This window comes from Oreochromis niloticus, linkage group LG8, assembly GCF_001858045.2.
Source record: "Oreochromis niloticus isolate F11D_XX linkage group LG8, O_niloticus_UMD_NMBU, whole genome shotgun sequence".
Classification (NCBI taxonomy): Eukaryota; Metazoa; Chordata; class Actinopteri; order Cichliformes; family Cichlidae; genus Oreochromis; species Oreochromis niloticus.
The window spans coordinates 5,541,086-5,829,443 of record NC_031973.2 but is presented as its reverse complement, the minus strand read 5'-3'; the positions used below and the strand labels follow the sequence as shown (position 1 = coordinate 5,829,443).

General features: G+C 39.8%; 8 protein-coding genes across 18 annotated transcripts in view; 3 read left to right on the top strand and 5 right to left on the bottom strand.

Annotated features, from left to right (window-relative positions):
• The window catches only part of wnt3 (wingless-type MMTV integration site family, member 3), a 22,241-nt gene extending 17,817 nt beyond the window's left edge, over positions 1-4,424 (top strand). Inside the window, exon 4 of the mRNA XM_003448663.5 lies at positions 1,776-4,424. Within this exon, the coding sequence (XP_003448711.1) occupies positions 1,776-2,255 (480 nt within the window). The 3' untranslated portion in view covers positions 2,256-4,424. The remainder of the gene's footprint in view (positions 1-1,775) is intronic.
• Positions 4,425-6,041: 1,617 nt separating this feature from the next.
• On the bottom strand, positions 6,042-35,285 carry LOC100706831 (vesicle-fusing ATPase). The gene is made up of 22 exons (XM_003448662.5): positions 35,147-35,285; positions 32,038-32,123; positions 31,417-31,513; positions 29,428-29,467; positions 26,398-26,564; positions 26,055-26,162; positions 25,752-25,827; positions 25,189-25,344; positions 22,894-23,093; positions 20,200-20,365; positions 19,970-20,044; positions 19,096-19,283; positions 18,111-18,206; positions 16,741-16,897; positions 16,489-16,622; positions 16,237-16,303; positions 16,032-16,111; positions 14,036-14,170; positions 13,566-13,679; positions 9,066-9,121; positions 8,775-8,847; positions 6,042-7,044 (listed from the first exon to the last, which is right to left on the bottom strand). The coding sequence occupies exons 1-21, from the start codon at positions 35,156-35,158 to the stop codon at positions 8,817-8,819; spliced, it is 2,241 nt and encodes a 746-aa protein (XP_003448710.2). The 5' UTR covers positions 35,159-35,285; the 3' UTR covers positions 6,042-7,044; positions 8,775-8,816.
• A 1,294-nt stretch (positions 35,286-36,579) lies between these two features.
• psmd11b (proteasome 26S subunit, non-ATPase 11b) lies at positions 36,580-45,725 on the bottom strand. 2 transcript variants are annotated; one of them, XM_003448661.5, is made up of 13 exons: positions 45,573-45,725; positions 44,423-44,524; positions 43,408-43,604; positions 42,439-42,496; positions 41,952-42,146; positions 40,165-40,309; positions 40,011-40,071; positions 39,591-39,653; positions 39,217-39,342; positions 38,469-38,504; positions 38,306-38,357; positions 38,057-38,199; positions 36,580-37,967 (listed from the first exon to the last, which is right to left on the bottom strand). In XM_003448661.5, exons 1-12 carry the CDS (start codon positions 45,661-45,663, stop codon positions 38,057-38,059), a joined length of 1,269 nt encoding a protein of 422 aa, XP_003448709.1. In that variant the 5' UTR covers positions 45,664-45,725; the 3' UTR covers positions 36,580-37,967. The 2 variants fall into 2 exon arrangements, with proteins under 2 accessions (XP_003448709.1, XP_005453836.1); XM_005453779.4 differs by having other exon boundaries at positions 36,580-37,962.
• A 2,371-nt stretch (positions 45,726-48,096) lies between these two features.
• On the top strand, positions 48,097-53,829 carry cdk5r1b (cyclin dependent kinase 5, regulatory subunit 1b (p35)). Of its 4 annotated transcripts, none has more exons than XM_005453776.4 (3): positions 48,097-48,513; positions 49,772-50,928; positions 51,526-51,663. In XM_005453776.4, the coding sequence occupies exons 2-3, from the start codon at positions 50,024-50,026 to the stop codon at positions 51,545-51,547; spliced, it is 927 nt and encodes a 308-aa protein (XP_005453833.1). In that variant the 5' UTR covers positions 48,097-48,513; positions 49,772-50,023; the 3' UTR covers positions 51,548-51,663. The 4 variants fall into 4 exon arrangements, with proteins under 4 accessions (XP_005453833.1, XP_005453832.1, XP_005453835.1 ...); XM_005453775.4 differs by having other exon boundaries at positions 48,098-48,513; positions 49,769-50,928; positions 51,526-53,829; XM_005453777.4 differs by lacking the exon at positions 48,097-48,513 and adding an exon at positions 48,859-49,060.
• Positions 53,830-60,170: 6,341 nt separating this feature from the next.
• myo1d (myosin 1D) lies at positions 60,171-175,498 on the bottom strand. 5 transcript variants are annotated; one of them, XM_005453773.4, is made up of 22 exons: positions 174,967-175,497; positions 152,460-152,668; positions 151,763-151,856; positions 148,928-149,093; positions 148,554-148,607; positions 147,197-147,292; positions 146,324-146,440; positions 145,182-145,385; positions 144,699-144,844; positions 144,400-144,514; positions 144,068-144,238; positions 128,669-128,739; positions 124,602-124,676; positions 123,425-123,557; positions 122,544-122,710; positions 118,571-118,778; positions 105,462-105,685; positions 103,796-103,934; positions 102,780-102,884; positions 102,469-102,582; positions 92,794-92,948; positions 60,171-63,742 (listed from the first exon to the last, which is right to left on the bottom strand). In XM_005453773.4, the coding sequence occupies exons 1-22, from the start codon at positions 175,059-175,061 to the stop codon at positions 63,586-63,588; spliced, it is 3,015 nt and encodes a 1,004-aa protein (XP_005453830.1). In that variant the 5' UTR covers positions 175,062-175,497; the 3' UTR covers positions 60,171-63,585. The 5 variants fall into 5 exon arrangements, with proteins under 5 accessions (XP_005453830.1, XP_005453831.1, XP_013128902.1 ...); XM_005453774.4 differs by lacking the exon at positions 60,171-63,742 and adding an exon at positions 87,320-87,464 and having other exon boundaries at positions 174,967-175,498; XM_013273448.3 differs by lacking the exons at positions 60,171-63,742; positions 92,794-92,948; positions 102,469-102,582; ... (5 more) ...; positions 123,425-123,557; positions 124,602-124,676 and adding an exon at positions 128,459-128,601 and having other exon boundaries at positions 174,967-175,498.
• A 1,813-nt stretch (positions 175,499-177,311) lies between these two features.
• LOC100701924 (uncharacterized) lies at positions 177,312-182,554 on the bottom strand. Of its 2 annotated transcripts, none has more exons than XM_005453771.4 (10): positions 182,476-182,554; positions 182,334-182,385; positions 181,185-181,259; positions 180,887-180,952; positions 179,614-179,676; positions 179,491-179,533; positions 179,212-179,394; positions 178,843-179,112; positions 178,550-178,639; positions 177,312-177,998 (listed from the first exon to the last, which is right to left on the bottom strand). In XM_005453771.4, the coding sequence occupies exons 3-10, from the start codon at positions 181,257-181,259 to the stop codon at positions 177,592-177,594; spliced, it is 1,197 nt and encodes a 398-aa protein (XP_005453828.1). In that variant the 5' UTR covers positions 182,334-182,385; positions 182,476-182,554; the 3' UTR covers positions 177,312-177,591. The 2 variants fall into 2 exon arrangements, with proteins under 2 accessions (XP_005453828.1, XP_005453829.1); XM_005453772.4 differs by having other exon boundaries at positions 179,212-179,391.
• An 11,525-nt stretch (positions 182,555-194,079) lies between these two features.
• On the bottom strand, positions 194,080-202,615 carry pdk2a (pyruvate dehydrogenase kinase 2a). Its single transcript, XM_003448725.5, has 11 exons — positions 202,384-202,615; positions 201,566-201,707; positions 200,958-201,029; positions 200,634-200,818; positions 199,166-199,255; positions 198,997-199,074; positions 198,457-198,533; positions 198,253-198,351; positions 195,999-196,109; positions 195,558-195,671; positions 194,080-195,363 (listed from the first exon to the last, which is right to left on the bottom strand). Exons 1-11 carry the CDS (start codon positions 202,499-202,501, stop codon positions 195,220-195,222), a joined length of 1,230 nt encoding a protein of 409 aa, XP_003448773.1. The 5' UTR covers positions 202,502-202,615; the 3' UTR covers positions 194,080-195,219.
• Positions 202,616-213,940: 11,325 nt separating this feature from the next.
• On the top strand, positions 213,941-286,251 carry tbkbp1 (TBK1 binding protein 1). 2 transcript variants are annotated; one of them, XM_025909638.1, is made up of 11 exons: positions 213,941-214,399; positions 247,738-247,999; positions 254,672-254,797; positions 259,014-259,118; positions 261,476-261,623; positions 263,997-264,193; positions 265,838-265,899; positions 270,643-270,758; positions 275,402-275,410; positions 275,522-276,309; positions 280,401-286,251. In XM_025909638.1, the coding sequence occupies exons 2-11, from the start codon at positions 247,754-247,756 to the stop codon at positions 280,527-280,529; spliced, it is 1,926 nt and encodes a 641-aa protein (XP_025765423.1). In that variant the 5' UTR covers positions 213,941-214,399; positions 247,738-247,753; the 3' UTR covers positions 280,530-286,251. The 2 variants fall into 2 exon arrangements, with proteins under 2 accessions (XP_025765423.1, XP_013128914.1); XM_013273460.3 differs by lacking the exon at positions 275,402-275,410 and having other exon boundaries at positions 213,944-214,399.
• Positions 286,252-288,358: the final 2,107 nt, after the last annotated feature.

Sequence of the window (288,358 nt, the reverse complement as noted above, 5' to 3'; positions counted from 1 at the left end):
ACTTGACTTTGAATGACTGGTTAATTACTGATCTAAGCAACATTCATCTACCCGCCATGCCCGCACACCTTGCCTTTCATGCCTTGCATCCCAATGAGAAATTCCCCGACAGTCAAATAACCCAAGTGAGCTGAGGGGGAAAAAAAGAAGCAAATCAGCTCAGCCTTAAAACATCACTGGCTGCTGTCACTGCTGGGAGAAAACAGGCTGCTCGCTGAGAGGCAAAACAGGGGGACCACACGGCAACAAGACAGCCCTTTGATGCGCACAGCAGCAGTCAGAGCGACCACAGGAGCTCACTGAACAGAGGTAATGTCAGAGGAGTCACCCGTCCTCTCCACCTGGCCCTCTCACGCTTCGTTATTCAGCCCCGAGGGCCTTGGATTTGATGTTGGCATGACAAGCTCACGGTGTGATGTCACTGGTCCACTTTTCTCCCCTCTACTCACCCAGAGGTGCCACAGCCACCTGCCTTCCGCCCCAGCTGGGGGATTTCTGCAGCTAAATATAGCTGTTGAGCTAAAGCACAACACAATGAAAAACCGAAAACATAAAAACACGCCCCACGGGAGCATACTCACAATGTGAGCCAATAACTTCAGAGAGAATTAGCAGCGGCGCAGAGCCTCCATACTCCACAGCTGCATGACACTTCAATAAAGTGCAGCCACTGGCATATTGTTTTTCTTGGCCTGCTTTGCAAGGCTTTAGTGGTTTTGTTAGTCTGCATTACTGAATTCACTCTAAATCTCTGAGCATAAAGCTTTACCAGATCTTGTTCCGTTGTGGCAGCTTCCAAAACAGTTATCAAACTAAGACCAGCACATTTTACACTTCAGAGCAATGCGCTGCACAAAGAGAAAAAAAATCACAACTTGTTTCTACCCAGAAGACAACAGCTGTAGTTAAAATCTCACCAAGCTCCAACGTTCTGTCAAAAGAAGCGTACTTAAAGATTTATTGGCTAGGTGAGAATTTGTTTTATTTTTTGGAGCATACCGAACATATACAGACAAAAAGTGATCTGTGTGTTCAAGAAGCGCACTATCCCTTCATGCAGTGAATCTGTTCTGAATGCAGCTGGATGAGGCAGATTTTCTTTTCTGGGCAAGAGTCATGACACTCAAGAGATGATGCTTTAGTGAGGAAAAGTGTTATTAGAAAAGCTTAAAAATCTTGGATGCATGCTGAGATGCCAAATATGTGGTTTTTACTTTATTTCAGTCACTACAGTCAAAAGAAGGTTGTCATTCCCATCTGCAGTAATTCATATTTGGACGTATGGTTCATTTTTGGGCCTCCCAGCGCCTCCATGTGCAGCCAAGACAAAGAAAGTAGTGAGAAGACCTATTAAAAGGACAGAAGAGACACTGACAGCAGATATTACACAGATTATCAGAGAAACGGCATGAAAGGAAGCACTGAGGTAGAGGAGGGTTACAAAGTGGCTTGCAGATGCACAATAGGTGGGCTAAAGCAAGTGTGAGTACAGCCTCGCATTGCAGTTAGGTGATCTGTTGACACTGTGGCCTACCTAAACTAATGCTGGCCTCAATATTAACTCTTTCAAGCCTGGGAAATAATTGCCAGGACATTTAAATGTGTTTCTTGAAACGTCGGACACATTTTTAAACGAATTAAATATAAATTTAAATATATGCGTTTTAATTTGTATAATATTTGCCACATCTAGCATTTTTTTGCAAAATTTGAAAAAGGGAGAAAACATTTTCCCACGCACAGACTTTTATTCTGGTTTCTTTTCTCGTTCTCAGACTATCCTGGACCACATGCACCTGCGCTGCAAATGTCACGGCCTTTCTGGAAGCTGCGAGGTGAAGACGTGCTGGTGGGCACAGCCGGACTTCCGCATGCTGGGCGACTACCTGAAGGACAAGTACGACAGCGCCTCAGAGATGGTGGTGGAGAAGCACCGCGAGTCTCGCGGCTGGGTGGAGACCCTGCGAGTCAAATACGCCTTCTTCAAGCACCCCACTGAGCGTGACCTGGTGTACTACGAGGGCTCGCCCAATTTCTGCGAGCCCAACCCAGAGACGGGCTCCTTTGGGACGCGCGATCGTGTCTGCAACGTGTCGTCGCACGGCATTGAGGGCTGCGACCTGCTGTGCTGCGGACGCGGCCACAACACCCGGACTGAGAAACGCAAAGAGAAGTGTCACTGCATCTTCCACTGGTGCTGCTACGTCAGCTGTCAGGAGTGTGTGCGCGTCTACGACGTACACACGTGTAAGTGAGACAGACAAGCTGACTGCTGGACCTTCAACTCCCCACCTCCTGCATGACTTCCTTGCTTACCCACACACACACACAAGCGCAGTCAAAAACATATTCATCAGCACACACACTCAAGCCCTAATGGGTAATGGCACATCAGTAATGGATACTTCTGTACCATTTTTTTGTACAAACCATGCACAAGAATCTATCTTCCAAACCACTACCCCCATAACTACATAATATCTGAGCAGAATGTGTCCCGTGTTGACCTGATGGATAACTTGGTCCACTCTTACGGGAAGAAGCTAGAGTTGTGCCACTCTCCCCTCGTTCGTCCTCACCCTGCAGCATTGGGCCACGACCACCCCTCCCTTCCCCTTTGTCTTTATTTATTTCCCACCCTTCATGCCAACACAGCGTTTTCGGCATGTACAGTAACACTTTTACATGTGAGATTAATGCAGTAAAAAAACAAAACAAACAAACAAAAAAAAAACAGAGACTCTCTTTGCTTTTGAGTAAAAAGCATCTTCTAACTAACACCTCACTTCTCCAGCCAGTCTGGTTGGTTTACCTTTTTGTTGTTGTTGTTGTTGTTTAACTTAACCAACCTCTCTACCCAATCACTTACTCTTAAGTGATACTGAACACGTCAGCAGCCCCAGGAAACCATCACTTTGTAACTACTGAACTGAACTGAACTGAGGCACTGGAAGTGCCGCAGTCCTGTCCTTTCTAAACTACTGAGCTGATCCCTTCCTTCCCTGCGGACTGACTCTACTGCGACAGTCAACTAGAAGATATGTGCTTCAGTCTGATTTTTTAATAGAACCACATTTCTGAAATATTACCACTGAGCTGGGGTTTGAGGTATGCAGGAGGAGGCATGCTCGTTCTGCTAACTAACAACCCGTACACATGTATTTATGTGCACTATTCATAACTCCAGGTGGTAAATATTTGAGCATTGTTTATGTGAGCAAATTCTTCTTGGTTGCAAGCTAGCAGTTCTTATGAATGACGGCTCTGTTACCACATTCACCCTGTAAATCACTCATGGTTTCCACAAATGTCATGCAACTTCACCATTCAAACTTACGGAGTCTGGGGGTAAAAACTAACCACAGAAAAGATCTGATTATATGTGTGAAGGTCACCTATTATGGCTGTGTCATTATGAATTTATGCATCAAACTTGAGTCCAGCTTATGTCCAATAATAACTCTGGTGGGGGTTTTTTTATATATCACTCTCAGTGCAGAAAAACATTTGTCTCAACAAAAATCTTTTACTTCTGGGAACAAAAGGGAAAGAAAATAAGGGGATATGTGACGACACGTGGAGACAACGTGGGCTGAGAAAGATCTGACTGGCTGTCACGTCCTTCCATCCGTGTTTTCAGTCAGCTGGACAGTTGAGGTTTTTAAGGTTGATTTATGAACTCGTATTCTTGTCAGTATACGCCGAAACACTCCTGCCGTTCTGTTTTGTTTTTTAGAATATTGGAAAAAACAATTTACTGCCATTTAATCAAAAGATTGTTTTTCATAGACATCAGTGTCAGCACATTGTGACTTGCAACAAGAGGAACCGGTTTTAAGACCGCTAACAAAAATTGCTATGATTTGCGGGCGGATTGTAAAGACTGCCAGTTCATGAAGTTTAAAAAAACGTCTGATTCTAAGAACATGAAACGTAGAATGGATGATTTATAAGGGATGTGTATGTGTGTGTGTGCATGACAAGCGACTACAGAAGAGGATGGATGGACCAGCGGACAGCAAGCTGGCTCTTCACAATGGTGGAACTAAGCAAGAGAGGTTTCACACAACATGTTCTGACAGTCCCACCTGCTTCCTATTAATTATATTCAACAACAAACACACAAGTTACCCAGTAGTGTGTAGGCTGTCCTCTCTTTGGGACATAGCTTAGCGTTCGCGTCATCTTCTACACAGCCCTCCCTACCTGGGCCTACCTTTCTGTGTTCAGTCCCCCACCCTACCAAGACCCCCAAAGGCCCCTCATCTTTCCCCGCTATATCCAAAGTTTTGTACAAATGTTTTAAAGTTGAATAATTCCCTTTTTATTTTATAATCGTAAATGTTATGTTTTTATAAATATTATTTATTATACAATGTATATATCTGTATGACTGAACTAAGATTATATATTTGAAGAAGAAAGCCTGTGTCATGTTTCTTTATGCTTGCAAAGGTACACTCAAACACACGCCTCACTTTTCTAAACGAAGTTGAAATGCAGGCTGAAACAAAGGTCTGTTAAATACTCCGTCTTTTGATACAGTATTCACTTACTTAATTTGATTCTACTTAAAGGAGAATTTTAAATATACTTACTATTATTCTGGTACTGTAGAAAAATCCAATGAAAAACAATCTCTTATCGAGTTTTTTTGTGCGACTGTATATAAAAGAAGGACTTCTCCACATTAAAGTCTCCCATTGGTTTATGAAGTTAGAGCGCTCTGCCTCATAAAGACGACATTTGACCACCTCCCTTTATCTTTAATGACACCTCAGTATATATCAATAAAGACGTGGTTTGATGACCATTAAAATTAATTTCCGAGTTTTTCTAAGGATAGCTGCATAGGCAGGGACCAGTTAACTTCTGATATAAACCAAGTCATTTTGTTCTATAAGCAGGCCTGAAAAACAACAGAGATCGTTCAGTTCAGAAAAAAGCTTCAAGTTATTCCTAGTAGGCTTTCAAGGGTTATGAGCTAAAGAGTCAAATTTCCAAAGTCGGGAAGTCATTTGTTGTTGGGTACTTTTGCGTTGTAATCTGAAAACAACATTTTTGTGACAAGTTAGAAGGTAATTGTTCCATAGATTTTTATAGGACTGCAAATCCTCTTGTAACCACAGGTATCGCCATCATGTGGCCATAAAAAGAATGCAGGTTTAAGGACAGCTTTGTCCATCTCTTATACAGTCTTTGGTCCAGATACTAGTTAATAAATGCTAAAGAAAAAACATAGAAAACACTAAAATTCAAACAAAGTACACAGACCACTGGTTTAATTTTGTTCTCTGTTGGATCTGTATACAACATAGTCTACTCAACTGGCTAGTGCTGTTGCAAGGATTTATATGGTATCCCTGCATTGCTCTGCAATTTCACATCTAAAGCTTTGGGTTGCGGTGGAATTTCTATCGTCAGGTCGATCTGCTCTCTTCAAGTAGTTTTTAAAAAACTATGGTAGAAGGTGTAACTACAAATGTATAGTAGGAAGCAATAATACTGAATGGGCCAATCACAGTCATTGCAGGCTGTGCTGACGTGACACGACGTAGTTACTCATATAGGGAAGTTATGGTGTAGGGTGTCAGAAGGATTGGCAGTTACATCATACTTTTTGCTCAACATACAGATTTAATTCAGAAGGATAAATCCCACTTTAGCTGCTCTAAATTTGAGCATGTTAACAAGCGTGCATGGGAACTAACTCACTTTAAGAGGCAGCCTCTCGTGGTCATTTAGTGAACTGCAGACACTTCCATGCATGTGTCATTTGTTTCAGCTCCAAAGATGTCCGTTGCCACCACTGAGCAGAAACACATGCATGAGCCATTCTGTGGCAGTAGGTAGGTTATTCTGATTCAAACCCACATACTGCATGAAATGTATATGAATCTAAAGCTGAAAAGAGTCTCAAAGGACTCTTAAAAACTACTGCGAGCAAATGAACTATCACCATGGCATCTGCTTAATCCAGTGATCTCCTGGAGTTCTTGATAATACACTGGCTAATATGTATGTGCATGAATTCAGCTTCACAAGTTTTAGCTCAAATTTAATCTCACTTGCAGAAAATACAAAAAAGAGAAGAAAAAAAATAAAATGATACAGCGACATCATTTTGATTTTCTACTAATATCTCAAACAACATTTTGCTGCTTTTTTACTAAAATCCTGGAGAACTGCATCAAGAAACGTGCACACATGCAGCAGTAGCTCCTCCATAAATGGCTAAGTGTTTTCTTGCTAGGCTCTACAATCATTGCTCAACCCAGAAGCCGTGGAGGTTAACCTCAAATGTGTGAATGGGTTCATCTCTTCTCAAATATTTCATAATTAGGAGGTAATTACACTAAGTGATAGTTATGACATTCTTATCATTTCAACAGCCATGAGAACATTTAATAGTTAACTTTTTTTGTTTTTCTTGGGAGCAGCAATTTTTTACATGCTACTGTGGAAAACAGACAGCTTTTTGGACGCACTGAACAGTATCTGAACTAAACAGCAACTGAAAACCTACATTATAATAATGGAACACACAGCACAAGTTCCTTGGTAACATCCCTTTAAAAACAACATTAACTACAGATACTACAACGTTTTTTTGTTAGCAATATTATTTTATTCATACAATAAAAAGATCAGAGGCAAGGAAATGTGTAACATAAGAAAAGAAGTCATGGAATGATCTCTTCCTACAAATAAAGTCTATATAAACAAACATTATCATAATTAGTGTTTGTGCACATGTACTTTGCCCCGACTCTTTTTGTATACATATATATAAAATCCCAATGGAGTGCTAGAGGCATCACAAAGAGTTTGCAGCACAAGCAGACACCGAGATACAACAAGCACTGTGCATATCTCTTATTTTACATTATCACATAATCCTGCAGAGGAGGAGACCGCCTGCTTGGTGTCTGCAGCTCAGAGAAGCACGCCGAGCTTCAGGGATGAGAAGGATGTAGAGAGATGGGATCTATATCTCGTTTGCTTCCTCCTGCCATCCTTTATCAGTCTTCTGATCCTCTGCAACTGAGTGAAGAGAGAGAAATAAAAGTGAGAGGAGGCAGGCGGGCAAAGGAGGCATGCTGCCACAGGAGAGCACCTGTCTAGTCGACCTATTTTTAGGCACGCTGCGCACCAGCTATACCATAAGCCTCTGATGCCGCGATGAGAAGCAAAGCTCCCGCTGCTTGTTGAAAGACTTGTTGTTTATCACCGTGGGCACCGTCCTCCCGCGGTTCATTTCAGAAGGCAAGGTTAGCAACTTAGACACATAACTTTCTTAAACTTTGCCCTGCGTTTTTTTTAATGATTCAGATAAAGACATGGAAGGATAATAATTTTGTATTCATTCACCTAGAGAACTTTTATGGTGCCAACATTCTGAGCAAAATCATTGTCAGAACTGAACAACACCCAATGCACGTCACAGTTTTACAAGCATGCATAGTCAAGGTAAAAAGAAAGCACGCCCTCTTTAAATTCTAAGGTTTTATGTCTCAGGACATAATAACGATAATCTGGTCCTCAACAGGTCTTAAAATGCTGGAGATTTAAAGCAAAACAAGACATATAACACCATGTCATTATTATTTTTTTTAATTAAGTCAAAACACAGAAGCAGCATGCAGAGTAAATACAACTTCACTAATTCCAAGATTCAGGACCTTAATAAAAGCAGACGTTTTGGCAGTTTGCTGGTCTGGAGCATTCAGGTGTGTTAATGCCAGAAAGGAAACATCAGCAGTGATCTTAAAGAAGCAATTGTTGCTCCCCATCGATCTGGGAAGGGTTTAATTTTTAAACAATTTCAGAAAGAAGTAGAAAGCATTCAAGATAGGTGCCAGTGTTCCCAGGAGTGGATCCAAGAGCTCCTCCTCAGGCTCTACAGGCCTCGGTTAGCATATTAAATATTGAAGCTCATGACAGTAAAATTATAAAAAGACTGAACAAGTATGGCTTGTTTGGAAGCGTTGCCAGGAGACATGTCTGTTCTCTCCAAATAAAGAACATGGCAGCACAGCTACACGCGTGGCGACACCGCCGTGATGGCATGTTTTACAGCCACGAGACCTGGGCCCTTGCCGTCATTCAGGTACTTATGAACTTCAATGCATACCAAAGTATTCTAGAGTAAAATGTGAGGCCATCTGCCCAACAGCTGAAGCTCAGCCAAGACTGGATCATTCGAAAAAAATCAAGGTGTTGCAAAGATCCAGACCTCAAAAAGTTCTGTAAAGAGAGCTGTGCATAAAAATGATCGCAAACCTCAATGAACTAAAGTGACTTTATAAAGGGAGTCAAAATTCCTCCACAATAATATGAAGGACTGATAAAGTTATACAGAAAATAGTTACTTCTAGCTGTTCCTGCTAAAGGTGTCTCCACAAACACCTGAATCATAGGGGGTATTCAGTTTGTTGGGTTTTTTACAGTAGTGTTTAGTGCCCTGTGGAAGTGTTTTTATTGTGACAATTTTTTCGTGTGATGCTTCCGATTCCACGCACGCACAGATTAGCTGTAAAACTACTTAGTCAAAGGTAAGTTTGGTAATTCAGTTTTGAGTCAGCACATTTTAACGACATTCTCGGTTATTCTGTGGTTATATCTGCTTGACTGGACTCGCATAACGTTATTTCGAAACTTTGACTGTGACTCTTCAAAGAGTGGAGTCACAGACTTTCACATCAGCTCTCCTCAACCCTCGACAGGATATGATGAGTAAAAAAATGTAACGTTTTAGCTTAAAGCGGCCTCACCGTTGAAGGATGCCTCTATTTCACCGCGTGGCTCCACTCAGTCTAGATTGCCACAAACTTATCAGAAACCAGTCTGCAGAGGGAGAAAAAGGACAAAATGTGTATTATAAATCACACTTGGTACGATGATCAAAATGTAAACACTTTGTGCTTCTGACTAACTTTTTCCTTTCTGCTACATTTGTAACTGACAGCTGGTGAAAGTGACAGATGTGTGTGCGGTGTGAGTGTTCAATGTCAATGCCGATCCTGCTCTGGTGATGTGGTTAGAAACAGGAAAGGAATACTTACGCTCCTTCTTCCTGCAGCAGACTCACGAACTTCCTAACTCTGTAGTCAGGATCCATCTGAAAAGACAGACATGCTTGCTTAGTGCTAACAGTCATACGATAAAATAACTATATATTTGTTAGCAGGTTCTTTGTGAACAGGCACTGGTTCCTTCAGGTGTTAAACATCACAGCGGCATGCTATCATCGGCAGCGGGTCCTGGAGTTCATGTTTCAGTTTGGATTGAAGAGAAGGGGAGGGAAAAGGAAGCAAAATTAATGGGAACCTATGCAATAACTTACAGTATGTCTGGAATCGCCTGTAGCAACCAGAGTTAAGACATGAGACAAGTCAGAAACATTGGAATGAGAGGAAAAAAGATAAAGACCGCAAATGTGTACGTGAGTGCGGCTGTTTGCAGCATGTCTCGGCAAACACAGGTTCATACTTCTTCAGGCTCAGAATGGGGCGTGTGTGTGTGGGGGGGGCACTCAGCATAGCTGCATTGGAGCATACCACAGCAATTACACAGCCCCAACAAACAGGCTGCACACATAGGCAACATAACAGAGAGACAGTCGGGAGAAGAAAGGAGCTCATGGTGTGATTTAGGTTTGTCTGATGCTGCTGGTGGGATGTCCGTCATCTGTTTGGTAAACAAATATTACTTGGAATATGAGGTTTTGAAATGAACAAAGAAAATTCATTGTGGCTTTAAAGCAGCAGACATCTATTAGCTGGAGTGAAACATTTCAAGTTTTAAAACTTTACTTCAGGAGTTTAGAAATATCCGAGAAATTTGTAAGAAACAAGGGGAAAAAGGAGAGAAGCAAAGAACGAGATGATCACTGGAATGTACATTTCCTGTTATGACGTACGACAGTGACTTAATTAAATCCTGCTTGCTTCTGTGATCTCCTCAGAGGTCACAGGAGTAAGGTGTTAGGACACACAAATCATCATTTTTGCAAATCGAGTAATCAGATATTTGGTTCCTGTTTCTAATTGTTCTAACTGTTACATTTTATTTTTCCTTCTCTGTTTTGTTTTCACAAAATAAAATCACCACAGCTGGACATGATGTCACAGGTTACTACAGTGACTAATTCGATACAGTTTGTCTATTTCAGTGGAGGTAAACAGTTAAAACTAAATACAGGTTGACATCTTTTAATTTTAAACAAACTTACTACTATTACTTATTTGGAAGAAGTTGTACAAATTCATTTAAAAACCTAACGGGGACATCTTTTTTCATTTTGTGCTGCATATTTCTATTCTAGGGCTCGAGCAGTTTTGCATGACTCCGTTCAAAATGCTCCTTATTCATCGTATACTGGGCTGCCGTGCAGCGGTTTATCCTCTGCCACCCTTTCATTTAAGCATCTTTTTTCTGATTTTTTCCTGATTGGCTGCCTTTTGTAAACAAAGGGTTTAAAAGGCAGGTGGGTGGGGCTTCTATGCTCATAAATAGAGCTCATACAAGGCATAGAGCAGGAAAATAGAACTGCTGAAAACCGCACATTTAGAGCAGTTTTGAGCTTTTGGCTCACAGGGATTACTTGTACTCACTGTTACTGCTGTAAAATCATATATTTTGTCTGTAATGGGGAAAAAAAACCATAAGTCCTCTTTAAAGCCTCCACCAGTCTAAGGAACGATCAGTAAATGATTTATGATCAATCAAGTTGATTATGCTTGTGTCCTGACAGGATCAATGCCCCTACAGGCTTTGCAAGTAAATCATTTAGGGGAACAGGGCAGAAAAGAACTACACCACTTGCTACTGTACAGAAAAATGCACAAAAACAAAACTTGGAGGCCAAGCCACAAATCCCTTTAGGCAAAGTCAGGAAGGTGAGAAGACTCTGTACCCAATGTATCCCTCTACATAACGGGTGGGTTGAAAGGAGACCAAGAATCTGCTATGGCTTGGTGGTCTATGTTTTCATTTTTGTACACGTCTCCTTGATTATTTTTTTTTTAAACCTACCCCTCACATTTGCCCCTTCAGTGGCTGATCTTTGCTTAAACCGTAGGTAAAACCAGACCGCGGAGAGCGTAAGACTGTTCTGATGAGTAACTTATTCGTAACACGTGAATATAACTTGGAAAGCTGAGCAGAGCACGGTTTCACAACTATGAATGTATTGGAGAGAATGGTTTGTGAACTAGAAATGTACTGGATCACTCTGCTCAACAAATCATCAGCAAAGCCACACAGTTTTTCACTCCAGCTAATAGATGACAGTTTTTTGTGCCTGACAGACGGATCCTGTTGACTGTCGAGAATGCCGGCCAGATGTCGAAGAAGAGGAGGGACGGCCTGCTCAAGCTCAGACCACACTGAGAGAAAAAAAAATAATAATAATGCAAAGCCTGTGCCAGTATGAAATCTGTGTTTTGAATAAAATGGGAGGTGATGAGTGAGTTATTGAAAAGACAGTTTTCTTGTGCTTCACAAGTTTCGTACACCCAAAATAACTTGACCTTTCTGTTGTCTAACACAACTAGTACACATGGAGCTGCAACAGCATAAGAAATGGCCAAAAAAGGTCACATTTTAAATAGATTTTTAGACAAACACTATAATAGTTGCTTATACAAGACATTTAATACAAGGTATGACATCCAAGCAGTCCAGATGTGTTGTTTGAGGAACTGTTCTCCATTCCTTGATGAGCATAGTCTGCAGCTATGCTCAACTAGGAGTGGAGCCTGCAACACGCTGGGTCGATGCACATCGTGTTGCAGGCTTTTTAATATCCAGAAATGCCTGCGCTACTCTGGCAGTGCAGGGGTGGGCATTGTCCTGCTGAAACAGCTGCAGGGAAGGGTGCTGTCACAAGAATGGCACAAGTACAGGTTGGAGCACTTCATCTTGTTACCTCTGTCCGATCCGATTTCCACCAAGAACAATCACATCTGAGGCGGCGCTCTCATGCAAAGCTGCAGGAGAGGCTCAGATGCATATGGCAACGTGCAGCATGCCACAGCCCAACCTCGGTCAACATCATCACACCGTCAGTCGCGGTACTCATAACAACATTGTGCACATACTGTTTTGTTTTGTTTTTTTCCTCTTGGTTTGAGGATACATGAGTTAATTTGTGTTCGGTACTGAACTGAAAACTAGTCATAGAAGATGTTTGGGTTTGTCTACGAGAGATATGGGATCACTGATATATTTCTGTTAGATCTGCTCCTTCTGCACATTTTGAACACTTATTATCATTGCTATGCAGATGACACTCAGTTTTATCTCTCTTTTAAAGCCCAAGATGTTTGTAAGTTACAGATTTCTCAGAGTTGCTTAGACTCTGTTAAAAGTTGGATGGCTAACTATTTTCTGATGTGCCCCTGACAGATTTGTGCCTAGGGTAATGGAAAGTCCCCTTGCCACATTTCCTAAATCTTCTATCAGGAACCTTTGGGTAACTTTTGACTCAGCTTTGACTTTGGACGGTCATGTTAAATCTCGCTTTTGCTTTTATCACTTAAGAAATATTGCCAGTTTCCACTGTGTCATGATGGAAATTGTTATTAATGCATTTATTTCATCACTTCTGGATAATTGTAATTCAGTTCACTTGTCTTAACAAAGCTTCCTTGGAACGTTTGCAGCCTATTCAATAAAAGCCGCTGCGAGGCTTCTGACTAAGTCTTCTAAATAGTATCATGTCACTGCCCATTAACTTCTGACTTTAAGATTCTAGTTTTGACTTTTAGAATTTTGCATAGACAAGCACCACATAAAGTGCATGCATCCATATAGCCCCAGCAAGTGCCTGATGTCATGTGATCAGGGCCTGCTTGCTGTGCATGCAAGGCTAAAAACTAAAAGGAGACCGAGCTTTTGCTACAGTGGCTTCAGAATCCAATGATCTCTTTTAAAAAGCTGCCTAAAACTCATCTTTTTAAGCTGCTTTTGGGTAGTTTTTTCCTCTGACGTACTTTTGTGATGCCATTTTACCTACCTACTTAAAATGATCTCCTTTGGAATAGATTTAAAGCAAAGATATGCTTATTTTTGGAAAAGTATATTCTTTCTAAGGGAATGAAAGGACATCTGAGAATGCAATGTTAAACGCAAACCCAAAGTACAAAAAACTGCAGCTCCTCTAATGACCATAGACTCCTGTGTCCAACTTTACAACAGAAATAAACATGTTTTCATATTTTAGTCTGTGTAAAGCATACTAATACATATATATATCAGGCTGTCTAATTCCACAAAACAATGGGTATGGCTATCTTTTATATGCAGTCTATGGTATATCGGGGTTATCACAGGCTGATGTTTAAAAACTGTAATGTTTGCTGTGTACCAATGGTGATCTTTAATTATAGGAGACATGAAAGTGTGCCCCCAGTGTCAAACCATCCACTTTACATAAACCCACAAATATTATATTTTTTAAAAAGAAGACAAAAAAAGTTGCATTACCGCAAAATTCATACTAACTACAACTAACTAAACAGCTGAAAAAAGTCAAAATAAAGACCATAATAGTTTCTCACCTGTGCCGCCATTTCAATCAGCATCAGCAACTTTTTAATGCCGATCCCCAAGCGTCTGCCCTGTATAGCTTTAGCTATCATGGCCCGTTCGTTCTCATTGAAACTGCCCAGCAGCTGTGTAAAGCAGAAAGAGACACGGGAACCATCAATGCGAGAGAGAAACACTTAAATTCTGTCATTCATTTTTAATGCATTTAGGAATTCTAATAAAAAAGTAAGCAAAAAAAATGTCGCCAAGTCTGATGGTAAGAAGAAATTCACAGAAGAAAAGCATCTTTCTTCTGTGTTTTCTTAGAAACAGACATTAAAAATGTGTAGTTTCATAGTTGTATGTATTTACTGACACATTTTAAGTCAAGAGGTGCCAAGATATTGAGAGACGTGTGTGCATTTGTGAGAAAGAGGATGGATAAACAATAGGAAGTTTAATAAGTTCCCTTTAAGTGTATTCATGCTTATGTGTAATTTACCTCAAAGGCCTCCATCAGCTGCTCTACTTTTGAGATGTTGGGAATGTGGATGGTGGTGCTGAAAGCATCCAACATCTCCATTTCCTGAAGGACGTCTTTACGACTTGTGGTGCCAATGATGAGCAGCTTACGACCCTGAAAGAGAAGCAGATGTCATTTTGCCTGGATCTTTAACCCTTCCCTCACATTCATCAGCTGGTCTCCTCCTATTGGTCATAGGAAAAAGAGAGACCAATGATGTATAACCATTTGATAATGTGCAGGAAAAGCACAGGAGATACTCTACGCCTGAAGTCCAGATAAAAGTGTGTGATGACTCTAACAGAGATTCGGGCATCATGATCGTGTGTCCTGGATGGTTTCAACACTTATCTAGATCTCAGCCAGACTATACAAAAACTGGGCACAGCCAAGGTGCTGTCACCTATGGTCTTTGAGCCATATTATGAAGCCTTATAATAAAGAACATTTTGGCCACCCCAATTCCAACTTTCTTTTTTTTTTTCTCTGACCAATAACCCGTCCATCACTTGTGTAGTTTTACAGCTTTAAGGCAAGTCAGCTGATGTATGGGTGTTAAATTAACCTGGTCTATACACGCAATCACAATGCCAACGCTGCCACTTGTCTCTGATAAACTCAAAGCTCTAGCAACACAAGCAGCGTATATAACAACTTTACTGCTTGATACAGAAATGATTATTGACATGTTTCATTGGTATGTGATGTAGCTGATGCTGAGAGACCACAGGCCTGTAAAAACAAGCTGCACCTTCTTAGACAACAGTAATTTTATCGTTAGCTGGTAAACAACAGTTATTAAATGCAGTCCATGAGATGCTGGGATAATGGCAGATATGTATAAAAATTTAATTTAAGGTTGTTTTGCATTTTGTTTTCTCACTCATATCCACCCTATTAAACATGCTGCTTGTATGCATTTTTAGGACGGTGGGGAAGTTGTGCCAGAAGCCTCTACTCTGCTCCTTCAATGGCTTACACTGCAACATCAGCACTTTCTGTATCACACCGAGTTATGTTCTCATTGCCCGCGACTACAAAAAAGCCAATCGGAAGTGTTGAATTGTGAACGTTTTGTAATTAAGTTCTCATATTATCCAAATTTTGATGCAGGCAGTCTTTGATGCCAAAGCTCTTATTGATCATTGAAATACAGGGCGACTGATTTTGTCATATTTTGGAGATTTCTGTCTGCACAGGTGAAGGCTGACATTGAGCAGGGGCTCTAAGTCACAACAGGAGTTTAAAAAATAGAAAACAATAGAAAGGAGAAAAAAGAAAGCATAATGCAGCATAATGGAGCAGAGGGCAACAGAGAAGACAAACATGAGCGGGGAAGAAAGAGGGGAAGCAAAAGAAATGTCGCTGCACTAAGCCGACGAGTTGGAGAACGACCAGAAGAAGACGAAGGAGGAGAGGCAGAGGAGTGGCGAGCAGACAGGGGATTATGGCTGCCGCCTGCCCCCCATGGCGTGGGGGTTGTGATGCTGCATGCAGATGAGGTGCCACACAGGCGGCAGTGCTGCCAGGTCCTGGCTCTCTCACAGAGCCCATTCTCCTCCGTGTCCCCCTGGCCTCCCCCGGCCCCAGGCACCCCGCTGGGCCCAGCGCTTTACAACCCCAGAGGAGCACTGCAGCCAGGCATTCAACACCAGGCCCCGCGCCACTTCTCATGCACATGCAGCCATATAGTGAGCTATATCCTCATTCACAAACCCATCAACAACAGACACACACAAACTACAACTAAAGAAACTATGAGAAATGGGTCTCCACCACCACCATTCACTCCGAGCACAACAGGCCTGGACCAAAACACTTGCTAATAACCATACACTCACACACAGGCGTTCACACATGCCAGTTGCAGCCAAAGACCTCCAACAATTCCTCGCAAGACTTTATGTTGGCATCCATAAGATCTGCTGCCCTCTTTCTGCCACCTCAGGACTAGCAAGAAATAAACCCTGGTTACCTTTGGAGGTGGTTTCTTCAGCAGCACCAGCAGAGCCTGTAGCACCATGTTGGAGAAACGAGGGCCAATAGGAACGTAATCTGATGACACACATCATTTTATTGTTTCATTTCCTCTGTCTCATCACGTCTGATTCAAATAAAAAGTAACTTCAAAAGGCAACTGAGTAGAAGACCGCTAAATATTTTGGGCTCTCTCGTCTTACCCAACAAGCGCTCGATGTCGTCCACAACCACACAGCTCAGCTGGGATTTGTAAGCATCTTCAAATATCTGCCAAAGGGAAACAAAAAGGTACAACCTGATCTCCATCGAAGAAAAAACACACCAGCAAACACTAAAAATAACTACTAGTATTTTTAAAATGACATTACTACACTAGCAGTAGTATCTTAATTTCTTAATCCAAACATCTGGTATTTGTATGCACTGTATCTGCATTATGAAATCTCTGTTACCTTTTTGATGGCTTGGCATTTGGCGATCTCAGAGTGTCCGATCATCTTGTCCGGAGAGCAAATCTTGATGAAGGGAAACTGGGAATCCTCAGAAATCTTAGCCGCCAGTGCCGTTTTCCCGCTGTTAGGCGGGCCTGGCGGTGAAAAGAAATCACTGATCAGCCATTTTAATTGTTAGTAAAGCAGGCCGCTGTCCTCACCTTATTTTATTTGCCCTATGTGTTTGAGTTGCATGACACGTGTGAGAGTTACCTTCCAGCAGCACAGAGACTAGTGGCGTGCGGTCACTGTTCTTTGTCTGCTGCACCAGCAGCTCCCCGTCCTCCAGGGCTGCTGACACTGGGTCACCCCACCGGATTATGCCGTTCATGATGTAGCTGGCGTAGTCCTCCTGGTTGGTTCCAAATGCCTGAAGGAGTGGTACAAGGAGAGGAAAACAGAAAGTGAGACTCTAATTATGTTTGACTGCGTGAGCTCAACCGAGAACGGAAATATTAGTTATAAAAAAGATATTTCCTCTGTGTTGTATAACCTGCACAAGTCCTTCATCTGAACCCAGTGAAGTTTAATCACAAATAAATATAATTTACAAGTATTTTGGAATATAATTCCTGCTTCTATCTGGACTGCTTCCTATAACATTTAGCAGCTGAACAGGTTCAATTTAGGTGTAAAATAGTGTTGAGAGGCCCCTGAAGCCTGTCAAAAACAAAACTCATGCCCAGAGTGGAAAAAACAGTTTATATTTATATGCAAAACTTAGACTAGTGACATCAGCTCGACTTCATAATACTGTCATCACAGGTTTTAGTTACAGTCTAATGAGGAGAAAAGACCAGATTATTTAGAGGCATCTTTCAAAGATTCCAGCCTGCCACTAAATTTCAAGAGATTTCAGTGTTGCAAGTCAAAACACTTTTGCAAAGGTTGTGGCATGCTCACAATTGATCGTTTAGCGTAAGGTGGTTTTAAACTCTTAGTGTCTCAAGTCAGTCTGATAAAAACAAACAAGCTAAATCCTATCCTAGTTTCTTTTTTTTTAAAGTCTTGACTCATGCAAATAGTGTTCGATCACATAAATATTATTAACAACCAACAGGAGCACTCAGTTCTCTCAAGCAGGTCACATGCAGATTGTGCAATGTCTTCTCTTTTTCTTTTGTGATTTTTGTTTCACACAAAAAAGAGAAAAAGCTGCTTCTGTTTCTGCACCATCATTCAAAGTTTTTCTCTTTGCAAAGATCCACCAGCAACATGACTGGACTGCAAAATCTCAAAGTCTGTGACTAAAAACTCTGACTTATGATGCATGGATTTCTATGTCAGAGTGTGCCGGATTTTTCACGTTTATTAGTCTTCTTGTCTGTGGTGGGCGTTAGATTAAAACATCATGGTGAATGGCGTATCCAAAACTCAGGTTTTCCTTTAGATTTTAGAAACAACATTTCTCTCAAATATTTCAGGATGTTTCACTGATCATGTTATGGAATAACGAAAAGGCCAGAGAAGGTGGGAGTGGTTGAGTTAAACTTCAGGTTATTTTGATTATTGTCACTTTTATTTCACTGTACTCTGCATTTCATTTTTAAGAACTTAAGAGAGACATGTGCACAGTAACTTACGGGTTTGATGTCGTTATTCAGCGAGGCCATGAAGTCTATCCTGTTGACCTGGAGTTTTTCCGCCGTCTCCATGTTTACCTCCACTGTGTTGCTGGCCTACATCAGAGCAACAGACAAACAGCACAGGTACAGAGACAGCAAATTGCTTCGGATGAACTCGGTACCCCGTCTCGTGAAATCCATTAAATGAAGTACTGCACATGTAGATTGCAAAATGTGTCAGAAGACAATGTACTCCCTCAGAGCAGAAAGGTCAGACAGAGAGACGGAGGGAGGGAAGAATAAGTGCCTAAAGGAGTGAAGAGAAACATCGCTGCCATCAGACATGTGTAATGCCCTTGTCTGTCATTTATCATCACCCTCCAATATCTGCTGCTCTGCGGGGGCAGAACGCTTAACAGATGAGAACTTCACCTTATCTTTGTGCCCTACAGAGCAGTATAGATTTGAGCCAATGCACCTGATAAAACACTTAAGGGAGGGCACACACACAAGCACACACACCTGGATACCTACCCAACCCTTCGACACCTGGGTGGCTGCTTAAACTGGCACTATAATATCATTTATTATGCCCACCAGGTGTGTGGCCTGCAACTTAAGCCAGGAACATGACACTGTTCCTGTCAGTGCTTTTGAAAAAAATGTATTTAATATAAACGAGCAGGTTTTCAAAAGTTGAATAAATTCTTTGCATTACTTCTACTTTCCTTCTTCTCTTCCTTTAGTTTTCTTTTTAAATTTACTGCCCTTTAATTAAACTTTGTATTTGCTTTATATAGTGCATATTGGCTTGTGGAAAATACCTTGTGGTAAATACTGGTTGCTTGCCAGTATTTTAACTCTTATATTAGTAAACAACGAATGCATTCTGGCTTTATTGCTCTGAGGGCATTTTACTATTATTTCCTTGTCTTCTATAACCCACAGAACATACACATACACATTAATAAATGGACAGTAAATAAGCTCCTTGGACTCTGACCTTGATGTGTCTGTTCATGGCAGTGGACTGAGCAGCTCTGACCAGACCCTCCAGTTCAGCACCGCTGTAGTTCTTGGTTTCCACAGCCAGCTCTTTAACGTCGACGTCGCTGGCCAGCAGTTTGTTTTCCCGCATCCTCGCTGTGTGGATGTGGAGGATCTGAATCCGCCCAGTTTCATCCGGTAAGCCTTGAAGAATAAAGCGGAAAACAGAGACAGCGTGACCGCGTGTGGTGTACTGGTGCTGTAGTGCACAGAGACAGCCAAAGAGTCACAGCTGATAACAGTCTTGCCTCCATTGAGCTTTACCAGTAAGGCTGCTGGTATTAAGTTGGAGAAATCTGCATAAGATACATTACTTCTTCATTTGATAGCAGGAGTATTACTTATTTACACTGTTTTTAAGACTTTCTGACCCACAACAAGAAAAAGGTATGAAAATTATTAGAAGCATTACAGTTAGAAGTATTTTCACTGATTTTCTATTAATTATTTGAGCAAATACTTTAATTACTTCATAGGTTTTAAAAACGTGTTCTTTAATCATTTTCACTTCCTTTTCAATTCAGTTCAGTTTTATTTATACAGCGCCAAATCACAACAAAGGTTGCTTCAAGGCACTTTATATTGTAACGTAGACCCTACAATAATACAACAGAGAAAACCCCAACAATCATGACTCCCTATGAGCAATCGCTTTGGCGACAGTCGGAAGGAAAAACTTCCTTTTAACAGGAAGAAACCTCGAGCAGAACCAGGCTCAGGGAGGGGCGGCAATCTGCCGTGACCGGTTTGGGTAAGAGAAGGAAGACAGGACAAAAGACATGCTGTTTTCAGTCTACTGAATGAAAGTCTGTATGTTCGCTACTTCTTACCAATCTCCATCTTCACCTCCAGTCTCCCTGGCCTCAACAAGGCCTCATCTATCAGGTCGGGCCTGTTGGTCATACCTGAGGCAGACACACACGAAAAGACAGAAGAAAGGGAAGAACAAGAGTGATGAGGCAGAGTGCGGCTGTTCAGGTGGGACACAGGAGAGGATTTACGTGTAAAAATGTTTATGCTAGTTTACATATACTGCGAAAAAATGTCTGCGTGTTCGCACCTATGACCAGGATGTTGTTGAGCTGCTCCACTCCATCGATCTTGGATAGCAGCTGGTTAACCACGGTGTCATGGACTCCTGTGCTGCCTGCCATGCTGCCACGCTGCTTGCAGATGGCGTCAATTTCATCAAATATGATGATGTGAAGGCCGCTGTTGGCACCGAGCTGTTCGCCGACACAGACACAGAGGAGGAAGATTAATGTGTAAACTGTAAATACGTGCTTTGCACCTTTATCCTATACCATCTGTTCACACAAGCAGGGAGGACATCGTCTCGATAATGCTGAGTAAATCCAGTTTTTCTACATCTGTCATGCTGGATATAAGTAATTTTGCAGGAGATGGTGTTACACAGTTACACCTACTTACTTGAAAGCGCAAAAGTGATATGCATGTTTATCATATTTGCTACAGGGGAGACAACACAGATGAACCACAGAGGTAAAAAAAATAACTTTCCCTGTTTACAAATCAATTAAGGAACATTCTCTTTTTATATTAGAAGCTTTAAAAAAGGTTACGCTTAAATATAAAAATTAAGCTTTATCTAGAGAAATATCAGCTTCCTGCCACACTTTTCCTAAACTGAAATCAGAACTGGATAGTATAGATGCATAGCTCTTGTTTGATTTTATTGCCATATAAAAGTTAAAGGTTTTTATTTGTCTATAAATCAGAAATTACTTTCAACAGCCAGAACAAGTCCATCTTTTGCACTGAATCATGCACTGAATGATAAATGAACAAAGCCCTCTCTGTAAAAACTTTCACAATATTGAAAGGAGTAAATCTGGAACATCTGGAGGATATAAGCGCTTTATATACACAGAGTATAAGAAAAGAGATATCAACACCATTAAACATGCACCAATTTGCAAAAATGTCTAAAAGATAAACTATAGACACACAAATGTGTATTTTAAACTTTTTTCCTTCTCAAATACGCTTAATTTTGCTTGTAGCTCCTTTTCTTAAACATATAGGTATGCATAAGTTTAGCGTTTTACCAAATAAACAGGGGGTTGATTTTAAGGAGCTCTCTGTTATTTTCAAGGTCTTACAATATTATAATTGTCTCTTAGTTCTGGGAGTCAGTTTTCGGGTCCTCGGGTAAAGTATGTTGGTGCTGGCCATTAAATTCTGTGGAAAAGTTCGTCTGCCTGCACAACTCAAGGCTGAAAATTCATCAGTGTGTTGCGGTCCATTTCTGTCCTCCCAAAGTTTTCTGCCCTGGAGCTGAGACGCACCTGATACAGCTGCATTTTATTGGAAGATGTGCAGAAAACTGACTTTGTTTTGGCTACTATAATTCTCAAAATAAGAAAATCTGGTTAATGAAACTGGAATAACTAAAGTCTCAGGCATTTTTGTGTAAGATCTGAAGCTGGCAAACCATAGGAAGTTCTGGTTTGGACATTCATTTAAAAGTTTAGGGAACAAAAAGTAAGCACAGCAGTGTTATTACAGCTGGGTACTGTCTCTCCTTGGCTGACCTGTATTTTCTTGACATCCAATTCAATTTACAGTGATTTAATGTGGAACTCCATAAAATGGCTTTCCATCTAGCACCTTGCAGAGGCAGAAGAATTAAAAAAAAAAAAAAGAATAAGCTTCCAATAATAACATAAAAAACAAAAAAAATATTTTTGTTAATAAAATAAAAAATTGAAAGTAAACTTTTTACCGAAAGTGGAAAATGTGAGTCAAGTTTTTATATTGTAAAAACTGTTTTTTACAAATGCCCCCTATTATATGAAAAGATACTCAACCAAAAAGTGAAACTAATACAAAAAATGACATTTTTAACAATAAAAACCAAATTTAAAGTAAAATCCACACAGCAAACAAACTAAAATCAGAAGGAAATTGTACATTTACATTAAAATAAAACTAAGTATACTATTAAACTATAATAACCTTGTAAAATATGAAATCAAATAACTATTTCTTTCAGCGGAGACACAGAAGCATAGCAAGAAGAAGCCGTGACTGCTTTTCTTTCATCCTGAGCTGAATACAAGTATTGAGCCTCTTATGAATGAATGAAAAAAAGTGATGGAGCAGCAGGGTCGCTCCATCTACGGACCTGTCAGACTCTGACGTAGCATTTAAAGCAGGTGTAGAGCTGTTCATGTCACACACTAGATGGTGTGTGTGGGGGTTTGTAGGGAGGTCTAATAGGAGGTCAAAGAGAACCCAGCCCCTCATTAAGTGGTGCAGAGTGAGGCTTATGTCACACCATCCAAACCAACTATCACTGCTGGGTTTCAGTGCCCCCTCTTCCCTTTCAAACACACACACACACACACACACACACACACACACACACACACACACACACACACACGAACTTTAAAAAGTCATTACAGCTATGTCTGGCTAAAGGGCAGATCTCTCCACTCTTTGAGAAATTAGATTTTTTTCTGCAGTGCTTATCACTAATTCACTGGGATGCTGGAAGAATACTAATAGTTACTGAGAAAATACTCTGAACAAACACGGTGACTTCTGATGACTTCTAGATTAGAAGTTTAGGAAAGTTCTAGCAACACAGCCAATATTACTTGGAATTAGCTGCAACAAAACAGACTCATTTATTAATACCAACAGGACTTCTATGTTTGCTCTGCTTTGGTAAGCTGGCTCTGTTGTGGAAGAACAATACAAAATGTACATCGTGTCCTATTCTCACCCTCTTCTGTTCATCCTCTGCATCTGCAAACAGCTTCCTGATGTTTGCCTCAGACTCTCCCACATACTTGTTGAGAATCTCAGGGCCGTTGACGATCTTTGGCTCCCGGGCCTTCAGCATCTTGCCAATCTGTCGTGCCATCAGGGTTTTACCACAGCCTGGGGGGCCGTACAGCAGGATTCCCTTCACATGTTTACAGCCTGGAGACAGATACACAAGCAGAGGAGAGGAGCTGATGTTAAACCGAGCACCCACGGTTCACTTTCACAGCGAGAAAATGAGTAGAAATCGGCGGCAAAATGCAGAATTTGTATCATATGTTTCCAGAACAGTTACCTATTTAACCAGATGTCTGCATAAGAATGTGCTAAATCTATTCACAAAGGGAGAAGGGATTTGATACCAGAAGCTATCTGGTTTCTGTCTGCAGTCCAGGTTGTATTGATCAGCCCCATTTGAGTAGGCTCTGGCTGCAAACAGGTAAACAGTCCGTGGGGAACTACATTGCTGAAATGCAAATTCAAAACCACTCTGTCTCATCCAATAATGTTTTAGCTTTATTTTAGCTGTGTTTAAATATATCTGCACTAGTAAACATAGACAAGCAACAGAACAGGAAGTCTTGGCCTGGAAATCTGCTGGTTACACTGGAGAGCCCAGAGGCTACGTAAGAAGGGTGGCCGATGGCTTCTCCAGTTAAAAAAAAAAAATTGTAATTCAATAGGAGAAGGCATTTCCTTTAAGTGTGGATCATCATTTCCTTCAAAGACTTGCTTCTTCTCCAAGAAGACCATGCGTGGAATCCATGAGCTCTCTGCTCAGGGATGTTTACAGTGTGGCTCTTTTAAATGGCCTTTTGCACCTGGTTAATGACATTTAGCTCAGACTAATTGAGAGGCCACAGATAACCATCTGAGCTGCCATTTGGGCCTGCTGAGGGAAAAGCAGCCCGACTGACAGGTGAGAGCAGAGAGACGAGGGGGTTGGCTTCTCTTGCAAGGTGGGGAAAAGTGATGTGGTTGTGTCGGATTTGGGAGAGCGAGCACTGAAGCTTCTCTCTGTCTGCTTCACCTCTCTAGGAGCAAAGGGGAGACAAGGTGAAGCTCTCAGGCACACACACATCATGTGTGACGTACGCACGCATATTGCCGCTCTGTCAGCACCTGCACCCCCTGCTCCCAACGCCTGCCAATTACCGCTTTACCTTTTGCTGGGCGCGCTATCAGGACATGCCATCTCATTAGAACAGCCAGCTGGGCACAGCCAAAGGCCAATTCCTGCACACAACCAACTGTTTAAAGGTCAGCTCGCACACTGCTGGACACTGCCGCTCTTAGCTCTGCAGGTATGGAGAGTCTGAGACACTTATGTAAAGTGTATATTTGCCATGCTTTGGGGGTCCTTACAGCAGGTTTTCACAAGACTGTTAGCTTCTTGGAGCAAGGATTAGGACAGATGTGTGCGAATGCGTGTGAGAAGAGAGGGTTTGCGTATTAGTCACAAAGACCGCCTGATGGCTTTCATTAGAATGAGCGGCTGTCCTTTTGGCAAATGAATCATCATCATTGTAATCTGATTGCTGTCAAAGATTTATTAATGAGAGGGGATAGCAGGGATTTTAGTCACGGTCCAGGCACCCAGAAAGGACACTGCTTTGATTGTTCCCTCACTGTGGGGGTTGCCGATTCAGGTAATGCTGCTGCATTTCTCAGAGGAATTATTTGACGTTATGTTTGTGTTACGTCGACGAAAGGATTAAACGCAAGCTGAATGTAATAACTGAAAACACTGATTATATTTAGCATGAGTAATCTCTTCAATCTGATGAACAGTGGAAGAAATACTGAGAGAGAGAAAAACAGTGATTATTAGGATTGATTTTTTCTTTCCACATTTTTTGTTAATGTTCATCAAGTATGGACAAATGCACTCATATCGAGTGACTATGAAATTTTTTGACAAACAAAACTTGTCAAAACACTGAGGATCAATGCTTTATCACTCCAAATGGGATGATAATTTAGAAAATGAACACCATATCAGAGCCAATAAGAGTAGAAACAGTTTAGTTCAGTAACATCATCATGAAACAGCTTCCTGAGATCATAGATGAAGTAAGAAAGAGGGTCAATTTCTCATAAATTTCAACACTAATGGACTTCTTTTTGCTGGCCAGTTATGTCCTCATCACACAGATGTCTTAAATCATCATCAGACTTTAAGCATCGCAGTATAATAAGTGGAAAAAGAGACACAAACAAATGAATACGTGATGGCAAAACCAAGGGGGCTCACCCATCTGTTCAACTATGTCTGGAGGGAACACTCGGGAGGCGAAGGCTCTCCGGAAGATGTCCGAAAACTCCTTGTCAAGGCCGCCAATGCCCATCTTCTCAAAGTTCCAGTCTGGGCTAATAATAGACTGGCGCGACTCTCGGGTCTTAGATTTCCCTGGAGGATAAAACATAAAAATGTTTATTATTCGTTCAACAGTACACTTTTAATTCATTTTTCCTCCATTTGTTAGTGTCTTAGATGTTGCAAGCTTTATTTTGATGTTCAACAAAGTTAATTAAACTTTAAAATGTAGCTTTAAACTGTCCTTGAGACAGTTTTGGTTTCTGTAATTAAAATATTGCATTAATAAGTCATCCAATGCCATTAAAGCCCAAAGGCTGGGCTACGTGAGTGGAGTGTGCCTCCTTGTGGTACTTTAGAGAATTGCTCCAGATGTAGTTAATGTAGACAGGTGTAACAGGTGTAGTGGTTTTAGCAGTCACCTTTGCACTGTGTATTAAGTGTAGGTATATGAGAATATATTTTTACAATGAGAGAAAAAGAAAAAGTCTGACACTCACCGGCCAGGATCACGGATGAGTTCTCTGCTTTCTCAAAAATCACCTGACTGTTTGCCACCAACAAACCAATGTCAATCTAAAGGAACAAGCAAAAGTAAGATGATAACTAGCTTGAGTCATTGCCCTGTTCTCACTGCTTCAAAAGTAGCATCAACCTGTTTGAAATCAACATTCAGGTACAACATCTGGCCCTTTAACTACCTGAGAAGGTTTAAAATAAAGTGTATGGATTAAAATTAATAGCTACCATGATATATAGGTGAGTGAATATCAAGGGACAGCAACAAAATATTCTCCAGATACCTTCTGTTTCTTTCCAGAACCATGTCCTCCCCTCAGGATGCTGGGGTCCATGGCCTCCATATCTTTAACTCCCAAGATGAACAGCTTTTCGCAGAAACTCAACACGAACTGTTTTTAAAAAAGAAGATACATGCACAGGACAAAACGAACATAAACGCACACAGATAATCGGTTTAACGAGCACACACACATTTAAGTAGTAAACAAGTTTAAGTGATCACACATTTACTCTTACATTTATGCGTATAGGTGTTATTAAGCTTCATTTTAAAACTGGTATCCGGTTTTGTTTTAGAATCAGTATTTAAAGTGGCACAATGTTAACTGTTAAAGCCAAAAGCACCTGCTGGCCAACACTGAAGGCCTGGTTGTTGAAGTTCTGGAGGACCTCAGCAGCCATCTTGTCTGTGTCGTAGGCCTTGGTGTCTGCATGCTTCTTCTGCAGGAAGTCAATTTCCACGGTCATGCTGCTTACACACTGTTTGGACTTGTCAAACGTGTAGTTTGACACTGTGATGGCAGAAAGGAACAAAATAAAAGCAGGAAGTATTTCTCGTTAACCTGAATCATTGCTCATGGGCTTTGTAGTGGGGAGCTGGCAGACTATTTAACGCTGGATGTGACAGTTTGTATTTTTGCAAACAGCTAAAGTAATGTTTGGAAAAGTGTAGGACTGTAGTGCATGTGTAAAAATGTTTATTATATCACCTAATAAAGCTGTTCGAATAATAAAAATCACTTTATTTGTATAACAGTTTTCAAAACACAGAGTTACATTGAAGATAATACTTCATAGTGAACAAGTGAGGAAACAGTTGCCAATTCATATATCCACCATGTAAAGAGCAACATTAACATTTGTCTGGAGTCATGTTTTTTGGATAGAAGTTAGCGCTTCTCTTGTTCCATCTCGTTATTTAGCTCCTCGACACTACTCTTTCCAAACACTGATCCCAAATGATTTATTATACTGATGGTAATGTTTTGAGGTTAATGAAAATGAAGAAATTTTTAAAAAGACATCACGAAAGCTGTTTTTATCACTACCACAACCTACAAACATTTCAATCTGTTATGACATTAGTAGCTTTAATGTAATTTTATTTCCCAATACTAATAAAAAATGAATGCAACTTAAACTATACTGTCTGTTTGGAAAGACTATGAAGCCTCATAAAATGTAAATCAAAGCAAAATAAATTGATGTGCAAAACCACAAGTTTTAGATGCAATTTTGCAAACCTAAGCCATGCTGCCACGGTCTTTGTAAAGAGAAGAGGCAACACTTCCAAAGAAGAATGTGCTAGGTGTCTTCCTGGGAACATTGGCAACTGTTTAGAGTTTTCCACTTGTGAATAATCCTTCTCACTGCAGAATGATGGACTTCAAATTGTTTCAAAATGTGGAAATTGACTTCTAACCACTCCCAGATTGATGAGCAGTTACAGTTGATTACTGCTGGCGTCTTTCCTTCTTTCATTTTGTTAACATGCACCTAAACTGTCCAGAACAGCAAACTGATAACATTTTGCTTTTATAAAGCTGATTAGCAACACAGGGCAGTAAAATATACTTAGTTTTTCGCACATTGCATCTGCATTTGGCTTAGTTTTTATTAAATAAGTCATAACAAATGCAATATGTAGTTTTTTGCAGTTGATATGAGGTTTTATTTACCTAATTTTAAGACCCGCTGAGCACCAGGTTACTTATAATGTTCTGATATGTAAAACTTTAGAATTTAAAGAGAGTGTACTTGCTTTTTTCCCCAGCACTTTACATATTGCTATATCTACTAGTATCCCTCTCATCTCTTCTTAAATGCTAACTAAATAGCTGAATCTGAGCTCATTAGTGCATATGGAGGGGTAACCACATCACTAGTTCCTCGTTAGCAGCCAGCAGCTCCTTCAGCCTTTAATGTGTGAAACCAAATGTGAAATCCAGCAGGCAGCTCCTGAATTAGATATGATCCATCATCCCCTTTCACTTTAAACTGAATGTCTTCAAACTGCTGCTATCTCATTATGAAAATGAGATAGTCTGTAAGTAGCGTGCTGATATTTCCACTGCTGCCAGGTAATGGAAATATCCACACACAATATGCCCACATTAATCATAGTTACTAGAAGACACTGCTACCACGTTTACATTCATTATAAAAATGATTTGAATGATTAAATACATGGTTTAAGTAGGTTTAAATAGCAAAACATAGTGCTTTGATGAATAAGAATACCTGAAGAATAAGAGTAAGGGCTTTGATGTTTTTCACGGGGATCAAATTTTAAAACTATGACGACATTTATTCTTTTCTTTCCCCCAAATCAAGTAAGACGCACCACTTTAGCCTAAGGGGCTAAGTAAAAATATCTATCAAAGGAAAGTCTTCCTCTTTCACTGGATGCTGGCTAGCCTCTGTGACAGAAATGCAGAGGCAACACCTACACATATTGTTCAACTGTCTTTCAATCTGCCGGGCAAATCATATTTCTTCATTCCCTCCTGACACTTGAATAATAGCTATACCCTCTAACCTCACCTACAATTAGAAATCTGTATGATAAGACCATCAGAAGTCAGCACACTGGGAAAGACTGCAGTGTGCAGTCAGAAGCATGCACGCTACATCAAAGAACCTTCAAGGTCCCTGCCAGTGGTTCTTATGTTTCTATAATAGTGAGTTGCCAGTGACTCTAAAGGTATTCACTTCTATGACAGAAATACTGAAACTCTGTTGATAACTACTGTTACTTAGTTGTGTATTTATCACAAAAAATGTTATGTTAGACCTTTCAGAATGTACTTAAATCTCTTTACAATAAAATCAAGGGAAAGTTAGAGGTGTTTTTAGACTGGTGGTGCACTGGTTTCATTAGTCCGGCCCTCTTTAATGGGCTCTAAAATGAGATTCACACCCATGACCTAGAGCAATCATTAGTCTATGCACCCTGAACATAAAAGTAAGAAACAACTAATCTTTTACTGAGAGCTGCTCATAACAGAAATTATCCGTATTTTATCAGAATTAATCTTAATTATCACCTATATCAGTATAACTGCATTCTAAAGCCTCAAGAATAACAGGATGAAAAACAGATGAAAATGCAGAGATTTTTGTCAAATAAGATTAATCCAATCATGTGTAGTGTCTCACAAATTCATCCCCAATATGAACCAGGAAAACCCTCAAATGAAGTAAACACTTTATTACTTATTTACAAGGTATCACAGTCAGATGGGGAGAAAACAAATCAACAAAAAGCAAAAAAACCTTCATGTTTTGTATTCATTTTGCTCTGCTGCCCCCAAGTGGCCAAATGTGGAAAGCTTTAAATAAAAATGCATTGAAAAGATTAATTCTTCAACTCACCTTCAACCTCTTGTCCAATTATTATGCCTGCCCATTTTCTCTGTGAACAAAGAGAAGTGATTGATTTACTTCCACGCCTTATCATTTGCTCTTAAAAAGTGACGCACTATGGCAACGACCTTGCTAACATTTAGCAGTCTAAAAGGCAATAACATTTTCTACGAAGCTACCACACAGAAAACATCGCTGCATGTTTCACAGTGCAACATTCCTCTGCAAGATGGTCTTATTTCACAGAACTCCACTGAAATATATCACTCGTGTCTTTGATGGGCAACTGGCTATTTTTATTTGAGACAGCAGGCAGACTCAGTTTCCATGTTTTAAAATGGTCATTCAGTCAGTATAATTCTTGTGGTAAAATAAGACCATCTTGAGGAGGTTACAGTAGTACCTGTGTGCGGTCGTAGCTGCCAAGTTTATAGATGGAAGAAGAGCAGGCAGAGACAGGCAAGGCAAAAAGAGGAAAAAGCAGGAACAGACAGTTTGAGACAAACAAAGAGGTCCATGCAAAGAGCTCTCAAACTACCACACAGTTTTTAAGTTTACTTGTCAGAATATCAGATCACAAACTGCTATGAAGATTAAAAGAGCAATACACAACAATATGCTTTGTTGAAGTGTTTTCATTCGTTTTTAATAAGTGGAAGTTATCTATGACACAAATTTGTGTCTGTTGCTGCTCACTGTGTCCCAAACAGTGCATTGTTTTAGTTTCCATGCCGGTCAGCTTGGTCATGTGACTACTGCCATCTACTGTAGGTAATGAGCTGTGGCTCAGGAACTCATAGAAACCCCTCATCAAAAACACTAAGCTATTCATTACTGATTAAAAACATTAATCGGTCAAAAGGGAAAAATGTTGAAGTGTTTTACTAAGTTTCCTGAAAACTACAGCAGCTCCCGACGCAGGAAACCTCTGCTTTTAAATACATGCTACAAAGTCACATTTTCCAATCACTCTGATCACTGCTTGTAACAGCTCACCTGCTGCTTTTGTTCAAAATACAGTATATACTATCAATAAAAAAGAAAAAGTACACTCTGTCAATTCTAAGGTTTTACATTTCAGGACATAATAAATGATCTATTCTTCAGCAGGTCCTAAAATTCGGTAAATGCAACCTCAGATGAAGAGAAACACATCATATATTACACTATGTAACTATTATTTAACAAAAAATAAACAATGGAGAAGCAGTGTGTGTAATTACCCCTGATGATTTAGTATCTGTTGGACAGATGGCCAACATTTAACACCTGAATACTTTGGTATGTAAAGAAGTTCATGGCCAACTCAATGACTGCAAGGTGCTCAGGTTGGCTGAAAAACAAGCCCCCCTCATGAGGTTTTGGTACTGATGTCCTCCGTTTAGTTTTTGCCAAAGTAGCACTGTACATTATGGGCAAACATCTCTGCTTTGGTCTCACCTGTGCAAAGGACATTGCTCCAGAATCCTCGTGGGTTGTTCACATATAAATTTGCAAACTTGAGCCATGCTGCTGTTTTCTTTTTGGAGAGAAGAGGCTTTCTTTTGGCAGCACTTCCAAACAAGTATACTTGTTCACTCTTTCTCCAATGGTGCTGTCACGAACCTTAACATTTAACATGCTAGCTGAGGCCTATAGAGAGCCTGAGATAGATCTTTTGGGTTATTTTGCAGTTTCTCTGAGCATTGTACGGTCTGATAATTAGTTTTTCACAGACTGCTTCTGCATTTTGACTTTATTCATTTATGACACATTTATTTATGTCATGTTTTGTAGTTTATCTGAGGTTTTTTTTACCAAATTTTAAGACCTGCTAAGGTCCTGATATCTACAACCTTAGAATTTAAAGAGGCTGTACTTACAGAAAACAGTCGTGGTAAAAAAGTATCGGTAAAAATACCGAGATATCATATTTGCAGGAAATGCATCAAGAAATCGAGTAATCAGTGACAACATGCGGCCAAGGATCATCTGAAACTCTCAAACATTTGAGCCTACCTGAGCCTGACTGAAGGCGATGGTGTTGATGTTCACACTGGAATGCGGCTTCAAGGTGAAAACATACTTGTGGGCTGAAATGCGTACAATCACATGTCTGCATCGAGATGAAGAATTAGAAGGAAAGCAAACATGAAGCAAACACTTGAAACAAGCAAATTCCCATTACCTTTTTTTCTTGACAAAGGTTTTCAAACAAGATACCTTGGCTGGAGTTACGAATGAATATAGACGCAATGAAGTCATATATTATAGATGTAATAGTAACATGTTCGACTGTCCTTCAGAGAAGCACTTAACATGTCTATGTTAATTGTTTTGATGAAATTATGATTGTAAACTGAATGATCTGGGCTGGACAGTTCATTCTTGGCCTTTTAACAGCATAACAACAACAGTTTGTATCTATGTTCCTTTAAGTTGTATCTTACTGGATTAATCAGACCATGACTGAGCAAATGCCGTGGACATACAAACATCCATCCAATAATGGGGTTTGTTCGTCTACTAGAAAGTCAAAAATATGAATGCAGACATCACTATCAGCTGATACATAAACCCACCGATTTGACAAAACTGGACACACAGCCTGTGTAGATGCACACCAAAAATCTGACTCACTTTTCAAAGTGCTGATCCTTGTCACTGATGATAGCACAGTTGGTGAGCGACAATTCGTCTGACGGGCATCGAGCCGTTTGCATAACCTGAACAGAGAAAAAAATGTGACTTTGCAAAAGACAAAAAATAGAAATAAAAGCATTTCTCAAGTTATGTCTTTACATCACTTGTGTTTGTTTTGTGTAACTTTAAAAAACCTCCGGGCAAAAGGTTTGGTCGGTCTATGGTCATACATGACACAAAAAAAAGAATCAGATAGTCACACATGGCCAGAATAATTGTAAATTAATTAATGTAATTTTGCAACTCAAATTTAGAGTTCTGAAAGCTAACACTGTTAGTGTGAATGTACAGTACATTACTTCACTTCTTTTACCAGTTAAAGGTAAATTTTCTCAGGTGGGAAGTGCATCATGGGGAAAGTGACATGATAATTTGTGTTATTTCCTGCCTTTTGTGGAATTAGCCAGCTGAATTTAACAGCATAGAAGCACACATGTGCTGTCATGGCTGAACCAAGAAGCTTTTTAGTGCTAGTATGAATACAAGTGTGCCTTCAAATTTTGGTTTACTACACCTTGAGCTTTAAAAAGGTTTAAAACTAGTAGTCCAATGCATCACAGGCCTGTACAATCTTTTTCTTTCAGTGCTGGTTTTTTCCTGTCAGTTGCACTATGCAAAGCAATGATGTCAAAGTCACAGCAGAACATTAACCTTCTGCACACCTGAGTCACATGCATGCATGCTTTTTTTTTTTTTACTACTCTCTCCACGTAGCCTAGTCAACTCTTAGACTGGCCTTGAAGAAACATTTTGTACTGTAATTGCACACTAGGTTTTCAGCTCAGTGATCTTTATGACTCCACATCAGGCTGTTGTGTAAAAAAATAACTATGAACCTATGAAAACAGAAAATGTCTCAAGGCAAATTCATACAAAGTCTTTATACTGACACATACAGGCTGCGTAGCAAAAAAAGAAAAAACACTACCAAACCAAATTACTGTAGAAACACTGAAAATTATGAGAAAACCCCCATCTAATTACATCTTTCTTAGAAAGCAACCAAGATTTAACCTGCTTTCATCTCAAATATCCAAAAAGATGATTAAGTGCTGACCTAGATCTAAAAACGTTAATCTCGGCCTACTTTAAGCATTTCAGGAAGTAGGCTTTCTTGTGCCTTTCAGCTCTCCTGATAATCTCAGATTGTCAGTCTATCCAAGGTCAAAAGTATTAAGAATTGTTATTTTTTGGCGAGTTGTTGGTGATAATAAGAACTGTTTTAGGTTTGTTCATTGAAAAAGGGAAAACAATAGCAGGAAGGTGACTAGTCCCATGTTCAGTGGGCCCCCTCCCCTTCCTCTCTGAACAAAAAAAGTACTAAAGTACCCAAAAAAAAGCCTCTGAGACTGAAGAAGTCACGATAAAATGTTTCTCCCATCGAAAACACTACGTCCAGGTGAACAGACTCAATTTGATGGTACAGCAAAAAGGTGACATGGCATGTAAAAGCATACTTGACTCACATTTGCAACTACACACAGTATCTATTATAAGATTTAGCCCAAGAGGCCTCTGTTTTTCTCAGCAATAAGTTTGATGACAGAACAGCAGTGAAGCTTACTGTCAATATGGGTGTAGTTAGTAACTGAGCTCCACACAGCAAACAGTGACCGAGATGTTGAATTGGGGGAATGAAAGAACATGTCCACAGCAACCCTCACGTATCTTATCAACATCCAAGAGTTTACTGGGGAAAATCTGATAAAAGTCCTTTATCAAACCATCTGTTTAATGAGCTTAAACTAGAAGATAATTGATCTTTCCTTGGCACTTTGTTGTACACAGTTACAGCAAAACGTGCAGACAAACTGCACGTTTACATGTTGGACTGGCTGAGAACAGCCCATTCTTTCTCTTTTTGACAGTAACACCTGTACTATGCCGAGGTGAATCTAAACGACGATCACTACATTAATTTTAAAGCTATGGTTACTAATATTTTACACATGAATTATGTTATAGTATTAACTGTATTAAATACAACTTTAATGGGAAAAGCTACTTGACTATAATCCATCAGATTCTCCAACGTCTTGACAGAGATGCCTTCAAATAGACTAAACTTTATTAATATAGCCTAGTAGTTCTTTTCCAGTCTTATTGAGCAAAACATTTAGAATACATTAATACAGTACTTTTAATGCTAAACTATTGTATAGTGCTTTTTTTCTTACACTGCTGATATGTCTGCAGCAGCAGTGTTGCTATTAAAGGTGCATCTTATTTTGCAAAATCAGCGGCTGTGCTGCCAACGCCTTACACTTACCAGTTTCATGTGACTGCTTAGCCTGATTGCACATGTTAGGGGTGAATCCAGACAAAGGAAAGATACCCTGGGTATACTAACCTTGCTTTCAATTACAGGCCCCAGTAACTTAGCAAATATATTACTACACATAACAAAAATGCTGGTGAAATGTGTTTGTTTCATGTGTGTGAATTAATATATAGGATGATATATTACAATATCACATTTTTAAAATCACCAAATACCCTATATCTCTGGGCCAAAACCTAGTGGCATAGGGCTTTTCAGACTTAATTACTGGTTAATTGAAAGTAGCTAAAGTACTTGATATTAGTAAAAAAGGCAACTTTTAACACTTAAGTTAAAAGTCAGTTTACAGTAAACGTTTCTCTTTATGTGCCTTTCTTGTTCCCTTTTACCCATTTAACACCGCAACACTTCCTTCATTTCACTTCACAGACACATCCAACCCTGAACAGCAGGTTTTTTATATCGAGGCTAAAAACACAGCTAAACAGACCAAATACGGCAAATGTTACTTATAATAATTCACAGGTGGGAAACAAAAACAGCTGCATGAATGCTGAGTTTCACACTGGTCATAAGATACTCCATTTGTCTTCCGGGCTGCCTACGAAGTTATGAATGACAACCGAATCTGCCACACAGCTAGTGCTGTGCTGGCTCACTCTCCGAGTACAAACCCCCGGCAGTCCTCTAAGTGTACTTCCGGCTTATTCTTCACTATTTTCCGCTCCAAGTGTACTTCTGAGTCTGAGCTTCAAATAAACTCACCCGCGTAGACATCACTGTGAGTTGTTTTTGTTTTTTATCCTACTTCTGGTAAAACTCTGCATCAAGCTTCCGCTGACAGAGGTAAACGCACAAAATGACGTGTGAAGAAGGCGGGATTTCAACACGTACTGTAACGTCATCACGCAAGCGACGGGAAGCTTGTTTCTCAAATCCGTAGACACCCATAAAACACTGATCTTCAGCCAGGTTGGATTGCTCCAAGGTGACAAAAAAAGGATGTGTCAGATAATAGATAAAGCAAAATCTTTTATATATGGGAAAAAATGATCCACAATAACATTAGGCTGGGTTTAGACTTAGTTTTAAATTATAGTCTTCAGTTTTCATTATGTCTGTGTTTTCCTTTCATATTAGAAACCCTCAGAAATTTCAAACTGGGATATTATTTAGGGATATCAAAAGTTATGTAGCCCTTGGACCAGGCGTATCTTGTCCTAGGTCCAGCTATAATAAAACATAATGGCGTTGAAGAAATAAATGTTTTAGGAAATCAGATATTAAAAAATCAATTTGTGGATGTACAACATTGTAATTTGTAATATAAAGGTGAAAACACATATTAAACATATAAGCATTACTATCACTGGGAACAAGAAATATGGGAGAAAAGAACAAAAAAATGTGGCTAAATGTAAAAATGTAAATGTGCTATCTAAGTCTGATGGATTGTGGATTCTGTGAAGAAGATAATGTGTGAAACTTTTTTGTTTTGTTTTCTCAAACTAGTTTCTGTAGATGAAGATAACTTCTCAGTGCAGTAGAGCAATTTTGGGATGTGGTGGAGGGGAGAGATTTACATCACGGACGTGCAGCCGAGAACTCTGCAGGAACTGTTGATATGATGCGGTCATGTCAGTATTGACCAAAATATCTGAGGATTGTTTTCAGCAGCTTGTTCAACCTGTGCTACTTAGCAATAAGGCTGTTTTAAGGGGAAAATGCATATGTAAGTGTCCAGTGAGTGTATGATCTGTCTGCTCTGGGAATTATACCGTTTCCACGTGAAAAACTATATTCATTAGTAACCTTTCTTCTAATAAAGAACTACTATAAATGTGCAATTTGATAACAATGTCTTGTTCTATGAGTTATAGAAACTTAAATATAACTTCAAATCACGTGGACAGCAAAAAAATTTATTTATGAAAATATAAGCTGGAGAACAAGATGTTTAAATTTCAAAGGCAAATGAAAATCTTTATTTCAGATGTGGAAAATCTGTTTTAAAAAAAATCTGTAGAAATGCTGCGAGGGGATCCAAAGTTTCTCACAATGATGTAGTGTTTGATCTGGAACTCTTAATTATCATGACAGCTACAGTAACGACTTGTGCTTCTTGTTTTTTGATGAAAAGAAATAAATCTTGCTTAGAATCATAGGAAAGGTTAATTCAATGTGATAAAACAAATTACTTTTAGTGAAAAAAAAAGAGCAAAATGAAAATCAAAGCCATTAGAAAAATGGATTTAATGCCCTTTGATGTAAAGTTGTTACTGACAGAGCAGCACACAAAGGTGTAGTCTCATTCTTAGGGTGTTAACATCTCCATTTTTGGAGTAATTTTAATTTTTTTTAATGTAAACACCTCTTCTTTTAAAAAAAAGGAAAAAAAAAGAAGACATTTGCTAACGTATACATCATCTGGGATACTCTACCATCATTAAATGCATGTCAGAGAATTTTGCAACATGAAACACCAGCCTACTAACCACCTCATGCAGCTTAGTGGTTAACAAACTAGCTCCATTGGCCCAAATAATCGACATTTTTTTCTTCTTTTTTGCAAGAGACAAGACAAAATCCTTAAAATACAAAATATTTATTTTCGAAAATGTCTTTATAAGAGAAAAACAAAACGAGAAAAGGAAAAAAAAATCAAAAACCAAATCAAAACCATATAAATTGTTTGGTTGCTAGCATACCACACTAGTGCTAGGAACTAACAATGGAGAATTGTTCACCCGGGTTAACTCACAGACGCTCAGAGGCGATGATCTCCACCTCTACCCTGCGATCTCATTGCACCCAAACACTGAGGCAAACAGAAGCGCCGAAAACATGGCACTAGTGGTGAAATGGCATCCTGTCCGTTCTAGAAACTTATAATAGCAGGAGGGGCAGACGTGGCAACCATCTGATTTCCTTTTTTTTAAAAAAAAGAAAAAAAAAGGAAAACACAAAAACCAAAAACAAAGAAAGTGTTTAATACATATCTGAAATACAGAGGGGACTAACTGTTGGCATTGATATGGCGAGGAGGAGGGGGGGAAAAAAAGAGCTAGAGGGAGCTCTTGGGCTAAAAATCAGCACTCCAAGGAGCATCCCAACCTTCCAAAAAACTGAACAGTGTGCTTCTGAAAGATATGGAGTAGGAGAAAGCCTCGCAGAGCCCGAGGCCACAGAGGTCAAAGTTGCACCTTTGAGGTTGCAGTGGAGTCAGCTTTAAGGCTTGGCAGGCCGAACCTTACAGCAGATATAAACATATATATATTCTTAAACCTTTCCATCTTTTTTTTATTGTGGTTGTACAATATTCCCTGATGGCCTGATATGGCCGCTGAGTGTTATACAGAATCCTGAAGAGATATCAAAATTAAAAAGAATAAAAAGAAAAGGAAAAAAAGAAGTGATGAAATTGTCCGTGGAGGAGGGGTAGAGAGGGGGGAGGGTTTGATGGTGGGGGATCCTGTTTTGTTGCAGTTTGTGGGACTTCCTGTTGCTCTCCCTTGTCCCCTCTGAAAATGTTGCACACGCTGGTCAAACACACAGTTTCTCCATCTCACTGCTGCAGTGATCTGCTCTGAGGGGGTTTAAAAACAAACAAGAAAAATAGGTTTAGACGAGAGAAAGAAGACTGCACATATAACCGAATCCTTTAATTTTACTCACCTATGTCAGCTTCTTGGCTTTGTTGTAAAGCGAATCCACGACTTTGCTCATGTTCTGAATTGTTTCCAAAGCTGCTTCGTATGTTTTGTCCACTGGGGGTTCGTCAAATATGATCAAAACACCTTCACCTTGGTCGAGGATTCCTAAGGCGGCGTGCAAAAAAAAGTATTACAGCAGACTGCCGAGTATAGCTTTGTGAAATACTTTAAATTTAAAAAAAAAAATAAAAAAATGCAACAACACAATTACCGTGAAACTTTTTGTCCAGAATCATTTGTGATAATTTCCTCTCAACATCGCCCTAAAGAGATAAAGATGGGGAATTAAAAATGACCTGAGATACACAAGACTGAATGTTAGCTTAAAAAAATTTAAAAATAAAATAATAAATCCAAAATGCAGCAACACTTACCTTAGATAGTTTGATTAGACCTGATATGTGTTCTATCTGAAAACCGAAGGACACAAATTAAATACAGGTCTTAATTATACATTTTTCAGTTGTGATGAAGAACAAACAATAATATCAGTCTGTACTAGTATTAAGTAAAAGACACGTTGCAGTCACGCAGACTTCAGCTTCTATTGTTTGATAGAAATACGTAGTATAAACTGTATGATTAGCACAAGAGTTAAATCAAATAGAAAGGCTTTTAATGTAGCTGCCTCATCATGCTAATAGTCCACAGTGTGTCCGTGTCCCATTTCTAGATATTGCAGGGTTTCTCCAGGATCACTCAAACTGATATACTTTGGGAAATAAGGTGATGCATCTAAAATATATTCACGCAGTTATGCAGTGACTCTAGAGACAAAGACACCAGTATCTCCCAAAGTTTTCACCAAAATGAAAGTGTAATAAACCAAGCAGCAGGGGAAGGGGGAGCATTATTGCTTATAAAATCAAGCTTTCAGGCCAAAAGATGGTATCGCATTAACTCAGAAAAGCAGAGCGTGGCTTTCGTGGCTGCCAGTGCAACAAAGTCTGCTAGCGGCTGTATTTACAATGATCCCATGTTATGAGATGTTTTTTCCTCAAAGACACAAATACAACTTTACTTTTCAGCAAATGTCAAGTTTTAGGACCGATTGGTAAGTTTTCACATTTTGTATTACAGTGGTGGGTTTCCTATATACACCTGAGCCTTGCATGTCCTCACCTGCACTCTGGAAAATGGTTCAATGACTCGGATGAGGTTTTGTTCCAGCAGGTTGTCGTACAGCTTGGCCAGGTGAGTGTTGATGATGGGGTCGTCCCGCAGCTCTGCTCTGTACTCTGTGAGGGCCTGGAACATGCCAAACTCTAACTTAGGAAAACTTTAAATTGTCAAACAACAAGGCACAAAGATACACAACGTTAAAGTTTTAATCCTTCAAAATGAAAATCGAGGACCTAATGTTAACTTCTGAGTGTGCCACGTCACCCTCAGCTGACAAATGTGAGACCAAAGAGATCAAAATGACAAAATGTGTGTTTCCTTATCTTTACGTAAAGCCACGGGGCAAAATTTGATCATGCTAAAAGCATTCTTACCTTTTCAAAGTCTGCTAATGATCTGTTCTTGCTGGCCTGGGCTACACATTTCAATGCTTCTGTCTACAAATAATAAGATGAGAAAATAAAATATTAATATTTTTTTTAATAATGAAACACCCACACAAAACTAAGAAATATCTGGTAGTTACAGCGAAGGTCATTTTCCACTGAAACACACCAACACATTTATTTAAATTCAAATATTTATCAAAGATTTGATTAAAATTCTGCAGCACTCGCACAAAAACCGTGTGCTTCACCTAAATTACACATTTATTACACCTTTATTCACAAAGCAGCAGCTTTAGTGTGCAATCCACAACTGATATTTCTATTGTATTTAGTTCAAACAATGGTTTGCAGCATTTGTGATTCTTTCAGTGTTTGGATAAAAATCCAGTGACAGCTTGTACTTGCCTGTCTGCCTGTGTATCTGAGGCCCAGTTTACCGCTGATCAGGGCTTGTACCTCCTCTGGCCTAAAAGAGTCAAGTAATAAATACATACATTAGACTTTTGAAAAGAGTGTTTAGTATCACGTATTACTGTAAAACAGTACAAGTACTACTTACGAGTTGAGTACAATTTTGCACAGGAGCATGTATTTGAGTGCTGTGATGGCTCTGGGGCTGTCGATAGAGTCGTAACCCTCGAAGGCCTCAAAGAAGTAGGAGTAGGCCGTCTTCCAGTCTTTCTCCTCTGCTGCATGGATGATCCCTGCATCAGAGATGACAACAGCATGACAGTTACCATTTCAGACAAAAACAAAAACCCACAACAGTGAAGTATGTCATGCTTCAACAAAAACTTGCAGGGCTGAGGCTGCCATATGACTGCATGACTCCAAAGAGTATTAAAACCACCATGTGCTGAGCTTCTCTGGGTGTTGCCCGACACGGACAACTTAATCATAAAGCTGTAAAGTACAAAAGAAATGATCATGTTGAGTCATTTTTTCAGGTCATATTGTGTTGGGCAGCTAAGTCTAAGAATTTAGTCAGCCATCCTGTAATCAGGAGGTTAGCAGTATGATCCCAAGCACCTCAAGTCTGTATTTTGCCATGAAGACAAGACTGAATGTCAAAAACATCCCAGATGTGTCATGAGTATGTATGCAATCGTAAAAGGGCTGCATGAATGCAGCTTTTGGTGCAAACTGCTTTAAACTGTTTATAAGACTAGAAAAGCTCTACTGTATTAATCTACTCCGCCATTTATAGCCATGAATAAATATGATAAGATCTTGCCTCCAAGCTCTTCTGGCTTCAACATCAGAAACTGTGGTTTTCAGATACTCATAACCGTAACATTAGAGGCACTGGAGATCAAATCTAAAATTGTTATGCACCTGTCAAGAAAAGACCTGCTTTATGTTATTAAAACACAAAATAATTGTTAATAAGGGTAAAAATGATGGTGCAGCACCATCTACATCAACATTTTATTACTCTAAACCACTATAACATCATTCAACTTAACAAGGATAGAAAAATGTGCCTTTTTTGTAAATAAAGCTGAAACTGAGGAAAAGGAAAAAAGGCCAGAAAATTACCATTTACTATGAGATCCTATCAAACAATATTAAACTCTAGAAAAGGGCATCTTGTCAAAGATTTACGGTATGCCTGGCACTACTCAATGACTGAACCAAAAGAGGACAACATGGTAGACAACAGGGACTAATTTTTCCACATATTCAACTTATGCAATCGAATAACATAAAAGATTCTATCAATGACAATATTTGAATTTTTACATGGTAGTGTTACAGGAAAGGATGACTTAAAAAGCCAGATAACCGTGCTGATCTCACATCGTCAGAGCATCTGCTGACATCAGTCCAATGCAGTCCTTTCCCCTCCTCTGAACAACTAAGTTGTTCATTTTACTGTAAAAATGTGAAACTAACCCTTGCAACATTTTCCAAGTATCATCAGTGTTAAATCTGACACCTCTTTTTTCGCTAGTTATTGAGAGTGACTGTTTAGGCTCATTATTACTTTTTCTGAATCGGGTTTTTTTGCTAGTATCGGATCATTGCGTTTCTACTGAGCAGAGCATGGATGATGTACCTTCAGACAGAGGTATAATATTATGTAGTCTGTTCAGTTACCTTCTACACCTGAATGGATGAGCACACCATTCATTAGCTGTTATATCCATTTGCTTTATTAACCGTTTCAGCCCCATGCAAGAAATATTCAGCATCCTCTGAACAGTAAACAGCCGGTCAAGTGTGAACCTGGCCTTTACAATCCTGCATCTTGATGAATAAAAAAATGAAGGAAAAAAAAGTCTCCCCTTTTGTTAATTCGCCCAGACAGAAAGTTATTCCAGGTAAGACTTTGGTAACTCTTACCTGACTGCATGTCCAGAGCTGCCTGGAGCTTTGGAGGACAGTAAATGGCGTTGGCGGTGGTTCTGGCTGAAGTGAGGGCTGCACGGGCCTTGGGCAGGTTACTGAGGGCGTGGTATGTCTTACTTTCAAGCAGCTGCACCTCCACCAGAAGAGCTTTGTCATCCATCTTTTTCAGCTCCTGCAGCAGCTGGGAGCCTGAGGGTAAGAGGGCAAATCTGTGTTAATATCGTGTACACCAGCTGCTGCAATAACTTTGTTCAAAATTATGTAATTGCCTGGGGATGAATGCACAATTATAGTCCTGATATGTGCTTCTCAATTTCCTCCCATAACCCCTTATTTATGAAGTATGTTAGTGAAGCATTAACTTTTTAAATTTAGCACAAGAAGAATGAAAGATTTCTTGCCAAATATCTCTGTGGTAGAAGACAGACATTGCTATTCACCCAAAACATAAAAATGTTAAAAAGGATCTGTAAACACTCACCAAGAGCCAAGGCCTCCTGGTATCTTTTGGTGTCAAAATAGAGCGAGATCAGTCGTGCCTGAAAGAATGAGAAGCTGTTAGACGAGCTGAGAACAGCTGTGGCAGGAAGCAGTTATAAGAAACAACTAATGAGAGAATCGTACCCTTTATTAATTCCATCAGACTAATCTTAACTTCGACAGCATTTTGATGATGAAAACATCTGGTTGTAAGTGGTATCAGACTGTTTCTTGCAGGTATCATATCGAGCTCCGCACCAAGCATCAAGAAATCACACCATGAGCATTTTATTAGCTTTCCAATAATTGCTGTAAATTACAACTACAACTGTCATCCTCTTCAGGCAAAGGTAAAGGATTCATAGGTTTCCTGTTTTCATCCAGGTTCATCTCAGAGTCAGAGTGGTGGCATTGCACAACCAATCGCTCCATCATTATCTGTCTGAAATCACAGCGTCTCCCACTCCATGAGTCAGAATGCATTAAATCTGATCTCTCCCACAGCTGCTATTTATGTTTGGGGATATCGTATTTCTTTGTTTTCACTATCATTACTCATAAACTGTGTTCCATGTCAGCACTAAGTGAGGTCAGGTGGGAGGACAAATATATCAGCTAGCAATAACTTCATTTATGACAAATCCAATAACCATCTTTATACTCCTCTTCTATCAGAATGGCACAATTCATGTACTGCAATTTGTTGCTTTTACTGCTCTGGAGATCTTTACTATCAAACTTCCAAAATACAAAATAATCCCCCACTTAATCCAGTTATCTTTCCCCTTCCTTTTATAAAGTAGAAAGGCCACATCTGGTGTAAAAGTGATAGAGTTCAGGAAAAAGACTTCGTAGCACTGTTTTAACACTTTTCTGCTGTCATACATGGTTTGGACAAAGTATGTATGGGCTTACACATTTCAGGTTTTACCTGATGGCACCCACAAGCCTATGCTAGACATCTTTTTACCTCCAGAGCTTGTCGTAGGAAGGTCCTCTTCTCAGCCTTGGCCCATTCAATGCATTCAAGACACAGCTCCACCTCCTGCCCCGTTGCTGCTTCCATGTCAAGGAATAGATCTAACAGAGAGCGGACGAGCCGAGCCGCCTTTGCCTTACTGATGGACATCAGGAAAGGCCTCACAAATTTCAGGAGTCCACCAAGTTCTGTGGACAAAAACAAAAGAACTTATTCAAAACTAGGGGCAAAAACATTTATATGACAACATCTCTTAGTCTGAGCAGCGCCCTGCAACATGTTTAGTGAAAACTCATTTTGTTAACCCTGCAATGAGGGAAACTGAGTTTTTTGTTGCAAAAAGACGTATAACCTAAACAGATTGTGAACCTAACTTGCTCACTGGCAGGTTTTCTCTCTGATTGGCACCTCCTGCACCTAAAGCAGCTATAAGAGCTCTTATCAGATCAGCACAAGTTCACACTACAAATGCTGAAATCCCAGTGAGATATTCTTAATAGATCTAACCATTATCTGTATGGTTTATTTTTTTATATTCAGTTGATGTAACTTGAATTTCACCCCTGTCAGACTGCAAAATTATTATTATTTTTTTTTTTTAATCACATAGTTTGGTGAGACTCCAGCTTTGTTGTCTATTAAATTTTGACTGAGTGGACCAAGCTGATTAAAATTAGTCTTTTCTCCTGCCCTGTTTTGTAAGACAAATGTCACAGTCCACACTGACATGCATTTAGATTATTCGGTCCACTGGATTTTAACGGAGGCTCTGCTCGTTATTTCCTGACTGCTGTTACTTAAGCACACACTTACCGAGAAACTTAATCTATTTAAAGTCAATTGAACTAACTCAGATGAGCTTTTCTGGAAGCTGAACTTTTCTCATGTTAGAGTAAATCAATTCAGAGTTTAGGTCTAGACTCAGAGTTTATTGAAACTGTTTTCTGGAACAGGACCCAGGTTTTAGCCAAACATAAAAAGTACACAGAATGTCTTTGAACATTACCTGCAGCTTGTCCCGTCTTTGCCAGCAGCGTGCCCAGCTCCAGGATGCTTTGTTCTTTAACTCTAACCGCTTCCTCATCGTTCTCTTGAACATCTCTTCTCACTGATAAACAGAACAAGTTCACATGAGAAAAAAATATTAAAATATTAACTATGAGGTAAGTACATTTACAAACACGCATAGTGATCCACACTTTATTATAACAATACACAGTCCCATCTTGTGATTTGTCATGTGACATAAACAGTTTAACCAAAAATATTGAAATATTTTTCTTGGTTCTATAAAATCCTCGATAACCAAATCCTTTGAAATACTTTTGAAATGCCAAAGCTGTGCAGGACAAAACTGAGATATCTTAGTCCCATCACCATCTCCAAAATCCAACTAATTTACTAAAGAAAAAAAAATCCTGAGGAAACAGTCAATTTGTGGCTTAATAACTATGAAATGATTTTGCCCCTCTGAGCAGTTTCTGGGGAATTGAGCATTTAATCACTTTAGCACTGACACTAGAGCTATACAGGTGGAAAGAACATACGTTCCTTAGAGGTAAACAAGAGAAAAGGACATCTTGCCAGCTAGTAGGCTGGTGTGACAAGGCAGATTGGGGACAGCTATGCCTGTTGTGGGAAATGTAAGAACTCTTTACCACTACTCGTGTGTTTACACCATCATTTAGTTATTTATAGAGGTCCAGCTGATTATGAAACAGGTTATAGGTCCTCTCGCTTTATAAGGTAGCTGCTTTTCACTGTGTTGATGACAGGCTTTTGATAACAGGCTAATGTTAGCCTCAACACTATCTATGCTAACATGACAGTCTTTAGTTGGGTTAATGAGAACTGTGCTCAGTGTGACAGCTCCAACACACACACAGTGGAACTCATACACAATTCTGACAACCACCAACAGACACATTTCATGGCTAGGCCTAGAGTTAGCAATGGTGCTAACGAGCTAACATCCACCAGCTAGCAATTCCCGTTAGCCACCGTTCTACAGTGAGTCAGCACGGCACACCACCGGCTCCAGCTATTCAAAGCCACTAGCTACATGCTAACCCCGCCGCCTCACACTAACTGTAAAATCATTCATTACAGTAGTGAATGGGATGATATTCACCTCAAAACACCAGCCTAAGACTCACCTATTGAATGTAGGATGTCGATAGAGGCGTTGCGATCCGTGCTAATGAGAGACTGAGCTCTCTGAAACTCAACCACCGCTGCAGCCGCCATCTTCCTTATTCAAATGCTGCCTGAATGAAAAATACGTGCGGGGACTACGTTACCAAACGCCTGTGACGCCACTGTACATCTTGCATGTCGGGATTGAAAGGAATAATGGGAACTGTAGTCATCAAATTCCTTTGTTACGGTATTTAAAAATTAAAAAAATAAAAACTAGTTCTTATTTCTGCCCATGACAATTTTTTCCCCACAATAACTGAGAATCTTGGATCCATTTCGTCTTCACTTCTACCAGCCGTGAGAAATCTAAGTGTCACTTTTGATGACGTATTCAGTTTTTTAACTTTGGCTACAGTTTTTAGAGTTCTGTTTATTTTTCTATTTTATTTTCTATTCCATTTTAAAGTTCATTTTAAAAGGTGATCCCTTTCAGAGTGCTTCGTGGCTAGATGCCGCCCTAAGAACGATCATCCCTAGTGAACTGTGTTATTCTGATATCAGTTTGGGGGACAGAGTCTAAAAACTGATAAAACATTAAAGTGGTCTATTTGATGTGTTTCTCATGGATTAAAATCATGCAATTCTATTTTTATTTAGTGCAAAATTACCCCGGCGTAATATCCAGGTCTCTTTAGGTCCCTAAATGTGTGCTGATATTCAGTCTGTACTCTTGCTGAAGCGTATTCTAAGTGGAAAAACATATACAAATACCTTCCCTGCTAAACCACTGACACCACTGCAGGAAATAGCCCATCCAAAGAACATGCACTAGAAGTCTGGTCAGGTTTTTAACCAATGTGTGGCCCACAATGATAATAATGGTTATTTATCAAAAATAAATGAAATAATGTCTGCCCAAATTACAGCCTACACTATTAGACATTTTTGTAGAGGCTGCTGCGGGACTTCCCATAACCCACTGAGCTTCTCTTACTCACTCAACTACATGTCATTAAATTTACTGCATGTCAATAACTGTTGTCTTCTGTCTCTCATAGTTTGTGTTTTGTTCTTGTCTCTCAATGTTCTCCTTTTTCTCCTATCTTTTCCCTCACACCAAAACCAGCTGTGGCAGATGCTGCCTCTCCCTGAGCCTGGTTCTGCCAGAGGTCTCCTGTTAAAAAGGAAGTTCTTCCTTCCCACTGTTGCCAAATTGTGCTAACAGGGATTCATCATTGTTGGGGTTTGCACTCTAATGCTGATCTTTTCATTATCTTGCATTACAAAGCGGCGCGAGGTGACAAATTAAGCTGAATTCTATGGATACTAACTCTATTTTTCACAGTACACAGTACACAAAACCTACTTTCTGATTAAAAACTTTAGATTACATTGCCTCTTGAGAGTTTTGCATGATCTCACCCTCTCTACAAAAGTGCTTTATTGTTTTGTTTTTTTAAAGAATCTACTGCATTTTTTACTGTGTGTTTTTTAATGTTTGAGAGAGGCATGTGACACACAAAGCCTTAAATCTGCCTAGATTATTGCTGTGATCACTTCAGAAAAGACAATTATTTCCACACATGGAGAAAAGCTATGGTAATTTAATCTAATCAGTATAATATATCCTACAGTCCTACAACAAAATGATTAAGTATGTTAGATGCTGCTGGCCACATCCACACTCACCAAGCTTGATAAAGAAAACACTTGGCAGGATAATGTTTGCACTTTCGACTATAACTTGCAAAGCCTTTTCCCCCTCTGTATTTCTCTAACCATATTGTATTTGTCACAATATGACTGATTTCTGTTCAACATGCAGTGGAAATGGATAAATTTGCTTTCTTTTTCGTTTCTTTCTCTTTTTTTGTTATCTGATCATTTTAACGTTGTAAAGGTGTGCATTGGTCAGGTCTTTCTTGAGAAAGAGATTTTAATCTCAAAGGACTTACTGGTTATATAAAGGTTAAATAATGCATAAAAGTATAAAATCTACACAGTTACTTAACACTTTCTTTCTTTCTTATCTTTATGTATTTAAAAAAGAAACACTACTTTACCTCGGTTTGCACTTTGTTTTATACTTGAATATATATTTGTATTCATTTGACTCTGACTCTATAAGCTTTACAGAAGACTGGTTATGCAGATCAAGTGCATATGTACAAATGGCAAATATTTTATCTTTATCTAAAAATAAATAAAATAAGAATAAATCGATTTCAATATAAAGATTTGTAATAAATAAATACAATACAGTTGGGTTTCTACAGCAAGTTACTGTAAAAATAGCCCTTTGAAATATACAACACGGTATGGACATTAAAATCTGACAATCAGGCAGGCTGTACAATGGACCTATATTCACAACAGCCTTGCAAACCCGGGGCTATGCTCACATCATAAGTAGGCGGAGAGGTACTTCCAGATGAGTGCTGTTGCTTTGGTTATGCAGGTGCTATAGGGTGCCACGAGAAAAACATGCTAAGAGTTCATCGGGTTCATTTTCAGCACCTGCTGTGTGTGTGTGAGTGTGTGGCTACAGGCGGAGTGGTTTTCCAGCAGAAACAACACCGCGCACAGAGCGCAGAGCGGCGCCCCACCACCGCCTTTGCGTCAACCATCCTCACACAGTCAGTGACACAACACAACATCAGCCCTCGCAGCATCCGCATCTCACGGCCAAGAGGACCAGGAGCAAGCACATCTTCATCCAAGCATCCATTCCACAACTGCCTGCCGTCGTCTGCGCACCGCCGACAGCAGGCGCGTGTTTATGCGCTGCTTGATACACAACTATATATTTTTAAACTCAGCTCGGATTACGTTCTTTGTTGCATTCATATCGTGCGAGATGGTTTCGTGTTTTAATCGCGCCTCATAGGGAAGAAGAGACTCGATACACGGAGCATCGCCTCGATATCGCAGTTATTTCCACACTGAGCTGGAGATTTGGTAAGTTTGTTTCGATTCTGGGGGACTGTTTTTTGTTTTTTTGTTTTTCGTTTTCTAGCTGAAAGCCAGGCATTTTTTTTTTTTTTTTACTTTTTGTGGATTCATTTTATGTGTAAACAATGCGCAGCGATATCTAATTAAGACAATATGATTATAAATGGAAAGTAAAGGGTTGTGAAGGTGAAGACAGACAAATGCATCGACGCATTGTTACACTTTCGGGGACGGGGGAGGTTTAAAAGATGAGGATTTAATTCATTTTTAAAGCCACCGCCTATCACAACCAGCGTTCTCGTTTCGACGCAGACGCTCAGTTTCAGCACCACGGAGAGCAACCGATGCACACGGCGAACAGGCCAATAAATCCTTTCATTTCACTCCAGCGGAGGCACATTCGCCTGATGCTTCGGTATCTCTCTCGCAACAAACAACGGAGCCACGAGGCTGATAATAGCTGATAACAGGGGCGCTGGAATGATGGATCGAACAGCTTGCATCCTGCGCAAGAGAGCGAGGTCGATCCACCGACTGCCTCTCGTGTTCAAAGGTGCTGCAGTGAGCAACGTCCAAATAAAAAATGCGAACATCCCTTCACGTCTTTGTTCGTCTAATTCTAACGGACATCACTGTCGTGACATTGGGGTTTGTTTGTTTGTTTGGGGTTTTTTTTTTTTTTTTTTTTACGCTGATCAAACGCGACCTTCACCTGTTATTACGGTGTTTACGTTCCGGTCTTCCATTTTAGCGAGAAGGGTGGCGCGTGCTTCACTCTCATCGCCACTGACCGTAAAATATAGCTCTCCCGTTATAAAATATTTACGACACATGATTCCATTTGAATCACACGTGCATAACTCTGCATGCTCTATAATCTACTGCACATAAGAATCAGCTAAAGCGCCGTTTTCACACTCAAACGTTTATAAGGTGATTATTGTGCTGATCATTTGCAGCAGCGGGGGTCTATACCGTTTTATTAATGAGCCTAAGCTATAGGCTGATCCATTCCACCACTTACTGAGTGGGATCAATACTGCTAATAAGCCTGATTGTCGGATAAAGCACTCAGACAAGAGTGCATGAAAACATTGTGGAACAGATATCTGTGATATTATCTGATGTAAGGTGAATGATGGTTCTGTTATCTGATGGAAAAGAAAAATGTTTTCTTCTATTTAAAAAAATCACTGATAATCTAAACGGGAGTGATCTTTTACTAATTATGTTTCTGATTATTGATCTTTTCTGCTTCCAGCAGCAGTGGCCATCCTGAGACGCTGACAGGGAGCTGAAATAGAACAGTCAAGGTGGTTCTAATCCCCTCAGAGAGCTCGTTACAGGACAATCCCCTCCAGCGCTTTAGATGCCCAGCAGCAGCCTGTAGCCTGGGACTCTCAGCTCCGAGAAACATCCAGGCTTTGAGACCCTCAGGATCCTCCCCACCCCACCCCTTCCAAACCTCTTCTGAACCAGTGCGGCTAAAGCCCCTGGAAGCCTCCCTGCAGTCACCATGGGAACCGTGCTATCTTTGTCACCTAGCTACAGAAAGTCGGCTCTGTTTGAAGATGGACCAGCCACCGTGGGCCACTACACAGCTGTCCAGAACAGCAAGAACGCCAAAGACAAGAACCTGAAGCGCCACTCGCTCATCAACGTGCTCCCCTGGAAGCGGATCGTAGCGGTGTCAGCTAAGAAGAAAGGCTCCAAGAAGGTGCAGCCCAACGGCACCTATCAGAACAACGTTACCCACCTGAACAACGAGAACCTGAAGAAGTCGCAGTCATGCGCCAACCTGTCCACCTTCACCCAGGATCAGAGCACTCCAGCTCTCACCAAGAACTCCAACACAACGACATCGTCTGTCAAGAAGGCCCCCCTGACAAACTCCAATGTAGCCCCTGGCACCCCTAAGAGAGTGATCGTCCAGGCCTCCACCAGTGAGCTGCTGCGCTGCCTTGGGGACTTTCTGTGCCGACGTTGTTACCGGCTGAAGCACCTGTCACCCACTGACCCAGTGCTGTGGCTGCGCAGTGTTGACCGCTCCCTGCTGCTCCAGGGTTGGCAGGACCAGGGATTCATCACCCCCGCCAATGTGGTCTTTGTCTACATGCTGTGCCGCGATGTGGTCTCCTCTGAAGTGGCCACGGAGCACGAGCTGCAAGCCGTGCTGCTCACCTGCCTCTACCTGTCTTACTCCTACATGGGCAATGAAATCTCTTACCCGCTCAAGCCCTTCTTGGTTGAGAGCTCCAAGGAGACCTTCTGGGACCGCTGCCTGTCCATTATCAACCTGATGAGCGCCAAGATGCTGCAGATCAACTCCGACCCGCACTACTTCACTCAAGTGTTCGCCGACCTGAAGAACGAGAGCCAGAAGGAGGAGGAGAGGAGCCGCCTGCTCATCGGCCTGGACCGGTGAGGGGATGCTTGGGGGTGGGGTTGGGGCGGGGGAGCAAAGAGGTGTGGGGAGGTGGGGGCAACCTCCAGTCTGGGATTTAGAATATTTGTGATGCTTTTTATTTATAATCGTCCAAACTGCTGAGAAACTAGACTGATTCGGAAGTGTTTGACATTCACACCAACTTTGCATCTAGCAGGACTGATTGATGGAAGGAGGGGGGTCGGGGGATTGATAGGGGTCGTGTTTATCTCATATGTTTTTGTGTTTGAGGTCACAAAGGTCACCAAAAAAATGGGGCTTAGGGTTTTAAAAAAAACTATTTCCAAACCAGCAAAGGATGGATTGTGAATACACCCAAGAATGAAAGCTTCTTCTTCTTCTTTTTTTTGACAGTTATACGTAAACAAAGAAATGCCAGACTTGGGTAAATCCTTTGCTAACATGCAGATATGTTATATCTATATAAAATACTGAAAATCTTAAAAAAAAGGAAAAAACTTGTTTTGAAAAGGAAGCTTACATCTACAGCAATGAATGTGGACAGGACTGAGGCTGCAGCAGTGACCTTCTGACTGTTTGACGATGTGATGTGCACTGCCTACTTACTGCAGGAGGGTGAGGGCCATTGCCTGACTGGCTTTCTTCACGGATGAGCAGGCACCCCCGGCTGCAAACCCTGCCTCTCTGGAATGCCAACACCCACGTCCTCTCCATTAAAACAGATACGACTGGACATTTTTGTATGCATATCTGGCCATCTAAGGAAAGGACAGCGGGGGCCATCAGTGCTGGATCCATATTTTCGTGGGTTTCTGTTTACGGCTCTGCAGCGACCTGATGGGCAATAAGCACTGCATTGTGGGACTTTTGATATAAAAAAAAAAGAAAAAAGAAAAGACAACAGCCAGTGGACATGTGGCCAGTCACAAGTGGTCATGTTGTGTGTGTTCAGAAAGACCTACTTTATTTTCATCTAGAAAAAAATAAAGCAAGTTAATGGATGTTTTACTCCGAGGCTTGCACCTGTGGAGGCTTATTTATTGCTTTTCTGGAACAAGTTTTCTTTGATTTTTTTTCCTTTTTTCTTTTTTTACTTAGAAAAATGTAACATTTTTGCATGTGTGCCATGCAACTTTACAGAGTCTCCAGGAGGGCAGGAGCAGTTCTTCTTTTTACTTGATTTGTAAACCAACTGCATCTGCGTTAGAGAATGCTGTGAACAAAGTGACACTAGTTTATTTAGCTATGCTTGCTAAAATAGGCTATTTGTTTACCAGGGAAATTCTTTTTTGTACTTTTTGTCGTTATAGGTTGTGTTGCAACCATTTTTGGAATGACGTTTGAGTTTTTGTGCTTCTGATTCAGCATAGAAAATGTTAAAACAGTGCCATATCTTTGATGAAAATCCCACAAGTCTGAGAAAACTCTGTGCTGGTTGACCAGCTGTTGAATGAAGGGTGGATTTTCATCACACACTAATATACGGATACCTAATTTATTGCCACTTATGTATTATTTAGGCACATTGTATGTAAATGAGAGACTGCGATGAGAGACTTTAAGGAAAGGACACGAAGAAGAGGGGAAGGGGGCTTGGTGGTTAAAGCCGGTGTGCTTATCTTTGGTGGGAATGAAGATTGATCTGGTTTATGCTAATGAATGTTGCAGGGATTTATCAGTGGATATCTAATTTTTAAAAAAAGCCGTTAGATCAAAACCATGCTTAAATCTGACCATCACTAAGGTGGCATCCCGAAGGACACCTTGACTCACACTGAGCTGTTAGTTATGAGAATCACCCCGAGAATATCTTTTGTCCTGCGACACTGACTTGAATCGGGAGCTATCCCAACCTGCTGTCCCCCACATATCAGTAACAGAAAGCACAAACCATTTTTACAGTGGAATAAATCAATTAAACCGCAATGACTCCTGCATCTCGACTGCAGTAAAGCACAGCTCACCCTTTAGGATAATCCATCAGCATCGCCTCTGATGAGAGAGATGAGGCAAGCTGCAGAAGAATAATCACAGTTTTAATCAGAAGCTACAAAGACATGGAATAACCAAACAGAAAGCATGCAGAATACCTGAACTATTCCTCATTCTTTAACCTAATGACTTCAATTACTACATAAGCTACAGTATTTGGTTTTATAAGCTCCATGTTTGGTGTCTTAAGAGAAATTGTGTGAACTTCTTTAGCTTGCAGTATTCTGAAAATCTGTCTAAAAAGCTGGCAGTGCCAACAGAAAGCTCTCGTCATGTTCCCACAGAATGAAAGCCTCCCCCCATCCTCTCTCTCTCTCTCATCACCGCTGTGTTTGTGCGAATCAGAGAAAATGAGGAGCTCAGGCAGTCACGACCTGTGGCTTTTTCTGCTGTGGATGTGGAGTCACACACTGGCTGAGAAGACAGTTCATTTAGAGGGATTTGCTCTGGCACAATAGGGGGACACGCACTTTGGATGGGCTTCTGCTCTAGCAGAAAAAAGCAGGGCATTTGGGATTCAGGGCCTCAAAACAGACACCCCTCCCGAATCTTTTTCTCTTTCTCTCTCTGTCCACATGCCCACTTGAAATGTGCCATGTTTTTTCACTTGCATCATTAAGTAGTTGTTTGAAAAAATACTTTCAAAAGCTTATAAAATATGAAAAAAAACCTCAAGTGATAGTTAACGATTTCTGTCAAGTTCTTTTCTGTATCTCGTTGGGTACTTTGTAGATAAAAAAAGGTAATTAAAATCAAAAAAGTCAAAGGCTGCACGTGTGAGTGAATGAAAAGAGGTGTGCGTGTGCGCGCGCTCTTGTGTGTGAATGACAGCGTTTTAACTGTACAGAAGAATGTGTGACATGTTGTTTTTCTCCAGCCACACTGATACTAGGACTCGGTTTTTCCCATGATGGGCTGAGGGAGGGGCGTTGATGCTATTCAGTAAAAAAAAAATCTTTTTTTTCTGACAAAGACAAAAAAGCTGTTGCTGTAACTGAAACTTTTTTTTTTTAGTTGGTTTCTGCTTATTTTAATTTATTTTTGTACTGTGATGGAAAAAAATAAAATGCACTGATCGTTCAAGGCCGTCGTTTGTCTTTTTGTGCCTCCAGCGGCGGATTAATGTGTGTGAAATCTGATATTAGCATCTTTTTTCTTAGGGAAAGAGCTTTATTAGGTTTGTGTGTATTTATCCCTGGAAGCAGCCCAGTAAACACCAAAATCTAATCTGGTCTAAAACGATAGCTTCGCTGTAGCTTGACAGCTAGCTCATGGGTGGTGACAAGAATTTTGTTGCATACCAGACACATATGGTACTTGCCTAACTTGCAGTCTATGGAAGAATTCTGCAACAGCAAAGATGGTTCATTTATTTGAAAATTCATTTAAACAATGCTTCAAAATAACTACCAATTAAGTGCCCAGAACTGTTATCAATAAGTCTCCCAGCCTTGAGGAGAATTGTGGTAAATACTCAGGAATTTCCGCTCCCTGGACTTCCAAATCAATAAGTGATGCTTCCAAGATTTCAAAAGTACAAAGTCAGTTGAGCACTATGCAGCTGTAGCCCAGAAATGTTGCAGGGCTATATTTATTTGTATTTTAATCTTTATTAATTTTCAAAATGTCAAGCAATTAGATACAGTTTACTTTCTAGATACTGTAATAGATCTGTGATTTGTCCAGGGTTGCCTCAACTGCTATAAGAGCTGAATTAAATGAGTGGAAGAAAACAGATGGATGGATCAATAATTCCTATATTGAGGTTTTAGTTTGTAGCGAAAAACATTCTGTAAGTATTAGTCACATCACAGCAACACATTATTATTATTATTATAGATATTATTATCTTCCTAGGCACATATCCCTGTTGTTTGCTTGTTACACCAAAACAAGCAGCCCAGCAATGAGACAGCTGCTTATACCTTTGTAACATGTTTGTTTCATAGGCTTTGAATTCTTTAAAAATCGTCCCAAATCTTTTCCCATTCAGGTGAATGAGAAGGCTAGATTGGGCTTATTAACTGTCAGAGTTGGAGGAGCAGAAAAGTTTTTCTTCAACCTGATGGCGAGCCCACAAGTCTCACTCTGGAGCAACAATTCCTCAAAACCAACAGATCTAGACGTTTTAATGTGGAGGCATTTGAGTGACAGGGGTGCAATAAAGCTGAAATAACCTCTTCTGGTAAATTCACCCAACCACTGATCTGTAGAGCAACTTTTGGGGGGGTTCTTGTTTCTTTTTTTTCTTTTAAAATCATTTTAATGAGACTTGTGGTTCTAAATTTTAACCTTTTCTGAGTGAAATATTACACAGATGTCTGTGTACACACAACAACATGACACGAACAACTAACTGCTGGGGCACTTACACAGGTACACACACTGACAAGCTGACTGACTTGAATATAATCATTTTATTGGTTAATTTAAATCTCCTCTCTCTGTTTCTTTAACTGTTCTCTGATTGGTGGAAGCAAAGACTTGTCTCTTTCTCAAACAAATGTTTGTCCTGCAGACAACTTCAACCCATCTTAAACTTTTTTATCCTTCTGTCACAGTCACCGACTGTTTGGGACTTTTAGTGTGGATGTAAAGTATGGAAAAACCAAACGCGGCTCTCTTATTGAGTCATTTATCTAAGCTCCATCATCCTCAGTTTCTTAACAGAAGACCAATATACTTTAAAACCCTCATTTTTAGACAAGAAGCTATTCTGTTGCGCACAGCCATGTCTGATTTTCAGAATAAAGGCTGTGGGGAAACAGGATTCTTTAAATTCTCAGGATTCTAATGTTTGTTTGTTTTTTCAAAATAAAAGCCCCCCAGTTATTTATTAGATCTTGTCAAGATGCCTTATTGTTGTGAAATTTAAAATAGCTGGCCACTTAATTAAGGATAACTGTGCTGAGCCATTTTATTGGGTACACCTAAAGACTTAATAGTGTACATATGTCTTACCAACCTTTAAACCCCAGCCAACATGTCCTGCAGTGGCGACAATCGCAGCACAATTTCTGTAAAATACATACACAGTCTGCTTAACTGTTATAACTTTGGCAGTCGCTTTTACCCACCACAACCAGCTGCTTCTTATACACACGTGCTTCTGTTGTGGTTCGACTACTCTTCTAACATATAGTTAGACTCTGTGCTATCAGTGCTAAGGGAGTCTTGTACTATCCATGATCCTGAAAGTGATCAGTCAATATGAATTAGCTCAATGCTAGTGTCTTACGGCAAAATTGTCTTCAGTGCAAGAGAACAAAAAGAGGTAAATTTTGTTGTTGTTTAAAAAACCCCAAATATCAATATTTTATTTCAGTCCCTTTTTTGTCTTGGATCATAGATCAATAATAATTTAGTTCAGCTTTATTCAGTCGTGCCCATTCAGAACCATTTCGTGAGCATCTTCTGCTGTAAACCTTCCCGATTTGCAGCCAGTTTGTGTCCAATGGGACAAAGTGGACTTTTATGCCAGCACTATTTAGGCACCATTGGCTCATAACAACACTCCTAACATTACCTATGAAAACACGTGCCATCAAGGGAGGAAATCTGCTTTCCTGTAAGACTTAGAAAACAATAGTAGGAGCCTACTGTATAAATTTAAAGTCATAAATATAATCAACATATATGGTTTTTTTTCCACAACAGAAGATGGTTTGTTTAAGCCATATATTGTCTTTCAGTTCAGTTCAGTGAGGACTATCATGAGTGCCCTCTAGGTGAATTGCAGCCATTGTCAGAACAGTATTAATAGGAGGTGGAATTGCCCTCTATACTAGGTTCAGTGTTACTGAGCCACAGGAAAATATAACTTTTAATTTCCACACCTGCATTTCATGCTCTGTTCAGCTCTCTTTTGCTGTGTTGGCAAAACTGATCCTAGCCTCCACATCCACAAACGTTCTTGAGCAATGACCTTGAAACTCCCACACGCTGGACAGAGACACACGTGCTATAAAATTGTTGGTGACAGCTGTAAATATACAGAGTGCAACTTCGTCATCCATAGTTTTGTGTATCAGGTTTTCTTTTTTTTCTAGCTGTGTGGGGTTTTCATAGACCTGATTTGATTTCACAGAGTGTCCTCTCTGATTGAAGGTGTTAATATGTGTAACCAGATGGTCTGCACATTACCGTTGATGGCTTAGGGGCGAGACCGGTCAAATTAAGGCTACTTAATTAAGAGCCATGTTTCCTTAGCTCACCAGTGGTGTTAAAAGATAAAAATGTATCATATTCTGTTGTGTGCTGATGGAAATAGAGTCAGCAACAACAAGCTTTTTTTAGAGACTGTAGTAGAAATAGAAAATAGTCGAATGAGATCATCCTGAGCCTCAGCGATTTATGCTTTACATTACTGCAAATCTTTTATTCAACAATAACAGGCATAAATATTTTCTGATGTTGTTAAAGAAAAGCTCAGTCAGCTATGTTTTGTGTTTTTTAAAAGTCTACCCAAAATAATCGGCAGTAATTGTCATTGTCAAGAACAAAAACACCTCAGTGCAATTTGAAACCTCTTCTTAAGTGCTTAACAACTTGCAACTGGTCAGGGAATATATACATTTCCTTTGTAACTGGTGGTTCCACGTTGTTGATAATCGCTCTCTTGGCAGCATTAAAAAGCGTGTTTACAGCCTGGTACTAAAAATGGGTTTGCCCTTTATGGAAAGCTTCCGCCTTCATAACAACTGTATATTGTGTGAAATTTTTAATAACTGGAATTAGGCGTGTGCCCATTTTGAACAGGTGTGCCGACACAGACAGCTGTCTGCTAGGCCGCCATCCATCTTCTTCCACTTATCCAGTTCGGGGTCATGGGTGCGCTGGAGCCTGGCGCAGCTGTTGCCAGTCTTGCAGGTGGCAACACAAATCATTGATTAGCCTAATGAGCCTGTTTTTGGACTGTGGGTAAAAGCTAGAGTAATCAGGGAGAAGAGGTAGCCAGTAGATTTGAACCCAGGACCTTCTTGCTGTGAGACACCAGTGCTAACCACTGTGTCACCATTTATAGCTGTTTTACAAATAATCTAACTTACTTTGTGGGCGAGACATTCAATAACTCCATATCCTAGAAATTAAAATTCTGGTATTTTATTAGTTTGTTGCTTGGTAGGTTTCTTGAAGGTATTTACACCTGAGCTTTGCACCTCTACAGTTTATAGATGCTTCTCGCTGTAAGGAGCTCCTAATTCCACCGTCTCATCCATCGTCTGGCTCCAATAAGCAAACCTGGCAGTGACCAAAATGTCAACACTGAGGCTTCAAAATTCAAGTCCAAGACCAACTGGTAACGTTATTGTGGCTAGGTCCGTCTTTAATATATAGTCTATGCTTTTAATATGTGTAAAATAAACCGAAAAGCCTAGAAATGTTTGCAATTTTCCCCATTTAGCAGTAAAATCTGTAGACTGGACCGGATCTTTTGGCTGTGTTTAACACCTCTGAGTGATAGAGTCCATCTTTGCAGAACAGACCCCAAGAATGTAAATCCGTACTTTACTCCACATTTACTGGAAACCTCCCACTCCGACACAGACGTTTCTGGGTTAGTTTGAGCTCTGCTCATTCATTTACCCAACAGATCAGTCAGTCCGGCCTCAGTTAGTCACTGGCCTTGAAGAAAAGTAGACTCATCCCACTCTTTGCAGCAGATAGTCATCCATCAGCCAGTGGATTATAAACCCCTGCTGAGATAGCCGATGATGGCTGGTGACACATTGGCGGTGGGAAGCGGTGTTGTCATGCCAACTGCAGAGGTTTTAGGCATCTCGACGTCAACCGGAGAAACAGCTGTTAGTGGGTGGATTAACACTGCGCACTGCCCAGCTATTACCACATCATGTGTTAGAGACTACGACTGGGAAACATTTGAGTCAACAAAACATTAGCCTTTACATCATTTACAGATTAATGACCTCTTATCTGAGCATGCCTGTAGCACATGATGGCACACACATGCAACAAAAGCACAATGAGAATCACTTAGTGAAGCAAATAAATTTATTAATAAATCAATTATTAAATTGCTTTCATTAAGAAATATAACTGGCATTCATACAGAATATTACAGCATTTCCCTTTAGATGTCCTCTGGATATTACAGTATATTTATGGTACTAATGACTTCTTACACAAATATGCAAAATACAAACTTAATATAAAATTAGGCACTTGCTGAATGAATGCTGCATACATACAGATTTAGCTTAAAGCTACAGACGACAGAATAAATTACATTAAAGAAAAGGGAATTTGTTTCACTTTGGCTAACATGGTTGGACTTGATAACAGGAAGTAGAGACTACGACTCACTGTACGCCACAATAAAGTGAAGAATGGCACAAGTCCATAAATGTTAACATTCATATTTGATCTTGCCTTTGATTTTTACTCTTATTGTAAAACTACTAATCAGCATAAAGGAAAAGCAGTCGTCTTTGATTAGACTTGCACATCAAAAAATTAAATAAAAATCATTAAAGAATAAATTTTGTGATTTTTCCATATTAATAAATCCCATGAAAACCCCACAGCCAACAACGCACCGTGTACATATCCAAAAACATGTGCCATCCAGCTCACTGTATTACCGGGCGACATGTCCCTCCATTAAAATGAATGCACACACTATTTTGTGCTGTATAACCTTTATTGCACTAAGTGTGCATCAATGCATTTCTGAAACTGGTTACAAATGCATCCACTCGCACGACTGCATCTGTGCTTCAGTAACCTTTGCTAAATCTACGATGCCCAGGTGTTTTATAAAGGTACTGAAGATTATTGTGAAAATGAAAATGCATGTTTGTCATCTACACTACATGACATCAGACATAGTTTTCAGTCATGTTCCCAGTGCAGAGCTGTGGAGCCCAAAACACCCTTGATCCACTGCAGAACTGCAGCACCGGTGTACTAATTTTCCATCAGTTTCAAAACACGTATGTTTAAATAACCTCTAGGTATAAAAAAAAAAAACCAGGTGAATGAAATGTAAGCTATTGGAGGTATAGTTACGTTTTATTTATATATATATATATATATATATATATATATATATATATATATATATATATATATATATATTTTTATGTTTTTTAGGTTCTATAATGCTTCCATCTGGAGCTGAGGGCATGAAATTCTGTCACAGCCAAGGTGAGTTAGCAGGTGTGTCAGTGTTTACAGACAGTAAAGACGAGGCAGAGCTTTTCTGGGTAGGTTTCCAACTTGAATGCAATGAAATGGCCCAATATTGACAGGCTGGCTGTGAAGATGAAGGTGCTTAAGGTTTGATTTGGCCACTGCTCTTAATTCAGAGACTATAATTCACATGTAGTTGTGAACAGAGTGGATAGTCATTAGTGCATCAGATTTAATAACTATCCAGAAATTTAGAAAAACAAAGCTGGTAAAGACGCCCGTCAGAAAGCACAGGTAAGGTGAGTGTTCCTATAAAGATGTGACAAAGCTTTTCACTGGCTCCAAGACAAAGAGATCTTCTCCTTTCCTTCATATATATTAAGATCTTTGTCTCTGTATTTAAAGAAGCTTTGTTTCCGATCGCTTATATTTCCTGCCTTGTCTTGCTCAAGGTGTACTCTCCCTCTTTATTGCCACACCTCTCAACTCCAGGACGACTGAAGAATTGTATAAACCTGAAGGATCTTCATCGCCCTGCAGGATGGTACAGCCAGCCTAGCTGGGCAGGCAGCCAAGTGATTTGACCGAGGAAGCAAAAACAGAGAAGGAGGGAGGAATGGGGGCAGGGAGAGAGGAGAAAAGAAGAAGCAGAGCAAGTACAGGAGAGGAGCCCAGGCAGGGCTTTGTTCACCAACCCCCTTTAACTTAAGAAAGCAACGAGAGAAGCACTGAAGTGAGAAGTGACACCGAGTCCATCCTAATGATGAGCGGTGAATAGCCGCGCAGAGAGGAGGAGAGGAGAGGACAAACCCTGTGGGAGATTATTGCATGTTGGAGGATATGGAGAGCTGCAGTGTTATAGCTCACACACACACACACACTTTGCTGAGCTCCTCTGAAAACCACCTATTAGCGCTGCCAATGTCACTTCCTTAATCCACACCACGAATGCACCAATTTCCCCAAACAACTCTGTGTCTTATCAAGCAACAGGACAAGGTCATCCACCAGAAAAGCTCTGAGGTAAAAATGGAGATTTACCACTTTCAAAGAGAGGGGCACTCACAAGCTAATTTAGATAAACGACTTGTTCAGACACAGTCAGAGGACTCAGCTACTGTGGCTAAAACGACTGCTAACACGTTTTCCTCTCAGTTGTGACGAAGCCTGCCTCTTCAAGTAGGGCAGACACAGAGGGAACTCCATTGCTAACCTTGGGCTGTTGTTCCTTAACCCAGATTCTTTACTTTGTCTTTACACAGAGAGAATGCAGCCCTGTGACTGTGGGCAGACTAATTATACAGTGCTAAAAAGTTTCTGATAATCTTTGGACTCAACGAAAGCATTCGACAGCTTAACTGTTCCTTCCATATTTTAGAACCAACCTGACTTTCATTAGCAGATGTTTTTGGTGACAAATGACAAATCAGAAAGAACCCATTTTCACAATTGCACATATGATATTTTATTAGTATGTTAAGTGCTGCATTTAGCTCAATACCTGCGTCTGTGAAGTTCTTGAATGCAGCTTTCTAGCTATAAAAATGTTGTCAAGCATTTTTTCTTAACAACTAGAAATGCCATCTGCTGATCAAAATTATGCACTTTTATCAAAAGACCCTGAAAAATCCACTAAATGAGGTTATGTGTGAATGATTTTAAAACTGCCAGAGTCAAGAGTTTTTACTTTTAAGCTCACAATCCTTATATTTGTTGCATCGTAGCAAAACTCTATTTACACAAGAAAGGCAAAGAGCATTGTTGCCGCCTGAAGATGAGCATCAGGCTTTCATCGACTGTAGTTTCACAGCCATCTGTGTTTACAATTCAAGACCTACTCTGCAGGAAGCTTCCTAGTTTTGTTTGGATGTGTACTGCTGAAAACCACCAAAATTTGAATATCACCATCCAATGCACATAAAGAAAGATATTGCAATTTTTTAAGTTTTATGCTGCCACAATTTGTTGTAATTATTCTAAAAAACACAAAAACAGCATATTGGAATGTGCTAACAATGGTCACTCACCCAACAGCTTGTAAGAACATTACAAACCAGACCCAGAGCCACTTTCAAGTGCTGATGATTAGATTAGTACGATTTGGCTTTTCACACTTTGAGAAGTGTGATGAATTTTTTTAGTGAGATAAGATGTAAATTAAGTCTCTGAATAGACCACAAAATATACAAAAAGTCATGGGGACAGCAGTCTGACTAACGACGTCACACCCTTCTGTCCTCGCTCCTTCTCGGTGGCTACCAGCCAGCCTTCTCTGAGCCAAGAAGTGAAGAGCGAAAAGAGCTAATCAACACACACAGACTCCCTCAATCGCACTCACACACACTCACTCTCCTTTGATGAAGGGGATATTTGTCAAGTGGAAGCCTATTCCAAAGGACTAAGGGCCACTACAAGTCATCAGGCTATTCACCAAACACAAAGACAGCAAATGAGAGTGCATTTAGGAGCTGGAGTTCACATGGGATTATACAGTACTGGCCAGTAAGAACATTAAGTCTCACGTTTGGAGAAAATATGGACTGAAAACACTTGTAGGGAACAAAGTAACGCTTATGTCATCATCCACTTATTTGACTTTTGTTACCAAGTTACAGAATCCCTGTTTACACCAAATGCAGTGTAAGTTCTGCATGTACACATATTTGCACTGCTGTTCACAAACAGCACGTTCTAACCTCACATGTATAAGCAGCATTAGCGTGTTTATTATAAAACTGCAGACATTGCACAGACACTAAGATTACAAGATTAAAATTAGTAGATTTCCATGTAGCTGGCTGCAAAATTCAGGATGTGCTCAACACATCCAGCTCAACACCCTGTGACTAAAACTAAAAGAAAAACTTGCTATTTGTTTCTCGCTCACTGTCCTTTTATGTGATTGTAACTATAAAAAAAAAAAACAACTATAAGTGGACAATCTTCCACTCACCGCTTACGCAGGCAAGTCTGCAACTAAAGTCGTTAAAATTAAAGTTATTTAGAAAACAAAAACAGGTTTCTACTGTTTTAAAGCAATTTAGATGAATCAAAGTCATACACAATTTTCCTCTTATTTAATTTTTTATGGTTTCACTTTTGATGTGGCTCCTACACACGGAGCTGCAGGGATTATGAATTCCTGCAAAGCCTTTGGAATTTTTTTTTGCCTCTTATGCAACATCAGTGGTTCTGAGAACAGTTGCTGCATAATCTCCTCTCACCTACACTCAAAATAATCAATGCACAATAAAAAAAAAAAAATTGCACAAAGCAAATCATTTCAATTTTTGATTCTAAAAAAAGAACGAACACCTCTGTGGTGCATAATCATATAGTGCATATTAAAAAAAACAAAATGCCTAGAATTCAACTAAAAGTTCAAATTTGGCCTTGCTTTCCAAACTGAGGACCGAGCTGCTCTGTCACATTATTAGCAGCTCTGCAAAACAACACAACAAGTGAATCATCATCATTATTATTCAAGACAGCTTCGAAATCAGCTGCTTTTTCTGTCTTGGCCCACTTTAGTTGCCAGGAACAGCCAGGATATACCCAGACCGGCTCTTGGTGAAGTCCGGCTGCGACTGGTTGATCTTGGGCTCAACGATGACCGTGCACTTTCTGCCATTCATGCTGCACTGGATGGGACTCGCAATGTTCACCTGCAGCTTCCTCTTCTCACTGTGGAAAGACAATACGAAGACAGAAATACCTGTTAGAGTTCAGACAAATTAATGAACACTGATTAGACGTTCTTAATGAAAATATCTGCAAACATAACCTCAGATTATTAGCCTGCTCATTACAATCAGAAAATATTTGCAGCCTCACTGGTTTCACTGTTTAATGCACAGAGATAAAATAAGCAGATCCATTAGTAACCAGAATGTGTGTACGAGGGAGAGCACAGGTACAGGCCATTAATCATGTTTACTCCAAAAACACAGCATCATAATCTTGGAAATACACCACAGTCATTCCAACACAAACACACACACACACACACACACACTCGTGTTGTAAACGCTCTTACTGTATATGCACAGTCACACTCACACAGAGATAATAAATCTTGGAGCCATAAATCTTGCTGAGAAAAAACTCTCCTTTCATAAAAACAAAATCCTCCTCAGCCATGCACACTGTCAAACTCACATATGTACACACAGACACACTTTTATGAGACCAGGTATTGTTGTGCACAACAATGACATCACATATAAGACAGAAAAACTGTTTTTAAGTGAGATGGAAAAAATATCAGAGGGAAGTGATCCAAATATACCATAAAAATACCATTTTTAGATTCTCATTTATTTAAAAAGGGACACTGCAATCTAACATAGTCCTCATATGGAGCATGAAACTGATGTGCTGCACATACAGTCTATAGCTATTGCTAATTTCCAACTCTTGTCCATTGTTGGGCTTTTACATCGACGGTCCACAAACAAAATTACAACATAATAATTCTGTGTAATGCTTAAAATAAAAGTCAGAAATTAAAGATATATGATTAAATTAAGATATATAAAGTGAAATACAAAAACAAATAAAATTATAAAGTGTATTAAATTAAAAACACAGCTGAAGGACCTTGAGTTGCTTAAACTTGAGGTCAGATTATTAAAGAGTCTTGGGGAGTTATTAGCGACGGCTAACTTCACCATGCCTTTTAGTTTTGAACTCAGGAATGAGCTTAAATGATTGTGGCAGAAGATCAAAGAGATCCTTTGGAATTTTATTCACGTAACACCAACTAACAGATGTCACTCTGGGTCACTTTACATAGAAAGTCTTATAGAGAGAAATCTAACAATCCCCCACTGTTCACTCAAGCAACCACAGACTTATTAAAAGGTCAGAAAGGGACAACAAAAACCCGTCAGCCGGTTCATGTGGAGATTTTAAATTTGGAGTGAGGAGTAGAAATCCAGTCTACTAAAGAAAAAAGAGCATGCACTAACTTTTCAACTTCTGCAGGCAGTAGTGTACAAAATATGATCTTAAAGTTTAATGACTTCAGCCGTAAAATTCAAAAACATTATCTGATTAAATCTAGCTGATTATGCTTTTTTTTTTAAATATATTGCTTCATCCTGTCGCCTTGCACTTGTGTCTCTGTGATGTACATTCAGTGTGTCAAAACAGAAACCTGCAACTCGGATCAAATTTGCTGAACGAGGATGAAGCTGCAGATAGTCAAATGTGACGAGCAGGTTTAGTGATGACCCAAGACTCCAATAAGTGTTTGACCCTGAGGAAAGAATTCACGGTGCACAACCCTGCTGAAGAATGACAAGCATGGCATGAATACTTATCATAGAACTAGTTCTTATTACTAGTGATGATTCTCAATATGAAAACTGATCCATGGTGAAATTACATAGTACACATCCAAGTGTTGAGAATAGGACCTCCATGGAGTGACAGCTGTGCTGGAAGCAGTCCAAAGAGGAAAACCTCCAAGGGGAGATTGGCCAAAATGTGTTTTTTGTAGTAAAGATTCGATCACACCTCACATTGGATATGTGATGCAGAGTAGTTTGTAAGCTGAATCTTTTAAAGATCTGTATGGTCGAGACAGCAGAAACACTGCAGCTGCACCCTGTTCAAAGCCTGCAGCTACAGCATGAAAATACACGGGTATAGTAGAGACACTGTACGCCCACGTAGGCGTTTTAAATTACTGTGGCTGTAAACATTATAGACCTACTCTAATGTCTGGTCGAAGTCAAATGATCATGTGATCTAGTGTGAAATCAGTCTAAACCTAGAAGTGTGACTGCTGGTGGTGTATAAAGTATGCTAGCATTAATAGACAGCAGCAGATAGTAGTAGTGGCTGTAGCTAACTTTAAGATTTTGCAGAAACTTGCAGAGCCTTTTCTACTTAAAATCAGCCACTGAAAACAATCTGAACTATATTTATATACAAGGGCACACGTGGTATTTTGTTTACATGCTGCTCAAATGGATCATTTAATGTAGTAAGTGGCCAGTATTTGTGTACCAATTTGAAACGAATACTCGACGAGCACAAACTGGCACCGTGCTGGTTTGGTCATGGAACGTGCCCGATGATCCAGCGAGTAAAGGAACTGTCAATCAAAGCACGTCTGTTTTTGTCAGCTGAACCCTTAGACGACATCTATTCACTCTAACAACAAAAATAAAAACTGGTGTGTAGGCGGACCGTGATGTGAAGCTATTTGCTGGAAATGTCAATTAAATACAACTTCTGCACCTTCACATGATAGCTGCAGCCTGCCTGCATTCATTCTCATCCAATAACAATAATAAATATGGATGTAGCCTCTGGGTCTGAAAAGTAAAGTTGTTATGGATAATGCATTGAAACTGGTTTATTTCTAATGGAAAACAGCAAGCAACTTCTCTTGCTGAAAATAAGTGCATAAAAAACTAAGTAAACACTTTCCTGATGATTTTATGGCCTCAGTGACTAGTTACAAGCTGCATGCAATGCTGACAGAGGGCGGTCTTTAAGATTGGTAGTCATCACAGTGTACAAGGCTCTAGGTATTATGTGTGGTCAAACGCTTGGCAAGTTGTAAATGTTTGCAGTTCTGGGCAGCTGGCAGGCTAACAGCAGCCAAAATGCTGCGATGATTCATTCATTTCTAAATATAAGTAGATGTAAGTGAAAATTTTCAAAATTTAGCCACTTTGCTTCTAAGTATTGAGTGTAATCAGTAGTTTACGGGACTGTGTTGCTAAGCTAAGCTAAGCGGCTGGCATATGCAGACTTATATCCGTGAGTATGATTTTGTTGTTGGACAAGTAAATGTTGCAAGTCCCAACACCCCAAAAAGATTAGAAATACTCCTTTAAATGGAGAAATAAGTGGTGCAGCTAAATTTCTCAGTTCCTAACTCTTTAACAATAAAAAATGAAGCTACAGGGAGCATCTGAATAAAGCCCTGGTGATCACCATGACAGAACTTAATATCTGTGTGTGTGTGAATGTGTTTTTAAAGCAAGAATATATGTATGAGATGCTGAGAGGCTATGGAAATAAATCGTGATTATGCTATGTGGGTGTATACGAGTGTATGTGGGAGAGAAATGTGTATGATTACGATGCTGTGCATCTTAATAACCTTCAACACAGTGGAGACGTATGTACGAGCATGTTTCAGCTCACAGATTGAGAAAATTAAGATGAATAACAGAGAAGAAATCATGCAGCTCTGCTGTTGAAGGAATGATCCATATGGTGGTGCTGGGTTGGAGCACAGCAGCGGATTGGCTTTTAGTGCCTGTCACATCTAGTTAGACCCTTTCTGGGTGAACGGGTGCTCTGCCTCGTTTGCTCTTAAACAGGATCGATGACGGGAATCAAAGAGTGAGAAGAAAACGGCATAAATCGTGTGGTTGCTGTTAGCAGAAAGCGAGAGAGAAATGCGAGGTGATGTAAATGTGAGGAGGGGAACGAGAAGATGAGAGTGATAATTGCTCTCTGGTAGAGGGGAAGATGGAAATGTAGACAGGAGGGCTGGCGACAGGAAGCTGAAAGTGTGATAAATAAATATGCATCTCTCTGTTCAGTCAAGTGCTTGTCTTGACACACTTTCTTCAGTGGCACAATTACCGATCGTGGCATAAACAAATTCATTATCCGCAATTACTGCCGCCCATCTCTGTCCCTGAAATGTAAACCGATAACGCCGACTTGTTGCACAACAACAACAAGAAGAAGTCATAAACAACAAGCGAAAGGCTTCTGCTGCCCACGCTGCACTCCTCTGCAGAGTGTGTGTGCAGCTCTCCATCTCGGCTTAGAGTGGAAAAGCTCAGACTACCACTGATGCTGGTTTCCATGGCAACCCCCGTGAGCTGAACTCCCCCATCTGTCATGGCTGCCAGCCAGGCAATGGGACTGTTGGTGTGAGTATGTTTAGATATGCCTCTCTCTCTCCGTCCATCTCTACTTCACCCATCTCTACTGCGCTGCTGAATTGCCAGAGGGGATGCTGTGCTGTGCTCCGTGTGAAGGGCAAACAGGGTTAGGCTCACATAAACAGCAACGTACCCACATGTATACACACACATAATACCCTGTAACACACTCTCACGAAGCCAAAATGATCTCAGACACCTTTCTGATCTGTCAGCTCCAAACCTTTCCCCTGAATAAATACTCCAATAAAAACCAATAGAAGCCTTTATCTGTGAATAGAAAAACGTGATCAGTTGAGTCTTAAGGTCACTGGCTGGCCTTTCCCATCACGAGCCAGAGCCCCGAGGGTAGACTTGGTCCTTCATTGCATGGCCTCTCCGACTGGAAAATCAATTCTTTCCTTTACTCCAACCTCGCTCCTTTTGTGCGTCTTTGCCCTTCATGCCATGTGAGCCCAACCTCACTTGCTTCCTAAAATAATTCCCTTTCACTGAGAAGGATGCAGAATAGGAGGAGAAAGGGAAAAATAAAGAGAAGGTGAACTGAAATGAGTGATTAGATGAAATGGGAGTGAAAATAAAACTTGAGTGCAAAACTGTGGAGGGTCAAGGACAAGTTTAAGTGTGATGAAAAGGAAAGACAAATATAAAATATGTAGAAAGTCCTATGCAGAATGGTATCTGAGAGGAAAAGTGTTGCAAAATGAAAAAGGGGGGAAGAGATGTTGGAAAGACTATTTTCAGGTCGAGAAGGCAGGATTACCTCCAGTCTGTTAAGCCATCCAGTCCCACTTCTGAGTCATCCCTCTAATAGTGTACCTGGCTGTCCCCCAAGCTTGCTGCTGCTGAAAAATATATGAGCTCTGCAGGTGGGGAAGAGGGGAGGGCCACTTTGCAAAGCTAGGCCTGCTCTAAAGACTTAAGACTTTGAGGACAGGATCAAAGTTGGAGCACAGAACACAAACTACTGCAGGAGCTTAATCAGAGACAGTGATGGGTTTGGAGTTTTATGATGACTCAAATAGCTCTTACAAAATCAGAGAAGAAAAGAAATATCTGGATAATAATCTCAATCATATTAACATGTGGTTGAAGAGCTTCCAGTGACATATCCTATTTAGCTATATTTGCTTTAAGGATAAACCGCAGCTCAGCAGCCAATCGCTCTCTATACTCTGGTCCTTATTTATCATGTTATGAAGGAGAAAATAATGCAGTGCAGAAATCTCTGCAGCGGTATGAAACAAGGCGTTTTTAAAAGAACAAAAAATAAAGAGCAAGGAGAAAGAATCAGGCTGTGAAAGTGTGCTGAGGGATAGAGAAAGGTATAGATCTGAACAAAAACAGAAAAAAGCACGGTAGACGCACACTTAAAGAAACCGAAACTCCCGCAGGCTGACACAAGAGAACAAAAGCTGGGTCTACACTGGAGATCTGTCAGAGCCTCAGCACAGATCTCCTCCTTACAGACAGTCCTGAAAAAGTGAGGCCACCTTCTATATATAAAAAGAAGAAAAAAAAAAGAACAGTCTCCTTACATCAATATTTCAGCTGGGAGATCACAGAGATCAAGAGAGGAACCTCACGAAGGGAAGACATGCACAAATGTGCCATATGTTTGTTCCTGACAGTGAGCATGAAGTTCAGGCACTGCAGGCCAACTTGACTGATGGATTTCAGGATTTCTTGTGCACATTAAAGCTACAACTATACAGCCATGACATTACACACTTTAAAAGCATTCCCTTTACAGTACAGGCACAGGGCATCGTTCACTAACAGTAACTACACACAAATCGGTGCTCAAGCTCTTCATACACGTGAATATTTGATCAGTATTTTCCTCCCAGCTTTATACAAACAAATTTAGAAATGCCACTGGCCGTGCATGAGCGCAGACGATGAAGGGATGACAAACGTTTAATGCACAATAATGACATCCACAGTTTTAAATGCCTAATGTGTTAAATTCATGACAAAAGCTTCCATTCTTGCTCGTTATAACTTAAACTCTCTAATACCTACTAAGCTATCCCTGTAAGGGCAGGGATTATTGATTATTATTGATTTTGTGCGTTTTCTGGGTAAAAAAAAAAAAAAAGATTTCTACGCCCAACAAACGAGGCCAATTCTCTCTCGAAAAGATGGACACCAGAGATGCTTTTCCATACAAAATGGTTAAATTATTTATGTGAGGCTGGACATTTGTTGTGTTGTAGTTTTGACACCCTTTGTATGTGCGGGTACCTTTCCAGCAGCTGCTGATATATGTGTTTACAGTACAGCTGAACAAGAACAGTTTTAATAAAGATATCACTCAGTAATTATTTATTTATTCATTCATTTTATGCTGAGCAATGCACAACTAGTTTTCCACAAAACAATGAGGCACAGCAATTAGTTAAAAGTATGTAGCACAATATGTGAAACTCACCTAACTGCTCAGTATGGCTACTTTATCGTTTTCTACAAATTTAGCTTTTTGAGATGCTGCATATCAGAAAAAGATTACAGCTGTGAATCAGAATAAACAAGGAAGTAAGCAATGATGGTTACCACAAGGATGACAAAAGATAGAGACATGTAAATACACTGCACTACAGGCAGGCACTGTGAAGTTTTTGTGCCCATACAGAAAGTTTACAGGAATGCCTGCCTTCACCACCAAAACATGATTTATAGTCTTCTGTTGTTTACATCTAAACAATGTTGTCAGCCATTTACCCTTCACTCTGCACTCAGAGCCCTCAGATCAGTTGCTGTTACAGGTTCTACGTTACAGATATAAAACAAGTGTGATTGTGAACTTTTATAACAGCTAAGTCGATTACTCAGTTTTAAAAACGTCTTCTTTATACGGACTTATTTTGCTTTCATGTTTTTTGTGTTTTTATGTTTTTGATGTTAGTTTGTTTTCATATTGCAAAACACATTTCAAGTCAGGTTTTGGAAGAGCTATAAAAACAGCAAAGCACATTACATATTACATTTAGTTTCACTGAGTCATTAGCCATAGACTAATCAAGGGGCTGTGCTTACATGTCATCATCAGGTAAATAAATCACACTTGTCCACAAGATGCAGGTACATTTCTGAGGGGATTCATCTTCTTTCAGCTTAACAGTGGAAAGTTGAGATGGTGTTAATAAACATAAATACACCGAAAAAATAAAGCTTTAAGGAGTTTAGTCCTGTATAAGGTACTCTGAGGGACAGGTAGTCGCTGATAATTGTGCTACCCTTCTCAATCATGCTACATAGCCTTCCTCCAGATTACAGGCTTACTTTTTTAAATTGACATGTCACATTTAAGCTTCTCATCTCAGCTCTGGGACTTACGCATTTAAAAATGGCATATTAAAAAGTAGAGAGAACACAGAATCTGCATTTCTGCATCCTGTTCTACTTTTCTTTTCGTTCTCTTTACATTTCCTCTCCCTTATTTGCTACATAGGCTTATATTTACCAGCAGACCTGATACAGCATCTCTCTTCCTCTCACTGTCGCACCGTTTTTGTGTCTCACATGGCTGCATCGCATGTCTCACGTGCCCCCGTGTGCTACATACACAGTGCTGCAGAGGAAATGGAAAGATGCACGGGCCATGAGGCAGCACAAACGATCATTACAAATACCCGCATCAGACTTAAAATCATTTTTTCCAGGTATAAAGAATGCATACATACTACAGGTAGAGGTTAGTGATGTCCATCTAGGACAAAAACTAACCACACACAGTGATTTAAAGTGCCCCAGTTTAAAGTGACTGAGCTCTGGACTGGTTCAACGTGTGAAAACTGCCTGAGAGGCTCTTTGAGTTCAGTTCTATAATTAGCATTAGTGAGACCATGTAGAAAAGTTTTGGTAGAACTGCAACTGCAGGCTTGGTGTATTAATAATAGAGAAATGCAGAGGGAAGAAGCAATTCTGATGGCGTGCTGCGTGCGTTGATGGGTCTGAAATGGTTGCAGTAGGACACTTTAGTTCAGAGAAAAATGAATGCTGGGGGAGATATTCCAATTGCAGATATTAGATTCCTAAAAGTCAAGGCTAACAAGTCGGAACCAGTAAGATAATTTCTTTTCATCTGGATCTACAGCTTATTCCACATTTTTACTCTACGTCTCCATCCTTCCCGTTGTACCTCTAGGCTGGCAAAAAGTGTCCTATTAACTGTTGTAGAAGCAAGGGAAAGCCCCAAAGACAGATCAAATGCAACACTGAAAACCATTTGCAGCAACTGCCCTGGTTGGTATAGAATGAGATTTTGCCATAAGACAGCCTTTGCTTGCAGTGTTCACTAAGCTGTGAAAATGCAGCAAATCCAAGCAGGCATATCTCCTTTCATGTCTTTTTTTCTTTTCTTTTTTGCCTCACCCTCACCGTGCTTTCCCTTTTCCCGTTGTTATCTACTCTCACTGCTACGGAACGAGAAGAGCTGTTCTCACAGTGGGAAAGATCACAAAGTAGGTCATTTTGAAAACAGGGTAAAAATGCACTGACAGCGAAAAATGCGATCGATTAAATCTGGTGTGGGGAGGAAGGAAGGAAGAAAAGAGAAGTTGGTTTTCAGTGCACACGGAGAAGTGGAGTTCAGAGGTGAAGCTGCGCAAGTGAGGCTCACATCAAAGCGATCTTTGCAGCGGCTGAGATTCAGTCCTGCTCCAGGCCTTTGGACAAGACAAAGAAGAGGAAAGTTACAAGCTATGGAAAAGTTGCCGCTGGATAACACCGTAAACCACTTTGTTCATCACACTCCCAAACATGTAAGATGGTATATTATTCTCGTTCCAATGCATTGAACTCCCATAAGACAAATTAGACTTCACAATATTGTGAGAACCAGACTCCAAAACTCCCAGGAGAAGCTGCATGAAGTTTGATGATACATGAACAGTAAACACGAGCTAAAAAGGCCTCTTCTTGTTAATATTCTAAGCGAGTGTTTCTGCTTTTTTATGCACAGTAAGCGAGATCTGGAGTGCTGCAGTCAGGGAATAGAGATGCTGACTATCAAGGGCCGTCGAGGGTCCCTGTAGTGGTTGAAAAAAGTGCCTTTTTGTGATCCATAAGTGTAAAATTTGAGAATTTCAAGCATGTGTTTCCCAGTTTGGGCTGAAATCAAATACAAGAGCTTAAAAAACAAAACAATTTAACAGCTGCTGTGTTTTCTGATGAAAACTGACTAAAGCTCAGCAGCAGCGCGTCTCAGTTTTCATCTGTTGTTCTTCCTGCTCTGATTCAGCACAGAACTGCTGCCGTTATCCTGCGAATGAGTCTGTGGAAGTCTGGGACGTGTGTGATTGGACAATTACGTTTAAAGCTTTGAAAGGAGAAGATCACTGAATCACATTTATATATTAGATTGTATATGAAGGATGGATTTAGCCTCCCTCATGGCTCCCAGTGGTTTGGTACCTTTTCCAGTAGTCATTTTGAGGTGTTTTTGTGTGATTTTAAAGTTATTTTATGGGGGGGAAAAGCACAACAAAGCTTTTTTTTGTGTCAATATGCACCACAGCTTTATATAATTTCAACTTTTGCTGCTCTGATAAAATCATCCGGGACCTAGTCTAAAACTAACTTCTGCACCAATAGCATTTAGAACAAAAGAACCAAAAATGTGTACTGACTACTGGTAGGGTTGCCACATGACATCCTTATTCCCTGAGGACAGCAGGTGAATGACTGCCATCAATAACATCTACTAGCACAAGCTGTTCACAGATGCCCCAGTCAAACAAAAGGACAGACTTCTCACCTCTACATTTCATTGTTAAAGAGGTCAGTGTGAGATGAAAAAGAACCGGAAATGTGCAAAGCAAAAGCCTCGTTCTCCGGGGGGACAGTGTCGCTGCTCCACAGATGGTGGAGGCTATGAAACACTGCAGAGTCATTATAGCTACACAGCAGGAGGCTTAAACAAGCCTGTGTGTGTTTGTGCAGGAGGTCAGCTCTGTGTCGGATCCTGTCACTCTCTTTGTTCTTCTCTTTATACCGTGAAACCAGCGAGTTAAACCTTACTCACCAATCACCTGTGCCTTTGGCATTTCAGAAGAACACTGATCGCATCTCAAGGCTCAGTAGAGTTTACTTTAAACACATTAGGTCAGTCAGTACATTGGCACACACTGAGTCAGAGCAGATAACAAATAGAGTCAGCCTCAATTAGCTGCTCATTACCAAAGCGTGACTGCTCACTTGTCAAGTGGTTACGCCTCCACTTGTGTTCATTAAATTCAATCAACGTATCAATCAAAGGTTCATCCATTTTCATATACTGACACAAGACTCTTTTCTTTGCAGTGGTAGGAAAGCTGACATGTGCACAGTAAATCACATTAACAGACATGCTAATTGTCTGAGAAAGACAAGACTCATCTTTAATTCTAGCACAAACGTGTGATAAATGTAACGACGGGTTAAACTCATTTTTCAAATTTAAGTTCTTTAAAAGGTAAAAAACACAGTTTTGGGAGCACAGATGGTCAGATACCTCAGCCTCAGAGCAAATAATCAAGAGAAAAATATGCACCGCGCAGGCAACAGAAAAAGTTTGAAAGACTTAGTTCAAATAACTTTTCCCCCACTTTCTATAACTTGCAAACTCAATGAATCAGTCCAGTAAAAGTCCTTAAGGATGTGACTATTCCTGAGTGCTCAGCTGGAGTAAACAGTATTGAGAACCTTGAACCAATAGCTTTTTTTCTCCCGTTGTTTGAAAAGCTTATAAAGGTATTTTTAACCAGAATGCACAAAGTATTAAAAATATTAAAGGCAAGAAAACCTGAGGCCAGTTTCATAAAGTTAGACACTAACTAGAGCTCGGAGAAACTAAATAGATCTGTTGTACAAAGCAGTTTAGTCACAAATTCTGAGTAAATTACAACATATTTGAAAGAAGAGAAATGGTAGACTGAGTGACAGCATCTGTTTGCCTTATTAGAATATATTAGTCTTTTTAAAGAATTCAACAGTTACAAGTACATTTTACTAGTAGAATTCAGCATTCATCGTTTTCCTATGGAGAAAACTACAGTGACAGTAAGAAGTGTTGGAAATGTCATGCTTGATAAAATCTCAATGCACTGCAAACCTGCATTAGACTTTGTTATTTGACAAGGCTTAATACTCTTTACTTTACAGAACAAACAAAGATGGTGTAAATACGTCCTTACTTCTCTGAATCACTCTAACTCACATTAGAATAATCCATGAGAAATATTAAGATGGGTCTAATGCCTCTATTTTGACATTTTCAGATGAAATCAGCAGTCAAAGTATTTCTGCAGGCAAGCAGCCCCAAGTTTATCAGGGCTGGATATTACATAAACTCGGATAAAAGGCAGAAAAGACTAGATTAAACTGACAGATATGCAGTGGTACTTTTGATATTAGTGTGAGAAAGCACAGATGGAGGGATAATGAATAAAGTAAGGCAATGAAAATGGGAAGGAAAATATGAAGGCACAAGAGAAGCGTGGTGAGACGGCAAATGATGGGGAGTTAAATGGCAATTTGGAAATGAAGACAGGAAAGCAGGGACGGGAGCGAGAACAAGAAAACAAATGAGGCCTCAATCTGAAATGGGAGGAGAGATAATAGAAAGGATAACAGGAGAAAAGAAGAAGAGTCCAAGGGAGGAGGAGGCGGAGGAGAAACTGTGCTGAGGCTAATCATAATTGGCCTGACAGTGGGAGATGGTATGGTGCTGTTGCTGGGCGAAACATGTGTGTGTTTGGGGGTGGGGGAGGAGTACGGGGTAAATGTAAAGGTCAATGAAGAAATGGAGTCCATGAAATATCAAGGCTCTTAATTCATTCCTACTACTTCATCTCAGCCTAACAGCACTTAACTTATGCTTTTATCCACACGGAGAGTAAGATACTAGACTACAGTAAGAGCGATCATTATATCCATACATGCAGAGCTCCTGTGGGAATGCAGAGGCAGCTACTTTGCTAGCGAGTGGTCATGTAGCAGAACAAATATAGTGAGTACTGGTCCATAAAAGACAGACTGGATAAACAGCCGTAGTCTACAAATACATTTCTTTCTCATTTGACAACTTCTACAGTTAGAAAGCACCAAAAGAAGAAGTGCAATTAAAGCTTAAACAATTCAGTGCAAATGCATTTATTGCACATTTACTTGATTATTTACATTGTTGCAAAACTGTTTGCATACCAAATGTGAATGTTTATGTTGAATAAAGTTTAAATTAAATGTAAAATCATCCAAAAAAAAAAAATAACATAAATGAAGTCCTACAAAAACATAGGGTGGAAAATTTATGCCACATAAACAAAGACAAAACTTGTTGTAACGGCTACAGCCACAACATTAATGTTATTCTGCATGTGGTCCAAGAGGCGCACACGGTATGGTTTTCATGTATATTGTTTACATAATGTTGCATACATGTTCTACATTGGAAAGAGGACATTTTCAGTAATATCCATTATTTTGCATTTTTTCTGTTCTGCTTGCTCAAGACTGTTTATGGACACTAACATGAGAGACTCTGATAAGACATTTATGTTGTAAACTTTGTGTTTTCTTCAGCTTTTACTGTGTCTGAATACAATAAGAGAGTGAGAGAGGAAAAAATAAATTTTCGAAGACATCAGTATGATGCGTGGCCATTCTTTGTTGGACCCCTGTAGTTACACTTGTGCTGAGCCTCTTGCTCAGTTTGCAGTCGTCACCTCTTTGTAATCATTTGTTGATGTTCTGCATTGAAGCACAGGGACTGTGGCATTTGAAGGGTAGTTTAAAAAGGCAAAGTTCAGAGTTGAGATTTGTCTGAGATCAGAGAGCTCAGATTTGAATTAAACAGCAACGCTTCGTAATGAAGCCACAAGGTTTCAAATAATTTACTGAGGGTGCAATTAAACTTCAGAGACTTTCCCATGAAAAACTGATCCTTACGAGTAGCTTGAACTTTCCTAAATCCAGCCACACTTATCTCAGCCCATTAGAGCGCAGCCGAAATGATGCTTAATAAATCTGTCCCAGACTGCTGTATCTGTCAGAGGGTCACTAATTACATCTGTGCAGTTCTGTTCACAAGTAGAACGGCAAACACACGCTGTAAACACTATTCTGTTAACATTCACACAAGGACTTAAAGTCTTATCACTAATTCATATGTGAAAAACTGTTTTGATAAATCAATTACTGAGTTTCTGAAATTTTAGATGCACTCATGGTGATTTTAATTTTAATCTGCTTGAAGACATATGAACTATTCAGCTTGTCACTGTGGAATTATTGATGCTCAATGCACCAAAACAGCTAAAACAATCAATGCGAAAGGCTTTTCTTCTGTTAGCTGACAAATACATTAAATGCATCACCACCAGTTCTAGCCATTACATTGTAAAGTCCCATTTCAAAGTGCTGATTATTATTGTTATTATTATTATTGTTATTATGTTGATTTTGAAGTGGATGGGTGTGCCACATAGACACAGACACCTGTTAATTAGTATCATATGAATACAATATTCAAACCTCTTACCAAGTCTCTCTACATACATCTTCTGTTAGTACAATTCACTCCACAGAAAATCATGTTATTTGTGAGATATACATAATGATGTTCTAAAAAGGACCAACACCACAACATGGTTGAGAGGTGAGTTCAGCAGTTCAAAGTATTCGAGGCATAATTACCCACTTCTGTTTCTTTGTAACTACTTGGATCAGAGGAGTGGCTTGCTTGGAGTAAAGTTTGGTATCCAGGTTGACTGCTCACATATATATATGTGTATTTGCATCTATGTGGGCCTCTGTACTCAGCCTCTCTCTCTTTCCTCCAGGTCATTTGGGTTTGGTTGAACTTTCTTTCAGCCATGTGTGGTCCCTCTCTTCATTTCTTTAAGTTGTGACAGATGTTGCACAACATGTGTCAGCAATAACTGGTCAGTTAAAGTCTTAATAACTTTAATAAAACTTCAGTGGGGAAATTATTTTAAAAATTCATCCCAATAATATTCCTATGTAAAAGGAAATGATCAAAAGCATTTTTGGATCAGGCTGCAAACATGTTTATTTCTGCTGGAAAGGCTAGCATTTTAACATGAGTCGTTGGTACAGACTTGGAAGTAGCCTCAAGTGATCATTCAAACACGTGAAAATGCAAAACCAAGTCAGCCCTGAAGGTAGCTGCACTGTGTAATAATACAACATGGTATGAGAAGCCGATCTCAAGTGAAATTTTATCCACATATGCAGATTCAGTGTGCTATACAAGGCACAAAGTAAAATTAATATTACCCTTTATATATTGTATTATATTCTATTTTATTTAATCCAACACCTCTTTCGTCCTTGTGCGTTAGAGAAAAGGAGAGAGAAATGTGGCGAGGCAGACGGTTCAGCGGTGTTTGGGGCTCTCTGCAGTGGAAAAGTAGGTCACGTTGACTTGCACATTCACACACATTTTTTTCATTCATACACTGCACATTTTCACACTTTAAGTATTATCTCTAATGTATGCTTACCCAGTCGGCACACCTAAAACACACAACCCTCACAGTCACAACAACACAAGCACTCGGGCTTGGCTACTCGCCATCCATCACTCCACCCGGCCAGCCTCCTCCCCCAGGCTGCAGCACGGTGCCAATGAGACGAGTAGGACTACCCACTGGCCCACATAACAATGACTCTGAGTGTGTCTGAGTCTCTTTTATGTGTGTGCAGAAATTTGTGAACTTGCAGATTAGAAAATATAAAAGGTTTGAAGGCATGTATTACCCATGCATTACTATGGAAGACCATAGCTACCATAACCAAATGGAAATGAAGAAATTAATACATGATTTAGTAAAACAAAATATATGCAAACAATATTAAATAAGGTAGAGACTAAATTAATATAATATCACACATGTTGGTTTATTTCACATGTGATTATTGGAATACCTGACTACCCAGGGAGAGGACTACTGTGAGTCTCCTCAATGAATAAATAAATATAAAGATATGTACAACTCCCCAATAGCTTAAATAATGCATAAGAAATGTAAGAAAATTGAAGAAAATTGTTTATCTCTATATATTTGATATTATTTTCAGTGCAGACTTGTTATTAAAATTGGTTTTTAATACCTAATTTAAGTATAAATAATTGACTATAATTATTGCCTATAAAAATCTTTATTCACGTCTAAGATGCTGTTCAAGAAACACCCTTAACCATCTAATCAAAGACTAGTCAAGGTCATATTGGTCTAATATAGCATGTATATACCCTATAGCATGGAAAAATCCACAGATGATTGAGTATCTAGACAGCTAAAATGTAATATACCAGCTTGTGCTGGTATTTTCTATTACACAATATATTCATCTCCATCCTTTTTGTGTGCTTCTTTCTATTATTTACATTTTGTTGTTGTACAGTTTTGTTAGCATGTTTCTCTTCCCCTCATTTCTCCGTCTGCGGTATGAGATTTGCTGTTATTATCTGCAGCCAGCAGGGTTATTAATGGATCACATGCGTATCAGACGAACATGGATCCGATGGTTGCTATGGGAACTGCATCCGCAGCGCCCCAGAAAGGGGGGGGGGACGGAGAGAGCGAGAGCGGGAGGATGAGGAATGTTAAGTGAAAAACAAGAGGGGGAGGGGGATGAGGAGCAGCAGTGGGGCGGGTGATGGATGGAGAAAGAGGAAATGGAGAAGGAGGGATGGAGCGAAAGAGGAGAAGAGAAGCCCACTTCTATCAGTCTGAAATATTTGATTCAGCAGAAAGGGTGACCTTGGAGAGGAAGACAAAAGCAGGTCGGCTTTCTCTCTCATTCTCTCCCTTTGTTTTTCTTATCACTCCTCTCCTCCACCCTCCCCCTCACCCTCCCTTTATAAAAGATATTAGTGCCATCTTCACATATAACAGAAAAATCACTTTGGCACATTTATTGAACAGCAGTTTTTGTTCTTAAATATTAATTAGTCTCAGCAAACGGACCTGATTCCTATAAAAAGAAAAAACTGCATGAATGGATGGCCTTGATTTATTCAAAGCACCAAATCAATGTGTTAGCACGTTGTGTCCCATTTACTGCAAACATAATGTTCTTCCAGCTTCCAGATAACAATCCTGAAAAGCCTGATGCTGTGTTTTAGTTATTTGGATAAAGTTTAGCAAAAATTCCAGGTAGGAATGTGCAAGTCTGTTGGGTGCCAAATATGCTGGTGGCATCTCAGAGATATGTGGCTTACTGTGACATATCAGGTCATGTTAATAGCACATACAATAATGCAGCTGGTCTTGTCACCCTTCTTCAGGATCCGTTGGGGTCACATTAAATGCACTGGATAGCCTCAACTACCATTTTTCTACAGGCAGGTTTAACACTGAGCATATATTATAACCCAGCTTTTCCTATAAAATCTAATTTTAGCAGTTGTTGGTACCTAAACCAAACCAAGCAGTGGGTGAAAGCTCAAGTCAATACAAAACTGACCAGTCTTGATGCATTCTCAATCATCCAGGAAAGTAAATCTCCAAAAGTTGATTCTGTTCATCTGGACGTAGCGTTTTGTGGGAGAAACGTTTCGTCACTCATCCAAGTGACTTCTTCAGTCTCAGCTGACTGCAGGTGTCCCCAAACCTTATAAACAGTACATTTGCATAATGACTGAAACCAGCCCACTGAAGGAACAATGGGCTGTGAGGTCAGTTCCTTAATCATAATTATGCAAATTCCCATGACCATTGATCAACAATCACTGACCAAAACCCACTGATCAAAGAACACTGATCAATGGCCATGAGTACCATTCACAGAGAGTTGGGGAATGGCTGCAATCACAGCATTGTAAGATGGCAAAAGATGTACCCTTAGGCCCCCTTCTGTACAGAAGAGCAACCTCATCAGGCCAGGACTCTGCAGTTTATTTACACCTACAGGCCAGTGGACACTCTTTCAACGATGAGGATGTACACATCCTGGACAGGGAAGAACGCTGGTTTGAGCGCGGAGTCAAGGAGGCCATTTACGTGAAAAGGGAAAGACCATCTCTGAATAGAGGAGGGGGCCTAAGGGTACATCTTTCGCCATCTTACAATGCTGTGATTGCAGCCATTCCCCAACTCTCTGTGAATGGGACTCATGGCCATTGATCAGTGTTCTTTGATCAGTGGGTTTTGGTCAGTGATTGTTGATCAATGGTCATGGGAATTTGCATAATTATGATTAAGGAACTGACCTCACAGCCCATTGTTCCTTCAGTGGGCTGGTTTCAGTCATTATGCAAATGTACTGTTTATAAGGTTTGGGGAAACCTGCAGTCAGCTGAGACTGAAGAAGTCACTTGGATGAGTGACGAAACGTTTCTCCCACAAAACGCTACGTCCAGATGAACAGATTCAACTTTTGGAGAAAACTGACCAGTGAAAGTTAAACTAACAAGAAAACACAAAGCTGTTAAACAGGAACATGAACTGTGGCTTTCAGAGTGGGACACCTGTCTGTGACTTAAGCCACTGCCAACCCTGTGGCTTCCTCATACAGACTCAGGAGACGCCAGAAAACGCCTTGTGTGTACCCACTGTGACACTAGTGACGTTGAACAGTAGTACTTGATGCCCTGGGATGGGATTCGATCTAATAACCTGACCTTAAAGACAAAATGACAGTCATGTTGTTGTGTTTCCCCTATCAGTTACAACATCTGATGGAACTTTGGTGTATTGTATGGTCAACTTTCAGTGACACAGCAACTCTTGGTCTCATGTTACCTTGAAAAACAGATTCCAGTAAGCATACAGGTCTTAGCTTTGGTAAAATGAGAGCGCTGCTGCAGACATTGACTGGACTTGATTTAAAGGCCATAACATCAGAGATTCATGCATACTATTTTTGCTTTGCCAACAAAGGCTGATGTCTATTCAATTTATGTTTTAAGTATTTTTTATTTCCATATGTATGTAACCATGTTCAAATATCCACTGTGGAATAATAAAATATGAAAAAGGGTCTCAAAGGGTGAACACAGCTCTAACCATTGGAGACTCACATAAAAACCCCGCCATAGTCCTTGAAAAAGCTCAACACACCCATACAAAGAAAGATTACTGTCATAATAGAGAAGGATGGGCTTTACGCGTCTATGACTAAAATAACGATCTTACTCAAACACAAACAGAAAGGAAATTAAAGAACAGTGACGCCAGCATGTCTGACGACATCATCTTACTACTGGAGGCTAATGTGATCCCTGATACGCAACCTAAACCAAGGACACACAAATCAGTCAGACTTTATTCAGATAAATACAACTTTTCCATAACCAACATCCTCTAAATTTTCTCCTTCCTTTTCCGTTATCTCTAATTTGATCCATTTCTTGCATTGCTTGCAGTCTCTTCCTCACCTCCCTTGCTGTTCTCTCCCTGTTACTAACACTCTTACTAATACTGTGTTTATTTCCCCCCCTCTGTTCTTAAACCCTGCAAGCATTCTGATTTAACACCCCTCTGGGGTGTCAGAAGCAGACAGGGGGAGGCTAAATGTTGAAGTCTTTAGGAAAGGAGGCAGGAAGCAGAAAGAGAATCTGACCACATAACTCTGATCAATGAAGGGTTGTGTACTGCACACTACTGCTGACTCATACTGTCGGACAGAAAGGAGGGAGAAGAGGATGAATAATATAAGCAAGTGGGAGTGAGACAGAAGGACAAAGGGTGGGGTAGAGGTTAGAGGAGAGTAAGAGAAACAAACGATATAACCAAGACGTATCTGTCACAAAGACAAACCTGGACAGTTTAAAGGGACAGAACGAGGAAAGGAAGGAGAAAGTAAGCTAGGAACCTCTTATGTAGGAGGTAAGCTTTTGGTAAAAGCATTTACAGTTGTAACAAAATAAGTACATACATACAAATACAGCTTTAACTCCACTAATCTTCAAACTGAGAGGACCTCAGACTTCTAGTAGGATGAATGCAGGGGAATCATACAGTTATGGCTGGTGCGAGCAAGAGCCACAAAAACCTGCAAATTATTTAGATTTTTCTTTTGATTTCTACAGTCGGTGACCAGAGCGACTGTTCTCTACGACATTTGGACAAAATCTTAGTTTTGAGTGAAATATTTTCAAATTAAAAATCACTTTAAATTAAATAACTAGCACAAAATAATAAATACAAATATGAGGCAAGCTGTGATGCTCAGTTAATTTTATCTGTCAGACGTCATGTTATACTCACCAAACTGCTGCTTTATTTTCTTTTACCAGAACAACTTTTCCATTTTCCAGTTAACTGAAATGATTTCTTCTCTCTCATGTTTTTTTTCATTTGTCATTAAAACAAAGAATGATTCAGCATCATTTCCTGACTGTTTGTCTTGCACTACTCTGACCTTTATTATTTGATTTCTTTCTGTAAAATGTCTCAATTATCAGATGGACTGTCGAGGAAGGTAGATGTTCTCCTCTGATTTAATTTAACCAACTTTGATGATACCAAAACTTTTTATTAAGATGCAGTATTATCATTTCAGACACTGAAAACATCAACTACTACTTTTATACCTAAATATCATTGAAAGCTAACAAGCCAAACTACAAGGGTGCACAACAAAATCTGTGTTGTTAATTTAACAACAAATACTCTCATTAGCATATAAAAAGTCCTGTTTTAATCGGTCTATAAAAAGAAGGAAAATATTGGGGGAAAAAAACAGCTTTTTCCAGGTGAAATAAATGCTTTTCAGCCTGATTTTTATCATTAAAAGAAGGAAGAGCAAGTGCAAATGGAATCTGTACTGTTAACTATCTAAACACTTTAACATAAACTGCAAATAAGCTTGTTTTAGTGCCTTGGTGACCGCTGCAGTTGGTATAAATTGTTGTATAATTTATCCATTTAAATTCTACTTAGGCTTATACTTAGGGATATATTCGCTTTGCTACAACAGGCAGCTGTAGCCACTAGCCGTTTGCTTCACCTCTGCTAATTTAAGTAGCTAAACTGGACCTCTTAACCATGTTTATGTCTTGTTAAAGCAATCAACTGACAAAGTAATACGGTCTGCTGTGTGGATAATGGCACTAACAATACATACAGCCTGTCCAAGAAGCCTTTGCTCAAGTTTCGGTGGCTGAAATTCTAATATTTCATTGGTACATTTGTACAATAAATAGTAGGCTGTCTGTGTGATGTGATACAACTCTTGTATCTGAGAAAGTACCATGTTATCCAAGCTACAACCTGGTCACTTCTGGCTAAAAAGCTAAAGCTAAAGCCTAAACTTATAAATTTCAGCCTGAAAACAACAGTCAACATCAAGGTGACTATGCCCATCGTTTATTTACAGCCTGTAGTGATTATGTAACTCAATATATAATAAGTTAATAGTCAATACAGAAGTTCGTTAAACAAAACAAACCAACTGTTTTATTACATGATGGAAAATCGGTTATTGTATTGGCACTACATTCAGTCCTGATGTTCTTTCCTTGACTAATTGACAAATTTTTTAATAATAAAACCATTAATATCTTGTTGCAGCCAAATTCCCACAGAGAACAGCAGGCAAGGATGCTATCAATGTCCTTAACCCCCCACACATCCACACACAATCCATCCACTGCACAGGCTTTTTCATTAGTCACTGTGGACATTGTAGCAACAGCTCGACTTCACAGAGTCTTTTTCTAAGAAACCAATTCCAGCTGCTTACACAGCGCAGCAACTACAATGACAGAAGACAGCAGAGATTATGTGAACCAAGGATTTAAAAGAATCAGCCAAGCGGTCAGTTAGGAGGGGAAGATGTGCCAAGAAGTTTCAGATAATACATTCAGAACAACATCAACATGGCGTAAACCCCACTGAGTGCCACTTTTAGATGTCAAAAACCCCCCCCAAAAAACTCAACCCCTTTTTTTGGTATAGATATATTGAATTTCATTTATCTACCACCTGGAGCTTATCACCTATGAGAATTGAAGATGAGGATGAATAATTCATTACAAAGTTATTTTTACATTTTGTCTCTCAGTGAGGAAAAGTGCGAGTCAACATGGAAGCCTGAGACATGGCACTGAGTGAGATATAAACTGCATCACATTTAAACAGAATACAGCAAGAAATAAATCTCATATTTATTATCAAGTCATGGTTTATTATGCACATTTTAAAAGTGTGCAAGTCTCTTGTTCATGATGTAACAGAGTTATACTTTACCACAATAACATTTGACCTCACCCTGTTAGGACAAATGGTGTTCTTTAACATAGCCTGCAATTTATGGTGGGTCTGATTTTGGAAGACAAAGCCAAAAACCAAGGGTGAGGGGGTCATTTGTCTTCAAAGTAAAAGTTGCACTTTACCAATGCTGCTGGCACATTTCAAACCTGGTTTATGCCAGTTTCAGTAAAGCTCAGCGAGCAGCCTGTGAGTGTTTCCAGCCGAGTTGCCGTCTTTTGTGCAATCTACTGATGACCTAGGCAACCTGCTAGCAACTAAAGCAATCAGCACCTTATAACTCTTTACAACCAATTTCACACTAACGGCTCCCACCAACCACTCATCAACCAATCATGGAATAGACATTTATTTCCAGTGACTGGTGGTTACCAGATGGTTGCTAATTGGTCTTTAAACTTGTGTAACTGAGGCCTTAAGCAACACTAGTGACAAACGAGAACTACTGCCATACCTCTGCCATCTTTTTTTCTGTGCTGGTTAATGCTTTACCTTATACTCCACATATTAATTCTTAGATTCTAGTAGAGAAGCTTTGCATGAATCACAGTTCAAAATAATCCCTTCTCATCTTATACTGCTCCTTGGGGCAGTAGTTCACAGACTGTCTGAAACATGCTTTTTAGCTTCCTTTCCACTCCCTTAAAATCAGTTTCTGATTGGCTGTTAATCTCAAATAAAACATTTGCATAGTAGGTGGGTGGGGCTTATCTGCTCACAGAGCCGAGTACCTGACGTGACCATATTCAAGTTATTCACTTTCATTATCACAACTAGCCAAGAGTAGAGTAGAAAAACAAAACAAAACTGAAAGCATTTATATCTGAAGCATAGGTTTTTAGCTTACACAGATTATTTGTAGACACTATGATCTCATAATTTGAAACTTCTACCATGTTTAATATAAACACTGACACGATATAGGAGATAAAAAAATAAGGAAAAGGAAAATAAGTCCCCATTAAAGACATTTTAGGGCGAAAGACACTTGCACACAGCCAGTCGTTTCTTTTATGTCAGATAATCTTTACCTTTAGCATTTATTGCCAGCAGCAGAGCATTTCTGATATGCGTCTATTGACACCACACTGCAGATTGGTCCTAATGAAACCATAGTTTCTCTTTGCATTATTGAAAGCTGCTCCTTTGATATGTTCTTCATGGGGTGAACAAGAAAGAAAACTTCACAAACTAATGTACTGAGTTATGGTATATACAGTTTATGATATAGACCTGATTCCACCCTCTTACTATTAGAGGATGTATATATAGTAATCAGTGAGAGAGGCTGGAACATATATGAGGTCCTTTGGGTTCTCTGACTCTGTCCTTGATTTTAATGTGTGACAGATGCAGCGTGTCTACTCCTATCCTAGCAGAGGATTTGTGGGTGTGCTGCAGTCACTGCTGCATGGTGTGCATGTCAACACACACACAGGAGCACACATGCACGCATACACACACACACACAAGGGAAAGACAGAGAAAAAAGGGGGTGGCTCTGTCTTGTCTAAATATAGGCCTCAACAGCAGCACAGCCTTAAATATTTCATTGCCTCCTCTCCAGAAATGAAGAAGGGGGGAGCCCGGGGAGGAAAAAGGAAAGATTGAGAAAGAGGCAGAGAGAGAAAGAGAGAGAGAGATGAGCAAGTGGAGGGGGGGCCTAAGGGGTTCAGGAGAGACTGAGATCAGGACAATAGGGATAGTCAAAAATAGGAAGAAGAAAGAAGAGCAAAAAAGGATACACAGAGGAAGGAAGAAAGAAAGAAGAAAGGCTGGAGGCAAGGGAATCTAATCCCTCCTCCTCCTTTTTATGCAAAATAAGACTGAAATATTTCGGAATTTCTTCAGACAAGTGGTGCATCACGGCCGATAAGAGGAAGAGGGTTATCTTCTTATGTATGCGGAGTCGAAATCTCCGAATCACTCCAGCTTGAAGGAACTTGGTATTGATAAGTTTGTGCTTGACACTATGAAAAATACTTTCATTTCTCAGCAAAATAAATAAATAAATAATAACGGAAAATATCAAACAGATTAATGTCAAGCAGATTTGGAAAGTGTCAAAAAGAAATGGCACCACACGGAAACTCAAGTATCCGGCTACAGCCATGACAGAAGAGGATTTATTCCCTTTGGCGGTGTCATTCTGTTTTGGCCTCGATGTCACTTTGAGGAGGATAAAGTGTTGCTTTGTTGCTGATTTAAGCTGCCCTTCTTCCAGTATGCTGTTATGGACACTGTGCACTGTGGAGCATGCTGAAGGAGAGATAAAGGTTAAAGCCACATCTACAGGGAGCTGCAGCAGCAGGACACTGGATGCAGAAGATCCTACAGTACACAAGCATGAGCACAATCACATGTAGACTGCTTCTCGGGAAATCCTCCACATGCACAAACACAACACACAAATCTACTAAGAACAAAGGCACAATCACGAACACATACACATTATTTGCACATGCTGGTGTTCCCTTTGTTCTGTCACAGTTTCACAATGATGGATGAGCCTGAATGTGAAGCACATACAGGGTCATTACGCGAGGCCCGCTGGAGGTTCTTAACAGCCCGACACCTACAGGGAAATGGGCTCCACAATGGAACAAGGTAACACCACCAAACGGCAATGATGAAGGACGCACACACAGGCAACGCTGCAAACACATTAAACACCAAGATGAGCAGATGCAGGCACATCTGTCTGCAAGCAATACTATGTACCGCCCTCTCTCCCTCTCACAACCACAGACACAATGAGACACAAACATGAACAGAGAACTCAATGCATGTAGCAGACTATACTGTAGACGAGTCAGTAATAACAATAATCAGTGAAATGAGCAATGTCAGTGATTTAAAAACACGCCTTATCAAAACATTAATGCATGGGTACATCAAATTAACGAAAAGGTCAGCTATCAACATAAACTACATCGTGTCATTGATTTGATCTTAAGCAGTCATTTAGCAGCGATGGTTTACTGAGTTTATTTTAAGACTGAGTCATTTATTTTGGATTTGCATAGCTTAGACATTGACATCATCTTCTACCATGAAAATGCAAAGTTCAACTCATGTAAATATACTATACACACTGCCAAGCAACTTAAAAAAAAGTAAAAAAACACTAATATTTCACTTGACCCTCTTTAGCTCCGATGATGGCACACATTCATTGTTTCAATAAGCTTATGCCAAGCTCATGTCACCATATTGATTTCCATCCAGAGTTGGATTCATTTTTCACTGAGATTTTGTATCGATGATGGGAAAGTCAAACAGCTGCATAAAGCAGCACACATCCCACAGACGCTGATTGAAATTAAGGTTTGCGGCGAGCGTCAAGATGATTTCTCACACTCAACACGCTTTCACTGAATCCTGGAATATTTCCATGTCATTTCCAGGTCATTCTGTATATTTGGGAAGTCAGCCGACCAAAGTTTTGGGGACACAACATTGCTGAATCTTGTTGTATCCCAACTGAATCTTGACCAGATCAGATATGTTTGTACAGACAGTACTAGACACGATGGGTGCATCACTCCATGTGGTCTAAGGAGCTTGGAAAGAAAAGCATCTGGACTTCTTTAAGTTTCCTTGAAGACGTTTCACCTCTCATCCGAGAAGCTTCTTCAATTCTAAGAGCAATTGGTGGAGAGTCTCAGATTTTAAGCCCTATGGGAGTGTCCCCAAGAGAGTAATGGACCCCCTATGGATCGTCTACCTAATCACATGAGCCAAGGTGTGAAAACGGGTGTGGGTCACAATCAGCCATGGTTTCAGGTGAACCCACTGTGAAGCCTAGCCCCACCTTACCATCCGATTTAAAGAAGTCCAGATGCTTTTCTTTCCAAGATCCTTAAACTACGATGACGTGGATGACTGATAAACTTCACAGACATATCACTTCATGTGCCTCTTTTCTGCACCACTGTGGAATAATTGAAATCTAGACTCAGACCACATGACCTTTAGCCAGTGCTTCAGTGTCCAATCTTTGCGTGCACTAGCAAACACAAGAAGAAGAAAAAAAGCTTCTGTTTTCTAGGTAAATAGAAGGAGCACTGGGAAGTAACGCATACAGCAGACAGAGAGGTTGCAAAGGCAGAGGAAAAAGCTTATAGGGAGTTGTAGAAGCCGGATTAAGACAGTATGTATTGTAGTATGAGACGAGCATCAGGGGTGATGTGTGACAGAAGGATAGCAGCAAATGAAAAGGAAGGTTTACAAGATGATAGTGAGACCCGCTATGATGTATGGTTTGGAAACTATAGTACTGACAAAAAGACAGGAGGTGGAGCTGGAGGTGGCAGAGGTGAAGAGGCTAAGAGTTTTGTTCAGAGTGACCAGAATGGACAAGATTATTAATGAGTATAGCAGAGGGACAGCTCAGGTTGAGCAGTTTAGAGACAAAGTTAGAGGGGCAAGGCTGGTGGCTGAGGTTTGGACATGTGCAGAGGAGGAATAGTGAATAGATTGGACAAAGGATGAAGATGGAGCAGCCAGGCAGGAGGAAACGACGAAGATAACAGAAGGATATATTAAGTGAAAGAGGAGTTGCAGAGGGTTGGTTGACAGAAGAGGATGCTAGGGCAGGAAGAGATGGAGGCAGATGATCCATTGTGGTAACCCCTAAAGGGAGCAGCCAAAAGAAGCAAAAGAAAATATAGAAGAAGAGGCCGTTTTAGCAATCTCCTTAGTCGTTTTCTTTGCTTGATGCATCTTTTATCTGAATGCCACAGCCAAGTCCCTGGGTAACTGGTTTTGTCCGTTTAAAAAATAATCCCATATAGATGACTTTGTAATCTTTTCCATAACCAGCGAGTGTGTGTTGCTGGGATGAAAGAGGACTGTTCACACACCTCCCCCCAATGAACACGCCAGTTGTTGGACTGACGACTGGATGTGAATAAAATGTTTTATTTATATTTAAAGACATGATGAAATTTTCAAACTTCAATACGTAATACTGCAGGTGGAGCACATAACAGCAATTATAGAAGAACTGCACGTTTAGACAAGTTCTGTCTCTGTTTTTGTCCATTTTCTGATCCACACCACATTTCGCACACGTAGGTGGTGACCCTGTTTAATCTAATGACACAACCAATCGAATAAGTCAAATAAAATGCACTGGGTTCAAGCTGGGGCGAAGTTAAACTTTTTTATGCCGTCAATAAAAGATGGACTGATCACCTGCATGTCTGATGTCCACAGCTGTAGACTTTGGTGACACTAGTTGGCTAAAAAACAAATAAAAATAAAAATCTATGATTACCAGTCATCTGAATTTAAAAACACAGTTTTTCCCAAGACCCTGAATTGAATAAGGAGAAGAAGCTGGATACATGGAATTTCTCCACTATATTTGTTTTAAGTTTAGAAGGTTAAAAAAAAAAAAAAAGTTTATTTCTGGTGACACAAATTGAAAAGATTTAATAATAAAGATGCCCAGACTTAACTGGATGCCTGTTTCTAAAACAAGCTATATTCCTCACTGTGAAGAACAGATGGGAAATCATTCTGTGTAACTTTATGAAAAAATTGCAACAAATAAATATGGATTTACTGAACTACAGAAATTTTTATAACCTCATTCGGCTGCTCGATTATTTGCAAGGGGTCCCCACAGTGGATAGATCCACATATTTAATTTGGCCCAGATTTTATCTACAGTACACAATATCTTCAAAAGATTCAGATTTTTAGTGTGAAAGGTCATGAAGATCTCTGATGCCTGAGATCTTTCAGCCCTCAGGTGGCACTGCATTAAAAATATGCATGAGTATTCAAAGAAAAACCAATGCATCGGCTCAGGAACACTTCCAGAACTCACAGTTCAGAGAATCATCCAAACACGCAGATTAAAGCTGTATCAAAGAAGAACAAGCCGTATGTGAACATGATCCAAAAACACATCTTCTCCGGGCCAAAGCTCATTTAAATGGACTGAGGAAAAGTGAAAGTCTTTTTCAAAAACATGGATGCCACAACCTTCGGATTAAAGAGGAGCAGGTTTTTATCAAAGCTCACTAAAAAGCCAACATGTCTGATGGTATACGGGTACATTATATACAGGTTTTAGAGGAACATGTGCTCGCATCCCGACGATGTCTTGTTCAGGAAAGGCTTTGCATATTTAAGCAAACCACTGCTAAACTGCATACTGCATCTATTACAGCAGCATGGCTTCACAGTAGAAGAGTGTGGCCCTGCCTGCAGTCAACAACTCTCCAAAAGTCCTTCAGCTGGTCCCCTCAGTTCCCAGATGTTTACAGGTTATTATTAAAGAAGAGAAGATGCTACAGTGATAAACACGGTCCTCTCCCACGCTGCTGTCATCAAATTCAAAATGAGTCAATATTTGTCTTCATTTTAAACATTTGATATGTTTTCTATGTCTTCTGTTGTGATTAAAATATGATTTATTAGATGAGCAATTTTTATTTCCATTTTAAAGAGCCCAACTTTTTCACAACAGTAGTTTCATTTCACATTAGTGTGTCGATCTTTACTGCATTTGTCTTTTCCCTGCTCCCAGTCTCACTGTGAATGAACATCCTTACATACAAGAGACGGGTGAAGCGAAATAACATTGAAATGGCGACATAAATCTAAAATAGTGTAGCTCTTCCTCAGTAATGTCGGCTAACTGGATCAGAGATTGCAGTCAAGTTAAACAACTGCAGATTTACAAAAATAGTGAAATATCTCATAACTTCAGACTCTCTGCTGTTAGGATTCCTCCATGCTATGTATGTTACATCTCTCCCTTAGCAATGCAATGATGCTGACGCATGGCGTAGTAAACAGAGACCAACCGAGAATTAAACTGAACAGACTGGACAGCTGTCACCAAGAACCAATCCAGCTTTTTAATCAGGATTTGCCTGATGTCCTATCAAAACATCTGATTGGCGCATCCACACTGACTTTTGTTCATTTCACATTTTTCACCCAAAGCGGACACAGAAAACCACGTAGAAACAAAACAATAGCTTTAGAGAGAATTAACAAATATTTTATCCCAATTATCCATCTGCCTTTCTCAGCTGAACAGGAAAACAACAAATGATGTACGAATTAATATCCTGTCCTGAAGAGCGCTCTGAGTCCTTATTAAGTGAACATTAGGGTTTAAGTGGGGACAGCTGCTGCTGCGTCCTCTAACTGCCTCATAATCCTGCAACCACAGGTCACATCAGCCAGTACCACACATTTGAGCCAGTGTGACTGGATTTGACATAATGTTCTAGAAATTCAATTGAGCCAATTTTATTATTTTCTCAATTTAGGAAGCACGTTGCTCCTGCAGCTATGCGGGAAATTACCTCAAATGAGAGCCGCACAAGGTTTAAGTGGGGACAATATGCTGATTATTAACTGGAAACCGTTTTCTCTACACAGTAAATAGAAGAAATGAGCTACCTTCACCTCGTGTCACCCACAAGTGTTTAAATCAGAACAGCTAACATTTTTGAGGACATTTTAACATATCGTATTGAGGCACATAAACAGGTGACTCTGCTTTCACCACTGCCTGTTGCCCTTCCTCTGACTACTACTTGTTTCCCTCACTGCTTACCTCTTGAAATGGCTAAGCAGGGTGCCAACTAGCTCCCCGATGCGGCTCTCATTGGCAGGCACCATACCCTGCAGGCACACCACGAGATCCCTGCTGTCCTTGGTGTGGAACACAACCAGCTGGTCCTTCCCGGGGGACACGCTCAGCCCTGTCACCTGGGATACACAAATAGAGAGAGAAAGGACGCACGCAGTTAAACACAGATAAACATGTACATAAAACAGAGAGAAATACACAAACAAACACTCTGCACTGTTACAGTGTTGCAGTTGCATGTGAAAATCAGTGGAGTAATTTGGTTTCACCACAGCTTGCTTCACCATGAAGGAAAGCGAAGAGAGCTGAAGGATTTGGACAGTACAATAATTACTTACACTCACCTGTTTAATGGCTAATAACGCATTAATGTAGTCAGCCAATCACACGGCAGCAGCTGAACGTGTTTAGGCATGTCAGGATGACCTGTTGAAGTTCAAAGTGATCATCAGAATGGAAAGAAAGGTGTTTTATCATGGGAATCTTGTTGGTGCCAGATGGGTAGGGATTTTCCCACACAACCATCTCCAGGGTTTACAGAGAATGGTCCAGAAAATGTCCTACTGATGCCAGAAAAAAATGTCTGGACTGCTTTGAGCTGACAGAAAGGCAGAACGAAAGGTCTCAATTTCTGCCTCAGGTGGTAGGGTCAGTATTTTGCATAAGAAAATATCTTCCCTTTTATCAACAGTTCAGGCTGGTGGTGGAGGTGTAATGGTGCAGGGGATATTTCCTCGGTACATTTTGTGCTCCTTAGCATCAATTATACCCCACAGTCCATCCATGATCTAAAACTGGTTTCTTGAACAGCAAGTTTACACTCAAATCTGCCCATCAGTCACCAGATCTCAGTCCCAGAGAGTGTTTGAATGGGAGATTCGCATGGTGGATGTTTCGCCAACAAATCTGCAGAAACTGTGTGATGCCATCATGTCAATATGAAGCAAACTGTCTGAGGAAGAGGCCAGTATATGTTAATGATCTTCTTCCTTTAGTCTTGTCTTTTTCCAAGATGCACATGCCTTTATCCTGTTAATTTCAACAGTTGGCATGTATTTTTATTCTTTAAACATTGTGTTTTCTTCGTTTTAAAGGAAACAATTAGCCGCTCGAGCTTCTAGCAGAAATTGTGTCGGCTAAACATACTTTTCCCCCTTACTTTTCATTTATGATAGGATTGTACAAAATATTGCTGCTTGTTCCTGTTTTAATGTGTCCCCCAAAAGGACGCATATACAGGGTATATGGTGTATGGAAAAGAAGAAAAGAAAAGAAATACTCTGTTTGAATCATGAAAAACCCCTTTTTGAATTTTCTCAGAATAAATAAGAAAAGATCATTTCTATTACACTAAGGCAAATTGGTGATTTATCGACAAGATGTGATGAATTACTCGGACAAATATCAGTCAGTATCCGTCTCTGGTGTCAACTGGTGTACGGGATTTCTTCTGGTGGAGAACGTCATCAGCATCTGGAGTAATGATTTATAGATTAGCCTCCCAAAGGGCCAGTCTAATTTTTCCAATTAGCGCCCCTGAACTAAAGCAGCTGGGTTAAAAGGAGACTCAGTTTTTCAGTGGGATTGTCTGCTTCACAGGTCTACAAAGTCAAAGCTACAGGAAGAATCCAATATTTTTACAGATAAACACTTTTCAGGAAAAAAAGAAGACCTGAGCTTCATGTCTCATTAACTTCCCATTACTTTTTCCTTTATCCTATATCCGCCCTCTATTTAGCCTCGCTTTCCTTTGTCTCCTTTGTCATCTCCCCTAGGCTTTTAGCCATTTTTCTCCCTTCATTTGTCTTTCCAAGTTGAACTGAAGGCAGTGAATGTTGAGGAAATAGCCAGAGGGCAGCCAGTCAGCTACACTAATAACCATCACCAGAGAGCAATGCCGAGACAAACTCCCCATCACAGGCAGACAAGCAGAGACAGGTTTCGACCGGCGGCAAATCAACCAGCTAGCTTATTTAGCCTCAACATGATGCCCGTGATTTCAGAAACAAACACTTCACGTAATCACCGTGAATTAAAGCCTAAAGCCATGCCTCTCTGTATAGCAATCCACCCACAGTTAATTACAAAGAGCCGATTACATTTACATTTATATTAAAGGCTTAATTGATTGGAACGACAGTCGGTGTTCTAATGAGTTGGGTAATGATACATTCAGATTCGCTTCCTTGTCTCATTTTTTTCTCTGTCTTGATTCCCCCAAATCAGTTTAACCAGAGTATGGAATCTGTTAGAGCCATTCATCTGCCCCGCCATCTGCTCAGTGACTCGTCTGTCATCCCGTTACATATTTTACAAAACTTGGAGATGTTGGCATATTTTAGTCCTGCCCTCCAATTTGGGCGCTACAGGCTCTGGATCTGCATTGACGACTAGCTATACACTGTAGTATATTCAGTGCAGTTGTTATGTAGACTACACGACTGTACAGTTTCTGAGCCTTTTTAAAGATGTGATGAATCCCAATTATTTTATAATAATATTTTATGGTCTCCTCTTGGTTGTCTTGTTTGTTAATAATAACCGATTATCTTTAGGACATGGAAAATTGCAAGAAATGTGAAACTGTGAGTGAAACTTTCACTCTTACACTTCATGTTATAGATGTTTCAATAGCTAATCAAGTAAAAGTAAACATAAACACCTTTCTTGATTTATTATGTTCAGAAAACTTGGCCTTTGACCTTGACTTTGACCTTGCGTTTGAGGGCAAAGAGATTCAAACTCATCCAAGATTTTTACCTATAGAATCAGTTTCATAATGTTTTCATAATGTTAGAGCATTCACAAACTTCGGTGTCCACACTGCACATCTGCCCAGCAGGGTGACAGTATTATACCATCAGCCTTTTACGATTGAAGGGTAAAAACTACATTTAAAAACAAAAACCCCCCAATTTTTTTTCAAAAAACTGGGCTTGGGGTTCGGTTGCTAGGGTTGAGGTTCGGCACCAATGATGACTTACGCCTTACAACGTCCTTAATAAAGTAACAGCTGTAGTTTGAGTGTCGTAATGACCTGGCACCATCTGCGTTCCTTTAACTTCTTTTAAAACATATCTGCATGTGAATGTGGAGAACAGTTTGGCAAGGGATGAGAATTTTAGCACTAGACGCTCACTAGTCTGCTTAACCAACCAATCATTCTAAACCAATTGAATGCATGCAGCAAAACAGTCCATGCTGTGAGCAAATGAGGAAGAGGTACTTGCTATAATACAAGTGCCAAACCATCACCTTGTTTTGTGATTTAGTTTTGTGTGCATTTGTAATGTGATTTTGTAATGTGATTTAGTTTTGTGTACTTCTGCACAAAACTAAATCACATTATCTAAAGGTAAAAACAGGAGCCCTACAACATCCGATGTTGTTCATACATGCCAAGAAATCACACGACAGCCCATGGATTCTCGACTTGGCTTTTAGTAATGACTTGTTTGTAGACAATGCTCTAAGCAGACGGCATGTTTGACAGTAGCCTTCGATTATTGAAGTTTTAAAGTGACAATGGTTGCATATAATAACCAAAACAACTGTTTTGGAAAATGACTTTCTCTATCAAGCATTACTATCAGACATTAATACAAAAAGCCAAATGAGGTGCTGTTAATATGCTTTTTTCAAAAACCAGGAACTATGATACACAATTAACAAATTAAAAATAATTGCTTGCTTTGCAAGGAACTTATTTCCCCATTTGGCGAATATGACTGGCTGTATCTTCTGAGCAAACCCCTGGACAAAATCACAAAGGTTTTAATTGTGTGCCCTCAGGTCTGACATTCATTGGTCCACGGATGTCAAGAGGACAAAATGTGAACAGCAGGTTTTCCCAGTTTATTCTTTGGGGATCAAATAATTGGTTATATAACACATCCCAGAAGCCCAATTAAGATGGAAAGGGTGGGTGCTCTGTGATTAAGTGAATATAATAAGTTAAGCTCCATAGCCATTCATGTTGCAAAAATGCAAGGGCATCAGGGAAACTGCCAGTAAAGTTTGAAGCTAAAGAAATAGCGATCAAACTGCAGATGCATAAATTTACAGCATTATTACAATTTATTCCTCATCACATCCTGATCTTAGGTTTAAGGTAGTGCATAAGCTGGCACTTCTTGTGTTCAAGGCTTTGAGTTATTGGAGTCAACTGGTCAGGAAAAACACCACGCACTACACATCTGCATGTAGACTATTGAACTGAGTGTGTATATAAAGTATATGTGGTCACACTGCAGCTCTAGTTTGTGTTTGGTTGAGAGGTATGAGGAGATCGGGAGCCGGAAGGATCATAAATAAGCCTCACTGCAAAGAAGGGAGGGAAAGAGCGCACATACAGGAGGCCGATTTGTGCACATGCCTGAATGACACCAGACATCAGCTGATCTGCCCTGCCGCTCGGTATCCATGACAACACCGTCTCCTGGGAAGTTGGCATGACAACAACGGCGGAGAGAGAAGAGAGAGGGGAAAGTCAGCACTAGATAGGAAATGGGGGGAGGAAGAAGACGAGGTAGAAAAAGAATGAAAAAAAGACAAAAAAAACGATTGCGAACAGAAGCAACGCGAGTCACCGATTCAGAATCAGTATTTCACCATTTCGTCAACGTTATTTTGTGTAATTTCAATGAACGATAATAAGCCAATGATCTCACTTGTGAAACCCCAGCATTAATTGGCATATAAATCCTCTGGCAGACAGTTGTTGGCTCTTCTCTATAGTTTGGCCATCTATCAGCCCGGTCTTTCCTTTTAGCTGCCCTGCAGGAGCAGCAGTAAATACACAGAATAGGGCAGCCAAGGGGATGCTGTGGTATTAGCCTATCACTGCTACTCAACAATAAGCTAACTGCTCTCCCCTCTGTTTGACCTTGTCCAATCAATAGCACCAAGTCACGCTGCTGTGGCTATCTGCCCACATCTCTATCCGCTCCTCCTCACCCACCTTTCCTTCAGCTCTTGCACTTTTTCACCTTCACAAATTCACTCACCCTTGCAGTCTGACATTTATTACATAAAGGTCTTGTGTTATGTACACACTGGGACAGTGATGTAACGATTAAAAAAAAAAAGATGAATGAAAGTTCGACACCTAAAGACCGTGTTATGTTTTTGTGCATTTATTGGTTTAGAGCAAGATGTTTTTACTTCAATTTGTTTCCATCTCCACTTAAAGGCGGTTTCTTTGTGCACATGTGGACCTTCAGTTGCTGCCATTTTTAGATCACACCCTGGAAATTCTGTTCTGATCACTTGCATTTGTGCATCTGTGATGTGTTGGATCTCCTATTCTGTGCAAAAATGTCCATCCTGCAACTTCAATTTCAGTTTGAAGAGGACAAAATTACAGGAAGCCAGTTGCAGGTGGTGAAGAAAAATCTCCTGTCTTTTCAGTGTGCTGTGAGAGGGCACACAATGTCAATTTGTACAGAGTGACCCTGGGCTGGGAATTCAGGCAGCACAAAGCTGTAAATGTTGGAAAAATAAATGAGAACCATGCGTCTGGTTGCATCACCATGAACTCTGCACTCTCCTCCCCTGAAAATTGCCGTGTGGTCCCAGCGCTCATCAGCAGTGATACAGAAGATGATGTTTGCTCTCAAGAAAATTTAAAGTCAAAGAAGAAATTGATGAGGTGTACGTACAAGCACTTGTAACGGGTCTGCAGGAAAGTGATGATTTTGAACGGGTGGTCAGCCGAATTTAAATGAAGTCTGGATTTTGATTTTTTTATGAGCACCGTTGCGTATCTTTTATAATGAAAGGGTACCAATTATATAGACGCTAATTTGTGAATGCCGATGACTTCATTAAAAAGCTTGGCACTGTAATCATTTCCAGTAAACAGCCGTCTGTTGGGAGTATTTACTAAAGAGCCCAACCTAATAACAAAAATGCATAATATTACTGAATGTACGATTTCAGAACACCAATAATTTTTTATATTTTAGATCAAATCTGACAAAAGACGAGCTGTCAGAATGTCTCTGTCCTCACGTTTCCCTCCAAATACAGTTTGTCTATACTGAACTACTCCCATTGTGTTACTGTCACTGTTTGAATGCTACAAACCATTCACTGTGCACTGATGGCTCTCTGTATGCCTCGTACATCAATTCAGGATGTGCATATGCATGTGTGTGTGTGTCACTCTCACTGAATGAACAATAACTAAAAATCCCCTTAACTCATGCTGCTCTCTCTGTCTGCCACCATCTGTCTCAACTCAATCTCCCAATTTCACTTCCAGATGCAGCGATACCGGATTTGGGTGTCCATCTACAAGCTCTCTAATTCCCACTTGTCACTTTGTCAGATTCAACGCTGGGGTTTCTTGTCATAGTTGTCAGTGCACAGCAGCCTCATATCTCACTCATTTCTTCCACACGACAGGGGCGTATGTGATTAATGCGTTACGCCTTCACTTCCTATCTCATTTCTGCCTCGTCTCCAAGGTCAGAGGTGCAAAAGCACAGCATAAGCGAGATTTGTGCCATTTTACCACAGCAGAGCAGGTGATGGTCAAAACGGAAATGCCAAAAGTTTGTGTAACATGTTCATTAAAGCTTAAAAGAAAGAAATTCTACTTTCAAATGTATAAACTAGTTTGTACAAGCTCTGTGAGATTTAACTTTTATATCTCAAGAGTTTCACCTGAGTGGTGGTCGGCCTGTTATCGTAGTAAAAACACATGAACTTGTTGTACTGTGCAAGTATAATTTACACCCACATGAGCAGTGATATAAAGTTTTGGCTCTCTGTTCATTCGTTTAAATAAAGACTGGTGTTGTAAGCCAAGCGTAACTGGCCAGAGATGCGGCTGCCAAATGGTCAGACTTTTTTTCTAGGACTGCGATGGCACCCAGAGCTTAAATTTATCTCAGGAACAGTCCAGCAGTTATTTTGGAGCATGCTTGTATTAGCAACAGCCAGGTTTGATAATATCAGTAAAATGAGTTCAACACACCATGACCACCATTATTTTACCTGATCTACTTCCAAAAGCAGACATTCCTCAACTAATGAGGAATGCCAAATATCTCAGTAGCTGTGAAGTGAACACAAATTTAACTAAACGTTCACTGGATGGTTTCAACATTAAGTGACACATTTTAAACGTGAGGAAGAAACAGTGAGAGATGTTAAAATGAGAAGTGTGCAGCTTAGAAACTGCTAGGGCCAGCATAAACAACAAGTTAATGCACAGCTTGTCAAGAACCCCAAATGCAAAAAAGCACACGGCTAATCTAACTTGCAGCAAGAAAGCAAATAAGCAGACTTTCGATCATGCCAAGTTATTCAGTTACAGTAAGAGACTAGGGGTAGTATAATAATCAGTTTAGAAGCATACAAGGACAAACTGAAACCAGGATCAATCATCTACTGACCTTATAATAATAAGCTGTTATAATAATAACAGCAGTTAACCTTAAATGATGCTAGTTTTGGCTGTAATAAATGGGAGCATGAATCATACAGGACACATTTACCATGGAAACAGCCTCCTGTGCTATGTGCATGCAGCAGCATTAATGGACCTATCACAGTGAGAACGTGAATTAAAACCAGCCAACTGCAAAGCTGAATGAGATTTTTTGCATATTGACACATTGACACAGGATATCAGGCTGGTGGGAAATCAATACTGTCACCTTTGCTACAGATTAGGGAAGGCACTCACACTGCTTCCTCTTTCTGTTTGTTGTTTGCTGGTTCATATTCATGTTTGTCTACACTCATGTGAAACTTTAAAAGGAAATTAATTAAAAAAGAATCAAATATTATGTTTTGCCAAGAAAATTCTACTTCCAGAAGATAAACTTGGGGATGTTCAACAATGATTTGTAAAACTTGGATTATTGACAAACATCTTCAACTTGGCAACTCAGTAGATCGATATAACAATCACCACTGGGGATGCTAGATTCATAACACCAAGTCAATACACAACCACAGATGAAACATGGTCACAATCTCACCTCCTGTTTCTCAGATAAGATTCTGATTTATGTCAGGAGATGTGTTTTTGCAGATTCAGATGAACTCGAAGAAATTCCCTTAAGACATGATCGAAATACTGAGTTTAAAAGAATGGGATGTATGCACGCACAACTGATGGAGTTTGCTTACCCAACAGTTAAAAATATATCATTTAAACTCATTTAAATGATAATTTCAAGCCAATTAGTCTGAGCAAATGTTTCTAATATTTGTACCATTGTACAGCATGTTGACAGACCAAGCAGTTAATCAACTGAAAAAAGTATCTAAGACTCTCTAATTACAGGAAACCTTCTGAGTAGCACTCCATTACTAAATACTAAACATAAAGTTTAAAACTAATGTACAGCACGAGAAGAATGATTCGTATAATTACACTAGGTAATTCATACTTCTTATTCCACAGGAGCAGGTTCTCAATATCCAATATATGATTTCAGTTTAATGCAGTAACCAATTCAACTTGGCCATAAGTAGGTCATATTAAAATTCTGCAGTAAATTGGGAGTTTAAATTGGTGCTATACAGATACATGGCTGGGGTTCAGCATTAAATGAATTCATGCCTTATCATATGAACCCTCATGCACTCACTGTCATTCGGTCTAATATCTGTTTGATATTGATCAGAGGAAGGGTATTTAGATCCATCTATCTATCATCTAGATGGTATCACAAAGCTACACTTTAACTATGACTCAGATCAGCAAGTTTAGTCATCTACTATCTGAAGTACAGTAGAGCTGGTGTACAATGAATGAAGAAAACAATGGATGACGGAGTATGTAAAATGATAAACACTCATATGGAAAAACACATTAGCACAACAGTAAACAGTGCTGCATAAAATCTCAACAAGCCTGCAGCACAGCCTGGATGCTGTGGCTTTGTACCTTAGCAGGGCTCAGGTTCAGGATAGTTTCTGAACAAACACAATGTCTTCATATACCACAAGTATAAGCCATGATAACAACCTCTAATCGAGTGACACTCATTTATTTTTTTATCCTTTTTTAGTGTTTTATGCACATTTCTTAAATAAGATATAATGTAAAGGATTCTGAGCATTGGTTGCAAATGTCTTACGGCTACTAGTCTACGAAGAGTTTCGATTAATTTCAGTGGACAAATTGGCTGGTTGGAAAGTAAATGTAAAGTTTTACGAGGGGAATTCTGAAAGGCCTGAAGCAGTATTTTAAAAGGAAAAGGCTTAGCTTAAAATCAGTTTTTTATATTTATTTCACAACTATGATAAAACCCCTTACTTTGCATTTGTGTAAGAATACATAGCTGTGAGTAGCTGCCAGTATTTCTATGTTAAATGTTATTTGCTTTACTCTTACCGTCTTTGATTACAAAACTTTAAAGTTTGTAATAAATCAACAAACTTATTTATGCATATTCTGTGAATTTCTATATAATTTATGTTTCAGGTTGAAACGACTCAAGTGTCTCATTCTGACCCACATCTGCGACACTAACAACGTCTTTTATGAATTTACATCGAGAACACTTTATGTTACATTAAATAGATAAACAGCATGTAACTCCTGAACTACAGTGTCTATAGAGCTGATATTGTCTGTTTAGAGTAAAAGAAGCGGTAAAACAAAGAGTGTCATACGTTGTAGAGGGGGATGCTCTTCATGGGTTTGTACTGCTTCAGGGGGTCCATCTTGTACAGGTGGCGGTCAGTGATGAGCACAGCCCGGTTCTCCGACTTGTGGAAATGGTTGATCTGGGAAACACAAAGCTCCTCATTAGTCACACCACGGGATACAGTAGGTGCACACAAACACAGTGACATTTACACACCCTGCAGGGAAATGTTGTGAGCCATCAGCAGCTGGGTTTATGTCTTTGTACACACAACACGTGTTGTGAGTGTGTGCACATGTGGTAAAGTCATGGATATCTGCTCTGAAAACCTTTTACCTTGCGTACGTTGCAGGAGAACAGGACTCTCATGAATTTGTCTTTCCGCTGCAGATCACTTGAGACCAGTGTGAACGATGCTGCCGTGTCAGGGCTGTCTCGCTTCTGTCAGACACACACACCACAAGAAACTTATCAAAATATTCCAGTTTAACTCTAATTAATTCACAACCTGCCCGAGTTAAGATGAGCTTATAAATATCCTATTTATGCATGCATTAATAAATTGTTTGAATCATATATAATTAACCTAAAGACAGCCACAACATCCACTGACAAAAACCCCCGGCTTAATTGGGTACATTCCTTCAGTCCAGCATTCGCACTCTATAGTAATTACTAATAACTGGGAAAACAGCTGAGCCAACATTACATTGTTAAGATGCTTATCTTCTTATGTCTTCTATTGTCCACCGGGTGTAATTGAGGTCTGTAAGCTAAATGCGAGGTGTAAAACTGCTTCCCTTCTTTTTACCAGTCTTGTTAGGCTTATTTTCCATTCATATCACACAGTTAGTATCAAGCAAAACAAGAAACATTCTCTTAACTTTTAACAAATCTGCTCAAAGAATGAGACTGAACACTTTTCTTTTGTTTTAAACTGGAAGCTTTCTCCACAGAGTGTATATAAAAGTTAGACAAGGCCACCATATTATCACTTATTGGCCCGTGGATGTCATGAGCGATGACCAGACTGATTAATACCTGAATCCAAAAGAAAATAAAGCAGGGTTTTATGTTTGGATACAGGCAGTATAATTAAACATTGTCTGATTGAAGAGTCAGCAAACAATTAAATCACGTTTAATACCAGCAGGGTACTCTATTTTTCAGCGTTTCATGCTGCAAACTGCACAGCATTGAGGTTCAATAACTACATCTGATCTAGATTTCAGCCACCGAGAAACAGCAGCTGATGCAAGCTGCAGGAGACAAAGCCTGCATGAACAAAGCTAGCAGTGCCAATTTCACTCTGTAAAATATGTCTTTTTCATCATGCTACCCCTCCTACTCACCAGATAGTTTCCTTCCCAGGCCCGTTGAAGCCCCAAGTCAGCCCTCTGGCCCTTCAGGGCCTCCAGGCTGGCTACCTTGGCCCTGACCTGCAGGGTCTCCTCTGGAGATAAGCCTTTGATCAGTGTCCATGCCCACCACCTGGAGGTAAACGCATCCAAAACACACACACACACACACACAGAGCAAACTTAGAGTGGAGGAAAATCGAACTTTCTATAAGCACAACTGGATGTCGGGTCAGTGGGGTGTTGCAGCAGGACTGCAGTCGACCCCGTCTTTACTGTACTGTACTTACTGACAGCCAACATAATTCTCTAGGAGGGCTATTTTCTCACTGTGTCCGGCTTCAAATAGAAAAAAGGCAAACAAACAGACAATGGGATGAAAGGAAGTGATGAGCCTTTGATGGAGAGAGAAAAATCAATGCCCAGTGTGAGCCCAAGGCAGAAGGAAACATGTGTAAGTTGCTTCAAAAAGACTCATCTGGATGTAAAATAACACTGGAGGGCATGTGTTGTCTCCTGTGGTTGGAGTCAGATTTACTTTTAGTTCAGCCAATTTAGGAAAGCGATTTTCTTCAAAAGAGAACAATTTAAAAACATTTTGTTTGAAAAAGGTTCACCTTCTGTTTCTGTACTGAACGTATAATACGACAACAGTTGGTCATGATTAAAAACTGATATTTGCTTCTACAAGTTTAACAGTTCATTTACTCTTTTAAACTTGTAGTTTTGTCCTGTGGTTTGTTTCTTTTCACACAGAGAAAACAAAGAAAGCAAACTTAACTTAGTGAACCATAAGCCATGTAAGAATGTTCAGTCTGCCTGTTGGCTAGATGTGTTCGGGGCAGGAGCAACAAAAGTAAATACAGGAAGAAGGTGCTGTACTCAGAAATAGTGGATAACAAGGAGAATTTACTCCTAACACTCATATTTTCTAATATTTCATACCAAAATTATGGTGGATCCCAGAATTCAAAGCATATACGAGTATGGGAAGGGATACACCTAGTAATTTGGTCAAATTGAGGTCAGATCCTATTCTCATGATAACCTCAGTTCAAATTATTTAGAAGTTCAATGTAAATGGACCCTTAGGGTGTTTTCACAGCTTCTGGCTCGTTTTCCTTTGAGGGTTCATTTGTGCAGACATGAACTCAGTTGGGTGCAGACCGAAACAACGAAACCGAGATCCTTTGGAGGAGGCGGCCTTGGTGTGGCTCCAAACAAGCTGCAGGTTAGTTTGTTTATGGTGAGAATGTGATCCCACCTCGATCTGCCACATGCACGCTGCGAGTCTGAGCTAAAGATCTCTCTATAGCCACGTATGCTTTGAATCCTGGGATTACACAAACTCTAAAATAAATGTTAGGTGTGCAGATTAAACAAACTGTACCAACTAGCTATAAAATTAACCAAGAGCTCACCTGATATCCACTACTTATAAACCAAGCCCTAGACACATTTGGCCAACAAGCAGGTTAAATTTTCTCACATGGTTTAAAATGACAGATTCTGGTTTGCTTGTAGTTTTGTCTGTGTGAAATCAAAACAGCAGGGAAAAGCTACATCTCTACAATCTACACAACCATTCTAGACTAGAATAAACCAATTATAGAAGCAAAAACACCCCTACATACATGGCGGGCCTATTTAAATTGAGTACCTGCTATGGATGCTCTTGAGTGCCTCTTCAAACCTGCGCAGAACCTTGGGGGGCGTGGGCCACTTCACGTGCCTGCCATGATCCTTCATGGATCGCACGTTTTTGAAGCGACGGTTGACCTCACGGATGTAGGACTTGACCTTGTAGCGTCGGTAGGCCTGCAGGATGGTGAGGGCAGCTCGCATGCGTCTGTACCGCATTCTGGCTATAGTTCCTCTCCACACCTGAAGACAAGGGTTCGCATAAAGAATACATACATATAATTTATTACAATTAGAGATCTCCACATAGATTACCATAAATGCTTTATGGTAATCCTCACTCTGGGTTTTATGGCTTATTATTGCCTCTCTTTCTGCTCATAATGCAAAATGATATTTTGATAACTTTGCAAGGCAACTCCGTCATTTGGGATTTGGGATGACAGGCCAAGTTTGCCTTTCATAGAAAATCCAATCCATCTCTATAGTGAGCTAATAAAAACCTTCACATCTGATTTAAAACTACATACTGTATGTTACAAACATAGTCTGGCTGAAACTGCTGTAAAAATGAAGGAATTCTTCACAGTAGTGTAACAGTGGGCTGTTTTTATGGCTGAGTGGTTTGGATTCCTGTGTTTGGCTGAGAACAGTGTAAAGGTTTAACCAGCAATGGGCCAGACACTCCAGCATCGATTAACCAGGTGTAGCCACAGCTTATCTGCAGAGTACTTGTTAAAATGTTCAATACAGCAGCATTTTTGTAACCGTGGTTTAAAGGAGTAATGCAATAGGGCCAAATTTAACTTCTAGATAAAAAAGAACCTGAATTCAGGATGCGTGGCTGATAAACTGTTTATGGAGACTACTGCGCAAACACTGTAATTACATTACATTACATTACTAACCACACTTTATCACACTCTTTTTCAAATATGTAAACTAACACAACAAATGTAAAATAATAGTGTGGTGTATTTTAATTTATTTCTGTATAGTACAAGGGCAATCCCAAAAGCGATGGGGACATAGAGAAACTGTTCGTCACACTGTTGTGACTGGTGCTTCCTCCACTCCCAAACAAGCACGCACGGCTTCACTTGGATGCTTGTTTGGGTTTGGCAGCCATTGAAAATGGAGCTCCTGTTTTCAAGGGCGAAATGTGCGCAGTTATTCGATTTTTGAACGCAAAAGGCGTTAAACTGGTTCGAATTCATCGCCAGTTAATGGAAGTGTATGGACAGTCGTGCATGAATGTCAAAAACGTTTGCAAGTGGTGCAGAGAGTTTACAGCAGTATGAAGAGGTAAAAGATGAGGTTCAATGCTTCCTGAAGGACAAGGCGGCGAGCTGGTATGACATGGGCATTGTAAAACTGGATCAGGGTGTACAAAAACGGATCAACTGACATGGCGATTATTTTGTATTTGTAAAAAAATAGGAGATCTTACTTTTGGGATTGCCCTCATATATCCAAGTTCTCTTTTCTATTTTTCCTAAATGACTTTTTACTGACTGTATCCTGGTTATGTATTTAAAATAAATGTAAAAAAAACCCCCAAACAAACAAACCTACGACTGACAGTAGTGTACTATAAAGTATATACTCTATACTCTGTCAAATTAAACTGAACTATACTTTAAATCAGCATTGGTTTTCTTATAGTGTAGTACTACAGAGAACAAAGAGACTCAGACAGCAGTGATGTTGCTTCACCAGAACCACAGAAACAAAACATTTTTAAATTGTGGAGCAGAAACAAGCAATTGTATCAAAAATGTACCTGAAACCAGTATTAATAATTTAATAACAATAAAGCAAAATGAAAAACAAACAGGGAACTGTCAGAAAGATTAAGAAAAACAGCCAGAAGGTCATTTAGATGAAATCTCTCAAAACATCGCCCCCGATCAGCAGACCTGCAGTTTCACTCTCTAAGTTACTTTAAAACCTCTTGTGATGAGTATCAGAGACCGCATCCGGGATCTCGCTGTACCCTCAGACAAACACTGACACACATTATCAATAATTTAAAACACTGTCCAAAGCTTCAACTTCGAATGACCTAAAATGGCCTTCATGTGAAGAAACAACTTCCACCATTTTGCCCTTTTATGGATTGGAGCAGGTTGGCTAGCTCATGAATCTATGATAAAAATGAACCGTAAACACGTGCAACCCACTGCACTTAAATATGAATCATGAGGTCTTCATAGTAGCATTAAATACACTTAAATACTGCTATAGTAGCTAATATATAAGCTCATATTTCAAAGTGTCAAGCACCATGTTTTCAAATTAATCACTTTGTTGTGACTCACCATTACAACTCATTAAATCTCTAATTTGTTATGCATTTCTTACTGCTATGTTTAAACACCTTTATTCAGTCTAAAGAAGCTAAAATAAGGACCTGCCTGTAACCAAACAAACACTGAGTGGCTATTAGACACTCTAAAACATGAATAATAGATGTAAGTGGGACCCCAGAGAACCATAACTCCAAACTCGGCCTCACTAAAATCGCCACCATATGTTCTCCTTTCGCTGTATTCCCTCCCTCTTATAGACACATACACAGGCATGCACAAAGATTTAAGTGGCTACATTGTGTCTAAATAATCTTTCATCGCCAGTAATCCAGTGTCACAGACCTACAAATTTAAGGCAACACTGCAGACTGCACTGGAGGCTCTCTAGCAGATATCATCTGAGTGTAATGCGCAGTAATCATAGATATCATGAATATTTAATGGTTTCAAAGTGTGGGGGAGGCCGGTGGCAAAGAAAAGGATTTCTTGCATTTGCATATTAAAACTGTGGAGGTGGTAGTTTCACCTGATGAGACTAACAAATGCCAGAGAGGAAGATAAGTCATGCACTGCTGGACTGCAGCAGAATAATTAACCGCACCAGCTGAAAATTGTTTTATATCTAGTTAAACATTTTTTTTGTGACACCAAACTTCACTTTTTAACTAAAGCATGTAGAAAATGGTCTAGTTTAGAGTGCTGACTTAACCATGTCATTACTTACTAAATGGAAAGAGGTTAGTTTTGAGCAGAAGCTGAATCACATTTGGATCAATGAGAGAAAGCTAGCCTGTTACGTAATGACCACACTGGCTTGATCACACTCTCTTTGTTAAAAAGGGGGGGTTTAATTTGTACTTTTAATCCTCCAAAGTTTATGCAATTGTACATTATGCCCATTAAGCTGAGATTAGCCGTAGTTAGCTGGAAAGAATGGAATAACCAGCTCCTCAGATGTTAATGTAAATGATATATGTTCAAGTATACTGAGCTGGTTCCTGTGCACAGTAGATGTGATTCTTTATATGGCTGTGTTAATTATTACAGTGTAGCTCTGATAAATGCTATGCCCCATATCAAAGCTATTCTTAGTCCAAATTATTGTGATGCAAAGTTTGTAGGTTTTATGTCTCTGCTGTTGAAATTCAAATTTCCATCCACAGATGTCGTTAAAGAGAAACACAACATCGTCTTAAAGCTGCAAAACTGGATTATTGTTCCAAAGCAGCTCAAGAAAATTGATCCAAAAGGGGGGAAAAATAGCGGTCTTTATCTTTTGACACTTGTGTTACATAAACGTCAAACGATAAGAGCAAACAGTTTTCCTCTAATGCTGTGTCATTTTACGCCTTAAAACCGTATCCTCTGTTTTCTCTATGCTGCACTGTCTTTAATACATAATGCATGAGAGTGAGAAAAGGAGGGCAGCTACACAGTCATCACTAATCGACCCCTGAGAGGACTCGCACACGTGCTCGGGGTGACGGTGGTGGGAGGAATGAATGGGCTTCAGTGACGGCGGCTTCCTCGCTTCTCTGTGAATGAGGTTAACAGTTGCTTTTGTCTGAATTCTGAAGGGGCTCAGAGTGTTACAGTCAATTAGGCAAAGTTTTAGGAGTGGGCACTGGGTCAGACATTACTGTCAAAACGTCACTGGTGTGAATGCCAAACCAAACTACGTGCATTTAAATCAGAATTACCACCTGACGACAATATCTTACCCTCTTTATATAATGTTTATTTCTTCACCAACAAGAGGCTAGAAAACAGCTTTTCATGTTGAAACTCAGTTTTCATGGATGCCAGGATTGTATGTCTCATTTCCACTTCAGTTGTGTGCTGCTTTTTGAGTATTGCAAAGATTTTATTTGAACAAAAGCAATTATTAATTCATTTACAACCTTTGTTAGAACTACATTTGCTAGTACTGGTTTGCCTTTATGTGAGATGAGGTTTGTCTTGTCGTGCATAGCAAAAATGAAAAATAAATACTGAATAGTTACACAGTATCCTCCACTGTAATTATGTTTAGACTTTATAATATGCAGTCAACAGCTTAAATCATCATCTTTATATTCTTTGTTTACTGTGCACTTTACTGTCATCTGTAGCCGCTGTATGCCAAGATTTCTTATTTACGTTGTAATCTATTAGTGCATGATTATAATTACAGTTCAACATCATTTAAATACTAATTCACTCCAGATAACATTAGTCAAGAGAATTCTGTTGTTTCCATCTGCAATAATTCATTTATTGCATTATGGCTCTGTTCCAGGACCACAGACCTATTCTATGGAAAGGGGCAATGGGGGATTTATGGTGCCATGGAGTTGCAGCCTACATACATGTTTGTGTGCAGTTGGTTGAAAATTGTGTCGGAACAGGAAAGGAAAGAGTGCACAGTTCACCATGTAGAAGGAAGAGCTCAGTCAGAGCTTGAAGTGGACACTTAACATTGTTTTTAACACTTTATCTCTTTGTATAAAATTTTGATTTTCTCTGCAGCTAGCTGGAGCAACAGTAGCACAGGAGTAGCTCACAGACACTGTTTATTTGGTCTACTAAACTGTCATACTGGTGACAGAAAACAGCCACAACCTGTAAACAACCGCCTTCAAAGCCATGTATAGGCTCGCCACACGCCTTATTTAAGCCCAAACGTTGTGAAAGCAACAGAAAACGCTGAGTAAGTGGGCCATTATTGTCGCCATTCTCCTCCACCCCTTGAGTTTTGTAACCTGTGTCATAAGAGCCACAACCAGATTAAAGGGATGAGTGTATGATTGTGTTGTTTTTTTTTAACCTTCATTTTAGTGATCTATCAGTACAGATGCTCAGCGATTCATAGATTATGCAAAAGGAGATGTTAGAACAGTTTTAAAAGATGAGACTTTCTAAATGACCAGTGCAGTGGGTATACTGAGTTCTTAAGGCAGACACAGCATGAAAAGAATCATATGCAGTGCAGGTGGGTTGTAAAGTGGCTTGCAGATTAAATGGCAACTCTGGGCTGACTAAATGTTGTGTGCAGTGCAAGATTTTCCAGCTGTATGTGTTGAAGGAGTGCACTCAGTTTGTTTTTTCCCATTTTATTTCTTTTTATGGACACCAAAGCCAAAGTAGATCCATGCATTGATTAATTAAATTCACTGTGTGTTAATATTTATAGCATTATATTTATTTAGGTTTTTTCCCTTCTATATTAAGAACAGCTGCTTCTTGAATATGCTACTTTATATGTTTCAATTATGTTTGTCTCATTTTCTGGATTTTTTATGAAGCTGTTTTTAGAACTGCTAAATCTTTGTTTTTAAAAAAAAGGAATACACAACAAACCTGATTCATTAGCAGTGTGAAGTGCTCTTCCTGCTGCTTCCCTTTCTGTCTTGTCTGTGTCACATTGTGATATCTGACACCCCATACAGTCCCGGCCCATATGTGCTCACATCATACACTAAGTAACAAAGCAAAAAGTGGCCAAATTAGAGCTTCAGTGTAAGCTGAGTTAAGATGTTGCCTGCCTCATATCCACATGGTGCACAGGCCTATGCCAGATCAACAGCTGTGTTCATCTAAGCTACAAGTCACTAATTACATTGTAAAATACTGGGGTTGGAGGTGAAAGGCAAAGCAAGAGAAATAAAATGTAATAAAGCAACCATGAATCAGACAACAGGCATTACCCTCTCCTCATTGGGGCCTCATTAAAGTGCATGGCAGGTAAACAGATCTTAAAGTTACGATGAGGCCATCTAGCTACCTGTACATGCACAAACACACCCCATAAACACATTTTCTGCCCCTCAAACAGTGTAGCAGGCTGGCTGCAATGATTGTGGCAGTCTGATGAAGATGACACTCTGGGGATTGTGGATAAATCAGGCCAATAACAAGGCCCCTGACGGTCTGCCCCCTTACTCTCTCGGCCAATAAAGCCATCTGATCATCCTTTCCGAGACTCTGCTTTCACCACGCTTCGGAGGTTTGGATTTACGAGCTCATCAAAGCCAGATTGGGGATCTTTGGTTGCAACAAAGTGGGACAGAAAGCTGGGGTTTTATTTGAGGGGTTGGTTTTATGGAAATGAAGGCTGAGTAAAAGCATTTACAAATCACATGTGCCAGGGCGACCGATGAGAGCAGGAAGGCTGCTGTTGAAATGTTGAGTAGAACACAGACAGGGAACATTATTATGAGGCAATACTGAATGTCTTTAATCTGAAAGTATTCTGTAGTGCCAATAAAAGGCCTACTAACGGAACTGGACTGCAGCGTTGGCAATTTAAAAGGTCTAATTCAAAGCAGGAAAAAAAACAACCATTCCCCTTGTTGTCACCTAAACACAAAGCGTGACCAAATTCCGACATGGAAAGACAGATAGGCCGGTGCGCCACACTTCACTGCGCCACACTTCACTGCACTGACGAATGCCTGAGTTTCCACATCCTCCGGGGATATTGAGCTGGTTTTCCAGTGACATGCTCGATACGCATGTTGGGTTGGAGGGGGAGGGGTGAAGTCAAGAGTGTGTGACAGAATTTAGTGAAGCTTCAAACATGCACTGTCCAGAGGCTGTCACAGGAAAACATTAGGCTGAAGCTCAGGTCAGCAGCAATTATCATAAATCAATAGAGTGCTCGAGTGAGCAGCTCAGTAAAGATCAACGGCACAATCCAGACACCGATTCCTCATTCTTTCAATCCAGGGCATGCTGTCATTTTAAATTTTACCTCTGGCTAATGTACACTAATGATGTGAAACAAATGTTTTCAAACTCAGTTTAAACATTACAATCTCACTGAGAGAGACAGGACTGAAGAGTAAACTGAACAGCTCTGCAAAGCTGATCCATCATTCAGATGGGACAGGACCAAATGGACTGGAGGATTATTGCCAACGGTCAGCAGTATGAGCTCAAAGGAACACGCATTAGTCAAACATGTTTGAAGGACACGCAATAAAACCAGCTAATTGATTCATCTACTGACACCGCAAGGTAATAAAAAGGCCCCAAAGCTAATCTACAGAGCATTAATGCAGATCTCATACAAATGAAAATGTTTATCAAATTTCTAACCGACAATGGAACCAAAAAACAAAAAAAAGAAATACCAAAATATATTCACACTTTCTGACTCTCCTGATTTTCGGAACTATCCAAAACTTTTACATTTACTTCAAAAATAGTCCAGAAATCTTATGTTTTTCTTTCATGTTTCTTTCTTTCATGTTTTATTGTTAGTAGTGGAAGGTTTGACATCTTGTCTTATCCAATATGTAACATTTAGCCTATTCAGTAGTTTTTTTTCACCCAAACAATGCCATCAGTTCTAAAACTGAAGATCATTAACATCAGTTCTCTGTTAATTATAACAATTAAATTCAATCAAAACAAAAATAAAAAAAATAACAACCTCAAGGCACTTTATAAGGTAAAGACCCTACAATAATAGAAGGAAAACCACAGCAATCAGAGAACCCCTATGGGCAAGCAATTTGCGACAGTGGGAAGGAAAAACGTCCTTTTAACAGGAAGAAACCTTTGGCAGCAGTAGGCTCCGGGAGTTGTAGCCATCTGCCACGACCGGATGGGGGTAAGGGTAGGAAGACAGGATAAAGACACACTGTAAAAGAGAGCCAGAGGTTAATAATAACTAATTCAGACTGGTGTATAAACACAGGGTGTGAAAAGACGGGAAGGAGAAATACTCCATGGATCATGGGAAGCCTCCAGTCGCCTAGACCTATTGCAGTGTAACTAAGCGAAGGTCTCCTGATCCAACCCTAAACATGTAATTGTGTCTCTCTGGTTAAAAATATTTAAACCAACTTTTGGTCTAACTGAAGTTTTTCACTTTGTGGAGATGATCTCAGTCTGCTTCCAAACCACCAAGTGGCTTGTTTATGTTAAGAATGTCATCCTGCCTTCATTCGACAAAGTGTACACGACAAGTCTGAGCTAAGCACCTTTCCGTGGCCACATATGCTTTGCATTCTGGGATGCAGCAGACTCCCATAGGAGTGCAGATCTCCCAGATAAATATAACTGGCACGAGTAAATTTTCCATTGTATACACTAGTCCAGAACACAGCACCTATCCATGCAGACATTAAGCATGTGGTTTGTAGGCAGGGACACATTTTTGTTTGCTTGGACTTTTTCTCAGAGGAAAGAAACTGAATCACAGGAAAAAGCTACAAATTTACAAACTTGTCAACTGATTTGGACCAGATTAAACTATAGTGTGAAGAACCCTTTAGCGTGTTAGCCTGAGGCACACATGCACTATTTCAAACCTGTTTCCTGGTTGACTAAATATGTACAAGAACCAATTATTAATAATCATAAAAAAATCAAAGTATCCCTGTGTTTCTTTCAAGTTCTCGTGTCATGATAGCAATGAAAACAGTCCATACTGCACCTTTAATTGGCAGTTATTTTGAAAGTCGATCACTTTCAATCTCTTAAAATGTGATTTTGTGTTTGATTTTTTCAGATGCTTGTGTCAGATTTTCCCTCATTAGCCTGTTAAAGGCTTTCCACTATCAAGGACCTGTGGCTTGTAATTTGCCATGTTTTAAAGACGAGAATGACAACAAGGTACAGGGTGGCCCTGTCTGTCGCATCTCTAATTTATAACATTTTCAATTTCATTCAAGTGAAATGAAATTAGTGAGAATTAGTGAGGATACAGCCAAGTGGAAAATGAATCTGCCTGTGAGCCACACTTCAGTTGCCATGGAGAAAGTTTTTACATTATCCAAAAGCATTGTGGGCTGTAAGATATTTATAGGCTACAATCAGTCTCACAGCCTTGAATTTTATCTATTTATTTTTTAAATCTGGCATTTCTTTAAAAGTCAGCTTCATAGTTTAAAGTGGTTTAAAGATCAGAAACTTAAGTACTAAATAATGAATAACGTGGAAGTTTGAGAATTTGATATACTACACTATAAAATAAAGACTTTTTTGCCATAGAATCAGTGTCATATAAATAAAGACACATGAAGAGTTTCATCATCATAGGTTTCTCTGAGAACAAAGGAGGCACATTTCTTTCAAACCCAGCGGTGGGATTGTTACAAACAAGTTAAACTTTCCTTTGATCAGTTACAGAGAGCTGCACTGAGTTTTGTGGAGGTGATAGCTTTCGATGATAACTAAAACACTTTGCAGGTTCAGATAGGATCAAAGGATTACAGCTCATGTAGCTGCTGATGTCTAGAAGAAGACAGATCAGTTCTGGGCAGTTAAACAGAGAGGAGGCAGTGTTAGCCTTGCACTAAGTAGCCCACTATTCACAAGAGGGCTATAAAGGAGGGCTTTCCATGTCAGAGTCTTCCCCAAAAAGATTTAAATTATTACTGCACTTCTTATTGCCTGAAGACATGACTCACCCAACGGGAAATGGTACAAAATAATAAAATAAAGCTCTTTATCCTTTAAAGACATTTTCATTTAGCTTCTGCCGAGACAAGCCCCCTGTGGCTGCGCTGTGAAAGCTGACTGCCCAAGACACAACGCTCGCCACGTCTGATAAACCCACTGCTATGGAGAGTATGTAAAGCTTTGGAAAGCAATTAAGGCGGCAGCTCAGAATACACGAGAGGGGGGTGTCTCTTTTCTCGTCATTGTCCCTGCTCTGACAAACGCTGACAGGTACTGTGATGTGGATGGCTGAGCTTGAATTTATGAAATATTCATTTTAACACAGAGGGAAGGTGGGGGTGGCCTATGTATAATTTATAACATCTGTATTTATGTTGAGATGTCATGTGCTTTTTGGGGGAATCTTCATGCTTTCATTTCTCAAAGTGGTAATAATCAGATTGCTTTCAATGTGGTAGTCTTCAGTGTTGTCAGTGCAGGACTGCACAAACATGGATGCAGAGCAATCACTGGTATTGCACTCAGGCCCGACTGCAATAAACGGCCGGCAGGGTGAATTGAGTGGATGTAGCACAACACAAGCAGGAAGATGAGGCTAATGTGAGCACGTGAATACAGGGGCTGAAGGGTAGAGGATTAAATGAAGCAGTAGAGGACTTCTTGCCCCTCCCCCTGCACCAGTCCATTCCTCTAGCTACACCAGGTTTATTGTACATTATGGTAATTTAAAGGAATAAAGCAACAGCACAGACACAGAAAATACAATGATCTCCCGATTCGGACCAGCAGCATAGGCACTATGAGCGGCCACTCAACCTGTGTTTAGGAGACTGCAGATTCACAGATTGTGGGGGGAATTTTTTGTTGTTTGATGGGGCAAACTGAGTGGTTTTATAATAAATCCATGGAGCAAACGGAGAAACAAGAAGTGTGTCTGAGCCGCAGTCATACAATGACAGCCCTGGCACCGTGGTCTCGACTGGCATAAGGCAGTCTGGTGTGCCAGGTGCTGATAAGGGGATTGCTTGGCACAGCAGATCATACTCCGTCTGGGATGTTTGTTTGAGTAACAGCGTGGTAGATACAGGAGTCAATTCTGCTGTCACACCACTATTTGATTTTGTGTGTCACTGCATGCATATCGCATGAGCGAACGGGCATGCGACTGTGTGTGAAGCGCAAACTGCACGCCTAGCTTTAATGCTGACAGAGGGCAAGATTAAATACCCCTCTTCCACCTCAGCAATGCTGTGATGTTTGCTTAGGTGGGGAAGCTTCAAATCCTCTGGGCTTTCCCTTCATTATCAAAGCCCGCTTATCCTGTGAGATACAAGATAAGATTCTCCTGAGGGAGTGGTTGAACCAACACCCGTCCTGCGAGCTTGTGGGAAAAGCCTGCAAAGGGTCACACGGATCGATAAGGTCAGCCAATCAATCCTGTACAAAAGTTAATTTGGCTTGGATAACCCTTTCATGTCTGAGAGGTTGGAGAGAATGTTTGAGAAAGGTAGGGATGAAAGCAACATGGTGCAAAGGAATCTGCCCACGGGAAGGTAATGTAATGACAGGTTGGGAAAAAGCGCGTGAGTGCCAATCACATGACTCCAAATGTAGGATATAGTCTGTAAGATATGTGTAGAGTGTGTACACACTGCACGCCCACACACTGCTGACAGACTGACAGTATTGCCGTTTGGCTGTCAATCAAAAGAAGCATTTTGAAGCATCCGGGCGACTTGCATTTCGTGTCCTCAATTTGATACGCAGAAAGAGCCACAGTCCACATTCTCAGACTCATGTCTTTATCTATCAAAGTAAGTGAAATAAATAACAAGTTGTACTCTGCACGCTAAGCCGACACGTGTCAGCGAATGCGACGTAATCACAACAAGACACTGACATTCTCGCCTGAAGAAGGTGTCATCAAACCGCTGACGCATGAATGCAGAGAAACACACATCAGCAATCAATATTCATAACAGATCATTTGCAGCATATATAGCTGGAAGGAAAAGTAATAAATACTGATTTCATGTGTTTCTTTTGTCCAACAAACAATCTACAATCTGAAGTTATTTAACTATAATTGTACAAACTAGAGAAAAGGCGTCGCATTTGAGAAGCTGGAACATGCAGTTGGCGCTAGCTTGACGAATGACAAATTATTGCTGTTAATCAACAATATATTAGTCAACTAATTGATACAGCACCAGGAAGCAAAGCTTGCAGGCGAGCCAAAACAGGAAGCAAAGAAAAGAAATGAAAATAAAAATAAATAAATAAACAATTGGTTCAGTTTTCTTCATTTCAGTTCACTTTTCATTTCAATTAATACAAATGTCAAACTGTGAAATGTTTAAATGTGTGAAACGGAAGAAGGTAAACATACAAAAGAATCCAAATCACTTGACCAAGAAATATTGAAGAACAGTCAACTCCTTCTCGCTATGTGTTTAAGTCTCCCAGTATCGGATCCACAGACTGTATAAAAAATGAACACAACCTTTCAGCATTTGAAAAGTCAAGTGAAATCAATGCACAGTGCTTTAAATGTGCATTCTTTTTTATGACCAGCAGTGAGTCACTTTCCATATGAGGTTATAGTCTCAACTGACTAGACGATAAAGATGTGTTTAGGTCAGGTGTGATTAACTTCAAAGCCTGCAAAGCAAAAACATCAAAGACATGGCTCAATTACATGAGGACACATCTGCATTATGGTGGTGCTTTTAATTTAACACAAAGAACATCTCTGTTATTGCCCCAAAACCCAGACTCACCTTTAATTCTAAATTAGAGATCTACTCATCTTATCTGGTAACTGTGCGAGAGCTGCGTGGGTGAAAACTCAAAAAAGAGAAGCAGCAGAAAGATATTCACCCTAAGAGATGGAGAATAATGCTAATAATACAAGATTATATCAGGTCCAAAAATACCTCGGCGCTTGTATAACTTTGAGTACAGGCTGAGCTTTTCTAGTCTCACAGGTTATTCATATGCAGAACAAAAGCTGGTGAATATCAATGAGAGCACGACTTGGGTCTGGAAACAAGAAGAACCTCATGATCTTGTTTCAAGGGTTGTAATCAGATAATAGCTGTTGATGACTGGAAATCGGAGGTATTTACAATAACAGATGTTTGCAATTAGGAACCCTTTTACTGTCAATGAATACCATAAAAGGATATTTTTTTGCATGAATTCAGGACAAATTTTAGAGGATGTAAAAGGACGACAAAAAGAGAAGGAAAATATAAAATCAGTGACAACAGGGGGGCTTCTTATTAGTTTCGCCATAAATGTTCGGCAGCACTAAATCACCAATGAATTTCCCATGACATCAGTGTAATGCTGACACATCTGATTTCCATTTCAAGCTGACATGTCTGGTTCATAATCTACTGAGATTCAGTCAGACTCTTACTTTCTGGAGGAAGAGGACGATTCTCTTAACCATTTCAGCTCGCTGCTCCTCCAGGCTGAAGAGCGTCCGCGGCGTGCGGATGAAGACCTTTGTTTTGCCGTAGGCCACGTCGTGGTCGAACCCACAGCCCTGCAGGAGCCTCTTGACTGCTTCTTTGTCTGATGGCAGGTCGTGGTTTGGCCAGGTAAACTCGGAGATCATCTTATATCTGGAGGAAGGACAAAGTGTTTGCATGAAGAAATGTGCACTGTGTGTCAGCAGATTTATGACTTTAAATTTAGATCATTGTGGGAGGAATTAAATATGATCTGGATAACTCTATATATATATTTCACTTTGCTGAGGACTTGTTTTGTTTTTAGAACAAACACCAGCAACTAATTAATCTCCCATCAGCCCTAGCTGTACATTGCGTTTGTTTAGGATGCCAATACCTGCAAAACATCAACATATTAGCAATGCTATAGTTAAATTCAGAGAACACTTTCTGGATATATTTTCATCATCAGATTACATAGATATAACAAGTCCTGGGTTCAAAGACAAACAGTGCAACTCCATCTGATCTTCTCTATACTTCTCCATCTACACTCTCAAAACAAACATCGCATCATCATCTTCTGTTACTTCCTATTCAATGCAGACTTTAGGGGTGGTTGCCAGAGCTCAGGAGGCCATCACTGCTGCCAGATCAAATCAACAGTTTTCAAAACTTTGCCACGTAACAGCTGCGAATAACAGAGTGTGATCTGAGTCATTTCACAGCTGATCCACTGTTAAGGCTGTGATATAATGCCATCACTGAGGAGGACTGGAGTAATGGAGTTGGATGCCTTGTTAGCATGTTATGCAAAAGGCTCATTACTTAATCCTCAATCCACCAGGATTTCTAGGAGGGCAGTGGGTGAATGTGACAGCTGGGGAATAAGGGCGAGGTATAATAATAAGGGCGTTAGTTAACATAATGTACACTGTATGAGATTGATCGCATTATGTTCCATTCGAACAAAACAATCTTACAATTATTATATCTACTATTAGTAGTGATCAGTTCCCAATAAATCATATTTTACTTGTATTTTTAATTAAAAAAAAGAATGTGAAGCTTAAAATGTCAGAGGACGAGTGCTATCAGAGGACTCTAAGAATCCACATCTGTCCTGTAATAGTCTTTAAAGTTTAACCCTGATCTTTTGTTCCGTTTTGGCCTCATTACATTTCTGTAATGAGGCCAAAACAGAACATTCTTATGAACGCTGCTGCATGCAAGACTTTCAACTGTCGAGATTATGGATCTCTTTGATGGCAGATTTTTATTATTAATTTAGTATCCAGTGAAATGTTAATATGCCCATTGTTAATATGCTGATAAGTTCTAAGACCCCAAGTAATGTCTCTGTATATCTCTTTTTTGTCGAAACACAAACAGATTAAAAGAACAGGACACATGAAAAGCCAGAATCAGCTGGTTTTGCAGCCTATTTTCAAAAACATGCTACATTTCAGCTCTAGATACAAAACAGCCAATTTTAGCAGATGTGTTGGTCAACGGGTGAAAGAAATGCACTATACATTACTACTTGCAGTGCATGCATACGTCATACTATATATACTTTGCTGTATACAGCCTATACTACCCGCCTGTCACAGGATAGTTAACAGCAGCACAGAGTCCACAGAACAAACAAGAACTAAACGAGCTCTTGTGAGTTACCCGAATCCCACTGGGGGCATCACGATGGACTGCACCAACAAAACAATGCACTGCAGCACCGTGACAAAGAAGGCAGGAAGTCAGACACAGGTAGTGCACAGAGAATCCAATTACATTTAAAAATAAAGACCCCTGCCTTGCAGACTAAATGGTGTCTCTCTGAAACTCCCCAGGTGTCTGTGTCTGTGTTAAAATAACCACAGAGAACAAAATACACTTGAAGGATAAAAGTAAAGGTATGCAGGATTCTTAATTTACTGTTATTGGATGATTAATATTAGTGGAAGCAGCAAGTTTATGTCAGAATCAGCTAAGGTGATTTTCTATTCTGCCTTACATGTAGCAGTAGCTAATTAGTTTCTTAAAGCTCTGTTTGAATCCACTAAATGTACTGGAATGTAACAACTTGCAATATTAATTATTTTATTATTTATAATAATTATGGTAACATTATGGGTTTTTTTCTTGCTAATAACTTTTGTTTCATGTTTCTTGATCAAAAACGATGTTCAACTTGGACAAATATGTTAAATTTCTTGACTAAATTCCTGTATCGATTTAAGCCTCAGAGGCCAATTATTGCACCTCCAGTTGCAAGCAATTTAGAACTAATTAGAATGTAAACAGGTTTGCAACATGTCGAAGCTTTTGCCTATGAATAAACCATGAGTTTTTAACACAAGTCACTGACTAGTACTTGCTGTTTGTTTGTTATTGTGCCACATTAAAACTGGGTAATTCTTCAACAAATTAAGATGCCCTATCAGCATCCCTCTTCAGTAATTATAATCAAATGTGGGTGTTTTAGAAATGCTTTTAATCAAAAGGACAAAACATTACGCTAAATTACTGTTTAAAAAAGAAGACACTGAAGGGATTATTTTAGAATAGCTGCTAGAGATGCAGCTGATTAGTTGATTGGATTAGATGCAAGCTGATTAGGTTACACAACACAATATTTACACCCCACAGTCAAGACTTTTTGTGCAATATCCTTGATGCCTGACCGATGCACAGCTTCAGGGGTTCAATAACATTTTAATACAGAGTGTTTCAGATGAGGGAAGCTCAGTCTCTTATTGCACAAACATTTTAAAGCTAATCTGACAAGAAAACGTTTTAAAAAATGAACCGTGCACCACAAACCTTCAATCTACCATACTTTCATCTAGCATGAAAAATACATCAAACTATGATTCATAATTGTGGTCATTTTTCCTCAATGGTCTGGCTTAATTGACTGAACCAAATTAATTTACTGCTCACTGAGGAAAAAAAACTTCAAGGTGCAATTAGATCAGGACCACTTGATCTTTAATTAAATGATTTGGTCTGTTGTTGTTCTAATGCTTTGTTGACATGTGCTGCTGTTGGAAAGCATGATTTGCTGCATTCACACTCAGCCTCTTGGGGACTAAAAGAATCAGGAATCCAACCAGTTTTAGATTTGTAAAAAAAATTGGCCAAATCAAATATGCGGAGCTACCCGCTGTGGCGACCCCTTGTGAATAAATAAGTAACTGAAAGTAGGTTATTTTTCTTCTACTTGGACAATATTCATGCTTCAAAAGCCTAAAATTTATATTCATGTGTGTGTTTATTTTAAAATATTGTATGAAATTTATCACATTTGATTGTTTTCTTATTGATGCTGTGTAAATGTGCGACACAGACTTGGAAATACTGTGATGGTTTTGATTCCTTCTTATGCATACAAGTTGTAAATAATTTGGGATGCAGTGTTGGTAAGGTTAAGTGTTTCCCAGCACTGAATATTTGATGTCCCGTGGACATGGTCAGGACGGATGATTGAGGGGTGCTCTCCCTCTCCAAATACTGGCAATTTCAACTTCTTACGTGCAACAAATTGCTGTTTTTTTCCACACAGTTTGTGATGGGCTCGTGTGATAGATAGAAAACAGTAAAAAATGGCACCTAACATTTTATAGGCAAAAAGATTAATCAAAAACATAAATGAAGGATCAATCGACATAGGTGGTTTCAGCCTTGTAAGTGGAAAGTAAAGCCATTCAAAGTGTCCATATATAATTCACTCAAACATCCTTAATCATAATCTCGCCTCTCGCTACAATGTAGCTTGCCATCACCAGTGTGTGAATGTGTGTGTGAATGGGTGGATGACTGGATGTGTAAAGCGCTTTACTAGTCCCTAAGGACCCCAAAGCGCTATACAAATACAGGCCATTTACCATTTAATCATAGGGCAGAGGTGCTTTGAAAGACTGTGTTTTGGCGAACCTTTGTAGGAAGCGAGGGTACGTCTGTCTGTTGGCGAATCCAGCGCGACGCACTCTGACGTTCTCCAGCAGCCCGAGGTATTCCACCTGATGGCGGCAGCGCTCATGCTCAAAGAGCAGAGGGGACTTGACATCGTTGGGCTTGACGCAGCGAACGTAGTAGGGTTCCTGTACAGAGCAACACAAGGTGGATTTATACACCAGCCAATGTTTTCTACTGTAGTGGTGATATACAGCTACTATATGCTCTTCTACAACAGGTGTGTATTCGCCCGGACACCAGAAATAGCAAATACAGGGGAGCTGGGAAGTTGGTCTCACACATTAAGGCTTCACCTCATGAATGCTGTTAGATATTATTCATATTTTTCAGGTGTTTTGCCAGGTATTTGCATGTAGGGAATAAAACTAATGCCTATAACATTCAGACTGTCTTTTATGTCATCTTTTGCATAACTTTCAGATATACTACTGACAAACAAAACACAGTTTTGCACAATAATTTCTTCCAAATTAAACCATATCAGGAAGATAACAGGGAGTAGTTTGGGCAATTAGTTTTTATTAATATTTAGCATCTCTGATGAAGATCATTCCTTTAATACAATCATTTTTACTTGCCCCTAAACATGAACATTTTCTTTAAGTCTGGTCATTTACTTCATGTACTTGAGAGTAATATGTAAAGTAAGGTTGAACAGTTCAAAAAATAAAACTTGCAGTATTGCATATCAGCAAGTGTACAGAGGTTGTGTCATTTAACAGGATTTGTAGTCAGAATCTTTCTCTTCACTTTAATTCCTTCTTAGGAACACATATGGGGTTATAATCCACTGGCTCAATATGAATATTATCTGATGCAGCACTTATGAAAAGGTTCACCTTGGAGGCGAGGTTCTCCACCAATGAGATCATAGAATTTTTGAAGAGTGTTGCAGCCGTCAGCGGTCGCTTGGTGACCTCTGTGATCCTCAGTTTGCCCTCAGGCCACATGGCCTTAAGTACTGGGTTGGAACTGGACAGAGAAAAAGTAAAGAGAGAAGATCAACATTTACAAGACTACTGAGCAAAAAGAGAAGCAGCAGAATTTAATATTTGTCCATGTTAAATGTGACATATGTGTAACATTTCAACAACTTTATTTTATCAAATCCAAACATGACATTTAATGAGACCTATCTAGTCAAGACTGCACACTGCATCACCTGGATTCTTGTGCATCCCCGTCCATATGCATGACAAACAAAACTAGATTTATGACCACCAGTCGGTCATGTTCAAATTTATATCCATATCTGTTAAGACTGATATAATACAATTATAGAAGACTGAGTTGTCCCTGAGTTGTTGTAATAGGACACAACCATCTATTGTCACAGTGAAGTAAAATGTTGACGTTCTGGAGGAAAAAAAAGGGACATCATCATCTTCTCTAATTTGTGTGAATTTTTGTCATAATTAGCATCTGAATTCTTGGGTCATGGCCAAAAACATGTTTTTGTCTTCAGCCTTCAGGATGACCTTCACCTTTGATCACTTAAATCCAATCAATTCACCCTTGAATCCAAGAACTGCCGTTTCTGTTTAGGAAATATCACATTCAAGTGAAGTACAGACAGACAGCATGAAATTATAATGCCTCCAGCAATGCTTGACCCCAGCCTGGATGCATATTGGGGGCATTCTCATAAGGATAACAGCTCCATATGGCTACAACACCATAACATATGTAGCTCAGCATAGCACATACTCTTCCAGCCAAAATTAACCGATCTGCTTTCAAAAATGTCATGATTGTGATTTGTGTTAAGAATGCCATGAACATACATTAGACAGGTAAGGAATTAGTTGATCACATTAATATTCAGGAGGAAAAAAAGCTGAAGAGGATTGGTGAAGAAGAGGAGGAGAAGAGCAAGCTGGGAGAGGATTCATTGTACTAGGCCTTCTTTTCAGAGAGCTGTAATCAGCGTGCTAGAAAGTGAAAGAGACACTTTGAAGAGTGTGTGTGGAGGTGATTGAAAATTGAAGCAGTGTGTATTACTGTGTGTTGTGTTACCTGTTGTACAGCAGTCTCTTGAAATCCTGGAACAGAGTGTCTTTGTTCTTATCAATAAAACCCACCACTGAGTACCTGTAGAAATACAGACAGAGGTAAATGCATGTGTGGACACAGGCTACACATTTTATGCACACTGCTCTCCAAAGAGGCTGTAAAACATATCCCCCAGGACTCACAACGCAGGTGTCGCTCACATTGTCAACAACAAAAACAAGCCACAAATGCATAGGTGAATTTTTATTTCTGCATTTTTAAATCCTTGCAGATCTTCCACACACAGTTTTCAAAGACATTTGCTTCAGTTAATACAGCAAATTCCAGTCAGTGCAACTGAGTGGCATCAACACATTTGGTAAAACAACACTACAGCCGGGTTGTGGTAGAGAGTAGCAGTATTTTGGTCTCGACCAGGCCTCCATTCATCGTCTTCAGATGGTCCAAAATGCAGCTGCTGGCCTGCTAACTGGTACCAAACGGGGAGAGCATATAACCCCAGTTTTAGCTTCTCTACACTGGCTTCCTGTCTCCTACAGGATCCAATTTAAACTTTTACTTTTTGTTTTTAAGCCACTTAACGCCTGAGCCCCTTCTTACCTGTCTGAGCTCCTTTCTGTTTATGCTCCAGGAAAAACCACGAGGCCTAGCTCAAAATTAATGCTATCCATCCCACGGACTAATCTCAACTCTCGTGGCGATAGAGCCTTCTCTGTGGCAGGGCCCAGACTTTGGAACAGTTTTCCCCTAAATATTAGATCTGCACAAACACTTTATCAATTTAAATCACTACTAAAGACACATTTTTAAACACACTATGACCCAAGCATTTTGGTCTTATTTAATAGTCTTAGTTATTGTTTTAATTCTTTTATTTTCCTACCATTGTTTTATATTGTTACTATTGTTTTACATTGTTTCTTTTTAATGGCATTTTTATATTGTTAAGCACTTTGTGCAGCATCGTCTGTCTTGAAATGTGCTATATAAATAAATTTGACTTTGACCTTGAGAAGACTGACAGACGGATTGTATGGCATCAGCAGTGATGCGGACACTGTAGTCCTCTGTTGTGTTGAAAAAAGAGCTGACTGTGAAAGCAACGCTGTCGATTTACCCGTCATTGTACATTTCTACTTATGTCCATGAGCTCTGAGAACTGATATTACTGATATTCCTCCACATTGACAGGATCCAGGTGGTGTGGTTTAGGTATCTGACTATGATGCCTCTTGGTTGCTTTCTGGACGAGGGGTTCTGGGTAAGACCAAGGGTAACCCAGGAAATGATGGAGACACTGGTTTGAGAACACCTCAGGGTCCTACTGGATAAGCTGGAAGAGGTGGCTAAGAAGAGGGAGGGGCTTATGTGCCTGAACTGTTACCCCCATGAGCCAACCCAGATATATATGGATGGATGGATGGATGGATGGATGATTTAGACAGCATCAGTTAAACAGGGAGACCACAATGTGGCCTCCAGCTGCAGTCTAAGGTGTGGAAGAGCAGCTTTAACATCAGGTGCAGGGAGTGAATGTCACATGAATTTTAACTTCAGCATCAGGTGAGGGAAAGTGTGAGTACACCCTGAAGCACAAGTGGAAGGTAAGCTTGTTCTTTTCACCACAGCAGGACTGTAGTGGGGTGTTAATCTGAGAAGAGTGAGCATGTGGGCTTTTATACACTAATCGTCAATAATAACGGACACTGTAGGATTGGCACACTGACAGCAGCTGGGACACTTTACCTAATCCAGTTATCCCAGTAATTTCTGTCCAGTGTTTTAAAGTGGTTGGTGAAATTTTATTGTTGTTTTTCAAATGACAATAATTTTCATGTGAAAACTGTGCGGCTAATATTCAAATCCACTTGGTGTCATGCTAGTTTTTTTTTTAGTTAATCAACAAGAAAACGAATGAACCTTTTTTTAATCATTTTAAAAGCTTGTGGGAAGACACACCAAGAGTTAGCTGTTAGTGGTGACAGCACTGAGGTTGTAAATGAATACAAATATTTAGGGACAGCGATCAAGGAAAATCTGTCATAGGATTCAAACATAAGTGTCAATTACAAGAAAGGATTACAGCAACTGGATCTCATGTGAAAGCTGCAACAGTTTGATTCAATTCAGTTGTATTTATATAGCACTAAATCCCAACAACATTTGCCACTTTATATTTTAAGGTAATAATAGAAAACTCCAACAATCAGACAACTTTGAGCAAGCTCTTGGCGACATTGGGAAGGAAAAACTCCCTTTTAAGAGAAAGAAACATCCGGCAATATCAGGCTCAGGCAGGGGGAGCCAAGAGCCGTGACTGGTTGGTGGTGAGGGGAGGAAGACAGGACAAAGACACGCTGTGGAAGAGAGCCAAAGATAAATGCATGTCATCTATCAAAGACATGAGATGTCTTTGATAGATGCACACTGGCTCTTTTCTTCTATTCACATGTGGAATGTACTCTCCTTCTGTTTTGCTTTATTGGCTGGAATTTTTACTGTCTGTAGTTAATAAGAGCAAATTCAATAAAATTGCACGTCAGCAACAACACAGTTTGGCACAGTCTTAACTGGTGGGAAAGGGCAAAGGTTCAGGGCACCACAATTTCTCATGCTCAGAGATCTTTTATACCTTGTATCACTCTGTCAAACAAATCAGGTGATATCACGTATGTGTACATAGGTATGCCTTGGTTTTTCGAAATATTATTTTTATTCTTAAGGTCTGTATGGGCCTTCTTTGGTTGTATTTATCTCATATAAAAAGGCACAAATGGAACTTCTGAAAAGACAAAGATTACTACTACCACTTGCTTCAGGGAGGGCGTTATGTGATTGCATTACAGAACACATCCTTAGCCTAAACTGCATAAAAACTGTGACAGTTTCCTGAATCTAACAAACAGTTTAAAAATTGTTTACTTAATTCTGCTGAACCACAGAGCTGCACTGTGACATGAGTCTAACAAACAACAATAAATAATTTTAAGTAAATGCATGCTGTTACTGATGCAGCTACTATAAATATTACTCTGCCTCCTGTCTGGTGTAAGACGATCAGGGACCAATCAAGGCCGCCTGTCGAACCTGCTCCTCTGCCTCAGTCATCCCCCTGGGTGGCAGACACTTAGCCTTCACAAATGGGCTCAACATGCTTCCCTGAGAGCACTTTTTGGGAAGCTTAGCCTGTGTGGTTTATTAATTTGAATGGCATCCAAGTAAGTACTCTGGGATTTGGGACTGGGAAATGGTGCTATATTTTTTTTGTGAGACATCATGTAATTAGGATGTCATTTAAATGTTTGAATCTGTCCACCAGTCCTCTTACACAACTGGAATGGGCAGAGTGATTGACTATAATGACACTTTTCACCAATGACTTGGCACATCACTGCCTTTCCAATCCAATTCCCTGTAGATAAAACTATAAATTGATCATTCTGATTTGACACTTTCAGTATGAATCAGTCAAACGGGGTATTTGGGCACTGAGAGCCAATTCTTTAACATCAGTAGCAGATGGTGTAAATGTTGAGGTGGACTAGATAAAAAGATTTGGGGGCTGGTTTAGAGGGAGTTTTACATTTTTTAAAGCATGACTATTATATCTGGAAAACAGTAAGTGAAAATAATGTAAATGTGTTTTTAAAATTAAGTTAACTGGAGAGACATCAAGTTAACAGCACAGTGACCAACTGCACATAAATAATGTGGCTGTGGCTGTTAGCACTGATATTCAAGGTGTGAACAAAAGCCAAATTATATATAAGATAAGGGGTCAAATTAATACTGGATCCCTACAGAAAGCTAACTGCTGAAAAGAAAAAAAAGAACACGGGTTATGAAACAACAATTTGGTTAAAATTCAACTGCAAAGTGTGATTTATTGCCCTGAAAACTATTCAGATTCTTTTAAGAACCAAAACCTCCATCTGCTCCTGAAGTGGGCCAGAGTGCAAGGCTGTGGTTTGAGTCGCCAGCTCTGAGGCATGAATATGTAAAGCTGTGGAAAAGAGGATGAATCATCAGTAAAAGCTTTTCCTGAATAAATAAAAGTCTTAGATACTTACACCACATCTCCTGCATAGTGCCTGATGCGAAAGTCTCTGTCAAACTCCAAACTCTTGTCAGTTGGTGAGAGCTGCAGAGACAGACGAGAAGAGAGAGCAGCGAGTGAGCAATGACACGGTAAAATGTTTCTCAGAACAATGTATTAAAAGCACAGAGCCTTAAGGCAAAGAAAGAGACATTCACCATTTATCTAAAAAATAAAGCAGTGTTACATCAGTGCCGCTTGTTAGTACTGTACAGCCCGTTACCTAAGCTTTCCAATTCAAATCACAAGTGTTCAGAAGCAACTGAAAGCTCTTTGAGATGAAACGTTAAAGCGACACTGCCTTTAAACAACCTGCCAGCAGTTTTTTCAGACATGGACCACAAAATTTCTGCTTTTACCTCCAAAATAAGCAGACAAGGGTCAGATTTACATTTAAGTCCTCTCACTGCTCTTAAAAAATCCCCACACCATCAACAGAGTGGATATCAATGCAACATTATGTACGCCAGGGATAATTAATAAATAAGGTCAAAGTTTTCTTAAGTTGAAGGGCACGTTTTGATTGTTGCTCGATCATCATCATTGCAGGGCCAACACAGCGACAGCCATTCAAGCTGACATTCACAAGTTAACCTAACACGCACCAGAGAGAACATATGCAGGCACTGGAAGAACATGCAAGCTCCACACAGAACTGCCCCAGCAGGCCAGTGGGTTCAAACCCAGGACCTTCTTGCTATGAAAAGTGTAAGGCTGACAGATGCATCAGGGGCAACCTGGGTTTAGGTATGTTACCCAAAGATCCTTAGATATGCAGAGCGAAGGAGCCAGGGATCAAAATTTTGATTAGTAGATGACTCAGCTTATATCCTGAGCCACAGGTGACCCCATAAAAAAACCTTCTGATTTTAGTTTCTTCTCCAGTGCCTTTAATGCAGCTCTCTACATGACAAACTATTAAAGTTAAACTGTATAGAGTGATGGCCAGAGCTGTTACTGCAAAAGTAGATGCAACGGGGCAGAAAACACCAAAACTGTCATCTCTGATAATGTCTCACAGAACAGAGCAGTGAGGGGGGAGGACAGAAAGAAACAAAAGAAGGTGATGAAAACATTGAAGGCACAGGCAATAGACATGACAGTAGAGATGAGACAAGGAGAAAGAAGAGGGATATATGTGGTGTGATTGGAAGAGACAGCAGTAAAAAAATAAAGTGCGTGTGTGTGTGTGATATACTGACACATGTATGTAGGCCAGTGACAGCAGAGCAAAGAGGGAGGAAGCATGAATGGAGAAGCAGAGAAGTCTTCCGCAGCCCTGAAACTCTGATGAGCACATCAGGGTTCTTATTTCATCCACAACTGCACAGCAGCTTGAAATGAAGCGAGTTCATTATGGGCTGTGCCGCTGGGTAAAGTTAGCGTGTGAGTGTGTGTGTGTATGAGTGAGAGGCATCCTGAGATTCTGTCGCAATCCCAAGGAGACACAAGTGATTAGGAAGAGAAGGGTGAGGGTACAGGAAGCAGCAAGATTATTAACAAGGAGAGAAAAAAATAAGCCGTGAAAGCCCCTGGGATGGATATCTAAACATGGGTAGAGAAGGAAAAGCCCTGACAGTCACACAGTATTTCCAGAAGTATACGGACAGGCCTTTGGTCTGACCTTTTAAATGGCCCTTTGTTATAAAAAGTTTGTCTTCTATGATGATAAACAGCTGTTTCATACTCATTTATCAGCAGAAATACTAAAAGCTTGTTCTGGCTCCTCAGATATGTGAAAATATTCTGTTTTGTTTTTTGTTTTGTTTTTTTAAATACACAATTGTAAACTAAATTCTTTGGGGTTTAGACTGCAGGACATTTTGCTCTGTTTTTCCTCCAATTTTGTTAAACATTTTTCTAAAGCAATTAATCTACTAATTACTTGCATAATTAGTTGCCTGGAAGACTGAAAACCGCTAGACAGACTCTAAGGCTACCCTGAACACATGTCCCGTCTATTTCAGGTAAGCTTTAAACCACCAGGGCTGTAAACACGTCACATTCACAGATATTATGCGCTGGGCATGTGTGTGGGGTATAACTAGCAACCAGAAGGTTGGTTGTTTGCAATGGTAAACAGTAAGCGTAAAAGTGTCTTTGCTTGGATTTACAATAAGATAGAAGTGTGGCAGAAACTAGCTTGAGTGCAAGGTTGTCATGGGGGTGAAAAACACAGACTGCAAAGAAGTATACTGGTACCAGGTGCATGATCCATCACTAGAGACACACAAGAAGAATGAAATCACAAAATATGTGTGAGCTTTGCAGGTCTCCGTTTCCAGAGTTTTACAAACTAGAACGGAGTGAACAGAGTAAACGATGTTTCCAAAACTCTCTGTTTCAGGAGGTCCAGAAATGTCAAAGTTGTAGTGTGAACCTAGAGGTAAACCTTTCAAAGGTTACAGACTTTAAAGCAAAAATTTTACTGTGGCTCTACTGCAAGGTTCAGAACTTATCTGAACAAAATTTGCTGCAATGGTTTAATCCTAATCAGTGACAATCCCAAACTTAGGACCAAAACCAAGCCAATCCTTTGTTTTGAAGAAAAGCCACAACATGCACAAACAGAAATTTGCAAAAGACCGACTGCCATCGCCTTTTTTGTGTCAGAGAAAGCCACCCTCAGTATTTATGCTTCACTAAGAACATCCTGATTTGCATAACAAATTGATTATCTCATTTTACACGCTGGAATAAAGAAAAGCCTCACACTTCCCAAAATATTTTAGATGCTGTTCTGAACTTCCCTTTCCTGTTGCTACTTGCACAAGCGTAGAATTTTTTGAAAGCTTGGCATGGAACAAATTTAACTGTGCAGAGCCCCAAGCTCAACCTCATCTAACACCTCTGAGATGAACTGGAACACCAGGCCTCATCACCTGTCAGTGCTGGACCTCCCTGCTGCTCTTCTATCTGGGCTGAAAAAAGACTACTGTGTCAGATCAATACCAATGATCCTGGAATATCTAAAAATCCCATAAAAAATATTTATCTTTATTTTTGGTTATTAGTGTGGATGCTGATTAAGCATCCAAAGTATTTTATTTTTTTTATTACACATTTTATTTATTATTTATACTACATGTCAGGGGTGGGCAACTCCAGGCCTTGAGGGCCGGCGTCCTGCAGGTTTTAGATATAAACCTGGGTCAACACACCTGAATCAAATGATTAGCTCATTACCAGGCTTCTGGAGAACTTCAAGACATGTTGAGGAGGTAATTTAGCCATTTAAATCAGCTGTGTTGGATCAAGGACACATCTAAAACCTGCAGGACACCGGCCCTTGAGGCCTGGCGTTGCCCACCTCTGCTATACGTACTATATAAATTATATTATAGGGTCTAAATTCAATAATAAGTAAGTTCAGTTCATTCAGTAAGTACAGCAAATTTTTCATTTTTCTCTCAAGTGTAGGAGATAAACTGTTTGGAAAAATTAAACACACTTTTCAGGGGTTATTAGCATTAAACACACACCGAAACACAGAACAGACAGACAAACAGATGCTATATCAGACAGACAGCCTGCATCTGTGGGAAGCCATACTTCCCTTCATCCATCCCAATCAGATACACTCCATCTCACACACACACACAAATGCAGGATGCACACATGTAGACGAGACACAAATCTTGGCAGCGCTGTTGTTAGCACCTCCTCCGTGTCTGGGTTTCAGCCTAGCATTAAGTTTGAGACTGCTGTAGTGCTGGCTGCATGCGTGCGTGCACGCGCATCTACGGAGAAAGAAGCCACTTAAAAGAAAGAACAATGGTCAGAATAACGGCACAGAGACTTTGATGTCAGAAGAAATAGCCATGAGCCGGGGTGGATGCATTATTATTAGGTCAACTTAAATCACACCATTTATTCTCAGTGAGACTAGCACTAATATAATCTACAGTACAAACCAGTACTGTGCAGTACTGACTCATATTGTTTTCTACACTATGTTAACAACTTGTATTTTTTGAAAGGTTGTATTTAAAAAGCACAAATATCTTACTATAATAATAGTGTACATATGAATATATCTGACTGTATGTACCATTTCCTCCATAACGGGTGGACCAGTCTGAGTAAACATTGTCACACATGCAGTGATATCTATATTTTTTGTAAATCTCAATTCTTTTGATTTTTTTATGTATCTATATAATTCAAATTATTCACCTGCCAATGGAATGTTATGTTCTCAGTTTGTTTCACATGTAACGTTCAATGCACGCTGCCCGTATATAACTTAACAGTCACCAAAATTTGTATCCACAATGGAATTTCATTTGGGACGCCACTAAATTCCGAGCAATTTTTTTTAAAAGAACCACAGGTTTTTAAGGTAAGTTTAAATATTTTTCTTTATTTTACTTTCTTTATCGTAAAATTAAAAAAAAAAAAAAAAAAAAGGTCTATGACCCATCAGTTTATATAAGCCATCAGTAATGATATATTAAAAGTTAACGATTTTTAATGAGTGTCAGTGATATGGTAGCACATTCAGCTCATGATCCATTAAAATTCAAAGATAAAATTAAAGAATAAACCTTGGTGTTGACCTAGAGTACAGTTTGGGGGAAGGCCTATTAAATGATGATTGTTTGCAAGTTTCACTAAAATTTGACTAAGAGGAGGAGTGATTGTTGTAAACTGTGCACAGATGAATGACTCGCCATGACATAGGTTCATCTGTATTTCAGCTTTATGAGCCAATATTCCTGTAGAAGTCTGTTTTTAATAGATAACAACTAACAGTAGCTTTAATCTTAGAAATCTAAAGACAGAAGCTGCTAAAATGTGAACAAGGCAAAAATGTAAGAATAACTAAAAGAATAACTGCAGAGAAACTCAGTTGTTTCAGTAAAATTAAAAAAAAAAATGCTAGTGATGCTAATTTAAGTGGTAGGACACAGTGATTATGGCGAACAGCTTCCCCTCATGATTGTAAATATGCAGAACAGCCTCTGTGCAGAACAGAGAGTGAGAAAGTGTAGAAAAAGTACAAAACATATGAAAAGACCACAAGAGAGTTCCCAAAGCCCAAGGTGTTCCTGGTCACCAAAATGCTTGCTTTATCTGATTTGCAGTTTAAAATTTGAATGGACGATGCTAGTTTAAAATTAATTTTCATTTTCACAAAGAAACACAGAAGCACGACCACTCTGGCCTTCGTTTCACCCTGTTCTGCTTTAAAAATGAAATGCATGTTTAGCAGAAATTACTGCCGACAGCCAAACCAATTAATTAAAAACAGAAAAGGACTTCAGGTACAGCCAAAACCATAAAACGAAACTGAGGAAGAGGAAAGAATGATGGGGTAATATCAAAATGGAAACGAGATAGGCAGAACAAAATTTAATTTAATTTAACCTCAAAATAACGAGCATTAAAATCATTGTGATAAAAGGATAGAAGGCAGAAGAGACGAGGCAACAAGAGATGGGAGGATTTAAATACAGAGAGAAGAAGCAGAGCGAGAGCTGAGGTGAGAAGGCGAGAGACAGAGGGGGGGAAATGACAAGAACTGTGGGCCGAGCGCGCCAGGTACACAGTGTAACATAAGCTGGTGTCAAAACGACAAAAAGCAATGATAAGAAGCTTCCACACGTCATTTTCACTTTTTCCTTTTATTGATGTGACATGTTTCAACATTTATTAGCAAAGAAAAGACGAGATAAAAACAACCAGGACAGAGCTGACAGCAGAAACTGAAGCAGAGGTTACTCATTCTTCTTCAGTATGTTCAGAACATACCTGACCATGAAGATAAAGGACTGAAGCAGCACTAAGAGCCATACATCAGGCTTTGGCAACATATATGTAATTGGAAAGATCAACAAAGAGAGAGGTGACAAGTGTAAAAGAAAAAATGGAAAATGTGAGGCTACAGCTTCCACAGACACTGGTTTTGAACTCAGCAGACCTGCTATAGGAGTTACTTGTTAGATCTCTTCAGGTCCACTCAAACAAGAAACATGATTTTGATAATTCCTCTGGTAGAGTTCAGACACTTGGAGAATAGTTCTTCATTAAAACCTCCAAAGTATGTCAAGCACCCATCCGACAGTATGCATGGAGGCAAAATGGAAGATAAAAGTAGATGTTTCACGTTACACAGCTGACCTCATTCACATCAGTATGGGTGTGAATCCCCTGGCTGGCTGGGGCCTTTCTGTGTGTATGCATGTTTTCACAGATAATAGGTTCTGTCTGAGTACTCCAGTTTTCACCCACAGTCCAATGAGATGCAGGGGTAAGGGTAACTGGTGATTCTAAGGGCCAGATTTACTAAAAGGGACAAAATAGCGTGTAGGTGCAATAAATCTGGCCCTAAATTAGCCAGAGTTATGAAATTAAGTGTGAATGGTTGTCTGTCTCTTTGTGGTAGCTGTGTCATAGACTGGTGACTTGTTCTGTAAAAGCTGGGATGAGCTACAGCCTCCTTCTGAATTGGATAAGTAGAAAGATAGGTAGCTTTTTAAAAACATTTTTAACAGCACGTTCCATGCTGTCTGCAACCCCCGGGGTACAATTTTTTGCTGTTTTTAAAAAAAATGTATATGTTGCTTAGATGTTATACATTAGGAAGAGATAACGCGAAAATGATAGGATGACCAATCTGAGAGAAAAAAAAGACATACACCATCACATACTATAAACCACACTACATGTCTGCATTGTGGTATGAATTTTCTTTAAATGTTTAACATTTTACTTAAAAACGATTCAATTGAAGTACAAAATACATTTACCCTAAAATACAAAGTTAATGTTGATCATCTTGTCATTAGTCCAATAACTAAAGCAGTGAAGGTCCAACTATTGTTTAATGTAACAGCCAATATTAAATGTCAGAAACATGGCTACTGGTTTTGACATTGGCTGTTACATTAAACACATCGGCCATGTTTCTGTACAGACGAGTTCAGCGGATCTCATTCTGGCAAACCAAACCTTTTTGAACAGATTTTATTGTTACACTGCCAATAAAAGTGACCTCCACCTTAATGTGAAATGGCCCGCTTTCTGCCAGCTTCTCGCCTTCCATCACCTCCTGCAATCACTTTTCCTGCAGTCCTGTTTGCCACCTGTGCCCTCCTGCTCTCTAGCCTCTGGACTGGAGAGTCATCTATGATGGCACAAGCCAGACCTCCCAATGAGAAGCATCTGACTATCTCCAAGCCTGTCAAGAACTCACACTAGGCACCGCAGTCAACAATGCAGGTGGCAGATGAGGAGATGGATTTTACGTTTCATGCCCAGTGCACTGAGTGGCAGCTGTCAGGACATTAAAACGCACCATATCAAACTACATGCTCATCCAGACACCAACAGACAGAGTACAAACCCTGAAACACCCATCAGACTGTCCTGGTGCTGAACTGCTTTATGCCACTGACTCTCCTCTCAGAGGCATCATTTAGCTGCCTGTGTGCATCCTGACTGCTACAGCTGACCTTGTGCATCCCTGGGACTAATGACCAGCATCTCAGTGATTAGCATCACCAACACATGGCCCATAAAAGCTTTACCACTTAGCACACCATGTGCACTCATACATGTAGCAGAAGGCAGAGGACACACATACACAAGCATATACTCATGTACATCCCATTAGTATGCTGCGCCATAGCATGCCACGTGCTGCGATCTATGTGAAAGGTAAAAAAAGAAAGCAGTGAAAGCAGATGAGAGAAAATTGAAATATATAAAGTGAAATAACGAAAGATTTAAAAGCTAATAAAAAAAAGGAAAAACTGATATTTTACTGCAAAATGCTACCAAACATGTGGTTGCTTTAGCAAATTATAGATTAGAAAATGAAGCTGATGTTATTCTATTTAATGAATCAAGTATAACAATAATACTTTAAGACTAAAATGTCTGTTTGCAGCAACCCAAATCACAGTGGTTCCTGTTGAAAATCTTTACACCTGCAATACCAGATTTTTTTTGGGCCACTTGGGAGCTACAAACAAAATCAGACAAAAATCCAGCAGATACGGAGCAAACGAGGTATTCGCTCTCCTTTCCTTTCAGGTCTTCTCCTGAGGGGAATCTCTGAATCTTTAGCTATCAAATTCTGCTCTATGTTGAACAACTAACTCTGTGTGCTTGTAAATGGTTGGGTAGTAGCACACATTAAATTACAAAAACAGCTGCCTGAGCAGTGAAACTGAAGCAAAACAGTAAAGCTTCAGCTGGGACAAACAAAGCAATGACATAAGAGATGCTGACACTGCCAAACCCACTAGTGCATTATGGAAGTCTAACTCTTATTGCCTTTGGTGCATTTTAGTGTCTATTTGCAGAATGGTGTATATGTACACGAGATAGACACAAAATAAACTATAGTAAAGGAAGCATTGGATTTGAATCTATATTTGGACATCTGCTAAAAAGCAATAACTGACCAACCAATAAAGGTTACCCTAGGCATCAGAGACATGGAGGTAAAAGTAAAAATGAGGTCGGTAGACGTTTCATGTTACGTAGCACCATCAAGTTATTTATTTAAAATAAATAAATAATAAATAAATAAAATATTTATTTAAAATATTACAGGCAAATAAAATATCTGTGTTGCGAGGGAAGAAACATAAAGATAATCCATTCACCCAATTGTTAGAAAAAATGTTAAGGTTATACACACACAAGCACGTATACAACTCCCTAACAAACAATATTCAAATCAGTGGTAAACACTCAGACATAACACACAATAAGCTACCACAGATTTGACATCTTATTCTATAGCTGGTCTCTACTGTTCTCTACTGTTTGTGGTTTTCTGTTTTGTAATCAGGGTCAGGCCCAATCACTTGCAGTAAAAACTGAAAAGGCCAATCAATGTCTACAACTTTACAGCAAGTGTTTAAATTGTTGTGTAACTGTGAGCCTACAAACATACTGTGCAGACTAAAATGGAAAAGAAATATTTAAACAATAAGGCTTTCACATTTCACAGTGTTTGTGGTGCAAGAAGACAAAAAATCAAGTAAAAAGGCGACGAGGCGTGTAGATAGCTACGCAGTTTGTTAGCAATCAGTCATTAAATTTATGAAACTAGTTAGATTTCAGTGTGATTAAAGTGTTGAGTCAAGCACACACAGGCTGATACAAAAAACTGGAGACAGCTGGATTTTATGGCGCCAAAAGCAAAAATCTGACTGATGTATCACTCGCATCAGATTCAAGCGCTTCCCTTTAGGTGAGAATTCTGTGTAAACAAGCCCGCAGCTCCCATGCATCAAAACTGCCTGATTAATTCATAACAAGGCTGAGAAGCCTGGAAGCAAATGAAAAGAAATTCAGATCAGCAGACTCCAACGCAACATGACATACGGAGACCTGAAAGAACGGTTTAGGAATGCTCTCTCTTCTTACTTTGACAACGGAGTGCCAAATTTAATGTCCACATGTAGTATGTAGCAAATGAACGAACACTGCAGAGCGTACGTATTTGTGCGTCACATTTTGTGAGCTGAAGCCAGACGACAGCGTAGCATCATTCAGTCCTGGAAGCAGAGTGAGAACATTACGGTAGATCGTGTTACGTGAACATTTCCTGGAATTGATCTCCGACTCAATCTCTTGCTCTGTATGTCTCATTTCCATCTCATCAGCTTTTGAGGCTCTCATGCGACTACTGCACACTGAAGTAGAAATGGTTTACATTTCGTATACACTCAGCAAGCAGTTTATTAGTAAAATAACCAGTGAAAGGTAATGGATTTTTATACAGCAGTGAACCTTCGTTCATGATGCATTAGTTCAAACTGCTTTATCTAATTTTACACTATAGTGCTTTTGTTATTTAGGATCATTATGAAGTAATTCTAATGAATTACATTGAGTTATACCTACAAGTCTTTCTGTTATTTTGTCTGACAGTAACCTGAATAACTAAAGCATCTTTATGCATAATGCAGGTATGTATAGTTGGAAATGAAGCTGCATCACTGGTGTTTATTGATGACATGATGGCTGATAAAAGACGCAAAATAAATATCTATACTGTCTATACTGAGAAATGCTAAATTGAAAGGAGTGAGCTTTCATAGTCGTATCAAAAACAGACCAGAAAAGAGAGCTTAGACCTGCTAAAAGCAACAAAACAGTTTTCAAATGGCTCACTCTTCTGACCTCAGCCCAGCTGAGAATGCCTTTCACTTACTGAAGACAACACTTAATGCCCAAACAACCACACACAAGCAGCACTAAGCAATGCCTGACAACACGTCTCAGTGGAATGAAATCCAGCATCTGCTGATGTCTGTGGGTTTATTGATAGCAAAGGTTCAGCGTTTAAAGTAATAAAAATAAGCTTAAACTCAAAATTACTGTATGTTGGTTTACTTACTTTTGAACATGGCCTTGAATTAAAGCTGAAAGCCCACACTTTAACTGCATCATGAGTGCAGTTTAAATAAGTTCAGATCCCTTGTGGTGTTGCAGTTATATAACACACAAATACATTCATATCCTTCGCATGGAAAACAGAGTTGCTCAGTTGACCTTGGACCTGCCTTTTCTTTATAAAGCAACAGATGACATCTTCATTTTGAATAGAGGCAAACACAATCGCTTATTTTTACACATCCAGTAACTACTCACAAATATTATTTTTGAGTTTTTTCTCAAGCCACCAAATAAATATAAATATCACAGACGTACTCAGCCAACGAGGAAGCCTCGACTGCAGCACACTGGCCATCACCGTCTGGACGTTTGTTTCATTTAGAGCTACCATATTTAGATCATTTAGGGCTCCACCCTAAATGATCGGCTAAGGCTAGCAACAGGCTGTACTGTGCACTATGTCACATTACATATCAGATAATTATATATTGAAATAATACGAAAGGCATCTTGTAGGGCCAGCCTCAAGTGGTCATTCAAGGAACTGCAGTCTTGGTGCTGGTTTCATTTTTCAACTCTGGAAGCTGCAGCTTGTTTGAAAGCAATGTTCCCTCTCTTTTAGCACAACCTTTAAGCCATTTTGATAATTATCTGGTTCTTTTGTTACTCAGATGTCTGATCTTCCTTGTCTTTTATCGATGGGTAGGTAATCTAGTGTCATATGTGTGCTCATGTGTCTATGTGCTCATGGAATCTATTTTGATGGGAGAGGGAAAGAATACAATAATACCTAGCTCTTGTTTTCATAAAACTGTGCCTCACCCCTTTCATTTCTCTCGCGGAATGTGCACATCTCACTTCCCCCCACATAACAACTCCCAGTCTCTCACATTGCACCTCACTTTCCCTTTCCTCTTCCCTCTGTCTCCCTACATCTTCACACTTTCATCTTGCCAACTTGAGGAGCTTTGAGCTATGAGGTGAGAGTGCTTCTGTTATACTTTCAAGGCTGCAGAGCTCGTGTTCTCCTTGAATGCTCAAAGCCTTAAACCTTTTAAAACTTTCCCAAGAACTAATTTGCATATGAATGTAGGTTAGGGTGTCTGTTTTGAGGCCACACTAATATACAGTTTCTCTCTTGCTGGCTGTTTTTTTTCCAGTGACCCTGTGTCAGCAATGGCAACACTATTTAACTTCTATACTTCCATACCTGACGGATAACACAGACATACTAATGAAATTCTCATGGGTTAGTTTTGGGTTGTTTTTTTTTACTCTATAAGAGTTTATGAAAAACAACTGTGGGTTTGTGATGTCACACACCATGTCAAAGAAGTTGCCAGTGTGACAACAAAAACAAAAAACAAACAATCAATCAATCAATCAGGAGTAAAATGTACAGTAGTTTGCATATCACAGCTCCTTAACTGCCAAGACAACACATGACCTAAAAACTGTGAGCAAATTTGTCAGTGTTTTTCGATAATACAGGTATTTAACACTTTAGGTTTAAGCGTGTGTATCCAGCCACCCACCAGCTCCAACATCAGTCAGTACCAAACTAGACACGAAGCCTCCAGTTCATTTAAAATTTAGGTTACTGAGTGTCATCATATAAAAGTGGAATTCTAAAATAAATTCTAAACGAAAGCTAAATAATTTGATATGCAGCAAATACATCTATCTCTATTTGTTTATATCTATTGATTTTCAGTAAAACAGATCTATTCAGGCAGGTAGAGTGCGTTCTACACATAAGATAAAGCTTTGGCTAATAAACAAAACAAAAAAAAGCATATCTATACCAAGCCATAAATTAAATTTTACATTTGTCAAACACCAAAAAACAGTTCCATAAATAGAATATATGTATAGTTATAGATAAAAATAATTTAACACCAAGATGCATAGGCATGATGACGGTGACAGCGTTGGCAACCCTAGACTCTAACGCAATCTACGTTATTTAAATAATCCATAGAGTGGCCGAATACGACAAACATTCAGTGTAACAGTTATAAAATTCTTGTGTACTAAAGAGGAAATAAAGATCAGGTTAACGCAACATTACTCTGACATCTGCACTGCATAAATAAATAAATAACAGAGAAAAACATTAGAACAGGAGTCTAAGGAGCTTGGAAAGAAAAGCATCTGGAGCGTCCAAGCTCCTTAGACTACGATGATCTGGATGACTGAGAACCTTCACAGACATTCAGAACAGGACACATCAGGCCAACACCAGAATGAAGTGAAGTGACAATCCTAGTGTGCATTTTTCATCCTTCATATAGCAAAGTGGCATTTTGTCTTGATGTGCATGTTTTCTTTTTCCAAGTCTCCTATTTTAATTTGAGTACTACATTTACATAAAACATAGACTCAATAAGAACACAGGTCTACAACACATACATCATTTGTGAACAATTCTAACAAATGAGGAATAACCGATTAATGACCTTTAAAGATTTTTTTTTAAGTGAAAAGAAAACCATTCTGCACATATCATGCATGTAGCTTTCTCCGTCTTTTAGATCAAAACTTTACCTGCATGTCACAAAAAGCAAATAAGACTGAGATGCAGTGAGATGTCCTGTCTGTCTCTTTGCTGCTGTTTCATTTGGTACTGGGGAAAGCACTGCAAGCCCCCAGGCAAAAAAACTAAAAATATATACAGTATGACAAGAGACTGGATCAGACAGGCTTGAAGCTTTAAATATGTTATAAACAAAAGCACTTTTACACTTGTTTCCATGTCATTATTGTTGTTCATTTGCTGTTTTTCTATAGGGTACATCAAACTTTAACTGAGGACAGGTGGAAAGCTGTAGAAATACACTTGAGGGTGCTGCTTACTATCAGATTGTGAAGGGTTGTATATAACAGCAGTGTTTATACTTATATATGTTAAAAATACTGGCGACTGCTGGTGTTACCTCTCAGCCTCCTAGTACATATAGCTATGGTACCAATTTCAAAATCCCACATTGTTTTGGTTTCAAGTTATTGCATTCACAAGATTTCAAAAAAACTTGACCTCTGATCTTGAGGTCAAGGTGAGTGAGATTTGAACTTCTGAGATTTTTTTTTTTAGGTACACCAACAGTATGAATTTTAAAATGTACTTTGCCTCGTTCTCGAGTTACCGCGTTCACGCTGCCACAATACCCCATCAGCCTTTTATGGATGAGGGGTAAAAAGGAGAAGACACTAGCTACATTTCAGTTTATCCACTTTCATGCTCTTGCAATAAGCAGCACATTTGATTTAACTGCTGGTGTTTTGTTTCAGATCATTCAAAGATCATCTTCTCTGCATTCAATGTTACTTGGAAAGCTCATCTTTTGTGGACTCTGGACAAATTAACTTTTGAAAAAATGTTCATCTAAATGGTAATACACACTGTCTATTCCCCCCAAAATGCCCCAGAGATCGACTAAAGGCCCCTACAATTCACTCATTATGGTAATACTGCCTGGCAACATTAACAGCCTCCACATTGTACAGTAGTCCAGACACTGCAGGAGGAAAGTCTCTGGATAATATTTATTCATGCCAATATTGGTTCCAGGAAGTAACAGCTGGATCACTTTACATTCAAACCCACTATTTCACATGCCTTTCAAAGTCAGAAGTCTGCTACCAGCAGTAGGAGGAGGTCGGAGTGTAGCAGAAGAGTGATGGCGAGGGGAATACTGACTCCAAGATGATAAGAGGGTAAGAGGAATACACCCCACAGTACAATCTTTACCTGATCTTGACTCATCCTGGCTTTATTCACAGTTTCTATGTCACAGTGCACTTCATTCACTTTGAACTATAACATGAACTGCAGGGTTCACTGCCTACCGTTCACTACTCTTTCTTCACATCACATGGGACTATGCAGCCTTCCAACAGTTTTGACACAGTGACTTACTTTGTAGCCTGTTGCTATAAGTATTTTGATCCACAGTATGCTGCCCAGAAATATACAGAGATGTTTACCTACCACCTGTCATCATTCATTTTCACTGTATCACCCTCTCCCTCCTCTCTCCTTTTCTTCCTCTTTTTCTCTGCATGGCTCCCCTCATGCATTTGTAAATACGCATTCTCCACTACTTATACCAACACAGCAAAGCACCAGCTCCACAAACTCTCATTGGCTGCCAGTGACATCACTTGTGCAAAGTGTTGAGTCAGACTCCAACAAGCTCTTTCACTGACAGCTGATGCCCCCTTGTGTCCACACAGAAAACTGCAGCCCTAAAAATAAAAACACCTCCTGGATTTGAACACTATCAGCTGCTCCAGACAACCTTTTACATGTTAAACCGCACTAAAAAAAGCTACATACACGCAACCCAGATCTATGACGGCAAGTCACCTTAACCTTATTGTAAGTCATCTGATCTCCCGGAGAAAGCATGGATGTTTGCAAATTAAATTGGCTTATGTTTAGTCTAGTGGTCTGCACAGACCATTAGAGTGAATTACACTGTAAGCCTGGCTGATTATTAAAGCTAACGGGATCATGTTCAGTCTCTTTCCCCAAGCACTAATCGCTGCTGCACAGCGTAATCTGCCCTCTGCTGTTCTCAGGTTACTATAGCCACACAATGCCTCATTAGAAGCACATAACGGCCTTGATTTTTTACATCAAGGTTTGCTGAAAAGTGTCTAGTTTTGGATCTACACACTTTTAGGGGATAGCAGGAAATTATGAAAAAAATATTTGATTAAACTGTGCTGCAGAAATATACCCTGTACATATTGTTCTGGAATGAAATGAAGATTACAGCCAGCTTGTTTTTTTAGATTGATTAATGTGCTATTTTGTTTAATATTTGTCAATAAAATGTCAGAAAGTTGCTGAAATCACAGTCTAAAACATATTTGGATTACTGAAAGCCAGACAGCAATCAGACTTCTGACCCATTTAAAGGAGAAGAAGCTGCTGCGTATCGCAGCTGAGTTCAAAAAAAGAAGAAGAAGATAGAAACAGCACAGCGCACTTCATTTTCCCTACCTTGCGGCTGGTGTAGTGGGCATGCTTGGCCAGCTTGGTATTGAGTCCTTGCAGAAAAACCTCATCAGTGACTTTGCCCACATTCATACAGGCTTCATCCAGCACAGCAAAGATGCCCTTATGCTGCTGTTCCACCAGGTCAACAATGATCTGGTTATTGAAGTAATCAATCTAATAAAGGAAACAAAGGAGTAAAAGTAACCATAATGAAATGAAAATATACAAGCAGGCAAATTAAATACCATATGATGATGTATGAAAGGATCTTAAATGAAAACTACTTCACAAAACATGTTAACGATCACTGAAAAGTTAGAGTATTTCCTTCTTACGTGTTTCCAGGGGATGCCTTCCCTCTGATACTCCTCCTGTTCCTGCTTTAGCACTAGCTGGATGAAGAGCTGCTGCAGCTTTTCATTACAGTAGTTGATGCAGAACTGTTCAAAGCTGCAGCATAAAGAATAGTAACATTAAATGCAAATATCTGCTTATTAATGCAACCGCACATATTAATAAACATAAGGTGAGAGTTGTAATCCTTGTCGTGTTTTACAACCACATACAAAGACAAATGTATTGGAAATTTTCCTTTTTTAAAATATTTTATTTAATTATCCTTTCTTATACAAACCTGTTGTTCTGGAAAATCTCAAATCCATAGATGTCCAGAACCCCGATGACAGTGTTTTTCCCGTGGATTTTGGCGTCATAGTTCCTCACCTCAATGACATCATTGATGCGACTCACAATCCAGCAGAACAAGCGCTCATACATGGCCTGTGGACAGCAAAATCTCAACGTGATTGTTTGTTTTGGACTCCTTGGCAGCTTGCTGGTGAGCAAGTGCCTTGCTCATGGGCACAAGATCACCCAGTGTGCAATTAACAGTTACAGAAGCTAAATGTCAAAATATGTGAGTCACAACCCACAGTGCTGGTCCTGCAATTGCCCACATACATTACATCCTCCACAGTCTCCAGCCTCTGTCTCGAGTCATAACATTGTGACTCACGCAAGTGTGAATCAGTGTGAACAGCAGTAGAAATAACACCATGCACTGAGCAAAATACACACAGCCCTACAGGTGAACATATCGAGTATTCACAGCAATAACCTTGGCTAGCGCGTCCCGCCCGTAGTTGGCTTCTTGTGTCGTGTGCTGTTTTTCGATGACATCCCGTCCCGTGGCTACCGTGCGATAAAGCAGCGCCTTCTCCACGTTTTCCTCCTTGGTGGACAGCAGCTCCCTGAGCACAGACACCAGCTTTGTGTTCTCTATCAGGGTCACATCACCGTCCACTCCAAATGTCAAATTCCCCTAAAATATAGAACAAAGACAATGGCTTAGCATTTATGGCATGAAATACTAAAGTAAACCTTCTACACTACGTGAGAAATGTAACTTAAATGAAGAACATATTCTGCTTAACGCAAATAAACTTTAATAACGTTGTGGTGCTCGTCTTTTAACGACCACTAAACTGAAATAATTTTCAGGAATTTGCTTTGAATCAAATCATAAAAATCATAAAACAAAGCATAAACAACATGATCTGATTATGCGACAAACACTATATACAGTAACAAAAATAAATAAATAAAAATTCTCATTCACTTCGCACAAATCAGCCACATCAACAAAACCACTGACAGGTGCACTGAATAACTCATCGTCTCGTTCCTTATCAATCTTCAGGGGAATTCTTGGCTCCGTGTATTCACGTCTAACTCACATACCACCCACTTGAACATTGATGTAGCCTTAAGGAACCTCTCCCTGACTGGACTGGCCTCCCACAGCAGTACAGTGCACCCCACTACACTAGGGATTTTATTTAGGAACACCATAAAGGCCCCAAGTCTTGACCCATCCTTCAAAACTCCACAGATCCCAATCTGATGGAGCACCTGCAAGATCCGCAGGACCTGGACAACCTCCTGCCAACCCCAGAGGCCAATATTAGGGGTCGCTTTAGTATTGGGGCTGGGCATTTAATAATTCTTCTGATTTGTCCCAAGTAATATAGTAATAATAAAAGTAATAAGAGTTTGTACTCTGGGACATCTGAGGAGCTTGGAAAGAAAAGCGTCTGGACTTCTTTAAGTTTCTTGAAGATGCTTCACCTCTCATCCAAGAAGCTTCTTCAGTTCTAAGAGAACTTTCCATGACCTGGATGACTGAGAACCTTCACAGACATACACTGGGACACAGCTGGCAAAAGAAATAAGCAGAGTTGTCGTATTACTGGGCATTACCAGATGCAGGATGGTTGCCAGGATCTTGTAAACAGTCTGAATCTCATCCCCTGTGAAACCGATCACTTTCATGGCATCAGCTACAGCTTTGAAATCAGCACCATCGTTGATGCAAGACTGGAGAGAAGAAGAAGAGACATTGGAAGCGGATCAAAACAAATAACTGGAAGGAAACAGGAAACAATCAGCAAAGCCTGAGTAACATCTTTTCAACATTTATCCCCTTTAATGGTTCAATGGAACAAATACAGATGTTAGTATACAATGTTTTTCTGTTAAGTCTGTGCTTTATCCTTTCCCTTCTAATCAATCGAATCAGGATATCGCGTGTTAATTAAATAACAAACCAGCTCTTAGCCGAGATGCTTTCCTATAAAAACAGGAGTCGTTGAGGCGGACAGTGTACAAACCGCCACCTCGGCTGTGTGCTGGTGTTTTGTTCCATGACGTCAGGCAATTTGTTGCTGTCAAGTGGGTTTGTTCCTACTCATTAAGCTCAGGCAAAGACGGCAACACACAGCAGAAGTCTAAATTAAAACATATCTCAAGAGACCACAGTGAATTTAATGCACAGTGACTTTGAATTATTAATCAATGAAATTATTTTTTCCACTTGTGCTCCAAATATGGGAGTTGCGTGGTTTGTTTCAAAAAAACTTGTAAACTGTGGTCAGGAAAGACACATCTGCAAGTCGTGTGCTTGATTGTATTTATCCCAGTGCAAACAAACTTACTGTCACACTGACATTCTTTTAGGGGTTTTTTCATGCTTTGCCAGTTCTATAAACACATCTTAATAGTTTAATTTTTTAAAAACAAAACCACAACAAAGTTCATATGTGAATTGCAATGTATATAAATTGCCTAGATTACCTTAAGCTGGCCTCCAACTTTGATGAAATTGTAAGCTTTTGGGTCCTTCTGGATGTGAAGCGAGCGTAAAAGGGAATCTGGAGCTCCTCTGAGCAGCTAGTGAAGGATAACAAAGAAAAGACAGACTTTGTTGTTTTTAATGCTGTTGACTGAAACTTTGGACATGTTTACTCATATAGAACAGAAATATGCTGCAGCCTGAGCCATTAGCATGCCAATCTTAATTTAAGCCATTCAGGAAAAGTAAAAAGAAAAAGAAAAGATGTTTACTCCGTGGAATTTTTCCCCGAGTTCTGGAAGTTGTCTAAATGATACCCTTAACTAAAAATGTTTTTATAAAGTTTGCTTTTCTGGTTCAAATAGCAGACCTATTAGTATGCTCCTCATGCTCAGCAAGCAATAAACAAACAAACAAAAACATATAACACAACCTAGAGTGCAGAACAGGGCAGTCGGACTAGTTCTGCAGTGCTCCTACTCTACCAATTTGCACGAGATGCATAAACAATGATCTGGGCTTACCGATAACTTAAAGCCATTGCTTTTGTTATATATGCACAAAGGTATTATGAAATCTAGGCCACATTTGTTTTGTGATAAGAAAAGTGTTTGAGTATCTGAAACAGGTTGCCAAACATCAAACAAACAAAGAGTTTCATTTGAGAAGTCACTACGGCAACGGTTGTGGAGTTTATCTCAATGAGTATTGCAACTATTTAATTTCCGGAATTTCTTTACCTGGATGTTTGAGCACGCACCAACACAGATTGTCACTATTGTTTCTGTGCTCTTTGATATTAGCAGAATATTAGTGTTGTTTTGAAACATGTTTATGTATATTTTTAAAACTGACTCCAGGAAGACTAGCTGTGCTCTGTGTTACAGCCAACGGGGATTCCTAATAAATAAACAAATAAATTCAACATCAAACAACCTCAACTCACTATCCTCCCACATTTGGGAACAAAAGGTCTTTTGACTCAGAAATGCTGCAAGGATTCAGAATCCTGCTGCTGAGTCTGTATTTTGCATATTAAAAAGGGACCCTGTGGAGCTTTTCTAAAAATAAACTAAAATTGTGTTTTCATCCAGATTTCCCTGCCAAAATGTGTTGTCAGTCTTCAAGGTCCAACTAACCTGTTTACAGACTGTTTTCATCAGTGTTTACTAGGTTGCAGTTTACTTTGATTGCACACAGTAGTGTTTATTGTTGCACTACTGCCCACTGTTGATCACCGGATTAATGAGACACCACTGCATTTGCATTCATGTGAATCCATATGTGCATGCACAGGGAACCTTTAACAAACAAACCTAATGATTACATGCAAATAAACACAGGTGCACACATATTTACCTGGTAGAACGAATGAAAGCTCCTCTCGCCTTCCTGCTGGAAAATTACCCTGGACTGTTTGGAAAATGAACAAAACGTGTGTCACATAATGCTCGAAGCCTTGTCAACCAAGAAAAAACAAATCTGTAACTGTCACGGCATGATTTTGCTTTATAAACATATAAAAATAATATGGTAGGTTAGGATGTCAGGCAGTCACTCTGGAATTACACAAACAGAAAGAACAGACAGAGACCGCCCGGGGCAAGCTTGGAACAACGTGCTCGACATCTACTGTAACAAACTCCAGGCACCTTCATTTTAATGCTGAAAACTTTTGCACATGTACTTAAAATATTTTAGGATCGTCATGCACTAAACAAAGCAATGCATACCTTCTCCAGCAGGTAGTTGTTAATATGGCCTCCGATGGGATCTCCCTTGAAGTCAAAATTAATGTCCATGTATTTGCCAAAGCGGCTGGAGTTGTCATTACGGTTGGTTTTGGCATTGCCGAAGGCCTCCAACACGCAGTTTGATTTCAGCAACATGTTCTTTACTCTGTGGGACGGCATCATGATATTAGAAGTTAAGTGGCTGATTATAGAGGACCTCGTATGTATATTAGTTACCATGGTGATGTAGCCATTATTTCAACAGCTGATGTTTGTGTGTGTATAAGTCAGAGGTAATATAAGTACAGACATTCTTCACTTAAGCAGAAGCTCAGATAGTTGTGTCGTGTTATACTAATATACTAATAAAATAATATTAATACGAGAGAATACAAAGTTTGTTTCAACCTAAATTCTCATTCTAATGAATCCACACAGCCTGAAGCTTGTGCAGGACACAAGCAGAGAAAAACAAAGGAAAAGGCACCGGTCTGCATGATGGATAGGTGACTAAAGAGAAAAGTGAGGTTAAAGTGGAATTTGATAGGCAGGGGAATCCTAAGATCGGGAGTAGAGGTGCAGCACGGGGGAAAAGAATCCCTTAGAAATGGGTCACAATAGTTTCTATTGTGAGCGCCGTTAGATTCTCTTTGAGTACCGACTGTGATCAGCTATCGTGGCTGATTTCCCATCCCTTAGACACTATAAAGCTGAAAATACAGACACAGTTCTGTGAGCAACTCTAATCAGCATCATCATTTGAAATTCAAATTTATTTTTCTGCTACCCTTTATGTAATCTCACACTGACCATGAACATCACAGCCACCCTGTACCAGTGGAACATCGTCCATTCACCACAGTAATGCAAATTAACCTGCTTAAACCTGCTCAGCCTGGACTAACCTATGTTAAACTGCTGAGTATTTTCACACAACCTTTAAATAAAAAATAAAGTTAGTATACTTTAATTTGGTTTACAGGATGTTTCACAATATGAAAAACAAGACACATGACATCAACAGCGCATCGTGCACAGATCCAATATTAGCAAGCCCTAAAATAACTGAGGACATTACATGTAAGCTTGAAATTTTCAGTTTATCAAATGTCACTGAGCAGTCTATACCTTTAAATATAACCTGCCGCCTTCTTCTCCTGACCTGCCTTTCTTACATCTTTTACCATCTCTCAGTAAACATATCAATGGATCCTTCAGGCCCACTGTAACCCACTGAATACCGTTCTATAAATAATGCATAAATAAGGTTTTTTGTTGATGTATCTTGTGATGGATACACCAATAGGATTATTTTACATTTTACTGTTGAAATATTAAGTGTTAAACCTAAAGTAATTAGCCCGTTTTAAAAATGTAAAGAGTATTAAAAAAAGATGTGGGGAGTAAAAGTTGAGGGAGTAAAATATTGTTGGGAAAAAAAAACTTAAAATACCGTACCGAGTACTATAACAAAATATTTATACTTTCCAACTCTGTCCAACGCAAACCCGTGTGAGACAAAAGCTGCTAAAACAAAAAAATAAACTCTGTTTCAAACTGTCTTTTTGTCTGTGCTTGAATCTATATGACAGAAGTGAAAGCAGATATGACACATATGGTCATTTCAAGCTAAAAGCTTCAGCTGTGAACACAAAAGTCCCGCCCACCTGCTGTCAAACCATCTGTTTGCGGGGGATAGCCAGTTAAAAAGAAGTCAACTTAAAAGGAGGACAAACAGCCGCCAAGTTCAGCCAATTTAAAAACAGTGACTCATACAGTCTAGTATGTGGATCGAGAGATAAACAGGTAATTTATATGGGACATACATAAACACAACCAACAACTTTAAACACTGATGTGAACACAGTAACATACTTTAGTGCCTTTTTGATAAAGACTGTATACATACGAAGCACATCCTGTCCACATACATTTCCTATAGAATATAATTAGTGTGTGAGTATGCAGTCAAACTCCTTTTACCCATCTACTATTTGTTATTTTCTAAATATTCTTTATATAATCAAATATTATACTCTTCAATACTCGAGGGTTTTAAAGCATTGGCTAATCATACCATCCTGTACTGAAATGTAATGTAGTAACCACCAGCTGCTGTAACCTCAGCGATAAATAGAAAGCACAATTCTAAACTTTGCTCTGCAAACAAAGAATTTTATGGATTTCACAATGTCTATTCGTGCATAAAGTTTTAGTGTCTCCGCATTTGTCAGCACTTTGTATTCACCACCTAAACCTTCAAGGCTTTTTCAGCCTTTTCCCTTGACCTACATTTGGTGGACTTTGCATCAAAGCTGCTCTATTTTCTTATTATCTAGATGATTTTAAGAGACTGAAATAAAATCCCACTGTAATGTGATGCAACGACTTCTGTTTGCACAGGAACAGCTCACACCTCTTCACTTATCAGTGGCTCTGACTAAGCCTAACTGAGCTGTAACTATATTCCACTATGATCTAAAAGCTTCTGACCACTTGCTGATTTGCTCCTAAAATTAAAGACTGACTTATTTTTAGCTACAAAACCTGGGATAAGACCTGCGAGTAGTCATCATTGCACTGTGACTGACACAACGAATGAAGAGTTAAATCCTGTTTACTCAGAAATGTGTTATGACACCATTTACACATTCTATTAAAACATCTGTGCCTGGTTGTTTTTGTTCAATAATCATAACATACTGATTATGTGATAAGCTTTCTGCCCACAGAAGTGGTGATGCATAACAACTGGAATTCACAAGGAAACAACTTCCTTTCTGGTAACATTCACCATGTGTTTATGTACTAACAGTGTCCATAAGAGCTGCTCACCTTTCAACTTCAGCCCTCTGATTAGGATTGGTAATAGCAGCAATGTATTGCATTATATACTTGCTGGCTTCTGTTTTTCCTGCTCCACTTTCCCCTGAAACAAAACACAAAACAAAACAGTTTAATAGCTGTTTTTTTTTAAATAACCATAAATCATGTTGGCATCTATAATTTTGTGGTGTGTTGCATGCTCTGCAAATTTAACCAACAGAATGCAAGTGGTTTAAAAAGCTGAATATTTTAAACAGACACAAGTTGAAACGTCCATGCTGGTGACTAAGACCCATAAACAAATCCCAAGCTGCAGTTTTTGTTTTATATTCATGTTATGCATAAAACTATTTAATTCCACCATAATTATTTTTTTATTTTACAAATAATATTTGCCTGACCCACACGACAGAATGCACTCATGGCGTGATCTCAGGATCTGAGGGTCTCATTTCCCTCTCTGACCACTAAGTGGTGCTTCATCCTCTCTGCACTCACCCAGCTTGTGACCACATGAAACACTTGTTTTAGACAAAGTCACAGTGAAGTGCCTATCATCATTTTCAGCTGAATTGAGAAGACAAAACATCTGAGTCATCAGAAGACAATGTGTGAAGTCAACAGCACAAAAAGAGTTTCAACAAATGCTTTGTAGATATAAAGGTGTCTTTTGTCTGGTCTGTGCAGGGGGGGCTTCTTGTGATACCTGAGATGACAATGCAAGTGTCTTTGTTCCTCCTCTTCATGGCTTTGTAAGCAGCATCAGCAATGGCAAACAGGTGTGGCGGCCTCTCGTAGAGCTCACGGCCCTTGTACTGTTCTATGACGTCCCGGCCGTATATGTTCATGGCACGGTAAGGGTTGACAGACACCACCACCTCGCCGATGTAGGTGTAGATCCTCCCCTTCTCAAACCTGAAGAATATAAAAAAATTATTTGTTATTCATAATCACAACCAACAAGATTAGATTCATAGTCTGGCAATGATTTCAGTGATTTTCATTGATTTACAAAGCCTTTTTTTGGAAACATATGTTAAAAAAATAACAAAAAAAAAACTGCAATGCAATGCCTTTACTATTCAAAATGTATAGCTTTCATGCATTTAAAAGACAACAAGATATGATTCTTATCATATTTTTTATACAGCTCATTTACTGTATTACTCTAGAGTTCTGTATAGTCTAATATCAGACACCAGAAACCACAAAAAGCATTATAATCACAACACTGCAGAATCACAATGCTGACACAATTGCAACACTTGTCAACGTCGCCCTTTTACAAATCAGTCACACCACCTTTTAGACCTCTACAGAATAAATTTTCGCCAATTACAATAGCAGAAAGGCATTTAGTGTTTGAGATTTATTTATTCACGCAGCAAATTCAAAGGGGAACGTGAACAGTTACCCTCAATAACTGGATAAACAGTCTATTTGTAATCTCATAAAAAAGTGGTTCAGTATCAAAGCACTTGTACTTTGATTTATCCCTGCTATGTACCTGTACTTTATCTCTAGCTAAACATTAAAATAAAAAGTTTATATGATGCTGAAATATAAACAAGTTGTGACACCGGCTTAAGGTTTCCCATCTGTGCAATGTTTGCTTTATTTGCATGTTACAATATCATGCTGCAGATGTTATTAACGTGCTCTGTGTTAGACATTGTTTTGAATGTATCTGTTGTTATGGAGGTTAATATCATTAAGGAAGCTGTTTAAATAATAACTGATGACTTATGGAGAAAGGTTGGGTTAAATCAATGTGTTTGGCAAGAACCAGCAAAGGACTATTAATAGATATCGTAGTGTATTTGGGGGGAGTCTTTGTATATAGTATGCTTTTCTAAGTTTTCTGAAGAGACATTCCCAGATTTCTGTGGAAGCACCCAACAGGTCTGAGGTTTTCCCTCATCCACATCCCACACCTTTGGGATGAACCGCTGACCATATTCACTAATGGATGGGAGCAGATCCAGCCACAGGAGTAAATTAGGTTTTTTCTTCTTCTTTTTTAAACTAGCTGCCAAACAGCTAGTTTAAACTGGCTACCTTTCCCGCGCTCTAACTTTCTGTGCCCTTTTCTTTCACCCACACAATCTTTCTCTCGCTCTCCTGGCTTTTCCCTCTCCCTGAGGCCGCCTGCCTGACTTCCTTCCTCTCCAAAATGGACTAGGATGCCAGTTTCTCTCCACAGAAGAATGGTCTCTTTCTCCACAGCTGCCAAACCTCTGCTGCTGCATTCGCAAACAACCCTAAAAGCATATTATGACTGCTGAGTCAGACGATGAGAGAGGTTAAGTAGTCCTCAACACTTCAATATTGCTGCACATGAACACATTTGTCAATATAAAAGTCTTTGAGCACCATCCGAAATTGCTGATGGGTGTCCAAGACTCTCATTTTGTTTATCAGCATATTTAAAAGGAGATAAGCCTTGGCCCTGTTAATCTATTTTATGCGCTATAAAATGGCCTCTGTGTGACATTTGGATTCAAGATGATCGTAAACCAACCTTCCAGTGCAGGAAATGGCTCTATTTAAAAAAAAAAATGGAAAAGTTTCCATCAGATTAGATTTATCTTTCATCAGTTGCAGTGTCCCATGGAAATAGAAACTAAATACTGGTTTATGGACATATCTCTAGACCCAAAGAAGCACAAGTACTAAGAAAACAGGAAACAAGAGAACAGAAAATTCTAAGAATGTAATTCAGCAAGGCACACACTCAGATTAGCTCATTCCTGTGTTTAGACTGACTGACACAATGTCATAGGTGGCAATGACATACAACACTCCTGTGTCCTGAAAGAGGATCAACCAGAACAAGGTTAGATAAAAACAAAAACACAAAAAACCACAGCAAACTGATGGCATTCATGGGATTTTGTAGCTGCTTTGTGACTCTAAGATATTCAAAACTAATTTTTGCTGACCATGCATAATATAATTTGTTTATTCTCAGCCAACATGGCCCATCATTATGTTACTTTTCAGTTACACTAATTATAAAAGAAATTCTGACATTTAAAGACAAGAGCAAATATTAAAACCACCAGTTAAACCTCCATGCACATGGAGATTGAATGTTCAGGTTCACAATAATGTCTCTAAGCAGCTAAGCTAACATGCTAGCAACTCCTCCCCTGGTGCTACAGTAAAAGACCTATTGTGTCCTCCCTGCCCTCAGTCAGGAGGCTGCTGTGTGCCAGCACCATTGTTTAGACATCAATTGAAGGTCTTTGTCTGAGATGGGGCCTCCATCTCGTACTGCATGGGTTGACACAGCGAGCTGCCCACTTAACTCAGATGTGCAATAGTTTCTGGTGGACAATACTTTACGAGATGGGAGGGGTGTATCGGAAATCCCAGCCGGGTCCACCCAGATGGGAGGTGACAGGGTCTACCACCATAATGACAAGATGTGCAGGTATTTTTTATAGTGTATTAGACATTATGCTGGTGAAGTGTCTGGGGACTAATCGGGTGGAGAAAAACACAGTGTGTATGTGTGGAAAGAGTGAGATGGGAATATGGGAATATATTTACAGACAGACTGAACTGTGCTCGTGTTTTCCAAAACAGCCTCTATAACAAAAGAAGAAGCCACAGTGACACCACCCATTGCTTTCTGATATCCTGTTTTGTTTGGAGCCAGAAGTGACCTAATTTGAACCAGAAGGTGGAGTGTTATCACCTTGGTTAGCAAGATATATTCACAGTATATGGGTGGGTGGTAGAAGGATTAGGTATCGAAACCAACCATGGTTTTGTAGTAGGATATGAACATGTTTATTCCTTTTGTTAAACTGGGTACTATCGAGGTTTATGGTCACTGAGTCGCTTTTACAGCAAGCTTGAACTGTCCAACTACGCAACTGAAGTTTCTTGTTCTACGTTAAATTAATTTCTGGAGGACGCTGTTCATTTTTGACCTCATTTAGAAATAAACTAATAAAATTACACAGTTTTGTGTATTTCAGGTCCTTCTTTTTTTTTTAAAAAAACTGACCTTAGTATTAAGTATAGTATTAAGTGTACTTAATCTTAAATTACTATACTGATTATATTTCCAGGAATTGTGTTAATAAATGTTTTAATTCATGCAGACTTGGTGTGAATTATGACCTTCACATAATCGATCCAGTCTAATACATATGGAAGATTTTACACAACCCTCTGCAGCGATACATGCAGGCAAAAGGATCAAAGATCAAACAAACATGAACTTATTGATTTAAGCAGTGATTAACAATGTTTGATAAAACAGAATGATAAAAACAAGTTGCTAAACCCTCATGATATATTTTTTTTAAATATAGGATAAGAAGCTTTAAACGTTCTGCTAAATGAGTCCCAAGTCTGGCTGACACATGTCAACATATCATTGGTACAATAACATAGCAGCAATAAACCACATGAGATGACCTAATTACAAGCGAAGTAGCAGGTAAAGCTGGGTCACTAAAAATAGGTCAGTGCGTGCAGAATCATACATTATTTATATCAATATAATTTAATGCTGCAATACATCAAGTGTTTCTTCAGTAAATTGTTATTTTGTGCAGCTCACCACTCATTTCACCATCAGTCACTGTGCAACAGCAAGGAGGGAGACACTGTGCAGTAATAACACATGTGAATGACTTAAAGCTTGAAGTTATATTTTGATGTTAAAACTACATGACTGACAGCAGACAACAACGCTTATTAACTTTGAGAAAACAACAACGTGGGCCATAAAGCTAATAAAGAAATCTCTCTTTAAAGCCACCAAACTGCTGGCAAAAACAGTGATTTTTAAGTTTACAGTTGGTTACCAACTGCTGCCTCAGTAAACAAAGGACTCCTGTGTTTTGAAAGGTAAAATTACTGTTAGTGAACTCTGGAGTGTAACCACTTTGCTTCCTTGTCAGGAAGAACAGGTAAAGTGGTGAAACCATAAATAAAACATATACATATAAACCAATATTAATGTCTTTCAGGTGGTTAAAATCTGTTCTGCTGGCAACTGTGTCCACATGGCTTTGGTTTCTTTCACCTGCTGCTGCTGTCTGCTTAGGGGTGTAGCCTACTGATATGCACACTTATTGTAGATCAGAAGTGCATTAAAACCCCACTACAAAGAAACTGAACTAGTCCTGAGTCAAAGAAAGTTGATCTTTAGATTCATATTTATGAATGATTATACCCTGGTCAGTGCCAGTAACATCACATTTTGCATTTTGTAGTAAATATCAATTCATGTCAAGATATTTTTGTCACTATTGCAAAGCAAAAGTGGCAAATGGCTTCTTCACAAATGTGTTTCAGACAGTGAATAGAGGCATAGGCAGAACCTTTCTTTGAGCAAACACCACAGGGAAACGCATATAAATATTATTACTGTGTCCACCACAATGCCAGTCCCAATGTCAGTGTCAGACTGGCATTGTGGGTTTCAATTTCCCTTCCAATAGTAAAACATTACACACTACACAAACAAAGAGTAATCTAATCATTCAACATGCTCATGATTCACTGTGAAGTTGTATAGTCAGGACTGACACAGAGGGCGAGTTTATTCAGCAAAAAGCCCAGAAGCGACCCGTTTTCCTAACCTAGGTTTATAAATATCAGAAGAGAAGAGAAGAGAAGAGAAGAGAAGAGAAGAGAAGAGAAGAGAAGAGAAAGAAAATCAATCAGTTGGAGCGTGTTAGCTGAGATAAAGGGCTGGCTGATCCATCTGTTCCACTCTGATTTAGGAGGATTTAAATGACACACAGGACAGAGATTAGAGAACCTTATGGGTCATAATAGCCTCCCAGAAATGTTATTTATAGGAGCACTGAAGCTGAATCAGATTTCTGTTTGATCAGGTTATCTGCCTGTTTTAAAAACAGATAAAAATTTAAATAAGGGATTAAAGTGAGACATTGGGCAGTACATAAATCTGCAGGTGTAATAATGCGACTCCCTTTACATCCTCTCTCACTTCCTCCCATCATCCATCTTTCTGTCTGCCCAGCTGTGAAAGGAAGTGTGGCTAAACTGGTCTGACCTGCAGTCGTGTGATCTCCTTCCAAAGGGGTCCATCCTAAGGGCTGCCAGGAAATGGGAGAATCAGACAGGAAAAAAAGAGAAGGAGGAGATGGAGAAGAGCTGAAGAGAAAAATGGAGTAGGATGCTGATCTTTGCTGATGACTACTCCATGGCCTGACTTTCAAATAAATTATCATTTAATGATTAATGTTGCTAAAATAATCATGGTGACATGTATTATTTCAATGTGATCATGTGATGACGTGATCACAAGCCACCAGCAATGCACACCCATCTGCAGACACCTCAACACCAGTCCTAACCAAAAACACAGACAGAGTTGAAGGCTAACTCGAATGGTACTTCCGGTTGCGCCGTAAGATGGCTGCACCGACGAGAGCTCCCAGTCATCTCAGCAAAAATGTTATTATTTATTTTGTTCTGCTTTCTATTACTGTGCGCACAGCGCGATCATACACTCGGTATGACAGACAAACGCTTCTGGAGCTACGTTCGTCAGCCAGTTCGGACTTTACAGCAGGTTTCGACTCCGTGGACGCTCTGCTGCCTGGGATCCTTTGTTTACTCGCGCGACGTCGAGGGAAAACAAAGAGGGGGAAACGCGCCGGAGTTTTGTGCCGAACGCGACAGAGAAACGGCAAGCCACCTCTCCCCAGCATCCTGCTCGCGAATCTCCAGTCTCTGGACAACAAACTTGACGAGCTGCGTGCACGGATTAAACACCAACAAGACATCAGGAACTGCTGCGTTCTGGCCTTCACAGAGACATGGCTGGAGCCCAGCGTCCCCGACTGCGCCATCACGCCGGATGGATTCACTGTTTACCGGGGAGACCGAACGAAGGACTCAGGCAAGAAAAGGGGAGGAGGGGTGTGCTTTATGGTTAACTCCTTGTGGGCTAGAGATGTGTGTATCTTAAAAACTTACTGCTCTCAGAGCCTCGAGCTGCTGACCATTAAAGTCAGGCCTTTTTACCTCCCGAGGGAGTTCAGCTCAGTTCTCCTCTCAGCTGTTTACATTCCACCACACGCTGATAAAGCTACGGCTATGGACGAACTGTATGACATCATCACTGGACTTGAGAACAAAAATCCAGAAGCTGCCTTTATTGTGCTGGGAGACTTCAACAGAGCCAACATGAAGAAGGTTCTCCCCAAATACTATCAGCACATCTCCTTCCCCACAAGAGGTGATCAAACACTGGACCATTGTTACACTCCATTCAAAGAGTGCTACAAACCCCTCCCCCGCCCAGCTTTTGGTAAGGCAGACCATTGTTCCATTCTGCTGCTGCCTGCATACAAACAAAGACTAAAACAGAAAAAACCAGCTTCCAGGGTTATTTACAAATGGGACAGTGAGGCTGAGGAGGTCCTGCAGGACTGCTTTGAGACAACTGACTGTCAGATATTTGTGGATGCAGCTGATGGCAACATCAATGAACTCACAGACTCTGTCATTGGATATATTGGAAAGTGCATGGATGATATCATCACAAAAACCACTGTCCGCATATACCCAAATCAGAAACCCTGGGTAAATAAAGACGTTCGCGCCAAGCTAAAAGTGCGGACCTCTGCCTTTAACTCCGGGGATGCTGATGCATATAAAGCAGCCAGGTATGACCTCCGTAAGTCCATAAAAAAGGCCAGAAAGGACTACAGGGACAAAATGGAGTCCAGCTACCACAGCTTTGACACCAGGCGACTGTGGAATGGACTGCGCTGCATCACTGACTACAAGAAGGCCAACGCAGTCAGTGTCCAGCCCACTGCATCTCTCGCAGACGAGCTTAACAACTTCTATGCTCGTTTTGATGCAGACAACAGAGAGCAGATCCTCTACCCTCAGGAGGACAGTGAGGCTGCAACTTTAACTCTGAAAACAGAAGCTGTGAGATGGACCTTTAAAAAGGTCGATCCTCACAAAGCTCCAGGACCGGACGGCATCCCAGGCCGGCTACTCAGAGTGTGTGCAGACGAGCTGGCAGAGGTGTTCACCAACATCTTCAACCTCTCCCTGAGGCAGTCAGTGGTCCCCACGTCCCTCAAAGCATCCACCATCATTCCCGTTCCCAAAAAATCAGTGGTCTCCTGTCTGAATGACTACCGTCCTGTTGCACTGACATCCGTCATCATGAAGTGCCTGGAGCGGCTGGTCAAAGGTCACATCTGCTCCTCCCTCCCTGACACACTGGACCCTCTTCAGTTTGCCTATCGGACAAACAGAGCCACAGAGGATGCCATCGCCCTGGCAACACACACCACCCTCACTCACCTGGAGAAAGGGAATACATATGCAAGAATGCTCTTCATCGACTACAGCTCGGCATTTAACACCATCATCCCCTCAAAACTTGCCACGAAGCTCGTCGACCTTGGGCTGGGAACACCGATCTGGAGATGGATTCTAAACTTCCTCACAAACAGGCCCCAGGTGGTGAGAGTTGGTAAGCACACTTCCTCATCACTCATCCTTAACACAGGTACGCCACAGGGTTGTGTGCTTAGCCCCCTCCTATATTCCCTGTTCACACACGACTGTGTTGCTAAACATGAGTCCAACATCATTATCAAGTTTGCTGATGACACAACCATCATAGGCCTCATCACAGGCAATGATGAGACGGCCTATAGAGAGGAGGTGATGGCACTGTACGAGTGGTGCCTGGAAAATAACCTGACTCTCAACATCAGCAAAACTAGAGAAATGATAGTGGACTACCGGAAACGACCAGTCAGGGAACACCAGCCCATCCACATCAACGGTGTCAAGGTCGAAAGGGTCAGCAGCTTCAAGTTCCTTGGAGTCAACATCACTGAGGACTTCTCCTGGACCCTTCACACAGACACTGCTATCAGGAAAGCTCGCCAGCGGCTTTACTTCCTGAGGAGGCTGAGGAGGTTTGGCATGAACGCCAGCATCATCTCAAATTTCTACAGGTGTGCAATCGAGAGCTTGCTGACGAGCTGCATCACAGTTTGGTACGGAAGCTGCTCTGCCAGCAGCCGTAAATCACTACAGAGGGTGGTGAAGGCAGCAGAGCACATCACTGGCACGAGGCTTCCTGCCATTCAGGACATTTATCACCAGCGATGCCTCCGTAAAGCACACAGCATCATCAAGGACCACAGCCACCCAGCACATCAGCTGTTCTCCTTGTTACCATCTGGCAGACGTTACAGGAGTCTGTCTGCTCGGACTACAAGACTTAAAAACAGTTTCTACCATCAAGCCATACGACACATCAACCACAACACTTAAACACACACAACACAGGACTCAGAAGCTACCCTGCAGCTTCACAAGTACTCTGTTTAATCTGCACTGGTCACTTCACTTTATTGTTATTGATATTTATATTTAAAAAGTGCAATACTGTAATTTTCTGCTGCTCATTCCTGTGCAATATCCCATCTGCCCTCCCGTCATATTTCTTTTCAAGATTTTCTTATTTAATCACTAGTGTACATATATTTATATTTATAGATACATATATATTTAGTCATCTTTTCTCTTTTACCATGTCTCTCTAATATTTTGTTCTTTACTATTTTTCTATTTGTTATTTTATTTTATTATATTATATTTTATTATATTTTTTCCTACTGTATCATGCTGCTGAGAGACCGCTGCTCGTCAAACACATTTCATTGCGATGTTGACCCTGTGCTAACTTGCATATGACAAATAAAACTGAAAACTGAAAACTGAATGGAAGAATACGTTTAAAATTTCAATTTTGAGAAAAATTATGATTTCACTCTATATACTGCTTCTTGATTTTATTTTTAACAAAATATTGTTAATCAATTTTATACTGATGACCCCCCCGATATATACCCCACTGAAATGTAAACAATAATCCATCTCAGCTTGGTTTTTAGAACCATTTTTCAATCTCATATTTAAAGACAGAAGACAAGAAGTCCCTAATGCTTTTACTAGGTTCAGATTGGACAACTGCAATTATCATATAGGAGTGGGCAAGGATCTCATCGCAGTTTCTGCTGGCTGAAATGCTCCAGTTAGGCAGACTGGTAAGCATAAATATGAATGCATTTTAACATCACAGGTTTTTTAAAAAAAAACAAAACAATGCACTGGTCACCTAAATTGACCATAGATGTGAATGTGAGTATGAATGGTTATCTGACAGCGTCTTCCCTGCGGGAGACTAGAGACCAGTCTGATAGGCTGTACCCTACCACCCGCTCTATGACAGCTGGGACACACCCCAGCGAACCTGAACTGGAAAAACAAAAAGTGCAAATTGTTGGACGTGAGCTAGAGGAACAACAGCAGCATGAGCATGTTCAAGACTAGTCCACAGACTGCTTGTTTTTGATTCTCTCCCCCATGTAAATGATGGTCTGCAAATCTCTATACAGAACTAACAGAGCCATGCTGGTGCCTTTACTTTCCCCTAAATATTTGAATGAGCTGGTCCCTAGTGAACATGTCATGACCAAAAGCTGTTAGTCATGTGATCAAGACTGGGCTTTCTTATAATCCGCTCCTAAACCTCGACTTGATGGTATCAGAGTGTAACCATCACAATGTTTCACTACACGATCAGGCTGAATCTGCCTACAGGCATCCGTCTGCTTCTTCTAGATTCCACCTTGTCTCATTGAGACATGAGAAAATCAGCACACATATTTACCCTTAAACACATGGAGACCAATGTTTTTTCACTCTAACATGGAACTCTGTCACCCCTCTAAATACCAGGACAAACTTTTGCCACACATATACACACGTAGGTCTACAACCCTACTTGCACATATACACATATGACAAGTTTCCCTCAGATGTGAATTACAGAGCAAAGCTGAGCACAACCGCTGTCTCCAATCTTGTTTGGGTGGGTCTTTTTTATGGTTAACTTGGGGAGGAGTACAAGCAAATTATAACATTTTCTCACCAACAAGCACACCCCATCTTCCCAGAAAAGGAATAAACTAAGGAAAGAATTCGGAGGTAAATGTGACTCAAATAACGAGAGGAAAAAAGCCTTCTTCAACAAATCACCCTGAAGCAGCTCACAGTGATGCCATTATAACATTTTATATGATTTTCTGTCTCTGCTTAGCACTCATACAGAGACTTGTTGTAGAATTACATTATGTTATGTTTCAAATAAGTTGTATCAGCATTTTAACTCCTAAAGTTCAAATAAAGCAGGCGAGGAATTCATGTTAAAAATTAGACCAGTGAGGCTTAAACACACACACAAGAAGTGAGTGTCTGAACTGTGTCCTACATCTGATGGTGCAATCTGTAGGAATTATGAAGGGCAGGGAGATAATCTGTGTCTGTTCCACTTTTAAACTCAGTGTTCATTACCATCACTGCTTGTGTTTAGAGTCACAGCAGCCTGCTTTAATGCTGGGTAAGGGAAGACTTTATCTTCTCTTTGAAAGCCATAACAAAAACCATGCTGCTTATTTTAGCTTTTCTGCTTCTCCCCATAAGTGTAGGCCTGAAACAATTAGTATTCATTTTTGTACTAAACGACTGCATATCTTTTTCCAACAAATATGCCAAATGGGCCAAACTTTTAATGGTTCCAGGTTTTCTTATGCAAGGATTTTAAACTTGTTTTAATAACATAAAATAGCACTCTACATCTACGTGTGGGTCACGGAATAAAAGTCTTCTGAAGATGTAAGATATGAGTCTCTTTTAGTAATGTTTCCTGAGCAATCCACCTATTCGTCCACTCTCTCGCTGGTCAAACACAGCAAATAAACTCAGAGGTTGAGACATTTGTTTTTGCTTTCTTTAAACAGCAACATCCTAAATTGATTTACTAATAGTAAATTTTCACTCTTGTTTTACAAGATTCATCACCACCAACAAGCTAAAATATCATTTGATATCGTTCACAGAAGATCTTGATCAGTGGTCAATGTGCTAGACTGCAGCTGGTGACGGTATCTATTGCTCTGCTTTAGAGATCTTTTGCAAGCTTTAACATCATTTATCCAGAACCTTGCAGCAGGTGAAGAGCTGGTCATGTGCTGTTATGAGGCTGCAAAGCAAAATGAAGACTACTGCCAACATTTGCAGGATGCAGGAGTTCATCCGGAGGATGACAGACTTATTAGAGAGCAGCTGCTCAGTTATTTGTGTCAAAGTACTTGGCAAATGAAATATTTGCAGAAGACAAAATTATAAACAGGAGTATTTAATAATTCAATTAGAACCCCCCCCCATCCATCCCACACAATAAATAAAGTCTAAATCTGTTAAAACACTGAATGTGATCTCATGTATAACTCTCCAGCTCTCAAGGACAGCCATTGTTTCACAGTGCCCCATACAGACCAGCTATAATAATCTAAGTTTGTCTGGCAAATATCAGTGCCTCTTTTATTCTGCTACCAACCAGAAATGTGTTCAAAGTGCTGCTCTACTCCACTTTTCTCTCCTCTGCTCCATTCTTTTATGTACTGTGTCACAGAAGTTTTCTTCACGGTCTGCAGCCATCAGACATCTGGGCTGTGCATTAGGGGATTTTCCGCTGCTTTGTAAAGCCTGCTTAGTCTGGGAGCTGCTGTTTAGCACTATCTTTAGGAGACACAGCCCATCAACACATAACCCATCCACCCTCCCACAGGCCCACATCAAATGGTTTCAAGCTACCGGCACAGTTTCCTCCAACAATAGGCTTTTATAAAGGACTTTTCACTTTCTTTATCCCCCAGGATCAAAAAATCTGGAATTTTTCACTGTCTAAAATAAATACAAGAAACTAGGCAACATCTTTTAACAGTTACATCAGCGACGTAAACAAAAGACTGACTAAATCTTATGTCATCTTACAACTAATGGGTCTGGTATGAACACAGACACTGTCACGCTTTTTGTCCTCTAATGATGTCATGTCTATCTAAAAGTGAACGATTTGATGATATCAAATTAGAATGAGACAGAGAAATGCAGACACCCCATCTGTCAAAATAATAACAAGCCAAAAAGTACAGTAATAAATCCACATAAGGATGATGGAACTGGATGGTGTGTATCACAGAGAGAAGAGTCTATGGTCATCTCTAAATCAGTGGTGTCAAACATAAGGCCCAGGGGCCAGAATCGGTTTGCCAGAGACTTCAATTTGGCCCAATGGAAGGAGTACCTAGATATTGGACTTTCAACTGTATTTTCAATGAGCTAGCAGAACTTTCTGTAATTTTACACTTTTATCATGTAGAAAACAGATGTTGCTGAAATTGCACTTCTTTTTCTGACATTAAGACTTGTCGGGGATTAAATGTTTAATTAAATGTCTTTGCACTGTCAGAAAGACGAGTTTTACTGGTCCAGCCCATTTTAAGATCAAATGTGTGTTTATAAATAGTTTGATATCTGTGCTCTAAAGGACTCAAGGGGACATAAAATGTGATTGTTTTACCAAATACCAATGTCCAAATTAATAATAAACTTGTAAGAAAGTTAAAAACTCTATATTAGATTTCAGTTCTGTTTGTATTTTGGACAGGTGGATAATTTGACTATGCCACTTTGGAAAAGCATGAGCACATGTTTGAAAACAGTGTTTGTTTGAAAACATTGTTTGCATAGACCTTTTTTATATAGCAGACTCTGGCACATAACAGGAAAAACACTGGTATAACTGATATGCTAACATCTGCTTTCATTTAAGTGACCCACTTTCAGGCTTCCGGTATTACGGATGCCGAGTAGCTAAGTGGGACCCCCGATGGACCTGAGCCAATGTTAATGGGATTTGTTTTTACCTGTGCAAATCAGAGAGTCTGACAAGTCACACCGAAAGAAGCATAACTAAACAGCTGAAATAATAAAACTAAGGATAATACTACTGAAAAAATCTTAGAGTAATACAACAAGTGATACTGACACTGATTCTAGTAAGTAATATAACTCACAATTTCTATTGTTCACACTTCACTATGTGCACTTTTCACATAGGTAAAAACGACATTTCCATATTTTCATTTGCATAAAGTATATAGGTACTATCCCTGTTTTGCTGGCTGTTTAGAGGAAATTATTAAAGCACAACTCAAAAAACTGTCACACAAGAGGTACATGTCTTAGAAAACAATCTTCTATGAGGAGCTGCAACAGGCAGACTAACAGACAAAGCCTTAAGGCCAAGCTACACAAAGTTCCCATGAGGGCGGCAGGCCTGGATACTTAGGGGAAATGGGAGCCATGTGTAAACAGCCTGGCTGGAGATCAGGTGGCCGACCCTCCTTTCTTTGTTGAATGTGATCACAGCTATCTACCCCGCCTCTTTAGTCACACACAATATACCATACCAAAGTTAAGCTGCCACTGCAGCATGTACAGTATTTGAGTAGAGGACTTTGCCCCGATTAAATATTAAAAATTCAATGAAGGCCTGTTAATATAGAAGAAATGAAGGGAGCGGTGGTGGTAGTGGTTGAGTTTTTGAGTCTGGCTGCTTGCCTGACACAGAACCCGTTTACGCTTTAACACACTGGCCAGCAGCGGCTGATGTAAAAATCACAGTGGGCTTTGGCTATGAAAATGGATGACTGGGTGGATTTTTGAAGAAACAGAGCGAGAAGAAAAAAAACAGAGAAATGATCCAACCCAAAAGAACCAGACATTACTCAACACGCTATTTCAGGAAAGTACTATGATTTCTATCAGGGCTAAAAGGGCGGCATGGAAGAGCACAAAAACAGACAGATGGACAAAAAAATAACAGCAGGAGGAGACAGAGGAGGCAAGAAAAGGACAGGAACAGATGAAATGGGATTAGTTATTATGCTGGAGCTGAAATAATTAACTGAATAACAGAAATTCTAGCTTTTTTTTTTCTTAAATTATTCTGGGAACTTTTCATGTGTAAAAATAAAGACAGACCATCTATGCAGAGATTTCAAGTGGGTGCAGTCAGATATACTAATGTAAAAGCAGTTTTAATTTGCTTTACCAAACCCCTTAGATGTGAATTTTCACTTTTATGCCACTGCTTTGACAACTTATTACTTCAGGAACCAATTGGGAGAAATAAGAACACAAAGTTTCAATATGTACAATCTGAAAAATGGTTCCTATGAAGCTTTTGAAAGACAAAAATGGCCACTGAATGCTGACAGTAAATAATCCGCCTACATGTACTCCTTCACTTAGGAGCTGTAAAGTGATGTGAGGTGCTGGCTGTGAAAGTGAGTAAGCTGTTCCACCCCCGCTGTGGCTCAAAGCACAGCTCCAACAGGTGGACAAGAGAACAATACAACAAAGGAGGAGGCAGGGGACGACATCATCGCCACCTTGGACACGCAATGTGCACAAAAGAGAACGCGTACATACCCAAAACCACAAACGCACATAAATAACCAAAAGTCTAACACTCCTTATCTGGGATAGCTAAGCACTACGTCATGTTAGCGGACTTGTCAGTGGATGAGATTCAGACAGGAGATAAGTGTCCTGTGTGTAGACTGGAGAATAAGGGTACTGGGAATTTTGTCAGGGCATTATGTTGCACAGACAGGTTGCAGTTGCTTGTTGCATCATCAGCCAGACAGTTTACATGTGATGCCTGACAAGTTTAAACCCTAAAAGGCGAGTCAAATTTTAATTATTTTATTCACAGGTGTTAGTGTTTAAAGCTTATTTGTGTATAGGTATGTGCGTTAAGATGTTTTTGGTAGCTGTTATTATTCCCTCTATAAATATTGGCTGTAAAATCCCAAATGAATCCTTTTGCATCCAAAAATGTGTTGAAGAAAATGTGTCAGCTAATCATCTGGAACCTCGTGGCTCCAGAGGAAAAAAAACATCTTATAATAACCGATACTTTTTACTTGTTTAACTCTGAAATCTAAAGTGTCAAATTACATGAACTGAGTTGAATTGTGTAAGTTATTCTACACACACACACTTTGTCATGCATGCATTCAGGAAGAAGCTGCTTTATAGTCGGTACGAACAGAGGGAACAGTCTGTAGATTCCTTGCATAACATTCAGAAAACCATTGTTATTAATGACACCCATTAAAGACACTGCATACCTGAGTAGAAGGCCCAATAAAACCAAAGTTAATTTGGATCTAATGAAGCCACCAACAGCAGTTACACAAAATAATGGAAAAGATGCAGCAAGAAAAATGGAAACTGTGACACAACAGCACTAAAATAAAGACCAAAACCTGGTCCTGGAAACACTATACTTGGGCTAGCGTCCTGCTGCTGACCCTGCCTGCCATCTCAAGAGTCCACAAATGAGACGTCTCTGAGAGTCGCTGAAGCTATTTTGGAGGGAAATAAAGCTACACAAGCACAGCCCCTGTTTATGTAAGGATGGTAATGTGTTTCAGATTATAGGCGGTTGTATGGAAATTCTTGTGGTGAGACTGGACTTTTCACTGCTGGATTGCAGGGGAGCAGGCCGATGAGGCATTTCTCAAACAGCCTTCTATGAATCTGTCAGCTCGGCGAAGGCTCGTTTTCTTAGTAAGAAATCTCCCAGCAAGATAGGCAGTCTGAGGGACTGAAGCAACTTTGGAGTTTGCAATAAAGAGCAAACAGTTGTCATTAATGTTTAGCTACTGCAACATAAAGGAAACAGATGTTAATCACACACGAGCCTGTCGTCTCCCTCAGATCTTGTACCATTAACGCCAAGACGTCATGCACATTTCTGCGCTTGCTCCTGCTGGCCCTCCATTCCCAGAAGCACACTATCTTAGCATTCATCTATATACATTTCTCTTCCATTGACTGAAAAACCACTGGGAGGAAAAACTTTAATAAGCGGGTTGGGATTAAATATTCTTACAGTCATCTGCTGCACACTATCACCGTTTTCATCTTTGCTGTGGGGCTAGGGAGCACGTCAGCCAGGACAGTGTTGTGCACATGGACTTTGGTTTTATTGCAGAGGAATGAACAAAGGCACAAAAGCAGCAAATAAAGAGGGATTTAGTTGAGGAAAGGCCTTAAGCTTAATATGTTCCAGATGCCAATGCATTTAAATTTAAAGAACGCCCCCCCAAAAAAACAAAAACTATAACATATAAACACGTAGTGGGTCTTTAGTGTCACCGGTCCTCTCAGAGCATATCTTACAAGAGTGGGAGACACTAGGTTTCCTATTTGATCCCTTTTTTTTCCTTTTTTTTTTGCAGCACAAAAACAGAGAAGGTTGTCTCATTTAACATCACCCTTCTTTTAATGTACCTGCAGTTGGAGCAGTTAAAACAGGGGGAGCATTGTGTCTTTTACAGCAACTGAAAGTAATTTACCAAGAATTCTACGTTTAAATACAGGCAATGCCACAATGGAGTGACAACTGTAACCTAGCTATGCTACCTGAGAACAAAATTGAATCTCATATGTACAGTATATGCCCGTCTGCACACAAAATTCTTTACTGAGCTGGGAAGAGGCTGCAGGAATCAATGAAATGTGAGGAGCAAAGGCAGGGGAAATGCCAGCTTTCCTGCTTTGCTGGCCTGCTGCACATTATTGTAGACTTCCTGCTCAAAGTCCTGTTTAACTCCGCATAGATAGGTTCAAGGGTCAAATCACTCAGAGCAGTCAAACAAACAGAAGCCTTCAGACGTTCAGAACAATATTTTGCTTGTGTAGAAGTCCTGATAATATTATCATACTTAGCACAGTAGAAAGAAAACCCACAAAGATGATTAGGATTAAAGCAAACAGCCCATTTCCCATCATGTTCCTCTCATCCAATTTTCATTCATCTGGACATTAATTAAAAACCTGCCTTCATCTGTTAGTGTAATGATCTGGAAGATCAGACACTTATTTATAAGACTGGTGTACAATAAAAATACCCCCATATTTATTTGGGAAGCGCACAGGGGTTCAGAGGATTTTTTTTCCCTTGGAAAAGACAAGACAATGCTGCCTTATAAAGACATTTAGTGGCAGAAAAACTTGCCTGGTTGAAGGGATATACACAAGAGCTGTAAGTTTGCAGGATGTCAGATCTAAAGGACACAGGGGTCACTAAATGCTGCCATAACCGTTTTGCCCATATTTTGCTTTATTTAGTCAGTTTATGGTATAAAATCAATTTGCTGTCATCAGTAAACATGAGTTTAAATTAGGAGAGATAACTCACAGTTATAAAAATAATCAGATATGGGCTCTGCTGAACAGTTTTGAGCATATCTGCTTAATGTCGATGTGCAAAGTTTTCAAGACCATACAGCTATCTGGCATGATTCTCCTACCATCTCTACAAAAAGACTTTGGGCAACTGCTGGGCTCTATTTTGAGACTGGGAGGCTCTCTGGAACAGGCCACACAGTTCAACCTCAAGTCAAACAAAGTAAATGTCAACTTGAACAACCATTTCTGGCCACAGTGAGGGAACACAAGCAATCTTTTCCAAATCATGCCTTACATGCATGCAGCCACCGGGGAACTTGATTACCTTCCCAACATGGCAGGCATTTAACAGCACTAGCAGAAATCCCATATAGAGCGGAGTAATTGAGTCGGTTAGTCAAACTTGGCCAACTGGGGAGTCACTAAATGAGGACTGGCTCCACACCAAAGCTTGGCTTTTGACCCACTTTAAATAAAAATATTTGGGGATTTTCACAACTTTTGGAAGAGTGAACAATGTGAGCTTCTCAGTAAGAGACCATGAGGAACCACCTGGAAAATGTTATGTTACCTCTTCCAGCACCTGTAAATAACTTCAAATAAATGCATTCAGTTTAGTGGCTCTGAAGCTAAATTTCAGTGTGTTACACTTATATTATGGTGCTCAGCTCCCACACACAGTGTAAAACACACCCAGGAGAGATGTGCAAAAGGGCTGCAGCACTGCTCACTTTGGATGAGAGAACTGGAGACAGCCTAAACACACTCACACATGTGGCCATGAATGCATGCATGCACCCTCAGACTAGGGGAAAAGGAGCAAAAAGGAAGCACTCCTGGCTGGTCACACCCTCTACAAATAACAATCTGCACACGCCACCTCCGGACCGAGCTGTCTAGCTGGAGGGAAGACAAACAGACAGAAAATAGGACAGAGTCGGGAAAAAGAGGCCCGGTGCTGTCTGGATCCTTGCAGGTTTCTTGCCTGTCTGCCAAGGCTACTGTTCACACCACAGAAGCTGATCTAATTTTAAAAGTATGTTAGTAAAAGCTTTGTTAACGAGAACGGCAATGTCCTCTATAAACATGTACACTTGTGCATCTGGCACGCTCTCCTCTCAGACATCTTTGATTTATCGTAAACAGCAAACTGTACACTAAAAAAAGAGCAGTCCAAATGCATTTAACAACAAAAGCTCTGAAATATATTAATTAATGAAATTAATCACAATTCTGATTCCTGATTTTAATATATTCCCTAAATATATTCCCCCTAATGATGGTGTTCAAGTAACTCTAAAAGCCCCAGTTTTCTGAGCATGGATTTAAGCTTGAATATTGGCACATTATAACAAATGTTTATGCGGAGTAAAACATGAGGAAAAGCTGGCAGAAGGTACTGAGAGGGAGAAGAAAGACTTTAAGGTACCACTAATACACCAAGTGATTCTGGCTGCATTGCACTTCTTTTAAGCAGGTACATGCATCCAACAGTTCTCGTCATTATCACCAGCCCCACCCCCTACGGGCGGAAAAGGAATCACAAACATTTTGGTGTGGTCCACATTCCTGAATATCTTGCTCTGCTTGGTCATATAAGGAAAACCACACAGCCAACTGACTGCCAGTAGAAAAAGACCTTGGAAAGTGCAACCTTAAAGTCCTCCAAATATTTACTCTACAAGTCACTGCTGGCAGTATGTCTACTAATAACTGAACTTGTATGTTGTTTAACGAAGACCTTCACATTCACAGCAGCAAAACACTTTACGCTTTTGCAAAACTCACTACACTACAGATGACAGGTTAAACAATGAGGGATACAGTGGCTCTGTTATACGTTCCCTAAGAAGGAAGGAAGGACGCTGTAAGTCAAAACAAAGCTGCTCTAAGTGATCACTTTAATTCTTGATGAAACAGTTTACCCCTAGTGTAAGCGGTCTCTTCAAGATGACAAAGGCAACGCCAAGACTCAGGGGCTCACTAAATAGTTTGATGAGGATGATGTCAAACATAGTCTATGGCCTTCATTGCCACCAGGTTACAAACCCACAAACCATTCTTTGGATATTTTAGGCTTAAATGATAGTCACCGGTCTCATTATCATCATCAAATAAGGAATACCCTTTTGATTGTGATTCATGCTGCACTTGGAGAATCAATCTCAAGGAGCACAATAGTTGTCAGTATGTAATATTGTGACCCAATAACTACTAAGACAACTTATTTGATTAAGTTTGTAACAGTAGCACAAAGTGAAATGTTACTTCTTTGAATTATTTTGTAACTCATTTTAAAGCATTTTTCCTGTCTTCAGATCCTTTGTTGTTCTCTCATTAGGTGTTTTTCCCCTGAGCATCAATAAAGTCTTATCTTGATGTGACTCACACTATATGCACAAAAGTGTTGGTCCATTTATAGAACACATTTTTAAATACATCTCATCATGACATCTGAATCTATAGGTATCAATATGGAGTTGGGTCCAAGCTTTGTAGCTATAACAGCAGACACTGTTGGACAAGCGGCCCTGGCTTCAAACTGTGTTCTAGTTCATTCCAAAGATGTTGGATGGGGTTGAGGTCGGGGCTATGCATGAGGCACTCAGGTTCTTGCACACCAGGCTCATCCAATCATGCCCTTATGGACCTTGCTTGTGCACTAGGGTACGGTCACGATGCAACGAAAATTTGTCTTCCTCAAACTGCATACAATTGGCCAAAATGTCTTTGTAAGCTGAAGCATTAAGAGTTTCATTCACCTGAACAAAACTCCAGAAAAACAACTCCATAGCATCATTCCTCCTCCACCAAACCTTAAGTGTGGCACAGTTGGAGAGGTAACGTTCCCGGGTATTCTCCAAACCAATCTATCCATCAGATTGCCAGATAGATAAACATGATTTGTCTCTCCACAGAACACATTTCCACTACTCCAAAGTCCAGTGGTGCTTTACAGCAATCCATCCTGCACTTGGCATTGTGTTTGGTGAAGTAAGGCGTGCATGCTGCTCCTCAACCATGGAAACCCATGCCCTGAAGCTCCAGGGATGCGGTGTTTGTACTGATGTTCATGCCAGAAGAGGTTCAAACCTTTGAAGCTACTGAGTCAGCAATGTCTTGGTGACTTTTACACACCATGTGACTCAGCACAGCAACTTTACAGGGTCTAACGGTATGTGGCTGATTTGCTGTGGGTCCCAAACACTTCCACTTTGAAGTCATACTGCTTACAGTTCAAAAAATGACTCATTGCAGCACTCTAACCCAAACAAAAACAGGTGAGCTCTTTAGAATCAGCTCACTCTTTCACAAATATTTGTAAGGGCAGAATGTGTGGCTACATCTTATACACCTGTGCCAAAGGGACTGAAAACACCTAAATTCAAAGAATAAGTGGTATGGTCTAAAACTTTTGTCCATACAGTACATATAGTGATACTAATAAAGCACATGTGCTAAGTAGAGAAAGTGAAACTAGTGACTAAACATCTTGCCAGGTTTTTGTCCTGTTTATTTATTTATTTTTGATTACATCCCTACATTCATTTTTCAATATTCTTTACATCTTTATTTAATCAGGAAGTGAAGCTCCTGGGAATACAAATCTTTGTTGCAAGAGTCTCCTGGCCAAAGATAGGCAGGATAACCCAAGCATATTATTTGAGTCAACTTCCATTGCTAGTTTGAATTGTGCAACCTAAGCAAACACGCAGTTCTGACACTGACATTTTTTTTCAGCACATATCCTCTTATACTGTTATTAATTGTTCCAGCTGTAAATTAACATTTATTGAAGTACATAACTGAAGCACAATTTTAATATACTTGCACTTTAAGTATCTCTGTGTTTTGCTACTGTTTATGTCCACTCCTCTATATTTTGAATGCAAATATTGTACTTATTAGCACTGCACACCATGTATTTTAAACCTTTTGGTTCTGATGCAAATCTAATAAACTGTGCTGCACCATTACAGCTAAAGCTACCCAGCAGTATAAAACCAATTTTAAAAAAATCATCTCAAGCTCCAATATATAACCGATACACACAGTAATCAATCATTTTTATTATATAATGTGCATGATTTTGCCAAATTTTCACTTCAGATTATTTGCGTATATTATCCTAAAAACTTTGTTACATAGGATTATAACTTAAGTAAAAGGTCTAACTTTTTATTTTACTAATTTATAAAACGGTTATTAAATACAAAATAATTTTCAGGCTCTTGTGCAGCACCACTGTTCATGTATTAGCCATCTAATTCATTTGTATTAGCCCAAAGGGCTAAACATGTACCTCAAAATTGCAGCCAGTGCTTCCTGTGAAGTATTTTTCTGATCAAACATTCTGATTTTCTGTGTGCCCCCTGCTTTTTTCTAAGTTCCCCCAGTTCCACACCATTAAAAACACACCAACACACAAAGACCTCACTCCAAACTGACATTGGGGATCAGCTTCCACTTTCATCACAGATGGCAGAGGTGAGGAAAGGAGATGAAGAAATTGAACTCCAAGCCACAGCCCATCTGAAACGTAATGTTACCCCCACGCTGCAAGGCGTGCCTGACATCATGCTTGACACAGAGCCACTGACAACACAGCTGATAGAAACCGGTCTGGAGGAGAATCCGTTCAAAGCGTACAGGAGCTGTGTGTATGTCTGAGTGTGTGGAGGCTGGGTGGAGTTTCGCTCAAAATATTTCAAAGGGAATTACCGGTTTGATCAGAAAGCACGCAAAGGTGTGAGAAGAGCGACAGCAACCAAACACTTCAAACAAGCTGGCTATTGTCCCATCCCATCATTCACATGTGAAAGTGACGTATCGAAAACAGGTGATGGCAGAGCTTATAGCAGCTTGACAAGTTCTCTTCATTCAGCTAGAATGAGCTTGTAGCACCTGTTGAATGACAAACAGCAAACATTTTGGCTAAAAATGCTGTTAGAAGGTACCGTGTTCGCTCTAAATCTCCACTCTAAGCGTGAGTGCTTATTAGACACTCCTGCGGATTTACAAAGGTGAACGACCGCAGCCGTGCAGGGCTGGCTTACCTGAGTTTTAGGTTAGCCATGAATTCTTCCATAGACACGTTGTCCAAAAGCACAAAGTCTGCTTTTCCAAACTCCAGGCTCTCGTGTTCTGCCATACTGTTATTTTTTTCTTCTTACTGAAACTCCTGGAAAATAAAATGTGTCAACAAGTTGCTCTGAAGTGCCGACAAAGGGTGGACATTGGCGGGCTTCCCTGACCACCTCCTCTACTTTAATGTGCAGCTCTGTAGTGGGTGCTCATTTTTTCTTTTCTTTTTTTTTGTGGTCAAATTCTAATTTTAGTCATGTTTAATTAAGGTCGGAAATTCCCTTTTAAAATCCAGCAGCTGCTAATTCTGAACGTTTTAACACGCCGTGTCCCTTCAGGAGCTCCGCTTTTCTTTTAACAAGCAGGAATTATTCCAAAGTATCCTCATGTCCATACAAAGTTTCGTCTTCACGCCGAAAAGTACCGTCCCGTTACACCGTGCGCCAGCTCCTCCTGTCCGTCCGTCCTTTTTCCTGGAGTTTCTCTCCTGTCGCCCCTAAACGACCGTACACCAATAGGATTGAAGCATCCTCGTCTAAGCCCCGCCCCCGCCCTGTGGAGAGGTGTTGGTCAGGCAGCGATGTGTAAGTTGAAAAGCATTGCAAATATTTCTGTAGACCACCGCTCCACCAGTTTCTGATACATATTTCAGCAATGACGACGCCACCTCTAAGCTGTTAAACACTCGGAGGAAAACCATAATGTTTTTGGCCTCACTTTAATGATGCCCTTTTTTACCATAAAAGGGAAAACTGGGTCTCAGTAAGATTTTCTCAAGATGATATGAATGAAAAGCAGACGTACACTTATGTAGACAACGAGTCATTCACTGGATTAATTATCAAATAAGCTGTGATAAATAAAACATCATTTTTTAGGTTTTCCCTCCTATGCTGTATCTTAATGTTGCCTTCTGAATGAAACCTCCTGTTAAAGAGGCTGAACACTTTAAATGCCGCCGGCTGCTCACCAGGCTTACTCTGATGTTAGTGCGCCACCTTGTGTAAAACAGACGTAAATGGCTTTTAATGACGCTTATGACTGAAAACTCCTTATAACTCCACCCTGACAAACAGAAGTGTTGCTCTAACCGTATTCACTTACATGCTTATATTGTAAAATATCATCTATTATGTGATTTCATTGAGATTAAAATCTCAATCGAAAATTTTAACCTGAATAAATGAAGGATTAAAAAAAATAAATTTGTTCTGTCATTACAATACATCATAAATCAATTAATTTAGGACATAAATGACTGGATGACGTTTTATTTCCTACTTCTATATTTGGCCCAAAAATCCTTGGCCTCTAACAGCACTATGGGTAATCTTGGAGTCATTTTTGACTAGTATATGCCAAAAATATTAAAAATACTTAGAATTGCTTTCTTTCATCTGCGCAATATTATTAAAATTGCAATTATCCTGCCTCAGTGATGCTGAAAAACTAGTTCAAGCATTTATTACTTCTAGTCTGAGCTATTACTATTTTTTAATATCAGGTTGTTCCGAAAGTTCCCTGAAAACCCTCCAATTAATCCAAAACGCTGCAGTGGGGATAGCAGCAGGAACTGCAAAGAGAGACTATATTTCCTCTATACTGGCTTGTCTTCACTGGCTCCCTGTTAAATCTTTCTCCTCATATACAAAACATTGAATAATCAGCACCATTATATCTTAAAGAGTACATAATATAATATTACCCTAACGGAGCATTTTGCTCTCAGGCTTACTTGTGGTTCCTAGAATTTCTGAAAGTAGAATGGGAGGCAGAGCCTTCAGCTATCAGCTCTTTGCCAGTGGATTTGGGAGACAGACATCATCTCCACTTTTAAGATTAGACTTATAACTTTTCTTTTTGATATAGCTTATAGTTAGGATGGAATCAGGTGACTCAAACATCACTTTGTTATGCTGTTGTAGACACAGGCTGCTGGAAGACTTCTTGTACCAGACAGCACATTTCTACTCTCCTCACCACTTTGTATTATGGCTCCTGCTCCTGCTATTACTGCTGCACATCTGTCTCTCATCCTCTGTGTTTTGTCCTGTCTACCTATGCTCCCCTTTTTCTCTTTCCTTCCATCCCCGGCTGTTCACAGCAGATGGCTCGCCCTCTCTTAGACTGGTTCTATTGCAGGCTTCTTCCTGTTGAGGGGAAGTTTTTTTTTTCCTGCTGTCACCTAGTGCTTGTTGGGATTTCGTTCCAGATAAAGTGCCTTGCTGAGTTTTGAGGCTTTATAAATAAAACTGAATTGAAAGTGAATATTAAATAAATGTATGAATTGCAGTAATGATGGATTTAGATAATAACATCACTCTTAAGTCTTTTTAATATTAATATTTTCATTTAAGCATCAAAGCAGACATTTAATACTTTGGGCATTTAGCTGGCACCCCAGAGTAGTTAATACAGTGGAACTGGTTGATTTAGTACGAGTTAGCATGAGCAAAAATAATATAATAAATTACAACAACAGTGGATCTGTTGACAGAAAGAACAAACTTTTTCCTTATCTCTTCTTTGCTAAAATACAAAAACAAATAAAAGTGACACAATACATCAATGAGCACCATTTTAAAAATGGGTGTATATTATTTACTTTGTAAAAGCAGTGAGCCTCCAAATGTAATAGTCATGGATGCAGCGGTGGCCCAGGAGTTACCACAGTTGTGGGTGACATAGACTGAAGCCCCTCTGCGGAGGAACGTCATGTATGTAGATGTGCTTCCAACACTGTAGGAACGGGGAACATGTGCACGAGAAACAGCCACCCAGTAATTATTTATTACTAGCCACAGATCGGTTTTAAGGCCCTTAATGGTCGTCTGAGTGGAGAAGAAGAACTGGTAGATTCCTTTGACGGGAGCCCTGAACACACCAGTCCTCCTGTCGAAGGCTCGGCCCACATTCACCAGCACCTTGCTGTACTTGATCCTGTTCATTTTGCCAGTGATTTGGGCAGGGTAAGACGCAAAGAAGTGGATCTTTCGGGAAGACACTGAAGAGCAGATATTCTTATTATTAGTATTATTACAAAGACAAATAGATATATACCTTGCAGCAATGTCTTAATAAAGAGAAGCTTTTGTAGGTGTATTATGGAAAACATAGGATAATATCTTAATCATTCTTACACAAACTATGTAGCAGATTCTCCAGCTTTAAGAAAGTTTAATACCAAATGAGTAATTTTTTTTGCTTACAATTAAAGTTTGAGGAGCAAAAAAAGACTTCATCTGTCTCTTAATGTTTCTTAAAGTAATACAAATATTTAAACACAGTTGTTTAATGAAGCTTTTCTAAGTTGAAGTTTTGTATTTATATAGATACAAACTAGTAACAAATTAGTGCTGTACAATAATACATGCAACTATTTGTGCCTGATTGCCCATATTAATCAATGTTAGTATTCAATAAGTTGCATTACAATTGACAAAGAAATGCTGTCATCAAACAGAGAAGAATAAAAGCCCCAGACATCCAAGGCCTTTCATCCCTTCAGCATAAACGTTAGTATGACGCATTCAAACTGACAAAAACTTTACTTACTTCTGTTTGTCTTGCATCTCCAGTTAATCTTATCTCTGCTCACACAGGACTGGTTTCTCCTGCATCGCCCGCACACAAGCGTGTTGACGTCTGAGAACACACATTCAGCAACATTCAAACAGTCCTCTAAAAAGCACTGCTCTTAGCAGGAATTAGACTGTTCCAAAAGGTATACATTTGCAGCAATCAGGATAAATATGGATTGTGGGTGAAAGTGGATGTCATTTTTCAGCATCCAAAAGCCAAACGCTCCCACAAGTGTGCACAATATTAATGCATTTTTTCACTTATACCTGCACAGTAAGCCAAATAACAGGATGTTGGCTTAGTGAACTGATAGACGTAATAGTTGCCCGGGCACTTCTTGACTTTGATGGGGGTGGAACGGAAAGCACAGCATTGTTTTTTCCAATGGCCGCAGACACTGCGGGTCACAATACCATCCCTGATCCTTGGATGAGGCCCGGACAGCCACAGCGGGGAGTTAGTGCCACATTTGTTCACAGGGACGCACCTCTCAGGCATCTGCAGACTTTTACCCTTGTAGAAAAGACGGTACCACCCTCCAATAGAAGATGAAAAATTGATTCTTTTTTGAAATGCCATTGCTACTTTTATTGAATTAGGTGAATGCTACATATAAAGAAAGTGCAGTCGGTTACCTTTCCAGCCTACATGCCGATCACACATCTTCATCTTGGTGGTGGTGTTGGTGGCGCGCCAGGTCTGATCTAGGACCGTGTAGTGGAAACAGGGGTCACCTCGTCTTCTTGCATCTTCCACAGAGGACTGAAAGTTATCATCCTTAATGTCATTTGGACTGTAAGTGAGGATGTGTGTTCCTGCTTGAGAAGAGAGATTGCAGCACATACCGAATTAAGAGTACATGTTTAAAATGGTTTTATTTTGAGTAAAGAATGCAGATTATTTTATTCACTGACCTACTTTCTTCTGAGCTCTTTTCTGATGACTTGATATATGCATCTGCGCATGAAAAAAAATAACACATTCAGTAGCTGGTGCTCAGTATGGAGACAGATTGTAAGGAGTTATATAGAGGCTACCTGAGTCAGAGCATTCTGCTGCTGCTGAAGTGTTGTTTGTTCACACTTCAGGCTCTCCATCTCCTGCAATAGTGAGCATTTTTAGAAAGAGTGACATGCTGCAGTCTCATTGACAGATAAAATAATAATAATTCAGATTTATAGGGATTTACATAATAATAATAACGATAATAATAATAAAAATAGTGGGTCCAGATGCTCCAGATGATGTCTAATACATACAGAGGCAGAGTAGTAACTGTGAGGTAATTTATAATACCACTAGAAGTTACTTATACCTATGTGACTATAGAAACAAGAAGGAAAAGAAAAGGAAGGAATAAATGCTTGTGTATGTGTGTACAAATACATGCATATCTATATATATGAGTATGTATACTGTATATACAGTACTCTTGTAAAAGGCTGGTTTGGATTTGAGGATTTGTTTGGAGAAGGCTGGATTGTTGTAGATGTGTATAATTTATTTATGTTTTTTATTTTATTTTGTGCTTTAATAAAAGCTTTAATGCAATGGCTGTAGCTCACGAGGTAGCGCAGGTAGTCTACAAATCCTAAGGTTGGCGGTTTGATACCTGGCTGCTCTGGTGTGCGTGTCAAAGTACCCTTGACCAAGATATTGAGGCTCAAGTTGCTCTCTATGAATTACATCAAATTACATTCATCAAAGTGCTTTGAGTGCTCTAGAAGAAGATGCACTCTATAAGAACCCCTCTATTTACCATAAAGAAAACAAAACCCACTGCCTTTAATTTTAAGGCATATTCTAAATGTCTGAAAAATCAAGTAAAAAATAAAAACTGATTTTTTCACACAAAAAATGGAAAGAAGCATTTCCACCTTGACTTTATCAACGCAAAATTGACAGTAGATATAATTAAAAGATTGGGGGGGGGGTTTTTAAGTCAATTAATTGTGAAATATTGTAGCTTTTATATAATCAAATTTTTTTACTTACAAAGATCCTTTGATAAGACGAAGGCCTGATGTTCATAAAATTAATAAGAATTAAAGTATAGTCTATTTATAGTATAGTGTATATATAGTATCATGACTGATTAACCTGCCTATTTTCTTAAAATATCAATGAAGTGTCTGGTCTATAAATCAAAAAAGGTGAAAAATAGAGGTCCGAATTTCTTAAAATTTAAAAGAAAAGATGTTAAAATTTAGTTAATTTTTAATAATTGAAAAATTATTTAACAGAATGATTAATCAACAGACTTGTTTGTTAATTTTGTTGCCCTAATTGTGTAATAGCTCATTGCATCACCTTGAAAACAGCAGCTAGTTGCACAGCCAAAGGTTGATCTTCTACGCGCCAAAGTTTTAGTTCAGACTGGAAAAGAAGAAACAAAAACTTTCTCAAACGACAAATTGAAATAATTGATATTAAACATATTGTGATGTTCTAGTCTCTCTACGAGCTCAGTGTGACAAAAGCTCGGCACAGCTCTGTCTGTGCTAAATAACATCTGGGGAAAACTTTTGTTGCATAATAAATGGGTTTTTTTGTATTGTTCCATCTGCCTTCTAGCTTCATAACATCAATGAACAAAGCTCATACTCACAGAATTTGTGTTCCCCGAGCAACCAACTGCACAAGATGACAATGCTACGAACATGGCCAGAGCTAAGACAACCATCTGGGGATAACAACAGTTACACAATAGTTATGTAAAAGATGACATTTAAATGCTTTCTCATTTACTCGTTGAATAAATCCCGACAAAACACTGTACAAATGTCAGTGTTTATTGGAGAAACAAACAATTTGTGACCAGATGCTCGAAGCTTTGGTTTTATTTTTTTATCACATACCATTAGTGCGAGATGTTGGAATTAATTGAGGAAAAATGCTTTTTAAAGGCTTGGGTTTTATGACAGAAACACATTTAGATACTGTTTATATTTATACAGAAAGAAAAGGACAAAGAAAATAAAAATTACAAGTCAATTCAACCAATTAAATATATTTAGATTTAATTAAATCTGCAGACTTTTCTATTTTTGCTGGTTCTTTTTTTTAAATTAAAAAAACTACAACAACAATAATTGATCATTTGATTTACAAGTCACTGAGTTCAGATTAAACACATTACATAAAGATTGAAAAGTATTGTTGGGTCTGTTCCCACAAACCCCGCTAATTCTAGAGACTTATTCATCATGAATGAAAACAAGACAGTCAGCGATCGATCGATTACTTGCGCAAGGGAGGCCTAGTCTATGTCCAGCATGGAAGTGACCCCGATGAGGGCCTCCTCTCGCTGGCTTTTATTGACAAACTTCAAACAATAGTTTACAAAACACCTCCCCTCGCAACCCCCTTTGGTTACAAAGACAAGGCACTGTATGTATATGCATGCAGGTGTGTGTGTGTGTGTGTGTCCTCCTGCTGACCAAAGGGTCGTAAACGCAGGAAGCTTACATCAAAGGAAGTAGATCTTCCAGATAGGATGTATCTGCTATAAAACCTCCCCCAACACAAAGTGGTTAGAGGTGCTCAGGATCAAAGGAATAGCTTTGATAATACTGCTTGAACTAAGACTGTACAAATTTAAGAAACACAATGGCAACATTCAACAATTAGACCTAACATGTATAAAGAATAATAAAAAGTATGCCTATAACAACACAATATCATCACACAGTCAATATTCAGCTACAGCTATATTGCAAAGAAATCTTACAATTCCATGAATATCCAAAAATTGTACCTTGAACTATCCAATCAGCAGTCTGTGGTTATAGAAGCGGGCCATTAAAGTGCTGAAAGAATGAAAATAGCAAAACATTAAATACGTTTGGATGTCCTGTTTCAATGCAATTAGATGTCTATAAGTGTAACGCTACGCTCACCTCTCATTTCATCATGATGAGAAACTGCACCACTGTCTGAACATGGCCTTAAATACTGACCCGCTTCAGTTTAAACAAAGGAGAAAATTCAGTTTAACGGCATCTAAAGGTGCAATTTTTCACAGACTTGTTGCAAGCGTAGACATGAAATTTCTGTGGTGTTGGCAGTTTCTTCAGTTTGTCCAGTCAGCAGACAGTGGTGACACTGTAAAAGTGGTCATTTTTTCATGACCTGTCTCATTACTGCATACACAGATGGCCAAGGTGTGAAAACAGTCCAACTGACATTAATGTGAAGGCTGTGACTTTTCTGTTCTTAAAATTAAAGTTATCTGGCAAGTGAACAAGTGAAGAGTACCTGCAGTAAACACTTCTTGCATATGCTACACACCTCAAGACATCTTTGAGCTTTAAGATGAAGAATGTACTACTTACTATGAGTTCAACTGAAAGCGTGGGGTGGAGCTAATGTGACTTGAAACTGTTGTGTTGTGGTGAATGTGTTATTCTTCTAAAGGAAATAGGCTGTATTTTCTTTCAGTGATGCTCAGAACAGCAGCAAATAGTATTTTATTAAATTAAATTTTTGTACATTTAAAGATTTTATCAAAATTTCTTATCAGCCAATCACACGGGAGCAACTTGATGCGTTTTGGTCAAGAGAGCCTGCTGAAGTTCAAATTGATCATGAAAACGTGGTTGTTGGTCCCAGACAAGATAGTTTGAGTATTTCAGAACCTGGTGATATACTGGGATTTTTACCACACAACCATCTCTAGGGCTCACAGAGAAAGAGCTGAAAAGAGTGAAAATCCAGTAAGCAGAAGTTCTCTGAGCTAAAATATGATATATATGATGTCAGAGGTCAAAAGAAAATACACACAAGAGTATAAGATGTTAAACCTTGAAGCAGGTGGACTAAAATGCCACTTCTGACAGCTAAGAACAGGAACTCTGAGTCTGCAGTTCACATGAGTTCACTAACAGACGATTGAGAAACACTGCCTGGTCTGATGAGTCTCAATTTCTGCTGAAACTTTGGGATAGTGGTTCAGAATTTGGCATAAACAACATGAAAGCATGGATCCATCCTGCCTTGTATCAGCGGTGGTTCAGGCTGCTGCTGGTGGCGTAATAGTGTGGGGGATATTTTCTTGGTACACTTTGAGCCTCTTAGTACCAACTGACCTTCACTTAAAATGTCACAGCCTACGTGAGTATTGTTGCTGACCATATCCATCTCTTTATGACCACAGTGTACTCATCTTTGGATCGCTGCTTACAAAAGGATAATACACGATGCCATTAAGCTCAGATGATCTAAAGGTGATGTCTCCAGCACTTTGTTAAATCTAAGCCATGACGAATTCAGGCAGTTTGAGCAAGGTGTACCTAATTAAGTGTCCGGTGACTGTATTGCAAACAGTGAATCCACTGCTTATGTACACGCTTCCATGCAAACTAACTACAGGTGGTTGTTTCTATAACCAAACAGACCACTAGAGGGTAACAGCAGCAATAGAAGCTGAGCACCATTACCCCATTATTATTATTAATATAATGAGCCAGGAGTTATCTTTACTTGAAAAGAAAATGAGATAGTTCTTGTGTTTTATTGTGGGCTGACTGAAAGTGGAGGAGAAAATTGTAGCTCCAGTCCAAATATGCAGTAAATGAATAGCTTTATGAAAAGCACCCCATTGGCAGAGCAAGCCGCGTGCTTTCCTGCTGTTGAAATCACAATTAGTTTGTCATGATGAAAACATTTGGCATGTTAGTATCTGCTGGCAGCCAGGGTGTTTACAGTGTTTCACACTGGCAATTGTGGCAGTTGTAACGTTGTGCTCTGGATATTTGTCTGCAGGTCACTGGGCCACAGGTCACCGAGAGATGTAACTGAGCTGAGGCAGGTTGTTTATCTTCCTTTTTTAAAAAATCACCAATTACCACTACTTGTTCATTCATTAAAACTGAATCTGTCATGTTCCAGATGCTTTACTATAGAGAACTGATATTAAATAACACTAATAATCACAAACCCCATGTAAAAAAAAAAAAGTGTAAAATGTAAATAAAAACAGAATAAAATGCTGTGCAAGTTTCATGAAACCATATCTTATTCATTTCCTCTAAAGGCCACTTGAGGCTGAAATTCTTAGTATAAAACTCCTAACTTTACTCCAGAACTAAGTTTAGTTACTCCAGAACACTAGTTTTGGAGTAAATCTATGTGTTATTAGAGGTTTGGGTTGCGAACGCACTCATTGGCTAACAACTTGTCAATCACAAGTCATCAGCCAATGAGCATATCCAACAACTATCCTTTCGAAAACGGAGTATGAGCAAGATTTGTGAAACTAACTTAGGATTTTTTATTCAATATAACCCAAAATGAGTCATATTCACTCATTATTAGCCCAGAGCCTACACTGTAAAATGTAATTCTAGCTGTTTGTTGTTTCAACATATTATTCTATATCAGTTTGACGATAGATGACTGAAGTTGTTGTTATAACATAGAATTACAAGTTAAAAACGTCCCAATTACACCAAAAAAAGCTAAATTGAAAACTCATGTCCAGCTAAATCAGCAACTTATGTGAACTTAACAATGTGGGTAAGTTGAGCACAGCAGGATTCAAAACTGCCTCACGTGACTGCTACCGAGGTGCATCATGGGGAATTGGCGGTTAACGACATGCTCACTTTACTTGGACGTTTTCTAATCGTCTTCTTTGGAATATGCTTTCAAGGTGAGTAACATTGGTTATAACTATAAGGAAAGAGAGCTACAAAAGTTGGAACATGTTTTGAATTTATGGCATGATGTGTGTTTTTCTCTTTTACCGAAATGTTTGCTTTAGCTAATGTAACTTTAGCCGACAAGGTCCAGCTTGTATGTCATGACCAAACTTGACCTAATAAACTGACATATGGCCTTTTTTATGGGTTTAATGTGGCACTGACCAAATCACAAGTATTGTGCCGCTAGCTTTAAGGTTGTGCACTCAACCACTGTTGCGATATTAGCAAGCTAACTCAGCTAATTAATAAAGCTTATTTCATATTGTCTCTGTACTTGTAAATTTCTTTCAAGTTCACAGGCTGTTGTATTTTGGTGGAAGTTCATTTTGGCAATATTTCCAATAACTGACTGGATTCAAAAAGAACTTTTTGGCAGGACTCCGATGCTTGTTGTCATCTGTTTACCCCTATGTAATCACTTAAGTTGTTATTAACTGCTGCATGCTAAGCTGCAAGAGTGCACTGAGGACTGAGACAAAATATGGTCTACAAACCAGCATTATATTAGTTTTTATCAGATAGTCCTCCAGTGTGTTTATTTTTTGCTTTAATTCTATTGTGCAGTTATTTGTTACCCTGAAATGCTTTATGCTTAACAACAGCTCACTATTTTGACTTATTTTTGAACTCTTGTGATCAGTACGACTAGATTGTGTGAGTTTCCATACTAAAAGAGCTGTAGTGATAAAATAATTGGCATCAGAGACACTGATTTTTGGCATGGTATACTGCAGAAGTTTTTTTTTTTTTGCATAATTTACCTTTTAATTAAACTGCATTCTCTGTATTGTAACAAAACTAACATTGTTTATATGTCAGAAAATTAGCAAACATGAATAAATGGCGAAAACAATATAATTATAACATATATTTTTATTTTACTTATTTTAGGTCTGTGAAGCCAAACTTGATGCTGGGGATTTATTTTTGTCAGTGGAGTCAAATGGTAAGTTACAATTTGTGCATTTTGTCATACTGGAAACACCACAGATTATATTGTAATTTAATAGCTCTGTAGAACAAATGATATAAAGATTGTAGTGTCAGGGTACTTCTTAAGAAGTAATATGGCACTATTGATGATCACATGCAGGTGGCATAAACTAAATATTCAGACGTGTTACCAACAAATGATTCATTAACAAAAGCAATGGAGCAGACTGTTTAGGTTCTTGTGGTTGTAATAACATCCATAACTCCAGGTTTGTCATTAATTTATTTTCACAGGTCTAGATGATCACATCTGACTTTGTCATTTAAATGAGGTGGACTTGCAAACTTTGCACTCTTTTGGGTAAATTGCTGTCCACTACATATACACAGAATGTGCACAGTATTTCAGATCTAAAAAGGGAGTATGTAATGGACTTGCTGGCTTTAATGTAAAAAGCCTGTTGTGTAACTTTAATGAGGCAGTTGGACTAAAACAGTATTGCTCATCAAGGTAAACATCTGAGGAATAAGGAAACTGTTACTTGTCCTTTAACTCAGTGTTCTTTTAATCGCACGTTTACTAAAGTTTTACATCACATAAGTCATTTTCACAATCATTCTACTTTAAAAGATTTCAAGACAGAGCTTATTGTTCTCTGAACTTCCTTGTTTGCTGAACGGCAGGTAAAGTGCATCTTTTTGTTTGTTTGCTTTTGTGTGTTTGTGTTTTCTCTAATGGGCCTCAGATGACTGTTTGCTTAAATTTGGGTCTCAAAGAATCTTTTTTTAATTCTGCCTGTACTCTCCACCCCTCTTCTTCTATTGCTCAGGTTGAAGCAGAATTTGCCCGTCTTACATCTGTTGACCTGAAAGGGTTCCTTTTTGCTGTGCTTGACCATTATGGAGAGGTTCGTGGAGCTGTACAAAATCAAGAGCGGCATAGGAGGGCTAACTAGGCTCATAAAATGCTTCGGTGATGATGTAAGTGTTCAACTGCGAAATCTAATCCTTTGTTTAAGTTTTAGGTTATCCAGTTCAACTGATGAACTCATTGAAAGAAAGCTGATAAGTAAAGTCTGTCATCATATTTCACAACTGGACATTTAGTGTGGTAACTTTTACAGAATCTATGTATATTGGTGGTAGGTTGGATATCATATTCTACTTGAATATCCTGATAAGCCTGATTCAAAATCTCCAATGATAATCATATATTGATGGAATTATGTATCAAAAAGCTGTGAATTTGGAGCTGTCTACATGCTTCATAAACACTGTTTAAAAAGTGTTTTTGTTTTCTTTTTGACTTCTTTGACCAGAGCCCTACACAAAGGAAGAGGACAGAGGACCTCATTTTCTAAAGGAAGATCCCTCACACACTTTCAAGACTGTGAAGGTTAGCATTGTTTCTTTTAGTAAATTTAATAATGACAGCACCACAGTGGATTTTAAATTAAAAAGTACATGTGTACTTTTTCCTCACCAAATGTATTATTACAAGATCTTTGACACTGGATTTGGTCTGGGTTTCAGAGAAACTAACTGGCAAGCTAGCATTGATATTATTAGTGTCTTGTGTTTATTCATGTCTTCACCAGGGTCTTTGACATTTCGCTGCTGTACTGTTCACTTCAGCTTTACGTTTGATTTCTCACATTGTATATTGTAATGGCAGAGATATTAGGATATTTAAGGGGCTGCAGTGGCTGCTACAGCTGTGGGGGGCAATACTTTGGTGAAATGTCCTGGACCCTGGAAAATAGACTGTATAGACTGGGTAAGCAATTAAAGGTTACTGGCCGAGAGTCATTGGGCAGCCGGGTAAAGGTGGATGTTGATATTCAGTGCCAATTATGCAACCTGTTCAGCCATGTCTATATGCTCTTTTTTCATGCTGTTAATATAGGGGGAAAAATAAACTTTAATCAATAAACTGATTAAAGAAGCATTGTCTATGGAGCCACAATCTGATCCTGTAGTGTAGCTGCAGTTTGCACATTTCATGTATTCTCAGCCAGATTTGGTTTAGAGCACAGCCAATATTTAGCATAAGTAGATTTAAATTCACACACTGGTGATGGCAAGCTACATTGTAGCCACAGCCGCCCTGGGGCGCACTGGCAGAGGCGAGGCTGCCGGACACTGGCACCACCGGGCCCTCTGACCACCACCAGTAGGCAACAGGTGAAGTGTCTTGCCCAAGGACACAACGACTGAAACTGTCGGAGCCGGGCTCGAACCGGCAACCTTCCAATTATAAGACGAACTGTCAACTCTTCAGCCACGATTCAGTCATCCACCCATGTGTGTGAATGACTGAATGTGTAAAGCGCTTTGGAGTCCTTAGGGGACTAGTAAAGCGCTATACAAATACAGGCCATTTACCATTTAAATTGAAAATTTTGTTTGAATTCTGCAATTGAAGACATGCTCAGTTATTTATGAACATGGTCTTTGTTTAAAGCAAGAAATGGATTTGTAACATGGGGGTGCATATCTCATTCTGAAAAAACTTTAACAACTAATAAGTGTTACCCAAAGCCAATCACCATCATCCAAAGCATCAGTATGGCTCTTCTTTGGAAAGACATGAATTCTTAAGCACAAGGGATATTGTGTAATTGTAATTGTGTAATTTTTTTTCTTCTTTTTTTGTCTTTGAACCCTTTTATAGCCAACAGGTATTGAAGACACGTTTTCTAAGAGGATGAAAGTTGGCATTGCGATGGTGAAAGAAGAAGACATCATCGATGTGTTGGTTGTCCTTGAGGCGGCAGTAATCCTGTCTAATCTGAGGGATGTCTCAAGTGCCATTTCCATGCTGATGGGCCTTCTTTTTGCCCTCAACATAGACTATCCAAAGGAACTTAAGGACATCTTTGAAGTCATTCAGAACATCCAAATGAACATTGGTGGAAGGCAGTGCATCTCACTAGTGCATGGTCTAAGAAACAGACTCTTGCAGAAAGCCATGCAGAACTGTAATTGTATGCTCCTTAGTGTTAAGGACAGTTTTTATTTTACTGTTTGTTTTTTTATTCTTGCAAGTTCTCATTCTCACTTTTGTATGTCACTAAATGACTACACTTTACATTCCATATTAGACAATTACTCATTTGTTCATGGTTTAAGAAACTTATGTGAACAACAATATGCTGGACTTTGCAGATGCTTATCTCCTGCAAGTCAGTAGTTTTTCCTTTGTTTTGCAATTGAGCAGACTCAAACTGATGTTTCTGAAATATCCATCTTATCAAATGTTTCAGAAGCATGCACTCATTTTCAGAGATATTGGTTCTGTGGAATTTGTTGCAATTGTAAACGAAGACAAATACAAGAGTTTGATGTCTTAGTTGTTATAAACTGATCTTTACTGTCACTTATCAAAGGTTTTGTACTATTTTAATGTTTCAAGTTTTATGCTAACAGGTGTGACTGAGCACAATGAAGTTTAAAAATTTTGCAAATGTAAAGAATAACTTTTCTAAAATAGCAAGTGTCCCGTTGATACATTACATTAATGCAGACTTTATGTTGTTACTTCACAAGAATCACTACTGCTCCTAGAGTATTGGTCAGAATTTAATCTTCACCCAAACTGGGCTCAAGACCAAGTTCAAATTTATTGTTTCACAGGGAGCAGCCTTTGAGTTTTGATGGATTGTGAGAAAGATGAGCTACGTCACTGATTTTTCTGTTTCTCAGATGACTAAGATGGCACAATAAATGGTGAATGTTGGGTGCTCATGAGTAATTGTCTTGTCATGTTCTTAAAACAAACTTTCTGTATGAAATGATCAGATAGACTTTAATGGAATCTGTGGGGTTTTATTTTTTTTTCTGTAAACAACAGAAAATTAATTTAAAGGAATGTAGATATTTAAACCTGAGATCTAAGATAAACCTAACAGGTAGTTTTGCTGAAATGGATGTTAGAAAGCTAAAAAAACAAAACAAAACTTAAGATGTTTAATACACATTTTTCTTTACATCCAGTCAATCAACTCTGATAATTAAAATGAAACCGATTTACAAGTTCACTCAGCTACCTTAAGGAGCTCAGGTAATTAATAAAGTTAAATCAACTTAGCTAACAGATTATGTTAGTTAAGCTAAAATAGATTCCTAAGTTAAAAGAACTACTAAAGTATTTGAATTAACTAAAAAACCCAAGTCAACTGAACTAGGACAAGAGTTTAAACAATAGATTATTTTAATTTAGCTGAAAGAGTTTTCCCAAGTAAAAATGACAATTAAAGGAGTTGAACTGACTAACAAATCTCAGTCAACTAAACTAAGATGAAAGTTTAGACAACATGTGATTTTTCATTAAGATAACAATTGGTTGTGTTATAAGAACAAACTCTATTTCTTGACTTAACTTAAAATTTTAAGGCAGCCCTTTACCTCATATTTTTAAGTTGAAACAACAAGTTATATTTTACAGTGTAGAGGCAGACAAGAGTCTACTGGGATCAAGTCAGAGCACCGTGTTCTGATTAGACTTCTATGGGACTAGAGGTCTATTTAGCAAATCGCCCCCTGATGGACATTTTAAAAAATGCAGGCTTATTACGCTTCCACATTTGCTTCAACTTTTAGATCCTGAGTCTACGCCGTCTTTTATAATGTCTATGAGTCCAAATTGAGGCTTTAAAACAGTAGAACACAAAATCAATGGGAGCTGTCATGATATATATGAAGTCTATAACTAGACTCCACTGTTTTAATTTTTATATCTGAGTGATTTGATTCAAACATTGCACACCTTTGGTACAAAAAGATTATGCATAAGGGCACTTTGAGAATTCTTGTACATGCCAACATGCTGATGATGGACATTGTGGACTTTGGCAGGGGTTGCTGTTGCTATGGAGAGTTTATCAGCCTTTTGTTTGTATGAGATAGAAGCTGAGCGCTATTGGATTCTTTCCTCGGTGTATCTGTGTAAGCCTGCGGGTAAACAGAGCTATGGCTGCATTTAGATCAGCTGCTGGCCCATATAAACCCAATACGGGATGGAAAACAAGCCACCCACAGGACCTTTCATTCATCAACAAAAACAGATGGGCATCCCTGGAGCGAGCGTGCCAAATCAAATATAACACCTGTACAGTATGTTAGGTCAGAAATGATTTATTATGAAGTTGTTTTAGTTCTGAAACTGTAATTAAATCTAATTTATCTGAACAACAAGTTATGCAAATGTAAATGTACTACATGTGAGCAAAGGATGAGGTACAGGGTTTGAGAGATACTGTAAAACTGAATCAGTGATTAAGTCAGATACAGCAGTTTAATAATTCTTCAAATTTATTATATTATTATATTGTCCTCTCCTTTAAACATATCATCATATAAGAGAAACATACAAGCAAACATCTTGAATTTAAAGTCACTTAAAGCACCACGTATGATCAACAAAAGGTAATCAAGTTTAGTACAAGTATTAATTTTACAAAATGCTCTCTTTGTGTTGTTTGGCAATAATAAAGTCAAACATTAAATGTTGTTGTATAGCTGGTATCACACAGTATGTATCACACAGTATCATGGGTTAGGGCCACTTTGGGAGTGATTATAAGAAAGACAGACTCCACCGCTGCATTCATCATCTGAGAACTTCCCAGACTGGACATTATCAAAAAATGTGCTGCTGTACATGCCGCTGATACTGCTACACTGCAAGTCTGAGCAACGGTGGTCCTCCTGGGATTGAGGAAAACTCCACCTGCTGATGTGACTGTCCAATTCTGGACTGGAAAATCTGCTTGAAAGAGGTGGTACCTTTGCTCTTGAAACACAGATAGCAACGTAGCAACTGTTCACTCCTCCTTCTGTTCACTCACAGCCAGCATGTCCTGAGCATACCACGAGGCCAATTCTGTGCTATGACTCGCTGTAGTGTGTTTTTAGCTTTAGTTTTTGTGAGAGCTTGGTTTGCTTTACCAGCAATAAGTCAGACTGGTTCTCCGGGGTTAGTTAGCCAGGGGTATCCTTTGCTACCAATTTCTAAGCAGTCAGTGGGTTTGGGGGTTTCAGAATCTCGTCTCTGCTTTTTGCAGATGATGTGGTTCTGTTGGCTTCAGTGAAGCAGCTTTCACTGGAACAGTTTTCATCCAGGTGTGGATCAGCCTGGATGAGAATTAGCACCTAGCATGTGGTTCTCAGCCTGAAAAGGCTGGAGTGTCCGCTCTGGAACAGGTACAACTTTCGGCACCAAGTGGAGAGTTTAAGTATCTTGGGGTTGCTTCATGAGTTAGCGGAGAGAGGAATGAGACTAACAGCCAGACTGGTCTGTCGTAATGAAGGGAGAGCTGAGTGTAAAAGTGAAGCTGTGAGGTCTGCATTTCTACTCATGAGCTCTGGGTAGTGATTGAAAGAATGAGACTGCAGATGCAAGCAGCGGAAATGAGTTTCCTCCAAAGGGTGTCTGTGCTCAGCCTTAGATAGAGTGAGAAACTGAGCTGCTACTCCTCCACATCAGAAGGAGCCAGCTGAGGTGTTTCAGGCGTGTAATGAGTGCCAATCCAGCACATGCTGGAAGAGATTACATCTCTGGGATGGATAGTTATTTATTTATTTAAATTATTTTATACAGGGGGTCAAAATTACCCTGATTGGTTTCATCATATAAATACAACACAAGTAATGTTTACTTGAAATTACTGACAATTAAGTGATAGCACAATCACAGGATAATAAATATGCTTGTAAGTGGTAATGTTGATTAAGTTGTGTTAATGAAAAGTTTAGATTTTTTGTTACTAAAAATATGCAAATTAATTGTAACTTTACAAAGATTACATTAATTGCATAATAATAATGCTTTGAGAAGAAATAAGGTTATAAATTATTCATGGGGTAAATGAAAGGTTAACATTTAAGCCTACTAGAAAATGGTATCCCGGGTGATTTTCCAGAAAACTTGACCCCTGACCTTAACCTCAAGGTCGAGGTCACTCAAATTTAAACACACACAAGATTTGTATGAATTTTAAAATCCTACGTTGCCTTGTCCTCGAGTTATTGCACAAGCTTGGATGTCCATGCTACCCCATCAGCCTTTTACAGCTAAGGGGTAAAAAAAATCAGTATTTGACTCTAGAATTTAGAGCAAGCATCTCTAAGTGACCTTTAAAGCACAGCCATTACTGAACATGTTAAATGTAGACTGCCTCTCGCCCCTTTGAAACAGAAAGCGAGCAGAATCCAGGTATTATTAGAACTCCCTTTAGGCTTTTATCCTTTGGCTGCATGAGTCTCACACTCCTCTCATATCCAGCAACCACAGGCCCATGTCTTAGTCTGTTTACCCTAACATGACCTCTGTCTTATTGGGCTCTGAGCCATGAGCTACTAAACCAGTGTGTTCCTTCTTGTCACTTCCTGGCAAAATAGTGGTGCAACTCTTTGTACCCTGAGGCAGTGAAAGCAGCTGAGTGGAAATAACTAGATGTAAAGTTCTGATCGGTCACGTACGTGGTGAGATTTCTTTGGTGCACGAGGGTCACATGGTGGAATGTCTACAGGGTAGAGTTACTGAACTTGACCTCATCTCCATCTTTAGAGGAGACCCAGTGACACCGGGCGGCAAAACTCTGTCTACTTTGTTTCTTTCCCTAATCACTTCTCCTTTCATCCCCCACAGCTGTAATCAGCCGCACCATAGGGACCATCCACTGATTGATATAATCACTTCTGTATGCTTAATTAACCGACTGCAGATGACATTAAAATAAAAAATATAACAGAAGAGTAACACTTTAAACTCGGTTTTACTTTTTTTATTGTCATTTGGAGCGCATTTACAGTATTTACAATATTTTCAGCTGCAAAAAAAGTGTAGCTATAAAAATAATTCTGTACATACTGTATGATTAAGATGGATTTAAATCATTAAAAAACAAAAAACAAAACATAAGTGTTCATATGCAACACGCGTGGACCCAGGGCATTTTGTTCTCATATGGCACATTACAACAAAATATCTGCCCCTGCCTTGTTGGATCACAAGATGGTAGAGAATTTAAACACGACATCCGATGAAGTTTAATAACATTTGCCTCCATTGAACTGTCCAAAAGCATTAAACCTCCCTCCAAGGCAGGCAAACGCTACTATAGCTTACTGTTGCATGTCAGAGAGAACTCCGTGTCCTGTAGATTATATCCTGTACTGTTCTTTTCACTGCAATTGATGCAAATCAACGCCCAGAAAGAGAGTGGATTACATTTAGCCTGGTCCACAAAAAACTGATGTTAGTGGGAATACTGTGATTACATTTTTTTTAAAAGACAAAAAAAAAAAAAAAAATGCATGCACAAAACTTGCTCAGAGTCAAACATTTGTTCAAATTTACACACGAAACAGCATTACAGTACAGCAAAAATGTAACAATGTGCAACACCAGTATTAGTTTAAATACTTCAAGTATTTAAATAAAGTGATCCTTTGGGTGAAATTGCTGTGATAAGGCTGAACAACAGGTGCTTCCTGTTCACAGAACACCTCCACATGTCCCTTATTAAACAGCTGTAAAAACTTTTAATAGATAAGAAAAGTCTTCAACAGCATTACTGTATGAAATCAGTCATAATCTACGTTTTTAAAAATCACCCACAACATGCTGCATTATCCCCGCCCGTCTGTCTCTTCCTCGAGAATGTCACCTCGCACTCTCGACCGATACCGAGTGTAGTTCAGCAACACTGGAACGACTTCACCAAAGTCTGAGAGGTGATTGTAATGCATTTCCTGTTAGTAGCCATTTCTGATGTGTGCATTTTCTCATGAAAAGGATAACGGATGCAGGAAGCATTAACGAGCTACTGCTAAAAAAAACAGGCTGAAATTAAAAAGGCCACTTATGTCTGCTCTAGTCTGGAGAGGATTCTCAGAGTGAAAAAAACAAAGTCTGGTTCCCATCTTGCTGGCAGAAGACGACACGGGAATATGAAGACGTATTCTGGAGGCTTCATTGTATGCACTGCCCAGAGGAGGTTTTCACTTGGTCACCTTATAGCTGCTCAGATCTAGGGGCTCTTTGCTGGGTACACACCAGTCGTCAGCCTCTTGGCTCATTTTGTAGTTCTTCAGAGCAGTTTTGTTGTACACTGGCAGCCTTTCGATGGAGTCTGTGGACAGCGCCTGGAGGGACAAGACGACAGGATGTAATTACAAATGGCCTGTCTTACCTACACTGGTTCCACAGGTCTGCAGAGTTGGTTTTGTGTTTAACAAAAGGCATGGCACAGGGCAGCTTCTATTTGTTATGCGCTCCAGACTTTCAAACTGCCGGCTTCTTGTCACAGTTTCATGCATGATCACCCTGCCTGGCTCACCTTCAAGTAGATGACAGCGTCTGTGCCATAGCCCTCCATGGAGTAGAGCTGCAGGTCCCCCTGGAAGTACTTGGCGTAGAGACGAGAGATGGGCAGACCGTAGCCGAAGCCAGCCTGTACAGAGAGACGAGGGAGATCAAGGGTTTAAGAGGGCTTTGTTCTGTCACACTGCAAGCAGCACTGTTCATCCATGGAACAAACAGATCTTTTGTCAAGTTTCTATTGTGACTGAAGGTCAATGGCTTTTTCAGAAAAACAAAAATATTAGTCCAGTGCTTCAAACTTTAAATGACTAAGTAAGCAATAAGGAGGCTATAAAGAAAGGCACCCAAAGAGAATATGGTGCTCATAACGGCACCCTTTAGACCTGCTGAATAAACAGTTTGTGTTGTTTGTGCAAAGCTGTTAATGATCGACTCCTTTGGCTTTACTTTTACTTACCAGTGGAGGCCGTTTCTGGTCTCCTATGGGTGGAGCCGGAGCAGTAGAGTACATGTAGCTGAAAAGGTTCTCGATCCTACGAAATGCGACACCGCCACCCTGGTCACTCACCTACAGCACAGCACGGGCAGGGGGTAAAAATAGAGAATGATGTGAGGTGCTTGGACAGAGCTGAAGAGAGATGGGCCTGCCTGTCACGAACACTTGGCTTCAATTTAAGGGTGGAAACCGAGTGGCTTATGTTTGTGTACATACTGTCATGACAAAGGTGTGGTGCAAGAGGTGGATGGCCTGTATTTGTCAGAGGCTGCTGCCGGAACTGAAGGTGGAAAGTGTAAATAAGACGAGTCTAATTTCAAGTGCAGATACTCCCATTTAATTCAAAGCAAAACTGTTCATATAAAAATGTGCTGCGTTAAAGACCAACAAGTTTTTGTTTATTATAGTATGTCACTTATAGTCAAGCGAGTCGGGCACAAGAAGCCTCAGTGTTTTGTTGACACATGGGCATAAAGTCAAGATTTATAGGCTCTGTGAGTACGAACGCACACAGCCCATGGTGCTAATCTTATCAGAGCTTAGTAGCTCTGCGTGCCAGTAGGCACTGTGCTTAATTGAGGGTGAAGTCATTACATAACATGTTTAGAGAAAGCGTTGGGTGGACATAACAAAAGGAGGGGTAAGTTTAGCTTTGAAATCAGATGCACGCTTTGTACCGTGTGGGATATCCCTGTATTATTAATGCAATAAATACTAAATGGGTGCAACGACAACAATAAAAACGGATCAGTGTGGTGAAATAATTTTGCCTTTACAAGCTTCATTAACCTTGCTTTATATGTGCTTGTTCACAAAAATAAAACACACCTACACTCCTGTTGACTCCTACAGGCAATTTAAACCCTTTAATCCAGCTGCTGCTAATATATTAGAACACTATGGGAGGAAACTCCTGCACGAATGCATGTAGAACAAGACCAAGCTCACACCAAGGATGACGTTTGATCTTTCGCTTTCCCACCACATTAAGGATGTTATCTGAATCCAGAGTCGGGCTGAACAGAGGTTCATATGCTGTGCAGATTTTAGCACTTTTTAATCATTTAATTTTAGGTACTGAGTTACTGTTAAAAATTTCTGGATTTACCAAATATACACATAAGATTGGTCCAATATGTACACCTGTGAAACCACACCTTTTTCCCCCCAGTACCAGTCATCAGTTTAGATCATTTGATCTGACGTGCCCAATTTTGGGGATCATAGGTGTAGAGATGCTTGCCTTTACCTGCACCTAAATGACACTTACTCAGAGGTGCTCAAAGTGGCAAAAAACCCACTTGAAGGAGAAAAAGAGATCGCTTACAAAAAGGACAAAAAAACAAAAACGACAACAACAACAAAAAAACAAACCACATAAAAATTCACAAAGCTTGTTATACTTTCATGATGGGATTATTTTGCTTATAACCCTATATCTAACTGGGTTAAGTTGGCTGAGGCTCTGGATGATCAGGCCTATAGACCGCTCGACAACTGCCTGGTAACTATGAGCTGCCAGGGAAAAATGTGTATTCTCCAACTGTTTGGCATGTGTTTGCTAAAGGTTGCTGGCAGTTGCGAAATCAGTTGCTAAAGCCACATTTACACAGGCATAGACTCCAGTCAGTGCTAAATGCTGCTGTATCAAAAACATCCTTGTACTGGTTTGGTTCCTACCAGACTCCCCCAGTCACCAGTAGTTCACCTGGAAGACGTCCATTTGTCTACGCAAACTTAAAAACAACTCGCCATGATGCAGTGAAACTGAAATGTGGTACAAACCAGAAATGGAGATTACTTTTACTTTGAAGGCAAACCCTTGCAACCAAAACGTTTCAAAAGGTGCAACTTTTACTCTGAAGTTTTGTGTTGCACGTTTTCAAGCTTCACTGCAGCTAACAAGGTAAATGGCGAGTGTTTGCAAAAAAGTCAATCAGCACACTCAATCATCCAACCCTGAAAACTAGACTGAAACTGGCACTACTGATTTACAATGGGCTGTGAGGTCAGTTTCTTCATCATTAATATGCAAATTGTCATGACTATTGATCAGTGACAATGAGCACCATTTTAACCCAACTCTCTGTGAGTGGGGGGGCAAACATCTCCATAATTGGGCACCTGACAATAAACCAATCTACATGGAGGAAATTTGGATTTCAGGATGAATTGTCCGTTCAAGAATTTTTAATTTTTTTAGATTGCAACTCACCTTAATCGTCAAATCTTCATCCCCAAGAGAGACCATGACTTTAATAGGTGGAAGGTTCTTGCTGCTCTCATGAGTCTCTATCGTAGCCCTCATAGCATTCTAGAAAAAGGAATATTTAAGACAATAACATTAATTTTCAAGATGTTCAGGAATTCTGAGTCAAACATGCACATATTCAAAACTGGCAGCAGCTGGGTCTCCTACCTTGAAGAGCTCAAACAGCATGTGATAAAGGTGAGATGGCACATAAACAATCGTTATTGGATGACTCGTCTTCTTCACTGCACAGAAGGGAAAAAAGAAGAAGTATTTATTCCATCCACTTCATTTACAATTCATTATTCTAACCACTCATGGATGATTTCCATTAGTGGCAATTACTCTGCTGCACTCTGGTTTTACGCTTTGTGAGGATGGAGAGGAAAAGGTCTGTGTGTCAATACCGCCTGATGTGGTCAGCTAGGCCCGCTTAGCCATCGAATCAGACTCTCTGCTATATTTAGAGCCCTCTCAGATCCATCATGCTCTCTTACATAAAACCACTCATACTGTGCGTACATACTGGAGGCCCGGGGTCTGTTTGTGCTTTACTGAAATCACTTCATTGCACTGCAATGACTTTTACCCTTCAGGCTGTTTGCATGATTACCTTAAAAGATTTTTCACACCTGAGTAAATATAGCGCTAAAGGGTCAATATGGGCTGTAGGACAGACTTCCAGAATTCCTAAATTCTGAAACTTACGATTCATCTCCTGAAGTATCACATCAGGGGAACAGAGGTAGTACTGATCACAAAGCATCTTGGCACTTCTGAAGGCATCTGTGAATATAAAGGGAGAGCATGTCACCAAAAACAAAAAACAAAGGGTCAAAAAAAAAAAAACTCCAATTCAGCCATATTGTATATTTACCCTGGACTACGTCTCCAACTTTACAGTGAGGATCAATGCTTCCAATGGTGTTTGGGTGAACCGGATTGGTGGTACCATCAAAAATCAGGGCTGTAGGAATAAGAAAACAGTGTAAATCTTCAGCTAACGGACCACTGAGATATATGTTTAACTAAAAACTACAGAAATACTATACACAGCTTGGTTTTGATGCCAAGATAATGAAAAAGTACAACTATTTTCTATTGTTTTAATAGTGCTATTTATTAATACATATATTAGAAAAATACTTAAAAGGGGTCATATTATGTTCATGCCAGCTCGATAATATAACTGTTATACTCTAGTAGGTCAGCTTTGCATGACTCACAGCTCAAAATAATCCTTATTTATCTTATTATTGGCCTTGATGCAACCCCTCAGCCCATTTTTATGAAACAAGCTTTATGGGTATATTATGTGTATCTGGGACACCCATATATCCCCTTTTTTTGAGATCATAAAGACTCAAGAAGAGTTGAACTGTGTTGAACACAGTGATTACTTATAACATATGGTGACCTCATTATTTGAAACATTGGCTGTGTTTACTATGATCATTTACCACCACGACAGTATATAAATGACAGAAAATAAAGCTGAGTTTAAGCAGCTACGAGATGCAGAAACCTGCATATGTGTTAAAAGTGTTCTCAAGAAGAGTTGTGCAGTTAATAAAGCATAAATGCTTTCCTTTACACAACAGTGATTTTGAAAATCTAAACTATCAGATCAGTGATATGCATCACCGGTCTTTGTTCCACATGGCTGATGATACCTCCACAAGCTCCCAATAACAAAACAGAAGTCTGAAGAGCATAACATCATGCCAGAGCAACCATCTGCTGTTGACATGCGAGTATTTTCAGCACTTGTCACAGGGACAACAGGCAAAAAGAAGGAGAATGGGGCGTATCAGTCTGAAAAATGTAAAGCCATTCATTTGATATACTCTTTTGCCTAAAGCAGAAAAATCTGAGCAACTTTGCTTTCAGAGTTCTGCTCAAAATGGGAGGCTTGCTGCACCAAATCCAGCCATGTGATGACTCATCAGTACATTTACATCCGTTTACATCAGCTTGTAATTGTGTAATGAACGCTGCATCATATACAAGCACTGCAGTCGGTGCAGCATTTCTTCTTTTCGGTGCCTCAGTTTGTGTGGAGCCCATTAAGACTGTAATTTGTTTAAAAGCCCACACAGAATGAAATGGTCAAAAGATTAAACACGGCAGAATCAAATTAGATTTTCATAAGCTTTTTCATAACCTGATCAGAAGAAAACAAATTCTAGCATGTAAACAATTTAAGCTAATTTCTTGCTGGCCATGCGCTTCCTGTGATGATTACCTGACGGCATTCAATGATATCCAACAACAACAACACACTGACAATAAAGGCACGGTGAAAATTAAAAAATAAATAAATAAAAAATTCAAACGTTACTCACTGTGCTGGTTGATGAGCATGCGGATTGAGATGCGGCTCATGTAGAAGCGATCCAGAAAGTACTGGATGTTCTGGTTGGTGGCCACATCCTGGGGGAAGGCCTCTTTGTATTCTATGACACCCTGGGCCATGGTGGGCACCACATCATTGTGTCTGTTTCTGATGGTAACTAAGGTATCAACAAATCTGGGGAGGAATGACAAAGACATCCAGCCATCAGGGGTTTGGGCTGTATCACATTGAAAGGGATGAAGGCGCTTGGGAAAACACAAAGGTCATGTTTCATTACAAAACATAAAAACATCCATAAGAATGAGAAACGTACTCTCCAAGGACTTTGTGATCATCAGGATTCTTGTCCAGGAACTCAAGGAGCTCCATTAAACTCTGGACATACCTGAAAATATAAGTTAAAACATGTTAACATATGCTGCAAAATACAAGAGAAACTGCTAAGTCCTCAATTTTTTAAGAAAAACTTTGTTTTTGGCACAAGGATATACAGATCACAGCCCACTCCTCATAAGGGAAACAGCAGAAACAGCAGTCTTGAAAACAACAGTCACGTGACATGTGAGGAGAAACTGGGGTAAAGTTCAACTCTAACGTCTCTGCCTCACTCTCACCAGCGCAGCCCTAGTTGGAAGGAGTACAGCTTGGTCAGATAGGGGGCTTTGTAATTCTGAGCACGATGGGGGGAAATAAACTGGCAATAAACACGTCAACAGCTGTGACTGTGACTAGACGGAAGATAAAAGCTGGCATCAAATATGCTTCGTAAAACACCAGAGGCTGAGAGACACTAACTGTAATAAGCTGCTCTTTTGTTTTGGAAAATGTTCCTGCTGAATAAATACATTTAAAACATAAAAAAGCAACTAAATACATTTGATTACTTGGATCATATTAACCAATAAATCCCATTCGACTTACCAGCCCTGCACCATTTTCACAGATGGAGTTGTGAGCAGTTTGTCAGGGAGCAAGTTAATCTCCTTCATGATATTTGAGAGTCTTACTGGAAGCTCCTGCCTCAGAAAAGCAAAGGACGTCTTTTCACAGGCATTAATGGAACCTGAATTGGGGACAAACAGATGTACTGACTAGTTGATCCGGAGAAAAATACACATTCAGAAGTTTTTTTAATGTCTTAAATGTTAGTAAGAAGGACTTTGTGTGAATTTGAGACATTTGGAGAAAGTTTTTTTTTTTTTGGAACTGCTGACTGGAGTAAACAACTGTATGCATAACGGTGGGTAATTTTTTTACTAACTTTAATCCAACAAAATTGAAGTCAAGTGGATTAAAAACAACAACAGCGATAACAACAACAACAACAACAACAACAACAACAATAATAATAAAAATTAATAGAAAATTAATATTCGCATGTTGACATCTGTGTCGTCACTTGCAATCCCTTTGCACAAAACGTGTGGTAGTCTGCACATCATAAAGTCATTATTAGCGGTTCATAGTGGTGATAAAATTAAAAATATATACTATAATGCACACATAGGCAAGTGATAGGCCCACGTCTGACGCAACACTAGCAAAAATGAGCACCACGTTTCTGCAAACACTGCAGAGCAGATGCAGAGCCGTGCAAGCATGCATGGCCACGGGACATTTGGTCACGAAACTGTGGTACATCTGTGGTCACGTCTTCGCACCTGATGCCACATAGGTCACGTAGCCCCCCATTGTTACATCACAAACCAGCAACAACATTAGCTTGGATCAATACTCACCGAAATCGAGAAACTGCTTCATGGAGAGGGGTGACGGAGAGAATTTCGAGAAATGCTCGATGTGTTTCGGCGCGCTGGCCATGGCGGCGTTTTTCATGATAAACCGAACGAACTTCATTGTTGCTCTGTGAGGTCCCGAGTCCACTCAGAAACAGGTTCCAAAGCTAAGCTACTCCAAACCACTGAAGGTGTTTTCATGCTGTAGTATGAAAACAAGGGAGGCAGCAGCGGAGATGTAGGATTCTCCAGCCAATGGGAGAGTGGGAATTCTAATTTACTCTCCAGGCTGGCCAATCAGAAGAGGAGGAGGCGGGCTTAGTGAGTTTGGGTTCTTCCACTCTAGGAAGCTCTTCAGAGGCCCCAACTTTTGAAATTCTTCCTAAATTCTTCCTCAGTTCTCCAAAATGAAAGAATATATAAATAAATTAACACGTTTATCAAGTGGTTCTAGTCATAAAAAGGCTAACACAAACACAACATACAAACACAATAAACAACAATAAACCCTAACCTAATATTAATCCTCTTCTAGAAGCCATGCTTACTGCTTGTTTGCCATCTTTGCAGTGCTTACAAGCCCTTGGGTAGTATTTTGGAGAATCACAAGAATCACCAGTAGGAAGAACCACCATCTTTGTTTGGGGAACCCAGAAAAACTGGAGCTACACCGAAACCATAAATAGCGTAAAATTGAAAAGAACCAGCCTGCTCACTTTAAGGTCAATACATAAAGGGTCTGTTTAATTCAATTTAAAACATTAAAAAAAAAACCCAATACTTTATTTTGTATGAAACCAGAAGTACATGTCTCAACATGTCTGAGGCTTTGCCTCCTGCTGCCATGGAACATACAAAAGGTAAAACATACTTTCCTTTTCACTTTACAGAGAATATAAAAAAGTTGTTGGTATCTAACAGTGGTAACAAATAAGAAGTTAAGAACAGGTATTATGCTACAACTCAAGCACTCTCAGTAAACATGTGAGTCTGAATAGATATGTGCTGGATGTGTTGTTCTGACTAAAGCTAAAGCTGAGACTTTAATAGCATATTTTGTAATTTATCTTACTTGGGGTTTATATGTGCACAATATTCCTTGTTTAGATATAATAACCTTCAGAACGAGAGCTGACAGTATATGTAGAACAACCAAAATGCTCAAACCTTTATCAAGAGTATGCAGAACCCAAGTAGAAAATGACCCATTACAAGAGCTTACTTTGATCTGGTGTTATGTAATACATTACTAAGAATTAAAACATTACCCATAACTGTGTTGGTGCACTGGGTAAGTTTTTTTGACATTGTGATTACTGTAATAATTCATGACTGTGCTCTTTCTTAGCGTTCACTAGTATAGGTTTAATGTAAGTGAGGTCAGAGGACGTTGTGTGTCTGATTCTTAGCTGCCAGTTGGCTAAAAGTATGACAGACGTGCAGTTCAACTCATCTGGTTTTCACACGTTCAACATTCATTCAGGATTAAACTGGACTCAACGGTAAACATATTCAGTCTGGTTTCAGCAGCCCTGAACTTTCCCAGTGAATGTGACAAGGCAGCTGTCCAACATGTTTTGATCAGACATTAAACATTTAACCCGCTGGTACAAAGTTTGTGTGATCATGCCTGCAAATAGCACAGACTGAGCTGGTGTCATGCACTCTCTTCTTTCAGCAATCTAAAATTCATTTAGTGATTTTTAGGGTAAGGCCTGTTTCCCAGCTCTCAAAGATATTGGATTGGACATAGGTCAGAGCCCCACATGAAATCTCTTTCAACACTGGTTTTCACCCATCAAGCTGAAAAGCATTTCTGTCAGGACTGCTAAAGCCCAAATAACTCGCCTTCCCATTTCCATCTTCAGTAATTTGTTTTTAGCTGTATGGCTCTGTTCTGGGACTTTCACCATCTATGTGCATAGAGCCACCAGCTACTTTATTAGGTTTACTTGTTCGGCTGCTCATTAATGCAAATATCTCATAGGACAATCACATTGCAGCAAGTCTGCATTTAGGGATGCAGACATGGTCAAGATGACCAGCTAAAGTAAAAGACAAGCATCAGAATGGGGAAGAACGGTGATTTAAGTGACTTTGAATGTGGTGTGGTTGCTGGTGCCAGATGTGTGAGTTTAATGACTCTTTGTTACAAAAAAGATATGCAGAGAGAGCACAACACATAAAACATTGAAGCAAATGGGGTACAGGAGGAGAAGACGGCACTGGTCTCCATTCCTGTGAGCTAACAACAGAAAACTGAGGCTACAAATTGTACAGGCTCACCAAAAGTGGATCACAGAAGATTGGAAAAGCATTACATGATGTGATAAGTGGTGATTTCTTCTGTGACATTCAGATGTTAGGATCAGAATTTTGCATGAACAACATGAAAGCATGGTTCCATCCTGCTTTGCATCAATGTTGCCTGAGTATTGTTGCTGACCATCTCCATCCCTTTTAAACCACAGTGTACACATCTTTTGATGGGCTGCTTCCAGCAAGATGACGCACCATGTAACAAAGCTCAAATCATCTGTCAATATGGATCAAAAACTCTGAGCATTGTTTCCAGCACCTCATGGAATCTATGCACTCAACATTTAAGAGAGTTTGGAAGGCAAAAGGGGATAAACCTGTGTAGTAGGTTCTCTTTAGTGCTGACAGATAAGTGGATAGACTGTCTCTTGCCACATGCTGTACTTTATCTACACTATTTACAAGTTCAAACACCTCCAAAACTTTGCCCACAGGGCACTCCACTGCCTTTCCAGCTTCTTACTGCGTTCCATTGGTTGTTTGTGTCACTCCTACAAACCCCCACCATCACAACCTGGTACTATCAAGGTGCATTCAAGGAATAAATGAGAATGAGAAATTGCTTCAGTTATCCCATATTTGGGAAATACTTAGTGTACACAGAAAGTTAAAGGTGGGAAAACAGCAGGAAAACAGCAATACAGAGCAGATTAGGCATCAATGACAGCAGATATGACGTAAGGTCAGAAACAGCATGAAAGGGTGATTTGAGCTGGCAGTGGGTTGCAAAGCCGCTTGCAGATGAGTAGCAACTGTGGGAAGGCTAAATTGGTTTAAAAACCTGCCAGTGGTGTAGGAAATGTAGAAGAGTATCAAGTAAGCCACCAGATGTTGCAGACTAGAACTGAGTTTGACACATTTTTATTCAATACTATGCTTTCTTAACAAATCTGGCTCTGTCGATGATGACAAATAAAGAAGCTGTTGCTTTAAAGCTGATATTAGGGATATAAATTTTGCTACAATTAGCTGTATTTTATTAGGTATACACAATCAAGAATTATTAACTTCATACTGTAAAGCACCTACTGTACCAACAATGATTTGCAAGTCAGTAAACAGGTGTTGCAGTTTCAAAGTCCTTACATAGTCACCTCCACCTCATTCTTCATTTCAATGATAACATAATCAGACACACTCTGCTCCTTGTTTAGTTCCTCCAGTCCGAGTGAACAGGAGTACACTCTCTGTGAATGATTCTCTGGAAGCTTGCCACACATGGTTTTGAAAAGAAGTGCCTTTGTCAGGGAACACAGTGTCCCGGTCAAATCTCCCATTACATAAGCGACGGCTGTGTCGGTACAGTTGGGATTGTCCTCATAATGCCAGCGTGTCCTGCCCCTCAATCAAAACATTAGAGTTTACACAGTATGTGCAAAGAGTGAAAAAAAAGAAAAAAACAACAGCCTAAAGCAGTATTCCAGGGAAATGACAGACATCACCACCACAAAATATCACGACACATATCACCTTTTTTTTTTTTTACCAGGTCCCAGTACATGATAATAAGCTGATCCCTGGTAGACATCATCAAAACAAGCATTAGTCATATTGTTGTCAAGCGACAGGTTGTTTATTGCACCATATCAGCTACATTTGTGCTCTAACAAGATTTCATCTTGCTTCATTTTAAGGTATTTTGAGCAGCTGTGATAGATGAATCTGTGAGTTTATGCCTTGCACTGGAATACTTTGAAATGATTAGCACTTTTCCTGTAAGACTTTAAAACTTGCCAGTCAGAGGAAGATTTGCTGTCCTTGAAAATGTTTCATTTGAAAGAGAGAGTACGAGAAGCCAACAATGTAACAGCCAGCCACATATTCTGCTATGAACAAGCAAAGAGTAAAAAACCTCATGTTTTATGTATTCTCATGTATTATTTGGTCAATTTCATGTATGCTCGTGTTTTGTGTTTCACTTGAGGCTAATGTCAAAAGTAGGATTTGTAAAGGCTGCAGTCAGTGATGTGTCTAATCATCCTCATTCGAAGCACACCCGAGGGACGCTTGATTTGCACTTCTATTCCCTGATGATTTTGTTAATTTTATTTCAAGGCACATGTAGAAGCTTTGCAGCAGTAACCTGTGAAATTTTTTCCATTTTTTTCCCAAAGTAACGCACACGCGTTATTGTTTTGCATGCGATGCAATTTCCTGTTGTCTCGTCCATGAGAATCAGACAGTCATGTGAGAACGGCGACATATTTACTCTTTTTGATGTGATGGTTAGATTTGGGTACCCCTCTTTCCTTTTTCTGCTTCAGTCATTTAAAGAGTAACATATTTTTTCAAGTATTACTCCAGTAAGGCTCAATTTTGACTTAGTTTAGATGCCTTTGTTGTTTTTGATCTTTCAGTCAACTTCATTAACATAGTTGAGATATATACATGTTCACTAAAAATCATCCCATATTTGTGAAATATAACGTCACCTGATTTCAAAAAGAGCTGTTTCCTTGTGACTTGGGACACCTGACTCTCTCATGAGAGGCAAACAAACACAAGAACACAGAAAAATAATCATGTCTTGTGTTGACTCAGCAGAATAAAAATGAGCATTGAAAAAAAAATTAAGCTACAAAGAATAAGAAACTGAATTATTTTGCCATTTTAAACTGGTTCTAGTCCAATTTTATATTGTTTAAGAAACTTCCAGCATATATTAAGACATAAAAGATTCAAATAGATTCATCAAAATTAATCAAAATGCAATTAAGTGTTTGAAGGTTTTAATTTCCTGGGGCGGGAAGAAACAATAAAATGTATTAGTGCTGACATATCCATCTGCTCTTTAGTGCAGACCCTTGGTTAATCTTTACTCTGTGACACGCCATTTTACTCTTCAAGCCAACTTTCTTCTGACTGGCTAACTCTCACAAACAGAAGGTTTTGACAACAGGCGGATGGGGCAGATGCGTCTGCCCGAGATGTTTATTTTAGGGATTCCTGCTGTTTTTTGACATCAACCAAGACAAAAAAACCAAAAACAAAACTAAAACTGTGCAAAAAGCTTGTTTATCTCTGTCTAAACCCTGAAATTTTGACTGTCAGGGATCACTTCTAGACGGAACATGTTAGACGGAGTTTTTCTACAACAGCATCATTATAACATTCAGTAGGGCAGTTATATAATTTGGCTCACTGACACAGGATTTTGCACCAGACTTTACATAAAAACAATTCCACTTTGTTTCAGTGGGAAAATGTGGGGAAAAGAGAGCAATGTTATTGGATCAATACTGGGGATGAGCATATCCTGGCATCTGAACTGGTCCTGGGAGGGAAAAAGTAAAGTGGGAACATCAATAGTTGTTTGACTGTGGCTTATCACTGCCAATACAAATGGCAAGAGAAGCATTTTATGAACCTGTGAGAGATCAGAACAACCTAGTTCCAGAGAATAAATGTCATTTTATTTTGCTGTCGCTTGTAACTACAGGCTTGTTTATAATTGGCCCAAGAGACACAACTATTGGAACGTGCTTAACTGGTCAGGGGGCTTATGGGAGTAGTTGTTGACTACCCCCAGTACTTTTCCGCTCTCCGTCAGCTTACATTCCTGCCAGTAGTCAGCTCCTATTCCCCACTGTCAACAAACAGCTGGGCATATCAGCCATAAATGCCTGTGCATTCTGTCAGTGCCATATTGGTGGAAGGGTGAGCAACTGGATGACAACAACAACTCCGGTGGAAATTTCCCCTCTCACTGTAGGGCAGGGGTGAGCTGTCGAGGGCTCATTAGGCAGATGTGGATTTAAATGCGTATAATTACCCTTTCCTACCAAAAAACTGACCCTGAATAAAGTTTAAGTTATCTCCATTGTAACACATTCATGCTCACAACCTGTAAAAGACCAGAAGGTTTTTAATAATTAATCAAGCCCATTGCATTTTTACAGTCTGTCTGACTAGTGTAATCATTACAACATTCACACTGTATTTAGTCCCTATTCACAACACAAAGGATAATGGGAGCGCTACGTGAATACAGATTAAAGATATTCTACTAATCAAGTCTATGAAAGGAGCTTCTGCATGGCCATTATAATCATTTTAAAGGAAGTACCGTCAGTGAACGATGAAGTAAGTAGAGAGGGAAGTGCAAATGAAAGACATAACCAGAGGCCTGCAGTGGACAATCTTTCAAAGGTTATAGCTTTGAGATCAAAGTCTCACCATTATTTAAACTAAATTCTGAGCTTCAGGATCTTCTTTTGAGCAATCTGGTCTAGATATTAGACTCTCACTCAAAACTGGGACCATAACTCATGTTTTAAAGTGTCTTTTTACTTCAAATTTAAACAGAAATGTAAATGCAGAGCAAAACCACGAGGGCTAATTACACCAATTTGTTGGCTTTAACCCTGTAATGCCAAGTGAATCCTATTTTATACATTGGTTTTTGTGACCTTTACATCATCACAGTGATTTTTTTTCCTGAAAAACCTGATGTATACAATGTGACACATGCAGCGCTACCGTGAGCAATAATTTCAACAACGCAGAAAAAATTATACAAATGAAAACTCATATAGACATAATTTGTCAGAAGGTTCAATAAACACACAAGTTTTGAGATTATTATTTTTTTTTAATTGATTTTAGGTTTCAGAAACTGCTGCCACCTAAGTGTGCTCTAAAGTAAGAAATGAGTGGCCTTTGGTGCCTCCTGCCCTAATTTGAGCCCAGAGCAAGCACTCCCACCAGTGCTCTTCCAGGTTATTCCATCCTTCTTCCTCTCCATCATTTAAATTGGCCAGCCATCTCCCTGGATATTGTTACCGGGTTATCTTCTTCTGAAGGTAACACAATCATCCTCACCATTACCGATAACGTTTTAAAGATGGCACTCTTATCTAATCATTCTTCCTCCAAGAAAAGGTCCGTGGTTGTGGTTTTCATCTTTGTGGTCTCCCAAAAGATGCATTCTCCAAACCTGTGTGCCCAGTTCGCATCATGTTTTTCTTTTTTCTACAGAATGCTGCAAAATCCAATCAGAAACTGAAGACTTTCTGTGTGCATGTATATGTTTTGATTTGATTTGAGACCCAGTCTTGTTGGCGCTATCAGTTAACTAGCTGGGCCCACGTCCTCATTTTAGGTTCGACTGCATTTTAGTAGGTAAAGGTGAATGGCTTGGAAATGAATTGAGCTGCGGTTTGGGGAAGGCCTCGAAGGAGACTGGCGGCCGCTCCCAGGCCTGGCAGATCTCCATGAGCTAAATAGAAGTGAAGAAGTTAAAGAAATAAAAAAGGGCAGGGAGGGTGGGAAACGAGAATGAACAGCTTGTAGAACTGGGAGAACATATACAGATAAGAACCGGAAGGAGTGTGTTTGGAGGCTTGGTCCCGCTCCTGAAATTCCAATACTTTATCTCCAATTAATCTGGACTGAATATGACCACAGCTCTCTTTCTCTCTTTTAACCCCCCTGTCTGTAGCTTTTACACTGTACCTGTGAGTATCAATCATAACCGTTCCCAAAGCAAGGGGATGAGTGGACTATGTCATTAATGCGTGCACTGGTGCACTGTGGCCGTAAGGCTGTTACAGAAGTGTGACCAATGAATATCAATCTCCTGCCCTGTGTGCACCAGAGCATCTGGTTCTCCACTTAGAACAAAAACTGAACTCAAGGAATGTGACAAAAAGCCTGCAGTGCTGTCTTGGCCTTAATGTCAAGCAGACCTACTGGGACAATGGATGTATTACAAACATCCTTACAGGTCAGAGATGTTTTGACCAGTACAGTATTAGGCAAGTGGATTTATTGGAGTGGCCAGTCAGTGTAAGAGCTATATATTACATGAACAGCATCAAGAAGCATACTATTTATTTTATGAAATATGCACACTCAGGGAGAGAATAATCTTTGCACTCTCTACCTTTGAGTCACTAATACTCCTGTAATCAGCTGCATACTGCTAGATTCAACCAAGAAAATGCAGCTTCTCTGATAAAATGTGACCTGGAAGCTTTCTTCTTGTGCCCATCTTCACTGACGTAAAATGTGTAGGAAGAAACAGAAATCATGCAAACAATTATTAAAAGGCACTTCCCCACAAAGGTAACAAGGAGTCAGATCTCTGCCTCAATTAATTCCTGCTTCTAAAAACCAGAGTTGCATACATTAGCGCACAATTGAAGAACCTGTATATAGTCAATACATATAAATGTCTATAATCGAGATCAGATTTTCCAGAGTTTTCCAGAGCTTCTTGGAAAAACCTTACCCAGATGAAAAAGCTCTCAGTGTGATTGTCAATCAAAACACATCCACATGCTACATTAGAGCTACAATTGTCTCCTCTCAGTGTTTGCTCTTGTGTGCCTGCTCGAGTTACTGCAGAAGCACGAACCGGGATAATTGTGTCATCAAATTCTCAGAAGACGCAGCTATCTTGGGCTTAATGCACAAGAATAGCGCCTATCAGTATAAGGAGAGAGTTGTGAAATGGTGTGATAAGAACCCTCTCACACAACATAAAAAAAACACATGAAAGAGACAGTTTTTTGATCCCAGAAGCCCAAGCCTGTGGGGATTCATCAAGAATCCATCACTCACATCTGTTCCTGCAAGAAACTTAGGCAATACAGCATTCTGGGAGAATGTCAGAAAAGGCCGTATTTCATGCATACTCAGAGTTTACAAAACAGTGCTGACCTAAAGAGAGAGCATCATGAGATTCAGAATTTCAGCTGCTTTTTTAGCCATCCTGCATGAAATGCTAAGCAACAGCGTGCAGGAATGAGTAGGCTGTGTATTGACATGCAGATTAGCTAATCAGTCAATTTGAGTCATTAAAGAGGAGACATCTTTTTAACAGCATCTTCAAGGTAGGCTTCAAGATGGTCTTTTCTTTATTTTGTGTGAATGTAAAACATCGTGACATAATCACCGACTTGAGAAAATGTGACAGATATTTTATTGTTTTCTTATCACCCCATTTCCAAATATGTTAGTGTTTCACGAGAGGAGTCACTATAACAAGGGTGAGAGAGAGGAAAAAAAGAGTTGCAGGAGGTAGATTCAGAAATAATGTGAAGATTCTGTTTAAAAGGTTTAGCTTAGACAGATAAGACCCTACGTTTATGAAAAACCGAAGACAAAAGAGAGATGACAGCAAACTCTAAATGGAGGCTGAAAGGAAGGAGATTTAATTAAAGCCTTTCTCTCCCTGTAAAAAAAAAAAAAAACCCACACTTGCTAGAAGAAGGCGGCCACAGACACTCAACACTACTGAAGCTTGCCCACTGGGGCTGGTCAGCTCCTCTCCCAAGCTTTCATACCCAGTGCTGATTGCTGAGTGGAGTCAGCTGTGCACTGGGTGACATCAGAGGCAGGGGAAAGGACACACCTTCAACACAAAACACGTAGGCGTGCTAGGGTCATTACAGTCAGATTACTGTGAAATGTAAATGCATACACACTGCAATGATTAGCAAAGCACTCAAAGCGTTCTTTAATACTAGATGGTCTTAAAACCCACAAATCAATTACTGAAACTATGAAATTTCACCTGTGAGGCTGAACCTTTCAGAAGTAAAGATTGCAAAGTGTTCATCATTCTGCATGGACAAAGAGTTCACAAGCAAAAGCTAGATAAGGTGAACTTGGGGATTTCATCATCGGTGTCTACATAATATTAAAAGATTCAGAGAATCCACAGAAACCTCTGAAAGGATGAAAACCAATACTGAATAGCTATCATCTTCATTGAATACAGATGTGGTTCTGTAGTGGGAATCACTGTATGGGCTCAGGAACACTTGTGGAAACTACTGTCACTGAACACAGTTAGTATCCAAGTAAAAAAAATCCATGAACTGCTTTTTGTCTGAGAGATCTGAGTCTGATGTGCTGTTTGGAAATCAGGGACGTCCTACCCTTCAGGCTGAAGAGGAAAGACCCCACAGAACCTGTTATCAGTGCAAAGACTGGGCGCATTGTCTGTGATAGTAAGTGGCATTAGTGCACACAGCATAGGCAATTTGTAGATCTGTAAAAGCACCACAAAATTTGGGGCGGCATGGTGGTGCAGTGGTTGCCAGGTCCTGTGCTTGTCTGTGGCTTTCTCCCACAGCCCAAAGACACAAATTTCCACTGAACATGAACGTGAGTGTGAATGACTGAGCCTTTATGTGTACCTAGCCTCCCACCCTATGACAGCTAGGATAGGCTCCAGTCCCACTCCAAACCTGAACTAGATAAAAAGGAGTGAGGGAGGGCTGGATACAGATTTTGGAGTAGCATATTCAACTATGAAAGCAATGTATTATTTTGCTCAAGGACTATTTCATGGAGACAAAGCCAAACTACATTCCTTACACATTACAGGGTGAAGAAGGGCTTATTTAGCTTGCCTGCAGTCCAATCCTGCCACTCACTGAAATCATGTCGTACATTATGAAATATTTTGTTTCAAAATATGACAAAGGGGGCCTTTAACTGTGATGAAAACTTGTATCAAGTAATAATAGGAAACAGTGTCTTTCAAAAGTACAATAATGTTCCTAGTTCACAAACTCTTACACAGGGGATTGTTAAAAGACGAGGTGATGCAACGCAGTGGTAAACTTGCTCTGCTGCAACTTCTTTGAAATGTTTTTCAGGTATCAAATTCAACATGAGCACAAAAATCATGTCATTTGGTAGAGTCAACATTTGACACATTGTCTTTGCAACATTTTCAGTTAGTATATATTTGCATTCTATGACTATTTATATTTTTACACAGGACTAGCCAATAACATAAAAACCTAAGCCTGCAATGCAAATACACATTGTTATTTAAACACCATCAACTTTTAAGTGGACCACGACGTGTTTTGTGCATCTCAAAGACAAATTTATAAACGATTTACTGCTGGAAATCAGAAATAAGACGTGCGAATGAAACAGCACTTTCTCATTCTTGGCAGAGGTTATGCTCATTTCAGAAGTGGGACATTGACCCAAATTATCTATATGAGGGTCAAAGATGTAAAAGACACAGCAATCAGACAGAGCTGGATTTGAAATTGTGTTTCCAGTCCCCGACACTCCATCTAGCTTAGTTGGCACCAGTGCCAGTTCAAGCAGCGTTTTTTTCTTCACAGCCCTGAAAACAGAAGGTGTGAATAATTTTCATGTATAGAGGATGTAGCCATTGCAGGAGCCATGTGGCTTTAAATGTAAGCTGTTGAATTGTTTGCAAAAAAAAGCGTGCGCTATAAATAACACTTCAGTCCCGTTATGTGCTCCTTTTATCTCATTCCCTTCTGCTGTTTGGGGACTCAGTAAGGACTTAATGCGTCTGGACTACAGGGTCGAAATGTTATAACGTTCGTGCTTTCCTCAGTTTGCTGTCAGATTCTTAGCTCTCCCTCTAAAATGTAGGGTGACTCAGGCAGGAGACATAGATGTTCTCGTTAAAAGGAGAAACTAACGCTGCTATTCCCGCGACATCATCATCCCACACTAGTGGAGCTCCACGGTGCGCGATGTGATGCTCAGTCCTGCACAGTAGCAGCTACAGGAGGCGTGCTCATCCCTGCCACAGGAGCACAGGAGCACGGGAGGAGGAGGACTACAGGAGCGGCCAGCGGGTTTTTCCCGGGCACCGGACACACCGTGAAACAGGGCGCTTTTTCAGGGGTGCTGTGCCCCCGCCTCCCACTCTCCCTAGCGATGGCATCCACGGATCGATCAACGGGAGCGCGTGAGTTGTCTTCTTTTATGCAAACCGTGCAAAGGCTTTCATGTGACGGACATTGTGTGTGTGTGTGCGTGTGTGTGTGCTGGAGATAGAAAGCAAACTGCATGTCTAACACCACAGCCATGTTTTGGTCATCGCACTGATCGCCTCGTTTAAAAAAAAGAAAAACGGGGATTTAAGATTTTATTCTTTTTAAAAAAAACACAGCATCCAACTGTGTTTATTCATTATACGCGCAATTTATTTGCAGTGCTCACAGCTGATGCGTAGCTCTCCTTAAAGGAGACGCGTGTGCTCGCTTCTGTGGCAACATCAGCACCACAAAGAGCGATGCCCCTGGCCGCAGGCAAGCTTCAACTTCAGCTCCGTGCTCCGTGCTCAACGCGGTCAGCAAAGTGTAGACTACATCTGTTGGCTAGTGGTTGTCAAATCTGCTTTTCTCACTCTATATTGCTACTTAGGAGAGTTATGGAAAACAGTCAATTCTGCACAGCCTTCTATATATTTTCACTGTAGGTATGGCTATCCTCTTAAAACCCTGCGAGAATATTTAGGAATATCAGTCATTTTCAGACTAAAAATATGCAAGCGGTTCTCGCAAAGCCACGCTTTCTTTCTCTTTTCTGTTGGTGCTGAAGGGGGATGTGTGCTCACTGGATTGTAGAAGCAGTCTGTGGAGCATTTCTGGCTGTGAAATACAAACAGTGCGCATCGGCTAAGTACAGACAAGGAGGTGAAAAGGAAAAGACTTGCCCTTTTCTCGTGGAATAGAAACACTTGCATGTGGATGTAGCTGTTCTTCGTGGTTCGTTAATGTGTTCGAGAAAAATGGAAAAGTCACGGAAAAACAGCAACGGGTTAAAAAATCTCACAGCAGAACTTCACCCATGTATTCGCCTCTCCGAACAGAATTTGACTGTAATAGTAAGCTAGAGTGTTAACTAGGGAAAAAAAAATCTATCAAGTTTCATGCTGATGCCTCCAAAATAAATGTGGCTGTTTAACTGCAAAGCACACTCATCACTGATGTGAACCGTCAGTAACTCAATATCACATTTTTTGCATATTTTGTGGATAGAAAAGAATTTGACCCATTGCTGATGCCGAAGTTGGTGGATTCACCAAACTAAAAGGGCTTAAAACTTGAATCTGATGCAAAGTAATGGACAAGCTAGCTGACCGGGATCTGTCCAACCCGGTATATAGATACAGATACTTGTGTTTAAGCTGCATCTCCTGGTTGCATGAATGTGGGTTGATGTGACTCCTGCACATGAGATGGAAATGGCACAGTGGAAACCAAGAAAATGGAGATTTGTAAGAGGTGTTTAATTAAAGTTGGAGAAAATGTTATTCTAACCAAGAGCTTTTGGTGCATAAATCAAACCAAAGCATAAAGTAAAAAATGAAGGAATGTGAAACTTGAACAGGATCCAAGACTTGACTCTTAGGTGTGTGTTTGTGCCTCCAAATCTACCCCCTGAGGTGGAATTCATGGTCTTGCATTTGTGTTTGTTTGTGTAGCTATTCAGCTGGCCTGAGTAAAAGTTTATGGATATGCAACCTATGCAGACATGCTTTCATGGAGCCCAAAAAGCCCTCGAAAAACAAAACAACCAAGAAAAGGAAAAAGAATCTCTTAGCCTGATGGAGATCATGCGCACCCCTGGTGACAGTACACAGATACAGCATGTAGACAGCAGAAAAGCACCGTGTCCTCTGTGCAGGGCCAACGCACAACCATGCTGGTCCTTTAAAAAGAATTTTTGTTTTGGTCCTTGTGGTTTGTTTTTGGTGTTTATTAGCAAATTTAAGTTTTTTGTATGGATTTGCATGAAAAGTTTACCCCAGGTGTGATTTGGTTCAGCTTCACAGTGATTAGCTTCTGAGGTCAACAGCATTGAAGCCTGATTTTTAATTTTTTTTAAATTATTTTTACCATCCAAAAGTTAAAATGTCTGGTTATTATCCAATTAGGTCAAATCTCAAATTTTTAACTGACTAACTCAAACTTCTGAGAAAATAGCTACAATTGAGGAAGACAACTTGGAACTTCAATTTAATAACCCCAAATTTTGACGTATGGGTGCCAAAAACAACCCAGATCTCTGTAACAACAAACTTTGTTAAGGATTTTTTTTTTTAACATTGAAAGATCGGAAAAAATTGCTAAATCTCCCATCATGTACTCACAATTCCATATCAAACTTGAACGGCTTGATATTTCCACGAAAATGTTACAGACTAACTAAGAGTAACACAGCATGCTGCTCATCTTTATTCATTCGGGATGTGTTTGGATTAAATTATATTGTAGTTTGAAGTCGTTTGTCTTTCCTTTATGACAAACACAAAATGCTTTTGCATAGAGTGAATATTTAAAGGATTCTCTCAAGAGTGGGCAGGGACATCGTGCTGAGAGGCAGTCGGGATTGTCCTCACGGGCCTCCTAGCGTGTACACAGGTACACAAAGAGGAAAGCGAACATTTGAGCATGAAGGAGGAGTGCCTAGACCATGAAAACCTTGAATATCTAATCACTCTTTTGGGACTAACATCCCTGATCCGAGTCATTATTTCACATGCTCAGATAGCCTTAATAATTAGCCCTATGCACAATCTGTCAGTCACTGTCAGTGCCTCTGCAGTGGCCTATAAGAGGGGTCAAGAGGTTACATTAAGAACACTTAACTTTAAGCTTCCCATCCATCTACAGAGCCAGATCTTACCGGTCTCCAGACTTCAGTTGATTAGCACCACTTCAGCTTTCAGCCCACCCTTCTTGTCAGTTCCCAGGGGGTCGCCTTTGAGGGAGCTAATTTAAGTAAGTGAATCATAACTTTACCTGCTAATCACCAATCACATAACCACTGTACTGCTGTATCGTCCCTCATGGGTCCGGGCTTGTTTTGCTGTTTTTCTGCCCTCGTTAATCATGTTTTTTTCCCTCCGCACTTTAAATTGGATCGCAGCGAGCTCCTCCATGCTTGAAGCTGTTGTATAATGTACTTTGTTATTTGCTGATGAGTGCTGTTGATGCTGTTTTTTTCTGGAAACATGATGCGCTGTGAAGTGAGGTTAGAGTATGCCAGTGAGTTTACTCTCATGAGGAAATGGCCTCTCAGACAGATTTTGTTTTGAAAATTATTAGATTTATACCAAGGACACCGTCGACGTGTAATATTACATATGTTATTTTGGGGTTTGTTGTGTTTTATTTGATTGTATTTAGACACACTTGAGGGGAAAGTGTGCGTCCCCAGCTCTGGGATCGAGCTTTCATAGTGTGAGACACACCCTTCAAGTGTTTATTTCATTTTTTAATAATACAAAGTCTTTTTTAGGGGCGGCTGTTTGGTGCCGGCCGACTTTGAGGCTTGCTCTGTGAGTAACTCCTGTAATGTGTTTAAAGACAGTATTTGTGTGTATTTGTGTGTGTGTGGAAGGAGTGGTTACTGACGCAATCACACTGAGAACATTGACACCTTTCATTGCACAGAGGAAGTGTTTTTCTGTGCTGAATGAATTAACGTGCCGAAGCAAACGAGAATCACAGCTGAAACAGTTGCCGTTTGCACGACTCGTTCAGGGTGCAAAATCTGCAAAATCACATCCTTTGCAATACGCCGAGTCTTAAGAGCAGATTTGCTCTGCAGGTCTAACATTTTAACCCTTCTGGAAAAGAAATGCTTTTCAAATCGTTGCCTCAGTATTGCAAAATAGAGAAACGCAGTAGATTATTAGGTCTGCTCAGCTCCGTGAGTGGCACATTTCAGGCTCTGCTGATCACTGATGTTTTTTTTCCTACAAAGTGCGCATTAAGATTCTGACATGCAAACATAAATCTGCTTTTCTGTTATCATTAGAAGAATTCCTCATCCAGACACGATTCTCATGATGTTAATTCAATTATGCAAAGCTAAAAGCTGCCACTCACATAAATGAATAAAGTCAATGCAACTTTTATATTACACAACACACACACACACACACTATATTATAGATGGACGCCCACATGACAAATAATGTAATTTGGTTGCTACAAGTTTATAAATGTAATGCTTGTAGCAGCTAATGTAGTCTCATGCTGTTGGCCTGAATGAAAGATAAGGCGTGGGGAACAGAAGTCTGGTTAACTCACTTATTTCTGCTTCAAACTCCAAGTGAACTTAGTCATGTAACACATCAGAGGCACAAAAGGATTTTTAGAGGGTTTCTCACATATGAAGCAGTACCCTTTAAGACCTGAAAAGGAGATATTGTGTAAGGTCAGTGGTGCTCCAGTTATGGGGGTAGCCCCTTTGCAGAAATCATGACATAAAAATACACAGACCTTGTTTAGAGCACTTTTAGGTGGGAAGTATTTTCTTTCTACTGTCTATTTAAGGTACATATTCTTATTTCCCAGTGGGTCACCACAGTGGAGGGGTCTCCATGTTTTGATCTGGCACAGATTTTACACCAGATACAGACACTTCCTGACAAAACCCTCCTGTTCATACTAGGTACCACCACTAGGGGTACATTAGCTTGTGCCCCTGAGGCGTGTAAGGCAACTGTGCTAACCAACTAGCTAAGACAACAGGTCAAATAATGCATTCTCACCAGGGAATTTACATAATCACGTTACGTCAGATGCTATTTGTGTTTCATCATTATGCATGAGGTATTTTATGGCCCAATTTTAGAGACTTACAGAATCCACTTCAGGAGGCTGGAGAGGTGCTGGTGACATAAGATCATCTGCTATGAGACTGTGGTTCACATTTCCTTTGGACCATTATGTTTTGGGCTTATTATCTGGGTTAGGTTAAGACACTAATGGCTCAGTCACAGCAGAGCATCGCAACCTCATCGTGACTAGAAAAACATCAGCAGTTCTCTGACATTTGTATTGAGCTTTTTGCTGTTGCTGGTTTGTTGCAACCAATGGGCGACTGTTTTCGATCACACAATGATTAATTAGGTTGCAACCCGTCTTAGACAGATTGACAAAGCATTGCAAATAATTGGTGATTTGCAACACATTGAAATCAATACTGATGACCGCAAGTCAGAGCATCTCTTTGCAACCAGTGACTCCACTCAGCTGCTTGTATTCTGGCTATATTCCCACATAAAAACAAGGTTGCCGAGCACCTGTGTCATTTCGCAGTTAGATTGCTGCCCTGCAAGAACTACGTGACTTTTTGTGGAGGATTTTTGAATTTCTGTTTCAAATCTGGCAGAACTCAAAATGTAAGTAGTCAACATGAATTCAAACTTGCAACAGATTCGCGACAGATGGCAACAGATTTTTGCCAATTTATGACAGTTAATCTCAAACAGATTGAATGTAACGGCCAGCTTGACCACATTCAATTACAACCTGATAGCAGACTGATAGGTGACTGACTCTTATTGATGTTTTATTGCAATCGTGACGCATCACAGTTGCTTTGAAGACAGCAGCTGACTACAAGTGTTGACAGGTCACGGTCTGCAACCACTGTTATATCGTAAAACCTGCTTGTGTAACCCGAGGCAAACACTTTGGGTGAAAACACACCACATTGAAAAAAGTTAGGAGTTACAATCCCACTTTGCTGATGCTGTAACCTGGTGTGTGCCACCAAAGGATTCCTTGTGTTTAACTAAGAGTTGCAATGCAGAGTTATACAATTGATGGGTATAGAATACTTCCTTTGTGAAACTACTCAAGACAAGCGTTGTGTGTGTGTTTTTTCTTTGTTGAGTGCTGTGTTGGTTAACAGCAGGACACAAAAGAGAGCTATGAGTTCATTTGTATTGGCAGATGATCTTGGCTAGCTGTCCGTGGCTGCAGACTGAAGACAGTAGTTGGAGATGGCTGGAGAGCAGAACAGGCAGGTTTAATGCACAGTGAGCTGAGCCCAGGTAACTGAAATGAACCAAAGTACACGAAGAATACAAAAGTAGGAACAAAAGCTGGCTCTAGTGTAAGTACGAGAGACTAAAGGATCTGACAGCGAGTGAAATGAAGAGCTGGGGTATGTATGCAGCTGTGGCTTAAAAGAAGCCAATAGAGCTTAATGTTAGAACATTAGGAATACAAAGTGTTCTCTAGTGTTAAAGTCATAGGCGGCATTGAGGTTTTTTAGTTCTTTAACAACTTCTAGCTCCTGACAGACAAGAGTAATAATTAACACCAACAGTTCTTGTCATTAAACGCAAACATGTACTGTTTGGGTTTATTAACATATGATTAACGCTGCTATTTTTATTGTGAGGATAGTTGGATGAGTCATTTTATTGTTCTATATAAATCTGTGTTGTTTTTCTTCCCTGAACCTTGCTGCCCCGCTGGACTGAATCTGAGAGCTGTCAGCACGTTAAGAGTGACAACGCTGAGCAGTACACACTGTCTTTTTCGTACAAAGCATAACTGTCGTTATCGTCTTCTGCCAACGAGGTCTTTCAAAAGGCAGTTCTGACATGATAATGCATTGAAATAGTCAAAAACATGCAGAAAGATTGAAGCCATTCAAGCAAATGAAGGACAGAACATAACACAAAGGACAGAAAGTCGTGTTCTTTAAAAAAGAAAGAAAGAAAAGGTGGCAAAAATTTGACTAAAGCAAGTATGCAGGATTTTTTTAATGTCGTAAAGACCTTGGCCTCTCCAGCTTTCTGCTCTGTGAGTGACAAGCTGCTTGTGTTTAACCGCTGTGCTCTTTAGACTGGCTTCAAAAGCAGGATTTAATTTAAGATACTGCATGCTTTATTTCCTCTCTTAGCTGAGTGTTTACTGTACATCGGCTGCATCAGGACGGCACAAACTATTATTGCATGTCTGTCTTCTTCGTCGTGACGCTTGCACAGCCCGGATCGGCTTTATTGCAGCTTCGACGATAGCGTTAATGATGTTCTCACCTCAGGGGATGTCACAGGGAGATGGGATTAACAACAACGAATAATTTTCTGACGAATTAGAATTAATTTGAGTGTCAGGTCAAAATGATGACGTAGAATTGATGTAAATGGATTGCATCACGGCTCAGAGGTCTGCTGGGATAATAAAGTGTTTATTATCAACTAAAAGAGGCGGTTATTTCCAAAATTTATTGGCCTTTGCTGTCATCTTGAATTAAGCCTTTGATCGATTCTTAATTTAAAAATATTGATTATTGCAGCTTTCTCTAGCTTTATTAAAACCATTCTGTTCCACGCTGTTAATACGTATTTGATCAAACTCTGGCTTCACTTACAGCCCAACATTTAATCAAAAGGAAAGTGTGGATTTATGTAAGTTTATTTCATTAGTTAAATTATAGGGGTTTAGTTTTATGGATGGCATTGGATGGCAAGTCCAAAACAACCAGGTTATTTAGAAAGAGATACAACATTGCTGTAAAATGAGGCACAAACAGTCATGGTGCATGGCATGCAAAAGTCTTGAGCCTTCCCATTTCTTTATAATTTCTTTGTAGTGACCTATAAATTCAATTCAATTCAATTTTATTTATAAAGCGCCAAATGACAACAACAGTCGCATCAAGGCACTATATATTGTACGGTAGACCCTGCAATAATGCATACAGTGAAAAACAATCATATGACCCCCTATGAGCAAGCACTTTGGCAACAGTGGGAAGGAAAAACTCCCTTTTAAGAGGAAGAAACCTCCGACAGAACCAGGCTCAGGGAGGGGCGGGGCCATCTGCTGCGACTGGTTGGGGTGAGAGAAGAAAGACAGGATAGATCCCAATACCTATAAATCATTCAAGCATAAAAAAGGCACCTAACTGAAGGGATGAATTGTGTTATGTCTACACATAACAGACAACTTGGCAAAGAACCTAGCAGCCTGTTACAAAAACACACAGTTTGTTCCCATTTCTTTAGCTGAATCTATGAAAAATGCAAAACATAACACAGTTTGACAGGCATAAGATATTATTTCTGCACCAGCAAGGTGAATGCACCTTAAATTCAACCTGACACATAGAATTTGGTAACTGGGGTCTTCATTAGAGTTTAAAATACAGGCGTCAACAATGTAACTATTAAGATTTTTTGTTGCTAGGAAGCAATATTCTTTTTTCTTTTCTTTCTTTTTTTTTTTACAGACAATGGTGCACAGAGAAGTAGCATTAATAATCTACTTTGTTCACTAAGCACCTTGATTATGCTGTAGTTTCCACTCAGCACCTGAGAGTCGGCCTCAGCCATAGGAATATGAGGTCGTTTGTCTCACTCTGCAGTATCATCACTGGTGACCAGCGAACATTAGACCGATTGCACGTGCACACACAGCGAGGAAGCGTCCTGCCTAGAAACAGTCCCGACATAACTCTCAAATAGACAATTTATGCAAAACTTATTTCATTTTCCTCCAATAGATTCGCCACTGTTCCATACTTTAGCTTTCAGTGTCTCCTGCCCCTGGGTCGGCTCACTGGGAGGATCTACTCACTTATGTGTTCATATACATAAATATGGACGTTTATGTAAGCTACTTTCTGACTGAATCACTAAATGAAAAGGGAGAGCAGAGGCCCTGCTGGCTGATGGAATATTCATGGATGGCTTTCAAGGGTCACTAGGGGTAAAGGAAAAAGAAGACAGGGAGAAAAAACAGGGAATGATAAACTGCTGTGTGTCCTACCTTTATGTTTTGTTCATGTGATGTCTCCATTTAGGTCTGGCTGTTAAATAAGTCAAAGTATTGCAGGCTAGAGTGTGTCAGGTACTCAGTTGTGTAAGTCACTGCAGCAGGTTTCTCTGTTTGACATCTGTGAAAATAGAATTTTCTAACAGTCATCATTCTGAGCTAAGATAATGACCATTTCCGAAAGATGCTAACCAGTCACGACTGGTGACTAAATGTTAATCATTTTTAATAGAGAAAGCACCAAAATCCAATTAAGCACAACCCCCAGGCTCACCTGCATAAAAACAGACATAAGAGGCTTCTTTTGAAGTACGGTTGATAACGGTGATTGGTTCCAGAGCACAAAGTGTCTCTTTTTAATCCAAATAAAAGTTAAAAAAAAAAAAAGGCAGTAATGTTAAGCTAGTGATAGACAGCTCCTCTGAGCCTCAAAATCCACTCAGATTTCCCTAATCAGGTTTATGGCACAGTGAAAAATGCTGCACAACTTGTTACACCTGGAGAACATATAGGTGACAAAGCTTTGGTAATTTAATCTCGAATCCTCTTGAGGCGACCTCCTCGTTACCTTCAGGAGACAAACAGGTCAAAAACCCCGAAGGCAGTAGCACAGATACAAATTTCTTTTTTTCATTACAGTGCTTTGATGTTGTGGTTTCAAATCTTTTTGGGAATAAAGGTTTGAGAGAAATATCAATTTTATGCAACTCTGGGATAACTCCAAAGCCATGGTCATCAGTTTTATGAGTAACAACATAGTACTGACCACTGAGTTTAGGTCCAAAAAGGCAAAAAAACAAAAACCCTAAGCAGTCACACATTCAGATATTAACAGTCCTTCCCCATGTTATCCAAACTTGAGTGAATGGAATTATTATCCAAGCTGTCCATTGTCCACTGAGCTGTGAAAAATGCTAATGGAATTTAGAAATGCTCCATTTCAGCTTCTACATCCAAATAAAGTCGTTCAGATGAGCTACTGAGGGATGTCGCCTGAACACTTGAAAATCTTGCCATGTCAGTGTAAGAGTTTATCATACTAGATATAACAGATAATTAAAACTACAAAAATAATAAATCGTACAACAGGGTGCTGGAAGCATTCCTCAGAGACTTCGGTGCATGTTGACATGATAGCATCACAGAGTTCCTGCAGGTTTTATTAGCTGCACAGCTGTCATGCAAATGTCCGTTTGAGTGCATTAATTTCACTGTCATGTTGAAGGAATCACTTTGAGATTATTTACATTTTTTGACATGGCCTATTATCCTATTGAAAGAATTAAACCATCCGTAACAGATGGGAGAGGTCAATGTGACCAGAAAGCCTTGCATTTCTCCACATGTCAGTCTACTTTGAATTTGTGTTAATCAATTCTCTTTAAATAAAAAAATGCAGTGTATTCACTTTGCTCTCAGTCTAAAGACCTTTTTAAAAAAAAAATATTATATAACTGTGGTGTAATATCTGTGGGCTAAGGAAGTGACCACTGATTCTCTCTTTACTGCTGCTTCTGTAAAAGCCACGGGCAGCCCACCTGCATCGAGGCTCTCCTTTCAATCAGAGTTTTGGCTTTGGTTGAGTCACTTTACCATATTCTTTCAAGCCTCACTTCTTTCAAACTCTTCTTTGCTGCTCTGAGAAGAAAAAAAAACCTCACACCTCCCACTGCCCTGTCACAACTGTTTCTCCATTGTTCAGCAGCAACCCTACTGACTGCACCAAATACCACCAAGACTTTGCACAGCAGTAGAGCAGGAAGGTGATAACGAGGAATGACTTTTTATAAATATATATAGATATACATAAAACACCTTGAACATTGTGTTGCAGCTGCAGGGATGATATAACAGGGTTGTGTTGCTTTTGTTGTTGGAGGACACCTGGTTGCTGAGGAGACTGAAGGAGTGATGTAACAGTAGTGTAATGTGACCACTCACTCTCTCTGCCCACTCAAGGCACCAAGCCAACCAACAGAGGGATAATGTAGTGTAATATGCACGCTGTTAGTGCATGTTTGTGTGTATGGGTGTGTGTGACCAGATCAGCTGTGTGACAGAGACTTGTAGTAGAAACAGAGCAAAAGAGGCATAAAAAGGATAGTGTGTGTGTGTGTGTGTGTGTGTGTGTGTGTGTGTGTGTGTGTGTGAGAGAGAGACATTGAGAAATCCTTGTTCGGGAAGGAGGTAGAAAGTCCGTTTTGGGCCTGGAGTCTTCGTGCTCACCAGGGATTCATCTGATTCTTTTTGTGTCTCTGAAAAACCAGGTTACCCACTTGCTTGTCACTTGTTACAGGACTGCCTAAGCTTAGTCTGGTGCACCTAAAAATATCTCCTCACACTATGAGAATGCCCCACCAGTGCTTTGTATGCCTTTTTGTTGACATCTCCGAAAATGTTTGCTGTTTTAATGTTGCTGCTGCGACTTTATTCATCTCCTTTTAAAGACGTATACACACATATATACTCAAAACCGAAGACAACCTTCCTTTCAGTCTGTACGCAAGTATGTCAGATTTTGTTTTACTCAAGCCAAGAAAAAAAGAGCAGTCAGGCATATTGACAACCTCTATCAGACGAAAGATGCCTGCTTCTGGCTGGAGTCAGATCCGACCAACAAAATGTCATCAAACTGACTCTGAGGATACAAAGAATAATTTCATTTGGGGGATAATCTTTGGATTCTCAGCACAGCCCAGCCACAGCACATAGATTTCCAATAAATATGTAGCTGACAAACAGTGTGCATCAGAACGAGTGACACGCGGGTCACACAGGAAGACTGAGCGGAAGCACAATGATCTGTTTGGACCTTCACCAAAAACAATGCTTGTTAGTTTTCCAGTGCAGGTCAGGGGGGGTTATCCTAAAATCACATATCCAATTTTTGACCACAAGTGGCACTACTGAGCCAATGTCCTGATAACAAGAGGTATGAGCATGGAGATGAATGTCTGCTAATGATCAGTGACTTCAGTCTTCAATGTGGCTCAGGGCTAATCTGCAATTCCTGTTCCATCTACAGTAAAACCCCCCAAAAGTAAAAGTCAACCCCACTATTAAAGTTAAAAGACGTGACATAAATGAGGCCCTGGTGGGTTCCAAAGCAGCTTGCAGACAAAATAGCAAATATGGGCAGGCTAAAGCAAGTAAAAAAATTAAATAAAACATTAACTTTAACAACTGGACAGAAAGTAAAATATCAGCTGATGTTGGCTGGCATTGAGATCAGCTGATCTGCTAGGACTTGCAGGCTGAGATTGACTTAGTGGTCTGCCTGAACTAATAATATAGTCAATTTGTTATCATGCCTCCCAGGTATGTAACGTCCCTCAATCTACTTTATACACATACAGAATTGTGAGGAGAAAGAAGAAATAATAAACAGAACGGGATTTACCAGTTAAGTCGGAGATCAAAGAGCGCCCCCTCATTGGAATCCATACTCCGTTTAATTTTATTAGCAAGTGACTTTTCTGAGGAAAATACAGAGATTAAAAAAAAGAGGTGCGTATGCAGAAAAACGACGAGTGACATTTTAATGATCTACTCATCACACATTCATATGTCAAGATATCCTTGCTTCAAAGAAAATACAGCCTCGATTTATGAAAAATAAACAGCCTTACTGATGTTTGAGATCAGTCAGAATTTGGGGGTATGCCACACAAACGCACCCCAGCACACCAGCAGACATGCTTAATACTGCTAATGCCTGCAATGTCAGTGTAGTTAGTGGCTACTAGTGTGGAAAGAATGTAGGCTATTTAAAAAGTTTAAAGCTAAATTAACAACAAAATTTGATAACCTGCTTTGTTTTCTTCTTAACATGTCCAGTGGAGAAACTGCTTATTGCCGATAAATCATTATTATTTATTTGATTAATCAAAGATAGTAAAGAAGTTAATAATAATATAATGGTTTCGGGTTTTCAGGGATCCTTTGAAGTGGTAAATGTACTCCACTGACTCCAGCACACACAGTTTTAAACTTATAAACTTGCACAAAATTACTGGTAATAAAAACAAAAACTGTTATATTAGCCAATAATGCAGTATTTATACAGGGTTGCTACTATATTCGACCTTGAAAAAACACACAAGTATGATCAATTACAATAAATATTTGATCAATCTCAAATTGAATCCTAAATTCTCAGCTTTGATCTCCATTTGGTCTGTTAGATTAGCTCCTGCTCTGGGAGAGGAAAGAAGTTATAATAGCCAAAGAAGTTCTTTGCACCAAAACTCAGTGTTAAAACAGTTTAAACCATCTCCTGCAGCAACTGTTTAACCTTTAAGTTTTTGCTTCTTCCTCTTTGCACTGGGGTTCCTTTTCCTGTTCAAGCCACCATTTTAACCAATAATAACCAATAAATTGAATAACCAATAATAACTGTCAGGTGATGTGCTGTTGGGTCTTTGGAGGACTGCATTGGTTGAGTTGCTATAACTCTTTGCTCAGCAGACACAAACAAGGGACCATGAATTCAGCTTTACACAACCTTTCTCAATCTAAAATATTGATGGCCTTGGTAAGTATTGTTGATCCGGGAACCAATCCACTAGTGTAACGACTTCAGCAGCCAATTTTTAGGTGCCTAGAGTGCAGCACATAATAAGGATATCTGAGCCAGTTTCATCCACTGAGCATCAAAACCTAGCTAAATTGTTGCCAAAAATAGACAGTGGTTTGCCACTCTAATATTTCTTTTGTAATATTTCCTAAATGGACTTGACCATTTAAGATTGACACCCACAAAACTGTAATACCGCAGTCATTTTAATCATTAAGGATTAAATCTGGAAAAAGAGCTCATTCTGTGAATCCAGGCTAATTCGTTTACTGTCTCATAGAAACAGCATTGCATCTATTCAGCGTCCAAGAGCATTGTTTCCTGTAGGAAGGCCTTGACAGTGTTGTTTGCTGAGTGGGCTGCTGTTCGTGGTACTGAAAGCCAATAACCAGATGAACTGTCCACAAAAAGACATAGACAGGGAATTCATGTCCTATTGCAAATAAACATAATAGTACTCAAAATTAGGAAGAATTTATTTTCTCCATACTCCCCATAATATCTGCCAAATCTGAAACTCTCGACTTGCACCGATAGCACTATTGTAGATGCTACAAGAAGGTTGAAAATAAGCTGCATGAATCATACACACACCACCTCGTAATCCCGTGTGACTAAAGAAAACAGAGTTTTGGATCCAAAATCCATAAAGACGGTTTTGCTCTCCTCATATATCACCTTGTTTTATTGTTGTTGCTATTCAGTCGAAGCCCTTTCCTCCACCTTTTTATGCATTTTTTACTTAAAGCTAGATGACAAAAGCTGGAGGATTAGTACATTTATGCAGAAGGTTACTATATATGGGCAGAGAACAGATGCGCAGTCCTTTCCTTTTGCACGGATGAATGGTGCCTCTTAAGTTAAAGCTGGTCTATACGTATGAAAGACATACGCGAACTGAAACATATGGGTTCAGTGCCCTAACAAGTCTGCTGTTGCGCCTTTGTCTGAGTGTAATAATTGGCTGTCGAATGCAGTTCTCCTACCTCTACCTCTAAACAGAAAACACGGCACAGGCTGCAAACCTCTTTAGCCTCTTTTCTTTTAATCATCTCTCCCTGCCCCTTCTCTCTCAGTTCTACCTCCGAGTTCTACCTTTATTCATCCAATCAGCTGTGCTGTAATCTACTGTAGTCGTGTCCTTTATCCTTCACAAGCGTCGCATGTCCCCAGCTCCCTCAGGTCGGTAAGAGGAAATTTTTCACTGCCTTCTGTCATTCATATGTTTGTTCCTGTCACTCCGCTGGCAGCTCAGATGCCTGTTCTTATCAAACAACAATCGTGCGGTGACTACCGGTGCATGCATACCTCCTTCATTATCCACAGAATGAAAAAGAGACATGTGGCAGGCTGAAACTGATGACTTTGGTTGGATCCCATCCGTACTGAAATGCGCTCCATGCAAGCGCAGAATAGAGTAGTTCAACCCTTTTGGTAAGGCTCTCAGTGTGTTCTGCAGTTTAGCTGGCTGGTGACTTACACAGACACATGGATAGCTCACATGGATAGTGTACAAGTGAGATGAAAGTTTTGCTTGCCATAATGGCAGACGAAATTGTGCTTACTTCCACTGACTGCTTACTAGCGTATGGTTTGGATTTGCAAAGAGTATGCTGCTTGGAGAAACAGATTTAGAGGCAGGGTTCCTCAAAGCACCTCAGGGCTTTTGTGAGCACTTGGATTAAAATTTGTAAGAATATTTGAAAATTAGTTTATATAATTTTAATATGCACTGACTCTAAAAGAGGTGCAGCAAAGTAAAAGGGATGCATCACAGTTTTTGTGTTTGCAGACGCATCAAGTTTCTCTAATAACCGAGTCCTAAATGGTGGCTTCACACATCTGAAGAAATCCCCAAGTTTGTTTGATGAAATATTTCCTAATTTGCTCTAGAAATGAGCAAACTTTGCTCACTTGCTCATCTGAAATTTACAGCAAAGTTCTGTCATAGCAGCTTCATAGCTTCCTTGGTTAATTAAAAAAAAACCCCTCATTGCTCAGCCGCAATTCTGTCATATCAGCTGATCTCAGTGCCTGTCCACATCAGCTGGTATCTTTGTACTCATCCGATTGACAAGTCTCATAAAGGGGGCACTATTTAAGCTGCTTTTGCTGTTGCTGTGTATATGACACCCAGCTCCACCCCAACACCAACTTAATCAGTGTCATATCATTGATGTCTGCTCGGTTTTGTAATGGGGTGCCGCTGGGGTTTTTCCTGCGTCTGGCTTTCCATGGATGTGTAGGACGTCCAAGATCAGAACTCTACAACCAAATATAAACAGAGTCCAGACGGAAAAGGTTTTCAAAGTAATTCCTAAAAATTCAGGTAACATACTCGCACTTCCCTGGATTTTATTCTGGGCTTTTCAAAACACTATGTCTACATTATTTGCTCTAATATCTCTTTTATCTGATGCATGTTCTTTCAGTTATTATACGTGCTCATGTGTTCTTGACTGTGGCAATGTGACATTTAGATAAACTTTAGTGGCCTTTACACATGGCTACATTGGTGTTGTAGACCTCCACTGACCTCCACTGTACGTCATTTTCATTATTTCTTCATGCAGCCACAAACAATCCGCTTTTCAAGAGTTAAAACTTAAGTGTTTAGGTGATCAAGAGTAAATTGATTTGAAACAAATTTTATAGTTGAGCTGTAAGCTGATATTTATGCAGAAATGCCACCGTTTCGTTGGTATCTCTGCTCAAATGTGAATATATTTTACATAAGAATAGATTTTCTGTCATTCGTAGTTTAAGGGTGCTACCTAACCAACATACCCGACCAAGTTTTCTGCCTTAATTGCTTCAAACATCAAGCTAAGTAAAAGCCATATGGTAAAACAATTCAGATAAAATTAGTTCACTATACATTAGAAAAAATAAGTCTTTATTTACTATGAAAGGAGTCACGAGATGGAGGAGAGAGGACCTAACACAGCTGAATTTTAGCGGTTGAAATTTGCATGGTTAATTAGATTATGTTGAGTTAAATACCATGACTCTGCATAATCTGGCTTTTGGGACCGTGGGGATCAGTTGCATGTTTTGCAAGCTGGTAATCTGGTCTTGGCCTCCCAGTATTGGACTATCCCCTCAGACTTCAATAGAGTTCCTTGAGTACATTTTCCTTTGCACGTACTCGTCCCCCCACCCCCTCACTATCTTTTGATTCCCCCGACATACAGTCACATACATGCATGTATGTGCACACACGCTCACCTTTTCATCTTGCAGTACTCTAGCCTTTACGCGAAGGAGAGCATCACAGAGCCTGGTTTAAAGTGCGTGTGTGTGTTTTAAATCTCGGCTGGTTCTCTTTTCCTGACTCATCTTCAAAGGCCTGGTTGAGATGACTTATTTTGGATTAATGTTATGACTACATTAGTTAGGTCTGGGCCAGGTGTTTAGTTTTAATTGTTAACATTTTTTATGTCAGTGAATATCCTCACAAAGATAGCCATTTAAACATAAAAGCATATCGCATGATGTGTCTTTGTCCCTCACAAAGATGCTTTGTGAGGGACTTGTGGGGACCAAATGCCCATCCTCAAGAATTTGAAGGTGTTTTTGGGGCTGAAAATGTGATTTTAGGGTTACATTTAGGTTATGGTTAGGTTCAGGGTAAGGGCTCGGTTTAGGCATTCATTTCTGATGGTTAGGGTTAGGGTTAGGGTAAGGGGCTAGGGTGGGCATTTATGTCAATCAGATGTCCCCACTAAGACATGAAAACAAGTGTGTGTCTGTGTGTGTGTATATGTGTGTGACAGACTGGTGAAAAAGAGAGCAGCCCTCAGCGGTTGAGCGGCTATGTCCTTTGCCAAGGACAGTGACTTTCATTAAAGTAATGTACTCACACCTTACAAAGAGGCACACGTGCTGCTGGAAAACACACACAGGGGACACGCATGTGCTGTCGGTATTTTTTATTCATGATGTCACCCACGTGCGCTCATCATGAGTGCATGCATCGCTCGTGTTTATCATATATTCTTTCTGATCCAAGCCACTGCTCTCTTTTCCCTCACACATCATCTTGTCTCTGGACTCATCCAACATGCACCAGCAGCAGCAGAAGCATGCACTTCTAATTAATCAGGAGCCACAGATTGTCATATCAGCACTCAGAGCCAATTAAACACTTGGTTATATTTTCTGTCTTTAGCAGCCTCTCGTAGATCTTAACGTCTTAAAATGATGGAAGCCACGGTTGGAATCAACCTCCCTTTTTGCAGCTCAGTGTAGTAGATTGCGTATTTGCTTAGGGGTATGGTTGGATATGAATGTGTTATAATGTGGATATATAATAAAGTTGATTTCTAATAAAATTTTAGGCTCTGGATCTCCTCAGCCCATAACTGTGTAAAACCACATTATGTGTGGTGCTTTATGATGCATTTGTGTGGATATGCATACTAAATATGTTCTGGTTTTTTGTGCAATTTCCATGAATCCGGCATCTGAATAAATATGCAGTAAAGAGAAGTTAATTTTAGTAAAGTAGGATACAAATTGATATCCAAATGGACATGCTCTTAATTCTGAATGCATTTTCATGACTGAAAAACAACAGTGATTTTTCCACTTTGCCCTGTTTGCATTAGTTCTCTTTCTCATGCATATTTGGCATACCATCATTTTTCATATTTTTACATTTTAAGCATATTTGTGTGCATACGTGTGTGTGTGTGTGTGTGTGTGTGTGTGTGTGTGTGTGTGTGTGTCTAACTATCAGTCAGTCTTTTAGTCGGTGTATGACAGCAGAACAGACACACTGGAGGAGGATGTGATGTTCTGTGAAGCGAACGAGCCTTCAGATGCCGGGAAAACAAGACAAAAGTGGGATCCAAGTAAGAGTCAGGGCCACTGGCGCTGGAATGATCTGAGCTGATCCAGCTGTCAAGGCCTTTGGCTGGAGTTAATGTATGTATGCATGAACGTGTGATGGCATCTGACTGATGCTGCTTTCCACTACAAGGCTGTGAAGCAGTGCTGTACCATTTTGCATTACAGCGTCTTCCCTGCCACCTAATCCATCCTTGCAGCAAGTTTTAAAAGAGTCAACAACTGCGGCATCACTACAAGGAGCCACAAAACTAAACCCGCACTGTGCCATGTGTGTAATGATTATGAGCTGTTATTAAATAAACCATGAGAGCCATCTCATCCCATGGAGGATGGGGCATGAGTTAAAAAGCTTCATCACAAAATTAGGACAGCAAACTCAATCCTCTTCATCATGAATAAAAAGGAAATTTGATTCTCCAGTCCATGAAATGTCAGAAAATGAAGAGAAAAATATCCGTCTGAGGTTTTCAGAGAGCAAGAAGATATCTTCACATTCATTGTTTTGTGCCCTCCAAAGCTCAAAGCTAATCAGTGTTTGGCATTTGAGCTCAATAAATAATAAGATTGGACTAAGAGGCTATTAAACACCAAATAAATAAACATACATATACATAAAACACCCCCTGCTTGGTTGCTAGTCTTTTATTCTAAAAGGACCAGTGGCTTAGGCTTGCTAATATTGCTAATATGTGGTAAATAGATATTCCATCCATCCGTCAAGTTTTTTCACATAATATTATTGAATATTTATTTGTGATTATTTATTATTCTGAACCATGTTTGGTTTGTGGATTACAATTTTGAAGCTTCAGTTTTAGCTTTCTTTGGATTTGGTAGCCAAAACTCAAACCCTATCCTTATTCCTATGGCATAAAAGTAAATATGCTATTTTGTCAATTACATCTTGAGCCTGAACAATAGATTTTTAAGACTACGATGTGGCATACACACTGCAACTTAAAAAAAAAACAGCAGCAAAAACAGGAGAAAACACAACAAAAACAAAAAAATACAGCTAAAGCTTACAAAAAATGCTTAAAAAATAAATAAAATGCTTACAATACACAACAGAAGTGATTTAGGGAAAACTTTAACATGACGGAATAGCTGTGGTAAGCAACTAATAGCAAACATATAGCTACAGTATTACTGGTATATAGGATACCAGTATTTTGGTGATCTAAAAATACAGCCAATATTTTTTTCCTTTAAGGCACACAACATGGACAGTTTCCTTAAATTTGTTATGTGTAGTTATTTTTACTTGCTTACACTCTGGATCAGCTGGTTGTTGTGTGTGGCGTCCCAAACCTGTGTTAACAACAAGGAAGCAGCAGAGTGCCCTCTGGTGGACAAACTATGCCACATCAATAATAGTTGAACATATTTGAAGGGTGTTTCCGTCGTCTTTTCTTTACTTTTCTATATTTTGCATTTATCACTGTTATAAAGGCTTATATATAGCTAGCTAAGACTGGCAGTCGGGCAGTGTGCGACACACTGGGTTGGTGCATTAGCGAGATGGGCTGGTCATTTCCTTCAGCGTTACTGGTGTGAAGGTGTGCACTATGGCCCAAATTACGATTTCAGTAAACACCGTATGTTTTCCTAAACCTAAGCGAATCGTGTCTAGTGCCTAAGCCTAAGCAGCTATACCCGGCGCAGCATTGGTCATTTTCTCAGGTAACCATGTGCTGTGAAATGCATGGTGGATATAACACAAAGATTTTTTGTGAAAGAGTTGCATCTGGAAACTATTCTGTTTACAGTAGATGGTGCATCTGTAAAGCTAGAGAGTCATGCATCAACTTGCTCTGGGTTCATTATTATGAGCAATATGTTTCCTATAATGTCATTTTGCCCTAATATTACTAATGTAATGTGGCACAAACATTCAGCGCAGTTTTAAATATCCCCCTCTGACCTCTAGGCTAACTGCACCCACAGCTCTGTCACATTTTCTCATCATACTGTGCATCTCATCTTACTGAGCAGCCATCTTTCACTCCAGCCTGCTGGCGTGCCAACTGTGCAACGAGACAAAGCATCGCGCTCTCTTCCTTAATGCGCTTTTTACCAGCTGAGACCAAATTACAGGCTTTGTTTCACCGGGAAATACACTAGTACTCGTGAGTCATCCGACTCAGTCAGCGTGTCAGCGTGTGTGTGAGTGTACTGCATGTACACTGCATGTGTCTGTGACCGTGTGTGGTCGTGGTTAAATGGGGAGGCTAAATTAAGTTGGTCAAAGGAGGCAGGACTTTAATTGCAGCCCGAAAAGAAAAGTCATTCTTTTCTCACCCTCTCTGTCTTTTTGTCTTTGCTTCTGGGCTGCAGCTTAGCTCGACTCAGATTTCAGAGTGAGAGAATCCAAGTATTGGATTGGCTATAATAATAATGAGGAGATTAATGTCTTTTGTGGGGAAAGTTCTCATTCAAAGTCAAGATAAAGGTTTTTTTAACCCGCTCGGAGGGGGTTTGGGGTGGGGGCTGTGATAAACTTTGCTTCTGAATACCAAGATGGATGAATGACAGTGAGAAAGAGCAAGAGAGAGGGAGGAAAGACGGGGTGGTGGTGGTGGTGGGAAGAGCTGGTGAAGGAATTGACTATTTGCTTCAGCTTCGGTGGAAAGAAAGATGAGGGGAGGATGAGAGAAAAGAGAGATGGAGCTGACAGAAAACAGAGAGCAGAGAGCAAAAAAAACCCACAACTCATTGTCTCCATCCTGCCCCTGCCATCAATCTCCCAAATGGCAGCTGCCTTACTTACACACAAACACGCACACATACACACAGATAGTTCTATGGCCGCCTGCATACACAGCCGATTCCCCCACTGATGAATCATAGAGCAGTATGGCATGGCACAGAACGTCATTTGTTAGAGTTGGTATCTTTCTCCTGCACCGACAGGCTGTATAAGTGCTTTGCATTGTTCATCATGCATGTGTGACGTGTCTCTGTGGGTGTGCTTGGATGTGGACCTTATTGGCACATGACGTAGGCTGAGCTGTGTGTGTGTATATATGTGTGTGTGTGTAAAGGCACGTGTTTAAAGAGTACATGGAGTCCCAGTCTTAACATCACACAGCAACAGCAGCTTATTGAACAGACATAGATGTTAGTCAGCCAACAGTCATAAAAAAATAGACTTGTGTTAATTTATTATGGCAGGTCTCCAGTTACCACTGCTGCTTTTAAAATCATTCATTTGATTTGTTGTGAATATGAATATTTGCTATAAAAAAAGCACATGAAACCAGCGATCTGTGTGGCTATGCATCATTTAGTAAAATGTATTATTCATTTGAGGGCCTCATTTAAGGTAAAGCTTTGCATTTTTCAGGTTTCATGAAAATTTTACTTCTGCAAAATCTAGAAATATGAGCCTTTCATAGCTTCCCAAATAAACAGGATTTTTTCAACATGTCTATTTTTTATGATATCCTTCATTTATCCTCGTCGTTTTTCTCATTAAAATCAAATATGTTTTTCAAGAAACGCTTAGCCAGGAAGACAGTACATAATACATAATGACACGAATACAACTATAACACACCTTAAGCAAGAGGAGTGCAGTTTTAACAGCAATCACACTGACATAGTACTCCTTTAAAAGTCAGCCCTTAGTAATCAGACATCAGTTTCAGGTGCTTCTGTTGATGATTCCAGGGAAAAGGATCAGCATATTTAGTACTGATCTGGCTCTGGCAACAACGTGTATGGAGCTTTTTGAGCTGTCACAGGGCAAGAGGTAGGACTGCAGGTTTCATCATATAAAAGAAAATATGCTGATAGGATTTCATTCAGTCAGCTAGCAAATCAGTTAATACACAGAGGGGTTCAGTGTTTTGAGACAGGACACTTTAGCACAGAGACCGAAGACACTGGAGATTGGACTTCCAGCCCTGCAGCTCTCTACCACCAAAGCAGCAAAGGAGGGGCAAGAGGTCTAGCCAGGGTGGCACATACCTCTTCAGTGAGGTATGTGAAAATCCCTTATATTTAACAAAATATCCACAAAAAGCTTTAAAACTATTCTAGAGATATTCTTCTAAGAAAACAAAGAAACTATTTAGATATAAATGAGACCAAAAATCTTGGGGGGGGGCATGGAGCTACAGCAGGGGGGCAGTTGCCCCCCTTGCCCCCCTCTAGATCCACACCTGGATACATAATTTATTTTTTTTTTCATTTTACAAAATATATTAAACTCCTCAGTACCTTAGATAAATCTCATGCTTTTCTTATCTACAGTATTGTTTAAACTTGGAGGACAGCTGACCAAAATAGAAATGAAACAAGCCTAACATGAGCATGGGAGTATAAGCAATAATGAGAAAAAAAACCCAGACCTTTGATACTAAATGCTACAGACGTATTTGGGTTGGTACCCCTGATTTGAATTTCTTTACCACAATTTAATTCCTGGAAGTGTGAAGAGGGCTTTAACACATCATTTAGACTTTCATCACGGAGAATAAAATGCAAAATCTGACCCAGAAGCCATTAGGCTTGTGATCAACGAGCATACAGCAGATAGTCAGATGGGATGTTCCTGTGTGCTATTTGATATTTCTAATATTTGAACACATTTTGTATTTGATGTGTATGAATGAACTAAACTAAATGGATCTCAGTGTTCTTAAAATAAGTAATTGGCTATGGTCCGGAAGAAGATCACTAAAGTATAGTATGCAATAAAAGACATGCATGAGAAAAATCTAATTCAGCACCCAGTCATGTATATTCAACACCCAAGTTCACTGGAGCCAGTTTGTGCTCTTGTAGATATTTGCTTGAACACCTTGGAGTACCAGGTGTTTAGGCTTTGAAGTAAGTTTGGGTAGTTAGCAAATGTAAAATGGTCTGAAATATTATTTTGAATAAAAAATAAACCTGAAACACTATCAACAATACTCCGGTTCTCTCTCCCCTGTCACTCCTAAATGCCAGATCCTAATTATTACATCTGCTGTATTATGCTGTATGTCACCTACCTCCCTTCTGGCTCTTCAAGTAGGTTGATGTGCTGTTTTTATCACTTGTTCCATGTCTGACAGCTATCAAATGTGTTCACCCACAATGCTATCCTAAGGAGACATGACGCACAGCTCACTGCTGCTTGTTCAGCTCATTGCCTACAGCACACTAACAGCTGAAGGAAGCATCGTTGGGTGTGTAAACATATTTACCAACCTAGATATTCTAAAATCTGGAGAATAACCGGGATGGACAGTGAGAGATGTTGGCAAGAGGATCTAAACAAAAACAGACGATAAAATAGGATTAAAAAAAAAAAAAGTCAGAGCGGCATATTTTCCACATAATGTCAGTGGAAATGTGTCCTTGAACACGTTGGCCTCGTTATTGAAATGCTGAACATGTTTGCTGTGCTGCGTAAACTGCAGCTCTTTATTATTTGAAAGACAATTTGTAATCTGCATATGTTATCAGATAGGCGAGTGTCTTTATTTTCAGCTTAAATATTTTATGAATGAAAGGTATACAGTACCAAATGCTGGGCATGCTTTGATGAAATAATTTTTAAAATAAAACAATACTATGTTCATGTGTCTTTCTAAAATTGGTGACCGTGACCGCCAGTGGTCGAGTCTCTGTTTGTGAGGTTGGTTGCTGTGATGTGATATGGGTCCGTCCAAGAAGTCTGTGCTCCAGTTTTGGTGAGTGAAATTTTAATATCTTCTAATCCTAGTTAGCAGGAATTGTGTCTGTATGATGTAGCCATAAAGTTTATAAATTCACCCCACTAGCCTTACTACCATATTTTCTGCACTATAAGGCGCACTTAAAATCCTTTAATTTTCTCAAAAATCAACAGTGCACCTTATGTATGAATTCTGCTTGTGCTTACTGACCTCGAACCGATTTTATGTGGTACACGGTGCTCAAAAATCTGTCAAAAAATGTTTTAGTACGACTTTGGGAAGCTACGAAGTCGCACCGCTTGATGGATTGTTGGAGCATTATGGCTACCATAGTCAAGAGCCTCGTGGAGGAATCTGGGTCCAAAACTCCGTCTGCTTCAAGTCCCAAAGTCAACATTAATGAATCAATGGTACGGAAGTGGAGGAAGGTGGAAGTATGAGATGAGTAAAGTTTGATCTGATTTTGTTTCGCCTAATGCGCCTTCTAATCCGGTGCGCCTTATGGTCCGAAAAATACTGCAAGACACACATGCTCCAAATATATAGCCACTTCTGGCTCAAAACAAAAAGATGGCTCATGCATTTTTTAACTACAGTCTATGATTGTGAATTATAAGATGGCAATATTTATACATCAGCTTACTTAGATTTGGGCAAGTTTTAACTACTTTCCGGATGTTTAATTGTGAACCAATAACATGTATGTAAACAAAAACCAGATGTCATTTATTCATAAAGACACAGCACCGTGTGCATCCATTGACCCTTGCTACCTGTCTCTTTTTGGCAACAGCAAGGACACAAACACACTAAGTGATCACTGCTGCTGCTTTGTCCTTGTGCTGACACTCACAAAACACACACTCACTTTGCACTGACTCATTTCCACACTCATTAATGTGCCTGTCCTCATGTCTGCATGGATACGCACACAAAGGCACGCAGTCAAACCCTACCTGCCGGCATGTTAATAGGTTCTCAGTGTGTGCCGTGCCGTCCAGATTTGGCCTTGTTCGCTGTGAAAGGCAGAGGAAACAGGTGCAGCGGACTGAAGCTAGGCATTATGGGAGCATTTGGCGGATGAGCGCAGGGCCAAAAGTCACACCACCTCCCTGCCCTGGACTCACCATTCATAGACATACTGTCTGATTCAGAGGTGCCAAATGTCCAGCCTGTGGGGATCACAGGGCAGCACTGAGAGGAGCTGTTTAACACTGCCAGACAGAGAGGAGGGAGAAAGTAAAGAGAGCGAGGACGGGGAAAGAGAAAGGATAGGATGAAAGGAGATGGAAGGTATAAGGGAAAACAGTAAAATGTAATACAAGCTCAGGGGAAGGACGTGGGTTGGATGGAAGAGAAAAACGGTTGCATCGTTCACGTACAAGATACAACATTTAAATTGCACTCTATGGGGACTCCAGTTTTCTCTTTGATCCTGGTTCTGTTATCACCGGAAAGCCCAGCCTTGACCGCGCTGGTGTGATTTCTACTGCACTCGTATATTTATGCCTTTGGATACAACAGAAGGCCTAAAAACGTACATGCACAACCTTGTAAATGTGCATGCAGGATCATTGTGGGAAATAAAAAAAAGCTAATAATTATATTGTTCGAGGTTTTAATATCTTTAGTATTACAAAGCCACAAAGTGAAAACACGAAGATCCTTTTTCAATATTTACATGCATAAGGAGAGATTTTCCCCCTTCACGGTCTACGGTAATCAATGATTAGCTGGCAGTGAGACACAAACAGATCTCCCATCGAGAAAAGAATCATCTGTTGCTCAAATCCTCTGAGGTTCCCAAAAATATGATTTGCAGCATTTACAGAAAGCAGCAGTGCTAAGCATCTGATTGGGTTATGAATGTTTGTAAATGAATGAGGCTTGTTCTTTTTAACTCAGCGTAGGATACCCTGCTGAGACTTTGCACCATTTTAGCTGCTGTATGGCACACTAAACAGAGGATATGTCAGGTGTTTGCAGTATCACAGTTTTATATTTGAAGATATATTTACTGTAATATAATGCACTGTCCTCCTAGGGTGCTGGAAAATGTATAGAGAGCTGTACATATTACCTTTTACAAAAAAAGGAAACGCCAACATTCATCTGAACGTGTTAGGTGAGGTCAAAGGAGACAAGAAGAGATCTAGCTGCAAAAATAAATAAATACAAATCAAATCTTGGCATGCTCCAGTAGATAAAAGCTGCATTTTCACCAATAGCATCTTTAATGGTCTTACATACTTTCATCTATTTGTTGAAGTAATTGCTTTTTGGAATTCAAAGACATGGCTCCTTCGTTACATGTTTTGTAATGGCTCTATTTAAACATGGCAGGAAATCTGTGCTAAGATAATAATGGGTTTATGTTAGAAAATAATGAAAAGAGATGCTCTATGATCTGCATCACAGATTTTGGCAGTCAAACCAGTGATTATCTCCGTGTCTTAATTGGTAGCCATCATGTGAGTTAATGGTTGCAAATCGCTGCTATGTACAGACATTGGCTAGTACATTTCTCATGAATATAGAGTTGATATAGTTGTGCTGCATGTGTTACACAAGCCAAAAGTATAGTTATTGTGGCAATGTTCCAATATGGGGTTAAGTAATTCATCTGAAGTATATTTTTTCATTTTTTTGTTGTCCTTTGTCACTGTGCTAGCATTTGTAATGTAGAAATCAACACAAAGAACAGATGCAATTACTATCAGTGTCATTATTTATGCATATATTTGATCTGAAAGCAAGTGACAGCAAAAAATCAAAAGTCTGGCATTCAGAGAATTCGTGAAAGACAATTCATCCTGAGGGGGTGCATAGTGTAAGCATGGCTATCCATCCCATGGAAAACAGTTGCTGTTTTACTTAAACGAAAAAATAAAATGTCACTAGAGGACAAATCTGGATCAGCAAAGTCATTAAGATTCATTCTCTGAGCCCACCCAATGGCTATTCCAAAATTCACTCCAATTCATGAAATATTCAGGTACAGAAAATGATGACTAACTGTTAGACTGGCTTTGCAATCCAAACAGCCGTGTGGTTAATGTTAAAATTCTTTAATTTATTTTTGCTGAAATGCTGAATGGAAAACATTTCATAAGCAGCCGGTTTTTGTGAAAGCTGAAAATTTAGGGAGACCTTTGATTTCTGATCTTTGGTTTCCTTATTCCAATCTGAAATTTAAAAACGTGCAAATTAACCATTTGGCATCTGAAAAGTGCTGTTTCAAAATTCAAGCGCCATATGTTTCATGAATTTTTAATGCCTCAGTCTGATCGACTGATCACGAGGCAAGATGCACTTGAATCCTAGGTCACTGACAGTCTCTAATGGATAGCTTCTTAGTGGGGTCTTGTAGACCATTCTGCTAAAGTTGTAGTATTTTTGGCTTTAAATTGATTCTTTTAATTCTCCCAAGACTGCAGTAAAAAAGAAACGCGTAATATATATTTCTCTCTGAGTGTTTATTTAAATTTGTGCTGCAGTGTCCGCTGCATGAATTTGACAACATTCGATTTCAGACGTGAGTCACACTGGAAGAAAATGTCAGCAGACCAGAACTTGTCAAACTGTTGTTTAGGCTTTTGTGAAATAAAAAAGAATCAGGGTAGCTCACTGAAACATGACAAAGACATGTAATGATGAACACATTAACTGCTTAGTTGTCGTGAATTTAGACTTTCCACAGCAGCAGTCTGTGGCCTTTTTAGTACTGTGACATAGAAGGATGGGAGTGGTGATTTAATCTCTGGAGAGGAAGAAAGGGGGACAAGGAGGGAAGAGGGAGAGAAAAGAAGAGTGGGGGGAGGTAGTCTCTGTGGAACAGTGTCTGCCATGTGGCTTCCAGGTAATGTATGACTTCTTGTGGTAATCACTGTAATGAAGCAGGGAGCTGGTTGGGGGAGAAGCGTCTGACTTTATGCCTGGAGTCCAGTGGGGCTTTGAGAACCTCAGCAAATGAGCCTTGTGGTCTGAACAAGAAACAGAGAGGGGATAGAAGAGTGGAAAAGAGGGGACGGCATGAAGATATCAGAGGGATATTTGGAGTAGAGGAGCTGTGAGTGTGTATATGCGATAAATGCATCACTGTGATAAATGAGAGGAGCACAAAACACAGATGTTCCCGAGTTCTGGTCCTTTACCTATCAGAAGACAAACTGATCATCGGCCACGGTACTGTCTGTGCAACCGAGAGGAAATTATTTTCTATGCAAATTACTCAGATATCCACGGCCAGCACATAATTCTTCTCAAATTTATGGCATGATTTATGTTTTGCACAGGGTGCTGAATATAAATATCCACATGGTGCTATAATATCATTTTTTTTTTAGAGATGTACAGCCTATATGTAGACAGTTCGTATATTTTTAATGTAAATAATTCCACCGAATACTACGTGGTGAAAGTTTACTTTGTTGTAGGTTTGTTTGGTTTAAATGTCATTTGGTAATCCATCCTGCGGTTGCATTTTTATAATATATCACCATCTTGCCATGATTTATTCAAAGTGCTTTACCAGGCTGAGCAAAACAAATAAATGGATAAATACATAAATACATAGAAGCAGCTCTTCCAGATATTAACATGTTGTTCTTGCTGGGGATTAGTTTAAGACCAAGTGTGAAAATGGAGAACAATTAACCGAGCCGCGCTAATGGAGAGTTTAGTAGCCACAGCAGCTGAACGAGCTTGGATGGATCGGCATCCTACCTGAGTACTTTGGATCGCATCCAAGAGCTCATGTTTAAATGAGAAAAGAAAAACTTGGCCAGCCTTCCAAAGCAAACATGGACAGTTTTGTAGTTAAAGTTGTATTATCTCTTTTAGGTCACTTGAGGGCAGTAGAGCATCCTACCAGTACTACTTTTGTTGTTGTTGTTGTTGTCAGACACTGCTGGTGAAATAAGAAACAAACAACACACACACACAAGGTGTCCGAAGATCACGACATTATTACAGTCTCATCTGAATGAGGTTCCATCTGTGCCAAAAATCTGACCTCTGAACATGTGACATGACATTGTTCAGTGTTTTTCTTTACTTTGAACTTTAATGTGACAAAATTCTTTTGACTAACTGATGATCTGTGTTGATTCTTAGTTAACTTTACCTCTGTTGTGTTGTCCTGATGGATCATCAGATTTTGCTGTTATTGACTATCTTGTGCTCATTTCTTGCCGTCCAGTACTGCAAATAAAAATAACTTGTGATTTCATATATACTTATGGCCACAGCGAGAATTAATTTAACATTTTAACAGATCTATTTAAACTATAGACAGTATAAAAGACAGTGTAGCTACCGTAACATTGCCCATTGGTTTGTGACTTCTCGTTTCTAATCCTTGGGATGAACAATTTTAACGTTGACATCTTTGTATTTTAACTGGCTGTGAAACTGCACACTCATTGGCTAATGGCTTGCCATTCACAAGTCATTAGCCAATGGGCATGCCCTAGACAAAAATTGACATCATGGACGAATGTAATGACCGAGGCCTTAAACTTGTCATGATCACTAAAGGACTGCACGTTGTCTTAGAGCCACAGTATCCTAGCCCGTGACTACTTTGGAGGTTTAAGGCAGCGGTCCCCAACCCCCGGGCCACGGACCGGTACTGGTCCATGAGTCGTTTGGTACTGGGCCATGAGAGTTGAGGCTTGGGTGTGAAATTTATGGTTTTCTGGGTTTTTCTGGGTTATTATCATTAACTCGGTTTCCCTGAGTCTTTTCCCCGTGTGTTCCGGTACAGCCGGTCTGTGAAAATACTGTCAGACATAAACTGGTCCGTGGTGCAAAAAAGGTTTGGGACCGCTGGTTTAAGGCACTTCTGCTTCATTTTTCAGACCCAGAAGTTACGTCCATCTTTAGTAGAAGCTGTGGTGTAAAGAAAATCCAAAAGATATGCATCAGATTTATGACATAAATAGCTCAGTTGTTGGCAATCAGACTACAATAAGAAGGAAATACCCATAAATATAACATTCCTAACAACAGATTCAGGTGGCACTAGGATGTCAGAGCGCATCAGGACAACAATAGTGTCCAATGAGAACACATAATCAAGAGTTTTGAACTACAGTTCAGACTAGAAACCCAGCTGACTTTGTCACTGTGCATGTGAACAGAATTTTAGCACCAACAGAAGCTAATAACACGAGTTAGCCACAAGATTGTTAGCCAGAAAATTGTGCTTGTGTATTTGTTTTTCCTTGGATGTTGGATGTGTTAGGCTTAGGCTCCAAAGTTCCATGTATGAGCTTGGGAGAAGAGGGAGGATTGGGTTGAAAAGTGCCCCTTTCCAAAATGAAACCTGCATGCTCACATTTGGCACCTAACAGTATCTAGGGCATTTAATAGTGATACCAAGAGGTTCTGGCACTGTCACTCATGTCTGAGACACCAGTGACATAAACTGAACAACACAATGTGAGTGTTAACAAAGACTTACCTACTTTAATATATACATATAGCAAACTTGGTACTCACCTGAAGTTGTGTCTGAGTCCACTTCATACACATGATATGTACACTCTTAAATTAGATCTGTTTTTGTCTTTTGTGCCAACCCGTTAGAAAAATATCCGTCTCTTTGGATAAAACGCACTATATAAGAATCATCCCATTTACCATTTATACAAACTGAGCTGTATGTTGCTCTAGAGTTGGGTGACATGAGAAATCACATTTTTTCATTTGAATTTTTATTGCTAAAACAACAATACTGATTATTGCAGATTTGCAGTTTTAAAAACATTTTTGTCACGGTTAAAAGAAACCAACTGCAGTCTCATCTCGCCAATATTTCCATATTAATGGCATTTAACGCCACATTTCTCCCTCTGCTCCATTTTTTTGTACAAACTGTTTATCTTTCCTCCTGCTATATGAGACACCATGTGTAAAGATATGATATTAGAGTGACGCAGTGTTTGCCAGAGTAAACTGCCTCAGACTTGACAGCATGATGTCAACACAGTACACATCACAGAGCCTTAATATCTTCCCAGCGTAAACACTACTGTCCAGGCAGTTGGCAGGTGATGGGCACTGCTTGATCAAACAGGCATTTTTGTCCACGCGTGCATTTTACTCGTTGGGTTTTTTGTGTGTGTGTGTTTATGTGCGTGCACGCCTGTGCTCGTGGGAGTGCTTTTGGATCATCCCGTTAGACCAGCGAGGAAAAGAGCCGTAGATTGGCTGAGGCTTTATTCCCCTCTCTCTTGAAACACAAGGAAAATAGCACCGTGGAGGAAGGGAGCAGATGAAAATAGCTCAGTGGGCAATCGCTGACTCACAAGGCAATGCTGGGAGTCAGGAAGGCATCCATTCCAGTATACATCAAATCAACTAGCTGTTGTGTAACTCCTCCAGTACCAGTAAATCAAACCGTTGTTGCTACGTCTAGTATGACTTTTGTGCACTTGTGCCCTTTGTAGCGGAATTAAAAGAGGATAGTGACATCACAGGTGCCATTTATCACTTTTGACAGCCCGGCCCAGAGTCTTCGGGGCAGGGGAGGGAGGCCAGCGTGGTCAGCTAGCTACTCAGCTCATTCATCATGCCACTCAAGGAGTCTAGGCTGTCAGAGCTCATGTTTTTTTTAAGTACTGTGAAATGGAACAAGAGAGCAAACCCAACTCATATGCAAATTATACTCTGATTAACATATCAGCTACAGTACATGCACTGGTTACTCATGCACCCATGAGGGACTTCTCGCCAAAAATTAAATGCAAAAGACGGAGGTAATGAAGGCCAAAGGGTTCATGAGATTACGTGCGCTTTACTATTTTGCTAATAATCACAGTTTTCTACATGTAAACATCATATCCTGGTTAAGCCTGGAGAAAAAGATACAAATCCGACTTCAGAAAAGTGTATTTATATTGGGGTGGATGGCTTAATTGAACTCGGGAGATACAGAGAACTGGGAAGGCTGAATAGGCTGAAAACACCAAGCTGTCTTCTGAAAACATTTTATCACCACAGGTGCTTGTTTGCTTTGTTAAAGAATATCCGCAAAAGCAATTCACTGCAAATTTCTGGCCCTAGCCGACTGCTGCTTAACCTTCAGACCCACAGCAATCTAACTGTTCCCAACAGAAATGCCCTTCATAAATTAAAATGTTGACACGTTATTCCGTACAGGGAGAGCGACAGCATTAACTTCTCAGATGTTTTTTGTTGAGTGGGATGTGATGATTGATGTGTCCCACCCTTCCCTCCTTTGTGACTGGAGAGCTAAGTGAAAAGAGACAACGAGGAGCACGGCGTTTTATCCAAAGATGAACCTTGAGTGCCATATATTGTAAAATCACAGCAAAAAAAAAGGGAAAATAAAAGACAAGAACAAGGGCAGCGTTTGCTTCATAGGCTTACATTATATAATACAGAATATTAAATGAAAAATATAAGTAACGAAGACCCAAAATCACAATATTAAAAACGATGCTGAAGTCATATTAAAACACCGTGTAGTTATCCTGCAGGGAATAACAAAGCAGGCACACAACAGGAAAAAAAGCACAAATGTAAGCTGTTATTTTTAAATGGAAGTGATGGAAAGATTTTAAACAGGCTCAAAGAAACAGTGATACATCTCAGCCCTCCAGAGACCCAAAGTCTGGGTGAACACTGAAAGCTAAGTGCCATTAAAAACACACACATATATGGATGGGCTCAGCGGTTTAAAAATATTTGGAAACCAGTGCGGCGGATTGTTTTGAAGTCTTTATCTGTTGGCAACACTATGGAGTCTAATCATATTCTAACAGGGTACTTTTATGCTGAAATATGTTTGATTTTACAGAAGAAGAAAAAGAGAAATCTTCCGAGCTCATGATCTAAAGCTGTGCTCTGACTTATCTAAAAACCGTCTACGGCTTCCTTTCTCTTTATTTCATTTCTCTCAGTTTCTTTGTTTTGTACCTTCAAAACCGTCTGATTGCAGACAAATGATTTGTTCAAGCTAAAACACGTTAAGATCTCCGTGTCTTTCCCTCACCTTGTTATCCAGAGCAAATTTGCATCTCTTTGTGTCCGCTGCACTGACCTGATATGCGGTCACGCTTTTTCTCAAGTTTGCTTCCCTTCTGTCAGAACAAGACTTTTGAATCGCAGAACGGGGCAGTGAATAATCAGGTAGCGCTGTGTGTACTCGCGTTTTGTTTTTTTTTTGGCAGCTTATGCGTAAGCACACCCGATGTGATATTGTGGCTAACTGGATCATTGCACCTACAGTACATCTGAACTCCTAAGACACAGTAAGCCATCTCTAAATTTCACGTGCCCCTCAGTCATCCTCCCGTGTCCCTCGGTACCCACTGTGCTTTTAAATATTTTACATTGTGTGTGCCAGCAGTCCGACTGCTCTCGGTAGAAAACTGCTTTGTTCTTTTTTGTTTGTTGCGAGTAGCTGACTGCTTGATGTTTTTTGGATTGCTGCTGTAGCACCGAGAGGCGACCCCAGCCAGAGTTATGAAATGTTTCTCTTTTTTTATTACTTTATTTTTGGATGGTACATTTAATTGAATGGAAACAATCTGGCAGTTTAATAATTAATAAGCAAATATCTGTCTCTGTGTGCCCTCAGCTTGAAGCTCTGAGTGATGCAATCTCTGTTTGGAGGCGGAGGGGAGCTGGGGCTGCTCGGTGGAGGCGGCGACTCAGGAGGCCTGAAGGAGGATGGCTGCGGCAGCGTGGCGTGGCGGTCTTCGCCGCTGCCCCATGATGAAGTCTACTCAACCTCCCACTTCGCCCTTATCAGCGCCTATCAGGACATCAAGACCAGGCTGGCCTGCCTGGAGCGGGAGAACACCAGTATCAAGAGGAAGCTGAAGATCTATGAGATCAAGGTGAAGAGTTTTTCACTCCTAATGTCAAACATTACAGCAAATTCAGACTCGCACAGTTGTCTTTGTCCTTGTTGGTATCAGACAGTAAGTCTGCAGTACTGGAGAGGATGAGGCTAATGTGTTTTTTATTTTATTTACCGAAAGTTACTCAAAAGGGGAGACAGCTGTCCACTCACCTTTGGCGTTTTCCGTTTTATTGAAGAAGTGAGATTGTGCACAAAAAAGATGAAAGAGGGAACTTTCATGCTCTGTGATTGGTCGGCTTTGATCCTTGGCTAGCTGGAGAACAAACATTAATCTGAAAGGAGGGAATTATTCTGTGATATACAGCACAGAAGGCGAATTTCTTTCCTTTAAATAATACTAAATGACATTTGTAAACATGTATCAGAGCTTGAAATTAATTCCAAATATTTCTCTGTATGCACAGAGCCCTTGCAAAAGGTTATATAGATCCAGATTAGTCTGTGATCATTTCTTGAGGACATCAACATAATGTCAGTTTGATATGTATTTTGCTTTTTCTTGTATCTGTAAAGAGTCCTTCCAAAGGTTTTTGGATCAAGATTCAACTTAAATCCAAAAGTTAAAGACTTAAAGCCAAGAATGAAGCAGTTTTGTGCAACTTTTACGTAATCCCGAACCAAATACACTCACATTACTCAACTGGCAGAGGTGTCAAAAAAATCATAGGAGACCAGACGAGCTGAAGACCTCAGGAGTTTGTCTATAAACACATCACAACAAACTTAGTGAGATATTAAACTCATATGCATACTCGGATACTTTTTTAGGTGCAAATGTTCAGCTGCTTGTTTACACAGATCTCTAATCAGGCACTCAAAAGGCAGCAGCTCAGTGCATTTAGGCATGTATTGTAGAGTATTGTTGCTGAACCTGCCCATCTTTTCATGACACAGCACACCTATCTCCCGATGCCCGCTTCCACCAGCATGTCACAAAGCTCAAATCATGTCAGACTGGTTTCTTGAACATGACATTGTGTTCACTGGGCTCAAATGGCCTTTAGGATGTGGTGAGACAGGAGATTTGCATCATGGATGTCCAGCCGGCAAATCTACAGCAGCTATATGATGCTTCCTTGTTGCAAACGCAGCACCAGCGAGGTGCAACTACTGAGGTGGCCTGTGAGTGTACAGCTAAAGGAGCCTGAAATAGATACAGATTACTGACAAAGCAGAAAGATCACAGGCTTCAGAAACTTGATCAATCGTTCTACACTTACGATTTAATTTGAAGGGCAGTGCACAACACATGCTTCCTGTCTGCTCGCTTGCTTAAGAAAACTTAAAACCCCGTCAGAATGAACAGGTATCACAACTGTGGCTTCCAGTGGTGTCTTTGTTAACTCAGGCTTTCTGCTTCAGGCTCACATAAAACGCGGCGTTTCATACATCATTTGACTTTTTCCGTACAAAATGGATATCAGTCAAAGGAACATTTTATCGAGAGCTAAAAGGAAACTATTGCTACAAATAAGGCATGAAAGCAATGCTGGCAGAAAACAGTCAATTTTGTATATTTTTAAGTTTATATTTTTAATTCCCCACTCAATACGCTCTCGGTGCTGGCATTTACTTCTAAGGTGACAGCTTGCATTAGAGTTGTTAAATTTGATATGTTTAAACTTCACAAGCAAGAAAGAGATGTGGAAATCACACATTTATTTTTATTGATTGAGTTTTCTTTCTTTGATAGGCTACAGTAATCGAATCGATTCTCATGTCTGTGTTCTGTTCGATGAGTTGCATAAAACACACTTTGCAGTAAATCAGAACCGAGAATAAAAGCATATTTATGCATATTTATTCATGCATTTTCTGTGCCACCAAGTAAAGGCATGGAAATTCCCCGTGTCAACGTGACGCAAATAGTGTGTGCTGCAAGGCTTCGTTCAAGAACAACACTAATGTACGCCTTTACAGGTTTGCATATAAAACATATCCCATCCCTCAGTTTAAGTGCTCGCTGTCGCTGACAAAACTGGGTTGATTAAGTGCATGAATGTACACTATTAGCGCTGAAATCTACTGGGATTCAGCAGAAGGGTTGTGACAAAGAGTTCAAGCAAAAACGTCTTAGTTTCCAAAGATAATGTCGAAACATTGAAAGTCAGTGACAGTAAATATTTCTGCACAGCTGGACCTGCAACTTTGTCGGTGGATATCAAAGCAGTTCTTGGTTGGATGAGAAAGCTGGTGAGGCAGAAATCCACCTCGCAGCAGTGGTTGGACCAGCACGTTGATTTAACGGGGAAAGGGAGGGCAAATGAGCGTAAAGGAATAGCGTGGGAGGACAGAAAATGAGGAAAAATGGGAAAAGAAGTGGAAAGAAGGAGCAACATGGGCGGAAGGATGCGTTGATAGACACGGAGAGGATGAGAAATGAAGGAGTGAAGGGAGATAATGATGAACGGAGCAAGGGAGAGATAAATGGTTCAAATTAAGAACACAGAAGGATTGGAGAAAAAACACTCCTACATTGTGATCATCATTAGTCTGTGGTCTACTTATTCTAGAAATAATATGGCTATGAAGTAGTGATGTATCTGAATTTCCCCTGCCTTTACTGCCTAATTCTCCTTCAGGTACACAAGGACTTTTAATAAGCTGTACTGCTTACAGTATTGGAGAGCATCATTAACAGTGTAGCTCTTGTTCTGCTGCATGTGAACAGAGAACAAAATGTTTTAAATGACTGAAAAATTGTGAAAGAGGCTGCTGTGCTAATGAAGGCAGTTCCAAAAAGATGCAAGCTGTTGCAGTATTACGAGCTACCAGGGAGCGTTTTAACCTTCAGCTATGTTTGAGTTGAATGTTTGTGCAAACTCCAGAAAGACTCCAACCCAACATCACGGCAAAGCGTGCAACACACATGCCGGTCCACCGTGCCTGTAAAGTTGACACACGTGCAGGTGTTGCATTACCAGCAGGGGGAGATAATACATTTAAAGCCAAGAAGGCGGTAGTGCGCAAAAAAGTGCATTCCCGGGTCCTAAATCACCAGACACAATGAAGCTAGGCGGTTAATATGTATTTACATGTAAATGTGTTAATAATGTCTGTTTAAATACTTTCCCACGATTACTTCTGATTGTCTGTATATTACACGTTTTGCCGTGATACCAGGTTGAAGAGTCAGGTATGGAGAAGTAAGACAGAAGTCCTGCATCATTCTAGTGAGCAGCTGTTGTTCGAGGCTTCAGGCCGCCACATTGCTGTTGACTTACTCTCAAACTGTGGTTTGTTCAGGGCCTTCTCCCAGAGAGACAGATGTTGATTTTGGAGGAGCAGGTGCAGATGTTCGCTGTTTGGAGTAGAAGCTGTCACACCTGTGCCTATGTAAATAGAACATGTGCCTTTTTTCAGCTTCAAATATTTAAGCATCACCCTCTGGAGCTGACAAACGAAGCTAATGTGGAAGTGCCAAAAACTTTAAATTCTTATAATGGACACTTGAGGGGAGTCAGTTTCCACAGACTCCCGTGTTAAAATGCCTGGTTTTGCAGCATGATGACTCCAAATTTGAAACTCCATCAATATGTATGGAGGGAAGGAGAGAGGTGAGAGAGTGAGAGTCTACAGCCATCTGTGAAACATGGTGGAGGTGCTGTCGTAAAGCACCATTAGATTTTGAGATCAGATCCACCATTCAATGCCATCTGAAGAGCATCTGACTCCTAAACAATACATTAATGCATTTAATGTTTTATCCACGTAGGTCCGCTTGGGACAACCATGTGCCTGCTTTTTGCTTTATATGCTGTATTTCTATGTATGTTTGCACATGCAGCAAAGTATACACTGGGGAACATGATTATCTGTTTGGTATCAGGTGTTGCAGAAAATTGGAATGAACAAGAACCAAGCATTAATAAAGAGAGGAGGAAGTAACAGAGCGGAAACCAAAAACCACGGCACGAATACTGTTTAACACCTGACTCCTTATCCAGCTGTTATCAGTTACAAATTTCTGGAAGACATGTTAGTAGTCCTAAGTGTAGCCCAAGGTTCCTCGGCACAGCTGCTGCAATGATACAAAATGGGAGTGGGTTTTTTTGTTGCTTTGTTCATGGGTAAATCAAGGTTGTTGTCGGCGTTCCTGATGCTCAGCAGCGTGAGAATACTTGATGCCCTCTGGGATTGCCCACATTGGGAACATTTACTGTTAAAGTGAGCAGAGAGAGGTGTTGCACTAAATGGAAAAGGGTTGTTTGCTCGTCGAACAGACATTGCATCAGCAAAGCAATGACTTCACACAGAAAATGAATAGCCCTCTGCGCCTATGGTAGGCACTTTAAATGTAAATGTGTTCATTTAGGTTGAACGACACACGCAGTTATATAACGTGTATGTTTCTATCAAAGCATTCTGGTAAATACAGGACTCCAGGACCATGACCACGGACACTAGAAAACAATAGTAAATGTAATACAGTCCATTAACTCCTTTTGTAAAGTTATGATGATGTAATAAATCACACCGGCATAAATTCAGCTACATATAATGAAATTATTCCACATATTTTAAATGCATTTGCTAAAATGCCGGTTCTCTGCCATCTTTTATAATTTCCTTGCCTGTGTCTTAGTAATAAAACGAGCAATTTCTATGTTTTTCACATTGTCAACAAATCCCATCCAAAGACAAATCAGCACTGATCCAACGAGAAGTATTGTGCCTGATTCTGCTGTTCTTAAAGAGCTCCATTGTTGTCAGAATTTATTACTAACACATCAGTGAGCCTCACTGTTGCACTGGGTGACATATTCCTTCATTACCATGAGCACACTGTGCAGTTTATTTTGAGTCAGTCTCGCATTCTGCAAGTTGAAATACTCATTATAGTACCAAATGTGTATTAATGCAACGGTGAAAATAGTGCCAATCACTAGCAATTTACTCCTGCCTGAATTATGCTTACTAAAACCTGCAATAAACAGGTGTTTTAAATCATTACTATGCTTTTCTTTTAAATGAAACTAGATGTTTGTCGCTCATTTTTTTTAAATGGGTCTTTAGTAGAAGTGCGTGGGAAATTGTGGGCTTCACAGTGGGGAAGTACGAGAGCACTTGGACAGACTGAGCATGGCGGCTTTGATCTTTCTGACAAACATAAAAATATAGAAAATTGATGGTTCTAAGTTTAAAAAGAAAAAGGAAGACCTTTTTGGAGCTAAAAGTGACCATATGAGACGCAGAATGTGAAAACCTACTTACTTATATCCAAGAAGCAGATGTCATTAATCTGTCTTTGTTTATTTTTTTATACATTTTTTACCTTGAAGATGTCAGTCTGTGTCCATTTGTTGAATTATTGTAGCTTAATAATGATGGAAACAGATAAATAGTCACTTGTAACGTGCTCGTAAATGATTACACTTCTGATAAAGAAACTGTCAACTGCAGTCCACACAGTGTTAACACCACAGGCTAAAGACAGACAAGCCACCTGCATCACTGATGGGGCAAATTTCATTGGTTAACTGACCACCTCAGAGGTGTGTGTGGCTGCACTGAGTGTGGGTTTTCCCCTCATACCTGAGAGGTTTGCTGGATGTGGAATTGAGGCAAAATAATGTATTGTTTGTAGTTTATGCATAACAAAGTGTTCAATAAACTACATTTTTAGGTTTTTAGAGATATTTGAAGACAGTGAAGGTAAGATATCAAACCCCAACAATCAGACAATTCCCTATGTGCAAGCACTTGGCGACTGTGGGAAGGAAAAACTCCCTTTTAACAAGAAGAATCGTCTGGCAGAACCAGGCAGCCATCTGTAAGGACAGGGAGACTGGTTAATAAGCAACAAGCTCACAAAACAGGAATAAAACCTTCTTGGACTTGCAGTTTGTTCAATCATTACATGTTAGGTGAAGCCTAATAGGAAGCTAGTAGGTCATGCTTTTCAAAGCTGCCACTTACCGCCCTAACGATGTGTAACTTTAACCTTTTATAGAAGTTGAATTTTTATTATAGTTGGATTTATAAAGAAATTCTCACCCTCAGAAGTTGTTATCAAGGAGAAAGTTAGCAACAGAGGCAAAAACCTTGTTTTATAGCAGGCTGTAAACTTGTTTGTTTTTGTTATAAAGCTGGGCACTTTAACATGGGAGTCTATGGGGACTGACTTGCTTTCCGAGCCACCATCTAGTGGCTATTTGATGAATTGCAGTGTTTCTGATTTAGGCACCGGCTACTGTTTGCACTCATCTGACAGATCTTAAATGACATTTTTTGAAAGGGTGTTTTTTAGAAAGCACTTCATCATTCTCCAATGTTTTGTCACAAAACATGAGCAGATGGACAAACTTAGTGATGGATAGGCTGACCGACAAAGCTTAGTCATAGGCCCTCCCCAGATTTCACCGTGTGGGATGAAATTAGGAAATATGACTGGAACAACTTGACATGGAAATTCATAAATTAGTTTAAAAGCTCTGAAAAATACCCCCCTATCCCCGAATCCTATGAGTGATATCTGGGCCAAATGGAAGCTGCAGCTGATGTAAGATGAATCATTAATGATCACAGTGTGGACTCATGAAAAATTGCAGAATACAGCAGCAAAAACAGAAATCAAAACCAAGCAAACAAAAAATATAAACAAGCTCAATGTACTTTTGTCTTCTTGTTTACTTTTCCTCCACAGTTCCCCATGATCAACGAGTTTGGTGAGGACACTAACTCCTACTGCTCATTTGAGAGCAAAGAGACGGCGATGCTGCACTCAGAAAACGGCAGCCTGCAGCAGAGAGTCAACGCCCTGACCCACGAGGTAAGAGAACACATGAGGACAACAAAAAGGGGAAGGATTAGGAAAAAATATGGGGGGAAATCCATTTTATAATGTTCATTTATTTTTTTTAATAACTGGATGAAGTAAAAAGCTTATCACACTCTCAAATTCTGCAGAAATCCTCCCTTCCTGTGAATTAATTGAATTAAAAATGAATTGAGGCCAACCCTGGTGGACATATACTGAGAGATGTCCAGAACTAATTAAGCACTAAAGCTGCTGCACGAGCAAAATTACTCATATTGGGTGTTTTTAAGAAGCCGTCCAAGGAGCGGTGTGACACGGGATTTTCATGCTGGTGCTCTATTTTGGAGGCGCGGTCTAATTGGGTCTAAACCTGGCTACAGTTGTGCTGATCGTGTACACCTTCAGAAAACAAATGCTACAGAAGGCGCGCCTTTTTACAAACACACAGGCATCACACATTTTTAAAGTAGAGCACACATAATGTGTGCACGCTGCACACAAGCACTAATTGTGGACTTTATGTGCTCCCGCTGTCCAAAAGCTTCTGGAGTGAGAGAGATGAATGGCTGTGCCCGAAATGTGCTCGGACTACTTGTTTCTCCTCACTTGTAACTCTCCTGTTTCAAAGTCTGTGAGAACAAGAGCGTGGGGAAATACAAGTGAGAAACGACTGACACAGGAAGGCCGTGGTAAAACTGGTAGCAGCAGCGGTAAAAAGAACTACACAGCAGAACAAAGGGAAGGAAATGGTTTATGGGAGCAGCATAAACGATTAGCGTGGGACATACAAGGTCATGGGGCGCTGATACCGTGCAGTCAGAGTGATTAAAAGAGTCATGGCTCCACGAACATGCTCTGTTGGTACAAGACCCTGACCACAACCACCTATGCATGCTGACAGGCACAACCCTTATATTTTCAATGAAGTGGTGACCTCCAATAATCAAAGGCAGGTAGAGAAAATTGAATTACTGTACAGTCTATAAATTTATAGTTTCATGTATCATCAAACAATCATGTGAACACTCACTTTGGGGACATAATAACACTTTCTTATGCTTTTTTGTATTTTTTCTGCCCCCGTTTTGCGTATAATAATATTTTTCAACTATTCCCTCAGTGAACCCACATACGCATACTCTGAGACACATCAGGGTTTTTTTTCAAACTCCTACAAAATCTTTTCTTTTTATTTCACCTTTGCTTTGATGTGAGGAATTTTTTGTCCTTTACCTCTGAAACCAAATATACATGACTGTACTTTCATCACAAGGTCTGTAATTTCTGTGTTGGTGTTGTTCTTAATTTTTTTTCTGACTTAGTCTATTTTTATTTGAACTTTCACCCCTTCCTAAACATAAATAAGTAGTTTTAGTGTCTAAGCAAAATGAAAAACTACATCTGAAAATATACATTTTATGCTTTTGCCATTTTTGGTTTCATATGGGACACAAACCCGAGTCTCTGGGTTAAAGGCCTGTGTTTGATCCTTTGATAAACCTAAAGCATTAGTTTAAGTGGACTTTAATAAAATGTCGCTTTCTTCCACTATAAGAAATGGTAAATGGTCTGTATTTGTATAGCGCTTTACTTAGTCCCTAAGGACCCCAAAGCACTTCACACACTGGTGATGGTAAGCTACATTGTAGCCACAGCCACCCTGGGGCGCACTGACAGAGGCGAGGCTGCCAGACACTGGCACCACCAGGCCCTCTGACCACCACCAGTAGGCAACGGGTGAAGTGTCTTGCCCAAGGACACAATGATCGAGACTGTCCGAGCCGGGGCTCGAACCGGCAATCTTCCGATTACAAGGCGAACTCCCAACTCTTGAGCCACGATCGCCCTAAGAAGAGTATTAATGTGTTTTACAGACAACAAATCATAATGTGTGTCCATTTTCTATGATTATTTGGGCTTCTCTTGCAGGATCCGGCCACCTTGCAGTTGCTAACCTGCACTAGTGGATGGCACAGTTAGCCCGTGCAGTGATTTCCATGACAGAAGCATGCCTGTTTTTAATGCAATGCTGCCTGAGGGCCCAAAGATCACAGGGATCCAATACTGATTTTCAGCCTGCACAGATATTTCTCCAGAAAATCTGAATCTTTTTATGTACTGTATCATGTACTGTAGATGATGAGATATTCAAAGTCTTTCCAATTTTAAGTCAAGAAACATTATTTTGAAATTGGTACAGAATTTGTAGATGCAGTTTTCAGATTGTTGAACCTCTGCTGATGTTCACTTCTCTTTTTATACCCAGTCATCTCTCTGACCTGTTGTCAATTTACCTAATTAGTTAAAAAAAAAAGTTCCTTTTAGTACTGCTAACTTTTTCAGTCCGCATCCCATCAAGTTCAAAAATACCTGTTATTTTTCTTGTGGTACATTTTCTCAGTTTAGACATTTGACATGTTTTCCATATTCTATTGTGAATAAAACATAGGTGAGATTTGCAGATCATTGCATTAGGTTTTTAGTTATGTTTTACACAGCGTCCCAAATCTTTGGAGTTAGGTTTGTTTTTTCTAGAGTTAGATGTGAGGCCATCTGTTCTCCAAATCGAGTCATGCAACAGGACAGTGATCCCAAGCACAGCAGAAAGACTGAAAAAGGGGAAGTGTTGCAGGGGCCCAGTCAAAGTTCAGACCTCAACCTCACCGGACTTTAAGAGAGCTGCAAAATAAATGCCTTCAAACCTGAAGGAACTGAAGCAACACTGTGAAGGAGAGTGGACCGAAACTCTGCCTCAGTGATGTGAGAGACCAACAAAGTCATACAGAAAGTAATTACTTCTTAAGTTATAGCTGCTAAAGGTGCTTCTACATCGTTTTTTTCCCCATCAGACTGCAGAGAAAACTTATATTTGTGAGTATGTTTGATTTAAGGATGCTGTCCCTTTAAACTGCAACTGTACGGCTCTCCGGGTAACCAGAGTTTTCAGCGTTTTCTCTCGTGATAGCACTGCCTTCAGCTACTGAACAAACCAAACTAACCACAGAAGGCTTCTGCTCTTTAAAGCCACAGCACACCTAAAAAAACTAACATATATGATCTTCCTCTGGCCTGTAGCGCTCTCTCTCTTTTTTAAATATCACGGAACCGCATAGCACCACAAAAAGCGCGTTTATTAAACTGCTGACAACAACGTTTTTGAGTTTATGGATTTTTCTTTTTTCCATAACACGGTGATTTCTGTAAAGATACATACTGCTTTGGTTTTTGATGTATTTTTTCTTTTTTTTTTAACTGTACAATAATACAGGTTTTTTCCATTCAAGGACTCCACATTCATAACAAACAAACAAAAAAATCTTGCAAATCGAGATTCTCAGAGTATTGTTTTCTTCCTTTAATGCTAAGTACTACTAATAACTGCTAACAGATTCTTTTATACCTGATGCTATTAATTACGAAGGGATACCAACTATGGAAAACAAACAATCCCACCCACAGTATCTACACTGAAGTGCAAATGTAAAACGTGATAATGAATATATCTCCTTATTTTAGGAAACTGTGCGTTTGTGGGCCTCTCAGGACAGAAATCCAGCTCTGGAGTAATTCTGCTCGCCTCCGTCACGATGCTGTTGACAAGCCGCACACGCCTTGGTGCCAGTTTTTTTTCCCCAGGCATATGTTACCATAGACACACTGAATAGGCTTCAGTGCTCCACCACACAGCAGTGATATACCTCTTTGTCCTCTGTTTATCTCACTCCCTTGCCGCTGCTCCCACTCTCATTCTCTGCGTAGTCCAAAGTGACCATATTTTTCCATATTCGTCAATAAAAGGCTCACTTCTGTGCCTTCATCTGCTTTGAAAATGTCCTCATTTCTCTCAATTTGGTGCATGTCACTGCCCTCAGAGCTGTCTGTCTTTATGGCATCCAGTCGTATTCACCCCTATTATGATGCCACACTGTAAGAAGATTAGATCAGCGACATGTCAAGAAATCCTTCTTTTTAACACACTTGAACATCCTTGTTTTGGAGATGAGGCAGGCTCCGCTACGTAAACGCTGAGCTTTCAGGATTTCTGTGCCCCAAATTTGCTTGGTTACACAACAGTTTCTCAACCGACGCATTTGACGCCTCTCAAAATGAAAGCTGTACCCCTCTTTTGTTTGTTCTTTGTGAAGAAGTTTTAAAAGTTGGAATGAACGGAAAAAAATAACCCTTTTCCTTTTTACATTTCTTTCTCCTTTTCTGTATCTCGCTTCAGCTCCAGAAGAGAAAGGAGCGAGAGGAACAGCTGGAGGATGTGATCAAGGCTTACGAGAAGATTCACATGGAGAAGAACAACCTCCAGAGGGATCTCGACAAGATGGTCAGAGGCATTATTCAGTTCACTGCTCTGCACATTCATTATTTTGCAGTAGCTTTCTTTGTGAGACATATGGCTCATTAAGTTTCGCAGCTTCACATTCTGGTAATCGGGACCAAATTTAAAAAGTAAAACGCTTCATGGTTGACATCACTAAGACAACAGAAAAATCGCAAAATGAAGTAAAGTGTGTGGATGGTGGCACTGACTTGTGTGTGTAGTTTCATTGTTTATATGAAAGCTTTTATTTTAAAACTACAGATGTCTTATATTCTGGAGTCCTGCGTTGATTTTGCTCTACTAAATCTTATACCATACATTTAAACTTCTAAAGAATGATCATCCATGTCTGAAATGCAATGATTAGGAAGTTAATCAACGTCAGTCCCGAAAAAAGATGATTCAACAGAACAGATGAGGTTGAGATTTAAATTAAAAAGAAGAAGCAGAGTCAAGATCTGCTGGTGAAGACGACGGCTGGAAGGAATATCTGGGAACCCTTTGTCTGGTTGGGTGTGGCCGATATCTATCCCAGCCCAGTTCCATTTGAGGTCATTGTTTATGAATGGATATAAATTTTAATGAGTTAATAAAAAAGCTAAATTGTTGTCTAACAATTCCCGGTGGTTTTGATATTAGATTACACTTCAGTAAGTGCGATTCCTAATCGGCTCTTATCTGGATGCAACCAAAGCCGTTCAGAGCTGATTGGATAATGCACTCTGGACGACAGATGAGAAGCAGAAACCTACTGCTACTAAAAATGTTGTACCTTGCAGACGAGGAGTAGGAGAGCAGACAGACTGACAACAGAAAAATGGGAAGATAGGATTCCGAATAAACAAGTAATAAAATAAGGAGGCAGGTGAATCTAATCAGTGGGACAAAAAAAAGTGACAGGAAGTAAAACAACCTCAGAGTGATGACCAAAATAAAACAAAAAAATACAAGAACAAAGTCGTTATCAAGACTTGCAAGGAAATTTGGAAAAAGATTAAACACAAGGAAATATAAAAGAGTGGATCTGCAAAATAAAGGCAAGATCCAAAGATATTGCAAACACCCCAAACCTGACATGAATATATGACTGAAAACAATGTAGAACAAATGTAGTTACAAAAGTAAAACTTTAGTGTTTGCACTCATCTTGAATGAAGACACCTATTTAAACTAACAGCCGTCACCAAAAACAAAATGCAAAAAGCTCACTTTACATTTAGTACGTAACTGCCCTCAGAAATGTTTATTAATTATTATAGTGAGTGATTTGTCCTTGGTGTGAAAAAGTCATTTTTTAAAAGTTCTCCTCTAGCTCTAAACCAAACTGCGTTAAGCTGAAACAAAATCATATTTGAAAAGATTCCATTCTGTGTTTCCCCAAAGAAAATAATCTCATTTTTTTAAACACAGCAAATCAAGGTTGATCCAGATCCGCCCGAAGCTTCCAGCTGAACAGATTGGCTGGCTGGCCTTCCCCTAAATGCCCTCTATGCTAATAAACCATCTCATATGATAGTGAAGTCCATCATACAGAGAAGCCTCAGCAGTTTTAGAGGTCTCAGTGATTAAGGGATAAAGTGCGCCAAAGATGTTGGAACTGCTACCTGCCAACAGCTGACACACTGTCAATGTCACCTGAAGCTGCGGCTCGCCGTTAATTCAGCTCCATCTACCTGTTGGGCCTCATTGACCTTTACCTTTCCATCCTTTAGCTCACTTACTAACATAATATACAGAACTGAAAGTAAAGTGAGGATTCAGAGGCATAATACCATTAATAGTTTTTTCATCAGTTAATTTCAAAGGTGTGTTTTGAATCTAGGGATGCTTTTTTTAAGCATATTAAAGAACGTGTCATAGTTCTGTGGATTTCTTTTGTTTTTGGTGTCGAGTTGAGGCCTCTGTGCTGACCATCCACCGCAGGAGTCATTCTTCTTTATATTTCTAAAGATGCCTCAATGGTAAACACATATTGTCTTATTTACCAACCATGTGCATTGCCAGGAAGTACGCAAAACACTTTTAAAACACATGAACAAACAAAGAAATCCACCCCCGCTACCCCGTTTCTAACCAACAAGTTGAAACAAAAAAGAAACAAAAACTAAAATTGTGGCATCAAAACAACAGAAGAATTATCTGCAAACATCACTGGGTAATAATACAAATGCAAACAAGTGATAACCAAGAGTACGAAAAAAGCAATTTTTTTCTTTATTCTCAGCTCTAACAGGTACTCTGGAAGTGTAATTTAAATGGTGTTTTCTCTATCCATATTTACTAAGTAACATTTTTAACATAAGTAAATAGTTTAATCCTGGTGACTTTAAAGAAAGATTTGAATATGCGTTTGATTACAGACTAGTTTGGTGGAGAAACACGTCGAGCGGATCCTGAGCCTGGAGTCAGCTCTGAGGCAGAGGGACAACTCCCTGCAGAAACTCAACATGCAGCTGCACAGCAAAGACATGCAGTATCTGCAGCTCCATGCTGGCCCAGATGCACACAGTAAGTGATCCAGCACTCTTACTCTCTATATCTTCACTATGCATCTCTATATCTGATTTTGAATAAACAATATGAGCACTGGTGTGCATCAAATCAATAGTCTGATGTTTCAATAGAGAGAAATGGAAATATGGTGATCAGTTTCAACCACTCACACCACAAACCAAGGCTGAAATCACGATGCATTTATGAACTCTGACCTAGAGTTTATGGACCAAATTATGGCAATTACAAAACCAGCCTGGTATGATTCAGCAAGCTTGTGAAAAATCGTGCTTATAAAGCAGTGAGTGCACTAATTTCTCTCCAAAAGTGCTCAGTGAATGGCTAAGTAGCTCTGGAAAGAATATGCCCCCATAGCTTTCTGGAGTTGGATTAGGATGCTGTGTGTCTGATCACTTCTGTAACTCCAGCATTCAAACTCACATCACGCTTTTTGTCTGGGTTGCTGTGCAGAGGTGAGAGGAGCTGGAGTTTCTGTGCTGACCCAACTTCATTGCTGACCCTCAGTTGGTACAAATGTTGAAGCCTGTTGAGGCAAATCATAAAAAATGAAAGCAACTCTCTTAAACAGAAGCAATGTTGATTTGCCTTTTTATAGCATCTGTATTTGAATCAAAGTGTAGCTTATCGTCTAGAAAGGTGCTGAAATATTTATATCGCTCGAGTCACCTTTAAGGACAGGGAGGACGCCTTTTTATAGCCCCGCCACTGAGTGTAGCCATTCAGAACAACTGCTGATGTTAGTCACGATACATTGTTGCAGTAATTGGGAGAGCAGTGTCACGACAGAACAGAACAACGTAGAGCAAGAAGCAGTGACAACAGGCCCTGGCCCTGATTAAGTGAGACACAGTAGGTGCTGAGATGGAAATGAAACTCCACTACTGCAAGCCCAACTGTAGGTTAAAGGTCAGAGCAACTTAAACAGAGCACCTGATGTAAAATTTGCCAGTAGGATGCGTAGAAAGGTATCAGCTGAGCCATCAAATCAGCTGTTAACAGCAGATTTACAGGGAGTGTGGCCTGACTTCTTCCTGATACATCCATCCATCAATCTATCCATTCTCTTCTACTTATCCTTAACTGGGTGGGGGGGCTTGAGCCTATCCCAGCTACCATCAGTGGGGAGGCAGAGTATACCCTTGGCTCTACTTACTGATTTAAAGTGTAAAAGAGTTTTCTTGTGCATTTTATTTACAAAAAATAAAAAAACAAGAGAACAGCTATCACTCTATAATATTGCTCAGCATTTTCCTGTTCATGGAGTCTTTGATCAAATCCAACAATCTGTCTGAAAAGCATTTTAATTGAGGTCAGGTTAGACCGCAGCCTGTCAGAAAGACTCAGCCTGGACATTTTGTTCCTACTCCCCACTCACAGGAAAAGGAGACCTGTAATCTATGCGTGTGCTGGTGACTGAAATTCACTCATTCTGGCTTCAGAAACATTTGCAGTAAAGTCACTTGCTCTGTCAATTTGGGGATTTATCTGTATTATTCAGCTGTTGCTTCCATCTGTACTCTCGAGTGATCTGTTTTGTGACTAGTGTGCATTACGAAATGCTGGAAAACCCTTGAGACAACAGGACTTATTACAATGCAAATGCATTTCTATAGACTCCGCAAACAGGGCAGAGCACTCCACTGTGCTTCTTAAAAAGTTTGTGAACAAACGTAGGATTTTAGATTTTAAATTCAAATTGTCTCAGCGAGTCAGTACATTATGTGACTGTAGCATCGAATTCAGGATAGGACATGCAGTCTACTACTGCATGGAGGAGGATCTGTTGACTTAAACTGATCTAGAGTGAGTAGAAGCTAAACTCTGCCCTCTCCAACAACGTGGGCGGTTGAAAGATGGAAGAAATGTGTCACTGCCACCTAAACAGATGCCTCTGCTGATAGTATACCTTCATGAGGAGGAGGTACTATTTTGCATAGGCTTCAAATTACCTTAACGAATATTTGAAAAAATGGTGTAAACAATGTTTTTTTCCCCTTAATTTATACGTGAGGAAGTGATGATTAATAGCTGCATATGAATGAGGAAAACCTGTTACCGCACATACGAGCGCTCTGTTGAGGAGGCAGGAGGAGCAGGGATAAAAGATGATACTGCTGTACTGTTACTGTGTCTTCTGGCTCAAGGACTGAGTCTGTGTGAGCGGCGCTGAATCACTAGCATGCCCACACAGATCACATCACCCAGGTACAAACTGAACGATGCTGCCCTTGGAAGAAGTCAGCTCTTTTGCTCTTTCATACTCATCGATTGTACAGCAGCCATGGACAGCAGAACACTGCATTAGTCAGGCGAAAACCACTCAAAGCACTGTGTTTTAGCGCTTTTACCTCTTCTCCTTTCTCCCAGTGCTTGACTGCCCAGCGTTGACCCTTCAGAGCTCCCGTAGCCTTGACGCCCTGTCCGACCTTAAGCTGCAGCGCCTTGAGGCCGAGCTAGAAGGGGCGCGGCACGAAGCCCAGGGGGCGTGTCAGCGGGAGGAGGAGCTGAAGGCAGAGTGCGAAAGACTAAAGGACGAGATGAGACAGCTGCAGAACAGCCAGAGGGTCAGTGTTGGCTTGTTTTAATCTGCTGGGGAAGCATTAGGAGGCTTGTGCACTGTCAGAGAAGCGGCCAACAAAAATACTTTCTGGTCATGCATTCCCTGAAACGTCCTTGGAGATTTGTGATAAGCATTAAGAGAAATGAAAACTCTATTCTCCGTCCATTAGAGAAGATTCCTGCTGAATAATTCATCAAAATCCCCCATGACCTTTAAATACAGTCATTTTTTTATAATTTAATGCCACGATTTTGTCTTTAAATAATGCACGTCTACAGCTAATTAGACTGTCCATAATTGATATTTATATATCGCAGTGTATTAAATGCAATGTGAAAAACAGTGTGCATGATTTATACACGTAAAAATAAACCATATCTGCAGTTTTTCACACATTTAGAGATCCCTGTAGTGATTTTAAGCTCGCTGTTTAGTGGCAACCAGGGGTGGAGTCAAGGGGGTTTGGGTTGCTAGACATTAGGAGTCTACTTAGGTACAATGGTAAATACTATTTTCTAGCTGAAGTCATTTTAGCGAACCGTCTCTTCACTAAGTAGTTGCTCCATGGCTGACATATCAGTGCAACCACCCATTAAAATTCTCTCATGACCTTTAAAAGCAATTGCGAGAGAATAACCTGTATAACTGTTGCCTCACGGCGTACTTGTACACGTCAGCTGTGTCTGCGCAATCCAATGAAAACAGTGAATGACAAAAACAAAAAAATTAAGCATAACGCAGTTGGCAACAAATGAAATCGAAAGGACATCAGCGTCTGTGCAATGCACATAGTCTCTCATCCTAATCAAAGCTGTAACAATTGTCTGGCTCCACCACCCGACCAGAGAGCAATCAGGCCAAGTCACGGAAAGCTGGTGAACACAGTAAAGCATTTAGAAGCTTAGAAGTCAGATAATTCCCTCGGTTGTTATTGGTGTCAGCCAAGACCGCATCACAGTGTGCTATTCTTCTATCAAAGAGTAAACAAAGTGAACTTTCTGTCTGCGTCATATCTGTGATGGAACAGCATGGCTAAAAAGGTGGCATCCTCCATATACGGAAGCCGTAAAGGGTACCACACATAAATCACACACTGTATATAAAGATGGACTTCGATTCAGAGTCTGAAAAGTGAAGCCTAATCAGAAGTGTCTTAAAACTGCAATCTCTCTAATGGCCCACAGGGGGCGACTCCTCTGATTTTAAATGAGAAATCTAGTTGTATAAAAAGACATCTATGGAAAAGCTACCCATGATCCCTTATTCAGCCCCCTGCTACACAATATCTTGATGAGTGTGTGGGCTTAGTAGATGATATGTATTTTATAAATGATGGTCCCCATTAGTGTCCAGAGGTCGATAACGCTCAGCTTGATGCTTAAGAAGACAGGAACTTTGTAAACTAATGGGTAACAGCATGGCAGCGGTGTCCATATCTTACATGCAATATAAGCCAAGTGAACCACCACATGTAGTGCTTGAATAAATAAATAATAATGGAACAAGTCTTTTGTTTTTATGGGTACACATTCTCTTAGCTGTGTTAGCGTCAAACAGGCTTCAAATAGACTCTTGCTGTCAGATTTTTTTTTTCCAATATTCTACCAGCACCTGCATGCTAATCTAATTTCATGCTCTACTTCGGCAGGAAATGACTTCTCCGTGCAAGCAGTGTGATGTGGAGTGGATAAAGAAGGTGGGAGATGAGCAGTAAGTGACCACGGCAGATCTCTGGGAGGGGAGGGGGAGACTAAAGCTGACGAAGTAAATCTGAGGAGAGATGGATGGAGAGGAGGAAACTTAGTCATATGAGGAAGGAAGGATACTGGTTGAGAAACTCAGAGGAGGCAACAATGAATAAAAGAAGACTGATGCGAGCATTAGGAGAATGCTTTCACCAGAAGCTGCTGCTCATCTGTATGTTTACTTTCCCGCGGTGATGCGCTCAGGCCGACCTCCGGGGGCCTCATTAGAAAGTAGACGAGCTCTCCAGCACAGGATTAATACAAGGGTATTCACGTTTGGACACGAACACTGCATGTTATGTATTTTCCGCTGTGTGTACATGAAACTTTAACTCCACTGTTTGTGTGTTTAACATTTAATCAAGGAGGTTTGGAATGAAATTAGCCTGAGCAGCAGGGGGCAGTGTAAGCGCAGCGTTAAGACTCCTTTCAGTCCATTTCCTCCTGTCTGTTTATTTAATAGAGATCCAGTTTTATCTTTGCATTTATTCTTTTCTTTTTCTTTTCTTTTTCCTCACATAAGCCATCATGATAAATGCAGCTGTGAGTATTCATGGCCCTGCCTGTGTACAACCAATGAGAGAAATATGTTTAGAACTGAGGGGGCAACAAAGTAGCTTTTTTTCTTCTTTTTTTTAATAACCCCCCCACAGATTGTCCCAGGCATTGCATGTTTACAAGATAGAAGAGGCAAGGAAGAAAAAAAGAACGAGAAAGAATGACAAAAAAACCACATCATGTTGGGCAATTGACTCCCACACAGTGAAACCCCAGAAGTGTTTCGATGGGGTTCAAACTGAAAGTAAATAGTTTGCCAGCGAAGATAGTCTTAGTTTTTAGCTTTTAACAAGTGTGTGGTAGAAGCCTACTGCTTTTTCCAGACCTTGGTCACCTTTTGGTTTTACTCAACAATATCACCTACTCCCACTGATATGCCTCTACTTGGTTTCCTTGTGCTTTTTCTTGTAATTGGGCTCATTTAGTGTAAACTGCACAGATTGATATAGAAGAATTTTAGAATAGAACTGAATAGAATTTTGTATGTGCTGTGGAGGATATTAACACAGCATCTTTGGCCTTCTTATAATCTAGAGAGCAGTATGTGTTTGAGTTTAATTTGCCTCCCTGATATTTTTGTAGTTGTTGTAACCAGCGAACGATTCCATAAATTAATTAGCACCTTTAAATGCAAGGAAAGTTATGAAATCACCTTCCGGCAGTGCAGCCGAGTTAATTTCGCCATCCGTTAGTCACCTGTTTTTGTCATGTTTTGCTTTTTTTAACCACTTCTCACCTTTCTGATCTTTTCCAAGTCACAATTTTCATGATCGCATTTGTGGACTTTCGTTTGCCTCACTCATGAGTGATAATACGTGAAGCAGCTTGCCTCACCAACCACAAGCCACGCTGCAGAGACGCTGGCAGGCACCTGGCAGTACCCCCCTACACATACACACGTACACATTATGCTATACTATTCTATGCTAATGTACACAGAGAGAATGACTAATTTGTCTTCAGCTTTGAAAACGTGAGAGCTGTTTCCAATAAATCACAGCATGATGATTTTAAATTCAAGCGGAATTCCCGTTTCTTGTTGGAAATTCAAACAAGAAAAAAACAATATTAACCAAATTCTGCAATGAATTCAAACTGGGTTTTAATATTTTTTAGTAGACCTCACGGGTATCTGTTTATTAATTTCATAATGAAAAATTAGACGCATGAAACACAAGTGTTTGCTGGTGCAAACTGTATTGTTAGCATCACTGCAGCTTGGCGTGAGAACTGTTTGACACCTCTCTTTGTTTAGCTGAAAGTGCTTGAAACATAATGCAGAAGTACGTGTGTGTGTGTGTTTGGACTGCAGAGTGTGAAAAGCCCCCACCACAATTCAGTGTCTGTTAAACACCCACCCCTTCAGCGAGGTCCGAATTCTAGTTTCCCCATTTCTTTTAAGCGCAATAAATATCTTTATTTATTTGTTTATCTTTCCCCGAAACTTGGCCGCACACAGTGACGAGAAGTTTACCGCCACATCACGTGGACTACCAGGTATCCGCGTGTTACCTTCCGCCCCACGCCAGGTCCATTCTGTGAGTGGTTGAACAGTAGTAGCAGGTTTGAAAAACATGTTTTCTACAAAAAAGAGAGGGTCAGCCTCCACGGGCGCGTGCCGTGATGTCGTTTTTCTCGAAAATGTCTAATCCAAGATCAGATGTGAAAATCAGCCCACACTCGTCTCCCACACAAACATATACAACGTACATACCTCTATTCCTAATCTTTTCACTTGCACAAGTCTTTTATCAATGCTGTATCAGCATTATCACACCCCTCCTACGCACTGTAGTGTACATGTTACAGTATGCACACATTTACTTGCATGCAAAGTGGAGAGGGAAATAAATATAGCTGCGAGCCAAAAGGAGAGACGTATGCTGGCAAACATGTGCAGTATTTTTAGAGCCACAGACACAAAAACACGCACAGGTCCTGGTTTCACAGAAAAAACAACGCAGTTTAATAGTGATTAAATGCTTCGTGCACCCTTGCACTCAAGTGCAGGTGTTCACACATGGCCGCGTGACTTAGAGGTGTTGCATTCTCACCAAAACCCTAAGACAAAGATTTTCAAAACGCACAAAATTGAAACGTGCGATAACACAAGTGTGAAAAGGAAGGGGTATGCCAATCTAAAGAGAGAATTTCACTATATACATCTGCATTTAGAAATAAAGCGCCTGAGAGCTGAGAGCCACCTGAGAGTACCGAGGAGAGGAAGCGAATACACTTTATAAGCCCGTTGGCAATATTGATATTGTACGTCACGCTCCACCCACCATGCCAGTAAGTAGCGTAAATGTTTGTTATTTTCCTACGGATGCACTGAATGTATCTGCGTGTTTGTGGCCGTTATTTATCCAAAGCCACAATTAGGGAAAGGGTGAACTTTGACCTTGATTCATCTCAGCATTAGTATCAGGTTCCACCAACTCGTACCACAAAGATGTTATTTGTAACATGGAGGGGGCTGAAGGGGTTTGATACCACCACTCTGTGTGAGTCACAGCTTTGGAAAACTAGGTGGGCCTCCAACACAAAGCCAGCTACCCAGTGGAAGTTATGACTTCTTTTTTATTTTGGTTTTTTTGTGAGCTTAACTGAACCGAGTTCCCTGTCCTTACTTGAAGTTATTTTGTGCCAGGTGTTAAAAATATGCCAGGATGCAGTCCTCTGTTGGCATGGAAAGCATGTTTGTGCACTTTTTTGCAGATATCTTTAATAGAATACAGATACAGCAGTTCGGAAGATGATATCAGCACAAACATATGTTTCTCTAATACATTCCCATGTAGCAGGATTACGCATGCAAGTGGGAGGGCTCAATTAAATTAGTGCGCGGGAGTGCCAGGGAACATATTTTGAATTTGACAGTGTGTTTTATTATCTGTGTAGGACGCATGCATGTTCGTTTTTCACTTGTTTTTTCGTGTTAGTGCTGCAGTTGAAGTTCAACTCTGTTCCTATTCATGCAATAGAAATCCCCAGTACATACAGATGTGTCGTTTGCAATTTTTTATCTGCCACGATCTCTATGGAGGAATGAACTGAGTCAGATTCTCATCAAGAGGCTAAATTTGCTACCAGCAGTGCTTTATCAGATCTGAGCCTGGTAACAATTTGGTGCCCGAGCACAGCAAGCGTCTTTCTTCACACTTTCCTGTCTAACTGACGGTTAATATTTGCAATCATGAGATGTCTGAATTTTTTATTTTTATTGTTTTCAAGTTTTGAGAACAAAGCAAAGACTGATAAATTTGCCCCGCTGCGAAGATGCAAATTCATTAATCCTTTTGTGGAACTAGTGATAATGGCAATTTCCTCTAAATGCAAGTCTTCATATAAGAAATTACTCAAACTAGTAGATTAAATAGATTATCTTGGCGGATTTCACGTTAGATTAAGGTTTCTATCTTGCAATAAACATGAAGAAATGAGTCAGTTTCAGGTCAAGACTGTAGAGTTTATAAAAATTGGTAAGATAAACAGTCTTATCAGATCTGGGGCTATTGGTAGTGACTAACTACTAAAGTTGCTGCATTCTTGTTGAACAAAACTCCTTATATCATGGCATCTGAACTGTCAGATAAATGCTTACAATCTGTAAAGTGATTGTTTCTCATATCCACTTGCTTAATACTAAATGGCTTCACATGAATTGATATTGCGGGGTTCAGATCAGTTTTTATACTAATAAAAAAGACAAAGTCATCTTGTTGCTATGGTTAAAAGAGACACGGCCTTGTTTACGCTTCTTGAAATAGAGATGTTGTTGTCAGTATGGCCTCTGAGAGCCATGACACATCTTGAAATGGTGTGATTTTATGCACTTCACTTATACACCATGACATGAGATCTAAGAATTTAGGCCTAGAAGCCTCTCAATTCTTAATTTGCGGGTCCATGTCAGAGCTGCAGGATTCATTGAGTTTAAAGAGGAGATGTGTTTGTACTGAAGTTAGATACATTCATTAAAAAAATGGTTCAAAATAATTACATCAGTGGTGTATATTCGACAGAGATTTGACAGAAATTACTATGTGTTTGCAGTCGTGTGGAGTTGTAACACCTTCTGTTACCATTGTGATCCTCTATGATTAAAAACGATCACGATAATGACACATTGCCTCGCTTTCTCCTTCAGGGTGAATTTGGCTCTGGCGTACACAGAGTTAACGGAGGAGCTGGGACGCCTCCGTGCACTGAGCTCCAAGCAGATGGAGATCCTGAGGAAAGCCACGCAGGAGCAGGCTAGTCCAGGTTAGCATCTACAGTAAAAAAGCAAAACCCACTGCACAGCAAATCATGAAGCTCTTCAGCTGAGATAATCGTGTTTTCCTAGAAATGCGCGTGCTTCTTGTCACCTTGACGTTTAAATGGAATTCCGCATTAAAATGATTCAACATATTTGAGTCACACTATTACATATTTTCTTCGTTTCCATAAAATTTCTGTTGAAGTCGGCTTAATGTTTTTTATTGCACTACATTCAGTTGTCTTCTTTGTGTCCATAGGTGTGTTTTATCCTTTTTTAAACACTGAAATGTATGCAGCAAAGTCACATTTTAGGTTAACAAGAGTAAATCTTTAGACGCACATATTGATCAGTTATCTTTAGTGTAGCTTTTATCTTACTACCAAAATAACACAGACAGATTATAGATCACAATTTTATTAATTCCTCAAATAATTAATATAATTATTTTGTTTTTGTAGCTATTGCTTTATAACTAATGCAAGGATTTTACCAGCTGTTTTTTTGCTTTTTTGTGGATGACAAAATTAGCTTAATTTACATTCTTCCAGAAACAAGAATGACTTGATGTTTAATATGATAAATATAATCTTCATAATATTTAAATAAACAGGAACAGTAATAACTATTTTATTTTATTTCTAGTAATTACAAATTTTTTTTTTAAATCCTGGGCTCTGAAGTCTCAGTGTACTTTTGTATGTAATGTCAGTTGCTTATAACCAGTTTTAAACAACTGCAGAAGTACAGAACTTCTTTTATCTTATCTGCTTTTATCTTAAAAGCCAAATCAACGAAGAAGCCGTCCTGGCACATTTAAAGAACACGCGGGTTCTCGGTACAAGTCGTGCAGTCACACAAGCTACCCAACCTAGCAGCTTGCTGGCTATCAATAGCTTCCTTTGTAACACTGTCAGGAGAAAATACAGTTTTTGTCTTTATTCGGACTCTGCATTCATTTATAAGCTAACCATAGCCATATTTGGCATTAGTAATGCACTTCAGCACATCATTTGAATTCTTATAGGAAATCTGTACAAAGGCCTTCACACACTGTAGCTGTTAGAGGTCTCACATTTTAGCTTTCTTTCAAAGTCTGTTCACACTGTGGTAATAAAAAAAGTACTTAGTGCTTGAAAAACAGTGTGCAGAGTGCTCTTGTATGGCGCTAGCCTTCTCGATTTGAAGCAGTCGTTTCAAAAGTATTTCCCCTGTGAGTGTTTAAGGGTGCTATTATTATCACTGATGCATCAAAGTCAAAGTACAGTTTGCAGTTTACCATTATGGTAGTTGGTTGATGTAGAATTTTTTTTTAGAAGAGCTGTCATTTAATTTTTCCGTCAGCACAGGTTACGTAGAAATGACATGTTCGTAAATTATCCAGGAAGCAGACAGTAAATATAAAAAAGTACACTTATTGACATGAAACTACAATGAGATGGATGATAAAGTATATTTACATTTAAATCCTGAAGTAAAGTTTGTAGATATTTTATTGGAATAAATGTCCTTCGGTGTAGGTGCGCTTAAAACAAATAACTAATATAAAAAGTTTTATATAATCAGAGCTCTTAAACATTGAAACCTGGCTAAAATCTATTGAAACACATCACATGGAAATTTTTGCTCATTTTCTGACACATGAATGGAACAACTCCTGGTTGTGATTTGTTGCAGCTGTTTTCTCATTAAAAAAGTAAAGATAGGAACTAACACAGACACGTTGTGGAGTAAAACCTAAAAGTGCTAAACGCTGGCAACACCTTTCTCTTCCTGTGCGCATATTCACACACATAGCTAATGTCTGGCAACTATGCATCTACTACCTACCACAAACCAAAAAATACCACACACACTGACAGTTTGTAAATGCTACAAACTGGAAAATAATGTTTAAAAAAAAAGCCTCAATGAATATGTGCACGTTTTTACGTAGCTAGCAGCGGGGAAAACACAGAAAACCCCAAGCTTCATCTGACTTCTCCTTAAGCCCGGGGCAACTCTCACAAAGCTGGAAAAAGCGTCTCAAATGCCACTTCTGTTTCATTAGTTGCAGGATTGTGCGAGGGATATGATTTCCTCCTGGATATCTGTAACGCAAACAAATATTTTTCATGATTTGTTAAAATATTCAGGGATGTGGGAATTTGTGTGGAGCCATTAAATTTCTCCTGGGTGTTGTATGAGTTAAGGAAAGTAGTCCCATTTGACTATGTTTTTCTCATTCAGAGAGTGCTTGAGAGCACAAACGCCCCCTCCCTTTTAACACCTCAACCAATCAGCCATAAATGATGTTTCCTCTTTGAAATGGGAAGTGGAGCTGAAGTGGTGACTGCAGGGCTGACTGACTCATCAGCATATCTTGTAATTACAGGAAATACTACAACTGTACTTGTGCAGATAAATCTTTTTTATGAATATATAGGGGAACATAATGTGCATCTCTATTAAGTGACTATCATGTCATATCATCTGAAGAAAGGATAAGAGCCTTACAGAAATGTCGTCTAATAAAATAATAGTATCATTGCCAAATAATGAGCTGTAATGAAAATGTTATCTTTATGTATAATTAAAGTGTTTCATTTTCTTCTCATTGCACCGAAAAAATAATGCAACAGAATCATATAAGTGACTGTTTTGGAACAAAACCTGTTGTAAGTGTGTACTCTGTTATTGCGCAAGGCTAAATGTGCATTGACACCTGAAGACTTGTGTTGGTTATTGTATTCACAAGAGCCACAAGAAACACACACCAGTGAGTGATACGTGTTGTCTCACAGCTGTTGTTCATTTTAAAGGTGTTACATGAGGTTTGGGTCAGGGTTCTATGCACGCCACTTCAGGTCTTGCACAACAATGTGTACCCGGTGTCCAAAAAGAAACGGTTATTTTCATGCTGAAACAAAAACGGGGCTACTGCTGTTCGCTAGCAAAAATGCTAGCAAACGACTGTTCGCACATTAGAGATGAATTAATTGGAACGATCTGCCCCTATAAACAGCTCCAGCCAAATGGTCTGAATGTTAGCTAGCAGACAGATTCAACACCACTAATGCATTTTTTGGATTGTCACCTGCACTGACTTGTTGTGGATGTGTGTCTGTTTTGCGGTTTAAAAGTCGTAGCGAGGTCAGATGGCAAAGATCCTTGAGGTCGACACAGACACAAATAGCCAGTCAAAATCTGTAATTTATGTCACATTTTGCACAATGTAGTTTTTCTACCAACCAGCAATCTGTTTAATAAATCCAAAAACAGATATAAGTATGAAATACAGCTCTGTGAAAGTCTTGAGTCACCCCTCATTTCTTTGGACTTTGCTCGGAAAATGGGACATGGATAAAGCGATTTACTGACACGTGCAAACATACATGGGAATATAGAACAGAAGGCAAAAGCTGAATTTGTACACTTTAGAGCAATATTTGGTTTGACTAACTTTATTCCTCAACACAGCATGAACTCTCGGGTTCTTAATATTTCTTGAAGTATTCTTCAGGAGTAGTTCTCCAGGCTTCTCAAAGGAATCCCAAAGATGTCTTTTGGATGTTGGCTACTTTTTGTTTCATTCTTTGTCAAGATGCTTTAATAATGTCGAGGTCTGGGGAGATCAATCAATGACTGATAGTGTGTCATTGTATGTTTTTCTATTTAGGTATGCTTTAGTGGCTTTGGGATTGCCATACTTAATGCATGTTGGATCAAAATACCTTCCTGCATTCATAATTTCATTACATAATCAAATTTGAAAACATCTCCAACACCACTGACAAAAATGTAGCCATAAAACATGACAAAGCCTCCCCTGTGGTTTACAGCTGGCTGTAGATGCTCACTATCGTACCTATTCCCTGACCTCTGTTTTCAGATGCTTTTAATCTGCTTCAGGCAATTTTTTAAGGACACATGACACGCCAAGATATGCCTGGCTTGTAGTTAATATCTCTTTGAGAATCACCTTGCTGGTGCAAAATTAGAATTTTATGTCTGTCAAACTGTGTTACCATTGGCCTTTTGAGAGATTTTTACTTTGTTAGAAGTAACAAAGTGCCTGAATATTAAAAAAAATTACAAATTAATTCTAAGTTGTTTGTCACATGTAGACACAACAATGGTTCGTGCTGTGAGTTTGGTGCCTTTTATATGCTTAACCGATTCATAGATCAGTGCTAAATCATTAAACCAAAATAAAGAAAGCAAACATTCCTCTGAAAATGGACAGAGAAAGGACTGGACTAACAGTGAGTGAAGAAAGCAGCCAATTTCCAAACTTTCAGAAAGCCTGGACAACTATTGCTGAAGACCACCTCAACAGGTCTGGCTCCTTGGAAGCAAAATACAAAGAAAGTAGAGGTGGCTTAAGACTTTTGCACAGTGCTGTATGAAAAACAAAAGTGTTTGAGTGTTTATTCCTACATGTCAGACACAAAGTAAACTGACAGCTCACTTGCAAGAAGCACTGGTTGAACGACCAGTAAATAAATATATAGTGTATACTGAGCTCTGTGTATTGATTTGTGTTTTGTCCTGTATAATAGCATAAGTAGAGCTAATATGTTTTCCATCATGCCTTCTGTGTGAACAGTTTTGGAGCTTCATGAGATAAAACACTATTCATCTCTTTCTTTGTGCACCGGTTGAACAGGCCTTAAAAGTATGTTGCTGAAGTTCGTTTTAACTCTTGTCCGTAGTGTGTAATGAATTATAGCATGTTGCTAAGATGCATGCAAATCTTGATGGGTTTTTTTCCTTTTTGTTTCCTCAGTCCAGCTTCACTCTCCCATACACCACCAGCGCCACTCTCCAGTATCGCAGCGCCACTCGCCCATTCCACAGCGCCATTCTCCAGTCCCGCCTCCGCCGCATCACTCTCCTATTCAGCAGCGACGCTCTCCGGTGCTGCAGCGCCTCTCCCCGGACATGCACCGCCGCTCACCCCTGCTGGACGTGAACGATGGACCAGCCTCTTACTCCTGCCGACCACCCAGCCAGCACCTACGAGCCAGCTTTCAGGGTCGTCGTAGTTACTCAGAGGTTGCCGATCCCTCAGCTTACCAGTGCCCGCCCCGCTTCTCTCTGGACCCAGTTTCCACCCTGCCGAAACCTCGGCCCTACGTTGAGAGCTACGCAAAACAGCAGTCCCAACACATAGGCTCTCCCCACAGTAGACTGCAGCACAGAGGATCCCCATCTCCCCATCAAGGTGGCGCAGGGGGAGACGGAGGCCACGACGAGAGCTCCATGCGCCACTCCAGAGAGATGCCATTTCCACTGTCAGAGGTGGCCCACCTTCACTTTGAGCCCCCTCCTCCTTCTACACCAGCCCCTCAACCACCACAATCCTCAGAGGATGAGGAGGAGTGGACCTGTCCGCATCCCATCAGCCCCCCGAGGACACTGGGCGTGCTCTCTGCTGCAGTGCCCAGCGGTGTCATGAGGGGCCCAGCGTCCTGCTCAGCCTTTCCTGTCCCTCAGAGGTCTAACACCCTCACCTGTCACCCGCAGCCGGGGTACATGTCAGCAGAGCATGCTCAGTCCTGGCCTTCGATCAATGTGAGTTTAAATAAAGTTTACTACATATGTGTAAACCATAAACATTAGACCTGATGCATGTTTGTGTTACTTTAAAAACATTAACTAGCACTTGGTGTCAATTTTATCAGTGCTGCAGTTGTCGCAGACCCATTTTTAAAATTTCCACTAAGGGTAGCTTGCTCATGCTTAATCATCTTAAAGTCCGTGCCTTAGTTCCTTTAAATGAACATTTTAAAAAATATTGAGAAATACATTTCTCAGCTTTCTTGTGAGAGACTAGAAGTTTGATACCAATCTTATGACTTTGCATTTAATACAGAGATGGAGTTAAGATGTGCTTAGACCAACTTAGCAAAAAGGGGGAACAGCTTACCCAGGCGTGTGTGAAGTTAAACCACATGCCTAAAAACAATCCTTCAGATATTTACATATTTTAATTATTTAACCTACACAGAAAAAAAACAAATGCACAAATCCATATTAGGATATAATAAAAAGTCATCTAATCCTTACCAGGTTAAGACGGACGAACAGTAACACATGCAATATTACACCATGTCATTATTTATCTAAAGGAAAACTTACCCACACTGTGGGTAAAACATTCACAATAATTGCCAGTCTTCCTGGGAGTGGACGTCCTACAAAATTCACCCCAAGGTCAGACCGTTCAATGCTCAGAGAGCATGCAAAACAACCTCAGACTCTTCAGGCCTCGGTTAGTGTGTTAAATGTTAAACTTCATGACAGAACAATTAGGAAAATAGAAAAAGAACATGGAGGCACAAGTACATGGTGGACATGTTTGGCCATAATGCCCAGCACTTCCTTTTAATAAGAACCAAAGTCACCGTATCATTACAAACGCCAGACACCAAATCTCAAGCACGGTAGTGGAGGCATGATGATTTAGACTTGACCTGGGAAACCTGCAGTCATGTCCTCTCCATGCTTGAGTGCTCTAGATAAAAAAAAGTGAGGCCAATTGTTGAACAGCTGAAGTTTAGCCAAAATTGGATCATGCTAAAGAACAATAATCCCAATCACAGCAGCAAATCTACAGCAGAAAAAGAACAGTGAAAAAGAAAAAAATCAAGGTGTTGCAGTGGTCAAGCCAAAATGAACTGAAGTGAAATGCTGTGGACCTTAACACACAGCATGACCCTAACATGACCTTAAGACCTCTAAGACCTTAACAGAGCTGTGCATAAACAAATACTCAAAAGACTCAGTTAACTGAATCATTGTTCTTTAGAAAAGTGGGGAAAAGCCCTCTGAAAATATGAAGTCATGCATAAAATAATGAGGTTTCGGGTTATACTTGGTTTGTCACATACTTCTTACATAGTTTTTCTTGAATGAATAATAACATGGAGTAATATGTCACATACTGATGTTCTTCTGAAATTAATATTTAAATAATTTTAGAACCAGATTATTTTTTTATTGTTGTCCTGATAATTAGTAACTGAGCTGGTCTGCTGTTTATTCTACTTGCACTCTCAAAGCACTTTGTTACACTGTGATGAATGCGTTAGATGCAACTCCAGGTTCAGTATCTTGCCAGAGGATATTTTGGCATGCAGACTGGAGCAGCAAGGGATTGAACCACCAACCTTCCAATTAGTGGATGTCCCGCTCTGCCCCTGAGCAACAGCCACTGAATAAATGGAACAATTTCCTCTAATATTCTCCAGGTTAGAAAGATTATCCACCAAAAACAGACCAAAACAAACTGTGTTCATGTGAAAATGCTCATGTGTGGCTGGCAGAACAAGTCCTAACAACAGTTATCTCACATTCGTTTTAGAGAAGAAAGACACCCTACATTTTGTTTAATTGACATTCAATTAGACGTGTTGGTGACTGTATTTAATTTATGATAGCACAAGTCTACTCATTTCCCCCTCTGTCCACATTTTAAGATAAACTGAGTATACCGAGGTGTATTTGTGGTGTTTATAAAGCCACAAAGTCCTCAGATGGAGAAGGCTGAAGAGAATAGATGAGTCAGTGAAAAGTCAGACTTTTACACATGAAGCCGCAGTTGTTTTCCGATTTCCTACTGACAATCTTGGTTTTCTTTAACCATGATGATGCACGTTCCTTAACCTTTAAGGGGAATCCACTGATTCCCCCCCACTACAGAGTGCTTACAGTTCCACGTTTGTATTATTGCATTTTCAGTGGGACAAAAACATAAAAAATTACCTCAAACTATGTCACTTGAGTCAGTGTTGGCTAGGTGTGAGGATGAAACTACTTCCTTTTTGAGGGTAACGGATAAAGAGTACACTCTATCTAAAGTACAGATGTAACCAGTGTAACGTCACTCATTGCTTTATGAAATCCAGTTCTAAGTCATCATGAGTAAACTGTGGATCTGACTAAACAGCACTTGAAACCAGCAACTGAGACCATAACTTACAGGTTGTTTTTCATAGACTTCTATGAAATCACACTTCTTATTTTAAAAAATCACAGGAGTCACCCCCTGCTGGACATAAAAAGGACTACACTTCCACATTTGCAAGTTTTCGCCTGTTTTTCGACATCCCTCTTCTCTACAGTTTATGGGATGTTGGCTGCAGACCTAAACTGTGGATCATCACTGGATTGCAGTGGGTTCAGTGGGTACTTTTGAGAAGCAGAGAGAGAATGGGCTTAGAAACACACCACATATGATCTGAAAGCTCTAAATATAAAGGGGAGCTCTTATGCTAATTTCAAATGCCATATTTTTAATTCTTGGACTCTACTAGTGTAGCATGACTCACAATTTTACAAAAAATCTCATACCAGCTTTGGTGTAGTCACTCAGTTCATCCACTTCCTGAAACAAGCTGTTGTAGCTGCCTTCCCCCTGCCCTTTCAGGCAAGCTTGAACAGCAGGTAGGTGGAACTATTGTGCTCACGGCCAGAGCTAAGGATATCCCTTCTCTTCAAAATCATAATCAGCCAATAATAGAAAAAAACACTGTATAAAGAACTGAAACCTGGCATTGAGAGCAGACTAAAGTCTGAGCTTTAGGCGTATCAGGATTAATTATAAATCTGCTGGCCTCATTATTTGAAATATAATATCAGTATTCGCTGTTGTAGCAGTGTATATATACAGTCATCTGAAAAACAACACAGTTTCTATCAGGACATAATAATTTAAATACATGCATACATACAAAAGTAGTATGTGGAAAACTAAGTACACACAGTTTCCATATTACATAGAATTCAGAGGCTAATCAAGTAATCAAATACAGGTATTTAATTGATCGTTAGCAAGTCACACAGCAGCTTTAACGTCAAGCAGTCGCTCTGTGTATGACTTTTTCAGTTTCTCACATCGTTGTGGAGGAATTTTGGTCCCCAGTGAATTTTTTATGTGGTAATATGCAAAACCTTAGTACTGAAAGAGGGCGTACTTTCTTTTTCGTATGAGTGCATGAGAGAACATCAAAGTTTAGTGATGGAGTTTTTATTATAAATGAATGATGAATTTTTATGAATTATGTCTATTTTTTTATTTTTTTATTTTATGTTTAAGGACAACAGATGGAAATTAGCCTTTGGCTATAATCTGGCATGTTTACATTCATGTAATTTGTTTTTACATTTATGTTCATTAGCATGCACTGTCCTAAATAAATAAATAAAAATAAAAATAAAACTCATAGCAGGTCCTCTTTAGCGTTTAATGATGAGGATCACGATGTACTTAAGCAAAAAAAATCAACAAAAAAGAAACTTGAAGCTGGCACTGATGTTAAGTCACCCTTATTAAGAAAGCAAATACACATATTTCTCACAATTGTGAACAATTTTTTCTAATATAATAAATCCACCTGGGTTTACTACAAGTTTGTCTCTTTTTAAAAACCTTCTGTGTAAGCCTGAATTGATCGCTCACCCTGCAATGATGAAAATGTGAATCTGCCTCCCACAGACTGAGTAATACTATCCTGTGAAGTGAGTACAGTGAGGACTGCATGTGATTTGACCTGATAGTGACTACATGTCCATACCTGTGTGTGTGTGTGTGTGTGTGTGTGTGTGTGTGTGTGTGTGTGTGTGTGTGTGTGTGCGTGTGTGTGTGTGTGTGTGTTTTGCAGCTCTGGATGGAGACCGAGGAGAGTGACATGAGGAGCTGCCCTCTCTGCCAGCTGATATTCCCGGTCGGTTACCCTGACGATGCCCTCATCAAGCACATCGACTCCCACCTGGAGAACAGCAAGATATGATTGTCATGGCAACCAGCCCGCGCACATCTGCGCTCTCTTCTTATAGATTATGTAAGAGATTAGCAGACCTGGCTAGAGGGGAAGTCAAATGTACACAAACAGGCCATCCATTTAGGGTGTGAACCAGTTAGCTGCTGTATGTGTGATGCTATAGGTAGAGATGCAAAGTGGCGCAGAGGTTTATTTTATTTTGGAGGAATTTAAAAATAGGTCTACATGCAGAGTCCCTTACTGATTGCCCTTAAGACAGATCTGCGTGTATAATCACTGGTTCTGGTTGCTGCTATTTGTTTAAAAGTCTTGTTGTGCAGTGTTCAGGCAATTTAGGGTATTGTGTTGTCTTTATTTTAAATTATTATTATTCTTTTTTCTTTTTCTGCTAAAGTGTGGATTTGATTTAGCAAAGTAAATTGTGAGAGGCACACTGGCAGGTTCAGGGGCTCTGCATGCCAAAATGTTTGTCCAACAGTAAAAGTTCAGGGAGCTATGGCGCAACTATTCTCACCACTTAGCTTTAAATATTCCTGCTTGGAAATTTTCTATCTCGCACAGACACACACGTACACACACAGACGCGCACTGCAGTTTATTTTACAGAGGACCCTGCGCAGTAAGTGCCAAGGACAATGCCCTGGTAGAAGCTGGTCTAATGAGACGATCAGACAGCCATACGAAAGCATGCGGGGAAAGTCATTTTAAGTTTCTGACACCGAAGGAAGGAAATGCCAGTTTCACTTCTCTGAAACAAGGAAGTATAGCAGTTAAGAAAGTATAAAACATTCCAGTCTTTCATTTCATCTGCTGACAAAAAACTGACAAACTGGAGAACATGAATCTGAAAGGATGTCTGAGTGAGCCAGAAAGCTGCAAATTTTCTGTTTTGATATTGCCCCGCAGGGCGGGGCACCGATGTACTTTAAGAGGAGGGAAATTTTAGTCAGTATATACCTTTTATGCTTGCAGCCTGTTCAAATCGTATCTTAGCCCTTTCAGTTAGCATAGTCTATACAATGTATCAGTTTTCAGTCCCTATATATATTTTCAATATGTAATTTACTATTTATATTGTCTATCTGTAAGGCAAAAAATATGAAGTTATATTTTTGCAAATGTCAACGCACCACATGTCTCATGCTGGTGAAAAAAATCTTTCCCATGTGCTTACATGCTGCTACATACAGCAGACTCAAAGCTCAAAATCCCACCGAATGGGATCCTTTCTGTACAAAGATTATCAACTGGGATTCTTCTCAGTCTTCCTCGAGATCTGACCTTCGTAAAAGATTGATGTCACGACTGCCCAGACCACCCAACAAAAAACTAAAACACACAGCTGGTTGCATGAGATCAAGACATCTGACCTGCTTTGAAGAAAGAGTGGCAGGCTTTTTAGTGTACTATTTTTACTGTCTCAGAGATCTGACATCAGAAACACCATCGCCAATCAGCAAAGTTATCTCTCCAGGGTTTAAGCAAAGACGAGACTCTTCTTTTGATACATGTCTTTAATTTTTACCACAAGGGAACTCAAGATCTCCTTGTGGGACCTGAACTTTTTGAACACAAAAAGTGAAAACAAAAACAAAAACAAAAAAAAACACAGTTACACTGATGTCAGCTAATCCGAGGCTTTCAGTTACATGTGCAGTTTCTAACGTATGGGGATGTCCCTACAAAGCCAACCATGCATCTCAACCGGTTTGAAGTTACTGAAGAGGTGAACGCGGCACATTAGAGCACACAGGGCAGTGATTGTGACCGCAGGATGATGATGGACATGTACCATAATGTGACGCATCCTTGAGCAAATCACTGAATCACTACAAACTCTGGATGCTTTGAGTTTCCTGTGAATGTTTAGAGGAAAGAGTTTTCCGAATGGATTGAAGAAATACCAGTTTAAAGGATAACTCTGGTTTATTACCACTTACCTCTTAATTTAGCAGGTTTTAACATTTATTAATTGTTCTGATGACCCTGCAATCATCTGCTTCACTGCTGAGAATTCAAAAAATCTTACTAGCCAATCAAGCTCTCTCAGTTTTCTCGATATTGTGAACGCTGGCATTTTTTAAACATTGCATGCGATAAGCTGACTTCAATTGATCACTGAAATGTATTTTTAAAAAGTTAGCAAAGGACTCAACAGTAAAGTTCTGAGGCATTAGCAAGCTAGTTAACTTATTAGCATACCACCAGGTTTAAATTTTTAACAGATCTGTTTGCACTGCTGAGTTCTGCAAAGCACTAAACTTGTATAGGAGCAGGTTATATTTTAACTGAAGAGGTTAAATCAAAGGTACTTGCTGGTCGTTGCTCGGTGAAATTGGTTGCAAAAAGGTACATAAGGCGCTACACCGAAAACCTCCTCGTGATTGTCTTGAGTGTAGGAGATTGCTGTCTTCGTCTACTTTGGATGGAAGACACAGACTTGTCTGTAAAGCTTTGCCAAGTACTTGGTAATTGGCAGCAGAACTGAAAACTGTGCAATGCAAAACAGAGAATCAGGCTATTTGCCTTCAAAGTAAAATTTGCGTCATTTGAAACGTGTCGGTTTCAGTGGTAAAGTACAGCTTTTACTTTGAAGGCAAACGTTCTCCGTTTCTGTTTTGTGTCATACTTTTTCAAGTTTCACTACTGCTCAGTGGTTAGTTAGAGAAGTTGGCATCCTCCAGTGACCACAGCAGTATATTAGTGACCAAAGCAATCACAGGGAGGTTTTTGTTGAAACGCCCTCTTTGTGACCAACTTCCACTGGCTACACTCACTAATTGATCTGAGGATGTAAATGTTTTAGCTAGTAACTCTAATCTGCTGGTCACTGTGCTGACAAATGTGTTCAGCATTGTAAAATTAGGAATTTGATTCCAAACATCTTTCAAATCCAAATGAAGTGGATCTGGTGCCTAAGCCTCAGCAACAAGCCAGCAAACCTTAAAAACTGCACCAGATGAGACTCAGACATCTACCAGCACACCTTACTTTTGCATCGGGTGACTCGTGATGCAGACTTCTTTTGCTGTTTTAAAGTAGGAATTATAACTCAGAAAAAGTCACCATCCACTGCTACCGATTTAAAATGCTTAAGTGTTTTAAATATAGTACTGAACATTTTTATTTATTGGTTATTATTATTATTATTGGCATTGCAAGAGAGCAGGGCAAGGTTAGAAAGTCATGACAACAGTCACTCAGCATTATCACACCTTTTTCAAAATGTATTTAAATAAAGAAAGCATGCATATAGCATACAGCTGAAATCTCCAACAATGAGTGACGAGCGGCAACACAAGCTGTCGTCTGAGCTCATCTTTATCGTCTAAAAGCTTGTCGTAAATAGGAATCTGTTACACTGTAACCTTACCTTCCATTTGACGTGAGTGTGTTACAAGCTGTGGTTCTGTAACTTTGTTACTTTTGAATTTTCTTGATCTAAAATTGAATGTAAAAAAATGTCTGATTTACTTTAAATGCTCTGTGTTATTGTGTCGTTTGCATGAGGTGTTAACAGGGGTCTTTTAGCGGCAAGGTCATCATCATCTTGTGGTTCAAATGCATTCCATGGATGATTCATTTTCTTTCTTTTCTTTTTAAAATAGGAGCAAGGTAGGGGGTGAAGAGAGCTCTATTTAACACCTCTGCTAACCAATTTCCTGGGGGAAACCCTAAAAACTATTAAGAATTTCACAAGAAAATGGTCCGGTTCAGAGAAGTTCAAAATAAGTGCATGTAGCAGATTTCCTTAATTCTTGCATAAAATTGATGACGGCTTGTGTTTCCTGCCCAGTCTGATACTTAAGAACAGGGTGGTGATTACAAACTTATTGATGGTAAAAAAAAATAACTGGATTAAAATAAACCAGAATTGTCCTTTAAAAATAAAACTGCATCCTGAGGTTTACAGTAATTTCAGAGCAGTTCTTGACCATTAAATCGAAGAGGGCTTTCATGACTCCAGAGTATTCTATATACTGTCTGTACAGTTTGTAACTATATCACTATGTGTACAATATTTAAAGGTGTGTATAGACAGAATTTTTGCAAGTGTGTAATACTAATGAAACATGTACTCTATTACTCAACAACTTCAAATTGGAGTGTCTGTAAATCAGTATATACACATAATCCTAATCAACACCACACTAAATATGAATTATATGTGAGTTACATGCCAGTACTACCCTACAACTTTACTCACTACTTACTTTTACTCACTAAGTAGCGGTACTTTCTATATTCAAGTGATATCCAAAAACACTGTTGCAGCTTTCAGAGAAAAACTTGTGTTTGTCTTAAAGTTTCGGTCCTTACAGAAACTTTTTGACACAATTTTTTTCCGATTTGACTGATAATTCAGCAACGACACGAGAATCAAAACATGCACAACTGTCTGTCTTTGTGGAGGAGGATGATGTGATGTTGCATCATAAAGTATTTGGGCAGCAGTAGAAAACTGCAAACCAGTACAGTAGTACATGATAAACTTTAATGTAAAGGGGACCTATTATGCTTATCCTTTTTTTAATGAGATAGTGGATGTTCATACAATGTGTACAATATGTTCATACATACAAGTACTCCCTTTGAGCCGAAAGCTCAGGCATTTCAGCAAGGCACCTTTAGTTTTTGAGGGGCAGCCAATCAACAGAAAGCTGCTTTAAAGTGTGCAGGACAGGATGTAATTACATAGTTTCAGATAGAAGTCCAGTATAAAGTGAATTTTAATGAAGGGTCAATCATGCAATGTCACTCCAGTAGAGTCCAAAATAGCATATTATGTCCCCTTTTAGTTAAAACATGATTTATTCACTAAGATTTGTACTTTTTCTTATGACTGAGGACCTATGTTGGCTCAGAACCAAAGAAAATAATTTCCTGTCGTTTCAAAAACTGAGGGTTTGCTTGGCAGGTAGTTCATGTCATGTATGGGAAGATGCTGCACTGTGGTTCATGCTGTCTTGTGCTCAACCACAAACGTTTTGGCCAGCAGCAGCGGTGCAGAATGATCACACCCTGCATGAGTTCACAATGCGATGCACACGGATGTTCACACAACAACACATCTGCGCATGTACGAGCCGCCCCGAGGCCCACCGAGTGAAGTTTAGAATTGCTGGTCCAGGGTTTTAAATGTTTAATTTCTGGTTTTTGTTCCCACCAGCTGCCATGGTTTAAAAAGTCAATGTCAAAAGCTAAAATCATAGCGCTTTCTTCTTATTTCTCGTGTTTTAACAGCAAACTGGCTCCTTTGGTTTACTCAGGAGACTAACAAAGACACAGAAAAAAAGATCAGCTTTGCCAGCGTTAGATTAAAGATTAAATAGATTTCTTTGTCATGAAATCTCAGTCGAAATTTCTTTCAGATTTACTCAGGAGACACATAGCTAGGTCCAACAAAGAGCTGCAGCTGAAATCAAGTCAGTTTTCTGTTCTCGTGTAGCTCCACTCGCCCATAAGTAACTATGTGAGTCAGGTTGTCTAAATGCGAAACCTTCATTGCACATGGAGACCTCGGCACTAATGAACTCTCCGCAACACTAATGAGAACTAATATTTATGTGTTTAAGTAATGTGTGGTGGAGCAACTCTGCTGGCATTCAACAAGTTTAATGAACACAAAGAAAACAACCACAGAGTCACACAAAGAGACCGCTTTTCTTTCTCCATCTGAATCTCTCTGTTTGTAAATATTCGACTAAATAAACTGAAACTTGCACTGAAATGAAGTGTGATCGTGCTTCTTTATGCTCGCACCGTGATGTCATTTCCTAGCTCCATTTCACATCCTGTTTTCGTTGACCAGTATTAATTTTAGAGCTCCAGTTGCACATTGGAGCTACAGGTGTTGTAAAGATAAACTGCTTGTTTTTCTGCACTTTAGATAAACCTTCACAGGTGCAAATACTGCTCTGGAACTTAAAACTATGATAAAATAGCTGTTTTATGTGTAAAAAGCTGTTAAAATGTAGACACAAAAAGTGTAAATTATGGCTTTACGTAAAAATGCAGAAAACAAATTATATTCAGCTAAACTAGAATAGAAATTAGTATTTAAAGCTTTAATTTCTTGCAATAGAACACAGATTTCCAACAAGTATGTAAAATGAAGCATGAATATTTGTTTTAGAATAACATAAACCTACTGAGCATGAAAGACCGCGTTCACCTCTTGGTGCATGTTGTGCCGGTGACACGTGCTGTAACGATTTTATATCCTTTAAACATGCAAAAGGTGCATAAACACAAACATAAGCTGTGCTGTTGTTGTGCCTGAGGAGTCCTTGAGAGCAGAAATTATGCTGTTAGTTTCAGTCAGCACAGAATCTGTTTTTGCTACAGAGTGAGCCGAGATCACAGCGAGATCGCACCTTCATCACCCTACAATACCTCTCTGATGTTGCGGGTATGACATGCTGCAGAGGGTCAACTTAAAAAAGAAATACACTGACAGAGACCTCAAACAGTTCTGCCTGTTAATCTGATGACAGCTGATAAATTGTGTTTTCTATGAGTCACTGAGATACATTGAATTTTTCCTAATTATATGTTTTAAAAGAGAATGAAGTTGCAGCAACTGATGTGATAGAAAACATCACGAAATATACATGTCCAGTCGTGTAATTACAGCCTTTATAAATATTTAGGGACGTTTAATGTTACAGGGGGAGGCTGAGGGCTATTTACTGATAACTGATGTCAGTTTTTCACAAATGCCAGAACAGAATTTTGTTAAGGAAACCATGAATACGTTTTTATTAACCCAGAAAATCAGTAGCAGCGACTTTTCAAGAGTTTATCTGTATAAAGCGGTGCCACTGCACGTCAGGCGTCATTACTTTAAAACAGATCAATCAGTTTACTGGAAGTGCTTCTGACGCAGAAAACGTCGACACTTTTAAGATATGAAAACACTGGAGGTCGTTTTGTTTACTTTAAATCATAGCCTCCATCCTTCAGCCGCCAGCTCTCTTACCAAGTTTGTTTCCTACGTCTTCTGCTCTGCGCCGCTAACCTCAATGCTTAGACTACCTCAGGAAAAAGAAAAATGCACCCACCCATCCGGGCCACAAAACCACAAACTCTGTTAAACTTATGAGAAGCTATATATGCAGCAGGCCTGCAGAGAGAAGTAACAGAGAAAAACCACACGAACTTTGTCAATAAGCGATGAAAAGCTGCGCTTTCTGTTCACTGATAAAAAAAAAACAACTTCTCTTTGTACTTAGACGCTCTGAAACAAGAGCACACCTCAAGATAGTTTAAATACACACCGACATGCATGCATGCCTCTCATAGATCTATACATATAGACATTACAGAGAGAGACACGTGATTCTTAGAGGCCTTTTTTTCAATACTGTGCTGGATTTGGCTTTAGGTAAAGAAGTTAACTATGCTGAAGCTGCTGGACCCATGAGCAGGGTTAGACCTGAAGCTCAAATTGCACTTTGACCCCATTTTCCTAACAGGGTTATATGAAAAAAAAAAAGATTCAGTAGCAATAAATGAAGGCTTCTTCTTTGAACCCTCTTAAAAAGTTTGGTAGCTTGCGATGATCTCATACTGGCAGCTTGTGTATCCAGTGCGTTTGAGGTGACATTTTTTGGACTGAAAAATAAACCTGGTTTAAATTTATCTCCTGTGCTCATTTCCTGCTATTTTTTTATTTTCTGGGGCTCTGCTAGTGTAGCCTTGTATGACTCACAGTTCAAAATAATTTTATCTTATACTGGACGTTTGGTGAAGCCCTTCGGTCAATCCACTGTCTGAAAATCCTCTGTTAACCGGCTTCCCCTTGTAAGCAACAGTTGGTAGTACGTGGGTGGACT

Coding starts and splice junctions, on each gene's coding strand:
- LOC100706831 (XM_003448662.5), bottom strand. Junction 23,094..25,188: donor AGACATAGTTGAACAGATGG/GTGAGCCCCCTT, acceptor ATCTGTCTCCAG/GCTGTAAACATGTGAAGGGA. Junction 20,366..22,893: donor CAGAGGATGAACAGAAGAGG/GTGAGAATAGGA, acceptor GTCGGCGAACAG/CTCGGTGCCAACAGCGGCCT.
- psmd11b (XM_003448661.5), bottom strand. CDS start 45,663: ATGGCGGCTGCAGCGGTGGTTGAGTTTCAGAGAGCTCAGTCTCTCATT. Junction 42,147..42,438: donor CCAGGAGGCCTTGGCTCTTG/GTGAGTGTTTAC, acceptor TCTTACCCTCAG/GCTCCCAGCTGCTGCAGGAG. Junction 38,358..38,468: donor GTCTAATCAAACTATCTAAG/GTAAGTGTTGCT, acceptor TTATCTCTTTAG/GGCGATGTTGAGAGGAAATT.
- cdk5r1b (XM_005453775.4), top strand. CDS start 50,024: ATGGGAACCGTGCTATCTTTGTCACCTAGCTACAGAAAGTCGGCTCTG. Junction 50,929..51,525: donor CTGCTCATCGGCCTGGACCG/GTGAGGGGATGC, acceptor TACTTACTGCAG/GAGGGTGAGGGCCATTGCCT.
- myo1d (XM_005453773.4), bottom strand. CDS start 175,061: ATGGCAGAACACGAGAGCCTGGAGTTTGGAAAAGCAGACTTTGTGCTT. Junction 144,515..144,698: donor GAGATTTTCCAGAACAACAG/GTTTGTATAAGA, acceptor TTTATGCTGCAG/CTTTGAACAGTTCTGCATCA. Junction 63,743..92,793: donor CTGCTTAGCCATTTCAAGAG/GTAAGCAGTGAG, acceptor GTCTTTCCACAG/TGAGAAGAGGAAGCTGCAGG.
- LOC100701924 (XM_005453771.4), bottom strand. CDS start 181,259: ATGGTTGTCTTAGCTCTGGCCATGTTCGTAGCATTGTCATCTTGTGCA. Junction 179,534..179,613: donor AGCAGAATGCTCTGACTCAG/GTAGCCTCTATA, acceptor TTTCATGCGCAG/ATGCATATATCAAGTCATCA. Junction 178,640..178,842: donor TTATTTGGCTTACTGTGCAG/GTATAAGTGAAA, acceptor GTGTGTTCTCAG/ACGTCAACACGCTTGTGTGC.
- pdk2a (XM_003448725.5), bottom strand. CDS start 202,501: ATGAAGTTCGTTCGGTTTATCATGAAAAACGCCGCCATGGCCAGCGCG. Junction 200,819..200,957: donor GATCACAAAGTCCTTGGAGA/GTACGTTTCTCA, acceptor ATTCCTCCCCAG/ATTTGTTGATACCTTAGTTA. Junction 195,364..195,557: donor ACGCTGTCATCTACTTGAAG/GTGAGCCAGGCA, acceptor TTGTCCCTCCAG/GCGCTGTCCACAGACTCCAT.
- tbkbp1 (XM_025909638.1), top strand. CDS start 247,754: ATGCAATCTCTGTTTGGAGGCGGAGGGGAGCTGGGGCTGCTCGGTGGA. Junction 259,119..261,475: donor AGAGGGATCTCGACAAGATG/GTCAGAGGCATT, acceptor GTTTGATTACAG/ACTAGTTTGGTGGAGAAACA. Junction 276,310..280,400: donor AGTCCTGGCCTTCGATCAAT/GTGAGTTTAAAT, acceptor TGTGTTTTGCAG/CTCTGGATGGAGACCGAGGA.